This window comes from Scatophagus argus, chromosome 24 (assembly GCF_020382885.2).
Source record: "Scatophagus argus isolate fScaArg1 chromosome 24, fScaArg1.pri, whole genome shotgun sequence".
Lineage (NCBI taxonomy): Eukaryota > Metazoa > Chordata > Actinopteri > Scatophagidae > Scatophagus > Scatophagus argus.
The window spans coordinates 10,867,069-11,148,393 of NC_058516.1; the positions used below are offsets into that span (position 1 = coordinate 10,867,069).

General features: G+C 40.5%; 18 protein-coding genes, 10 long non-coding RNA genes and 22 other non-coding genes across 79 annotated transcripts; 31 read left to right on the forward strand and 19 right to left on the reverse strand.

The window, feature by feature from the left end:
• Positions 1-2,198: 2,198 nt before the first annotated feature.
• On the forward strand, positions 2,199-33,354 carry creb3l1 (cAMP responsive element binding protein 3-like 1). Its single transcript, XM_046382363.1, has 13 exons — positions 2,199-2,630; positions 11,627-11,759; positions 13,282-13,368; positions 21,385-21,539; positions 21,643-21,724; positions 21,839-22,032; positions 22,545-22,691; positions 22,992-23,050; positions 26,410-26,478; positions 29,041-29,143; positions 29,265-29,427; positions 29,917-30,085; positions 30,177-33,354. The coding sequence occupies exons 1-13, from the start codon at positions 2,520-2,522 to the stop codon at positions 30,211-30,213; spliced, it is 1,509 nt and encodes a 502-aa protein (XP_046238319.1). The 5' UTR covers positions 2,199-2,519; the 3' UTR covers positions 30,214-33,354.
• Positions 33,355-33,412: 58 nt separating this feature from the next.
• Positions 33,413-36,026, reverse strand: harbi1 (harbinger transposase derived 1). Of its 4 annotated transcripts, none has more exons than XM_046382371.1 (7): positions 35,869-36,026; positions 35,323-35,488; positions 35,032-35,234; positions 34,488-34,575; positions 34,172-34,379; positions 33,904-34,079; positions 33,413-33,652 (listed from the first exon to the last, which is right to left on the reverse strand). In XM_046382371.1, exons 2-7 carry the CDS (start codon positions 35,485-35,487, stop codon positions 33,449-33,451), a joined length of 1,044 nt encoding a protein of 347 aa, XP_046238327.1. In that variant the 5' UTR covers position 35,488; positions 35,869-36,026; the 3' UTR covers positions 33,413-33,448. The 4 variants fall into 4 exon arrangements, with proteins under 4 accessions (XP_046238327.1, XP_046238328.1, XP_046238329.1 ...); XM_046382372.1 differs by lacking the exon at positions 35,869-36,026 and adding an exon at positions 35,727-35,862; XM_046382373.1 differs by lacking the exon at positions 35,869-36,026 and adding an exon at positions 35,659-35,781.
• On the forward strand, positions 35,939-43,353 carry atg13 (ATG13 autophagy related 13 homolog (S. cerevisiae)). Of its 3 annotated transcripts, none has more exons than XM_046382357.1 (18): positions 35,939-35,991; positions 36,922-37,002; positions 37,232-37,312; positions 37,456-37,575; positions 37,846-37,892; positions 38,099-38,239; positions 38,428-38,468; positions 38,634-38,730; positions 38,824-38,931; positions 39,255-39,348; positions 39,525-39,623; positions 39,897-39,980; positions 40,473-40,582; positions 40,819-40,945; positions 41,063-41,140; positions 41,264-41,371; positions 41,804-41,932; positions 42,067-43,353. In XM_046382357.1, the coding sequence occupies exons 1-18, from the start codon at positions 35,989-35,991 to the stop codon at positions 42,142-42,144; spliced, it is 1,626 nt and encodes a 541-aa protein (XP_046238313.1). In that variant the 5' UTR covers positions 35,939-35,988; the 3' UTR covers positions 42,145-43,353. The 3 variants fall into 3 exon arrangements, with proteins under 3 accessions (XP_046238313.1, XP_046238315.1, XP_046238314.1); XM_046382358.1 differs by lacking the exon at positions 35,939-35,991 and adding an exon at positions 36,116-36,293; XM_046382359.1 differs by lacking the exon at positions 39,525-39,623 and having other exon boundaries at positions 35,945-35,991.
• An 897-nt stretch (positions 43,354-44,250) lies between these two features.
• On the reverse strand, positions 44,251-55,048 carry kpnb3 (karyopherin (importin) beta 3). The gene is made up of 26 exons (XM_046382317.1): positions 54,883-55,048; positions 52,864-52,944; positions 51,733-51,925; positions 51,528-51,630; positions 51,314-51,410; positions 51,112-51,216; positions 50,362-50,484; positions 50,123-50,243; positions 49,922-50,009; positions 49,616-49,722; positions 49,302-49,426; positions 49,027-49,116; positions 48,726-48,899; positions 48,361-48,579; positions 48,184-48,267; positions 47,952-48,084; positions 47,725-47,846; positions 47,547-47,643; positions 47,240-47,412; positions 47,026-47,137; positions 46,855-46,910; positions 46,627-46,749; positions 46,086-46,305; positions 45,769-45,997; positions 45,545-45,686; positions 44,251-45,417 (listed from the first exon to the last, which is right to left on the reverse strand). The coding sequence occupies exons 1-26, from the start codon at positions 54,958-54,960 to the stop codon at positions 45,331-45,333; spliced, it is 3,282 nt and encodes a 1,093-aa protein (XP_046238273.1). The 5' UTR covers positions 54,961-55,048; the 3' UTR covers positions 44,251-45,330.
• Positions 55,049-55,215: 167 nt separating this feature from the next.
• On the forward strand, positions 55,216-88,619 carry LOC124055449 (semaphorin-5B-like). Of its 5 annotated transcripts, XR_006842644.1 has the most exons (24): positions 55,228-55,368; positions 56,537-56,742; positions 71,281-71,469; positions 72,577-72,676; positions 72,859-72,904; positions 73,387-73,449; positions 73,577-73,675; positions 74,163-74,376; positions 74,468-74,753; positions 75,559-75,694; positions 76,361-76,568; positions 76,732-76,939; positions 77,782-77,899; positions 78,265-78,449; positions 78,705-78,848; positions 78,961-79,108; positions 79,958-80,183; positions 81,555-81,776; positions 81,862-82,032; positions 83,463-83,612; positions 83,957-83,992; positions 84,903-85,114; positions 85,275-87,121; positions 87,445-88,617. XR_006842644.1 is itself a non-coding variant. In XM_046382319.1 (23 exons), the coding sequence occupies exons 3-23, from the start codon at positions 71,325-71,327 to the stop codon at positions 85,434-85,436; spliced, it is 3,279 nt and encodes a 1,092-aa protein (XP_046238275.1). In that variant the 5' UTR covers positions 55,216-55,285; positions 56,537-56,742; positions 71,281-71,324; the 3' UTR covers positions 85,437-88,617. The 5 variants fall into 5 exon arrangements, 4 of the variants coding, with proteins under 4 accessions (XP_046238275.1, XP_046238274.1, XP_046238276.1 ...); XM_046382319.1 differs by having other exon boundaries at positions 55,216-55,285; positions 85,275-88,617; XM_046382318.1 differs by having other exon boundaries at positions 85,275-88,617.
• A 4,730-nt stretch (positions 88,620-93,349) lies between these two features.
• On the forward strand, positions 93,350-113,198 carry LOC124055462 (voltage-dependent L-type calcium channel subunit beta-4-like). Of its 5 annotated transcripts, none has more exons than XM_046382351.1 (15): positions 93,350-93,643; positions 95,149-95,232; positions 97,831-97,902; positions 100,979-101,149; positions 101,304-101,426; positions 101,581-101,708; positions 103,512-103,588; positions 104,074-104,093; positions 105,694-105,774; positions 106,649-106,707; positions 107,010-107,119; positions 108,073-108,224; positions 108,736-108,831; positions 109,001-109,186; positions 109,739-113,198. In XM_046382351.1, exons 1-15 carry the CDS (start codon positions 93,581-93,583, stop codon positions 110,000-110,002), a joined length of 1,686 nt encoding a protein of 561 aa, XP_046238307.1. In that variant the 5' UTR covers positions 93,350-93,580; the 3' UTR covers positions 110,003-113,198. The 5 variants fall into 5 exon arrangements, with proteins under 5 accessions (XP_046238307.1, XP_046238308.1, XP_046238311.1 ...); XM_046382352.1 differs by having other exon boundaries at positions 109,742-113,198; XM_046382355.1 differs by lacking the exon at positions 103,512-103,588 and having other exon boundaries at positions 104,075-104,093.
• Positions 103,362-119,479, reverse strand: LOC124055507. Of its 2 annotated transcripts, XR_006842677.1 has the most exons (4): positions 118,615-119,476; positions 105,918-105,966; positions 105,023-105,793; positions 103,362-104,067 (listed from the first exon to the last, which is right to left on the reverse strand). It is a non-coding gene; the product is annotated as an uncharacterized LOC124055507 (long non-coding RNA). The 2 variants fall into 2 exon arrangements; XR_006842676.1 differs by lacking the exon at positions 103,362-104,067 and having other exon boundaries at positions 104,872-105,793; positions 118,615-119,479.
• A 378-nt stretch (positions 119,480-119,857) lies between these two features.
• LOC124055871 lies at positions 119,858-119,976 on the forward strand. Its single transcript, XR_006842858.1, has one exon. It is a non-coding gene; the product is annotated as a 5S ribosomal RNA (ribosomal RNA).
• A 363-nt stretch (positions 119,977-120,339) lies between these two features.
• On the forward strand, positions 120,340-120,412 carry trnav-cac. The gene has a single exon. It is a non-coding gene; the product is annotated as a tRNA-Val (tRNA).
• A 368-nt stretch (positions 120,413-120,780) lies between these two features.
• Positions 120,781-120,852, reverse strand: trnad-guc. The gene has a single exon. It is a non-coding gene; the product is annotated as a tRNA-Asp (tRNA).
• An 803-nt stretch (positions 120,853-121,655) lies between these two features.
• LOC124055819 lies at positions 121,656-121,774 on the forward strand. The gene has a single exon (XR_006842809.1). It is a non-coding gene; the product is annotated as a 5S ribosomal RNA (ribosomal RNA).
• A 322-nt stretch (positions 121,775-122,096) lies between these two features.
• LOC124055827 lies at positions 122,097-122,215 on the forward strand. Its single transcript, XR_006842816.1, has one exon. It is a non-coding gene; the product is annotated as a 5S ribosomal RNA (ribosomal RNA).
• A 1,017-nt stretch (positions 122,216-123,232) lies between these two features.
• On the forward strand, positions 123,233-123,305 carry trnav-cac. The gene has a single exon. It is a non-coding gene; the product is annotated as a tRNA-Val (tRNA).
• A 767-nt stretch (positions 123,306-124,072) lies between these two features.
• Positions 124,073-124,145, forward strand: trnav-aac. The gene has a single exon. It is a non-coding gene; the product is annotated as a tRNA-Val (tRNA).
• A 423-nt stretch (positions 124,146-124,568) lies between these two features.
• Positions 124,569-124,687, forward strand: LOC124055828. Its single transcript, XR_006842817.1, has one exon. It is a non-coding gene; the product is annotated as a 5S ribosomal RNA (ribosomal RNA).
• Positions 124,688-125,900: 1,213 nt separating this feature from the next.
• On the forward strand, positions 125,901-126,019 carry LOC124055829. Its single transcript, XR_006842819.1, has one exon. It is a non-coding gene; the product is annotated as a 5S ribosomal RNA (ribosomal RNA).
• Positions 126,020-126,341: 322 nt separating this feature from the next.
• Positions 126,342-126,460, forward strand: LOC124055830. Its single transcript, XR_006842820.1, has one exon. It is a non-coding gene; the product is annotated as a 5S ribosomal RNA (ribosomal RNA).
• Positions 126,461-127,338: 878 nt separating this feature from the next.
• Positions 127,339-127,457, forward strand: LOC124055831. The gene has a single exon (XR_006842821.1). It is a non-coding gene; the product is annotated as a 5S ribosomal RNA (ribosomal RNA).
• Positions 127,458-127,704: 247 nt separating this feature from the next.
• Positions 127,705-127,777, forward strand: trnav-cac. Its single transcript has one exon. It is a non-coding gene; the product is annotated as a tRNA-Val (tRNA).
• Positions 127,778-128,140: 363 nt separating this feature from the next.
• On the reverse strand, positions 128,141-128,212 carry trnad-guc. The gene has a single exon. It is a non-coding gene; the product is annotated as a tRNA-Asp (tRNA).
• A 374-nt stretch (positions 128,213-128,586) lies between these two features.
• Positions 128,587-128,659, forward strand: trnav-aac. The gene has a single exon. It is a non-coding gene; the product is annotated as a tRNA-Val (tRNA).
• Positions 128,660-129,050: 391 nt separating this feature from the next.
• Positions 129,051-129,169, forward strand: LOC124055832. Its single transcript, XR_006842822.1, has one exon. It is a non-coding gene; the product is annotated as a 5S ribosomal RNA (ribosomal RNA).
• Positions 129,170-130,379: 1,210 nt separating this feature from the next.
• Positions 130,380-130,498, forward strand: LOC124055833. Its single transcript, XR_006842823.1, has one exon. It is a non-coding gene; the product is annotated as a 5S ribosomal RNA (ribosomal RNA).
• A 378-nt stretch (positions 130,499-130,876) lies between these two features.
• On the forward strand, positions 130,877-130,995 carry LOC124055834. Its single transcript, XR_006842825.1, has one exon. It is a non-coding gene; the product is annotated as a 5S ribosomal RNA (ribosomal RNA).
• A 315-nt stretch (positions 130,996-131,310) lies between these two features.
• On the forward strand, positions 131,311-131,429 carry LOC124055855. The gene has a single exon (XR_006842845.1). It is a non-coding gene; the product is annotated as a 5S ribosomal RNA (ribosomal RNA).
• An 822-nt stretch (positions 131,430-132,251) lies between these two features.
• On the reverse strand, positions 132,252-132,370 carry LOC124055835. Its single transcript, XR_006842826.1, has one exon. It is a non-coding gene; the product is annotated as a 5S ribosomal RNA (ribosomal RNA).
• A 1,080-nt stretch (positions 132,371-133,450) lies between these two features.
• trnav-aac lies at positions 133,451-133,523 on the reverse strand. The gene has a single exon. It is a non-coding gene; the product is annotated as a tRNA-Val (tRNA).
• Positions 133,524-134,403: 880 nt separating this feature from the next.
• Positions 134,404-134,475, forward strand: trnad-guc. Its single transcript has one exon. It is a non-coding gene; the product is annotated as a tRNA-Asp (tRNA).
• Positions 134,476-134,640: 165 nt separating this feature from the next.
• On the reverse strand, positions 134,641-134,713 carry trnav-cac. Its single transcript has one exon. It is a non-coding gene; the product is annotated as a tRNA-Val (tRNA).
• A 252-nt stretch (positions 134,714-134,965) lies between these two features.
• On the reverse strand, positions 134,966-141,844 carry LOC124055463 (ETS translocation variant 5-like). Its single transcript, XM_046382356.1, has 13 exons — positions 141,662-141,844; positions 140,427-140,492; positions 140,218-140,302; positions 139,726-139,773; positions 139,559-139,609; positions 138,403-138,511; positions 138,043-138,315; positions 137,698-137,954; positions 137,541-137,603; positions 137,386-137,454; positions 137,139-137,290; positions 136,827-136,928; positions 134,966-136,698 (listed from the first exon to the last, which is right to left on the reverse strand). The coding sequence occupies exons 1-13, from the start codon at positions 141,827-141,829 to the stop codon at positions 136,465-136,467; spliced, it is 1,677 nt and encodes a 558-aa protein (XP_046238312.1). The 5' UTR covers positions 141,830-141,844; the 3' UTR covers positions 134,966-136,464.
• A 3,097-nt stretch (positions 141,845-144,941) lies between these two features.
• Positions 144,942-145,768, reverse strand: LOC124055493 (gamma-crystallin S-1-like). Its single transcript, XM_046382404.1, has 2 exons — positions 145,482-145,768; positions 144,942-145,326 (listed from the first exon to the last, which is right to left on the reverse strand). Exons 1-2 carry the CDS (start codon positions 145,766-145,768, stop codon positions 145,065-145,067), a joined length of 549 nt encoding a protein of 182 aa, XP_046238360.1. The 3' UTR covers positions 144,942-145,064.
• Positions 145,769-149,927: 4,159 nt separating this feature from the next.
• LOC124055488 (gamma-crystallin M2-like) lies at positions 149,928-151,431 on the reverse strand. Of its 2 annotated transcripts, XM_046382392.1 has the most exons (4): positions 151,423-151,431; positions 151,055-151,297; positions 150,367-150,381; positions 149,928-150,216 (listed from the first exon to the last, which is right to left on the reverse strand). In XM_046382392.1, exons 1-4 carry the CDS (start codon positions 151,429-151,431, stop codon positions 149,962-149,964), a joined length of 522 nt encoding a protein of 173 aa, XP_046238348.1. In that variant the 3' UTR covers positions 149,928-149,961. The 2 variants fall into 2 exon arrangements, with proteins under 2 accessions (XP_046238348.1, XP_046238347.1); XM_046382391.1 differs by lacking the exon at positions 150,367-150,381 and having other exon boundaries at positions 149,928-150,237.
• A 2,046-nt stretch (positions 151,432-153,477) lies between these two features.
• On the reverse strand, positions 153,478-154,898 carry LOC124055486 (gamma-crystallin M3-like). The gene is made up of 3 exons (XM_046382389.1): positions 154,884-154,898; positions 154,534-154,782; positions 153,478-153,774 (listed from the first exon to the last, which is right to left on the reverse strand). Exons 1-3 carry the CDS (start codon positions 154,896-154,898, stop codon positions 153,496-153,498), a joined length of 543 nt encoding a protein of 180 aa, XP_046238345.1. The 3' UTR covers positions 153,478-153,495.
• Positions 154,899-155,357: 459 nt separating this feature from the next.
• On the forward strand, positions 155,358-156,480 carry LOC124055485 (gamma-crystallin M3-like). Its single transcript, XM_046382388.1, has 3 exons — positions 155,358-155,538; positions 155,803-156,069; positions 156,192-156,480. Exons 1-3 carry the CDS (start codon positions 155,425-155,427, stop codon positions 156,471-156,473), a joined length of 663 nt encoding a protein of 220 aa, XP_046238344.1. The 5' UTR covers positions 155,358-155,424; the 3' UTR covers positions 156,474-156,480.
• A 4,207-nt stretch (positions 156,481-160,687) lies between these two features.
• LOC124055490 (gamma-crystallin S-1-like) lies at positions 160,688-161,521 on the forward strand. Of its 2 annotated transcripts, none has more exons than XM_046382399.1 (3): positions 160,688-160,696; positions 160,872-161,118; positions 161,214-161,521. In XM_046382399.1, the coding sequence occupies exons 1-3, from the start codon at positions 160,688-160,690 to the stop codon at positions 161,474-161,476; spliced, it is 519 nt and encodes a 172-aa protein (XP_046238355.1). In that variant the 3' UTR covers positions 161,477-161,521. The 2 variants fall into 2 exon arrangements, with proteins under 2 accessions (XP_046238355.1, XP_046238354.1); XM_046382398.1 differs by having other exon boundaries at positions 160,872-161,114; positions 161,207-161,521.
• A 208-nt stretch (positions 161,522-161,729) lies between these two features.
• Positions 161,730-163,065, reverse strand: LOC124055491 (gamma-crystallin M2-like). The gene is made up of 3 exons (XM_046382402.1): positions 163,042-163,065; positions 162,706-162,948; positions 161,730-162,016 (listed from the first exon to the last, which is right to left on the reverse strand). Exons 1-3 carry the CDS (start codon positions 163,048-163,050, stop codon positions 161,741-161,743), a joined length of 528 nt encoding a protein of 175 aa, XP_046238358.1. The 5' UTR covers positions 163,051-163,065; the 3' UTR covers positions 161,730-161,740.
• A 2,001-nt stretch (positions 163,066-165,066) lies between these two features.
• LOC124055476 (protein boule-like) lies at positions 165,067-170,577 on the reverse strand. The gene is made up of 11 exons (XM_046382376.1): positions 170,365-170,577; positions 169,382-169,513; positions 168,577-168,668; positions 168,403-168,457; positions 168,211-168,286; positions 167,696-167,850; positions 167,237-167,311; positions 167,066-167,101; positions 166,874-166,981; positions 166,480-166,572; positions 165,067-166,255 (listed from the first exon to the last, which is right to left on the reverse strand). Exons 1-11 carry the CDS (start codon positions 170,398-170,400, stop codon positions 166,115-166,117), a joined length of 999 nt encoding a protein of 332 aa, XP_046238332.1. The 5' UTR covers positions 170,401-170,577; the 3' UTR covers positions 165,067-166,114.
• On the forward strand, positions 167,130-183,548 carry LOC124055509. Its single transcript, XR_006842680.1, has 4 exons — positions 167,130-167,354; positions 180,462-180,523; positions 181,434-181,494; positions 183,048-183,548. It is a non-coding gene; the product is annotated as an uncharacterized LOC124055509 (long non-coding RNA).
• An 8,439-nt stretch (positions 183,549-191,987) lies between these two features.
• LOC124055492 (DNA-binding protein SATB2-like) lies at positions 191,988-213,060 on the reverse strand. The gene is made up of 11 exons (XM_046382403.1): positions 212,563-213,060; positions 210,375-210,560; positions 206,778-206,904; positions 206,280-206,403; positions 203,699-203,801; positions 202,388-202,438; positions 201,571-202,103; positions 201,279-201,485; positions 200,675-200,827; positions 197,985-198,176; positions 191,988-195,917 (listed from the first exon to the last, which is right to left on the reverse strand). The coding sequence occupies exons 1-11, from the start codon at positions 212,753-212,755 to the stop codon at positions 195,291-195,293; spliced, it is 2,496 nt and encodes an 831-aa protein (XP_046238359.1). The 5' UTR covers positions 212,756-213,060; the 3' UTR covers positions 191,988-195,290.
• Positions 213,061-225,283: 12,223 nt separating this feature from the next.
• Positions 225,284-240,329, forward strand: LOC124055500. 6 transcript variants are annotated; one of them, XR_006842665.1, is made up of 5 exons: positions 225,284-225,513; positions 236,895-237,009; positions 237,437-239,093; positions 239,619-239,722; positions 240,150-240,329. It is a non-coding gene; the product is annotated as an uncharacterized LOC124055500 (long non-coding RNA). The 6 variants fall into 6 exon arrangements; XR_006842667.1 differs by having other exon boundaries at positions 236,900-237,009; XR_006842668.1 differs by lacking the exon at positions 225,284-225,513 and adding an exon at positions 236,091-236,373.
• Positions 227,870-229,603, forward strand: LOC124055506. 2 transcript variants are annotated; one of them, XR_006842675.1, is made up of 3 exons: positions 227,870-228,226; positions 228,743-228,869; positions 229,297-229,603. It is a non-coding gene; the product is annotated as an uncharacterized LOC124055506 (long non-coding RNA). The 2 variants fall into 2 exon arrangements; XR_006842674.1 differs by having other exon boundaries at positions 227,875-228,226; positions 228,758-228,869.
• Positions 229,616-232,623, forward strand: LOC124055511. 2 transcript variants are annotated; one of them, XR_006842684.1, is made up of 3 exons: positions 229,616-230,962; positions 231,478-231,604; positions 232,032-232,623. It is a non-coding gene; the product is annotated as an uncharacterized LOC124055511 (long non-coding RNA). The 2 variants fall into 2 exon arrangements; XR_006842683.1 differs by having other exon boundaries at positions 231,493-231,604.
• On the forward strand, positions 232,979-235,331 carry LOC124055510. Of its 2 annotated transcripts, none has more exons than XR_006842682.1 (3): positions 232,979-233,669; positions 234,186-234,312; positions 234,740-235,331. It is a non-coding gene; the product is annotated as an uncharacterized LOC124055510 (long non-coding RNA). The 2 variants fall into 2 exon arrangements; XR_006842681.1 differs by having other exon boundaries at positions 234,201-234,312.
• A 1,351-nt stretch (positions 240,330-241,680) lies between the features above and the next one.
• Positions 241,681-243,246, forward strand: LOC124055497. 2 transcript variants are annotated; one of them, XR_006842659.1, is made up of 3 exons: positions 241,681-241,793; positions 242,322-242,433; positions 242,825-243,246. It is a non-coding gene; the product is annotated as an uncharacterized LOC124055497 (long non-coding RNA). The 2 variants fall into 2 exon arrangements; XR_006842658.1 differs by having other exon boundaries at positions 241,684-241,793; positions 242,307-242,433.
• A 953-nt stretch (positions 243,247-244,199) lies between these two features.
• LOC124055495 lies at positions 244,200-245,712 on the forward strand. 4 transcript variants are annotated; one of them, XR_006842652.1, is made up of 5 exons: positions 244,218-244,284; positions 244,353-244,389; positions 244,456-244,538; positions 245,144-245,277; positions 245,536-245,712. It is a non-coding gene; the product is annotated as an uncharacterized LOC124055495 (long non-coding RNA). The 4 variants fall into 4 exon arrangements; XR_006842649.1 differs by lacking the exon at positions 244,353-244,389 and having other exon boundaries at positions 244,200-244,284; XR_006842650.1 differs by lacking the exons at positions 244,353-244,389; positions 245,536-245,712 and adding an exon at positions 245,342-245,366 and having other exon boundaries at positions 244,200-244,284.
• Positions 245,713-252,041: 6,329 nt separating this feature from the next.
• LOC124055499 lies at positions 252,042-255,161 on the reverse strand. Of its 2 annotated transcripts, XR_006842662.1 has the most exons (6): positions 254,958-255,161; positions 253,612-253,756; positions 252,920-252,969; positions 252,558-252,811; positions 252,367-252,437; positions 252,042-252,246 (listed from the first exon to the last, which is right to left on the reverse strand). It is a non-coding gene; the product is annotated as an uncharacterized LOC124055499 (long non-coding RNA). The 2 variants fall into 2 exon arrangements; XR_006842663.1 differs by lacking the exons at positions 253,612-253,756; positions 254,958-255,161 and adding an exon at positions 253,496-253,510.
• Positions 255,162-257,696: 2,535 nt separating this feature from the next.
• On the reverse strand, positions 257,697-266,644 carry LOC124055505. Its single transcript, XR_006842673.1, has 4 exons — positions 265,508-266,644; positions 262,897-262,973; positions 259,777-260,181; positions 257,697-258,520 (listed from the first exon to the last, which is right to left on the reverse strand). It is a non-coding gene; the product is annotated as an uncharacterized LOC124055505 (long non-coding RNA).
• LOC124055484 (acidic leucine-rich nuclear phosphoprotein 32 family member B-like) lies at positions 259,094-260,900 on the forward strand. Its single transcript, XM_046382387.1, has 2 exons — positions 259,094-260,416; positions 260,647-260,900. The coding sequence occupies exon 1, from the start codon at positions 259,626-259,628 to the stop codon at positions 260,247-260,249; it is 624 nt and encodes a 207-aa protein (XP_046238343.1). The 5' UTR covers positions 259,094-259,625; the 3' UTR covers positions 260,250-260,416; positions 260,647-260,900.
• Positions 266,645-266,681: 37 nt separating the features above from the next.
• LOC124055446 (NLR family CARD domain-containing protein 3-like) lies at positions 266,682-275,860 on the reverse strand. The gene is made up of 10 exons (XM_046382316.1): positions 274,953-275,860; positions 274,495-274,842; positions 273,761-273,898; positions 273,424-273,502; positions 273,081-273,309; positions 271,172-272,975; positions 270,904-271,077; positions 269,889-270,062; positions 268,939-268,985; positions 266,682-268,798 (listed from the first exon to the last, which is right to left on the reverse strand). The coding sequence occupies exons 1-10, from the start codon at positions 275,039-275,041 to the stop codon at positions 268,263-268,265; spliced, it is 3,618 nt and encodes a 1,205-aa protein (XP_046238272.1). The 5' UTR covers positions 275,042-275,860; the 3' UTR covers positions 266,682-268,262.
• A 1,152-nt stretch (positions 275,861-277,012) lies between these two features.
• LOC124055466 (gastrula zinc finger protein XlCGF57.1-like) lies at positions 277,013-280,434 on the reverse strand. Its single transcript, XM_046382360.1, has 2 exons — positions 279,846-280,434; positions 277,013-279,275 (listed from the first exon to the last, which is right to left on the reverse strand). The coding sequence occupies exons 1-2, from the start codon at positions 280,012-280,014 to the stop codon at positions 277,855-277,857; spliced, it is 1,590 nt and encodes a 529-aa protein (XP_046238316.1). The 5' UTR covers positions 280,015-280,434; the 3' UTR covers positions 277,013-277,854.
• Positions 280,435-281,325: the final 891 nt, after the last annotated feature.

A 281,325-nucleotide genomic window follows, 5' to 3' on the forward strand; every position in this document is an offset into this window, starting at 1 on the left:
GCACCATCCCTGTGCATTCCTTATGCAGGTAAAACAAGTGATAAAAAAATGGGGGGGTCATATCATCACAATATTGCTCCACAGTGCCACCGGTGGTCAAAAAGTCAACGGGCCACCTTTAAATGTGAAATGAGAATCAGGTGAATTGGCTAGTTTTACGATGTTATCACTGTAGTCAGTAGAGGGTTACTACAGTTACACAGCACCAGTGTGTGTGGGACAATACAGAGACACCCTGTCCCTTGGCGTGTTATACCTTCGTAAAGTGATATGCAAAAGGAGAAGGAAGAAAGAGAAAAGAGTAGAGGTGGGGACAGAGAGAGGAGGAACGTGTGATAAGGAAGAGAAAAAGGAAAAAAAACATAAAGGGAACAAGAAGAAGTGAGGCGGAAAGAGGTTGCAGAGTAACAGGAGATCATTACATAACAGTTAGTGACTATTGTTTGAATAGCAACACAGCACACAAATACCTGATTTGGAAGCACTGTTATCCAATATGACAATGGAATTCTTTTGCTTAACCCCTACCACATCTTCTGCATTGACCTTGAAATGAACAATATGAAAAGCACCCTGACAGTATGTAACCTGCTTTCAAAAAACACTTTTCTAAGGGTTTGTCAAGGGGGTGTCGGAATCAAGTCATTCAGGTTCTTTTCTGATTTTGCTCAGTGCCATGAGTCCTCACAGAACTGAGCTATGCAGTACTCCACTTGCAATTTTGCAACTTTTTTAAATTGTGGATCGAAATATCCTGAACTTTGAGCTAAATGTTAGTATCAATTTTGTAATTACTCCGTAGGAATTTGTGAACTGCGCTACATCAAAGGTTAAGGGATTGCCAAAGTTCATCGTTCCAGGCAAATTCAGGTGATCAGCGACGTCATTAGGACGCATCCTCTTGGAATGAATGTCTGAACCAAATTTCATTGCAATCAAGTTGTTGAGCTATTTCATGTTGTACTTAAATAACACTTGGAAATTCCCTTCTTACATGCTTCTTTCACTGAAACCTGCACAGATTATGTAGCAGGTCAGAGCTGCTGTATGCACACGGGTGCGTCTGAATGTACACTGTTTCTCTCTTCTCTGAGTTTCAATCTCTATGTCAGAGGAGAAACAATCTGGGGCAGAATGACAGGGAAGGAATGAGACGGGCGAGCCTGAGCAATCATGGAAGAGAATGAAATATCTATTTCATTCCCACTTTGCACTGCCTGTGTGTGTGTGTGTGTGTTGTAGCTGCAGGCACTATCTCAGGGTGTGTGATCAGTCTCTACAGTCACCTGTCTTTTTCTGCTTTTCTTTCAACCACGAACTCACATTCTTCACTAGAGACTCATATTACTGTATTACTTATTTCAGCCTTTTACCATCTAATTCAAAAGATTTTCTTTCGCTGTTAAAACTGCATTACAAAACTCCAATCGCGGAATGCACTTTTGACTGCCACTTCAGCCACGTTAAAAAAGACTGGCAAAGTCATTGCGTGCATAGACGACCGCTGGTGACAGTAATGCTCCTCCTCTTCGAAATTCACCAATAAAAAGAAGAAGGAGACAAAGACACAGGGTGGATTGTGGCTATTTTTTGCTCGCTGAGGCTACACGGACGCATCCTTGAAAAAAAAAAATATCTCTGAGTGAAGGGCTCAGTCCTTTGTAATATTTGAAGGATCCTTGATGGCATCCTTGAAATTCATCTGTCTACTTTGAGATGTAAAACCTCTTAAAGGGTCTGCAAAACTCTCACAGGTGTTTTCACTTATTCTGACTGATTGGCCTGGTGTGACTGTGCCATGGGTGTGCGAGGCCTTTAATGCAACAATAATTCTCAAAATCCAATTGGATTTAATGTTTGTTTAACATAAATATACACAATGGTTGAAGAAGTAGGCTCCTCACAATTGCTTTACAGTGTAAGCAGCATATATAGCGACTTTAGCTTTCAAATAAATGTAGTGGAGTATAAAGTGTAATATTTTCCTCTGAAATAGTAGAAGTAGAAGTAGAAGTAGAACTACAAAGTTACATAAAATGCAAATATTCAAGTACCAAATGTACTCAGTTACTTTCCACAACTCCCCATAGAGTATACAATATGTTGTAAAGAGTGAAATTTATAGAATATGGGCGTTACTGTTATTTGACGCCACGTGGGCGGGGCTTCGCTGAATATTCATTGTCGCGAGGAGGAGACAACGCACGCGAGCGAGGAGGCAGAGCCGCACGCACGCACACAGCTGGATGGACAGGAACGTCTCCGCCACAGCTGTAGAACGATGCGAATTTTCGACATATTACAAGTTTGTCACTAAAAGAAAGCAGCAGCCGGACTCAGCTCGACTAATCGAGTCTCCACACAGGTGGCGGTCAACACGGCTGGACAATAACACAGCACGCGGCAGCCGTTCGAACACAAACTGCTTCGTTTTAATGAGTTGATTTTAAGATTTGCGTGCGCCACCAGCCCAGTTAGCTACTGACCATCCGTCCAGTGAGCTGTAGACAGACACAATCATGATGGAGTCTATCCTAGACAGTTTAACAGCAGAAAAACTCTATCCGCCCGGAGGAACCAACCTGTTGGACCTGGAGGAACTCAGCGACGGAGATTTCCTCACTAATGTGGTGAGTTGTCGCGCACATTGCTTTTAATCAACCCCCTTCACTTTTCTCGTGCTTCCCACTGTTGTCACCCGTGAGAGTCCACAGCTTACATATTCAAGAGTGGGCCTGTAACCATTTCTACTTTAAGTCAGCTGTGTGCATTTTAAAGTCCGTTAAATCAAACGTATTATCTGCTGCCTGTTCCGCCCGGAGCCGGACCTCAGGAGGGCGGTGTGTTTATCAGATCCTGACTGACATCCGGGGCTCTTACTATGGGTGCGTTATGTGTGCGTTTTAAATGTGTGAACTAGTATGAGAGACTGGGAACACTGATGCAAGCTGGTTACTCGTTAACTTGTGTATGAGTGTGTGTGTGTGTGTGTGTTCAGTGAGGCAGGTGTTGCAGTCCCCAGCAGCACACCTGACTATTAATGACAGTGGAGTGTGTATGTGTGTGTGACTGGGCATGTCCTGAACAGAATCTGACTTTTGCACAGCTGTTGTGTGTGTGTGTGAACCTGCTGACAGACATCAAATATACTGGCCATATTGTTCTTCAGTAGTTTTGAATTAACTCTTTGAGTGTTTGTCATAATTATGCCTTCATTAAAACTGAAGCCTTGTTTCTAACTCAGTCTTCCTCAGCTAATAAGATCTTTATTGCCCAGATGTCTCATTAAAGCCAATCAATTGCTTTAGTTGCTTAGAAAATTAGTCTGCAGCTACCCTGAAAAGAGTTCATTGTTGACATGATTTTTAAAGCAAAAATTCACTTCAGACTGTTGTTGCATGAAATCTGCATCATCCTGCCCGCTTTGGAAACACCTGTCGTCACAGATCCTCTCCGCGACGTCCTCATCCACAAAAAAAAAAAACAAAAAAAACAACAGGTTGCCGGGGGCAACAGCTGCATGTATCATCTCCTGTCACCCCTGAGACGGTGCATCTTTAATATCAGTAGAGGAAGATTTGTGGCTGCCGTGAACAACAGGATGTGGTGGAGCAGAATTATGCGTGTTTATCAGTACAATAATCACTATGCTGGTTGGAGCAGCAAAGGGACAGGAAACTTACATTTGTTTCTGTAGTTTAAAAAAAAAAACAACAACAAAATGACAGATCCTTGCGAGGAAATGTCAGATTATTATTACTGATCATAAACTTAGGCAGCTTTTACTTAAATGTTGTCCGATCTAATCGCATAATGTTTGACAATGGATTCCTCTCCGTCATTTCCAAGTGTTAGTCCGGCGTGACGTGCACATCCAGCTACACAGACTGCTATCCCGATATCATGATAAATATAAATATTCCAATATCAGTGGCTGTATTAGCAGGAAAGTATTCTAACACTTCAGCTCCATCCCCAGCTGTCCCCTTTTACACTCTGGGTCATTCCCTGTGCTTTTAAGCAGACCTTTATTCTAGTCAGCCAGTCAGCTGTGCAGCCTGCTTGTGGTTTATACACCCCCCCTACCCCACCCCACCCCACCCGTCCCTGTTCTAAATAAAGTAGTCCTCTCCGCTGTGAAGCCACTAGGCTGGGCCGTACCACTGAGGACATGGGAAAGGATGGCTGATTAGCTGCACTGGAGACGATGGCACAATTATACGTTTTTTTCAGTGCAGTGAATAGGCCTGATTTTGATTTCTCCTTAATCTATAGTCTGCAGTTATGTTGAACACGCAGGTGCTGATGATGAGTCACAGCACCAGAGAGCTCCTTCAGCTCTGAGAGCTCTGAGAACCAAAGAAAAGTCAGTGACTTAATGGTAATCTCTGAATTCTTCTTCTAAGTCCACGGCGTGGACTCGAGTCCGACTTGAGCCCTAATTTTAAAGACTTGTGACTTGACTCGAACTGGTACACCGAACGCACCGCCGGGACTTTGTGACAGCACATACGCGAGTTTAGCCTGATTTCAAAAGAGATCCGGGTCAGGAAGCAATGTTATAATTGATCTGTGTAAGCCATGTGTATATTCCTGTAGTTCATTTGGTAACCATGGTAACGCATGCGCACATTAGAGTGGATATTTTCCTGTTTGGTGTGAATACATTAAAAGCTGTTAAAGCTGCTTTTGCTTGTATCTTATTCCATATAATTGGCAGGCCATTACATGCACATCTGAAGCATGAAAATGCTGCATAAACTTCTGTCACCAGAATTTGATTACCCCGTGTGGGTCCTGATGATGCCGGATGACAGTCGTCAAACCTGTCCAATCCAATGAGTTACTTGTCAGTTTGTATAACTTGTGGAAATGGAATTTCTTCATTTCTTTTGGTACGGGCCAAATGAAGCGATCTACAGGCGTGAAAGCAGCCTAAATTTGGGGAATTGAGACCAGTGCTTTGTTCAAAGATGAGAAGACACAGTGAAAAGATATATAGAGACATCAGCACTGTCCCACCTCCAACTGATGGTTCTCATCGGCCTAAGTGAGATCTTGTGACCTTACTAACAAGAACCATTTTATTTTCACCTCTTAGCGAATAACAATTCATGTTAGATGCGAACACGCCTCGGCTACATTCGGAATTAATCAGATGCTTTCGGTGCGTGTTAGAGGAGGGCTGCGGCTAAACGTTACCATCCATTAATCTTTCATTTGAAAATTATGTTGAGCGTCTGTCACAGTTTCCCAAGAGGTCCTCAGTTAATTGATCATTTGAGTGACTAATGACTTAATTGACTGATTGCTTCAGCTGTAGATCAGACTAATTTATGAGATAGAAAGTTTAGAGAGCAATAGTCCACTCATCAATGAGTATTGTGATTCAGGCTGGCACCTAAATTTGATGGGCTCTTCCTTGCCCTGTGCTACTCTTTTCCACCAGACTTATTGTGTTTTAAGTTATGCTAAGTGGCACCAAACGTTCCTTGGTTTCGGGCTGCTCAAGTGCGAGGGTTTTCCTGCTTAGTTCTCTGTTTTGCAAGCTGAATATATTCTGTCAGTCAAAAAAAAATAAAACAGCAGTCGTCTGGAAATGTGATCTCCGTGAAAGTGCGATTTTGCGAGATTGTGATGTCCTGATGTCTAACTTGGCGAGCGACTCGCCGGGAAGATCCATCAGAAGTAAAAAAAAAAATAATAATAATAATGTGCAGACACACACATACGCACACACACACGCACCAAGACGAGGGAGGACAGTGCGAGTTTGTGAGTCGGTCACTGTTTTTTTTGCTTCTTTTCTACTCCGTTCTAGTCTATGTTTGTACAAAAACCACATCAACCAGATATTTAACCCACACTGACTTTCACTGATAAGCACACACAGATGCACACACCCTCCATTTTCTCTTTTTCTCTACACTTCTGTCCCCCCCCTTCTCTCCCTTCTAATAAATTCTCCTTCCACATTCTGCTCTGCTCTTTTTGATTTTAGTCTGTTCTACTCTTTTCTACTCTCCATTCAGACCCTGTCCTCCAGTTTTTTTTAAAAAAAAAAAACGACACACCCATCTCATTTGCATGCTCGTTGCCCATTGGCCGCCGAGCTGCCGGATGGAATGTGAGCAGGCATGCACCATAGTGTGTGTGTGTGTGTGTGTGTGTGTGTGTGAGAGAGAGTTTGACTGTATGTGAAGGAAAAATACTCCTCTACTGTTTTACTGAGAACTATAGCTGACTTCACTTCTGTCTCACACTCACACACACACACACACACACACACACACTCTCAAAGGTTGCTCATGTGAAGCCAAACACAGCCAACCCACTGCAGCCACACATCACCACATGAAGCCAAATACAGTAGAGAACATTGCCATTTTCTTATCTGTGGCAGCCAGGATTGCAGCATAATGACATGATGTTTTCAGGTCTCTCACAACTGCAGTTTTATTTTACACTGCGAAAGATCTCCATCTTAACCAGGCATGCAGTCTTATTTAACACCAGTGGAAAAAGCCTGCCAGAGGACTGAGGTAATTTCACCTGTTTGTCATTAACATGAGGTGATTTTTGAAGTGTCTGTGGATTATTTTCTCAAATTAATTGTTTTTTCATATATGATTTCCCACAGATCAAGATATCAAAACCAAAAGGTTCATCACGTGTTGACAAAGGAAAGCATCAAACCCCTTGTGACATTTGAAGCTTTCGGCATTTCTTCTTGAAAAGTGTCACTTAACTGACAAGCAAACAGTGTTTGCAGATTTCATTTTCATTTCAATTCCATTTAGGAAGCAATTAATGTCAGCTTATTTATGACCTGAAAGCGATTTATTGTGAAGGAATTGAGTTCGAGTCAGAAGAAAATTCCTGAAAAAAAAAAAATGAAAATGGCATCAAATTTAAATGTCCTCATTTCAAAAAAATAGATGTAGTAGTGATGGGTATCAGAACTGGTTCTGTATTGGATTTATATTAAAATTGATATGAATTGGAAACGTGTGTCTTGGTCCTAATTAGAGCTGTAATGGTACACAGAAGTCATGTTTCATACCCGGTTCATACAACAGAGCAATTGCCCTCTCATTGCTGTTGTAGCTAACCAGAGGACCCCGAATGCTCCTCAAACAACTGATTCAAAGGCAGGAATTCAGTCAGCCTGCTGTGCTAATCTCAGCACGTTTGTAACAGCGTGGGGCTTTTTGGGGTGGAACTCAAACTTTGGTTCCACATCGCATGCGTCAGTGTACATACTGTACATTCTGTGGGTGCGCGCCTGCACCCGACCGTGAACTCCGTATCCCGACGGTTTTGCATGAGTACATGAACCGCAGCGGCCCTCGTCTCGATTCCTGTAAAAGCTTTGGATCTTCTGTCTGCGTTACCAGCTCGGGACGCATGTGAGAGTGCAGTGACAGCGGTGATGCAACGAAATATGCTCGCTGTGTGCAAATCCTTTCATGGAGAGAAGACGTCCGTCCAACGTGATGAGTGTTTCCTACAGCCTACTATAAGATGTCTTTGGCTGTTGTTAGGACATTCATAGTAACAGTAATTAAAGACAGGCACTGTTTATGGCAGCATGCATATATCTACTGACAGTAATATCATACTTTGTTTTTGTTTTGTGAAGAAAGTTCACACTCCCTTTGACCCTTGACGATCGCTGCAGCATCCTTGCCATAATGTCAAAACTCCGGCCTGGCTCTCAGTCTCAGTTTATCCCTGTGCATTCCATCATTACTGTATCAGTCAAAGTGAATATTCTCAACGGTCTGTGATTCATTGTTAAGGTGCAGGAAGTGATTCCTCTTCCCAACAGATCACCACCCCACGGGGGTTGAAGGGAAAAGACTTCCACAGCTGGTCGATGGGCAAAAAAAAGGTTGGCTCTTTCTGCCTGTTTCACCTGAACCAATCAGGCATCGGAATGAAAGGAGACGAGAGAGATATGTTGAGACTCAACACTGTTAATTACAGGCGCAACAGAGTCGCTCTCTGCTGTTATAATTACTCCTCTCGTCTGTCTTTCCCAGCTCTTTCCCTGCACGGTTTACATCTCAGCTCCATCCCCCCCTCCTCTAATGACACAGCACTGCTGAAATAAGCCATAAAAACTGTCAACTGCTTTTCTTTTTTTTTTTAACGCTGTTTTCCTCCCTAATGCGATTCTTTTTTCCCAGCAGAGAGGGTTCAGGTAATGAAAGGTGCAGACCTCTGTTGCTCTGTTCACACTGACTGCAGCTGTTCCAGCATCAGGCACCTAACACCAAACCTGTCTGGGTTCATTTAGCTTCCTGTCCTCGTGACAACAGTAACAGCTTCCACTGGGTGTTTACCCTGCATTTCGATTTGTACTGGTAAGTTGTAACTCGGGACTCGGAGTGACATCACATCCTTTAAAATCCCAGTTGGATGAGTTCGATTTCCCACAACAGAAGACGGCTTGTTTGTGATGTTATTCAGCCATTGTTGTTATAGCAACATCGTCCGGTTACAAGCAGCACCAGCTGATAAACAATACTTTATGCGGTATTTCACGCCTAGCAAGACTATAGCTATACGCCTGTAGGCAGCAGTAAGACAGCATTGTGTATATGGCTTATTAAATTGGACACAAAAAAAAGGGCCTCCCCCGTGGAATCAGACACCAACAATGAACCGAATCAATGAATCAATCTGTGCGTATTAAATACTTGGATTGATTTCCCAGGTGAAGTAAATCTGGCTGAACATTAATTTTTAGTGTATTTCAAAACGTTGTGGTGTGTCTGCAGAGGAGGATTGCTTATTTATGAGTCACGAGGAGTGTTGGGAGCTTCAACTCATAGTTTGACTTGAGGTGATGAGTTATGAGAGGACTTGGGTAAATGTACATTCCATCACTGGTTGGAGATGTACTACTTCAATAGATAATGCAGAATAGAGTGACTGCAGTGCTATAACTACTGGAATTAAGTAAATTTTGCATAGTAAAAGATCAGTACTGCTCATAGCGAGCAAAACGAAGGCGGGCACTGTTGATCCAGTGCAGCTCTAAAGCTAATTTTAGGTCCTACTAAATGCTTCTTGTCCCTCCCAGCACCGTTTTCACCCACATTTCTCCACATGGGAAACTTTTCACTGTTTATTTTTGAGTGGCACTGTGGAAATGTGACCTATATTCCCTAATGGAGCTGCGTTAAAGGGGACGTTTCGGGGGTTTATTTAAAGGGATATTGTTGCAATATTTAGTTCAGCAGGAGAACAATGCTGCTCTGTCAGTGTTGCTGTTTCTTCATGTGGCTGCGTCTGTTCACGGATGAATGAGTGGTTCACTTGTGTGTGAAAAACGCGTGCACACACACCTTGTTGAGCGGTCGCTCTCGGTTTATCCTGTAGTGAGCTCAGTTTAGCCTTGAGATTATGTTCAAATACAAATATTGATGTGGTTCTAAAAACCAAAGTGGACCACCTTTACTTGTGCAGTCAAAAGTCACAGGTGGACTTAGGGTCCTGCAAGGGGGTTTACATTGCATTTCTTTTAATTAGAAAATAACTGTGGTCTTTGATTAGTCTTACACACTTCAAGCTCCTAATCTCTGGTTAGTTGTAAAAGATTTCATTCCTTTGCCGCACAAAATGTTTCTGACGGCCGTATTTTGTTTTGTAGATGCATTTTAAATGACTTTCCTGAGTTTCCTTCAAAATAAAAGTTGCTCCAACGTTTAGCCAGCTGACTGCTTTTACCGTTTATCAGCAGCAGATGTTTGGTTTGCGTTCGCAGTAAGTTTGCGTCGCTCCGATGCGATGTTGGGAGAGTGAACGCTGAGGCTGTTATCAATGAGACCAAATTAAAAACAGTAACGCCGGATTACAGATGTGCTTCATTTTCTGTTCTGTCAATTTAAATTTCGGCTTACAGTGAAATCTACCACGCGGTGATGCAAGCACAGAATGCAAATGTGTTGAATGGATATTGCCAGCCATAATTAGTCTCAAAAACTGGATTTTTGTGTTTTCTGTTTTAAATTAAGAGTTTTCTACAGAACTCATCACGGTTTACGGTTGAGTCTCCAAACATTAGCAGTTCTTCATATGTCATGTGCTTCTGTTGTTTTACACAGTGTATATGTCTGCCTACTGTGTGTGTGTGTGTGTGTGTGTGTGTGTGCGTATGTGTGTGGGCTTAATCCACATGTTTTTAGTAGACAGCTGCATGTATCCCAGAGTTTCACCACAGACGCACTTGACCTTCTAAACGCCGTCACAAATGTGCGTGCCAAACACCCACACACACACACACACGCACACACACACACAGAGATAATGCTTACTTAAAGTTGACTTATTTGAGCAGCATTTAAAGCATCCTGCAGAATGTATACACATGGATTACACTCTGCTCTCTGCATTTCAACTGCATTGCACAGCTCTGCATTTACTACTGCAGTCGTGTCTTTATTGTTACTGGCCTGATTTAATCTGCTGTGACACTTCTGGCAGTTTTTTTGTGGGGGGGAAGAGCTTAAGCTAATTTCCCCGAATAAAACATGTAAATCGTTTTTTGTATTTGTTGTTAATTAAATCTGGTTATTTCTGTCACTGTGTCTGAGAAGCCTCAGAGCAGAGTTGACTTGTGCAGTTAATTGGTTCCAACAAATCCATCTGTGTGTGTGTGTGCTTTTCTATGGTTTTGTGCATGTTTTCTCAAAACCAGGGTGACTCATATTGTGTGTGTGTGTGTGTGTGTGTGTGTGTGTGTAAACCAAGTGAAATCAGAGCACCATTCTGTCCCAGGCTTCCAGAACATCGTCTCTCAGCTCAGTGACTCATTCATCCAGACTGAGGATGAGTCTATCAGTGCTGTTTTCCAGTGACTGACGCTTCAGGCCATCATCACTGGGTTGTCTGGTTTTTCACTCTGAGAGACAGTCTGCCATAGATTTGAAACGATAGGTTGACTTGACTGTAACTTAATAAGCTGGAGAATTTTCACACCCACAAAAGGTAAAGTAAACCTTCAATTTATCTGGAAAAATTCAGAATTGACCCCATTTCCAGAAGAATTGGTAAATAAATTGTTTTTATAGGCAGCACTTTTACAAAGTGTTCCTGAACCCAATTGATTTCGCATCTCCAGACTCGGAGTGACATCACGCCTGTTAAAAGCTGACTTGGACGCGTTCTATTTGCCGCAACACAAGACAGTTGGCTTGTAGCGTTATTCAGCCATTGTTGTTATAGCAACATCGTCCGGTTACAAGCTGCACCAACTGATAAGCAATACTTTATGTGGTATTTGAAGCCCTGCAAGACTATAGCTATATGCCTGTAGGCAGCAGTAAGACATTATTGTGTATATGGTTTTATAAATTGGACACAAAAAAGACAACAGCGTAAAAAACCCCACAAAACCACAGCTCTTCTTTACAGTCGACCCACTGGGCAGCCATCTTGGTTTGCAAACTCTTTTGGAAAACAACTTGGAAACAACTTAGTACTGAGTACTTTCGAATGCAGCATAATATCCTTAACAACACAGACTGTGTATAATCAGTACTGCCAACTATACCCAAAAGTACCACGATATGCAATTCAATCATTCTCTCTCCGTGTTTCTCTTTATGTTTTCCAGCCTTTTTCGAGTGACCAGATGGACGACTTCAGCAGCGAATTATTCAACAGTTTTTTTGACGACCATCTATTAGAGCGGCCCCTGCTGGCAGACAGACCTTCACTTTTACACATGGACATAGAAAGCAGCCCAGGTCAGCGCTTGTTTTATCATGAAGAATTATTACAACACTCATGTATGGTGAAAAAAAAAAAATCAATTTGAGGGCACATTTAGCTAACATTGATAGCATGCTAGCTGTGTAACATAAAGACATGTACAGTGGTTCACACATCTTTTAACCACAGAGTATGTAGTTTCTTCCATTAGTGTTATTATTACATATAAGAAAAGTTTATTTGTTTTGTGTTTTGTCATGTTTGACTCCCTTCCTCACTTTCTGACTTTCTGACACACCATTAACTGGAATAAAAAAAAGATTTTTGAAGCGCTGATTGTTGGAAACATTTGGGATAATGTAAGTATCCGACTCAACAAAATATATAACAAAGGTCTAGCTGTTTTTAGACGTTTTAATGAAGATATGTTACATATCATTAACCATACGTTTCAGAAAATTAGTCACAAACCCTTGCAGGCCAACCACCTCACTTATTTACTGTTTTTTGTCTCAATAATGCTTCACGCATATATTCAGTAACACTGTATATTGGATCCATGCACCAGGGGATGGATCACAGCGGTCGTTCCTTCCAATAACACGTCTCCAGACTTCTCTCTTATTGCCAATGTAGCGATTAAAATCTCACAGCAGGTTACCGAAGTTTTCTTTCCCAATCCCTAACCGCTGTCTCGAAATTATTTGCCTTGAAATACATTTAGGCCTAAAAATACCAAAGTTTTCCCCTCTACAGCGGCGTTAATAGTGACATTTAGATGACCTTCTCATTTACTTGGATAACGTCTGGTAGTGCAGCAGCCAGTTGCTCCACTCCACAGCTAATGCCTGAGTAGAAAAGACCCCAGTTCCGTGATTTGGTTTGGTTTCGAAAGCCAAAGCTCTGCATGGAGACCAAGTGTATCAAGTTGTAACTTCCCAACCACTGACATCAGCCCTGGATCAGTTCTCCCCAGAGAGGTCAAAACCCACCATGTGAGAGCCAGCCTCTGTTGCCAGAGTCTGTGACTTCCACAGCTTCTTCAAATCAGTAGGAAACTCACAATTCTGTCAAATTAGCATAAAGGCCATAGCAGCACAAGCTAAAATATGCATCAAGAACATAAACGTGTGTCTTGTTCAGCCTTATTAAGAGCACTGCATTACATTCATCTCGCTCTTATTATATCTGAGACACAAAGAAAACAACAGCAGTCTAATGATGACAAATACTAATAACGAGGTGATTTCAAGCTTTTCATCAGTCAATAAAAAATGTTGTCACAGTATAAATCAGATCAGCACTTGTCAGCTGCTTTTCATTAACACCAAGTGCAGATCATTACTAACTGTCACCGTCCAGCAGTGATTCCCCTCACACAGCAGGTGCAAAATATTTCTGTGATGGTCCTGTCGTGTCCGAATAAACCCGTAAAGAACATTTACATGACAGACACCTGCAGTGTGTCTGAATGACCAAAATCCACCACTTTAACAGATTGATGAAGGTAGCGGTGTTACATTTTTCTTGTCTAAAAAGGGCTTTTGTCTCTCACAGATATCCAGGCAGAGCACAGCTACTCTTTGAGCGAAGACTCCGCCCCCCAGAGCCCGGCCCTGTCAATCAAAATGGACCAAGAGTCCGGTAGGTCATCCTGTTCATTAAAATACTTCACTAAATTTTATATTCATTTGTTCTCCATGGTCTTAGTTTGTGCTTCTTGGAAGAACTTCCAGTCAACCAAAACTCCATGGTGGATGTTTAGTCTGGCTCTTTATCACACTGGCTTTCCCCTGGTTATCAGGTTGGCTCAGTTTCCTGTCTGATAAAATATTTATAATGCAGTCTGAGTGTTTCAGTTGTGTGACAAGCTGTATAAACTCAGATATTCTCTCATAACTCTATAGGCTGAATCCACTGTCTGTCATATGTAGGGATGTGTACCGAAACCTGATATTAAATGGGCCCTTAGGCTAAATTATTAGGTACATGCTGTGTGTGTGTGCTGCGGCACTGTGCAAACAGACAAAAGTGTGGTTACACCAGTGTCAATACCGACAATCCTTTTTGCCACAAGTGCAACAAGTCTTTTGGGAGGGGGTGGGGGGGCTGCAGGCATTCTACTACACAGTCAAAGTACTGCATTCACATTTTTTCTGTGAACATATCATAAAGAAATAAATAAAGATATAAAAAAAGAACCAAAAAAGTACAGTCAAAGTCACGTTTTAATGCGCAAGTATTTGCAAGGTTCAACTCATCCCGTCTTAACAGACTTGTCAGTCCCAGTGGAACACCAGCATCCTGCCCACTATTTAAGTAAGGCTTCCAAGCAAGCCGATTGGCCCGTCTATCTGTCAGTCAACATGTCAATAGCCCTGGTCCTTCCAAGCAAAATGAGATGTTGCGCTTGCTTCTAACCACTCTCTCGCATGCTTAATGATGATCCAAATGACATGTGAGCGACGAAGTTTGACACACCGAGTGGCAGGACGACGCCATCAGCTGGCTCGAGTCGAGCCGAGGCGGCTCAGTGCGCACCGCGGCGGCTTTTCCCTGCAACGTTCTTCGCTTCGTCGTGAATCTTTGGTCTGAGCTCTAAAGATGCCTGCAGGAGCGAGCGTCTGCTGCAGTGTTCCTAAAAAAAATACTCTGTCTCTTTGATTAATCGTCCCCCTTATCTCTTCTGTCTCCTTCTCTGTGTGCATCTCTTCCTTGTCTTCCTCTGTCTCCGTCTCTACCTGTCTCTCTCACTCTGTCTGTCTGTTCTCCGTTTGTCCTGGGGATCCTGCTGTCTGAGCAGCAGGATCCCAGTCTGAGCAGTTTTCCTCCAGCTAAGCCCTGCCAACCTAACACACACACACATGCACACACACACACACACACACACACACACACACACACACCACTATGACAAGCATATGGTTTTGAGTCTGCAGCTTTAGCCGAAGCCAGCGGAAACTCTCTTTCTCTCTTCTGTCAGTTTATCTCTTTCTCTCTCTCTCTCTCTTTCTCCTGTTTTCTTTCTTTTCTTCTCTTTCTCTTTTAATCCATTTAAATCCGCTTTATCAGTGTGACTCTCACATTACCTGTGTTGCCAGAAGTACCAAAATGAAACAACAGCAACAACAAAGAAAGCATAGCTCGCATCAGAAAACAACTGTCTGGCATGTGCATTGTTTTTAGTTCAATGCTGTAAGCTAAAATATTTATTTATGTCTGATTTTGCTGTTTGCAGAGAGTCAAAAAACATCAGACTGAATGTATGAGTGTAAAATCAAATCCATGAATGTGAATGTACACTGATGCCAAAGTAAACAGGATGTATTACAAACCAAAGGAACGCATTAAACTACTCATGATGTATATATATCTATATCTATAACTATATATATATAGCTATAGATATATATGCACAGTTTTGATTTCATGGTAGTTTATGTATAGTTTCCTCACTCGTGCCTCCGCCTGTAGTTGCATAACGGTCATCTCTAGCTCACATGTGGAACACACACACACACAAAGCTACATATCATATGCATTTTAATCTATTCCAGCCTGTTTTATATTGAACTTTATCCAAAATGGACTTACCAACCTTAATCTGCTCCATAGAGCCTGGCTACAAACTTTCCACCGATTTTACATCTTTACTCCAGTGTATCGCCTGCACAAACGGATCATTATATTCATATAAAAATTTGCGCTGATGTAGAGTTTATGAGCTACATATGTAGCACATTTTAAGAGGCGATACATACAAAAGATTTTAGCTTAAAATACATGTACTGATTCGGGTGAGATTCTGTCCTGATCGGGCTTTTTAATTGCAGATTGATCAGATATAAGGTATATATAGCATATAGGCGACTGTCAGTCTCAGTGGTTGCTAATATATTCATGCAAGTGTTTGTGCAGCCACTCCTCATACTCATAATGAGAAGACCAGTTCTTTAAATCTACAGTGTTTTACATATGAACAGACGGCGAGTTCACACCATGCTGATTAAGCCTGCCAGTGTAACAGACTGTAAAAGACAGTTTATTCAATTATCTGTTGATTTTTTTTTTTTTTTTTTTTGATAGTACAACAATTGGGAGTATTTTTGAGGAGAAAGATACAATATGGAGTCTGTAGTAGAATGACCGTTGGCTGCATTCTGGAGGGCTGTCTCTGTAGATTTAAGAGCCTTACCCCTGAATGTGATCTGTACCTCTGGATGCACTTGATGCTCCACCTGCTGAATGCTGCATCTGCGCTCTGATGTGGCCGTGGAGTATTTTGCATGTGTGACTAAGCCACCTTTGGAACACAGGCTGCATAGTTTCGCTGTTCAGATTTAGCACTTCACATGTCTTCCGAAACATTTGCTCATCCACCAAGCTGATATTTTGCCACGAAAAGCACTTTCAGCTGAAAGGCTGATCCAGTCATACAGTATTGCGCTAATAATCTCATTTCGAGGTTGGACTTTGAAGCATTGGGATTAGCTACAGCAGTTGCGTCGTGCCTTTTAAAAGGTTTGGAGAAGTGAACGGTACATGTACAATATATAATAGCACACATGCACATTTGTGGCAAAGGCAGGAAGTTTTTGGCAAGAGTTGCACATAAATAGCAGAATCTCAGCTCTCGCTACTCAACCCTAATCTCCAGTGCTTGGCTTGAGAGGATCCTTGTGCACGCTGTACTTTCACAAGCTTTCAGTAAGAGCACCGCAATAGCCTCTTGCTTGTTTTATTGAGTCAGATTAATTAACCAGCCTCTCGATGTCAAGCAGTTGTTGACCTTTCGGAGATCCAGTTAGTTCTGAACGAAGGAATTTGTGTATCAGTTTGTTCTCTCAGACAACAACATAGAGAGAAAGGACCTCCTTCAGTAGAAATCTAAGAGGTTAAGGCAGTGAATGCTCTAGAACTAATTACAGACCAGATTTGGTAGATTTGACACCAGTCACTAAATGTTTTTACAGGAAACTGCCAGATAAGAGATACTGCAAAAGCTACTTTTGCCTCAGTGCCTAAATAGAATTTCAGAGTCTCTTTTGGGAAGGTGATTTCCCTTAAAAGCATCAAGCTAAGTCTGTATGGATGGAAACAATCAAAAGTTCTTCTCCTGATATTCTAGCACTTTTACTTTTTACTTTTTTTTTTATTCAAGCTGAAGAATACGTGTCCAAACAAGACGACCGGGCGCATATCAGCCAGCGTGTCACGATAGAGTATGGAGGACAGCTTTAGCCATTTTAAACATATGTTTGTTGTTTACATATTATTGATAGTGGATAGCGTGTTTTTAACTTCCCAGTCCCCTTTTCCTTTTCTCTCTCTCACCCTCTCTCTCTCTCTCTCTCTCTCTCAGCCTGTGGTCGTCGTTCTTGTTGCTTTTAGCTGCATGTTTTACTGCAGCTCAAACTGCGCTGCTCCATCTATTGTTTTAATGCTCCTGCTGTCCCGTAGAGATCAAACACAGTCACCACCTCTCCTCCATTAAACCCCCCACCGCCCCCACCCCCCCCCCGTGATGACTGCCAGGGGCCTCTGGTCATTAGCCAGTGCTCGATGGCAGGATTTCTTACCTGGGTTTACTAGCCACACAGGCAGACTGTCTTTTATTAATGGCATCCATAAAGTGGTAAAGGACAGGATCAGGTTTTACTGTATTACCTTCCACAGCATCTTTTACTTTTTTTTTAAATAATGGCCACTGGAAGAACATTTTTCTTCCAGTTTTTTTGACAGTTACAACATAATAAAGCCAACATGCCAGTCAAAGCCACAGTTCATGGTATTATGATAATGAACATCAAATCTGGTCATTTGAACGCTGAAGACGGAAACACTTTGGCAGTTCAAAGATAGAGTGATAGATCTTTTCAGAGTAGCTACAAACGCACAGGACAAGCTTCTTATGCACTGGCTAACAGCTACAACTTCTGGTTTTCATTAAAACAAAAAAAAAAGGTGGTGGAGGCTTTCCAATCAAGCCCTGGCTTAACAAGGGCAGGAGGCTTAATGAGGCTCACGCTAGCAGCAGGACCGGCCTCATTAGGAAAGGCTTCTGAGGGTCTCGCTTAGAGAGAGGATGTTGGGGATCCGCCCCAAAGCCGAATTCACACGCTGCTCTGAATCTCTTTCAATATTGCTCCGGTGATTTTTTTTTCCTGAAACATTTCAGAGTAAGCGTGCAGACGAGTATGACATAAGTCGCAAATGACAAATTGGAGGTAGCAGCGAATCATCCCGACAACCAGGTGCTAGACTGCGCAACTTCGACCGCGGTTAGCTTCGTCGAGATTAGCTGAGCTGTGAACACTGACGCAAACAAAAATGAAAACTCTAAAAAACGAAAGCTAAAAACTAAAATGCTATCCATCCATCCATTTTCTATACCGCTTATCCATCAGGGTCACGGGGGAGCTGGAGCCTATCCCAGCTGACTATGGGCGAGAGGCGGGGTTCACCCTGGACTGGTCGCCAGTCAATCGCAGGGCCAACACACAAAGACAGACAACCACACACTCTCACACTCACACCTAGGGGGCAATGTAGAGTAGCCAATTAACCTAATGTGCATGTTTTTGGTATTGTGGGAGGAAGCTGGAGTACCCGGAGAAAACCCACGCAGGCACAGGGAGAACATGCAAACTCCACATAGAAGGGCCCAGAACGGGATTTGAACCTGGAACCCTCTTACTTTGAGGCGACAGTGCTAACCACTGCACCACCGTGCTGCCCAACTAAAATGCTAAAAGCTAAAAAAAACTGAAAAGTACAGCGATGCGACTAACAAAATGAAGATCGACTAGGGGGCCCCTCACTTTTGCCCTCACTACCTCTGAAATAACTGCAGGTATGTTGTTGGCGTGACGACGTTTAACATGATGCTTTGGAATAGTCACTGACTCATAATCGCTCGCTGACTCCATCAGTGTCACAAATCCAAATTACTATCTCCACATGTACAAACTACTGACCTATGAACTGTGCTGACTTTAGGATGTCCGCGACAACGGAGAGGAGCCGCTGGGATTTGTTTTTAATGTTGTCAGATGGACTGTCTGCGCGTTGACCCCTGCTGTAGTGATGGACAGGATAAAGAGACAAGCCACCAGCTCTCTCTCTCTCTCTCACACACACACACAGCTTGTAAACTTCAGAGCATTTTACCAGCAGAATGTTGCTAGGAAACCAGTAGGTGATTAAAATGACGGTTCACTCCCAACACACACACACACACACACACACAGGCACAGCAGCCCTTGTCTTGTAAAAGCTACGCTCTTTCCATACACCATCTGAGCCTTTTTGGTGCGTGGAGTGTGTGTGTGAGACAAACATCAAAGTGTGTGTCCTGGTGTTTATGTCTTATTCTAAATTGAAAAAGCTGACTCGATGAAACGTTACACGCTCCCGCTATTTGTCGTTGTTTGCCTCTACAAAGTGATGTCACGCCTCCAGTGTGGTTTCACTTTTCTATTTCAAGTTAAACAACATTAATACAGACTGTTAGGTGGCTTTCCTATAGGTCAGTGCCTGATCAGCTCACCTGTAAGGGCCTTAATGATGTCATTCTAAACTCTTTCTGTGTGGGCAAGCTGATGTCAGTGTTTTATTTCAAGTCCAATCTAAATGTGTCTTTATTATTTTGTACTAAACTTCATGAGTAAACTGATCTTCATGTGTAAAACTGTGTAAGGCCCAGTCACTTCACTTTGGATCATGTAATACTGTTGATCTCAGCATCCTCATTCTGCCTCACAAATATGAATAAAGTTGGTTGGACATTGTTTTGAGTAAAATCTGGAAATAACCAAACAGCTGTGCACTTATGCAGCGAACTCAGTAATCTTGTGACAGGATGCTCTCTTCTACAATGTTAAAATACCAGAAAGATATTAGAATGGCACTTAAAACAGACAGAAATGGTGGAAGAGATGTTATAAAGAGCTGTTTGATTGGACCAAAATCTCATATCCCAATATAGCACATTTTCTGCAAAATCAGCAGATTTCAGACCTGTCAGACCCCTCATACCCAAACCACATCAATGTCACAGGAGCAGCCCCTCTTGGCCTTGTTCTGTGTCACGTTCCCTTCCCCTCCGTGGGTTTTTCTGTTGCCTACATGCAAATTTCCGGCTTCATCGCTGCAGAACGATGCAAAGCAGCCTCTGAATGATAAAAAAAAAAGGGGCCTAAAAGAATTGTGGCGCAGGGAATAAGCATTACATTATACAATATATATATTATATATTATATATTTAGGCCTGATTCATCGGCCAATGCAGCGGTCCCATGTAAATGAATGAGGGGGTGGGGCAGTACTGCCATCTGTCTGAATAGTAACGCCTGAATATTTGAAATACAGCATGTTTTTCATTTTAAGCCAATTATACAAAGTCTGCTTTTGATATTTGCCCGTAGTCATCATGTGATAAGGTTGACTGGCGTGAAAAGTTCCTGACTTTAAAGTTTTTAGTAACGCTGAATGAATAGCTGGTGTGAAAATATAATTTCCATCCAGCTCTGTTGGAGTTACTGTCCTGTCAACTGGCTGCAATTACTTATGGACTCCTTGCTGATGATTTGTGGTAACGTTTGCGCCACAATTAACTTCATTCAGCTTTGGTTTGCCAAGGGTTATTTCAGGAGGGTGGCTGGTTCTGGTGGGGAGGTCTGGTCTGCCTCTTCATCATCTTGCCCACTAGGACACCAAATACACCAGAAGTGCCAGTGATCAACTTTCCTACAGCCTTGCACTGGCACTTAGGTTACTAAAAATACTTTATGCAGCTCACAGTAGACTAAACACTGAGTGGGAGTACTGGGAGATGCTCTTAGAAATATATCCTCATTGTGTTTTGGTGAACCTCCTTTACCTCCTCATCACTGGGTTCCTCAATTATGCATATTTTCTACAGAGCAGCAACTGTTGCTTTTCTCAGGAAGGATACCAAAGTCGAGTTTGTTGGTTCAGCCCATCTTTTATTTCAGGGTAGATACACAGTCTCTGGAGACAAATTATGCCCCACAGTTGCCAGAGCGATGTCGTCCAGCAGTCTATAATGATCAGCTTTGTCAGGAAGTGCTCAAATGTTATGGGGAAGCTCTTTGAAAGTGTGATTTATAAGCTACCAGTTACTTCCCATTGGAAGACCTACAGCAAAGCCTCCCTGAAGAGAGAGATAGTAGGGCTTACTTTAGGTGCGCAGAATGTTGAGGTTTATTCTCCTCTTTGGACGGGGAAATATGAGTTTTGGACTGGAATTGAAGTTTGATGATTATGATGAATATGTGTATAATTTCTATTTTACCATTTTTTTTTGGTTTTATGTTTGTTAACTGATTTTGGAAGTGAAAGGGGAGGTGCGGTGGTTAGCGCTGTCACTGTCACCTCATAGCAAGAGGGTTTCAGGTTCGAATCCCGGTCTGGGCCCTTCAATGTGGAGATTGAATGTTCCCCCCTGTGCCTGCGTGGGTTTTCTCCGGGTACTCCGGCTTCCTCCCACAATCCCAAAAGCATGAACGTTAGGTTAATTGGCCACTCTACATTGCCCCCTAGGTGTGAGCATGTGTGATTGTCTGTCTTTGTGCGTTGGCCATACGATTGACTGACCTGGGATAGGCTTGATTTTGTGGTATTTTGTCTTTCCCGTAGAATTTGAATGGAACTTCAGTCAGGACCTTTCAGCCATCTTGGTGAAACAGGAGGAGCCTGATGCGGGCCAGCGACTAGATCCTCAGCCCTCGGAAGGTCCGCCTCTCGTATTAAGCCCTGCCCCCCCACACAGAGGATCTCCATGGAGACACGCGGTTAGCATCCGCAACCAAACCACTATAAGTCATGTTGTTTTAGCTGATGCTGAAAAAATAAAAAATAATAAATAAATAAAGCAATGCTCATGTGTTTCTGTAGGAGCGCAGTCAAGACGAAGGGAAGCCAGTAGCCATAAAAGATGAACCCAGAGAGATTGGACAGTACCTCGGCCTGCCCAGCGGTACACACACCACACCCACATGTTGCAACACACACATCTCCCGTGTTACCAGTAACCACATGTACCTGTCAAAGAAAAGGAGGAGCACTCACTCAACACCTTCGCCTCCTTTAGACGATGCTCTCCAGCTCCCGCCCACCCCTCCTAGCAGTAACCATGGCGACAGCGACGGGTCCCTCCCTCCCTCCTCCCCGCACCTCCCTCTGCCACCGTCTTCCCCTCCACCACAACAGAGGCCAGGAGGTCGTGCCTCCTCCTCTTCCTCCTCCTCAGCCATCTCTTCTTCACCACTCCTCACTGCACCACATGTGAGTAAACAAGCTACAAATTACCTGACCATACAATGTTGTTACAGGCCTTTATAGAATATATGCACTAGTGTGTCCTGTGATAATGCATAGTTGAGGATGTTTGAACCAGCTGCCATCATGGGGTTAAATCAGTCCTATAATGTGCTGATAAAATAAGGCCCATTCAGTGAAATTCAATAATTCACTCTGTGGTCCATTGTCTTGTGTGATTCAGCAGCTTTTTCTCTGAACCAAAGCATCACATTTGTACTCATGTAATGCCTTCTGACCAAATGTTTACACAGAACTTTATAATGCCAGCAAAAATGTTTGATTTGATAAAGCTATGAAAACACGATTTCTCTCAGGAATCCCCTTTTAGATAAGAGCCAGGGTGTTTGACGTGGGTAATCACACGCCTGGCTTGCTGAGAATTTGGCGAATTAGTTCATGTAGGAGTGTTGCTCAAAGGTGAAAGCTGTTGATAATGCTTGTTAATGTATTGATGCGTTCCCTGTTTGATTGCGCAGAAGCTGCAGGGTTCAGGACCCCTCATGCTGACAGAAGAAGAGAAAAGGACCCTGGTTGCTGAGGGTTATCCAGTACCAAACAAACTTCCCCTCACTAAGAGTGAAGAGAAGGCACTGAAGAGAGTCCGACGGAAGATCAAAAATAAGGTAAACACCCCAGCTTCTCCAGACTGAGGACGGATCAGATATTCAGAGAATCAGCTGGACCGAGAGTGAAGCAGAGCTGGCAGGAATCTTTTGATCGGTGACATTTTTCTGACATCAGTAAGCTCAGACAAGAATGATGAAGAAACAGAAATATTATCCCTGATAAACTGGATTCAAAGCGTTTACCAAGACTGCGAATGGGCTCCATCTGCGCCACCCTGAGAAGAATCCAGAAGTCACTGCACAAACATCAAGAAGTGTTGCTGATGGGTTTTTTTTTTTTTCTGTTTTTCTAACCAGATCTCAGCTCAGGAGAGTCGAAGGAAGAAGAAGGAGTATGTGGAATGTCTGGAGAAAAAGTAAGTCTTTGGAAAAAAATTGTCCCCATTTTTTCCACTCCCTTTTCTCTCCTTTTGGTTTACCTTTGTATCTGTCTGTCTGCATTTTCCAAAACCTTTTTTTCTCATTATAATCCCCTCAAACGGTATTAAAGGAACCCTCCTAGAATATATAAGTGGCCATAATATAAGAATAGAAGAATAGTTCAGCTGAGCAACAGCCTGGAGTTGATGTATTGTGGAACAAAACAAAGCGCTTGCAGCAAGCGCTTTGTTCAAAGCATACTGACACGTCTCTCGGTGCCGTCTAACCTCCTCACTCAGTCTGTCCATTAATTATTTTATTTTTTTTTTACTGAAGACGTTTTTAGCTTCATGGTTAAAATTTCCTATAACAGCCGGGCACTGTAGTCTTTAGCAAACATTACCCCGGGCCAGACTAAATGTCGTATTTGCTGGGGACTATTTTCAGCTGCGGATTGACACACATTTAGTGCTCTAGTGAGTAATTCCAGCAGGTCGGTCTATTTGGGATCGATAAATAAACTAGGAGTAACACATCACCCAGTGCGTCAGTGTGGTTCATGGGAATATTTTTAATAGTTTTTGGAGCTCTATGCCACACAGGAAGTAGATATATCATGCTTTAGTGGTTAATAGGATTGGTTCATTATCGCCTTTTCTCCTTTAAAAGAAAATACTCAGCGGATTTGTTCTTTAAGCTCGCGGCTGGCCTTGGGACCTCCAAAATCTGTTATGTACCAGAGGTGGAAAGTATGTTTGCTCAAGCGCTGTCCTTAAATAATTGAGTATTTACATTTTATGCTACTTTGTACTTCCGCTCCACTACATTTCAAAGGTAAGCTACCTTTATTTGACGGCTTTAGTTGCTAATATATGAAGATTTTTACGCAATAACAAAAAAAATAAAAATAAAGATGAAAGCAGGGGTTTCCAACCTTTTTGGATGGCGATGTCTTCCAAAGAGCAGCGTGCGGTCGGTCTCGAAATTTACATTTTCAGATGTCTGGGCGTTAACAGCCCCACCACCAAATAGTGATCTTTCCCTCTGAGCTTCACGCATAGTTTCATTTCGGTTAAATTTTCAAATGCATCTAATATCTCACCAAAACTCAAAAATAAGAGGAAAGAATAAAAAAATCCCAAAACTGAAAACAGATTTGTGTATTTGTGTTCTTATTTTCTCTCTCATTAATCATCTGACAAGCCCGTCAGACTGCATAAAACTGAACATAAAGTACTTCCAACTAGTCCACATGCAGCAGCTGTTTCACTATCAGTCCAATGTGATCTATAATAATATATCAGTAAGCAGTACTTTTGCTGCTAATACTTATTTTTAATGCTGCACTTTCTCTTGTAATGTGTTTTTACATCGCTGTATTGGTACTTCTACTTCAGCAAAGGATCAGAGTACTTCCACCGCTGTTGATGTACTCATCATTTACTTTAGATGTTTTGCGTAACGAATGAATCAATGAACTTTTTCTTCCACCTCTCCAAGCTGTCTAACAAGGCGGCCATGTTGGCTCGTGAGGTTTCCCCAGAGTCGATCCTTTTTTTGTTTTTATACATAATTGTGCTCTTTATGCGCATTTGCTGGCACAGAACAAAATAAAAAACATGAAAAATGCAACTGGCAACAGAGGGAGAAGATAAGAGTTTTCATGCTGAGGTGAACTTGGCCCTTAAAGTTTAGTTAAGAGGCTGTTTTTTTTGTGTGTGTGTTTAGAGCTTTGGAGTCTGATTTCAAACACACGAGTTCTGTAGGAGATTAAACTAGAGGCTTGAGGCTCAGGTATGTCCATATGACCGCATAATATTTACAAAATGCATTTCATCATCAAAAGTGAACAGAAACTCCATCCTCTCTGCTTTCCTTTGTTATTCTGGCCATTCCTTGCTATGGCTGGACTCCAATAACCTGCTGAACACATGAGACACATTCAGAGAGTCAAAGAGAGGTGAAAACGTGGGCTTGCTTTTACATCGCTTTCATAGCAAACAGTAAAGTGGATAAGGTTCATACAGGTGGTACCCAAATGTCTGATTAATCCCATTAGAGCGCGTGTCCTCGCGCGGGGACTTTTACATTAATCAATACTCGAGAGACGTAAAATGAAGCAGAAACCCTTTTCTTTGTGTTTTCTTTCTTGGACGCAAGGACGAGGATCCCTCAGAAAGAAAGCAGCGGGACGACTCGAAATGTGTCTGAATGGGTCGCCTTCAAAGCAGACGCATGGGGGGGGGGGGGGTCAGGAGGATTAGGAGGAGCAGAATGGAAGACTGACAAGATGTTATTTGTTGATAATTGAGATCAATGGGATTAGCAGGAGATGCGGGGAAGACACAGTTTGGAGGAGAACATCTGTCATCCTGCAAACCTTTTTTGTTTTTTTTGTGTGTGTAGTTGGTGGAAAAAATGATGTACAGGAGAATTTCACAATGTCTCCAGTGTTTTAGATTATAAAGACATAAAGGAATAACAAAAAATGATGGTACCATATTTTCAAGTGAAGAGATGGTTTCCCCCTTCCATGTATGGAAGAGTGGAGTTCCTCAATAAGTATTATATTAAGTATTCTGAGTATTTTATTAGCCTACACTAGTATGAGTTAATATGGTTAAATGACACACTTTTTTTGGTCATAAAACTACACCTGTCACCTCCAAGTTCCAAACCTGGCAGCTTCATTTAACTCCCAGAGACCCATAAAGCACCCAATGCTCACATGCTGGAATATGAGGAAACACTGATTCACAAAGGCTGGGACTCTTGGAGGTCTGGGGGACCTGTGACCACTTAGCATAGCTGGTAATTCAGCCCTGATGAGTGATATTGCTTCTCAGAACCCACGGCACAAAAGAAAAAGAAAGAAAGAAAGGAAAGAAAGCCGCAATCGCTCTCAAGGACGCCGTTTGCTTCCGCCGCGAGTGGGAAGCCGGTTGTGATATTGAATGATAATGCCAAAAATCGAGAAAGCGGATCTGTGGTTGAAATGTAGCAGCGACAGAGCTGAAAGCACACCGATTGTGTGATTTTTTTTCTTTTCTTTAAGAAAAGAAATTAGCCAAGAGTTACATGAAGCCAACGAAATCAGACAGTGATGCCCAGCTGTGTGTTGCGCCTCTGTAGACATTTGTTTTCCCCTACAATAAATGGTAGATGGGTACTTGGCTGGGAAAAAAAAAATATTTCAAGAGGGGCTCATTTGAGAACCACTGAAGTAGATGAAGAAATGGAGGTTTGGTGCAGAACCGTGGACCGAGAGCCGGTCTGCGTTCTCAAAAGGGAGAAAGTGTAAAATCAGAGCTAAGATGTACACTGACAAACATCTGTCCGTCTGTGTGTGTGTCAGGGTGGAGAGCTACACGTCAGAAAACAGCGACCTGTGGAGAAAAGTAGAAAACCTGGAGACCGCCAACCGGTGAGCCTCACACACACTCACACTCACACACACACACACACACACACGCTGGCATTAGAGTCATCTTTTGTCTCTGAACAGACCGAAACAGTTGCGTGCCGGCGCCAAACTCTATTAACGCGGACCAAAACGTTCTTGTTACTGTGTTTTGGATTATCGTCGCTGAAAGCAGCAACGAGTTGGCAAAGAACGCGGCTTGATAAGCCGAGCGCTGAATGATCTGTGTCGCAGCAGGGCCAGAGAAACTCGCTCGCTTTTTCTCTTTTAATCTTCCTCCGAGAGATAACAGCGATTATAACGTCAGGCAGGAAAACTTTGACTCAACCATGTAGACTTCAAAGGACAGAAGCCCCAGACTGTAGGTTATACATAGGAGTATTTATGCTCTGTATGTAAAAACTTTTGGGCTCTACAGTTTACATGTAGTGTGTTACACTAAGAGAATTATAGGAGAAATTTGTCTGCTCTATAAGCAAAGTGTGGAGTCACCCAACGCAGTTTGTCTCCTCTGTTATTATAACAATATGAAACCAATGTGCTATTATCCTGGAGTGGGTTGGGTACATGGGTGGGTGGGTGTGGCGGGACAAAGAGCTGAGGGTTGAGGGCAGGAGGAAGGGGAGGAGTGGGGGGGGGTCTGTCTCTGTGTCTGTCTGTCTGTGGCGGCCTCAGCCTGTCATTAAAGCTGCGACTCAACAGTAGCTTTCATCATGGAAGGCAACCCACTCCCTTCCCACCACACACACACACACACGCTGATGAATATGTTAAACCACCGCACGGAGGAACAATGAGTTGGCACAAACTAGAAAACATGAGTCAGCACGCTTGCTCTCACATAAAGTGCCCCGATTGTGTGCAGGTCTAAAAAAAAAAAAATAAAATAAAAACTAAACAAAAACTTTTTCAAACGAATGAACTAAATTTAAGCTCCCAGTTTCTAAAAATGCCCCAAATGCAGTTATTAGTGGTCATTTTGTTCTCCCATGCAATGGTTTGTCTGGGCTGCACGTCCACTTTAATTCATGCAGAACTCATATAGTGCTACTGGTTCATTAGTTGTACAAGAATAGTCTTAACTCAGCCCAAGGCTGTAGCCATGGAAGCAACATGGGGGGGGCACATCTGCCAGGGTCCACCCCTTAACAGTTTTCTACTATATAATACCTTTGAAAGTAACGAAACAGACAAACTTAGCAGATTTGCAGACTGATTTAGTAGACTGATTTGACTTAGCAGTTGAGTAATGGCTTCAGGTTTTAGGCAAAGCAGATGTAAAGCTGCAGTAGTAACATTAGAAATGGCAATACTTATATATAATAATAAGTTATGATTATTGCTACATTTGCTAATCATTATTTCTGACTGTGGTGTGTGGTTTTCTATAGTAGCATCCTTGGACAGGATGCCCCTCCCCAGTGTTTAGCATACTTACTGAAGTGACTTAGTGTTGTCTTGTCTTAGCCAGAGTCAGATGGGAAAATTTATAGTAATTTCACCTCTGTGTGTTGAGCGCAGATAGAGTTTCACTATATGTTTAGCCTAGCGTAGCACAAACACTGGAAGCAGGGGGAAACCGCTAACCTAGCTCCCCTTAAAGTATTAGAAAAAAAAACACACCTCCAACACCGTCTCCTTCCTTATGGTGAATATTCACACACACACAAGCACTCACCCAGTCAACCAGCATGGCTTTTGGAAGCCCTGCATATTTAAAGCAGCAATAACTTTAGCAGTGAATCACTGTGGTTTTACATGAAAGTCAAGCTGGTCAGTATCATCCCATGTAAGTTTATCACAGCTGGCAACTGGCAGTTTTAATGCTCCACTCTGGTGCACGTGACAGCATGGAAATTTGAAACACTAGATGTACAGACACACTGACTCACTGTTTAGTTTGCCACCTGAATATCTGACAGACTTTATTGTCTGGTTTAGTTTATTCAATGAAAGGCTGCCTGACTGAACATTGGTTCATAGTGTGTTCAGCCTGAACTGGCTCTCCGTCTCCACCTAGTGGTAGGAGTGTGTCCTTACATCTACTGACAGCTCATACCATCAGAACCCTGCTCTCCAGATCCCACTGATACACAGTTTTCCAGTGGTTTTTACTGGTTGGCTCTATCCAACCTTACTGTACTGTTAACTTAATCTGCCCAGTTGACAAAGCAACAGTAAATCAGGTGGATGAAGTTTACTTTAATATTTATTACTGTAAAAGAAGAGAGAAATTTCCTCTAAGGAGATTAGAGGAAAAAGTGTACTGCACATGGTGAAATGAATCTCTCGGGTTCTGCACATATCATAAACTCCAACAAAGGTTTTCTAATCCTACCTTTGACCAACAATATCGCAATATAAGAATTTAACTGATGTTACTTCCTTGAGGTGAGGCACAAACTGTGGGAGGGTTGAGTTGACACAGTTCAAGGAAAGACAACCAAACATTGGTCCACCTTGGATTTAACTCTTGCACTCCTCCTCCTTTGTCTAGCTGTGAAATGAAATCCTCTGCCTGCCTTGCTCTCTAATTTCTCTCTCTCTCTCTCTCCCACCCTTTAGGTCTCTCCTACAGCAGCTTCAGAAGCTTCAGTCGCTGATTTCAGGGAAAGTTGTCCCTCGTTCTTGTAAAATGGCCTCAACTCAAACAGGGACATGCCTCATGGTAAATAAATTCTTCCTCTTCCAGCTCTTCATTGAAGCTCTGACATCCTGTTGTATTCATTCATGCTGCCTTCACAATTGGCCTTAAACGTGAGTGTGTTGTTTTGCGCCTCTCTATGCAGATGATGGCCTTGTGTTTTGTCCTGGTGTTGGGCTCCTTCTCTCCCTGCCTCTCCCCCCTCTCCTTCCTCACCGACACCTCCTCCTTGTCCTCATCCCCCTCTTCCTCCAATCCCTCCTCCTCTCCTCCACTTCCATCAGCGGACCTCTACACCACCAGTCAGGGTAGGTCTATAAATACATTATTATGCTAATGTTATTATATTCAACAACAGATATAAACTTTCCTTATGTATTTCACCCTTGGTGAACAGCATCATACATTTCCCAGAGGGCCTTTCAACAACACTAAGAGAATTAGAATGAACTTGAATACTTGTAGACAGAGAGCAGTAGCAATAGTTACAGCAATAGTAAACAAAGAGACATCATATTTGGAAAAGAAACTTGACAGAACATCACAGAACAAAAAGCCAAAATCATCATCATTTCTTTTTTATGTTCATGCAAAATTCCCTTTAATGGTGCCTGATAGAAATGTTCCACCCAAACTATTATCAATATCAACATAATCAACTGCTGTGCTCAAAATTAAAAATTTGATTTGCTCTAAAAGGAAATCCGAGGACTTTAAATCCGCAAAATGAATGAATTCAAGTCATTGTAGCCCATGTAACACGCCAATGATAACCAGCGTGTGTTTGTGTGTTCCAGTCCGTTCCCGCAGCCTGCTCTTCTACGATGAAGGGGCCCCATTGGAGGAGAGTTTAATGACATCAGAAGGGGAGAGGCTACAGTCAGAGAGCCACTCCCACATCCAGACAAGCCGATACACAGCTGACGCACACAGCAACCAGACATCTGGGCCCAAATTAGACCAGAGGTAGAAATATATGTATATATACACACATATATATATATGTCAGACCTTTATTGTCCTGTCAACATTAACGGAGTGCCTGTCCTCCCCACAGAGAAACAAAACCAGACGGAGTCTCAGAGTTCTTCTGACACAGCCTGACTCCTCCTCCCATGACTTCTCACCTCTGGCCCCTAAAAAGCCCGAAACCTGAAAAAAAAAAAAAAAAAAAAAAAAGAAGAAAGCAGGCTTCATACAAACATCCGACTGGACCAAAATCTACATCATTCTGCCAGGACATCAACTTTTCTTTCAGTCCTCCCATCCTCTTGCCCATGCATGGCGCTTCACCTCTCTGCTTAAACAGACTCTGCTACACCTGAATATACTTGATTTTAAAGGGACCACTTTAATTGGAATTCCAATTTTTATGCATTCATATGTAGTACAATTTTTAACATCCAACTATTCTATTAATATTTAGAAGGAACAATCATAAATAATGTCCTAGAGGTGAATTCGAATATAGAGTCTTAATAAAGGAACTTCTAGACAATATTCAATATCTTACAAATTAATTTGAACCAAAATAATTTATCACAAAAATGTAGGAACATTGCCTAGAGGACAGGCAGGTTTGAGCCACTTAAATCAGGAGTGTGAGTGCTGTGTTACCATGGCTTGACTGTCCTCACTTTCTCTCCAAAAGTCAGTGTAGAGTTGCCATTTAGAGAAAGAGCTTTTTGAGAAATGCAGTCTTAAAGGTCCAGCATGTAGGATTCAGGGGCAGAAATGGAATATAGTATTCATACTTTTGTTTTCAACAGTGCAAGATCACCTGAAACTGAGAATTGTGTTGTGGTTACCTTAAAATGAGTCTTTTATATCTTCAGGGAGGGTCCTCTTCCATTGGGTCTGCCATGTTTCTACAGTAGCCCAGAAAGGACACTTACGTTTTTGTGGCCACTGTAGGGAAGGTGGAAACGAGGGGTGTTCAGTTGGCTGCGGTCTGCAGACCACACGTCATTCAATCCTACACACTGGACCTTCAAGACGGATTTACCTTGCACCTTTAACAGTTCATAAACATAAATGCATATATTATATAAAGAAACTTGACTGACCTCCACTGTGTGAATCTAGCTGATGGTTAGCTTGATGGTTAGCATGGTGCTTGTATTTCACTACCAAAGCACTCTAGATGAAATACATTGGATCAGCGTTTATATTTTTTTCACCTATACCTATGATGACACAGGGCTGCAGCTAACAATTATTTTGATTACTCATTAAACTAAATCTTTTTTTTTATTATACTGCAATTAATCGCTTAGTCTGCAAAAGGTCAGAAAATAGTAAAAGAAATAGCCGGTCGCAGTTTTTTTCATAGGTCATCACTTGAAAAACTTTTTTTGCTTATTAATTATCTGCCGGTTGTGCCATTTTAAAAGTGCCTTCCACTTAGATCAGTCAAATATGACCAACTTGGCCTTGATACCTAAAGGGCGCCACACATAAATATAAACCTGAAAATGTAACTCTAACCAGATTACATACAGTTAGTCGAAATCAGGGCCGGGCTTTTAGCTTATCATAAACTGACTGAATGTTCACAGTCCAAATTCTGACCAAAATTTTGCATCATTTTTGGACCGCTGAAAGGGGTCCTAACAGAGGTTGGGAAACATGAAAAGTATTTTTATGGAATTTAAAAATTGTATATGTAATATATTTGCAGCATCGAAAAAGAGCATATTTAATTTATGCAACAAAAAAAAAAAATAAATACTGAACTTGTTTTTAAGATTAGTTTATCTTAATGTCTTGTTTTTCTAAATAATGATCGCAAAAAAAAACTCAAAAATATAACTTTAATATATTCTGAGCATCACAAAAAATGAGCATATTAATTTATGCAAAAAAAAAAACGGAAAGAAAGAAGGGGAATTGTATGTTGTGTTTTGGCATTTAAGATGATGTGAAGTTTTACATGATGGAGTGTAGTTTACATTCTGCTTCATGGAGTGTAAAACTTTGACATGATCTGTTTGTGTCTTTTAACTGTAATACAGTGTTTATGTTTCACTGCTGTCGCGTGAACGCCTGAGAGGGACTGTTTTGTCATTCAAATTAAACGTTAAAAAAAAAAGAAAAAAAAAGAAAGGTATTTTTATCCCTCAAGCTGAAGTTTCAAAGAAATTTATCACAAATCCACCGCACTATTTTACAATTGACAATTCCAAATATGTAGATACTTTTCTGTCATAAACACATCCGGTTAAGTTCAAACAAAAGCAGCAGAGGAAACATCTCAGCGTGCGCTCATGCGACAGCAGTGTATGTTGTATTTATTCCTGTTTTGTAGAAAGTATGTATATATTGACAAAACCAGTCAGGGGACTAACACATTCCAGGAAGTAAACCACCACTAGCGTTTGAAGGAACAGTGACATTTTCAAAAAAAGTCTTGATTTGTTTGCCACTATTCTGACAATGTGAGAAAAAACAAAACCAAACAACAACAACAACAAAAAAAAAACATGGAATGATGCTCCTCGAAACAACTCTTTTAAATGTCATGGTATTCCTTCAAATAAAAAGCTTTTTATTTCAGACATTTCACCGTCCCATTACAAAACTTTGAGGATATAATAAGAGTTCCGACTCCTATTTTGATCCCCAAAACGTTACAGATTTTCTTACTCGTCCCCATTTCATTTTGTGTCTTTCATGCTACACAAAAAACATCATGTGACTGCAGCCCGTTGCTCAGACATCCTGTCATTCTCACCCTCAACAGTCATAATGCACCGGTGTACATAAATAATAACAACTTCATGTGCAGTTGTTGTAAATAAGGGCCTTGTTTTTTGTTTTTTTTTGTATTGTGACATATCCAAAACTTTAACCTGTGGAATCACATGGGGTGGCTGCTTTTCAGAGAAGAAAGCAGCAGTTTGGGGAAAGAAGATGTAAAGTAGGGAGGGATTTTAAAACAAATGACTGGGAGGGTGACTTTTTTCCACTCGTAAAGATACCCTGACGACACAGCAGCTGCACACAGTTTGAATAGCTGTAAAACACAAGGGGGCGCTTGATTACTCTCTCCTTTTCATGAATGTCTGCAGAGAATAATCAAACACTCTCCAGGAAGTTATTTGAAATGTGTTCGGGTGTCATGTTGTCTCGGTTTGTTGTATAGCATCTTGCATGTTCCTCCATATATAACTATGTTATCTTAGTGTAGTCAGTAGAGTAGAAACCAGCAAAATATTAAAAAACTGCATCAGCAACACTGTGTCTGTGGGGTTCTTGATTTGAACGTGATCCTTATGTCAAAGAATGGGTTGATCTAGTTCAAGTTTTTTTTATTTGGTCTTCAGCGGATCAGCAGCTGAAGTGTTTGAGTATGAGCTGCTTCCGGAGCTCCTCCGCCTGGCTGTCCCGCTCCTCGGGTCTCTGCTCGAGGCTGTCGGGCTGCTCGGGGGGGTCTGTTCTCTCCAGAGTCCAGGCGTCTAATCCGGACTGCAGGGAGGCGTTGTGCAGAACGCAGCAGGCCAGCAGGATGGACGAGCTCCTCTCTGGAGAATACTGCAGAGAGTGGAGGAGAAATGGCAAGGTGGATAAACTTAGGCGGTCAGTAATACTGTGACAACACTTCCTGTCTGGAAAACATGAACGCTGGCTTTTAACTGGTTTAAAAATATACTACTCTTGTACATCAAGAAACACTGCAGAAGGTTAACTAACCTCTGGAGGAGAGAGAAAGACTAAATTCCTTCTTGAACAATATGTCACCTTTTACTTTCTTTTAAATGTGAAGTCAGAATAGATTAGAATACCTGTAAATATCCTTTGGTGCCGTCCAAACATCTGAATCTGGTCTGGATGGCTCTGAAGGTTCTGTCCACTATCTCATGTGTAGCAGTGTGGGCTAGGTTATATCGAAACTCCGCAGGGGATTCTGGGCAGTCGACCGGGGTCATTAGCCACTTCCTAAGAGGGTAACGACGGTCGCCTAAGAAATAGAAAACAGAAAAATACTTTATCCCTCTTGTGGGGGATTTTAAGGTTCTAAATGATGCAGGCAGTCTGAAACCCACATCTCACCCAGCAGCCAGCCCTCCTCAGCATCCTGCAGCTGTTTGTGGAGTGCAGATCTCTCTAGAATAGTAGTGTCTTTCAGTCCACCCGGCCAGTGGGTTTCCGCGCTGAGCAACAATCCTCTGGCATCACAGACCAGCTGACAGCCCACAGAGTGAAAACCCTTCTTGTTCACGTACGACGAGTCTTCGCTGTTCGGAGCTTTGATCGTGACCTGGAGACGAAGGGAAAAGGAAGCAGAGAAGGTCGGATCAGCTCGGCTGTCACCCGCATACACACGGCGTTCAAAAGTGTTAATACAATATAATCTAATAAAATAAACCTGAACACAGTCCAGCACCCCCAGAACCCCTGGGAACCCTGCCACTCTCTGAAACTCCTGGAAGGACTGCTCTCTGCTTGCAGGATCTCTGTTTGGGAAACATTAGTACTGCTGTTATTGCACTTTTTCTTCCTTTTTCTTACTGTTTAAGCTAGATAAAGCCAAGAATAATAATGATCCACAAGGCTGAATATTGACTTACGTATCTCCACACCTACTATTCAAATGCAAATACTCTCTTTAGTCCAGTCCTCATGACAGACCATAGCTTGCTGAAACCTGTAAGGTTTGTTACACCAGCTTTTCTGTTTTGTTTTAATGAGTCATTTGAAAATCCAAAGCCATATGCATAATCAGCCTCGGGGATGTTACCTAGATACTTTTCAAACGCTGCTTTTCCTTCAGTGATTTTAGAGTGGAAATAAATTTGCGGTATTTAATCAAGAAACCACAAAGTTATGACCCCAGTCACTTGTCTGTGTCATCAATAGGCATGTTGATAAGCACAACATGATATAACAAAAGACACCCAGCAGTCTTGTACCTGTTGAACGTGATGAACTGGGGTGCTTTCTCCACCAGGGCTCTGGTAACATTGGACACACATCTTGACATTGACGCCTGGCTGATGCCTATAGTGTCTCCCATAGATGTCTGGAATGAGCCAGATGTGTAAAAACCCAAAGCAGCCAACACCTGGACCTCAGGACTGATGGCTCTGGACCGCTGGGTACGTCTACAGAGGGCCTAACATGCAGAAACACACACACACAAAAAAGACACATTTTAAGAAATAGTTATTTTGATGTGAGTATTCAAAGGTGCACATGCTCACCTCTCTGAGTAATTCCACCAGATACAGGATAAACTCTCTGGGGAAACCAAATTGTGTGAGGAGGAAGTTGTCTGAGACAGAGTCCAAGTCAAAGCGGTCCAGCGTCTTGTGTCCTCGACCATGTAAGAGTAGATCACAGTCTAAGATAGCTATAGGGATCGCCATCCTGTGGATAAAAGTCAATAAAAAATAAAAAATAAATAAAAAAATATAAGCTTCTTGTTATATTCATAGCTCCTATTCATAGTGGTATATTCTCATACTGTAAACACAAACAGAATCCCATCATTTCCACTTTACTCAGAAAATCTGTCCCCAAGTTCTGGACTAACTAACGTTAGTGTTAGGCAATGCTGAATGTCTGAATCAAACCAAGCCTACGTGCTAACTAGCTAGCTAGTTACCTAGCATATGAGCGTTCCTGATTTCAGTTATGTGTGATCGTGAAAAGAATTCTAACGTTGCTAAGATTCCTAGCTGAATACCAATAAATGAGAATTAAAGACACATAATTTCTTTTGAATTAGAAAAAGAAAGAACTCTTACCTTCAGAGTCATGCAACATTCGTCAACCAAAACAAGACTCAGGAACACCTAACTTGCGTCGCACATTCGCAGATTCGACGCCAAAAGTAGAAATGTGCGCTTTAAGTAGCTGCAGGTTTTATGGTAAATTTGTCTTTTCTTGCTCTCAAAAATCCAATTTGTATTGTCTAAAATTGATGTTTTGTATTTAGGTTGTTATTTTTCAGACGTTTAAAAATAAAACAAAAAACGAAAGTGCCTAGGTGAAATCACTGCTATCTAAACACGTCGACATGGAGAAGATAAACAGAAAAGTAGCACAGTCGCTGTTGACGTTGTGTAGCTAAATTGGGCGTTTAAATGTACGTGGCGTTCAACGACACGTGTCAGCTTTTTAAAATTGATTCGTATTTTAATGAAGTTACATCTTGAAGGGACAAACTAATGTAAGCTTTGGCGTTTTTTGATGAAATTAAAGTGCGTGATATTTAGCTAGCTAACATTAGCCGTAGGCTAACGCTTGCTTGCCAGTGAGTCACCTATCCGGTGGCTGTGCCTCCCCTTTTTTGAAACGTAAACGTTAAGTTATTATCTAAGAAATTATACTTGTACTCTTTTTTTTTATTATTTTGCCTGGTTCTGTGGTGTGCCGTGTGAGGCGGTTGTCAGTGTCTGTAGTTTATTTTGACCTCCAAATTTTACTCGGGCAATTTCATGTCAACGTGCAGGCCTCGCTTGCCAACTTGTAACAACTGCCATATGGGCTGTTAAAATCAACATTTGTGATTAAAAAATATATTTGTTTTCTGTTAATGCTAAAGGCAATATTCTCACTGTAATGTACATTTTTTCCGTTTAGCAATTGCTGTTGACGTTTATTCACAATTTCTGGGCAGTTATTTGTGTTTGACAGTTTCAAACCATTAAATCTAATTTTGGATGTGGTGGCAAAATTATTATTCCTGAAATGGTCTGGAAACATCGTATATTGTTTTAAAAGACATTTTCACATCTGACAGTGGATTACAAACACAGTTTTGTTGACTTCCGGTGTGTTGTCTTGTCTGGCTGCAGGGTCGTGACAACATGGATAGTGGCCTGAGTCCCCAGGATAAAAAAGATTTGGACAAGTTTATTAAGTTCTTTGCCTTGAAGGTAAGAAACCAGTATGGTGATGTTGTTGTTTCCTACTCTTCTTGAAGGGTTTGTTTATTATCTCATTATCTGTTCTCTTATCTATCTATGCGGATAGTTTTATTTGCTCAGATTCAGATTCTCGGCATCCATAAATGTTGCTCTGGATACTCCTGTCAGTAGTTTTTCTTTGGACTGTTTCTGGGTAAGGTGGTCAAAGTTTGGATGGTCTCTTCTGTCCTGTTTGTAGACTGTCCAGGTGATCGTTCAAGCTCGTCTTGGGGAGAAGATCTGCACCCGCTCGTCCTCATCACCTACTGGCTCTGACTGGGTAAAATAACTTAGCCATTCTTTTCCTTTTAAATCGAATCATCATTTATTAGATTTACGCCTCACTGATCTAAACATATACGTAGCTGGTTCGTATTGGTGGTTTTCGTCGGTAAAGATTTTGATTATGGTTATTTCTTCTAGTTCAATTTGGCCATTAAAGACATTCCAGAGGTGACTCATGAAGCCAAGAAGGCTCTTGCTGGCCAGCTTCCAGGCATCGGACGCTCCATGTGTGTCGAGATCTCCCTTAAAACGTCAGAGGTGAGACCTCCCTCCACAAGGCGACCTTAGACCACCTCCTGCTGTCCGTTTTCTTCTTATGTGTAGCCGCTTTTCAGCACCTGGTGGAAAGCGAAACCCGAAATCATACACAAGCTTGTTTGGAAGAAAAAACAAATTATTACCACACATGTCAGCTTTATAATCTGTGAGAGGTGGATGAAGTCTTTGTTGACCACTCGGAACACTCATATCATTTTTCTGTCCACGTTAATGTCCCTGTGTCTGTCTGTGTTCTGATTTCTGACTCAGGGTGACTCAATGGAGTTAGAAACTTGGTGCCTGGAGATGAATGAAAAGTGAGTGTATTTTGCTTTCGTTTATGTTTTTTATTTTCCAAGCCAAATGGTAAGGAGTATTCCAGGAGGAGGATTCCAATGCTTAACGGGACAGGACTTGTTGCTTTGTGGGCCTTGTTTACTTTGTTAATACGTTGCTGTTTATTTGAAACATCGGCACACTGCTGAATTGTAATGATTCTGTGTGTCGTCCGTCATTGTTGCAGGTGTGATAAGGACATCAAGGTGTCATATACAGTCTATAATCGTCTGTCTGTCCTGCTGAAGTCTCTGCTGGCTATCACCAGAGTAACACCTGCATATAAACTGTCCAGAAAGCAGGGACACGACTACGTCATATTATACAGGTGAGTGAACTTTACCTGTCCTGTTAAACAGCTGCTTTCATTTGTGCTGTTTTTCGCTCGTTAACACTCACTTTACTCAACCAAAGCTCTTCTTTTGCCGGAGCTAGAGAGTTTTAAATGCCTGTTAACCTTCAGTCGACATGCAACATGTGTCAGCGTTTGTTTATACCCCTCTCTCTCATTTCTAGGATTTACTTTGGGGAAGTTCAGCTGAATGGATTAGGAGAAGGTAACCGTAATCTCAGTTCTGTGCCTGACATGTTGTAGATCACTGAAAACAAGACTCAGGTCTAAAAGCTCTCATTTATGAAAAGCTTATTCCACTTGTAGGTGTTACATACACGGATTTTACACCGTGGTGTACTAATGCTGAAGCTTGTTGTTTGTTTTTAAGGTTTTCAGACGGTGCGCGTCGGCGTTGTCGGTACTCCTGTTGGCACGGTCACGCTTTCGTGTGCTTACCGCACCAACCTGGCATTCATGTCCAGCAGGTATCCAACTAACACTACATGTGAAACAACAGGCGTTTTATTCAAAGGTTACAAGCGAGCATAAATCCTGTTAACTGTTGCTTCCTCCTGCAGGCAGTTTGAGAGGTCGGCTCCCATCATGGGGATCATAGTGGATCACTTTGTGGATCCACCATGGAACAGCCAGCGTCCTCCCAACATGGGACAGCCCTGCAACTACAGGTAGCCACACAGAGCTGTGGGAAACGGTGTGATGCTGAGTCTCAGCCTCGCCACAAACAATTAAGAGCTTTTGGATGACGTAATTGGTCCATTGGAGATCACAGTGGACAATCAGCTGCGTCAACAGACCTAAGAAACATAGTTCAGTTCTGATTGGATTTTATGTTAAGTTTTACCAACATTTAGTGCACAGACCATGGCCTTTGTGTAATTTGGCCATCAGTATGCTTTAAAAACTGAACCTAAAAGTGGATTCTCCATCAGTTTCTACAGGAAGCTATCTAAATTTTGACATGTTTTTGTGTGTGTGTGTGTTTGTCCAGAGCTCCAGAGGAAGAGGACGGAGGAGCATTTGCAGGCGTTCAGGATTCCCAGGAGGTCTGCACCACCTCCTTCTCCACCTCCCCTCCCTCTCAGGTGAGAGCGCAAGCTCATATTTATTGCCTCTCTCTTTATCCTGTGACTTCTTCTCTTCATTTTCATACCTGTTTTTTTATTTCACTTTCTCTTTTCTCTCTCTTTGTTTTCTTCCCTTTTTGTCTTTTTATTGTATGTTTATCTGTGTGTGTGTGTGTATACGTGCGTTGTCTCAGTGTGTGTGCACACTGAGTCCTTCGCCTTCTAAACAGTCTAAGCCCGTCCCCCTGGACAGCCTGCAGCTCCCATTGGCTCCTGGACTTGTCACTCACACTGTGAGTTTATGCTGGCTGCTGTGAGAGTGTGAACTGAACACAGTTTGATCGCTTCTCATTTTGTTTTGGCCTGCGTGTTGCTGCTTGGTTGCATCAGTATTTTAGTAGGCATCACGCTGTTTGACTGTGTTTGCAGTTCCACCGCCTGTTTTATCATAACACGCATCACTTAAAGTGTGAAAGTTAAACCCGTTGACCCATCTCGAGAGCGCAGCACAACGTGTGTTTCCAGTGTTTTGTGATGGACGTCCCTTCTTTCTTCTCTTTCTCTAGCTGTATACTTCCAGGTTATCATACCAGCCTTCAGCCCTGGCAGGAGCTGCTGAGCTTTGTCAGGCTGCAGCCAATCAAAACCAGGTGACGCACGAGTCGATTCACTTCACCTCCCTGACACATACAGTAAAACATAGGCACTCATCTTTGATACGTCACCCGTTTGGCTACAAGGAACCGGAGGACAGAAAGTCCTGTTTGCGGTCGTGTAGGGAGTGCGTTTCAGTATGGCTAAAATCACATTATATGTCATCTTAAATCACTGCAGCCATTTTTCAGAGAACTTTTAATTTATTAAACCACAAAGCTTGGGTGTGTATGCTCAGAGTACATCAGCGCGTTGTTAAAGAAACCAAAATCCCTCACGCTCGTCACCTCCCTGTGAATCATGATGGCAAATATTTCGATGACTGTACATGATGTCATCACCCAAATCAACCAGTTTATCCACCAGGGAGCATTGCGAAACACATTTTAAGGGATGTTTCTTTTAAAAATAAATTGAATATTTAACAATTTTCCAATTTAGATTCACGGCCCGGTCTGCTGTAACTCTGCTCTGTCCCTCCTCCTCAGATTTTGCATGCTGGGAAAGAGGGCGGGGTTGTGTTGGCGCCTGCTCAGCCCGCTCACGGACCTGATGCCCATCTGACAGTAGAACACGCCCCCAACACACCTGGCAGCAGGTGAGCCTCCCCTGATGTCACCTCAGAGTTTAGAACTATTTGTTATTTTTAATTCCAGCTGGCTCGCTTGGTCCCTGCTTTGTGTTGCTGTTGTTTATATCACTGTGTAAACAATAACTTGGCGTTGAGATTTCAGCTTTTTGTCTTAAAGTAAAACCTCCCCCAGGCTCTGATTGTTCCTGAGTCCTCAGGTGTGAATCTGAACTTGACCCAAACCTTGTGTTTCCTCCTCCCAGCGGTGACGATGACGGCCTGTCGCAGAGCGCCGAAGGGAGGAGGAGCGTTTCTCCCTCTGACCCCGTGGAGTCTCTCAACGCGTTCACGAGGAAAATCGGCGCCTTCGTGAACAAACCCAGCGCACAGGTGAATCACACATCTCGCGCACGTGGTCAAAATGATCGGAATTGGACCTTTTTGCAGATTTTAAGTGACCCACTTAGTACACTGAATTCCACTGTATGTGTGTGTGCGTGTGTGCAGATAACAGCAGCCAATCTGGACCTGCCATTCGCTGCATTTGCTCCCCGAGGCCTGGACTCAGAGGAGAACGATCCGATGGTAACTTCAGATTTATTATGATGAAGGTTTCCCGCCTCCTACAGCACAGTGCTTTGGTTTGTTTTGCAGTGGAGGTTGAGTCTTGATACAAGTTTCTGTGTGTGTGTGTGTGTGTGCGTGCAGGTGCAGCCTCCTGACTCTCCTCCCTGCCCGTCACCCCTGCAGGCCAGCCTCCATTCTCAGGGCTCAGAGGGATCGGGGCCGCAGGACGACTTTGTCATGGTTGACTTTGTGCGTAATCATTTGTTGATGTGTTTGGCAGCTGAGATGATTGGACAAAATTCAGACAGTTGATCTTTATTCTTATCAACAAATTGTAATAGCTTGACATTTTTTGAAAAAAAGTCACAAGAGTAGATTGATACCACTTCGACATGTGTGTCGGTTATGAAGCTACAGACAGCAGGCGGCTAGCTTAGCTTAGCATGTAGACGTTCCTACCAGCACCTTTAAAGCTTATTATCTAACATGTTTCATCTCAGGATCTGACTGTTGACAAGGAAGCAACTGGTCAAACTATTCCTTTAAGTTTAGTTTATATAGATAAAAACCTATTCGTGACAGTTTTCAACAGACAGTTTTAACATAAAAATGAATGAGAAATACTGTAACTCTTTGCCAAGTTTAAACATTGTCTCTTTATCCGTGTGCCTCTGTGCGTAGCGTCCAGCCTTCTCCAAGGACGACTTGCTGCCGATGGATCTTGGCACTTTCTACAGAGAGTTTCAAAACCCTCCTCAGCTGGCCAGCCTGTCACTGCACATCAGCTCCCAGTCGATGGCCGACGACTTGGTAAAACGCTTCTTGCTTTTTAAGTCATCGTTTTTAAATCTAGGGGGACGACTTTTTAAAATGTAAAGCACGCGCTTTATCTTATCCGCAAACCTGAACATGCATTAGTCCTAATGGGGATTTTCTGTCTGCAGGACTCGCTGCCAGAGAAACTGGCCGTTTATGAGAAAAACATCGATGAGTTTGACGCATTCGTGGACATGCTCCAGTAGAGGAGGAGTGAAGGAAAGGGCTGCAAGGAGAGAAGGACTACATGTGAGGAAAGACTAAGTGGATGACGACGAATGACGCAGCCAGGAGGCTCTGTAGATGTTTGTTCTGTGAGAATCACTGACTAAATCACCATGTTTTAATGTGAAGTTCCACGTTTCTGACATTTCCTTTCTGCTCCGCACGTTCACCTCCCTTACCAGCTTGTACAGGTCATCCTCTCTACTGTAAATACTGTATTACCCCACCCCACACTCATTCACACTAACGTGGCACAAGCCTGCTCTCATCATCGTTGTTTAATCAGCAAATCGTCATCAACGATCATGAGGTTTTCTTTCACTTTAGACGGCCATGACAGCCCGCCTGCACTCATTATGGTTGCTTCACTGTCCCTCCCTGCTTATCAGTGCTTTCCTCCAAAGGGTTCCTCTACATCTTAACATTTCTGACCATATCTGAGCTAAAGGTGAAAGGGCAAAGATCCGGCTCTTGAAATCAAACAAATCGACTTCGGGAAAGGATTTTTCTTCCAAACTGAAGCTAAACTAAAGCTGGTCTCCGCGAATAAATTGCAATTAACCCTCCGGCGGTCATCGTCATTCAGAAATACGCAGCTGAGTGTTCAGTAAAGTGCTCGAAGGCGACGTGAAAGTGACAGGCCTCTCCCTAGTCAGGTGTTTCCCAGCTGGTCTGGAGATTTTAATTGCCAACTTCAATGTTAGCAAATGGCCCGAGTTAAGTTTAAAGTGAATTCATCGCTGTCCTTGTGTACACAGAAAACACTTTTTTTTTCCATGCTGAAGAAGCTTGTCGTGGAGCTGCACTCAGCTGGCAGTTTGATACACTTAGCTGAAACATAGGAAGTTCTGCAGGAAGTTTTACCTTTGTGAAGGTGTTTTAAATGTCATTTTGGAGGCTTTAATTTGGAGTGCTGTGTCTGATCCCCTTATGAAGGGAGACACTTCAACTGCACCCTCCAAAACTGAACAGAAATCCCTTTCGGGTCACCTTCGTGAAGGCAGGATTTGCAGCTGGCAACTGAGTGGATTTACTGTAGGCTGAACATGCATATGTATATTTTGGGCTTTTATCTACAGGACATGCCAGGGTCACCATCCATAACTTTGTTTGGTTGAAAGCTTTAATTTAAACTTTTCATTGTTGGTCTAGATGTCCTAATAAAGCATGGCTGCTCTGTTCAAACAACATTGTTCATGTTGTCAGTTTCACTTATTTACTTTGTAAAAGTGTACAAATCAGCCATTGATCTGACATTTGATAATGACGTTACTAGGGCTGGGCAAGTTAACGCGCTATTAACGCATTAATTAATTAACGCCGACAGTATTTTATCGCACATTAACGCCGTTTTTTTTTAAAATAACAATTATTTTATTAAGTCCGTTGTTCACTAGCTAACTAACCGTTATCAGTAAAAAAAAAAAACAAAACTGCGTTAATACGCCATAAAATAATTGTCGGCATTAAGTAATTAATAATGCTATAATAAGGCGTTAACTTGCCCAGCCCTGGATGTTATGCATTACAGAAAACATCTAGTTTGGTGTCGGTCAGAAAAATAAATCACCGTTTGTTTTTTTAGGTAACTATTTGAGGTAAAAACAATTGTTTCTTCCAATTCATGCGGAAAACAAAAAATAAAAACCCTAACAAGTCCATTTACCTTTGAACGTCCTGTTACCAGGCAACCAGAAGTAACTCCAATTAATAAGCTTTAGAGGCGTATTAACGTATACCGTAATTTCCAGACTAATGAGCGCACCTGAATGTAAGCCGCAACCACTAAATTTGAAAAGAAAAAAAACAATAACTTGTACGTATATAGGCTGCAAATGTCTATAACCCACAGGTGTCCACGTCAGTCTATCTTTCGTCTCGAGGCAAAATCCATAAATTAGCCGCAGGGTTCAAAGGGTGTGAAAAAAGTAGGGGCTTATAGTCCAGAAATTACGGTATATACACACATTTTATCACTGTAATGAGCCACGCTAGTAGTTTCCCCCTGCTTAAACGTTAAACTAACCCGTCAGATTTAGAAAATAAATTATTTCTTTAGGCTCATAAGTCAAATGCAACTCATTTCCTCAGAATTCTCAAATGGAATTTTATTGTCTGTAGTTTCTGGAACTCCATTACATACCTGCAGGGCTGCAAAGGGTCAAAACCATAAAGTTTAAGAGTATGGTAGCACACATTTTACAAATACTCTACACAATTCATCTTCCTCCACCTTGTCACTTGACCGACTACAGATTATTGCTCTTTTCCGAGAGCCCCGTACACTGCTACCTTAAAGGGCTGAGAACCGTTCAGCAAACATCTTCAAACACATTTCTTTTCGACAGCTATCTGGAAGGCTATGGAAGGAAAAGCTGCTTAAATCAACGTTAAGTCTCCCAGACAACGATGATGTAAATTTCCTAACTATTAATGTTTTCTAAAGTTAGCCACTGAAACATGCCTTTACTTCTGAAGTGTACCCTCTGACCTGACACGGAGGTCATTTTTTCCCCACCCCTCCCCCCCCCAGGTAACACTGGGAACACTGAATGAGAAAAGAAATAAAATAAAAATATATATATAAAAAAAAAAAATTCACAGGAGACAGGCAGTGATCGCCCAATGTGCACTTCCACATTTCAAATTTCTCAGTCCACAAGAATGTCCTGTCCCTCCCCCACCCCCTCCCCTCCACCCACTATGGCCCCTCTGAGCCTGACTGTCCAATGAGTTTGTGTTGGGCGACAGTGGAGAATGAGTCCCTCTGGGCAGTGAGTCAAACATCAGGGAATGGTTGGAAACAGGACGTCCAGATAGGGAGGCATGTAACTGGGATGAGGCAGGGATGACTGACTTTACTCTTGTTCCCACTTCCATGGATAACAGGGTGAAAAGTCTTTGAGGTGGATGGCCAATGTCCTCTATTGTCTTAAATATCCAACCTGCTCCCCCAGTCGGCTGAATATAGGTGCAATTATATAATATTAAGGGCAAGAGGTTGTTGGTGGTGAAGCCAGCGTCCATACACACTACAGATCAGAGCAGGAGGAAGAAGTGGGAGTGTATGGAGGAGATCCAGGAGCTCAACTTTTCTTCATGGGCTTTTTCTTCTTTTTATTTTTTCCTTTAAAAGAGCAGGGATGTGACAGTGGGAGGGTCGAGGCTCAGGCAGTGTTCAGTAGGTCCTGTATGGCTTTCTGCTGCGTCTCGTTCAGAGTCGATACACACTGTGTCCATAGTCCTGCAGACACCTGGGGGGGGACACATGACAGACAGAAGGCTCAACCTCTGAAAAGCTTCACACACTTACATACTAGGTGGTGCGTCAACGCCCCTGCTCAAGTCCAGATTAAGTAGACTGGTACAGCTATGGCTCACCTGTACTTGACGGATGACATTTGCCAGCCGTTTGCTGCACGCGTCTTCGCTCTTGACCGATTCATTCGCAACTCCGTCCGCGATGATGAGGAAAATTTTCGGGAGGTTGGAGTTGTCTGGTCCGAGGACAATGGGGTTGTTGCTGTGGAGGGAAGAAGACAACAGTCAGCTGGGTTGGTTTCACTTCAGGAGGTTTATTTCCATCTCATCGAGTAAGTAATTACCTTTCAATGAGGTCACACAGGAAGTCAAATGTGTGAACGGCCTCCTCTTTGTCCTCGTTGAGGGGCAGCCAGCTGAGCCAGTGAGGAAGGATCTCGTTGACGTTCACGCACTCGGGCCGAAACCTCATGACCTTTCCAACGGCAGAGATGCAGTTCTCCGTGGCGTTGACGTTCTCCTTCGAGCGCGAGTCGGCTGCCTGGATGACTCTGACCAGCATGGGGATGGCCTCTGGGCAAAGGAGAAAGACATTATCTAGTTAACTTAAAGCAATAAACTTCCAACAACATCTCCAGTGAGGACCAGTGCCGAAACATACCTGTACAGAACGGACGGTAGTTCTCCCCTCCATACTGAGCCATGACTCCGACACCGTAGGCGGCCGCCTGCCGAACCTCGGGGCTCGAGTCGCCAAGTGACTGCAACATGGGCCGCAGGAAATACTCCGCGTATTTGAAGGAGGAGGGGCTGCAGTGTTCCACCACGTCGTCAAAGATGCACAGACCCCACTGTCTGTCAGCCCACGGCCTGTTGGGACACTAAACACGAGGCGAGACCAGCTTAGTTACTGCTGAAGGGAGAAACCTCGGAGCAGACCCCGGGTCTAGGTGGGCAGGGATCTGCCTTGACCGGTAGATCAATTAATTGATAAAAATACTGAATTGTATTGGACAGAATGAATGTTTTCCTCTCAGAATTTATAAAATCTTCATTCATTCATTCTTCAGTGTGAAATGTCCCTTTAAAATCCCTTGATTTTCTAGGATACAACATTTTCTGTGAGGTGTGCGGATAAAAAAAAAAAAAAAAGGAGGATAAATCAGTGCGCGTCTCACAATGTGAAAACAGGAAGTACTTACTATTAGTTGGACGATGAGCTGCAGCAGCTGTTCAAACCAAGGCAGCACCTTCTCTTTGTAACTACTGAACACAGAGTGCAGGATGTCGGACACTTTGGTCAGGATGTACACATCGTTCTCATCCTGCGAGGGGAGAACAAAGAGGTTATATTTGTCACAATATTCTGGTGTCATATTTACTGGACAAAACCACGGCTCAAACTCCTCTTCTGAGGTGGGAATATTTACCTCGTCTTGTAATGTTTCTTCCACCTGCTCATCGTAGTCTTCATCTTGTCTCTTAGCTGTCAGGGAAAAACAGGCACACAGATTTGTCTGAGCCCTTTAACTGCCTAAGATGGACTCTTCTTAGGGGATATGCAGTAACCCGATGACGCTATGTCCATAAAGACCACTCACCCTGTCTCAGCTCCTGGTTCTTAAAATGCTCCTCCAGTTTTCCCTTTAAGATGCCGCCCAGCTCCTCAAAATGCTCGTTGTTCAGACAGCCATCACCCATCAGCTCAATGCACTTATAAAGCAGAGAAAACTCCCGTTAGACAGGTCAGAAAGCGGACCTGCTTGCTAAAATAAAAAAAATTCAGAGAAAGGGAAACTTAAGAAACAAACTTACCTTAGCAAAAGAGTGCATGATCTCCGACAGGACGTCCGAGTCTGGCTCGGTGCCGATGGACTTTATGAGAGCGTCGCACATGAAGTGCCACATCTGGGTGAGGTACTCTGGTCCTCGGACCCGGGCGCACTCCAGGAGAAGGGGCATGGACTCAGCTGCTGCTACTCGCACACGTGATTCACGTTAAGGAAACGCCAAACATTTTCTGTTCCCTACAGTTCTACATCTATAAAGTCAAATTTAGTGTGCCGTTTCTTTAATTTTGATATTTTGTAATCACACCATCCCGTTATAACAAAAAGGATATCATCGTGGAAGTAAAACTTGAGTAGAGGAACCATCAGCTTCACCACCTGCTCCGTGTACTCCACAAAACCCTCCTTCAGCTCTTTGGCATAGCACACCTGGAAGACAAACATCTTGTGACATGGCTGGCAAAGCTAGCAGTGACCTGGACATCAGAGGACATTCAGTGGTCCACTCACCAGCATTTGACACGCAGTGGCCTTCTCCTCCAGGCCGGCAGTCTTGATGCCAAAACTCTGCTGGTCTCCCAGGTTGACAAACTCCCAGCCGTCATCCTCTGATATGTTCTCCATGTCCTGGGCTACAAGACAGACATACTCAAACGCTTGATGACAGCAAAGACGTGGAGGACAAATTAAAGTTTGAAGCAGTCTTAGGTGTCCACGACCCGCGATTTGTCACTCACTGTCGAGCAGGGCCACTTCTGGCTTGATCGAGGCCGTCTTCATCAGGGGCCCCATCACCACAGGCAAGTACTGCTGAAACTCCTTCCCCAGGATCTTGCACATTCTGGCCCAAGCAGAGATCATGTAGGAGATCTAAACCAGAAACGAAACGTGATGATTGGGTCGATGACACACAGACAGACAAGGACTTAAAAACCCGGATGATTCAAAGTCACTTTGCGGTCTTCCTACCTGAGGATCGTCATCCTCCAGGTCGTTGAAGTCTGTCTGGGTTTTGAGGAGCAGCTGCATGACTGCAGAGGCGTCTGGCATGAACTAGTAACAGAACAGAAACAAAGACAGATGTGAAGATGTTTGAAGCTTTGCAGATGTGAGTGGAGAGCCTGACGACATCTTGCGCAGACTTACCTTCTCCTTGCCCACAGCCAGGCCGATGAGGCTGATGCACTCGATGGTCTTGCCGCGAAGCAACCGGAGCTCCTTCTGCACCGCGTTCTCTACGATGTGTTTGAGCGAGGGCATGAACAGGTCGTAGTATGGCACAAACTTCTCCTCGGCCGTGTCGGCCACGGAGGCGATGGAAGTCACCACCTGTTCCAGAACCAGTTTGGTGCCCTTCTGGATCAACTGGGAGGAGGGAGGAGGACACACATAAGACTCCTGACAGCCACACAAGAGATTTTTCCAAACCGGCCAACAGAAAACGACACCACAATCACATGTGATTGTCACGTGTTAGCAAGGAACTACTGATTTATCAAAACAAACTGTACCTCTTGCAGCTTGGCTACCATGATGACGTGAAGGTGCTGCACCAAGCTGTCCAGATAAGGGATCAGCAGGGATTTGGGACAGTCCTCCGTGAAGTTGATGAGGGCGGCGGCGGCGTGAGCCTGCACCCGAGGGTTACTCTGGTCCTCCATGGTCTGAAGCAGGGCTGAAATCACCTAGAAGGGACGCGGATGCAAGTGGACATTTGTGTCAACTGTAAAGAAATTCACTCAAGGCGTTCTTGAGATGTCATAACCATTAAGATGTCTTAGAATGTTCAAAGCTGTATGTCACATTAGTTACCTTATCGTGGAATTTCTTCTGGAAGGTTGGGGCGAAGTCTGTGGCCATTTGTCCGATAGCGTTGCAGGCAGCATATCGCACCCTTGGGTGCTGAGGAGGAAAAAGAAAGTCAAACTCAAAATCAATATGCAATGCAGTAACTGCCAAGTACTGTAACACGAGCCAAATAAGTGATAACAGCTCATCTATCTATCCACTGCACAGTTAACCTGAGGTGAGAACTGCACCATGTGCTGGATCTCCATATTAAGCTAATTTGTGGCGTCATTTCTTACAGGATCGGAGCAGAAGAGGAGGACGAAGCTGACAATCTCTTGGAGAATGGCCTCCATCTGCTGGTGGCAGCCCTCGCCGATGGCCGACAGCGCCATCAGCCCGGCGTGGCGGTACTTCCAGTCAGCTAGCGACAAACACACAGGGTTCATCTCATGTTCACGCCGACCAATTTAAAAGTGGAGCACTCAAAGTCAGAGGGTTAAACAACACGCTGAGCAGCCATTTGCTTCCATCTTATGACAACCAATTAAATCAGAAGTAGGCTTATGGTGCATTTTATTTAAAAAGCTTCAATGATCAGTGGTTAACTTACGGTTCTGCAGCATCTGCATGATGTGCTGTTTGATCATAGGCAGGATGATCTTTCCTCCCAGACCACAGGCGATTCTGTCCAGAGCGCTCTCCCCAGCCACAGCATTACTGGTGCGAAACAAGGAACAAATCACTCAAGGCATACAGACAAGTGTCTTAATAATTTAGTCCTCTTCTCAAATGTCAACAGTCAGAAAACTGCCAAAATCTCAACACGGAAACTAATCAGCTCAGCGGTCTTTGGAGGAAAGGAACAGGACATGATTCTGATGCTGTGGATTCTTGGCAGTGAGACACCAGGCCTTACCTGTCAAAGTCATCGTCATCCAGCTCATCAGCCATGGCCCACTCATCATCGTCCTCGAGGTCCACCATCATAGCCAGCATCTGGGGCACTGGAGACACCACACATAAATGCTACAACTGTCCTAAAAATTCTATTCAACTTTTTTAGGTGTCCAAAATTTATTAAGGGAGCAGGTTCAGTGTAGTAAATTGAAATCCTCACCGCTCTGAGCTACGATGGTCGTGTGTTTCCTCAGCATGGCTGCTGCAGTCTCTGATAAAGTGACGATGACCTCCAGCGCCAACTGCCTCTGCATGTTGGTCAGGTTGGTGTCGGCGCACAGCTGAAGAGACACGGCGACGTGTTGGGTTAAGATGTTGCAGGGATTACAGGTCAAGTGTAAACTGTTGCGTGTGTTACATCAACAGCAGTGAAGTTTTGCTTCAAGGTCTCCGACTCACCTTCAGACACAGCTGCAGAGTGGCCTCCAGGTTGGGTCTCAGGTATTTGGGCGCTGTGTCGGCGATTTCCACCAAGGACTTGAGCACAGAGTCATCTCCCTGGTAGCACGACTCATTCACCGCCTGATTAACGCAACAGAAGCTGGGTTTTAGTGTTGCAAATGCATCCGTTCAGCAGTGGCGAACGCTGAACTCTGTCGCGACGTCGTGAGTGCTTAACCTCCAACTTCTATCGCCGTCAGTCACTGACCGCAAAATACACACTAAACACTGCTGCGGTAGGGCTTAGTGTGGAGTGACGGCATGATTCAACACGTTCAATATAATCGACATAATCTGGATTGATTGCCGAGTGCTGAGAAACACGTTAAATTAGATAATTAGCAGCTCAAACTTTGAACTTCCATCTGCAGATAAGTTCTTTGTTTACTCTCCATACGCAGAGTTGATATACTCATGAACACAATATAGACAGAAACAAGACTCTTTAATAAACAGCTCTGTTAAGTAAAAAGTAGGGTCATTTTCACATTAACCAATGCTGCCACAGACTGTTGGACATCAACATTTAGCTTGCATTACAGGTTCTCACTGACTGCTTAAAAGACATTACTTGTGCAGGCATCGCACGAAACACTGCGCTGTGTGACAAGTTCCCGATTAAGATCCAGAATTAATGGAGGTTACTAAAATCTCACAAGGCTCAATGTCAGAAAGCCACACAAACCGATTAAAGACCTGGTGTCTTACCTGCAGGATTCCTGGCAGCAGGTCAGCAAAATGCTTCAGCAGTGCCGTGTTGCCTTCATTTGACAGAACAAAAGATGCCGCAGCCCGAGCCGCCAGGGTACGAATCTTCAAGATGATTTAAAGAAAATCAAATATGAATCAATGAGCTAGCCATAAAAATCAGGAAAGAAACTGCCCAGTATCAAGTCTCATAAGATCTTACCTGTGGGTTTGCTTGGTCCTGCATGCACTGAACAAGCATACGCTTTATAACCTCCATATAATGCTGCTGCTGGTTGCCAAAGATGCCTGGGAAGTTCCTAAAGTGGCCAAGATGTGCACAACTGTAAGCCACCAGAACTTCTGTCTGAACACATCGGTAGTTGAACCATATAACCACATGGCCTACACAAAAGATCAGGAATGAAGGGACTCACCAGAAAATATGCAGAGCAGCTTCACGCAGGCCAACATTGTCAGAGTTCACGGAGTCAAACAGAAACTTGAGCAGCTCTGGCCACTGGTTATTCCCATCATCATCTAGATTAAAAGACAGCAAAGATTATTAATGTTAGCTTTAAGAGCAATAAGCATCGGTCTGGCTAATCAGTTCTGCAAACTTAAAAACAGAAAACTTATTACCAATGAGGTTGCGGGAGAGCTCTGCGGCAATGTCGCAGACCTTCTTGCGGATGTTCGGAGAGGTCTCCTGTTGGATGCTGGTCAGCAGCTCTGTTTTGATGGCCGCCTGCATCTCTAGGGTCAGGCCTGGGTAGATCTCCTCAAAAGACGACGACAGCAGCCGCCGCAGCAGCACTGCTGCCATCTGTTTGACCTGAGCGGACAAAAAAGGAAAAAAAAACCCAAAACAAAACACTGAGTTCAACATTATGTCACGCTTGGCACAATCCCCATCATCCAAACAACAAGACTTGTAACTAACCACATCTTCCACACCTTCTGACATGAGAATGCTGACTTCTGGTTTGCTTAAACAGAAAGGATTTAATAGTTTTGATTTGTACCCAGAACAACAACCATACTCCAGGTCACCTTTGGATTGGCTTAAGTAGTTAACAATCTAAATAATGCAATTATATTAAGAGGCCTTGCGGGATAAAGAGTATGAATGCAGCTGCCACAAATGTACAGGGACATTTAGTGGAATAATGTTAAAGCAGTCAATGGTCACTCTAAAAACAAAAAAATAATCAACTTAACATCTATATGAAGCTACACCAACAAAACATGCAGCATCTCCGAAAAGGCAGAGTCACTCTCCCTGTGCTAAACACCTCTGTGCCTGCTCTCATTTCAAGACTCTAAAAATATCAGCCTTGAGGTAAAGAAAAAGGAGAGGAAGTACGAGGGACCAAGCAGCTGGTGGACTAAACAGAACTGCCCAAATGCCAAACCTCTGACTCATAAGTCTTCATGTCAGGCTGTGGGTGAGAGTCAGGCTACATTCCTGAAATCCCATCAATGTGGAACCTTTTCAAATATTTTACAGTAATGCTGAGGGATTCTCGCTGGTGACATGATGTAAACATCACATGACCTCCGTTTGCCTTTCCAGTAATGACAGTATGAGCGTTGTTCCTTCCTGGTGCGACAGGGGCCGACACCAGGGCCACGGATGATAGTTGTTTCGCACATTAAAGTCTAACCATCAGATGAACTTCAGACGAGCTTAAAGTGATTCGTAGCTTCCCTTTGATCGAGGCTGAAACAAATATGTCACGCCACGGATATTTCAGCTTTAAGTACACAAACCTCCTCTGTAGCAGATGCATCTCTGATGGCCTGCAGCAAAAATGTGATCTTGTTCTGACCCGGGATAGTGTCATAGGTCTCCTGCAAAGATAATGAATGGACAGCAGTGAGGAGGAGACATACCAGTCGATGCACGCTAACACATGCAGTTTTAAACCCATGAAAAATTAATCTTCCAGTGTGAATGTGAATGGCATGGGTGGGTGCAATTAAAAAAAAATTTCCATGTCATTATTTTATGAAACATGCCTTTCTCACACCATGGAACACTGTGTATTTGTTTTGGTCTCCAATGTCGTTGCTTCATTAAAGCCACATGAGAAATGCAAATACAATGGGGATGCAGTGAAACCTTGGGCGTGTGCTCTAAGGAAAAACATCACAGGTGATCATGTGCAAATGGTAAACAATGAATTTTGTTTTCCTTAGCTGAGTGAAAGTAGAAAGAAACACAGTTCACACAGGAATGAGCTGATTTTGACCAGAAAAGCTTTGAAATGGAATTCCTTTTTTTTTTTTTTAAGTGCACATATTCGCATGACAAAGAAACAGGACAGGGAGGAGTATCGTTGTGGCAATGTGGATGGGGTGGGGGAATTACTGACCAAATGCATTTAAATAGAAAGTGAATGTTTTAAGCAAGTATTGCAGTGCATTTAAACAACTCTTTGACTTCACACAATCATCTGGTTTCTCACGCTCATCATTGGCCTTACATTAAGTAACATTCGCATGCATTATAAATACTATGCAGTCTATAGTATATATATGAAAAAAAAAACAACTTAACACAACAGTGATGCTCTCATTTCCCAACTTTAAGACTAACAATACTGTACTTCATAGCTTGCCTTCCCTGTCTGGGATATACTACGGATATAAACACCTACCTATGTCTAAAAGCTGCAGATGGCTGTTGTTAAGATATGGGTTTAGAGTCCTATATAGATAGATTAATTCCTATTGTGTGTGTAAGACAGAAAGGGCGAGTTTCTATAAAGGATGAATCCCAATGAGCTTAGCATCGCGGCAGACAGTCTGTGGTTTACAAAGCAAAGCGCTGACTGCCAGTGGGGGGGTTGGGGGGGGGGTGATAAGATTCAACCACCTCATCCAAAAGTCGGGTGCTAAAGAGGTAACCCGTGGTAACAATGCTTTGCCGCGACCAGAGGCTAATCGTGGTGGAGGGGGGGGAAAGTGAAAAGGCCAGCTAGACTGAGCCTAAACAATCCCCTGAGAGAAACTAATCCAGTAAGACTAGATGACCCGAGACGAGCCTTCGTAGTGACGTGGCTGAAACTGAGATAATTTGCTTCGTAATTAACATTAAACCAAACAAGGAAGACAAGGACACGGTTGGAACAGCTGTGTTTCAAAGAATTTGAAATAAAATGACTGAAGGCCACCGCATAAGCACTGCTAACATGACTCGCCCTCTGCATGAACTGGCTCTAACTCCACCTCTAAAAGGTACCATTAACTGTTTTGTTGCTCACTACCCGTAACGATAACATTTACGTCAGTATTTAATAATTGACTTCCTGTTTTACACCTTTTAGCAAACACCCAACGCTAGCATGCGAGCTAATGAAACTAGCAACATTGTAGTAGCTTCGTGCTACGTCCTGTACTCTACTAGCTAAATGACTAGCTAGAGTCAGCTGGAGAATTTTATATTGGTACCAAACAAACGGAACATTTAATTCTGAATTAAAACGACTTAACGTGGCACAAACAAAAACATACACGTATAACCACACGATGTCACGACTGGGTTCATATCAGTAACATCTACATTATATCCACATAACTACGCAACATGGTGGAGGTAGTTAGCGTTAGCCAACTAGTGCTCAGTGTCGGCTTCACATTGCACGTGGGCTACCGAGCTTGACGTGAAAGCCTACTGCGCGCGCGGCCACACTGGATAGCCAGGCTGTTAGCTTCTGCTAACTTGATCGCCTTCTCTTTCTACAGTCGCCGAACATGCCACAAAACAGCTACGTTTTCTTCTCTCACCTCTGATTGTTTCCTGATGCTGTTGTCAGGGCTCATCAGGTTACCCAGCAAGAGGTAGAACTGCTGCTGTTCCGCCATTGCAGTGAGATCCAAAAAGACCAGCCGGGTGGAGAAGCGGCGAAATGAGCCGGGCAGACTCTACCTTGGTCACACACTGCTGCTATCGTCCCATTGGCTTAATCTATCAACTCTACTTGCCGTTCATTGAGCCACACACCTGTAGCAAACGCACGCCATTGGCTCACACGGATTCTCTGCGTCCATTGGATGGGATCTACACCGGAAAGTGAACGCGCTGTTCTTATTCGTTAATAGTAAACTCCTGAAGCGCGGGAAATTACTTCGGCGTTGGGCAGCGGTGCTGAACATTATCCGTGGAAAGTAACTAGTTACATTTATTCAGGTATTGTACTTAAGAACAATTTTGAGGTAATTCGACTTCATTCGACTGTTTCTTCCACTTCAGTACTTACTCGTTACTTTTCAGTAAGTTCTTACCTACAGAAAACATAAAACATTTGACATTGTTTTAGATTAGATAGTTCGACCACAGCTACAGTAAAATGTAACACAATGAAGCATTAATAGCAATAGATAGATAATTTATTGAAATTCAAGAATTAATTAATGAAGTCACGATTCTAAGTCCCTGTGTGTTACTTTGCCATGTAAAATGGAATATGATGTTTAAGAATAAGATGTAAATACATTATATTAAATACCCATTATATGCTATAATTGCTGGAATGTGAGGATGAGTGAATATATCTTACTGAACTTAAAATAATTTTAAAAAGCATATTATATATGTTTATTCCAACACATGAGTGAAATATTCAAAACCATAATCCAAGTGTTTTTCTTTTTTTGCTGGAATATTATATCAGTGGGAATATTTCATTAAGTTTTATTATTTCCATTATGCAAAATAAAATTTCATTCTTACCCATTTGTTAACTTTTGAAACTTGAGGATAGAATGCAAAACAGATTTAAATTTATGTTATTGGCCGCAAGGTTTATATGATTTAAACTAGCTGTGTTTACAACTCAGCTGTATTAGTGGAATGTAGTGAGACAATGTCCCAGTAGGTGGCAGTCAAGCTCTTTCCAGTGCATTTGTTTTCATTAGACCCAGCAATCCTCTACCAGTGAAATTATCTGTGTTTGCAGATCAGACTGAACTGAAAAACTGCAACAGATTTCAAGGACATTTGGTGGACAGACAACCTTTGGGGCAAGAAAAATAACATTTTTTTCTTGTTTTCTTTATGTCTGTTCCAATATATAGCTGTGATTATTAAGTGATACACTGACAATAATGATAATAATGCTACTGGGAATTTAAAGGCAAACGGGCTCCGGAAAGAGAACAAAACTTAATTAAAAATATAGCCCATTTAATCAAGGTACATGAAATCATATACAGTTGTTCTAGTGAGTTGTAGGTAGGTTGCTGAGGAAAGGTTGAATTGTAGCCTATTGATTATTTGACGTCAATAGATTTGTGTCAAAAGTAGCAAATCAGTCCTTTGCAAACTGCTTGGTTTACATTACACACACACACACACACACACACACACACACTCAGACACGTGAGAGAGTATATATTATGTCTGTTTGAAGACTCCCTCCTGTTTTTCACACATTCACAGTTTATGGCCCATGCGGTCCGCCCTGGCCCCTGACAGCACCCCTACTGGTCTGAGGCGAACCTGTAACTTGGTACCGTTCTCTTAGTCCGTCAGGAGAGTCCAGAGCTCCGGTGGCGGACTGCCGTGAATCACTCTGCAGCATCTCCGATTGTCTCCCGACAACTTGTATCGGCAGCAGGATGCTCGTGATGAACTAGAACTAAAAGGTAAGCTCAAAATTCATTTAACTTTATGATTTTTTTTTCCTCACGAGTAAGCTTGAAAGATAGTAGCCCCCCCACCCTTTACTCCGTTGTCTTTCTTTCCCCTCATTATTTCCGGCGCTGAAAGATTTATCGCCAAATTCCATTCAAAAATTAAGTTTTTCTTGTAGCCCAGGGTTCCGTCGAACATATTTCAACTTAAAACATTTAACAAACTTATATTTATTCCTCTGTACAATTCGGCACACATCCACCAAATGTACTGACATTTATTTCTGAACAAAAAGTGCTTGATGTAAGCAGTAGAAATTGATAATATGTTAAAGAAAAATACGGGCACGACGCTAAATGAGCGTTACTACATGGACAGAACAACGTGTTTCCTCCAAAGAAAGCAGGCTAGGTTTTAACCCAGAACTTTGGATAAAGACTGAGGGACAACAATCTTCATTCTCCCTGTGCCCCAGCCTATTTCATCTCACTAACCAAACCCTTACTGATTTATCACGACTTTTAGACAATAGCGCGGGGTACTTTTAGGTGATGATAAACTGGAGTTCTTTTTTTTTGCTCTGGTACTACTGTGTAGGATTTGTACTGCAAAAAACAGTTTTATTTGTGGTTTGAACATCAGTTTGAGACTCATCAAAAGTAGGCGTTGGTAAACAGGCAAGACCTAATCATGTATTTAATTGAAGTTTATCACAGACCTAACTCTAGCCTACTGCAGATTTATTTATTTATCGATTTTAATTTTAAATTCCGCCACCTTTTCAGCACTCACTGAAAATCTCTCTCAGAGCTGAATGGAAACAGAGGCTGTGGAGACAAATAAGGACTCAGTGCAGCTAATATATAACCCTCTAAATGGAAGCCGAGTTAAGTCATTAAACTGAAATCCCTGAATGTGTTACCCACAGACCTCCATAGATTCATATGAGGTCAAGCTGAAGTGGGAAAGGAGAGAAAGATGGATGAGGAGAAAAATAGCAAGTTTAGTGATGAGAGGCTGATGGACAGGCACAGAATTCAGACTCTGAAACTGTGTGTTTGAGCTTGTTTAATATTTATTTATACAGGGGAAGTTGTTAGAACTTAATGATTTTTTTTCTCAAAAAGCCACAGTCTTCCAGTGAAGACATATTGGTGCCTTTTGCAGCTACAGGACCATGGCAGTATGTTGCTGGGGAAAGAAAAACACTTATTAAACCATCAGTTAAATAAGTGAGTGACAGTTGGTAAGTTTTGAGTCGATGCGCGAGATGCTAATCCTAACCCTTGGTCATGAAATAGTTCACAGGCTAAATGCCCCCTAAAACCACAATCCCTCATTTTAACCTTTCTATTTCTACATAAGAAAATAAACAAAATATGAATTGTAAATAAGACAGGTTTGGACTTGTCAGACACCACCTTTTTTTTTTTTTGGGACAGCGCTAGGCTAGCACCTTCCCCTGTGTCTAGCTCATGTTATGCTAGGTTAACTGCTTCCCACACCTATGCTAAGCTAGGGAATTTGATACATCATATTTAGCCTCATAACTTTCCATGTTAGTCTATTTCCCAGAATGTCAACCTGTCCAATTAAGCATATTATTTTTTCATGTGCAAATCACTATAAAGCTGTCTCATTGGGCAGCTTGTCTAACCTCCAAACTGCAACCTCCCCCTGTTTCTGCCCATGTGTGTGTGACTGCTGTAAGCACAGTTTTATTGCTCCAGCAGAAAGGTAAACCTCGGTGACCGCAGGGTTTTAAAAAATCAACACAGCCAGACTTGTTTAAAACAGACCGAGTTGAATGTTTGAAGTATTAAAAGTCAATATTTCTTTGTGACATACAAGACCTGATTCACAGTGGAGCACTATGTGCTGGACAAGGCATCCATTTAGGGCTGTGACGGGATGGGCGGATCAGGGTCGGGTGTTGGTTTTGGGGGTTAAGAGTTGTTGGGTAACCGCTATAGACCTTTTTTTTGCAGCTGGTCATGGATTAATGGAAATCCCTGGAGATGAACTAATTTGTTTTAATTTTGTAATTCATATAAATGCAGTAGGTCCATGGCTTTCTGTAGCTGTACATTAACAATCTTGTCCCTCATGCTTAAATAGTATGGTGAAATAATTTCCTGCTTAGTTCATGTTCACTCGCAGTGTCATTTGTAACCCAGGATGATCTTTTAGCTAGAGTGAGACTGCAGGGATGGACTTCAAAGTCAACTGTACGGGACATTGAAAACGGGACTGAGCAGGATCCTGCGTTCCACATGTGGTTGAGTTTTATGCAGTAAGCCTAGGCTAGTTAGTTAAGGTTATGAGAAGATGGCTGGTTAAATGTTAAGTAAGCAAATCTCATTTAAGAGTAGATATTTAAGTGAAAACAAATGAAATATGTTGACAGTAAATGCTTACATTCAGTATAAACTTTTCCCTGTTATGTTACTTAAAACATAATTTATGTCTCTTACAAAATATATTTACTTCAATTTAGTGACTCACTGGTGAGCATAGTGGCAATAAGCAGCTAAAGAGCCTGAACAGTTAATGCTGGTTTTCTTTTCAGACAAAAGGCAGGTAATCAAATATGTACAATGCAGTACATAAATTGTCCCAAGGTGATCAGAGCAGCAATTTGGTTTTCACCTAATGTGCTCAAAGGTGGAGACGCTGAAAACAATTTGGGCTTTTCAATAGACACTGGTACTTAGAGGCAATCACAAGTGGCTGAATGCTCTCTAAATCTGTGCTAATACATTTTCTGACTCTTGCAAGGTGATATAGAAGTTACTATCATATTCACTTGTTTAGTTGACAGGTTGGTGGCCTTCTTTTAAGCCCCCTGAAGTCCACTGTTCTCTGGCTGTCTTTCACTGATCCTGGTTTGGCTTTTGCTCAGCGCTCCCCTGCGCCTCACTGTGCCTGTAATCTTTCAGCCTCAGCAGTGACAGGAGGGCTGTAAAAACAGAGCCAGAGGAGGTCATCCTGAAGTTTGCACAGGAGCAAGCCATTCATCCTCCTTGGGGGGGTGGGCTTGGTACTCTGCTGCGGTGAGACTGAAGCCGAGAGAGATGAATGTGCTGCTCTGTAAAAGTTGGGGATGAGGCTGGGAAGCGTTATTCGTCTCTTATGCTCTGGTGGGCACACAGAAAGCTAAACGATCCTGTCGTTTTTCATTGAATATGATTTATTGGTGTCATTAATTTCTGAGTGGGAGGTCACCCTTTCGCCATCTCAGATTGGCATCCACCTCTACAGCCGTGCCTGACTAGTGTCTCTGTCAACAGTACGAAGACCTATCATATTTCATACTTGTTGACAAAGAGTACGTCAACAGCAAGGCAGTGAATTTGAAAATGATGTTGATGATGATGTGTGAAAATGATGATGTTCATGTTTTCGGGCTCACCGCATTGTTCTCCAACAACCAAAAGCCGTTATCAGATTTATCCGATCTTGAGGCCATTTTCAAAAGACTCAGAAACTGTTTTCAGTTAGAAAAAGTCTGAAAAAAGTAGTGAGAACCAAAGGCCAAAACAGAGATTTCTGTGGATGCTCATTCTCTTTGATACCTTGGATACACATACTGTATTTACAATAAAACAGTCCTAACTAAAGGTTCACTCACTGCTTGAGTTTAGAATATCTTGTCACAGAAAGTTAATTTATGCTTTGTCTTCTGAGATCTAAAATAGTTTGGGGTATTCTTCTCTTCTTTTTAATGTGGACGTTAAGCTAATCCCAAATGGTTCTAGTGTATTAATAGAAGAAAAACATTTTGATACACCCAGTATTTTTCTAGTATTTATGTCAGCAATGCCTATAATCTCCAGAACTCACTGTGAACTGCATTCACAGACGATAAACAACTTCAACGTGCCACCAGTTGTGCTGGCATGCTTAAGTAAATATCACAAATGTACCACAAACCAAAAAGCATTCTGGAAAGAGGAAAAGAATGTGTTCCACGAACCCAAGATCATGAAACTCAGTCAACACAAACAGTGGATACAAAACCAGATGTCTGGAAATTTTGAATGTGATTCAGTGTTTAATATTAAATTTGTGAATGGTGCTCAGAAACTTGGACAAGACTTCATGGTCTTTTCTAATTTCTAAGGTTGTAGTTTAAACCAGCTGTGTGTAGCAGTATAAATTGTAGCACATGACTGAGTTCATTTCAATTTTCTACAAACTTTTGCCTTTAAGGTGGTGGTTTGTCAACTGTCAGGCTAACATAACTTCTTTCATGCACCCTCTAATTTCAGAGTTGTATTAATTGCCGTTGATGGGTCGCATTCAATCAAAATTACCGGTAAACAATTAGACTTTTACTGCTGGGACATCAGACTCTGGAGGCCGGACTGGATCTCTTTGTTTAAGGCAAACACAATGTTTGTCAGAGCTAATGGCATTTGCTATTGACTCTGTCTCCTCAGTCATTTGCACGCTGATGATACTGCAGCTGCGTACGACCAACGGTTTGAATGGAACCAGAACACTTACCCTGTTGTCCAGTTGTATGTACGCTGATTTAGATGTCGAAAGTCTTCAGGAGCTCAGCAACTCAATGGGTCTAAAGTATCGCAAGAACAGCACTTAGGCTTTTACTAAAAACTGCGGTTCATATTGTAAAGATTTATTTACTTAAAAAACCAGTTGCAGACTAAAATTATCTGCATGGCAAGTATAAGAGATTTGAGACAAATGAGTTCTCTTTGGGCAATGGCTGAGTCAAGCAATTATTTTTCCTCTTTGTTTTATCTGTAGATTGCTTTTCAGATTTAGCAAACATTTGGTTTATAAACATGAGCCAAAACCCAGCATATTTGCATACTTGAGAAGCTGGAGGGGCCAACTTGCTTGATAAATAACTATGAGAATATGTGCAAGTGTGAGTTTTTGAAATAATGAAATACATTAAATTTTCCTTCACAGCTGAAACTTTAATGTTTATGGAAGTTTATGCGCTTTCTGTGTATTGAGTGCAGTGGCAGACTGAAACAGTTAAAAACCCTTTTCAAGCCTGTGGGGCAGTCACATTTTGTCCACTGGGGGGCACCCTAGAGGGCAATATATCATGTTCTTTTTTAAATTTATTTGCAATGTGTTTATCCTTCAGCTCTAAGAAATACATTTACATTTTCTAAAACATTTGCAAAGCCATGTTTTAAATATATTTCAAATGCTTGGCTATTTCCATTTTTGTTTGCTGGCTAGCTTGTCAGCTCTTCTTCCTTGCTTTACTCAATACAATGCTACTTTTTTTTTTTTTTTACTGGTTACTGCCACCACCTGATGATCGGTGGAATAGCACTTCTAGTTCGGAACTCAAAATGGTGTCTTAAAGTAGTTCTGGCGCGAGTAGATTTTTAGTCAGAGATTTGTGTGTAACTGTGTTTACAAGGAGGGAGCAATATGCAATGAACTGCTGACTGACCACACTGGTTCAGTGTCACTTTGGAAGGGGTATAAAGCTCTTGTCATTCATCTAAGGTAAATGCAGCGCAAAAAAAGGACTGTAATATTGTATTGTATATTGTATATTTTTAAGCAAAATCTCACAAGGATAACAACACACACACACACACACACACACACAGGGACATCCCTCAAAGAGTGAAGTTTTCTCTGCACAAATAGGAATGCTTTGCTCCCCCCATCACACACACACACACTTCACTCCCTCCCTCCCCACCATCCAGCACACACTCTGGTCAGCGTGCTGCTGTGTGTCGATGTGTAACAACTTCTCTCTGTCTCTGTCTTGTTTCTCCTTTCTCTCTGGCTGTGAGGGATCCCTGCCACTCATTTGGGTGATGGTGAACAAGTAAGTTCATTTCATTACAGATTTCCGCATGCACTATGTATCCCATGTGGACATTGGCTGTTTCAGTGTGATTACTTAGTCTTTTTGTGTTGACCTTTCTGGCTTTGTTTCAAAGTAGCCTACTTTTTGTGGCTGTTTTTTTTTTCTTCTGCCTCTCTGTTTCCTCTTTGCAGGCTCATTTCTCCTTTAATGATCTCTAACATGACCCTCTACTGCCTCCTTTATTTGTTCCCATCCTCAGCACGTACCGCTCCGTGTCTCACTCCTGAGACTACATGTAGCCTAATGTGGATACACATGTGTTAACACTGAGGGCTTCAGGTAAAGTGCAGTAGATCTGTCTGAGGCGTGAGTACTGAAATTAGCATGGGGATAGTACAGAGAGGAGAAAGGGGGAAAGGCTCCCAGCTCTGGATTGATAGACTCAGTCTTGGTTCTAAAATTGCCTGAATGACTGTTAATTTTTGCCTCAATATTCAAGAGAGGGCAACAGGCCTTTTGTCGAGCAAGAACCGCATCTTGCAGTGATTGTAACCTCGGGCGATGTTTAAAATTCCTCTTTTCAAATAAGAGTGTTACTGACAAATTGAGTATTCTTTTCTTTCTCATTAAATAATTGCTGCAACAAGGCCTCTGCTCCTTGTAATTGATCACATGGCTAATAGGATCATGGTCACAGATCTTTAGTTGATTCACCCTTTTTTTTTAAATTATATTTTTATGGAAAGTGAGGTATCAGCCATTACTGGAAAATAATGGTCACGTGTCTGCCCTCACAGTAATCTTTACAAATATGCTTTGGTCTGTAATAGAGAATAAATTTTATGAGATCCTTCTCCAAGAGAGCAGCCTAAATTAGCTGCAGTGGATTACTCATTAAAATATTAAGACAGTCAGTCACCTAAGAGTTTCATATTCTCAGGCAGTCTGAGTTGGCATGATAATATTAGTTCGACCAGCCATACAAAAGCAGAATAGCCACTCAGAGACGCATTTAGTAATGAATGTAAGAATATGATGGCCTCACAAGCGGAAAACAAACTACTCATCATACTGAGATAATAAAATGCAAACCTATGAGTTGTGCTCTGCAACCAAGCATTAAAATTATTTGCACCCAAACATCATAGTTGGAATATTTTTTTTTCAATTACAAACACATTCTCAAGGGATGGACAGTATTATATAACAATGTTCATTCCAATTAAACCCAATACAACAATCTACCTGTGCGATCCTGACTCTGGTGCAGTATTTCATCTTGTAACCTATCAGCTAAACACTCAAAACTGTGTACAATCGATGAATGCAAAAATTCATTCAGGACTGTGGGAACAGTCTTTGTCTTTTCCAGAGCTTTGAAACAAATGTCATGGTTTTCCTCACTGGATGGAGATGGCTGAGTTGAACATGGGCCATGTGTTAACAGATTGTAGAACAGCACTGTATGCAGGTTGGAGATCATACCCTCTGTTTAAAGATGGTCTTTGAACATGGTTGAATATGTGAAGAAATGCAAGACTTAGACTTGTCTGTAGTTTTTGGTGTGACTGTAACAGTGGATGGTGGATCATAAAAAACAGTGTCAAATATTCCTCTAGATGGATCTATAAATACAAACATCTCTTCCATGTTAAAATGATTTGTTGCCTCCTAATAATTTAAATATAACTATTGTCTATTTAAATAGTTTTTTACTCAGAACTTTGTTTATACACCTTATGTTAGTCTTGTCATAATATTACTTAAAACTGCATTCATCTGTTTTGGCCACTTGGGGGCAGAATTCAAGATATACAAGCTAAATTTTCTCATAGGGCTTTACAATCTGTACAGTTCTCTATTTTTAGGCTCTTATTGTGGCCTTATAAAGTTGATATCACATACATATAAGCAAATTATTACAACATTAACATTCATTTGGAATTATGGCCATATGATTAATATTAATCTATTATTCGTTATCCTTTTTGCTCTGTTTTGGTCTCCGCCGACTCCTGTGCAAAATATAATTCTCTCTAGCTGTTCCACTATATTCACCAGCTTTGCTGTTTGGTGCTGTGCAGGTAGATAGGAAAATTCCTCATGTTATCAGGAATGGTTGGTGAGATAATCATTTTTAAAATAATATTTTAGTCTTGTCTAATGAAAGAGAGATTTCTGTCAGGGGATATGTGGGGTAAGTCTTGATAATTTAGCATTTTAATAGAGTGCAGAAGGTGTGCATTTAGTTATACACCCAAGTTGTGTCATTTTCCATAAAGCAAAAGAGTTTGTGATAAGAGCACAGAGGGGGGACAGAGATGAGAGAGGGGAGATAGGAAGAGACAGATCAGTGCAGCTGTGTGCCTCTTTAGGATTCCTGCTCTCTACCTCCTCTAGCCGGGGCCAAACCGGCATCATTAGGTTTGGCAAATTACCCGAATGGCCATTGTGGTGCAGCCATGGCACGTTAGTGTGTCTTTTTAACTGTGGCTAAACTCAGTCTATTCACTTGTAAAAGAGAGCAGCCATTGGCAGATAGTTGGCAGGTTGCACAGAGAGGCCATTCACCCCGGTAGGAAGGAGCTGAGAACACAGCCTCGGAAATGGTCCTCGCTGAATATTTTGATGGAGAGACTTTGGATGCCCTCTTAGTGTCCATTTGCTCCAACTAACAAATCTCCATGAACTGACTCCATTTGGTAATTAATATTATTACTTTTTTTTTTTTTTTTACTACTCAGTTACTGTCAAGTAGCTGCTGCTTTAACAGTCAAAGAGAATTTTTGCTTTTAGAGTTTTGCTTCTGGTTGCAGCCGTTGTTTTGTGAGCCCTTTTGATTGAGGAGGAATTTGGAGTTTGGAATCCCAGATTTCGCAGTGTAGGGAGGTGGTGGGCGGTGGGGAGGTTCAGTGTTTCCTTTTTAATCATATTTGGATGGAGTCCAAGAACAAGAGAGTTCAGACAAGAGGCTGATATACTGGGGTCAGATGCTAGACTCCCTCCTTTTATTTTTGATGCCATGGAGGAACAAATTACGACACTTCTGAATGAAGAAATAATTACTTGTAATTAATTTCCCTGTCATATATCACCTGATTAAAGAGGATTTGGCTGAATGTTAATGAACTCAATTTGTAGTGCTGTTAAGCATTTTCAAGGTCTTTGCCCATCTTTTGTGGTGAGATCATGACATATAATATCCCTGTAATAGCTGTTTTGTAAGAAAATGACTGACAGGGATTTACTCATCCTGACAGACAAAGAAATAGCACCTTCACCGTGTCAGTATGGTTGCCATGTTGGTGTATTGAAGCTTCTTAAGCTTAGTGTTCGCATGGTCTCAAAAGAGCTTCATCCATGCCATATTCTTTACTCCACCGAATCATCTCATTCATATATAAGCAGTGGGTTGAAGGTTTCCAAGTGACACACACCATGGGAGGGCCATCCCTTTGGCTTCTCAAAAGGCTGAAATGTTCTCCTGCTACAGTTTGTCTGAGAACAAAGCGGAGAGTGCTTGAATAGAAAGTTCTTGAAATAAAGTAGGGGAGCTCCCAAACATACTCAAGTTCCGTGTTGCTTTAAAGGATGCTTTAAAGTCTTAAGATTCCTTGTTTTTTAAGGTTGTTACGGGGGTGACTGATGAGGAGGTAATGCACAGATGCATTAGCTTGAACCACGCCTGGATTCAGCAGCATTCCCAATAAATTGGCTTGAATTCTGTTCTTTGAATGCAGTGTCAGATGAGTAACTGCCAGCAGCTTGCAGAGAAAAAAAAAAACAACCATTAGAGTCTTTTCTTTCCTCCCAACAACAAAGTCAAATAACTGTCTCAATACTGTCTCCTGGAAGATAAATGGAGACTTTGACAACAACCTCAGCAGTGCGTTAACTTTTACAACTCCTAGTTATGTTGATAATACGTAGCTCTGCTAACATTGGTAGGTTAAGCGGTTCTGATAAAGTATGTTGATAGCATAAAGGTGCAGAATGTTTTGGTTACATTCGTTGTTCATCGCTGCAATGCATGGTGTGTATTCTTAAAGTCTTACAAATGTGCTGAGTGCATTTCATTCCTCATGAAACACCCTAAAACCTGATTTTTAAAGTATTTTAAATCCTGTATTTTTGTTTATGTATTTTCGCCTGTATATTTTGTTTATAAGCAGTCTTCTTCTTCCTTGTCTTTGTTGGCACATTGCAATATGTAGAAGTTACCACTTCCTCAGTGGGAACAATGCGAGTGAGCAAGCAAGCAATAGAGCATCAGATTATTTCAGTTTTTTTCCCCAATTAAGATGTCCTAAGCTGCCTGTTGCTGTATGTCCAGCATATTTGAAAAACTGCTTGACCTGGTTTTATTTTTGCAGCATTTTTTGAACTTACCCGGTCTCCAGCCTATTCAAAACCTGTACCCTCCAGTCGGTAGTCAGTATGCACAACAAGAATTTAATTTATGAGGCTGCAGTGTGGTACATCTTATTTGATCCACAGCTCTGTTTTTATGAGCTGAAAGTGGATGAGGTTTGAAAAGAAAACAGGCTGTTAGCAGTCAGAAGTTATAAGTCAGTAAACCGTCCACTAACCATAGAAACAAGGCTGGTAAAATGTTAGCTTAGTGTTACTTATAGGGAACCCCTGTTTTAAAGGGGTGTGGGCCATCCTGATGGATTATATAGTCTATGTAAAAGTCTGAATTGGAGCCTGACTAACAGTTATTAGCTGGCACTGGTTTGTCTTGTACATTGGCGTTAATTGCAGTAATTAACAAAAAATACCCAAATACATACATGCACATAGTTTGTCCACTTGAGAGTACTCACAAGTTTATGCTTCATCTGTAAAATGCGCACTCTGTAGAAGTCACATTAAAATAACATGTCTATATATGGACATAGGTTTGAAAGAAGTTTGAAGTTAGCTATGGGCTGTTAGTTTAAATCTCAGAAAGTGATGAATAACAGACTCTCTTCCATACTAGGGACACACTTTATTACTTGGAGGCCAATTGCTATCATTGCTTTGGGCGACACAATTCATTTTCTGTGTGAGATGGTTCTAGTTTCTGAAAGGTATTCTGGTATTATGAAAGTGTAGAGAAGCGTGGCGTTGACATCCTGAATCTCATTTGTGGGTCATGAAAGCTCTGATCCTCTCAAACAAGCCAATGTTCAATAGCAATGAATTCCTATAGATTTTTTTATTTTAAGAGTTTGAAAAAAATAACATGTCTGGATTAAAAGTTAAGAGCGAGTTGACGGCCTCCACGTGACATCCGAGTGAGCTTTTTGCTCTGAAAGAGGAATGAAACCGATTTGCCTGTTGTGAAAAACACAAGCATGCACCTGTCATATTTTGGTTTATTGATACAGTGAAGCCACTTCTTAAACTTAATGCTCAAACTCAGAGCAGCGAGAGGTTTGAAATCTTGGCAGTGTTCCTCTCCATGTGGAGGTCACATGCTTTTCCCTCCCACAGTCCAAACACATACAGGTCACATGAATTGGAGACTCTGTATTTCTAATCTCTTCACAGGTTGTTAAGGCTTTATGGTGTTTTTCCAACACAGGCAGCTTCATAAATGAATAGATGTTCTGACAGACTCATGGCTTCAGGAAAATAGGATTGAATGTTTGCCCGCCTTTATGCTCTACTTTACAGTCAAAGATGGTTCCCTCCCTAAATCTAAAATATCTCACATCAGACTGTTCACTTACTTTTTGCTTGTCGCTCCGCGTTGAGCATAGGCCACCAACAAAGGCTCTACAGACATCCAGTTCCAGGGCCAATTTCTCCAGCTGTCCACATGGAAGGCCCTTCATCTTCATGTCTGCCTCCAGGTCACGGTGCCAGGTGTTACTTGGTCTGCCTCTGTTCCTTTTCTCCTGTGGTATTCCAAATGAGGGCATATCTAGTTGTGCTTGTGTGACAAATTTATCTCCAGTGTCTGGAGAGGATTTCTTTCTTGACAGGCTGCTGTCTTGCTCATTGCCATAACTCAAGCTTGCTAGTAATAACTGTTCAGCTAATTCGCAGGATTCTTTGCAAAGTTGTATGATTGTTCTGACACAAGTGTTGGTAAGTGTCTGGTTGTTACAAAAAAAAGCTCAATCAACTGAAAATTCAGCAAATTTGCAAAACAATTGACAGCCGTTTATGAACCAAATATAGCAAATATTGACTAATTCTGTGATTCCTTTTGAGATGAGGTATCAAATAACAAGATTATTCTTTCTAGACAATCATTGGTCGTTTGTTCAGATTCTTTAAAAAGGAATCATATTTACATTAAGTGACCTCTTGTGGCCATTCTAGTAATGACCGTCCTCTTTCAGGAGCACAGGCTGCAGTACTGTGGTATTGAACTGCTACCAAACCTCTCAGGAAGATGGTTTAAGGGGATGGTTGTGCGTATACAACTTGTCTCACGGGTCTGATTTAACACTGCTTTTTTCATGTTAACTCTTACAAACTACCAGTGTTGGTTTCTTTTGACAGTCAATACAACCTTTCTCTGACCTCAACAAAGTAGTTTTAATTGACTAAACTTGGCAGATCGTTGTTCAGTGGTCGTTTGGAGGGTACTGACATACGGTCTTGGTCTTTGCTGCTGTTCCTCAATAGACAAATCTCAGAACACTCTGGACTCTCACTGGCCAGCCTTTGTAGGCAGAGGGGAGCATTGAAGCATAGCAAGCCAGTGGTGGAGGCTATGTTCCCGTCGCTTCATTAAGCAGCACTGTTAGACCCAGCAGGTTGAAAAACCTCTTGCTCCGCACGCATTTGGTCCTCCTGGCGAGCAGTGGACGGACACGCATTCATTGTCTCCAGAGCACATAGCAACTGCAATGAAACTTGTTTAAAGGTTGAAGGAAAGTGGGATTAGTATATATTTAGTATATATAAAATGTAAAATTTTATAATCTTCAACGGATTTCAGCTGGCAGCTCAACTGAAATTTCAGTTGCTCTTCGCCGTTTGGACTGACATTGACTGACATCGACTGTCAGCATCTCGTCAGCTTCTTCCAGAGTTTATATTCAAATTGACAATTCAGCTGCCAGTACAAAAACAAAATTCACTATGTGTAAAAAAGAAGAATGAAAGTCGATGCACTTTATTTCACATGTTCTTTTCCCTTGTCAGAACCTGGCAACAGCTACGTACAATGCAACACTAAACCATTAACACTACCACAGCATGCTAGTAGCGGTTAATGAATATCAAAGCACTAACCTCAAGCTGAGTTGTGGAGCTTCCCAACTGATGCTGACACTAAGCAAACCCAAAATTTCTTAAAAAAAATGCAGCTTTTTCTAGTTTATACTCAGCCTTACAATCAAAAGTGCTCTCTAAGATTTGTAAGGTTTTAAAATATTAAAAGTCATTAAAAATTGACATCTTTAACTTTATTAAGCAGACATATTGCAGTGTTTCCCTTCCCAGAGGGTGCTTAACTGTGAAATGTTGTGCTGTAACAGGAAGTGGTCCTACTTTTTTTTGACCTGGATGTCTGTATGTTAACAGGCGCACAGATGTGTAAAAAGGCCTAAATTTGTCATACCATGACCTCATTGTTGGAGTTTTTTGGCATCACTGAAGGAGCTTCTCAGATTGGTTTCTCTGCTTATTTAACATTGTGACCAAATATAAAAGAAATATGCAGGTAGAAGGAATTTAAAAAAAAAAAATCACATCACTGGCTGAAATACTACACATAAACAGTGAATTTTTGCTCTGTTGAAATGCAGCATTTTTATGCTCCCAGTTTCATTGTTTAGTGGTCTGTGATAAGATCTAGCTAGTCACGCATAGATTGGCACAGTGCTGGCACTACCAACTATTTTCATTTTCAATTAATCTGCCAGTTATTTTCATGATTAACTGATTAATTGTTTAGTCTATAAAATGCCCAAAAATACTCAAAAATAGTTTGTAACTAACTTTCTTATGAACGATAAACTGACCGTGGCAGCTCCAATTAGCGTGTTCTTGTAAATAAATGCTTTCGAGCCCACGCAGGTCCACAGGTGGTGATGACGCTGGTGCAAACACACAGCTTAAATCACATTTTACACGTTCTTGACACTCACTGTGTAAAAAAGGCCTTTGCAATAATTCCTGTGTCTATGGTTGTCATCATCAGCTCATCTCTGAGCAGATTTGATCCGCATAAATGGATTTTGATGTTTGCTTGACACAAAGACCCTTCATGTGGCTCGCAGCTCAAAGTTCACAGCCCCTGTTTGGCTCAGGGCCCAGGCTGGTCTCTGAATAGGACTCCTCAGTCATAAAGATCTCGGTTGATGGCACCCTTGGTTTGTGAGTTGGCATTAGAGAGATTGACGGCTCGGGCCCTTTTTAGGTGAATTACCCATGACCGAGTCCTGCTGACACAGAGGGCCTGGACAACCAGACAGGCAGATCCAGCAGATGGACTGCTGGGCCGGGGAGACCGGCAGAACTAATTTAGATGAATGAGGACAGGGAAGGATGTGCATGTGCAGAGTACAGTTTAACTGATATGGATGTTTCAAAGTCGAGCACAGATGTTTTGGCTGAAAAAGAATATATGACCTATATAAACATATAATATTTGAATTCTGGCTGTACCAGATTTTTAGATTGATCACATGACTGGTTTTTCTTAAGCTTTCTTTGGGAAATTTTCACCATTGTTGTTTGATTCTTGCTGGCCATGTGTTTAAAGATGCCTCCACATTTCCAACAGGTGTTTCCTGAGGACCTGATAGAAGACTGGATGTGGTTGTAACTATGGTTACGTCAGGGTGGGGGCTGTGGGCCCTCTCCCCCTGTGGCCTTGCGCTGGTCATCTGTTCGTCTGTGTGTCTGTCCCAGGAGCCTCGCGTCAAACCAGCAGACTGTAGTAGAAAGGAACATCCTGTCGTCTCCTACCAAGGTGAGGGCATCAGTAATCCGTCTGCTTCCCCATCAGTTAGACAGAATGGCTTTACCACTCATGAATCCACCCGACATCCATCTACAGAGAAGAAGGCAAAATGGTAAATTTAAGAATGTTCAGATTTACAGTACCACTCTTGTCTTAATGCTAAATTTGAAGCTAGAGCCTAGCTTAGCTTGGGCTAAGAAATGGTCAGTCACATGGCTAGCTGTTTCCCCCTGTTTCTGTTTTAATGCTAGGCTAACTTGCTGCTAACAGTAGTCTTTTATTTAACAGTTGTGAAAGTAGTATCTATCTTGTCAAAACTTCAAACTATCGCTTTAACTTCCATTAAACAAGAAACCAGGCAAAATGTTGCCCCAGAATGGCGCCATTGCGTTATGTTGTAATTCAGATTCTTCAAATTTAAAAAAGGTTGTTATGGCTAGTCTATTATCGAACAGAGTCAGTACATTTTGGGAAAATTTGTAGCTTCTATCTGCTAGATTTAATGAAATTAAAGTCTCTATGGCAGGTTATTTGAAGAAAGGTGTGTTATGGGCAAGATTTCATGATAAATAGGTGCGTTGTAGCAAGGAGCCTCAAGTCACTCACATCTTCACATTTTATCCCTACTTGGAATTCCTACTCTTCAGACAAATTTGGATTTTCTGGCTCCAGAAACTGACAGATATGTTGAAAGATCAAGATTAAAGCTCCAGGACAACCCTGCGGCATAGGAAAATAAAAAATGTCCACCCACCAAGCGCCGCTCTGTGACTAAATCCACATCCTTCATTCTGGCATCAGGTTGGAAGGCTCATGGGAGGTTGTGGAGCTGTCAGACTGTGGGATCAGGTGATTCACTGGAGAGAAATGTGACAGCAAATCAGTAAAAACATGACACCTTAACTGAGGCTGGAGCTGTGAGCCTGGTTCCATTTTGTTTGAGAGGGATTAGCACACAAACAATGGATCTTTCCTCCTTCTGCTGCTGCTTTTTTCATCCTTATTCTCCCTCTTTCTTATTTCTGCACTTTGTATTCTTCTTTCCTTCATATGATGGCTCGGTGCGACTTTTTTCTCCCATATGTCTCCTCATACTGTTGTTCTTTCTCTGTCCAGCATTGAGGCCGTGGGTGTCAGAGTTCTCCCAACCAGGAGTGAAGGATTTCTCCCATCTGTCCCTGGACCTGAGCAGAAACCAGCTCATTGTGGGAGCAAGGTGACAAATAACCACATCCAGTCAATGTGTACAAGTGCTGTAAAAGGAATGAATATAGTAAGGTTTAGCCAGAATGTATCAGGAGAGAAAAAACAAAAATAATGTCACCATGACACCAAGAGTAGATTCAAAACCATGTGCTTCTGCTGCTTTACCTCTAACACGAAGAATGTCTTTTATAGAAACTTCCTCTTCAGACTGAGTTTGAGCAACGCCTCGCTTATTCAGGTAACCTTAGCCGTTTTTTTTCCGTTCATTTGGTAGTCAAAGGTCACTCAATAGTTCATGTGCTATTTAAGTTCACACAAATGTCTAATAAGATAAAGTAATGAAGTGATTTTACATCCAAAATGTCAACGGTCAGTTTGTCGCATCATGATGTTTTTTGTCTATTTTTCAGTATGACACAGGAGCAGAAAGGGAAACCTGGATAGATTAACAATAAATACAGCATTAACACACAAAATGCAGTGTGTTAATTAGTGTATTCTCACCTAACTCTCAGTAACAATGCCAATAATTGTACTTCCCAAAATTTTTAACTGTTTCTTTAAACTTTACACAAGTTTTTTTGTTTTATCCTTTACATGTTGCATTAAGTTCAGGTACCAGGTACCTCTGCTGATGTACTGTAATGTAGTGTAAATTTGGTTGTAAACGAAGCCAGATTTTCTGAAGCAAAATAGTTTTTTGGGGTTTTTTTTCCACAGGCGACAGAATGGGCACCAGATGAAGACACCAAGCGCTCATGTCAGAGTAAAGGGAAGTCTGAGGTAGTGTGCTCATGGTGCAACTCCAGTTTTGTTCAATTTACTTACCCGAAACTGCTGCTCACATTTTATTAATGGCAGAAGATAGTCATGGCCAACAAAAACTGGGTTGCGGTGTGCTAATCCACAGGAGGAGTGTCAAAACTACATCCGTGTTTTACTCATAAATGGGAAGACCCTGTTCACGTGCGGGACCAATGCTTTCACCCCAGTCTGCATAACCAGACAGGTTGGTACAACAGTTTAAAATGCAAACAAAAAAAAAATATCCAAGGATGACAATTATAGAGAAAACAGAAACAGAGAAAAACCTGAAATCCTCACATTTGCATTTGAGATAAACAACAACAATAAATAACTTCATGAAATGATTATTTTTCTGATGATTACACAAGCGATTGATTGACTAATTAGCAGACATCCATCAACCCTAGAATAGAACAGAATAGGGTTTTTTTTACCATTTAAAATTACAGAAGAAAGTGCACATTAGAATGCAATTATGTTGTATTGGCTCGCAGCAGTGATTATTCACAGAAGTGAAAATAGGAATGAATACTGGGATAAACATTGAAATAAATATATACAAGTGTAGAAAATTATAAAATTGCACTAATATTTTACAGTAGAATGGATTTCAGTTGCATATTTTTGCATCATCTTGAAAAATGGTAGTTGGTCAAGGTTTAAATTCACCTGTTTACACTTTGTGGTAGATCGGTAACATCAGTCAGGTGTTGGACACAGTGAACGGTGTTGCTCGATGTCCCTACGACCCGCGCCACAACTCCACCGCCATGGTGACAGAGAGGGGCGAGTTGTACGCCGCTACGGTGATCGACTTCTCTGGACGTGACCCCGTCATCTACAGGAGCCTGGGTAACATGCCGCCACTGCGCACTGCCCAGTACAACTCCAAATGGCTCAACGGTAAACAAAGCGTCACATATTTTGTCCTTTTGACCACGTCTCTGTGGATGTCACACCCTTCATATATTTTCTCCTCCCATGCGTCTTTTAGAGCCTCATTTTGTGTCGGTGTACGAGATTGGCCGGTTTGCCTACTTCTTCCTGAGAGAAACTGCGGTTGAAAACGACTGCGGGAAGATGGTGTTCTCTCGTGTGGCCCGGGTCTGTAAGAATGACATGGGCGGACGCTTCCTTTTGGAGGACACCTGGACCACCTTCATGAAGGCACGACTAAACTGCTCGCGCTCAGGAGAGATCCCCTTTTACTACAATGAGCTGCAGAGCACCTTTTACTTACCAGAGCAGGACCTGATCTATGGCATCTTCACCACCAATGTGTGAGTAATGTTCATTAATAGCACCATTAAACACTCCTTCTCTATTTACAGGAGCTTGAAGACTTTGACTGTATCCTCAATAAAAATGTTATCAGGCCGAGTTTCAAAAAAGTATTTCATTTGTACTCAACAGTACAGCTACAGGCAAGCTTGCCTAATGGCCACTGACACCATTTCACATGGTTGTTAAACCAAAAACTCCGCAGTAGTGCCCTTGCTTCATTAAAGTCAGAACAAATTTTTAAATTAGGCCTTGAAGATTGAACATCAGTGAAGATTCGCCAACAGAGTTGCTTATCTCTCGCCTGGAATTTTTCAGAAACAGATTTTGGAGGATTGCAAAGCTGAAATAAGTGAAAGTTTTCTTAGCTTACTTGATACAACAGTACGGTACTACTAACCTTCAAACGCCACTGGCTCATAGACCCTCATATCAAACCATAGACTGTACTTGAAGTAATTGCATCAAATATGCAACATATTAGGCAGGCTAAAATCTGTCTCAACAGCAGAGGGGACCAGGCCCATCTGCTCGAGCAAATGAAACACGAGTCTGCTTCCCAGGGTAAGAAAGTTCCCAACCATCGATGAAAAGAATTACTACATCATCCCATAAATGTCCTTTGATCCCTACAAATTACTGGAAATTTCTTGGAAGTCTGCTTGTAGAGACTGAAACCAAACACTTTTAATTTCGTTTTCATTCTGTTTGTTGATAACTAAAATTATAAGCTGTTCTCTTTCTTTCTCACTTTTCACTTTTTTTCCTTTCTCACTGAGCTCCGACTGTGATTATGCCTTTTAGGAACAGTATATCCGCTTCTGCTGTCTGCGCCTTCAATTTGAGCTCCATCACCCAGGCCTTCAACGGACCCTTTCGCTACCAGGAGAACCCCCGTACTGCCTGGCTCTCCACCCCAAACCCCATACCCAATTTTCAGGTAACTCACAAATAAATAACAAAACCAATACAAATAAAAGCACAGACAACAAAACGTTTTCAACACTTTTCTCCTGGCTTTCACTCTTGTGCTTGTGAAGAAGTTCTCAAAAGGCTGGCACCCATTGGTGGGTCAAGCTTAGCCGTAGCTTATTGCATTATAGCTCAGCTCCGTCAAGTAGGTGAGTTAAGGACACGGTAAGTTTTGCCAGCACATACACAAAATGTAGCCCAAACAACACATCACAGTGAGATTTCAGATAATTTCATCTCTGCTTTGCATCTTGATTTGCACTGATTGAACAAATACTTAGCAGTGTTAGCAGTGACCTGTAGCTCTGGAGCTCATATTGATTTTCATCACTGCAGATTTCTATGGAAACAAAGCAAGAAAAATAAGACAAAAGCTTGTAACTAGTAACATTTATGAAGGCTCTCTTGCATTTAGATGCATCTGTAAACTATCATGCACAAACATAATGCCCTGGACACATCTAAATACCGCCGTATGACCACCATCATAATGGTCTGTTTCCAGTTTGTGCTGCCATGGTCAAGGCATACTAATCAGTGATATTAGCTGCTGGAGTCCTTTTATTTTGAAAAGAAACCTGCACATCCAGAAACAGGTCAACACCTGACAGCAGTCCATCCTTCCTGTCTGCAGTGTGGAACGCTGGAGGAGGGAGGACCCGGAGGGAACTTGACAGAGCGCAGCCTCCAGGATGCCCAGCGGCTCTTCCTCATGAACGATGTGGTCCAGCCGGTTACCGTCAACCCTCTGCTCACCCAGGACAACCTGCGCTTCTCCAAGATGGTAGTGGACATAGTGCAGGGCCGGGACACCCTCTACCATGTCATGTACATTGGCACCGGTGAGCAAGCGGGGCAAGATGGTGCAGACTTGCATTGCTGATTTGAAATGACAGCAACAGGATCTGCTAGCTCATTTTTAATACATCTTTATTGTCAAAGTACACAGTGCTCAAGATCATTATCATCTCAGAAGGTTTCTCCTTGTTCATCTTGTCCAATCAGAATATGGCACAATCCTGAAGGCTCTCTCCACAACCAACAAAAGCCTCCACGGCTGCTACTTTGAGGAGCTCAGGATCCTTCCTGAAGGGCAAATCGGACCAATCAAGAGCCTGAAAATCCTCCACAGTGACAGATCTTTGTTTGTTGGGCTTGAAGACAGACTGGTGAAGATCCCTTTAGAACGCTGCTCCAGCTATCCCACTGAACGGTACGTTCCAGTGCACCCTCAAAACTGCAGTGCCAAACATGACGCCACCTTCCACGTAATTTTTTTTCTGAAAGATAAACTATGAGGTAGCACATTCGCAGGCTTTTATTCTTGTTTTCTAATTCATTATAATAGACAGATGCAAGGATTAACAGAGATGTGTCCAGTATCACAACATAAATATGATTCGATGCAAATATGTAAAGTATAAAGCCAGTGAAAACCCAACATCTACAGCCGATCACCTAATAAAAATTGCAGTTTAGATCTGGGAGCCTGCACACATTGTGGGTTGGCCGATGCTGCTGGTGAGTGTGCAAATTTACTAACTCAAACTTGAAAATACTTCAAGAGATTTATGAACTCAGTGCCGTTAAAGAGACACGTGCGGGCGGCCAAGTTTGAAAGGCCCACAATAAATGCTGACAAAGATGATTATGTTAAGAGCCCATTTTGTTTTTTTCCCCTGTGAACAAAGTGCTTTTGCAACTGTCAGTCCATATTTTGGCAAGACTCCAAACAGATATTAAATAAGCAGGCATTTAATGAGTTTGTCAACAATAAGTGCACTACTAGAATATATTGACAACCCTACAAAGTACTGTATGATGTGCAGCAGCCCTGCAGTCCCCTTGGCAGCCTTCCTACTCGAAACACTTCAGACTTCAAATAGAGTCCTTTAATACGGAGAAAACAGTTATTAATTGAAAACCCCCCGGTGACTGTAGACTGAGGAAATGTGCAGAGTTCGTGTCATTTTGAATTAGTATTTCATTGCAAAGGAAGACTGTCGCAGAGAGACTTCATAACAATTACAGACTAAATGTCTGCACTCATATTAGTCGCTGCATGGAAGCTCGGGACCCTTACTGCGGCTGGGATCACAAGCAGAAGCTCTGCACCACCATCGAGGAGAGCTCCAACATGAATCAATGGACCCAGAACATCACTGAGTGCCCAGTAAGACACACACACACACAGAGTTAGTCTTGCCCTTTTCTGTATTATTCTGAGTTTTTCTGTAAGGAATGCTAACAAACATATGTCCATTATTTAAATATATACATATATATAATGAACATATACATATGTCCATTTGTTCTTTTTTGACTTACACAAGGCTGTTATTCAATAAAAAACTTTAATGTCAGCAATAGCATAGGCCCAATAATGAATTTCATACTTAATTTCTAATCATTTGTATATAACAGTTTCCAGGGCATTAAGCTCTGCATATTGAGACCAAAGTTCTGCATTTAGGCAAATGTGACTTATTCACATGCATTTGGCATGGACTTTAAGCCCCCCTTAAATCCTCTCTGGAGGTGAGGAACCTGACACAGGATGGCAGTTTTGGTCCTTGGGCACCATGGCAACCTTGTAACCACGATGACGGCGAGGGCTCCGTCAGCAGCTGCCTGTGTCGGTCCCGGTCGTGTGACGGACCAGCGGCCCAGTGTGGTGGGCTTGAATGTAAGGGCTCAACTATCCAGGTGGCAAACTGTTCCAGGTACAGTTTCTTTCTGCAGATATTCATTATCTCAGCCCTAATCCTCGAAATCAACTACACCAGTCTGAATAAACTGTTTTGCCAGACACGCTCTGTGAAAACTGGGAGTAATATGTGACTTCAGTGACCAATATCCACAAGTCACTCATTTTGTTTGTAAAAACTGCCTAATACAACTGAAAATATTGATTTAAGTACAACCATACTCGTGTGTAATACGGTTCACACTTCCCATCTCGTTGTTCTGCTCCTCAGGAATGGCGGCTGGACTCCTTGGTCTTCATGGGGCCAGTGCAGCAGCAGTTGTGGTATCGGTTTTGAAGTGCGGCAGCGGTCCTGCAACAACCCATCGCCTCGCCATGGCGGTCGAATATGTGTTGGCCAGGGTCGAGAGGAGAGGTGAGTTCAGTTTCTGCAACACCATCAATGAGATATATCACCATTAACATCATTATCAATCATCCTAATTACATAATAGGGTTTGATTAGTAATGACTTTATGTGTTTCCAGACTGTGCAATGAGAAAAAACCCTGTCCTCTGCCAGTGCTGTGGACAGCATGGGGGCCCTGGGCTCACTGCAGTGCTGATTGTGGAGGGGGGGTCCACTCCAGGACCAGAATATGTGAGAATAGCAACAGCTGTCCTGGATGTACCACGGTAGTATAATGCTTGTGTATTGAAGATAATAATTAAAAAAAAAAATGTTGAAATGTTTCAAATTGCACTGAAAAGTTTGCTATAAGAGAACTGAAAAAGTGACCAGCCCAGATGATTTATAATTCATTCAGTAAACATTTTGCTGGAGGGGGGATACAATATTTTTGTAATAATTCACACTAGAATAAATTAAATTTGTTTGTCTGGCCAAGAATATTTTAATGCTTAATTTCATTTACCAAACCTGCACTGACAAGGCCGATTTAGTGTCTGGCAAAAATTCTGTATATACTGTAAGATAAATATAGTTTGATCTTTTGTTCTGTTTCTGATTGATCAAGACGTGTCACAGGTTCTCATGAGTCACAGCCTTTTCAAACAAATATGTTAACAGTCTTGCTATATTCATTTAAAGAATTCCAACTTCTCATTCATGTTTCTCTGCTGGGAGAAGAATTTATTTACAAGTTTTATTTTGGATAATAAATGCTGAAGGATTTTTCTTAAAATTAACGGTGAGTCCCTTTAGATTTATCTGTTGCTCTACCCAGCCCTGTCAGCCAGAACTGACTGTGAAAGCATCATTGTGTGTATCCAGCTGGAGGCCTCCATTCTGCCTTGAACTTTGCTCTTCACAGCTGTCACAAGAGTTTCAGTATTCCTGTAAAACAGAGTAATTAGTTGTATGATAAAGTCCCTCCAGAAAGAACTGCAATATTTGTGTTGTTTAGCTAAGTGCAGTAAGGCAGCAGTGTGTCTCTCAAGTGAATTATTGAATCTGTGAGATCCCATAGCTTTGAGATGTAAAGAAAAGTTGCAGTAACAAGTTTCCGCCATCCTGTTTTCCAGGAGTACAAGGCCTGTAACCTGGAGGCCTGCCCTGAAGTGCGTCGCAACACCCCCTGGACCCCCTGGATGCCGGTCAACGTCAGTCAAGACGGGTCAAGACAAGAGCAGAGATTCAGGTACACATGTCGGGCACTGCTCCCTGACCCCCAGCAGCTCCAGCTGGGCAAGAAGAAGGTGGAGACGCGGTTCTGCCCCAACGACGGGTCCGGAGCCTGCCAGACTGACTGTGAGTATTAAGAATGAGCGTATAATGGAAACATCAGCTCTGCAGTGCTGTCTGCAAATGCAGCCACGTTTTTCTCTTTTTTTGTTCGTTGGCAGCAGGTGTTCTTGATTGCTACCATGGAAACGCAGCTGGTGGGGTAATTACCTGGCAGACTGCAAGTGCACTCAAAAATAACAATGTCCGAAATGTTGACTTCAAGTATTTTAGTGACTGTAAAATTTCCATCCAGTTCTATTACATGAATTTAATGTAAAGAGTCAAATTAAATACAGTGTTTTTTTCTGTCATGTTCAGTCAATGTTAATACATTTTTAAAAAATCTAATTAAATTAAATTACTTGCACATATATGTAAAAAAATTCTGTTACATATAAACTTATATATAAAATAATTATTTAAGTGGTTATTGTTCAAGTGGTGCATGTCAAGTTATTAGCCTCGGGTGTTAAATTCCACTCAAGTTATGTAATTGACACACATTGACCTAACATGATAGAACTTTGCATTAAATGTGAGCCTTTACAGTGAATTTATGTAATGAAATTAGATTAGCTGAGAAGCATCTGCAAAAACCTGCAGAGTAGAACTCTACATGACTGGGCTTTAAAAAGTGCTGCTGGTGGCTGAGCTCCAAGTTTGCCACAGTAAACACAGCTGGTCTATTCAAAAAGCAGGATGTAGCCAAACTGTATGTAGACATCAATAAACATGATTGAGCCACCATTACAGAGAAACACATGTCCACTTCCTCCATCCTTCGTGAGACATGCAGGCTTTGTGCAGTCTGTTTCATCCAAGAACAATGATGTAAAAATCACGTCATTTTGGTATCCACTCAAAAATAAGTAAAAAGATAAGGTGAAAATGGGATTTTATTGTTTCATTTTGAGTTCTGCAGCTTCTCTCATCCTCTCTTGGTCTACAGATCAAACAATATTTTCACCAGCCTCATTGAGTGCCTCAGGAAGTGCCCCTCATTCATATGTAAATAATTTGTGATTGTGGGCGCCGATGTGTTCGTGGCTGATGTATGAGAAAACTACTTCATTTTTCAGCGTGACCCACATTACACATCACTAATTAATTTTTTATGACAGGCTGTCTATCTGCCATGTTGGACAGGAAGAAGATGAAATCCTGCTGTTCACGAAAATAAAGATTTTCTGAGCAATTGACTCATTCAATAAGCTGGATCAAAATGGATTGACTTTTAATCTTTTCCTCGACTCAAAGTTATCTAAATCTTTCTCCGCTTCAATGAACTGCTCATTTTGGCAATGGGGTTGAGAAAAAAAATCATATTTATGTTAAATTTTAAATGCATTTGGATTCTAATAAAGCAAATTAAATGTGTTTTCCATGCATCTACAGCTCTGGTTGAAGACTTGGTGAAGACTAGTGGGCGAACACTGTCCCAGCCCCAAGGTGTGCGCTGGGGATCGTGGGAAACGTGGTCCAGCTGTTCTCAGCAGTGTTCCGGAGGCTTCCGAACCAGGAAACGTAGCTGCTTGACAGCAGAGGGCAGGACCAACCCCAGTGCCTGTGTAGGATCCCCAGTGGAGTATCAGGACTGCAACACTCAACCATGTCCAGGTAACACAGGGGTTCTGGCTGTCAGTTTCGTTGCTCTAGAAGATTTTGTGTGTTACATGAATTTGGTTTATGACGTGTGTTCCAGTGAGTGGAGCCTGGTCTTGCTGGTCCTCCTGGTCCCAGTGTTCTGCAAGCTGTGGGGGTGGACACTACCAGCGGACTCGGACTTGCAGTAATCCACCCCCTGCCAGCGGAGGAGACATCTGTATTGGCTTGCACACTGAGGAGGCACTCTGTAATACACATATCTGTGACGGTATGACGGCATATGTAAAGCAGCTTTATAGAAAAAATGATATACAGATTTTTCCTTTCCTTTCCTTTAATCTGAAAATGTGTAGAATGATGAATCCTGGGTCCAATTAGTATTTTCTATTGATGCAATTTGTTCAGGGTGATATCATCTGCAGACATAATAACCCTCTCCACTGCTATGTTGATGACATTCAGCTTTATGTGACATGAAAACTTACACCAGATAGCAGTTTCTGACTGCGTTCAGGCCTGTTTTAGGTAGACAAATGTGTTGAAAAGTCTATATAAACACTGTCAAATTAAGCCTCAAAGTCTTAAATTCACAGTACTACTACCCATTAGGGGTTTCTTAATTAAAACAAAACCAAAAACGTAAGTAGTATAGCATCCAGGGAGTTGCTGTCTTCACTGTTAAATAACAAGCACTGCAGATGAAAATTTTGTCTGACATGACTCTGGCAGAAATGTTCACACTTTTATTCACATTATGTATAGTCACTTGTGAAATACTTGTTTCCAAAAGTGACAACTTTCATTTATCATATAAATGCACTACATGGATTCATACAGTCTCCCCAGATTAAATAATGGTGTTTGTATGAACACTGATGGGAAATCTCCTCCGCACAGCGGGGGGTGAATCAATATTTGGTTGGAGAAGGCAAACAATGTGGTTGTTAGAGCCTATCTCAGCATGAACTGGCTGAAGGACAAAATAAGATTTTAACTTTCATCCCGACATGATGCAACTTGTGTGCAGCTTTAGTCCGTTCAAATCACAGTATCGCAGTCGCAGGAAGCAAATTGGTGTCATTAACTTCTCATCTATTTTACACATTTGTTCAGTAAACAAAGTAACCCCAGTAGGCACACAAGGAGGCTGGACTGTGAGTGGCTGTTGACTGATGACGACCATTGCGCGGTGGCCAACATTTCTAAACCTTCACACTTGGTGACCCTCCGTACAGTTTTTCACAGTTGCTCACTATAAGCTCCTCGGGAAATAAAGGCACTTGAAGCGGTTGCTTGAATTTGGTGCTGCTTGTTTGAATAGACACTGTTCGTTTCGAGATATCTCATTACAAGAAGCGACATGTGCTGCCTTTTTTGGGACATGCAAAACTCAGATGACTCAAAATGTAAAATTTTGTCATGAACTACATTTGCTATTATCCATTATTTATAACCGCTTATCCTTTGGAGTGGATCTGGTTGCATAATTCAGTTCAACTCTAGTTAAATGCCTATTTAATTGATTTTATATTTTTATTTTCGGGGGGGGGCTTTCTTCTGGCTTTCTTCTGAGGTGGCGATACTTAATAGTGACTGACAGTGATGTATTGATGATGCATGTATAGCAAAGCAAATAACAGGATCAGATGTAATTATTATTTATTGGATAAAATCTGTTTCTGTTTCTTTGGCCATCAGGTTGGGGTGAGTGGACAGAGTGGGGGGAGTGTGATGACGAGGGTCTGCAGCATCGCACCCGTCACTGTGGTGAGGATCAGGACGTCGAGGCCATCCTCTGCCAGGGCAACATCACCCAGTCGAGGCCATGCCAGCCTCATGAGGTGCCAGGTAAGCAAATGCTTTCATTAGGAAATGGCTGGAAGAAGTTTGCTGCACATAATACATTTCTGCAGACCGTTGCTGATATAAGCTGGAAAAATCCAGTCATACAAAAGTTTAATCAGATGCAGTAAACGCTGACTTGTTCAGTCTGTGTTGAAATTAAAAAAGATGAATAAATGGAGATGTCAGCATTCTGCCTACCTTGAGAGCAGCGTGGCGTTTGAGAGAAATTAACCACTCTTTTCATTTTTGTCATTTGATCTTTTTGGAGCTGTAGTGATTTTACCTCCCTACATTTATATTTTTTTCTGTCTTTCTCTTTCCATTTCTGCCTGTCTTTCTCTCTCCAGTTATTTTACCTGGACAGGAGGACCAGAACTGTGGAAGTAAGTGAAAACAAGGGATGTCTCTCTATTTAGTCTCCCCAAGTATTCCACTTTGTTCCCAGCACAGATACACCTTCTTTATGTGTGTGCCCCTCAGTTCAAACACAAACTCTGTCAGGTTTTATGCCTTCACTCTCCTGGTGCATCAGCTTGCAGCAAAACAAACTAGTTCTTGTTGCAAACTTACAAGGTTATTGACTTTCTTCTTTACCTGATGTGTACAACACAGCAACATGTTGACTTTTGGTTGGAGCAAAGGAACTGGGCAAAGTATGGGGTTGTTGTTGACCTTATAGCCACATAGTGACATCAAGTCTCAGTATGACTCAGTTTCCTCTTTTCTAGTTACCCTTGCATAATATTATATATATATATTGCAAAGTAGTGCTATTTTTATTAGCATATATCAGTATCTGATAGACAAGCTTAGTGAGTGTCCAGCAGCTCCACAGTTACCTCCTGCAGTCCAGACAGTATGTCGTCTGTCATTTTTAATTGACATAGAGGACGCAACAGCATTTGCTGGGAGCAGTAAATATTAAAGTTTGTCATTATCTTCTGATTTTGGAGTCGACTTCCAATAAGCAGTATAATTTGTTGTCACTTTTGTGGTGATTTTCTGATGCAATCTCCTCATTCTGGCAAAGAAAGACCATAATTCTGACTGCAAACCTCTGACTGGCTCCTTTGTTTTTCCAACCGGTGGAACAGCTGCCAATGAGCACATCACCAGCTCTATTTGAATCACTGAAAAAAAGTGGAGATGTTGGCAACCATTCAGATGTTTGGTATCAGACTCAGAAAGTTGTTGATTCAAAGACCTGTTCAGCCTCTGTGAGTTAGTTAGCTTAAAGTTTTCCATCTTACTGGTATACATTTGTCTCATCGCCTCCAACTACTCTGTTTCCAGCCTTTACTTTGTTCCAGTTGGTAGCTGTGGGCTCAGCCAGTTTCTTTGTAGCAGCGTTACTGTCAGCACTTGCCTACTCCTACTGCCACCACCTGAACCGACCATCAGCCGAGTCAGCAGTCATCCATCCCAGCACGCCCAACCACCTAACCTACAACAAGCAGGGCAACACCACGCCAAAGAACGAGAAGTACATCCCTATGGAGTTTAAGGTGGGCTGCTTCAATCCACGCTACTGTCACCTTTATCAGACAGTTAAAGAAGAGAGAGACAAGCAAAATTAAGAGAGACAAGGAAGTGGCGTTGCAATGTAGCTGAAATGTCTTGGAAAGATGATCATTTTTGTGTTTTCTTTATGTCTCCACACTGCAGACGCTAAACAAGAACAATCTCCACGTGAACGATGAGACGTGCAACCACTTCCCCTCCCCATTGCCCTCCAGCAACATGTTCACCACCACCTACTACCCCACCAGCCTGAGTAAATACGACTTCCATCCAGACTCCCCCTGTAGGACCTACATGCACAGCTGAGAGGTGGCCTGGTTCTGAAAACGAAGCAATCCCTACGCCCGACTTGAAGTGTTTCCTCATTCAAAAAATACACCAACATTTTGATAGATTATCCTGTTGGTTCATTCTTATGTTCCAGCCAAATCAGATCAGATAGCGAGCTCTTAAAGGCTCATTTCACCCAAATTACACTTTTGTGATTTTGCCTTGTAGATAGTTTTGATTTTATTTGCCAAGTCTTTGAGATGTATCAGTTTTGTTTAAGGTGCCAACAGAAATTGAGCTACAGCTCTAACCAGAAACTTTACACTGGATAATCTGCAGACCTCAAACCGTTTAACAGGGACTATTTCTTCAGAAGAAAGTTGTTCTAATTTGCCAAATGTCTGTAGCAACATTGTGGCGGCTCTTAATTCAAAATGAGTAACATTTATGTGTTGCCACAGCATGCAAAGCAATTTCAAGTGAGCACACAGAAATGCCATCTGAAGTTTCAGTGAAGAAAAGAAAACCAAGGGATTTGTCATTGCATTGAGACACTTTGGCTGGCTTTAGATGTTTGTTAGCCAGCTGAAGATTTGGTCACATTGGCCTTCTGCACCAAATCCACACATTCATTCAGCAAGAGTGATGCTGCAGTTTGTATTCTGGTAGTGTTTTATTCTACAAAACAAAGGTCTAAGTTCACAGGAAAATATTGGACGAAGGTGAACTCTGACTCAAACATCTGCTGGAGTCAACCTGAGTGAGCCATCAGCTTGAATATTAATGTGACCGCACCTTGAGGACCTTAGAGTGTTTCAGATCACTGTGTTTTCACTAAATCTCTTGTGAAAATGTTCTTGGTTTTTTTTGCCATCCTTCAGAATTTATTTGTGGTGAAAAAAAGAAGCGACTGGTTAACTGGATGCACAGACAGTTCACAGCCAATCACCAACGAGGAGCAACAGCTGTCCTTATCTTAAAGTGTGGGATGTGCAAGCTACAGTGGCGTGATTGCAGAGGCACACACCAGCCCACACCTTCAAGGAGGACCCATGTTTTCATTTGCTCTTTAAATAAGAGCAGCACCTACCGTTCAGGTGTTCCCATTTCCTCTTACTTCACCAACCCTGCGGTGCTCTGTAGAGCCTCAGAACTGTGGAGCCTCAAAGAGACTTCAGACACTGTATGTACCTGGATTTCCACTTGGCATAGAAGAGTCTCTTTCCTTTTTCTTTTCTTCACTTTACAGTATTAGTGAGTCCTCTGAATCTACCCGCTGAAATTATCTGGCTCAGACATGTAAGTGTGGGTTGCCGTTAATAAAGACTGGCATCTGTGATGAAAAAACAGACAGATAAAATGATGCGTCGTAAGAAACTTCATCCCTCACTGAGTGTGAATGCATGCAGGGGAAGAAATGACTTATTTGCTTTAATTTTCTTGTTTGGCTGATTCCACAATGAAAAACAGATGTGACTGTTTGTATTGTACTGTATCTATATCTACTGAAACAAAATGATTTGAATTTGTAAACTCATGGGGGATTTTTTTTTGTCAGTCACCCTCCTTTTTTTTCCACATGTTAAAGCAGTAAGGTTATTGTTCACAAATCACCAAAAATTAAACAGCTATAACTGTATATTTCAGAGCCTCTCACCAGAACATGAACGCACCATAAATCAGTCACAGGGTCCTCGCTTTCAGTGCCATGCAAGAAAAAGGTAACTCAACAATATGTATAACTGTGATGAACTGACTTGCTTGAGCAGCTTTTTACATTTTGTTTTTACTGAAATGAATGGAGGACAAAGGCTGCCCAAAAGCAGGACAAAATCTAAAAGACTTTTATATGTAGAAAATGTTCTGCCGCCATGTAATAAGTTATAAGTTTTTGATAACATGTGCTTAACACTGGTTTTGCCATTTAAGGAAAACAACATGGACTAAATGTAACAGTGAGCACATTTGGAGAGAACAAAAAAAATATATATTACTTGGCTTTTTACTCTTCTGTGTCTGCATGGATTTCCTCTGGGCGGCCAAGCTTCCTCCCACAGTCCAAAAACATGCAGGATAGATGAATGAGACACTGACTTGTCCATATGTGAATGTGAGTATGAATATCTCTGTCTATATCTGTCTACCCTGTTGTCACCATAACAATATAAGGAATTCAGTGGTCACAGAAGACCTTTAAAACAAATTCATCACCATCTAAGCCACATTTCAGGACAATTTTAACATTTAAGCTGTTGTGTTTCTGAATACCAAGAAATGAATTCAGGTGTCAAATGGTGTCACCACTCACAGTGTTAATCAGCATAAAACAAAGATCTGATAATATACATTCACTTTTGGGTACTTGCATACAAGTGACTGCATGCGCTCTTGGATGAAACTGTACAAACTGTACAACTGTACGAAATATGTCTGTGGATATTCTCATTCATCCAGGTCAAAGCTGTCTCAGGGAGATTGAATCCAACACACTTGGACTTGGTTAATAGCGTTCAAGTCCAGTTGTGTTCAATTCAGTCCCCTTGAGATAACTGTAATATGTTGTTGTTGTGTGTATTTGGCCTAAAAAAATGTAAATATTCATTCTCATGGGGGTGTCCTCACTGTCTTCACATCTCTTCACAGTTTGCAAATGAATTACGAATTTGTTTTGCTCCCAAAACACACTGATGGGACTTTGATTTAACACTGCCTTTTGGACACTGTGAACTTTTGGAACTTTCTATTTTTATATAATGTACACTGTAAAAAAAAAAATGAATAAATCAGTTTTGGTGCCACCATTTTGGTTATCTATGCTAGAAGTTTAGCCAAAGTGTCCTTTTACCACATTACTTTTGCTAGCTTAAGATAAGCTAGCCTTTGATAAATATTTTGGTATCCCACAAATACTGCTGTATCTGCGCAATAGCTTTAACTATCTTAATAATCTTAATAGGGCTAATCAATTACAGTGTACTGTAATTAGTCAAATACTGTACCTCTGATTTACTAACAGGGTATCAAAGATCTGGGAAAAACCTGAAAATATTCACAACTGAGAAACAAACCAGTAAATTTTCAGAATTTTGGCTAAAAATGATGCAAACTTTGATCGACTAATTGATTAATTGGCTAATCATTTCAGCTCTAGAGGAAACTTTAGTCCATCTTGCTTCGATGTATTGATCATTTATTCACAGTCAACTAAATACCTGGAATGATCTCAGAAACTGGTATTCAGGTGTGTATTATTATTTTTTCTTTATGCCGTGACATGTTAGTGTCATCTTTAACCTCCATGTTCTGGAGATAATCCAGAGATGATATCACACTTTGGGTTTCTCCAACTTTCCAGCTCCCAAAAATAGGTGACCAAATATGCACAAAGAACCAAATCTCATTGCTCAAAAGCTTTTTTGTTGTTTAGAGTAGATTTTTCATTTTTTTGAAAGTGTTTTAAGTGGTTTGACTGATGCACGAGCAGGAAGAAGAAGGTTACGAGGGGCTCTTTTTAGCAACTTCACTCCTTCAACTTCCGCCGTGTCTTGAATAAATGATGTTTCTTGAGAGAAGAAATGCATGCAAGGTAAGTCATCGGAACGTTAAGGTCCACTATTTTGTCCTGTATACCACAGTGATTATGTTCTCTATTTTTCATGCATTTTTCAGGTACGAGGGGTCTTAACTTATGAATTATAGAAGCAAGAGGAGCACCTGAAGACGAGAGCTTGAGTATTATACTCGAATGTGGATCAAAAAGTTAGCTGTGCTGTTATTTATCGATTCATTCATTTTAATTAGTTCGTTAGTTGCTGGTCTGGCAGCAATTGGACTGGAAGGAAAAATGTAAAAAGGAACAACAATGAATCTGATTTATCATTTCAATTTGCATACTAGCCCACAGGTATCCCACTTAGAGCCCAATTTTGCCAACATGGGGCCTACCTTTAACAAATCTGTAGCTGCTATTGTAAATGAACACAGAGATGAGTGTCCACATGGACTTCCTGTTGCCCTTCGTGGACTCGTAACACTCACAGAACCCACATGCGCATACATACTGTGTTATAGTTGTGCTCGAATGGGTGATATCTGCACAAAGTGATACAGATTAGTATTAATGGTCTCAGACTAGGTGGAAATCTAGATTTGTGAGGAATTTTGGTACTTTAGTCAGATCTTTTGCCTGCCCATGGTTAATTTCCTGCAGTCTTTTCTGCCAGTGCAATTAATGCTTCTGTGAGATAAAAGGCACTGCTAGGCTCAGTTCCTGGAAATCCTGTTTTCCACTGTCGAGGCTGTAATCCTGTTTGTGTTTCCAGCTGACGCTGGGCAGGCAGGTCAGCAGTGCAGCCTGATCACGACACTACCAGCCGATCCCTGGTAGAAAAGCCCCAGCCTGCTGCCAGAACGTACACAACACATACTTGTATAATTGATAGTAAAAACACAGCTGTTCAGAGTGTACTTCTGTATTTGACACATTGCGCACTGAGACAGACTCCAGGCTTTTTGAACTGGTATAAAGCCATGTGGAAAATGAACAGATTGTATGGTTGCTCACATTTTACGGAAATACCAGTGTGTGCCCATCTACTGCGAAATATTTGAAAGTAGTTAGTTCTCACATCATTGCTCTGCACAGACTGCACTCCAGTGTTTATCGCTCAAAGTCCAGCGAGCATCTCTGCGCCGCTCTCTCGTTTAATCTGCTGTAGTAAAACCACTGGATCACTAAAATAGACGACACTCGTGCCCCGTATTGATTTATTTATTCATGTGAATGTCTTTTTTTTTCTTTCATTTAGTAAATGAAAAAACTGGAGCAAAAGTCCATAAATATTGCACATAACACAGATTCACTCATCAAGACCATTTGCTGCACACATACTCTATATTTTGTTTTATTTACATAGCAGTTGAAGGTTTGTAGAACTTAGTATGAAGGTTTAAAAAAAACATGTCAAGGAAAAATTCTTGGTGGAATTTTTCCTTGACTCAATGACGTTTTTGTTGAGATGAAGAGAAATAAAGAGAGAAACCCACAAACATATTTAAGTTCTATCTGAGAAGTCTCAGGGCAAGACACTTCTTCTCAAAAGAGAACAAAACAACTTTATCCTCCCACTTTAAACTTGCTTAATCCACTACATCCCCTTCTTGGAAGATTTGTCTGATCAAAGTGTTTCTGAACACGTGAAGACTTAAGTCCATGAAACAAAGTGGGTCGTTTCCATTTGTTCAGTGGACAATATAAAAGTCCTCAAAGACAGACACAGAACTGTTGACTTGAAATTTGTCACTTCTGGAACTCTGTATATCACATGCTTCGTCTGTATAAGCCCCAAATAAAGTTCCTGCTTACTTTTGCATGATGTTTTTATCCATGATATTGTCTAAAGGAACTCAGAGTGAGCCAACGAAAAGGTTTAGATATGGACCATTCCTCTATGTACACAGGTTCAAGAGACTGCATGGCAGGACACGGCTATTTATAACAAAGGGATATTTTGAGGCTGTGCATATAACTGCCTTATTGGCCAGGTAAGTGCTGAGACACTCAGGTAAAAGCAGTCCACAGATGCAGACCACTCAGTGTCTAAGATGTTTGAATAAGCAGTGAAAATGGGAGCTTGCCTGATCAACAGCAAAGTGTTCCTGGTTATTTTTGTCCGCCGGAAGGCTTGAAAAGGTAAAACCATGGCTACAAATTGCTCCTGTTAGCCTCGCAGCAAAATGTATCTGTAACTGTTTTTCCGCCGGGGTTTTTGGATATAGAAGAAATTTTTTTGTACCACATACAGCGACAATGTTATTTGCTCCAGATAATGTGAGCAAAGTCGATCGACTACACTTGCATATGACATTTTCTTTAATATTACAACTGACCATCACACAGTGGATTATGGGCTTCCAGATATACAAGAATGCATGCAATGATGACCCTCCTAATGACCTGAAAACTCCTATTATTCTTCTGCAATAAGATGGGCAGTGGTGGAAAATAATTTAGTATATTGACAGAAGTAACGTGCTTGAGTAATTGAGTAAATGTACTTATTACAATTTTTAATGCAAGGATTGTACTTTTCACTGCACTGCAATTATTTGAATTTAATCAAGACATACATTATGATGCAATATTAGAGGGAGTGGTTAAGATAAAACTGTACTGAATTCACAAGCTACTCTGCTGATAAAATATATATAAAGTAGTTAAACCACATTCACCAGTTCCAGCAATAAATTGATAACATTAGTGCATATGTTCATGTATTCAGAAATATGGCATACTGTACTCATTTTACTTTTGGTACTTTAGGTGTATTTTGATGCTAATACTTTTGTACTGTTACTTAAGTAAAAATTTAAATACATGCTCATAACAGAGTATTTCTACAATGTGGCATTGTTACTGAGTACAAGATCTTCCACCTCTGAAGAAGGATTATACCCATGACACTCATTACTAATTCAAAGTCAGTGAGTCAGTAATAAGTTTAAATACTCCAGGAAGCAGAAGTGTAATACAGGAAGTAGAGAGTGGCTACAGTGAAAGTCTTTTCTATCTTTATCTTTAGATAACATAATTATTTGCTCATCATAACTGATTAATAAAAAACACATCACAAAAGAACATTTAACTTGTTATGAAGATGAGTTTCTGGTGTGTGTGTGTGTGTGTGTGTTGAAAGCAGAAATACTGTGTCATTTCAGGTTCACTTAGACAAAAGTATTGGGCCACCTGAACATTAGACCAATGGGGACTTAAATGACATTGCATTCTAAATACATAGACAGCTTCGCAGTGCTGAAGCATTAAGATATCCCTTCACTGGAAGGGGCCAGGCCTGAAAAACAAGCTCCATCCCAGTACTTCTGTCTATATATTGTATCTGTGAAACAACATCGCCTCCCATACCAGCAGTGGTGAAAACACACTTCACGCTGCACATGGCTGTGGAGCCTAAAACCTTCCTCAGGTTCTTTTATTTATGCTTTTATTTTGACAATACTGCCATCTGCTGGGTAAAGGGAGAATCTACATGGAGTCTTCTGACAGGAAGAACATGTTTTGCCTGCATTATAATCTGCATGTAAAGGGTAAAGAAAAGTGCAGGAGGTATTGGGATGACAGGAGTGACTTAGGAAAAATAGACTTTTCATTTTCTTTTACTTTTTGGTAAGGGGGTGTTATGTGTTTTATCCAGTGGCACAGGAAGACCTCCATGTACAGAGGGAAGAATAAATCAGATAAAAGACCTGTCAAGAGTAATGTTTGTGTTTGGTATAACAAGACATACAAACCTTAGCTCAAAACCAACCTTGGACTGCATAAACTAATTAAAGAGTAGGCTCTTGGTTCTGCACCAAGACTTGTGGTAAGAGCTCAAAATACGCATGCCCCAATTGATGTCTGTAATATTAAGTTAAAATACACACACATAATGAGTAATAGTGGATGATTAAGATTTGCATGCACAAGGAGTTGGTTGATTTTTGTTGTTTTCACTGAGTACTTCCCAACCTGAAAGTCCAATGTTTTCCCTTCAAAACTGTAAAAATAATTAATGCAGATAGTCACGTAACGTTCTGGTTCACATTAATCTATAACAACATGCAGGCTTTGACGATGAAAAATCTACATTGCCTGATTTCAAGGGTTCACAATCCAACAAGGCTGAGAAACACGGACTTAACCATTAACAAAACAAGAGCAAACCAAATCCTTCTGGACATACGTTGGTAACCTACCTTCCTTTCTTTCTTACAATAAATTATAGTATCAATAATTTGTGTATGTTACTGGTTTAAGCCTAAAGTCTTTCCCATGTCCACAAAAGTTACCTTGTGCCTCCCCACGCAGCTATTTTACTCCTTGGACTATATTAAGGTCCCCTCCCCCCCCACCGGGTTTCTAAAATAGTCGCGTCCATCATTCAGACGCATCTGGTTTTGAGTAGCGCGAGCGGCAGCAGTGTGCATGAGGAACCTCCCGGCGCGCGCAGCAGGAACAAGCGGAACACCTGTCTCGAGGCGGACAGTTTAGCAAGCAGCGGCTCGCGAGCTCTCATGTTCTGCTGTGTGGCGTGAAGCTGGAGCACGCAGCCCGGAACCCGCCACCCCTCCGCTGGGCTGGACCGGAGCAGCCAGCCCTCTGGACCGATGTACTGGCCGAAATGTCCAGACACATCTACATACGGAACAAGATTGGCGAGGGCATCCAAGCGCCCATCTTTCAGGTAGGTCATTTCGAGCCAAGCTTCTAGTTTATTTCTTATTTTAACATTATGACAATTTCTTTGCTAATCGGAAACAGATATATTCAGGAGAATACTTCAAAAGCTTGAACTGAAACAGGCTACCCGTGTATTTGGCACAGGTAGGCTAGCAGGGGCTTGTTGACATTTTATGTCAACAGAAAGTCTTGGGTAAAAGCTGGTACAATTTTAAATGTTAAAATCTTTCACTAAAAAGTTTTTAAGACACCATAACTCACAGTTATAACGTGTCCTGACTTGTCGGAATTGGTTCGTAGACCTTTTAACACGAATACAGCGACAAGTAGCCATAACTTCTGTTGCTAAATGCCTAGCTTATCTGTGGAACACTTAACCCGTGTCACTTTTCAGTGTTAATTTGTTGATTTTATTTTTTATTTTTAAATATTTGGAATAATGAAGGTTATTATGATTAATGACTCTGTCGAAGAATAACAGACTGAATCAGTCCTGTCTACTTCCCACTCAAGAAAATGTCCACAATTAAAAAAACAAAAAACAAACGAACAAAAAAACAACACATTTGTGGAATTATAACAACGTGTTGTCCTATAAACACTTTTTAAAAATGATCTTTAATCATCATTTCATTCAGCTGAAACACTTTTAATTTGCCGGTAAATGTGTATATGAGGCATTTCAGTTCCTGTAGTAAATCAACCTGAAATTAACTGTTGCAGTTGGTTAAATAGTCACAATCTCTTAGAAATACGCCTTAGAATTACTACCATGGTAAGGAGTGTTAGAATTAGTAGATTTTCTGAAGAGGTTCTGTATATAAAAGGAAGGGCATTTATTAGCCCCTGGCAACTGAAAACTGAATTTTTCTTCACCTTAATCGATCATTGGAGGCTCCAGCCTGATATTAATAGCAGGTTATTCATAGACTTAGCTAACTCTTCTTGGCTTTTGGCTGTTGGTTTGAATTGGGAGACAAGTCAGAGAGACAGAAGAGAGATGGTGACCCAGATTAATGACCCCCTTTTTATAAATTCAGGGAAGTAGGCTCTGACTTTTTAACGGTGACATTGTCATTAACTCTGGAGAATTGAACATAAATGGGGCAAATCACTGGCAGATAATTAATTTAGCTCCTTGGAGATTAACTCTGCTGGTATATTTGGAGTGTTTGTAGAGAGAGAAAAAGTAAGAAAGAGAAAGTCGGGAGCTTGGGAGAAAAGTGAGTAAGCAAGGCAAAGATGTAATGCAAAAGCATACAGTAGAATTCACATTAAGTCGTGTTACATGTGGCATTAATACCTATAATACGTGTCTAAAGTGGATGAACATGAATTTCCCCTTGCTCTGAGTTTTAGCTTGATGTGGCTTTATTGCACTTGCATAATAGCAAACACACAGATAGTATAACAGATGCTCCTGAAGAAAACTTCAAAGAGACATTTAAACAATAAAAGGTTTTCTTGCTGCTTGTGAGCTTGCTTTTTCACCCCCCTCCCCACACACAGGTGAATCGAGGGACTTACTCCAGGAGGAGTCGACTCAAGAGGTCTGATGGCAGCACCACCTCCACCAGTTTCATCCTCAGACAGGTACCGAAATGCAAACGAAGGCGTGCTTTCCAGAACAGAAATCATTAGGCCTGTCACAATAATAAACATTTGATATTCAAATGTCTGAATTAAAAGTTCATCACTGTGTAAGTGGCATAAAATGGTCTAAAACAGTCCAGTTATTTCTGGGACAATAGACTGTCCAACAAAAGTAGCTAAAGCCACTTGCCTAGAAATCAGTGAGCATCTTTGGTTGTAATATGGATTGTCATGCGCATTTCTGACTGTTTACTCCAGTTAAGGAAGGGACGCGTATGCCTTCATAGCTTCCTCTCAAGATTCTTACATACTGCATATCTAATATTGTATATTGCCTTGTATGGCTTTTTGCACAAATGATAACAATCCTCTTAAATTCCTAAGAAAAATCCATGACATTTGGTAAATGACTTTTATTCAACAGTCTCCCACAGTAATGCTGGTAGAGTGTTTCCTCCTAACTGTAATTTGAGTGACCTGAAGCACCCAAAGGTGACAACTACTAGACCAACGTACTCTTAGCTCTAGAGATGCCGCTTGCATGATGTGGGCTGATGTGATGCAGCATCGTCTGCAGAGGGCAGTAATTTGCTGTCAGTATGAGGTAGAGTAAAACAAGTAAAAGAGGAAACAAAGAAGACACCAAGAAGCAAGTTTAAATGGTTTGAAAGATTACTCTAAGCACAAATTGTCCCTGAAAATGAGCCTCACGCATTGGAAGCATTAGAGATAAAATTGTATGCACATTCATTGCTATTTTATCTCTGTTTCAGTGTAAAAAAACTACAGTTTAGGTAACCATTCAAACAAAACTGACACTTTTTACATGAAAAGAAGCTTAATGTAATTTAATTCTGATTTTACACAAGGGCAGGGACGGTTTATCATAGTCCAGTTTTTCACCTCTAATTGCACCAGTCTGGGTGGCAGGGTCCTACTTTTGCCTGCAGAAAAAGTTTGGGAACCACTGATTTACACAGTCATGCCATAAGCCTAAGTTATTTATTAATCAGTATGTCCCCATGAACAACATTTTTTCCCCTGCATTTGATGAGCAAAAAATATTAAACTTCAGGTTTTATGCTGTGACAAATTAGAATAAGATTTAATTTTTTCTTATATTTGGATGTAAGAAGCTGAAATCTGGGATTGTCACAAAAACGTTATGCAACAAGTTTGATTATCTGTGAATTATTTAAGTCGCTTACCGTGCAAAAATTTGTTGATTCCTTCTCAAATGTGAAAAATACTTTGTTCTATTTTATACTTACTATTGGTCTGATTAGAAAAAAAGCTTAAACTTAACATCAGCTTGGTGGTTATTTTACAGGCTTATCCCCCTGTATTTAGGCTTGATATGCTTAAATCTAACTACTTTTTTAGCAAACAAAAACAACACTGTTCACTGACTGATTGATTTTTGGGAATTCTCACATTCTTGCACCTTTATTTCATTTAAGAAAATATAGTCAGTGTTAGATAAAGAGGTTTTGTGTACATAAAGTGAAAAAAAATTGAAATGAGGTATGATACCCAGCACTATATAAGATTCACTATTTCTCCAGCAGAATTTTAGCCCTTGCTGTATGGAAATGGCTTTGAAACAGCGTTTAACCTTCATGATGAGAGGTTAAATTTACAGCAAATATAACTAAACAGTTAACTGAACAAATTAAATCAGGAAAAAAATCCAGTCCATAAAACATGGGTATATTCTGTACTTCTTGGAGTCTGGATTGTATTTCTACAATTTTGGCTATGAACCTGGTCCAGAGTGTCCTATTTGGATACATTAAATATCCATAAAACATAAAGCTTTATTGAATTTTTATTTTAGCAGCATAGCTGTATCACTCATGATTTCATTATCAAGTGGAAATAAGATGCTAATTTGTCTCCATTATCAGAATTTAATTATCAGAACCACACTGAATGTATTTTCTGCTCCCTGTGGAAAATAAATAAGCACATGAGAATGAGAGGTAACAGGGAAATGGAGGATGCTGTTCCCCTCTTTCACTCCCCCTCCCCCGATCCCCCCTACCTCCCCGCACAAAAAAAAAAAAAAAAATCAAGGAGAACGCTCATCCAAGCTGAGTGGACGGCCAGCCAGCCAATCAGCTCCTTGCACACTGACTGTGTCATCAGGCTTAGATATTGAGGAAGGATCCACTGCTCTGCTACTGCTGCTGCCGCTGCTGCTCGTTTTGTATATGTACATGTGTGTGTCTGTGTCGGGGTGTGTGTGTGTGTGTGTGTTGTATGTGTGCGTGCGTGCATGGAAGCCTGATGAAATGAAACACCAGGATTGGGCTACCTCCAGGGAGAACCTCTCCATTCCTATAATGTGAGGCAGCCAGCAGCACTGTGGGATCAGGGAGAAGCTGCATCCATCAAGTGACGGGGCCTCCGGAGGACCAGGCGTGATCCAACAGGAGGGAGGGAGATTTTTAAGGGAAATTATTCTCCTCTGCTGTGGAGAGAAAGGATTGTCGTCATCCCCCCCATCCATCCTTTTTTTTTTTCCTCTCTGTGTGGTGCCTCCTCCTTTCTCCTCCGCCTCCACTCTCATTTTATTTCCCCCCCTCATTCTTCTAGAGGCGCTCGCTGGAATATCAAACCTCCATGTATGACAATTTGTACCTGCATGGATTTGAAGACTCGGAGGCGGTGAGTGTTTGGATGCATACGCGTGATGCTGCTTTTGCGCTCTCTTGCTATACGTTTATTGGAAGAAGCTTAGCTGTGCACGCACGCACACACACACACACACACACACACACAGGAGGCCTTTGATGGGTTAGCCAGCGGTACAGTGTAGCGTGATCGTGGGCTGTGCTTGGCTGGAAGGGGGTTGGGTGGGTGGGTGTGAAAAAAAGCGGGGGTGGGGGGGGGGTCAGGGGGTGCGTATTAGGCAGATGGCTTCTGACGTGTGACATTCACACAGTTCTGTATATATTTGTCTATAATTGTCTATAGCTGTGTGTGCGTGTGATGGGTAGCTCTCTATGTGCTGTGTATGTGGCCGATATCTGCCTTTAAACCTGTAAGAATGGACGTCAGGAAACCACCAGAGCCAGGAGGAGCCATTTAGTGTTCATCACACTCTGTACCTCTAAGAGATGGACCGAGCCGTGACTCAAATAGGAAGACGGAAAGATGTTAATTACCCATTTCTCCCTTAAGGCCACACTCAAATGATAAATTCTAATGTGTCACATTTATCACTTTTACATAAAATATGCAGCCGAGCGTGTCTTATCTGAGCCCGAGACTGCGTCTTCTATAGGCTCTGAGAAACATGCATCGTGATGTCATTAAGTGGATTCTGATGTTGATGAGTCACATGCTGAAGCTACTCCATCGAATAACGGCTCAGATGCTACAGTGCGACGTCAAAGGACTGTTGGAAATGGAGGCAAAATGGTCTTTGGGGGGGGGGGATATCTTAACTATTACTTCTTTTGTGTGGGTTTGCGTGTGTGTGTTATATCACAAATCTGTGATTGCAAAAGTAGTTCTCCAGCAATTTAATGGTGCCAACAATTTAATTTGCATAAAGTTGGTGGACCTGTGAGAGATGGACTAAAAAAAAACGAGTCAAAGCAGCATAGCAGTTGTCCTCACTTTTGGTCCCCGTTATGGTTAAATGCTAAAACCAGTGGGTCCTACAATTCCCATAATTCAACTCAATATTTTCTTTTGGCACAATCTCTTCCTGTTAAATGCCCACATTTTGCCTAGGCTTCGATAATCTTGATGACATCACTATGACATCATGGAAATGGGGGGGGGGCACTTCTCATGACATGCAGACTGATCTTGATGTGTAAAATTGGTGAAATGCCCTTTAATGAAAACAGCTGAAGAAATCATGAACAGTCCAGTGAAAACTTTTGACATTTTTCCTGTTGTAGTGATGTATGCGACCGACCTATTCATTTTTTGAAATCGTTAAGAAACCATTTTAGCCCCCCCCCCCCAGTGCCACTTGGCGATAGGAGTGTGCTGAAGTCAGGCCCTGCTACTGCTGGCTTGTAAAAAAGAAAAAGTGCTTAGCTGTGATGACTAGCTTGATTGATCTCCTTGAGACTAATGGTCTTCCTTAATTGAATCATCATTAGTGGCTGACTATTTAGATTAACACAGCAGAAGGAGGCACTTGGTCCAGTCAGAAAAAAAACAAAAAAACAATGTTGCTTTATAGTGGAATTCTCAGTGTGGCAGGATGAACTACTGCAAGTCTAGCAAGTCTCAAAAACAGAGATATGTAACTGAATAATAGAATATTTTACAGTTTGGGTCCCATTTGAGAACACAAATGGCATCTGCGCAGTGATACAGAAAGAAAATAGTTCCTATGTGAAACTGCTCCTAACGATGTCTGTGGATTATGTTAAGTAACCGTGTTGCAATATCTGGAAAGTTTTTCAAATTAAAAAAAAAGAAGAAATCATTTAATTTATTTTCTTTTTATTTATTTATTTTGGCGCTTTGAGCACCACAAGTAAAATGCCATCTAGTTCTGTTATACATGTATAAGGAAAAATATGTATTTTAGATTTTGAGGCTTAAGGTCAGATTGTGAGTTAAGTAAATGTAAGTAAATATTTGACGTGGTATCTTATACTGTTTCTTTACTATCTTAGAATTTTGTCTTGGTTTCTCATAATTAAAAAAAATAAATATTACAATTTTTATTTTTATTTTTATGGAAAATTGGTCCTCCATATTTTGACTGACTAGGACATTTATGCAGCCACACACACACACACTGTGAGTGAGCAGGGTGTGGATAGACTGCACTGTGTGTGCCACTGTCACATTTGATGATCCTATGGAATGATTGTATGAGACAAGGAGGACAGGGGAATTTTTAAACTCCTGGTCCAAAAAAAAAAAAAAGCAGAAATCCACTCGTCCTTTTCTGGGAGCAGGGATCAAATCCGTCACTATCCAGAATTGTCTGGGAGTGTGAGATTGGCCGTGTGTGGTCGTACAAACTGCTGACAGCACCGGAATGGAAATTCCACTTTGTCTGAGATGCTCCTGGCAATCTGCTCTTCTTCTTTTTTTTTTTTTCTTTTTTTTTTTATTTATTAATTTTTTTACATCATTCTTTTCAATAAGCCTCCACTCTGAACCTGGCACTCTCGCTTCAAGTTGATGTAAACCCCAAGATTTGACCCAGTCTTAATTGGACGTCATTGTTCTTTGGCTGTCGCTGCGATGAAACTGCATCAAATCAGCCTTTTGTAAGATGACATGTCACGTTTGTGTGATCATCAGAGCTTGTTGGTGCATTTTTTTTTATTTGTATATATATATAATAATTGTATTTCTGATTTAAGTCCTTGATATTGGTGTGAAAGGGCCTAGAGATTAGTTTTTCTCATGATTCATGGCCGCTCAACTCGATGGGTTTTCAGCAGTGAATCAGCCCTATTAGGAGCAGAGAATTCATATGCGTTATGCACCTTCATCACATATTTAAAGAACTTTGACCGTTTCCTGTTGCTCTAAATGCAGCTTTGCCTACTCTACTGGCCGGGCAGGGTAACATTTTTACAGAAACTCTGACTAACAGGAAAATCTGGAGTATTTTTAACTGCCTTTAGCAGGTAGTATCTGCAGTATGTGAGTCCGATCTCTTTCTCAAGATGTTTTCACGTTTCAGATTTTGGTGGCAACCAAATTCTCCCAGCTATACAGTTTCATTAACCTGCTGTGTGATTTCTGTTTGTAGGGCTCAGCTGATTCATATACTAGCAGACCATCAGACTCAGATGTCTCTCTGGAGGAGGAGCGGGAGGTGCAGGCCCAGGTCCAGAGCCAGAGCCCAAGCCAGAGCCAAGGACCGGGGCAGAGCCGCCAGGAGAGGGAGCAGCAGGCTGCCATTCAACTGGAGAGAGCCAAGGTAGCCCACCCGTGACATTACTTAGCCAAATTCATCCGCAGCGATTTGCCATGAGGCAGTTAATGTTTCTGCAGTCATTAATGTCTGGAAAATGAACGAGAACTGGATGACTTGAAAAGGTCCACATGAATGAGTTTGTGTTTCCATCCTCCAGACTAAACCTGTGGCGTTCGCTGTAAGGACCAACGTCAGCTATTGTGGCGCACTGGATGAGGATGTTCCTGTACCAGCCACAGCCATCTCCTTTGACGCCAAGGATTTTCTCCATATAAAAGAGGTACATATGGTCTTTAAATAAACTCAACACCCATTATATGTACTGTAATGTTTGTTTTTTTTGATACAAAAGTCTGAAAAACATGAACTCACTGATGACAAGATTTTTCCCCTCTCCTTGCGTCTTTGTTCCTCCTCAATGTTATCGCCCTCAGAAGTTCAACAATGACTGGTGGATCGGCCGGTTAGTGAAAGAGGGCTGTGAGATCGGCTTCATCCCCAGCCCTCTGAAGCTAGAGAACATCCGGCTCCAGCAGGAGCAAAAGAGAGGACGAGTCCAAGGGTAAGTAAGAGAGAAACACACTCGTCTCACAAACTGCTGTAAGATCACACAACAGTTACCGTGAACACAAAACACGTCTGCAGTATTACAGTATTAGAGGTAATCGCTGCACAGTGTTCTTCAAAACAATTGGGAATGAGTTATGTTAACAACTGGAGACTATTTAAGTTACGTGAGAAATTTTGCGGAGAGCAACTGTTAGGTAAAAGTTTAAATCGGCGAAAGGAAATGGATTTCTCCGGCCAACATTTTTACTTCGCTCGCTTTTCAGTAATCGAAGACTGTAGCTACCAGCGGGCATGCTGAGGTCATGTCCTCAGTATTGTTTTCTAAAGATTTGACTACCTGAAGTGGACTTTCCAGAATTTATACTTTTTGAAAAAGCCCTTTGGACACACATGGAGGGAACGGTAAATGAATCAAATTTCCAAAACTTGACTTTGAATTCGAGTTTTAACAGTTAATCGATGGACGGGAAATAAATTGACAAAGACTTTGACAACCGGTTTAATTGTGTGATTAACCTAGTTTTTCCCTGACATTTCAATTTTCAGACGAGGTCGAATGATTAATTGAAACAATAATGATCTGATTAATTGAAAGGAAAGTGATCATTAGCTGCAGCGGGGAAGTTTTTGGTCTCAACTCCAAATCCTTGTCCTGATTTTGTGTTGTGTTGAGTTAAAGAAATGAAGACCCACTGACAGAATACAGGATTCTGCACTGCGGCCAGATTGTATTCACTTGTCAAGCTTTACGTTTTCACATATTTTTTATGTAGAGGCTTTGTTATGTTGTCCCAGACACAGATGCAGTAGCTGAGATTGTGTCCAGCAAGTTCTTAGACTTTAAATTCTACTTGGACTCCGGTCTGCGCATGACTATTTACTCCATCGCATCTACTGATGCCGAGTGTATCAGGGAAACGGTTTCAGTAGCTCTAATTAGCGGTCCTATCAACCTGCTACTTTCCTGATGTGCGTGATGTGTCTTGATGGTTGTGTCAGCCAGGGTTTGTACAGTAACTCGCATGCACTTCCTCAAGCCTCAGCGTTGAATATAATCTTACTAGACTGGAGTGCTTCGACGCTTCACTTACTGGCTCGGTGGCTCATAGACGAGGAGACATTTTTAAACTCCAAGAACCAGGGGTGCAGAATTTCTAGAACTTCTAGATTGTGGTCTTCTGTAACTGTAACTGATCAGCTGTAAGTTTTCAGACTGTTTGGAATTCAGCCTTACATTCGGCCTTTTCACTCCGTGCTGCTCGACTGTGCAGGATACTCCAGCAGTCTTTAGCGGTCCTCAACAGTCATTAAGTGAAACATGGGTAATGTAATCTGGTTTTTAGATATTGTTGACCTGTAGCTTAAAAATGTGATTTAGATGGTGATTGTGGATAGCAATATGGATGGCTCCTATTTTTATCTACGCATGAAATTGCAAAAGGCAAAGAAAGGAATGACTTAATAATTACAAACTGAAGGTTTTTCATGTGTGTGCCGTGACTGTAAATCTTCACTTTTATGCCTATTGGGTGCTGACATCTTGAATTTAATAGCTCAAATATATAGACAGTCTGAGTTAAAAGCACTGTGTTTTTGTTTGTTTTTTGTTTTTTAACCTCTTTGTCCTCTAATAAGCCCTGCAACATAAAAGTACTACATATTTTTCTTCCATGTCTTGCACTTTTCCCCTGCAGTAAATAATCCGTCAATTTTACATTACTTTTTACAGTACATTTTCCACATTAATACCAACATGTGTTTCTGTCTTTCTTTATCCCCCTCTTGTCTTTTCCAGTAAGTCTGGAGGGAACTCCTCTTCCAGTGTAGAGGATGAGGTATCTGCCTCTATCCGACCTCTCATATCCTCGGCAGGTGAGGGCATCGGCCGGGGGTGGGGGAGAGGGCCGTTAATAGCCAGCTGCCAGCTTAGAGCCAAGCTTCCTGAACTGCAACAACATAGAGAGAATAAGACTCTAAAGCCTTCCCATGTCTCTGCATAGAGCATAAGTTCACTGCGTAGAGTTGTTGGTACATTATCCCATGATCCTCCTCTTCCTCCAGTTGAGGACTGCAGGCGCTCTGAGACTGGGGCTTACCACAGTGTGAACCCAACGACAAGACTATGAACCCCCCCCTGAACTGCACTCATGTGACTTTGTGAATATAACCTTAGGACAAATAGAAATACTTTTTATGTTTATTATACCGGTTATCCTTGATAGGTTTCATTTGCTAAGAATTATGGTGGAAAGTGTGTTATGTGAAGCATGTTTGAATGTCTCTGACATATTATTGTGATGCCTCCCTTGGCAGCAGTTACTGACGACACTGTCACTGTCTTCTCTCCCCTCCTACAGGAAAGCAGAAGCAGAAAGTGGTAAGTTGGTGTCGGTAAAACCCACTCATTTTACCATCCACTAGACTGTTGCCATCGTAAAATGACAGCAACTAGTAGCACTGACAGGAAGTTACAACCTCATATCACATGCGAGGGCACAAAATACTTCAGCCCAACTGAAGTATGAAGTGCCAAATCATCACCATTTCTGTGATGTCAAAGTGCTGTAGTGCCAACATTATTTTTTTTTTACTTTTGGTGTAAGTATAGGCCAAGTATAGAGGATAAAGACTGTCTGTGAAGTGGAAGTGATGTATGAAGTTACAAGCAGCAGCTTTTTCCCTTAGCTTAGCATAAAGACTAGAAACGGGGTGGGGGTGGGGTGGGGGAAAGTATAGCTCTGTCTATGCTACAAACGAGCTACAGCTTGTTAATTAGTGAGCTTTGGTAGGAGCTTTTTTGTTGTTTTTTGGACAAAGCCAAAAAATGTCCAAGTATTCCCTTTAAATGCACAACAAAAGTCTAAGGACACTTGTGAAAAATAGGGTGATACTAGAAGAAAGCAACAGAGTCTTTATATTTAAGAATTTATTTATTTAATTTAAGAATGAACTTCCTCAGAAAACGCCATGACAATGAAGATACCTTCAGACTAAGAAAACAACCATGTATGTAATTATGAAATGGAACAAATGTTGAACCTGAAATACCAGTCAAATTTATGGAATGGAAGTTATTTACTTTGAAACATATTTTACACCTAATTTATGTGATGTTAAGTCACACATTCAGATAGAAAATTCAAGTCTCCAAAAAAAAAAAAAAAAAAAGAAATTTCCTCAGAAAGTTCCTCATTTAGATGATGACGACATTCAAGTCACATTAAAGCAGTACTCAGCATTATTATTTTAGCATTTCCCAACTGATAATACAATCAAGTAGTGATTTTAATTACATTTCACTCTTACCTTTTAATATCAAATCCTTTTGCGTGTCCAGTGTGTTCTGGAGCTGACATGTAACCATGTTTGTCTATGAATAACAAAGAGATAGATAATGTATTACATCAACTAGTGAGCTTTTGTTTTGCTTGTCAGGTCTACATCTTTAAGTATATCTAGTATTACTACTTTGGCATGGTACAGTATCACGGTGTTACTGCTGTTGTGATATTTTGCTATGGTATTGTGTTAATTAGACTGGAGTTTTGTGACTATTTTACAACATCAGTGTAGCCATCATACCCATCCATCCATGTAGTAAATGATAGAGAAATTATTAATGGGTCAAAATGAAACATTTTTGACATGTATAGATTAACATAAACATGTATTGATTCCTTGATTGAAGACCGATTGAACTGAAAATATGTGAATGTGCTACACTGTTTGGTAAAATTAACAATAAATAGTTAATAGTCCCACATTTTGCAGGAAATACATCACACTTTGTATTACATTTTGACAAGTTATGTTGTGTTATCATTTGCTACATGCTTCAATATGACAATAAACCATTTGACACATCTGATTGTAATCCAAGGTCAGCTGACTCAGCACTTCCATTACAGCTGTCTGCTGTAATTGTCTTGCTTGTGATGAGCCTGGTGCCGCTGATTAAATAATGTTTGTGTTAACAGACGGAGCACATCCCCCCGTATGACGTGGTTCCCTCCATGAGGCCCGTCGTGCTGGTGGGTCCATCGCTCAAGGGTTATGAGGTGAGCTGCCACCTGATGGCTGGAAGAAGAAAATCAAAAAGAAAAAAAAATGTCCTTTTTACTTTTGTCACTGAATTTGCGCCAGAAATAGAACTGCTGCTGCAGCGTCACTGAATGACACTCAAGAAAACTATGATGTTTACCATCGCAACAAGGACAAGTTCACAGATTAGAGATGAGTCTTGTACACCCCTAAAAGAAAAAAAAAAGAAATTAACAGTAATAATAATAGCTCGCTGTTGGCACAGTTAATTGTGAATGTGTCATCGCCCACATAACATCCAGACTGCAGCCAGACTAACGAGGAGACTGAGAGGTCAGATGAAAATATGTTGTGTAATTGGCAGATTTTGGCATTTCTGTGAAGAGTGTCCTCTCATCACTGTAGTCACATAGTAGAATGCATACAGTACTATAATAGTTATGATATAGACAGACTATGAAGATAATACAAGAGCTATTAATCCTAATAGTCCTAATAGATTTGGCATTTTTAAGCAGGAGACAATGAAGATGTGGACTGTGCAAAGACACCTCTAAAAATACATTTGAGTACATATACAAAAGTAAAGTATTTCAGTTCCGCAAAGAAGTACGTGCAATTGATTTATTCTACTGGTCGCATGGTAACCATTTGTGCCGATGGTCACCATCCTGTTCACTCAGATAAGGCATCATGCAAATCGTGAAATGCCATCTGTCTTGTCCTCTTGGATTTGCCTGATGGACTGGGGGCTTATTCATAAGGCCATCCCGGCATGCATATGGGGCTTATCAGGCTATCACTGTACTATCACACAAACACCCAAAAGACTGCATCCTAAAAACAACATAAGCTGCACCTTATCCTCCTTCTGTTTTTTTTTCTATGCAGGTAACAGACATGATGCAGAAAGCTCTGTTTGACTTCCTCAAGCACCGATTTGATGGCAGGTAAGACTAACGTGACAGTCATATTTGTGCTTTTTCCAAACATCACATACTGAACACCAATGGAGTTTGAATAAACGCCAGCAGAACGACAACATCTCAACATCGCCTTTTTCTCAGTGAAAAGTGACAGCCTGTGGAGATTTTGGGAAGTTCTGTGCCGCATATACACAATCTGTCACCTAAGCTCACGCATGCTGCCATGTTTGAGCAAGATTAGTTTTGCAGCCTCAGATATGCTTGTTTTGAATAGCAGATGGATCTGTTTTCTTGTTTAAAAATGATTCCTACCCACCGTTTTACAGGATATCTATCACACGAGTCACAGCAGATATATCGTTAGCTAAGAGGTCGGTTCTCAACAACCCCAGTAAGAGGGCCATCATTGAAAGATCCAATACTCGCTCCAGCTTAGGTAAGAACGTGTTTTGTTTTGTTTTTGTTACTGTAACACGTGTAGAAGTTTTCTGGAGTTAATACAACCAACTTCTAGAAAATAAATTAAAAATAGTTTAGGTAGGCCTTTGTAAATGCACAAAGTGTTCTTACCAAAACTAAAACTTCAGCAACTGATTTGTTTGCTCCCCCCCCCCCCCCCCCCCCCCCCCCCTTTTGGTGAATTGGTGCAACACTAACATGTTATCATTTTTATCATTAACAGTTTCACTCCTGTTTTAACCCTTTTAGTCTCCACCAACTCCTGAGAGGAAAGTTTTCCACTGTGGTCACTAGCTGCTTGCTAACTGTCTGCTGCTTCATAAAATTTGGGGCATAAACGAGCTAAAGCATGTTAAAATTCTTTATAGAATTAGTTGATAATTCTCTGTAGGTTTGTCCCTACAAGTGACCTCTCATTTGAGAAATGATCACTATTAAAAAGAAATTGATTAAAAGATTTAAAGATGTTTTTTAACCTAACAGCTAAAGCAGCTAGACCAGAGTGATGTTCTTACATTATCCTAAATATTTCCAGCAAGGTTCAAACTTCAAACTGTCATTTTATTCAAGGTAGCGGTGTGTTTCATTTGGATACATATTAAGAATAAAACTTTAAAACATTATCTCATCAGTGAGCCAAATCAGATCACCAGCCATGATAGTAGTTTAACAATGAAGACAACAAGTCCCATGATTCCACACTACTTCACTACATCACGTCAAAGTCTATTGTTTTCATTGTTTTGACTGAGAGAGCCCTAGTGGAAGAAAATACATGCTGTGTGTTTAACATAGAAATGAAAATGGGGGAGAAAAAAAAGCAAAATTTAAATGGAATAAGAAGTTTCTAGTTTTTTTCAGCTTCATTGTTGTTTACAGAGAAATTTGTAAATTTGTAACGTGTATTTGAATTATATCATGTCTCATCAGCTGAGGTGCAAAGTGAGATTGAGAGGATCTTTGAGTTGGCCCGGTCCCTGCAGCTGGTGGTGCTGGACGCTGACACCATCAACCACCCAGCCCAGCTCCTCAAGACCTCCCTGGCCCCCATCATTGTTCATGTTAAAGTCTCCTCGCCAAAGGTACCGAACTTTGGGAAGATTTAGCCAAACATGGAAAAACACAAAGCAATAAGACAAGTTTAACTCTCTGTGGCAAGCTCAGTAGCAGGTTTACCTCAAATTGATTTTTATGGCAAATATGGAAGCGGTTTGACTTAGTCTTTATGTGTCCTTCTGATGCAACTGATCCATCTCATCATGTCAAAATGTGTTAAAACAGGCATAAATGAGGTGGATTAAGTCAAGCTAATCTTACTTGCTTTATATGTATATGTATGTATATATATATATATATATATATGTATATATATATATATATACATACATACAAACCTGTGACTAGCACACAGCAACATCCTCAGTTGTTCTATGTGTCACAAAAATGTTTCCCATTGCTCATCATGAACTAGAATCCCTTCATTTTTGCACTCTTTGTATGATGAGACCCGAAACGAGTCCACCCAAAGCTGGATGCTTCTGGTTCAGCGTAATCGGAGCATCGTGTACTTTCTCCCCCCCTCCTGTCCTCCAGGTTCTGCAGAGGCTAGTCAAGTCCAGAGGGAAGTCCCAGAGCAAACATCTGAATGTGCAGCTGGTGGCAGCTGACAAATTGGCCCAGTGTCCTCCAGTAAGTTGCCACCCTTACATACTGGTTACTGGCTTTTTGGTTACTGGTTCACAAATATGTTTATCAATTCAGTGTAAGATGGGAAAATATTCCAGCATCTTGTATTTTATCTCATTTCATCATGGGCTTCATACCTACTTTCCTCCGTCTGACCATCTGCTGCTAACAGGAAATGTTTGACATCATCCTGGACGAGAACCAGCTGGAGGACGCCTGTGAGCATCTCGCCGAATACCTCGAGGCCTACTGGAAAGCAACCCATACCTCGATGGCCACACCCCTAAACCCCCTGCTGGGACGCAACCTGGGCCCTACCACCCTTACCCCTTACCCGACCACCATCTCTGGACTGCAGGTACTTGTCCACTAGTCCCAGTATCCTTTATGGGAACAATCAAGTCAGTACAGGTAGTTATTGAGGGAATAATAAAGATAAGATAGGAACCTGTGATCATTTTTACACATCCCTCAGGTCATTCAGTCCTTCAGGTGAAACTTCCTGAAAATCAAAATGGCTGCTAGAATTTTGAAAGTCTGAGCTAAGTGCAGACTGCCCAAAGCAGCCTGTTTTGGAGGTCAGCTGGACATCAGTGACTTTAGAGCACCAGTGAGAACTGACCTAGAGGAAAAATCAACTTCTTTTTCAAGGGCACTTTTTGCCTTCTTGATCATGAGTGACACAGCCACTGACATAAATCAGGTTTTACCCTCAGAGGATTGGTTTCCGTATTTTGGAAAATGTGCTTTGTCGCTTTGCAAGAAGTTTCTTTCCGCCTATTTCCAGGCTTTATGCAGAGTTAAAATACATTCTTCAATCTTATTGTCAGAAAGTGAATAAGTATATATATATATATATATATATATATATATATATATATGCGTGTCCTTGATATGTTCATGTGATTAGCAGAGCCAAAGAATGCGACAGAGCAACCACACAGGAGACCACTCTACTCCAAACGAACGACGCAACCTGATGACATCAGACGAAAATTACCACAATGAGCGGGCGCACAAGGGACGCAACCGCATGTCTTCTGGCTCACAGCATAGCCGAGAGCAGCAGGACCCCTACCAGGACTACCAGGACCCCTATCAGGATGCATACAAGCCACATCGCAATCGCAGTTCACCGGGCAGCTACAGCCATGACTCCCGGCACCGACTCTGAGCCCACTTCTATCATCACCAGGGCCCAGATGGCCCAGATTCCACCCAAAATGAACGCTGCAACAGAGCCAAGACGGTCCCAAATTGTACCTTTTTTTTTTGTCTTCATTCACATTAATTTGTTTACGTGGCTATTTTTCCTCTTTAAAAGTCCAACAAAATGGTGTTCAGGTGTTTTTGTTTTTAAATCAAGCTGCCAGGGCGAGCCCCGTCAATCAACAGCACGAGTAGTCAAGAGGTTCAGGATGCCAACATTATCTAATGCTGTAAAATGAATTTGTTAAATTTATGTTTCTGGGACCGTTTGGGATTGTACTAACACAATGCTCAGCGATTGTGCAGCGCAGACTGTGCTTGTTGCCTGTGTCAACCAGCTAACTATGAAAAGTAGTCAGATGGTGATGGTGTGTGGGCTTCTAAGTGCCTGGGACATCACACCAGGTCAGAGGGAAGTCCACTGCACACAGACTCTTGAAGGCTGCTGACCCCTACCTTGGGCCATGTATAAATCCTCTCCCCATTTAGCTTATTGCATGCTGTTAGATGATCAACCTCCGCATCCACTTCATTGATATTTTGTACCTAGCATTCTGGATTCTCCAGTGATGAGGTGTAGATATGGGGGTCCAATTTTCTAAATCACCTGATTGTGAGGATCAGCGGTAGGTGGTTGGTTTACGTGGGTGTGCAGATGATATCTGGCTGCTAGTTTTGAAAACTGGTGCTTCACATTCCCAAACTATTTTGCTAATTGAAAGTCACTTTTGAGCAAGGCCAGCTTTTCTGTAGCATAGTTTTAGGATTTAATTTGGGTGAAGACCCTCACCGTCACGAGCAGAGCAGATTCTGATGGTGCTGGGATCAGATCTCAGTTACACTGTAAGAGAAGGCAATACTGCTTCTGTTCTTAACAGCTAGCACTTAGAGAGTTAGAGAAGGTAACAGCTTTGGCAGTCTATCTGATAGTACAGTGAAATAGCAAAATACTTCTTGAGATGCTGTTTGTTGAGATGCGGCCCAGCATTAAACACAATGCTGAGGACCTTTCGAGCAGTTTGGGATGTTCTGTCTGATATTTTTGACTGAAGGACGGGATTGGAAATGGTTTTTCCAGTTCGCTAGACCTAACAGAGCATCTGCTGATGAAACTACAGGTTGTTTCGCATTTATTAGCATTGAAATCAAAGTTATATAGTGTTGAAACAAAAGTACAGATGTCGGTTAAATCTTGCGATTGGTTCACGGTCACTGAATTTCCTTCCTGTGGTTTTTAGGGGATTAAAACATTACAAATGTGACAGGGCAGAATCGGTTGCATCATGTTCATTCTCTGTGTAGCTGGCATGTTGTCCTGACTGCAGAGCATGTTCCCTCTAAACGTAAAATAGAACCCTACTGTAATCAAGTTGATGTTTGTAGAAGTGTAGGGGCGCCTTTCTCCAAAAGAAAAAGACAAAAAAAGAGAAGAGAAAAAAAAAAACATGGCCCAAATTACAGATGAATGATTTCTCTGGATCCCTGAGGTTTGTAGCTCAATACACTGAACAGCTAAGAGAAAGCTTAAAGTATTTGTTTTATGTCATTTTGAAAGTTTCAAAGAGTTTCAGTGGATTGCATGAAAGTGGAGCCACTATAACAGCTTCCAATAATTTAGAACTGAGTTTGAGAGTGCACTGAAACAGCTGACATAATAGTGACAAAACCTCACTAAAAGGTTCAGCTGTGATGATTTACCTTACCCATACGGCTGGATACAGCTGCTGTAGTTGCTAATAATGTTTTAAGGCTTTTTGTCATTATCATAGTATACTGTACATATCTTACTTTTTAAGATGCCAAATTATCTTATTATATTATTATGATTAACTAGCTCAGATCCAGATAACAGTTTTCTACAGCCAATTGTAAGCCTGAAAACAGGCTTTAATTTTTTTTTTTTTTTTTTTGCATTAGCATTAAAAAGAGCAAATTAAATTGAAAATTTACAAAATGCAAAATAACATGTTATCTGAGTAGTTTGTCATCTTGAGATAATAAAATAATGGGACTTTTTGGCTGCTCATGGCTTCCATAGTTCTGAAAGGAAGCTTTTTCTGGAATGACTAAATCTAAGTAAAGTATATCATCTCATTCATGTGTTCTCTGGCAGTGTGTCTCTGTTATAAACCACAAAAAAAATAAAATAAAAAATGATGGAATTTTTTTACTAATGTAGAGGACCAAACCTAACACAAATGAACCAACTAAAGAATGAAATTAATTGAACAATACATTTTTCAAAGTTAATGGTCAAATAAATTAGATTTACTGAAGAAAGTATCTGAAAACTATGCATAATATGCACAAAATGAGAAGTAACTCTATACATGTCTAACATAACCAAATTATCTTCTTAAAATTGTATTTATTTACACTTTTTTTTTAGTTAAAGTTCAGTTTTTCACAATATATTAATTCCTTCAATTGATTCCTTTGATTGATCATTATAACTTAATATTTCATATTTTGTGACACAACGAGAACACGCCGCCAGGGAAATCACAGTAAAACGCTTGACAGCAGATATGTACAGTATAACAGACTCTTTTTTTGTGAGAAAAATTTTTCTTGGCAAGTTTAGACAGATGTTGATGTTACTTCATTTAGACCTTCTAGGTGTACAGCACTGACTGCTGCAGCATCAGATTATCTTCCTTACAGTGAATGGACCTCTTAACAAAATGCTCAGAAAATAAATCTCTTTTAACACAGGATCCTTTCCCTTAAATATAGTGAATTATGTTTTTTTATCATTAGATCTATACACAGTGCTATCTAAATATTTAAGATTTGAATCATGAACGTATTCATCAAAAACCCTACACTATGGAGGAAACATTGATGCACTGACCCACGTTGAGTCGTGGGTCAGTGCTTCAATTGGAAAGTGTCATGAGACAACTTCCTTTGTGATTTGGCGTTATATAAATAAATTGAACTGACCACTAATGTTCACAAGGTTCATATCTGTTGTGCTTTTGACCCAATATCATGGTTTGTTCTGGCCAGGTGTGGCTTGTTGCACGTTTGACCGCAACCAATTGTGGTGTAGTGGTCAAAGCACTCTGCAACCAATAGATGACAGCGGGATTATTAACCGTGGTCAAGCTGCTCTTTGAATCGACCCTATCACTAGCAAGCTGACACTGGACGATTCTTCAAAAAAAAAAAAATTTGCTGTCCAATTTAATCTGTACAAAGTCTTAAGTCTAAAAACTACAAGTAGGGCTCAATAACTTCCCTAAGTCTTGTGGTTACATGAGGTGGTCAAATAACCAGCAGAGACTTCAGAAAGTTCATAGGCCAAAATATTTTCATTCTGACAGAGCCAGGCTAACTTTTTCCCCCCTTCCAGTTTTTATGCTAAAATATCCTAACCAGCTCCTGGCTTTAGCTTGATGTTTCAAAGCTAGACAGTACAGTGATGGCAATTTTTTCATTTAACTCTTAGCAAGAAAGCAAATAAGCTCATTTCCAAAAATGTCAAACTCAAACACTTGATGAAAGTTAGGGAATGATTATGGTTATGGTTTAGCAACAAAGGAGGCTTTAATTGCAGGGTTGTGACAAAAAACAAGAACTCTTAGACGACTACCCTGACCTGAGCACCCTTACTTCATGATGTAAAGGGCATATGTCAGAAAGTGGACATAAATTCTGTCCTGTATTAGAAACGACTCGTCCACTGTCCCAAAGATTTTTACTGCCTGACACAGTTTCAAAATGTCTTGAAGGGACCTAATTTGCAAGGCCTAATTTAAGAAACTTTCAAAGGAGGGCTGGTCAAACACCACATGCCTCCCTTTTATACCCTGAAAACAGCGTAAAGCCTGACCTGACAATACTGAGCACACGTTTTCAAATGATGCAAAGCAGCTCTTAATTTATTGATTTAAATACAAAATAAGGTGTAAGGTATTTTCTGTTAATAGATCACTTTGTATAGATCTGGATTAAAGGGAGAAATTTTGACAAACTTGTATAGCACAAAAGAATAAGCAAATAAATAAATAAACTGTTCAGACAATGTGAATCTAGTATAAGGGCACATCTTATCTCAAAAGTCAGTTGATTTCTTTGCCCGCATTTAATAATTGATTTCTTTGTTGTACAATGTTTGTTAATGGACTGAAACTGACTGCAAATGGGAAAAAAAAGTGTTAAAATGCATAATGCAACTGTTTACAGGCACGCTTATCTGTCTCATTCTGCCCCATAGAGCAAATCTCATTGGTTGATTGAACAGGGAGCCATTTTCCATTCAGTATCAAACCAACCAATGTTGAGCTGGGCTGCTTGAGACAATCAGAGGGGATTTCTAGACCAGCGACCCACCATCCCTTTCTTTGTGAAACGCCCTAAAATGATAAGAGGTTTGCCCATCTGAGTAACGAAATTGGATCAAAACAAACTAATGCCACACGCACATACAAGGAAACCGTCCCTCCTGGTTTTCAGTTACTTTTGTCTGACCTTTACCCATGGCCAAATGTCTGTCTCAGAATACAACTCCTTACCAATTTTGGGTTTTTTTTTTTTTTTTTTTTTTACAGATTAAACCTTAAGGTGACCACAAAATTTAGAACATCTAGGGAGGACTTTCTTTGGTAAAATGTTAAACAAAAGAAAAAAAAATGAAGCAAAAGAACTAATATTTATTCCAGTAGAAAAATAATAGATGAATATTTGCTGGCAATTATTTTTATAATAAATAAATGTACATAATGTCTTTGAGAGACGCTGTTTGCTGTATACATGTGCTGAGACGGCAACCCATGTGGGACACATGGAACAGCAGCAAGGTCCAGTATACAAAGTTTCAGTAATGTGCAATACAAAACGGCATGCTGTTTTAAAATGAGGAACTTCATGTACTGTACTATGCAACCGCAAACTGTGTACATCGCTTCATGCTGTGGCTTCTCCAACCACCCTTTTCCAAGCAGCTTCATCTGGACTTTTAAGGGGTTTTTGTGTTTAACCCTTTTTTTTTTCTGTGGAAGATGAAAAACCTAAGCGGTTAATGCGGTATTGCATGCGTAATGTACCATTCTAATTTATAAAAAGGAATTAAAGAAAAATACATGAAATTGGAGGTGATTGTGTTAAAAGCAAAGCTACAAGTGACTTAAAACGTTTCTTTTTTGGAATAAAAGAGTCGTTCTAAAGTTACTGTGTCTTTTTGTTGTTTTAATAAAGATCTTATCAAAGGTCGGAACGTCATGGAAAGATTTACTCTCGTTTTGCTCCAGTGTGGCATAGTTTGTCGATGGTTTGGGTCTCAGTTTGTGACCTCTCTTGAGTTTCAAATCATTTTAACAAAGAAATGCAAAGAAATTTAATGTTGGGGTACTATAATAAAATCAGTGTATTTTCATATTCATACTTTAAACCTGGACCTGCATAAAGCCTGACACCTAGTGTTGAAAAGATGGTACTTCTACCACCCTAATTCCATATTTGCTCATTCTTTGGGTTAAGGTTAGTGTTAACACTGATGCTGCATTCAGTTTGTACCTATAAGTCATTTTCCGAGTTATTTTGTTTTACTACTGAAGCCGGAAGTGACAAATCGAACGCCGCTTGAAGTTTCCAGCTCATGAAATGAGTCTCCCTTGGAGGACACAGAGTTCGCGATCCAAGATGGCTGCCCAGAGCAGAAGCCGTATATGCAATACTGTCTTACTGCTGCCTATAGGCATGTAGCTATGCTCATGTGAGGCGTGAAATACCACGTAGTGTGCCAGTCGACGTTGCAATAACAACAATACCTACCGCTGTCATACTAGTACAACTGGCAGTGTCAGAAGCTGAATGTTTTAAACGCTCACCCATCGGCCAAATTAGCTGACCTACACTAGCCCCTGGTGACTGCTGAAGTGACAGGGAATCTCCACCAGGGTGAGCAGGCCTGACAGACACGCCACAGACATGATGATCATCACCACTGTCTGTTTCTGCTGCCTGAGCCCAACATCTGACTCTGTGATGACACAGCAGTAGCACCTATGATGGAGACAGTAGACAGGTGGAACCCACAAAGTCAAAGCCTGTCCTAGCAGTGCGTGAGAGTAGTTCACGTACCGCAACGTCAACAGCCACGTTTTTGTTTGCTTCTGGAGGAAATACACTGTGGTATACAGTGGCTACTAAAAGACAAGGCAAATGAAAAATAAGATGCTTACACCAAATTTTTGCCCTGTGTGCATATATGGATTTGTTCCATATTACATACTAAATATGTTAAAAATATGTTTGAATAACTTTATTTAGAAATCACTTTTTCTTTATCCTGTAAAAAAATGAGAAATTGGGTATTTTTAATGACTCATGAATTATCTTGTGGGTGGTTACGTAATTTTGTGAATCCAATGTGGTTTGGGATTTGCAACTACACAGCTGTAGACTTTGTTTCAGGGGCTATTTATATAAACAGGGTCGGGCCTAGTTTTTGGATGGGAGACCGCCTGGGAATACCAGGTGCTGTAAGCTTTTTTCCCATTCCTTTTAACCACCAGCAGAGGGCGCTGTTGGCTCTTCAGTGGAGATCCAGCTTTGATGAAATGAGCAACGTTGAATCATAAAGACCTCCCATCACAGCAGTGGAATGTCACAAAGTTCCAGTTTTCTCAACCACTTGTCCTTCGTTTCACTATTTCACATTAATTAGATTTTATGCTACTTGTCCAATCCGCTTGAGAAGAGAATATTGTAAAATCACACAATAACTAGTCCTTTGGCTGCATCACTGTGTTGCACGGAGGCTGCACCGCCTCATGCCGGAAAGCTCTGCAACGCATAGTGAACATAGCCAGCAGGATCATAGGTGTCCCTCTGCCCTCCATCTTGGACATATTCAACACACGCCAGGCAGAAGGTACTGGAGCCTCCAGGCCCGCACCAAAAGACTGGGAAACGGCTTCATGTATCAGGTTGTAAGGATGCTGAACTCAATACACTTCCTACTCCCTCTGCCCCCTGCAGCTCCACACACACACACACACACACACAACCTACCATCCCTTCCGTGGCCCCCTGCCCCTGCACTACAAATCCAGCCACAACTTCTCATGCAAACTCCTTGCACATAAACTCCGCCATGTTTGCACACTCGAATGTTCACAACTGCACTGTGACACATGCTGCTACCACCACCACATCCCATGCTGCTGTTTGTTTATTTGTACTATTGTCTAATGTCTATATTTACTGTTGTCTAAATTATTGTGCTGTTAGGTTTTATGCATACCTTTTCCTTTCAAAAAAATGTTTTTCACTACTTGCTATCTGCTACTTGTTAGAGAGTTGAGAAACAGCATTTCGACTTTTCTGTATGTCCTCCACATATTGTGAAGTTGGCAATAAAGAATTCTTGAATCCTTAAATTGACTCCTTGGATAAAGATTTTTGGAACACATTTACACACAAACTGGTATGTACAGAAACAGGAGGTTTCTCTTCAATAAAAGCAGGAAAAATAGCCCATACAAGTCAAGTTAGACAAGTCATCAACACATACAATGAGTTCTACGAGTCGGTGGTGTCCAGTGCCATCACATATGCCGTTGCCTGCTGGGGCAGCTGCCTGAGGGTGAGGGACACTAACAGACTCAATAGAATCATCAAGAAGGCCAGCCATGTTGTGGGAGAGGAACTGGACTCTCTGACAGTGGTGTCTGAGAGGAGGATGTTGTCCAAAATAAGAACTATACTGGACTTCCCCTCTCACCCTCTCCACAATGTGCTGATCGGCTATAGGAGCTCGTTCAGCAACAGACTCATACTGCCACGATGCACCACAGAGCGACACAGGAAATCATTCCTGCCTATCGCCATCAAACTGTTAAACTCAGCACTGTGACGGACACACTCATTGTATATATACAATGTACATATTGGCTTTTTACACATGTACATACCTGTATTTTAAATTTTCTTAAAAATTTGAATACAGTTTTTTGTAAATACCTGTACTTTGAGATTTTAGTTTTGTTTATCCTATCTTTATTAAGTTTATCCTATTTTTTATACTCTGCACTTTTCTCCTTTCTTGGTCGGGAATACTGCATGTGCAATGTCTGTAAAAACAAGAATTTCCCTCCAGGGATAAATAAAGGAATTCTGATTCTGATTCTGATTCTGATTCCATTTTCCATTCAAAGTCATTCACTGTTTTTAAATCACCTCAGTGTTATTCTGTTTCTAGTTGTCCTACAGTTTCGTTCTGGGGATTTGTTTTATAGTTGAAGATTACTGTCAGCTTCTTTTAAAATCCTAATTTGATGTACACTCTAAATGTAGTCCTCCTACTGTAATCAGGTAAAGCCCCTGAGTTCTTTTATCTTAATTTAATGTTACAACTAAAGAATACTTCCTTGCGTTTTTCTAGAGTTAAACTTAACCACTCCCAGGGCTATACATAAGAGTTAAGCAAATGACCTTCTACACTGTGCAATTTCAACACACACACACAAAAAACATTTGTTGCAGGCCTGATGCGACGTTTGGGAGCGGAGAGACTCAAAACTAGTTGGTCATTTGCACTCAAAGAGCAACAAAATAAAAGCATCCTACCTTGATTACGAACTCTGAGTCCAGGCTGTGGCTTCACCAGTCTTTCGATCTTCGGTGAAGGTCAATCCAGCAAGCAGGTGTCCAAAGACGGCACGGTCTCGACGGATATCCCTCTCTCAAGCTCCGGTGAAGAGCCGGTGTGTGTGGTTTGTCCCTCGTAGTCTAATGCAACTGACGACTCTTCAATTTCCACGCCGGGAACAATGAACTGAAGCCTTGAGCATAAGCTGGTGTGTGTGTATGAGCGTCAGAAATTGGTACACACACTTGAACAACTGTATCACAAGTTTCGAGCAGAAATATCTCCAGTTGCACCAGAAAATGATGTAAACTGAGCGTCCTAACGTAGAAAGTCGAGCAGCGACTCTAAAGCCAAGACAGCGAAATTTCCCACACTCTCACACCCCGCACACCTCAGCCAATGAATGACCAGTGATGCTCCTATTCTCAAATGCCACTTCCTTCCTCTTACAATCATGAACATTTCACAATAAAACACAATATTTATCACTTCATATCAGTACCGTTTAAACTTATTAATTGCAATATATTCTTTCAACTCTTTCGTGGACAAGCTTTTTAACCACATTTGTGATTCGCTATTAATTTTAGTCACAGCAATACATCAACTGAACATCAGTTCGGTTACAAGGATGGTATTTATTTTTAACCTGGTTACATAAATATATAACCAATGTAAAATGACGTTTTGATAAGAAAAGCGGAGATAAGCAGGATCGGGCCTGGTTAGTGCTTGGACCGCCTGGGTACTATTTTTTTATCTTTATCTTATTGTATATAGTACCTTTGTGTTCTTACTGCTAGGTGCTTGTTTTTGTACTCGAGAGCAAAGTCTAACCGGAGTCAAATTCCTTGTTTGAACACTCAAACTTGGCCAATAAAGCTGATTCAGATTCTGAATACCAAGTGCTGTAATCGTTTTTCACCCCTCTTTACAACCAGCAGAGGGCGCCGTTGGCTCTTCAGTGGAGATCCAGCCTCGATGAAATGAGCAGAGTTAAATCATAAAGACGTACAATGGCAGCTGTGGAATGTCACCAACTTCTAGTTTTCTCAAGACCTGATGCTTGATTGGACTATGCTACTTATCCCATCCACTTGAGAAGAGAATATTGTATATTTGTTCAATATTCATTGTAATCAGAAGAATTATTTCATCTGCAGAATTCAGCTACGTGATGCCACGGCACCTTTAAAAGGCCCTTTTAAATGAGCACATATGGCTTACGGCCATACCACCCTGAACACGCCCGATCTCGTCTGATCTCGGAAGCTAAGCAGGGTCGGGCCTGGTTAGTACTTGGATGGGAGACCGCCTGGGAATACCAGGTGCTGTAAGCTTTTTCACTCCCCTTAGCAACCAGCAGAGGGCGCTCTTCAGTGGAGATCCAGCCTTGATGAAATGAGCAGAAATGAGTTAAATCATAAAGACCTACAATGGCAGCTGTGGATAGGGTAACCAGATGCTCCGCTTTGTGCGGAACAGTCACGCATTTCCATTACTTTTCACACGTCCCGCAAAAAAGTTGTTCCGCATTGTTATTGGCAGTCACACTCCAGTTTTGAAATGCGTGTTCTAATCTGGCGTTTATCAAACAGCTGTGTGGAAAAAGCAGGGAGGGCTGTCATCAGGGGGCAGGGTGTTTGCGGTTCAGTTTACGGATACTTTGAGCCACACCTGTGCGGGAGGGCTCGGTGTCCATGGTTTCCGTAGTGTAGTGGTTATCACGTTCGCCTCACACGCGAAAGGTCCCCGGTTCGAAACCGGGCGGAAACATGTTTCTTTGCAACAGGTTTGTAGTGCTTAAGTTCTTCCGTGCTAACTCCAATTATCGCACCGACCACACAGTGCAGTTAACCTGTTGCTGCCTGTTAACCCTTTCGGTGCCGCTTTTTGACACCAAGACTTTAAAAAGCTGCAGCTTGAAAGATAAAGGCATACTGTCAATGAGAAAACCCTTCCCCCTGTATTCCATTTAGCACTTTATGTAAGCAACTTTCAACTTCGATTTCCTCAAATACTTTGAACGGGAACTTTGAGTTAGCATTAAAGTATTGTCCGTCCGACAGCTACTGGTGGGGAGGGTATTGCAAATCGTCGCATTCACAATGCTCACAATCAGCAGCAAGTACAAAAACTTATTTCTCCCCGTCGGGGAATCGAACCCCGGTCTTCCGCGTGACAGGCGGAGATACTGTCCACTATACTAACGAGGAAGTGTAGCATCACTTTGCAATGCACTGGTGTTAGCCGGGTCTCACAGTTGAAATCTCCCAGATACTGCCTCTTTAATTCTGTTTACTGTCCCCACCCCTAAGCGCTTCTTCTTTTTCCAGCTTTGGCTGTCTGAACTCAAAATCCATGATAGGTATGAATTGTTAATAACAGACCAAAAGGAAAAAGCAAAGTCTAACCGGAGTCAAATTCCTTGTTTGAACACTCAAACTTGGCCAATAAAGCTGATTCAGATTCTGAATACCAAGTGCTGTAATCGTTTTTCACCCCTCTTTACAACCAGCAGAGGGCGCCGTTGGCTCTTCAGTGGAGATCCAGCCTCGATGAAATGAGCAGAGTTAAATCATAAAGACGTACAATTTCAGCTGTGGAACGTCACCAACTTCTAGTTTTCTCAAGAACTAATGCTTGATTGGACTATATGCTACTGGCACTGGCACATACTGCACTGGCATGAGAAAAAAGCTTGTGGTTTAGTATACAGTTGCTTCCTTGCAATATGCTCGTAGTACTCAAGCTTTTCCATGCTATCTCTAACTTGTTTTTCTTATTTGCGGTTCAGTATACAGGTGCTTTCTGTCATGCACGTGCAAGCACTTGTACTTCTATGGACAAAAAAGGGGTCCCTCTATTAGACTCTATGCTACTTATCCCATCCACTTGAGAAGAGAATGTTCTATATTCGTTCAATACTCCTTGTAATCAGAGGAACTATTTCATCTGCAGAATTCAGCTACATGATGTCACGGCATCTTTAAAAGGCTCTTTAAGACCAGCATGAACGGCTTACGGCCATACCACCCTGAACACGCCCGATCTCGTCTGATCTCGGAAGCTAAGCAGGGTCGGGCCTGGTTAGTACTTGGATGGGAGACCGCCTGGGAATACCAGGTGCTGTAAGCTTTTTCATTCCTCTTAACAACCAGCAGAGGGCGCCGTTGGCTCTTCAGTGGACATCCAGCCTTGATGAAATGAGCAGAGTTAGATCATAAAGATCAACAATGGCAGCTGTGGAATGTCACCAACTTCCAGTTTTCTCAGGCACGATTGTTTCGTTTCACTAATTCACATTGATTAGACTCTATGCTACTTGTAATCCACTTGAGAAGAGAATATTGTATATTCATTTAATATTCATTCTAATCCGAAGAATTATTTAATCTACGAAATTCAGATACATGATTCCACGGCATCTTTAAAAAGCCCGTTTGTACCCAAAGTGTTCGCTTACGGCCATACCACCCTGAACACGCCCGATCTCGTCTGATCTCGGAAGCTAAGCAGGGTCGGGCCTGGTTAGTACTTGGATGGGAGACCGCCTGGGAATACCAGGTGCTGTAAGCTTTTTCATTCCTCTTAACAACCAGCAGAGGGCGCCGTTGTCTCTTCAGTGGAGATCCAGCTTTGATGAAATGAGCACAGTTAAATCATGAAGACCGACAATTGCAGTTGTGCATAGGGTGAAAGCAGGGAGGGCTGTCATCAGGGGGCAGGGTGGGCTGTTTGATCACGCCAATCAAACTGGGACGCGGACACAGGTTTAGGGCGCGCCCAACAACAACAAATCAGGTCAGAACGGCACCGGCATACAACACAAGGCATGGAGGAAAGCGCGGCCCATACGGCTAAGAAAAGAAAATGCAGATACAGCAAAGACTGGGAAACTATCTATCCGTGGGTGAGACCAGTGCATGGCGAGTCTGGTAAAGTTTTGAGTGAAGTTTGCCTGAGCCATTTTTTTCCGTTTCACACGGAGGTGAATACGACATGAAACAACATAAACAGTGCGAGATTCACAACAGACGTGTTACTCAAACGGAGGCTTACCCAGTCTATGCATGCGTTCCTGTGCATCCTCCAGGTTGGCTTGCGCTTGAACGCGAGCCAGTTGTTGAAGTGACAGTGAATGCAGTGGGCGGGGAGCAAAGAGATTCAGATTGACAGCAAGCAATGAAGTGGCCCTGTTTAGTAGCAAATTTAAATTATAGGTCACCGCTGTGATATAGTAAAGCCTGCTGCATCTCAAGACCAAGTGGAGCTCCCGTGTGTTGCTTCCCCAACTGCTGTGAAAGTGAAGGGGATTAACCTCAAAGTTAGCAACATCAACTTCAGCCCTGGAGGTAAACAAGCCTGTCGTGAGCTTTCTGACCATGGAGGAACGGTTAACACAGCGCACAGGACCCAGTCATGACGAGGGAGAAGAAAACTTTGATTGGATAAGCAGCAGAACTGTTGATGGCTAAGAATTGTACAATAAAAAACATCCTGAACATGTAAAAGTGCTTCCGGTATTAAAAATGTTTGCGGTTCAGTTTACGGGTACTTTGAGCCACACCTGTGCGGGAGGGCTGGGTGTCCGTGGTTTCCGTAGTGTAGTGGTTATCACGTTCGCCTCACACGCGAAAGGTCCCCGGTTCGAAACCGGGCGGAAACATGTTGCAATAGGTTTACAATACTGAAGTTTTTCTGTGCTAACTCCAAATATCGCACCGACCACACAGTGCAGTCAACCTGTTGCTGCCTGTTAACCCTTTCGGTGCCGCTTTTTGACACCAAGACTTTAAAAAGCTGCACCTTGAAAGATAAAGGCATACTGTCAATGAGAAAACCCTTCCGCCTGTATTCCATTTAGCACTATAAGTAAGCAACTTTCAACTTCGATTTCCTCATATACTTTGAAAGGGAACTTTGAGTTAGCATTAAAGTATTGCACCTTCGACAGCTACTGGTGGGGAAACAAGATCGGTGGCTATATTTAGTTTGATGTAATATTGCAAATTGTCGCAATCTGGGGCTTCAGCACTCACAGGGTCAACAGAAAGCTCAACCTAACCGCCACTTGGATGCATTTGACGCAGAAATGAATGGTTTTTACTTGAACAATCAGTAGCAGATATAACTTCCCCGCCACAGGCGGAGATACTGTCCCCTATGCTAACGAGGAAGGTTATAATCTGCATGCGCTGCCTTGCACAGCTGTTCCAGCCATTGCACGAGGGGCTGCAGAGACACCATGGGAAGTATTTACCTTGGTGACGGAGATTGCGGAGATGTTAGCCGGGTTAATGACAGACAAAAAGGAAAAAAAAACACATCCTTAACATGTAACATTAATATGTCCACTGGCATTAGAAAAAAGTTTGTGGTTTAGTATACAGTTGCTTTTCAGCCATGCACGCGCAAATAAGGTGGCTGACAGCAGTTTCTGTAGTGTAGTGGTCATCACGTTCGCCTAACACGCGAAAGGTCCCCGGTTTGAAACCGGGCAGAAACAGCTCTCTTTGTTTCAGTTTACGGTAAATATTGGTGTCAGTACATCATTTAATTTAACCCTATATGAGTTACTCACGATATATGAACAAGATGCCGCTTCCCCTTGCTGAGTCACCGGACGGCTTGCCAGGTTTTCTTCAAGGCCCACCAAAAGTCTTTCTCCGCCTTGCTAGCTCTAATTTGTTTTCTTATTTGCGGTTCAGTATACAGGTGCTTTCTGTCATGCACGCGCAAGCACTTGTACTTCTGCGGACAAAAAGGGGGTCCTCTATTAAACTCTATACTACTTATCCCATCCACTTGAGAAGAGAATGTTCAAAATTTGTTCAATATTCATTGCAATCAGAGAAATCATTTCATCTGCAGAAGTCAGCTACATGATGTCACGGCATCTTTAAAAGGCTCTTTAAGACAAGCATGAATGGCTTACGGCCATACCACCCTGAACACGCCCGATCTCGTCTGATCTCGGAAGCTAAGCAGGGTCGGGCCTGGTTAGTACTTGGATGGGAGACCGCCTGGGAATACCAGGTGCTGTAAGCTTTTTCATACCTCTCAACAACCAGCAGAGGGCGCCGTTGGCTCTTCAGTGGAGATCCTGCCTTGATGAAATGAGCAGAGTTAGATCATGAAGACCTACAATGGCAGCTGTGGAATGTCACCAACTTCCAGTTTTCTCAGGCACGATTGCGTCGTTTTACTAGTTCACATTGATTAGACTATGGTACTTATCCCATCCACTTGAGACAAGAATGCTGTATATTCATTCAATGTGGGGTTAATCTCCCACAACAAGGAGGAGGCCTACAGGAAGGAGGTCACCCACCTGGAGAACTGGTGCCAGGAGAATAACCTCCTTCTGAACGTCAGCAAAACTAAGGAGCTGATTGTGGACTACAGGAAGAAACAGCAAAAGGACACCCGTCCACTCTGCATCAGCGGGTCTGAGGTGGAGAGGGTGGACAGTTTTAAATACCTCGGTGTGACCATCACACGGGAGCTATCCTGGTCACTGCATATTAACAAGACTGTTAAGAAGGCCAGGCAGCGTCTGTTCCACCTCAGACGCCTCAGAGACTTCAGGCTCCCCCTCAAGGTGCTCAGGAACTTTTACACCTGCACAACTGAGAGCATCTTGACTGGGAGCATCACCACATGGATGGGCAGCTTCACAAAGCAGGACCTCTCGGCCCTTAGGAGGGTAGTCCGCTCAGCTGAGTGGACAATCAGAACAACTCTACCCAACCTGCAGGACATTTACATCAAACGATGCAGGTCGAGAGCTGAGAAGATCCTCAGGCAGCCCCATCACCCCGGACACTCACTCTTCTCCCTGTTGCCATCAGACAGTCAGTTCCGCTGCCTGAGAACCAACACTGAGAGGATGAGGAAAAGCTTCTTCCCCCAGGTCATCCGTCTGCTCAACAGTGAGCGTTGATCTGGACAATCCTGCTCCCACCTGCACGACATGCACTACATGTAAATACTGCATATGTAAATACGGCACATTCTCACATTTTATAATAAGGTTTTATTAATTATTTATTATAATTATTAAATTGTAATTTTTACTTACCTAATTTTTGGTAGCAGGGACATAAAAAAATTCACTGCACATTGTATGTACAATCACACATGTATGATTGTGTGTGTGACAAATAAACCTATCTTGTATCTTCTAGTATTCATGAAAATCAGAGGAATTATTTCATCTGCAGAATTCAGATACATGATGCCCTTTGCATCAGTAGCATTCGCTTACGGCCATACCACCCTGAACACGCCCGATCTCGTCTGATCTCGGAAGCTAAGCAGGGTCGGGCCTGGTTAGTACTTGGATGGGAGACCGCCTGGGAATACCAGGTGCTGTAAGCTTTTTCATACCTTTTAACAACCAGCAGAGGGCGCCGTTGGCTCTTCAGTGGAGATCCAGCCCTGATGAAATGAGCAGAGTAAAATCATTAAGACCGACAACGGCAGCTGTGGAACGTCACCAACTTCCAGTTTTCTCAAGAACTACTGCTTCGTTTTACTAGTTCACATTGATTGGACTATGGTACTTATCCCATCCACTTGAGACAAGAATGTCGTGTATTCGTTGAATATTCATTGTAATCAGAGGAATTATTTCATCTGCAGAATTCACATATGTGATGCCATGGCATCTTTAAAAGGCCCTTTTAAATAAGTATCAACGGCTTACGGCCATACCACCCTGAACACGCCCGATCTCGTCTGATCTCGGAAGCTAAGCAGGGTCGGGCCTGGTTAGTACTTGGATGGGAGACCGCCTGGGAATACCAGGTGCTGTAAGCTTTTTCATACCTCTTAACAACCAGCAGAGGGCGCCGTTGGCTCTTCAGTGGAGATCCAGCTTTGATGAAATGAGCACAGTTAAATCATGAAAACCTACAACGGCAGCTGTGGAATGTCACCAACTTCCAGTTTTCTCAAGCACGATTGCGTCGTTTCACTAGTTCACATTGATTAGACTATGGTGCTTATCCCATCCATTTGGTATTAACGAGAGTAACACAGCACAGCTTTCATCAATGTCCTTGATTGCTGACAGGTGTGTAAGAAGTAAGTTTGTCTGGCTTTTACATCTGCTACAAACTAGTGAACAACAATGGAGAAAAAAAGAACAAGAAAACCCAACTGGACCGAGGAACAGTGTTTGCTTTTGGCTCAATTGATCAATGAGCATAAAAGTGTTTTGAGGGGTAAATTTAGCCCCAGTGTCACAGTGCAAGCCAAGAAGCAAGCCTGAGACACTATAGCACAACAGATAAATGCCTCCTTTCCTTTGGTTGTGCGCACAAGTGATGATGGCAAAGTTAATTTAAATGTCTAATTATTGTGTATATGTTGATTTTGGGAACTCCTAAGCTGCTTAAAAGTCCTCTTCCCTGCTCCTAACAGATCTCACCTTAGGAACACTCTCAGGAGCGAGGATTCTTTTGGAATAGCTTTTATCTTTACTAGGATCTACTCTTAATTTTTAGGAGAAATTCTAAGAAAACACCAAGATTCTAAGAATTTTCTTAGAATTTGGTCACTAGGAGCAACTCTTCGCACTAAAAATCTTTCGGAATACGGGCCCAGATTGTGATCAGAGTAACTATTTCATCTGCAGAATTCAGCTACGTGATGTCACAGCATCTTTAAAAGGCCCTTTTAAATAAGTATCGACGGCTTACGGCCATACCACCCTGAACACGCCCGATCTCGTCTGATCTCGGAAGCTAAGCAGGGTCGGGCCTGGTTAGTACTTGGATGGGAGACCGCCTGGGAATACCAGGTGCTGTAAGCTTTTTCTTTCCTCTTAACAACCAGCAGAGGGCGCTGTTGACTCTTCAGTGGAGATCCAGCCTAGATGAAATGAGCAGAGTTAAATCATAAAGACCGACAATGGCAGCTGTGGATGGGGTAACCAGATGCCCCGCTTTGTGCGGGACAGTCCCGTATTTCCTTTACTTTTCACACGTCCCGCAAATTGAGATGTTGTTCCGCATTGTTATTGGCAGTCGCACTCCAGTTTTGAAATGCATGTCTCCATGGTTTCCGTAGTGTAGTGGTTATCACATTCGCCTCACACGCGAAAGGTCCCCGGTTCGAAACCGGGCGGAAACATGTTGTAATTGGTTTGTGTTGCTGATGTTTTTCCGTGCTAACTCCAATTATCGCACCGACTACACAGTGCAGTCAACCTGCTGCTGCCTGTTAACCCTTTCGGCGCCGCTTTTTGACACCAAGACTTTAAAAAGCTGCAGCTTGAATGATAAAGGCATACTGTCAGTGAGAAAACCCTTCCGCCTGTATTCCATTTAGCACTATAAGTAAGCAACTTTCAACTTCGATTTCCTCAAATACTTTGAACGGGAAGTTTGAGTTAGCACTGAAGTATTGCCCGTCCGACAGCTACTGGTGGGGAGGGTATAGCAAATCGTCGCCTTCACAATGCTCACAATCAGCAGCCGGTAGAAAAACTTATTTCTCCCCGTCGGGGAATCGAACCCCGGTCTTCCGCGTGACAGGCGGAGATACTGTCCACTATACTAACGAGGAAGGGTTGAAGCTGTTTGCACTGCCTTGCACAGCTGTTTCAGCCATTGCATGAGGGGACGCAGAGACACCATGGGAAGTATTTACCTTGGTGACGGAGATTGCGGAGGTGTTAGCCGGGTCTCACAGTTGAAATCTCCCAGACACTGCCTCTTTAATTCTGTTTACTGTCCCCACCCCGAAGCGCTTCTTCCTTTTCCAGCTTTGGCTATCTGAACTCAAAATCCATGATGGGTATGAATTGTTAATAACAGACCAAAAGGAAAATAAACATCCTTAACATGTAAAATGACATGTCCACTGGCATAAGAAAAAGTTTATGGTTAAGTATACAGGTGCTTTCAGCCATGCACACGCGAGCAAGATGCTGGTCAGCAGTTTCTGTAGTGTAGTGGTCATCATGTTCGCCTAACACGCGAAAGGTCCCTGGTTCGAAACCGGGCAGAAACAGCTCTCTCTGTTTTGGTTTATACTGAATGTTGGTTTGGGCATGGTTTGGCCTGTCTGTGGCAATCAGCTGCCTCAGGAGTCCCCCAAGCTTACTTGCACTATGCTCGTAGTACTCAAGCTTTTCCATGCTATCTCTAACTTGTTTTTCTTATTTACGGTTCAGTATACAGGTGCTTTCTGTCATGCACGCGCAAGCACTTGTACTTCTACGGACAAAAAGGGTGCCCTCTATTAGACTCTATGCTACTTATCCCATCCACTTGAGGAGAGAATGTTGCATATTCGTTCAATATTTGTTCTAATAAGAGGAATTATTTCATCTCGAGAACAGAGATGAAATAATTCCAATGCCAAGGCATCTTTAAAAGGCCTCTTTGTATCAGCAGCATTTGCTTACGGCCATACCACCCTGAACACGCCCGATCTCGTCTGATCTCGGAAGCTAAGCAGGGTCGGGCCTGGTTAGTACTTGGATGGGAGACCGCCTGGGAATACCAGGTGCTGTAAGCTTTTTCATACCTCTCAACAACCAGCAGAGGGCGCCGTTGGCTCTTCAGTGGAGATACAGCTTTGATGAAATGAGTTAAATCATGAAGACCTACAATGGCAGCTGTGGAATGTCACCAACTTCCAGTTTTCTCAAGCACGTTTGCGTCATTTCACTAGTTCACACTGATTAGACTGTGGCACTTATCCCATCCACTTGAGACGAGAATGCTGTATATTCATTCAATGTGGAGTTAATCTCCCACAGCAAGGAGGAGGCCAACAGGAAGGAGGTCACCCACCTGGAGAGCTGGAGCCAGGAGAATAACCTCCTGCTGAACGTCAGCAAAACTAAGGAGCCTATTTTCGGACTATAGGAAGAAGCAGCGAAAGGACATCCATCCACTCTGCATCAGCGGGTCTGAGGTGGAGAGAGTGGACAGTTTTAAATACCTCGGTGTGACCATCACACGGGACCTGTCCTGGTCACTGCACATTAACAGGACTGTTAAGAAGGCCAGGCAGCGTCTCTTCCACCTCAGACGCCTCAGAGACTTCAGGCTCCCCCTCAAGGTGCTCAGGAACTTTTACACCTGCACCACTGAGAGCATCTTGAGTGGGAGCATCACCACATGGATGGGCAGCTGCACAAAGCAGGACCTCTCGGCCCTTAGGAGGGTAGTCTGCTCAGCTGAGCAGACAATCAGAACAACCTTACCCGACCTGCAGGACATTTACATCAAACGATGCAGGTCGAGAGCTGAGAAGGTCCTCAGGCAGCCCCATCACCCCGGACACTCACTCTTCTCCCTGTTTCCATCAGACCGTCGGTTCTGCTGCCTGAGAACCAACACTGAGAGGCTGAGGAAAAGCTTCTTCCCCCAGGCCATCCGTCTGCTCAACAGTGAGTGTTAATCTAGACAATCCTACTCCCACCTGCACTACATGTAAATACTGCACATGCAAATACGGCACATTCTCACATTTTTAATTTGATTTTTAATAAGGTTTCTATTTTACAATGTTTATTTTTTATTTTTACTTGCCTAATTTTTGGTAGCAGGGACATAAAAATGTCACTGCACATTGTACCGTGTATGATTGTGTGTGTGACAAATAAACCTATCTTGTATCTTGTAATATTCATTATAATCAGAGGAATTATTTCATCTGCAGAATTCAGATACATGATGCCACGGCATCTTTAAAAGGCCCTTTTGTATCAGCAGCATTTGCTTACGGCCATACCACCCTGAACACGCCCGATCTCGTCTGATCTCGGAAGCTAAGCAGGGTCGGGCCTGGTTAGTACTTGGATGGGAGACCGCCTGGGAATACCAGGTGCTGTAAGCTTTTTCATTCCTCTTAACAACCAGCAGAGGGCGCTGTTGACTCTTCAGTGGAGATCCAGTCTTGATGAAATGAGCAGCGTCGAATCATGAAGACCTCGTTGAAGTGCAAGAAGAGAAGGGAACCAGATATCTATAGGTTAGAGTTTTCTCAACCACTTGTCCTTCGTTTCACTATTTGACACTAATTAGCCGATCTGATACACTTTTAGCATGTCGCTGACAGAGGTTAAATGAGCGTACTTCCGGGAAACGACTGTGTTTTTTGTTATTATTATTATTATTTTATTATTTTATTATTTATTATAATTATTTCATCTCGAGAACGGAGAAACGTGATGTCACAGAATCTTTAAAAGGCCCTTTTAAATAAGCATGAACGGCTTACGGCCATACCACCCTGAACACGCCCGATCTCGTCTGATCTCGGAAGCTAAGCAGGGTCGGGCCTGGTTAGTACTTGGATGGGAGACCGCCTGGGAATACCAGGTGCTGTAAGCTTTTTCATTCCTCTTAACAACCAGCAGAGGGCGCTCTTCAGTGGAGATCCAGCCTTGATGAAATGAGCAGCGTCGAATCATGAAGACCTACAACGGCAGCTGTGGAACGTCACCAAGTTCCAGTTTTCTCAAGAACTACTGCTTCGTTTCACTAGTTCACATTGATTGGACTATGGTACTGATCCCATCCACTTGAGACGAGAATGTTGTATATTCGTTCAATATTCATTGTAATCAGAGGAATTATTTCATCTTCAGAATTCAGATACGTGATGTCACGGCATCTTTAAAAGGTCCTTTTAAATAAGCATGAACGGCTTACGGCCATACCACCCTGAACACGCCCGATCTCGTCTGATCTCGGAAGCTAAGCAAGGTCGGGCCTGGTTAGTACTTGGATGGGAGACCGCCTGGGAATACCAGGTGCTGTAAGCTTTTTCATTCCTCTTAACAACCAGCAGAGGGCGCTGTTGGCTCTTCAGTGGAGATCCAGCCTTGATGAAATGAGTAGAGTTAGATCATAAAGACCTGCAATGGCAGCTGTGGAATGTCACCAAGTTCCAGTTTTCTCAAAAACTACTGCTTCGTTTCTCTAGTTCACATTGATTAGACTCTATGCTACTTATTCAATCCACTTGAGAAGAGAATATTGTGCTTTCCTTTGCCCTGCATTGTTATTGTCGGTGGTTATTGCACATATGTGGTGCTGTGTTTAGTTCAATGGTCTGGTTAATGCAGTAATGCAATTAGTCGCAATTCTGCGGTCACCAGAGAAGGCAACCATACGGCTCTTGCTGCCGTTGTTGTTTTTTATTTTGACAGTGAGAGGGTTTGAAACAGGCTACAATGGAGCTCTTTCAACAAATGGCTGTTTCCAGCATAATAAATGTTTATGGTTCTTGTCCCTGCAGCTTTTACTGTCCGATACACAACTGCTCCGACACACAAGACAACTGTGACTGAGTCCACTTAAAAATCTCTCATCGAGCTCTCGTCCTGGTCGTTGGCACAGTCGTTTCCCGGAAGTACGCTCATTTAGCCTCTATCAGCGCCATGCTAAAAGTGTATCAGATCGGCTAATTAGTGTCAAATAGTGAAACGAAGGACAAGTGGTTGAGAAAACTCTAACCTATAGATTTCTGGTTCCCTTCTCTTCTTGCACTTCAACGAGGTCTTCATGATTCGACGCTGCTCATTTCATCAAGACTGTATCTCCACTGAAGAGCGCCCTCTGCTGGTTGTTAAAAGGAATGAAAAAGCTTACAGCACCTGGTATTCCCAGGCGGTCTCCCATCCAAGTACTAACCAGGCCCGACCCTGCTTAGCTTCCGAGATCAGACGAGATCGGGCGTGTTCAGGGTGGTATGGCCGTAAGCCGTTCATGCATATTTAAAAGGGCCTTTTAAAGATGCCGTGACATCACGTAGCTGAATTCTGCAGATGAAATAGTTACTCTGATCACAATCTGGGCCCGTATTCCGAAAGATTTTTAGTGCAAAGAGTTGCTCCTAGTGACCAAATTCTAAGAAAATTCTTAGAATCTTGGTGTTTTCTTAGAATTTCTCCTAAAAATTAAGAGTAGATCCTAGTAAAGATAAAAGCTATTCCAAAAGAATCCTCGCTCCTGAGAGTGTTCCTAAGGTGAGATCTGTTAGGAGCAGGGAAGAGGACTTTAAAGCAGCTTCGGAGTTCCCTAAATCAATATATACGCAATAATTAGACATTTAAATTAACTTTGCCATCCTCACTTGTGCACACAACCAATGGAAAGGAGGCATTTATCTGTTGTGCTATAGTGTCTCAGGCTTGCTTCTTGGCTTGCACTGTGACACTGGGGCTAAATTTTCCCCTCAAAACACTTTTATGCTCATTGATCAATTGAGCCAAAAGCAAACACTGTTCCTCGGTCTTGTTGGGTTTTCTTGTTCTTTTTTTCTCCATTGTTGTTCACTAGTTTGCAGCAGATGTAAAAGCCAGACAAACCTACTTCTTACACACCTGTCAGCAATCAAGGACATTGATGAAAGCTGTGCTGTGTTACTCTCGTTAATGCCAAATTAAATTGAGATGTTGATGTTGTCCAGCTTTTAGGATCAGGACCAATCACAGCTTTGGAAATGGTGACTCATACCTAGCAACGCTGTCAACCACACCTCCTTATTAAGATAGGAGTTTCTGTCCATTCCTTGCTCAGAGTTCTCTGAGAATGTTCTGGAATCACTCCTTGCTGGGAATTTTTAGGCTAAGTTAGGAGCTCTCTGAGAGGATTCTCAGAATCGTTAGGAAGGACTAGTCCCAGCTTAGTCAAGCGAGCCTTGAAGAAATCCTGGCAAGCCGTCCGGTGACTCAGCAAGGGGGAAGCAGCATCTTGTTCATATATTGTGAGTAACTCATATACGGTTAATTTAAATGATGTACTGACACCAATATTCATCGTAAACTGAAACAAAGAGAGCTGTTTCTGCCCGGTTTCGAACCGGGGACCTTTCGCGTGTTAGGCGAACGTGATGACCACTACACTACAGAAACTGCTGTCAGCCACCTTGTTTGCGCGTGCACGGCTGAAAAGCAACTGTATACTAAACCACAAACGTTTTTCTGATGCCAGTGGACATATTAATGTTACATGTTAAGGATGTTTTTTTTCCTTTTTGTCTGTTATTAACCCGGCTAACATCTCCACAATCTTCGTCACCAAGGTAAATGCTTCCCATGGTGTCTCTGCAGCCCCTCGTGGCCTCGTGACCCTGTTGACCCCGAGATTGGACGAGATCGGGCGTGTTCAGGGTGGTATGGCCGTAAGCCGGTCATGCTTATCAAAAAGAGCCTTTTAAAGATGCCGTGACATCACGTGGCTGAATTCTGCAGATGAAATAATTCCTCTGATTACAATGAATATTGAACGAATATAGAACTTTCTCTCCTCAAGTGGATGGGATAAGTAGCATAGAGTCTAATAGAGGGCACCCTTTTTTGTCCGTAGAAGTAAAAGTGCTTGCGCGTGCATGACAGAAAGCACCTGTATACTGAAAAACAAATTAAAACAAATTAGAGATAGCACGGAAAAGCTTGAGTACTGCGAGCATATTGCAAGGAAGCATGTTTCCACCCGGTTTCGAACCGGCTGAAAAGCAACTATATACTAAACCACAAGCTTTTTTCTAATGCCAGTGGACATATTAATGTTACATGTTAAGGATGTTTTTTTTCCTTTTTGTTTATTATTAACAGTTCATACCCATCATGAATTTTGAGTTCAGAGAGAGTGTGTGGAAGATTTCAACTGTAAGACCCGGCTAACATCTCCGCAATCTTCGTCACTAAGGTAAATGCTTCCCATGGTATCTCTGCAGGCCCTCGTGCAATGGCTGGAACACCTGTGCAAGGCAGCGCGTGCAGCGTATAACCTTCCTCGTTAGTATAGTGGACAGTATCTCCGCCTGTCACGCGGAAGACCGGGGTTCGATTCCCCGACGGGGAGTGTTACGTTTTCTACCTGCTCCTGATTGCTCAAGCTAAAACCACGCGCCAGCGCCCAATAAATCCAAGTGGCGGTTAGTTTGAGCTTTCTATTGACCCTGCTGAGTGCGATAATTGGAGTCAGCACAGAAAAACTTCAGCACTGCAAACCTATTGCAAAGAAACATGTTTCCGCCCGGTTTCGAACCGGGGACCTTTCGCGTGTGAGGCGAACGTGATAACCACTACACTACGGAAACCACGGACAGATAGCCCTCCCGCGCAGGCGTGGCTCAAAGTACCCGTAAATTGGCTGGTCTTGAGATGCCGCGAGCTTTATTATATCACAACGGTGATCTATACCGTAAATTTGCTACTAAACCGGCCCTGTCTGTCTGATATTATCGCAGGCAAGAACAGCCATTGTACCATTGGCACCGATATTCAAAATTATGGAAAAACATACATGTTTGAATGGACATCTGGCAAACCCCTGAAATTGAGAACATACGTCAGAAGAAAATGGTAAAATGTTTTATTGTATCAGTAAAAATCAACAGAAGGCACACAGACAATATGTGAGGGTAGACACAAACCAGTGTCAGTGTCATTATCCAGTCCCCATCAAGGCCCACCTCCCCAAGTCATACCACCAATTGATCATATCACGAAATATACCATTACATCCAGTTTCTATCTGCAGGACTGAAAGAGTCATTATCAGCCAATATTCCATTCCACCTAAGGGAGGCTGAAACTGATCCAATACATTAGCAGGCTAAACTCTGCAGCTCATGGTACAACATAAAGCAAATACAGCCTTTTGAAAAAATATATTCATATATAATTATACACCTTTCTACACAGTGAAGCTACTCAACTATACAAATCGCAGTACACTATCTCAGTACAATAACTGGTGAGCTGTTTGTAAGAAAGTCCATGCTTATCATTAGCATCATGGTTGCAGTGTTACAGAATCAAAAATAGGAGTAGTACCTCTGTCATAAAACAGTTTAGGAAAAACTTACAAGTCCATATAATGCCAAAAATATTAGCTTTGAAGACAAGAAAAAAAAGTACACAAAAGACATTTGAATATACATGTTCATAGGAGGACCATAACATCAGGAAAATATAAGAGTCCCTTTCCTTTTCGGTTTACCCAAGAAACAATTCAGCATAAGAGTGCCATGGCTTTGAGATAATTCTTTTTGGTTGAAATACAAATCCCAGAGTTCACGAACGCAAAGCACAACAGCGAAGAAATCTGAGAAGAAAATTTCAATTTTGAAACAAAAAAAACCTCCATAATTACATAATTAATGTTTCAAACATAAAGGTCCTAAAAACAACTTACAAAAGAATAACTGTAAATTTGAAAAAATAATAATAATAATGTAGATATTCTTTGTGTCAAAGTACAACTTTATGCTCTTAATATTACGCTTGTAAAATTATGACCATCACAAAATGTTATGACCTTTAGTGGCCATATTTTCTCAAAAAACAAACAAAAAAAAAAACTACATTTTTACATTTTTCTCATTAAATTTGGACTTAACCTGTAATACTTTTTTCTCATAATATTATGACTGTTTTATCATAAAAAATTACAAAATAATTTGAAATATTCTAGTTTTTTTATTACAATATAATTCTTTCTTTTTACAAATGTATGGTTATTGCTTTTTTTGTTTGCTTTTTCCTCTTTTTTTGCCAACTCTGATCTTAATCGGATTGTAAACAAACAAAAATAAAACCAAATCACAATTGCAACATTCAGTTCAAATTGACAATCTCAGAGATTCTTGGATTTTCAGCTTCGGGTCAAATTACAATTTTGCAGACAAAATTTTTGATTGACAATGACTTTTGATTAAAAAAAAAAAAACAACTCATAAATGAAACTTTTCTGTGCCATGTGAGCATACATCTTGAAAATCTCAAACATCTCTGCTCAGTAAATCAGTTCCCATCTGTTTTAAATATTTCCTGATTCCTGTGGTCACTAGTACGGGTAGCTGTCGGGAAGAGCCAGTCCCTGGATGCACTGCTCCCCTCCTTCAGTCAGGTATGGACCCTCTTCCTCATAGCCGGGCAGAGGGAAACAGTCCTCCTCACTGGGAGGCAAGATGGCGTCCGGATCGGTCTTCAGACTCGGCCTCTGGTTGTCTGGGAAAGCCATGGAGAAAAGCGCCTCGGGGTTGCATACAAACTTGTACACATACCTTTCCCCGGCCACCTGTAGAACAAGCCAATCAGAGGTGAGACAAATTGATGTTTATTGAATGATTAAAGCTAACTCATAATAACTATACAAGCAATTATAAGATCACTACAGGAGAGAAGTGAAACACAAGATGCCTTTACCTTCTGCATGATGCCCTTCTCGTAGTAGTATCTCAGAGAGCGGCTCAGCTTGTCATAGTTCATGGCCGGTCGATTCTTTTGGATCCCCCAGAGCCGAGCCACCTGAGCCCAATTGGATCCAAAATGGATTCATTTATTCAAGGTTAGTCTTTTCATTCAACATCAGAATCAGAATCAGGAGCCTCTATTGTCATTGTACAAGGAATACAACGAAATTGTAAATCTGACTTCTTTGTATTCACTCGATTTTATTTCTGTTTCTCGCATGACGCCTTTTGAAATGGGGCTGTGTGGGGTTTGTCAGTGACTGACCTCTTCGGGATCGATGAGTTTAAACTCCATGTTTCTTCCCGTCCAGACAATCAGGTGTCCGTTGGCCGGATTGTCCAACAGTGTGAGCAGGAACTGCCACAGCTGCAGGGAGCCACGACGCTGATACGGTAAACCCTCCTGCTTTGCTTTACCTGTTTACAAAGCCAAATAAGACACAATGAGTACATCTTTCACTGCAGCATAATTAAGTAGGTGCAAAAGTCATCGAAAATACAAATAATCCTACCTTCCAGTCTTTCTGGCACAACACACGTGTCATCATAGTACAAATGGGGCTCTCTGTCTCGACCAAACCCTGTGTGGGGGAAAAAAAAATATTATTAAAAAAAAAGTTAATATTTGACACACATTTGATGATTACAATGACAAACACGAACTCACCAACATTATTATTCTGGCACAAGACTGAAGACTTCCCAAATAATGAATGGCAGGTTTGAATCTCTGGAAAACACAACAGAAGTCATCATAAGCAACCTGAAAGTCTTTCAAGTTTTCCATAATGTAAGTAGGTGCAGCAGGTGACACACATGCACACCTGAGTCAAAGCCGAAGTCTCTTGGCTCTTGTTTGACTGTGACATGGTTGAAGGCAGTCTGGGGTGGTCCTGGCTCTGGGTAGCGTGGATCCACCAGCTCCTGTTTTAAACCGCGGGGGCCATGGGGAACCAGGGGCTCGGACAAGTGGCGCTGGTAGAGCGGCCGCCCATCACGGCTCGAGGGTTGGTACGGCCCCTTCACCATTTTGTCCGGAGGGAGGAAAGACAGGCAGGGCTCAGACAGCTGCCGCTGAAATCTACAGCGTGGAAGAACACGAGTGGATGTTTAAGGGATTGAACTGTTTCCACCTTTAAAATTTTATAAAAATATTAAGCAGGACCCACCTTTGTTCTGTGCTGAAAGATGCCCCGGAGCATCCAGTGGGGGGATGCGGCAGAGCGAACTGTTGGCTTTGGTTGGCCTGTGGGAGGCTGTGGTGGTGGGAGGAGCCAAGGGAAGGAATGTGGCTTGCTGGGCAGTTATTAATTAGCTGTGGGACAGGATGTTGTACCTGCCTGTGTACAGGTGGTGGCCCAGCAGGATGGGTGGAGCCACACTGTACCGTTCTGGAGGCTGGAGTCAGAGCTTTGAGTCCAACTGGCTTGTGGTCACAGGCACTGAGGACGAAAGAGAATAATTCAGGGAGGAGCTATGAAGCACCTGTATGGCGACCCAAAATTTGATCTGAAACACCGATTTTGTACCTGTAACTATAAAGGCACATGTCAGCATGAGGCGTCCTACAGGGAGACAAGTCTTCAGAAGGACTGGGCTCTCGCTTCACTTTGTTGACAGGCGGTCCATGAATCATCACTGCAATAAACACACACAAATAATAACCGTTTTATTCTAAATGCGAAACGGACGGGAACAGTTGAAATGAGAGTAGATTTTTTTTCACCTGAGCAGAAAAAAACAACAACGCCTGACAGAAATGGGAAAATAAAACCAGTCTCTGACAGTTTCTTTGTAGCACTTTTCAGAGATATGACAGTAAAACAAGGCTTTCGTTAAATCAGTGTGTACTTCCTATCTGATCTCAGCCTTCCAGGAACACACAGCGAGATTTTCACCAGAGCAGCGCACTGACGAAACCTCGCCGCTAATGTTTCCGTTGGCAACGCAATCGTCACCAGATTTATTGTCACAGCCGGGAGTCGTTCCACTGAGGCAGCTATGAAGCAGCAATAAATACACACTGTACGTGTTTGGCAGCACAGACATTGTTTTCAAAGGGACTAGTAGAGTCACTGGGAGTTCTTTTACAGCCCCCCCCTCCCTCATTTCCTGTGCTATATGACTATTATCATTTAACTGGCGCAGATCCACTGCTCCTGTGTGTGAGGGTCATATACTGTATTGCCCGTCAAACTGAACATCATAAACACAATCGTATTAGACCATTAGACTTGGGTAGTACACGGATTTTACTCATCCACACTCGATCATTCGAAGGCTCTGCGACTCGGCTCATTCACTTACGGGCCGAGGCGGAAAATATTCAAGTACATTTACTCTGACGCTGTACTTGTAGAGAAAATTGGAAATTTCAAGCCTAAACGACGTGGCTCACTGATGCGGTTTTTCAGTTTTCGTTGACAACGGAGCTCTGAAATGCAGCGGGAGAAGACAATGATGTAACAAAGACGACTTGAAACTAGCAACCGAGACCATAAACTCATTAGGAAACTGGTGAGGTGATAAATCAAGTGAGAAGTAGGATCATTATTTGAAACCAGTCGTTTTTATAGACCTAGAAGTTCTGGAGTCCACATTTTACACAGTCAGTGGGCATAAATAAAATACGTGTGTTATTCTCCAACGTGAAAAATACATTTTAGAGAAGAAACAGCTACTCACAGTTATTGGACTGGAAATCTGGAACAAACTGCTCATCATCAGGAACCTGAGCTGTGAGAGGGGGGGAAAAAAAAATCATCAAACAACAGGACATTTAAGGACTCCCTTCATATTGTGGATTTAGCGTTAATTTTTTTTTCTTCTTTTGACAATTCTGCAGATCTTACCTTCTGCGATCCATATTTCCTGGAGTCGGCTCAGATCTTGAAAGAGCTCTGCAAGAAAGTTACGAAATGACATTAAAATATGTATAACAGCGTTTAACGCGCTTCCCTCGGCGAAATAAAATACTTTTACAGAATTACCACGTCAGATTTCCAAAACTCTAATTTATCTATTCTTCTAAATCACAAGTTCCTGCTCACTTCTGAAAGTACAGATTGTAGCACGTGCTGCATTTACTGTAGATATTTATTTTTAATTCTGATCATTCCTGAACAACATTACATCTGTATCAATGCTTCAACTTCTAAATAGTAACAGGTCAATGAGCGGATAGCAGAGCCGCACACACTGATCACATATAGACAATCTGTCCAGCCAGACAATAATTTACACTGAATGTAACATCAGTAAGTCAAGACTTAGTGGAAATGGCTGACTTGGTTTATATCTCAAAATCACAATTTGCTCCAAGAAACGGCATGACGAGCCAATACCTTCTGTGTCCTGATCGAGTTCGGCGTCCATGAACTTCCTCTTCCTCTCGCCGAGACATCTCTCCGGTTTCTCTATGCGACATTTCTACATGTTTGACAACAAAATCATTTCGTGAACAGAAATGGTATAAAAAAACAAAAAAAAACCAAACAAAATCAATCCTCGGTTGACCTCTTACACGGGATGTGATAAATGTTTGAAAACTCACGCTCTCGGGGACCACAAAAGGGACCTGTTGATCATAAAAGCCATCCATGTTGCAGGAGTCCTCACCCTGGAATAAACAGGCAGGAGCATAAAAGTAAAGAAAACAATAATACAGCATAGAAATACAGCTTGCCAACCGCTTTGGCCTAATATCTCTGTTAACCTGCCATACTGTAAATGATCATCTCCTTCATGTATCTTGGCGTGTTTGTGTTTTTGTAACCTCCATGACTCCACAGCAGCGTTTACAGGGAGTATGGCTGCACATACGCCGACCTCGCTGTGTATGTCATCAGTGGGGTATCGCTGCTGTATTCTGAGGAAATCTTTGCTTTAAAGATACGAAAACGTGGCATGAGCCACAATGCACAGCTGAGGGACACGAGGGTGTAACAGATCAAACTATGGGAGTATAATTGAAGGAATTGCTTGATATTTTTTGGAGAAATAATAAAGCTTTGATTAAAACAAGTGTGCAAACGTTTTCAACAGTTGGACCTATTTACAAATCAACACAGAATAGCATTTCAGATTTTTATTATTATTTTGTGTGCGGTCACTTTAAAAGCCTCCAATAGAGTGATAGTACGTTTGGTAATTGATAAATGACAATTGGCAAATGATCTTAATTTAACTGCTTTAGGCTTCCGTACATAAACAACGTCACTTTTTTGACTGAAGAATATCGTTAATAACAAGCGAAAGTTGTTACTGAAGTTTGATTAAGTTGCTGGTGTTTTCAGCCTGATATGTTGACAATAAACAGAACCCATGAATAAATCAAAGATCTGTCAATGGGGATATGCGTGACGCACGAGAGGAGAACAACACGTATCGCGGGACCTCCTTGTTTTTCTCAATGAAGTGAAACTTGATCCTCGCGGGGTAGGAGGGGAGGGGGGGGGACGGGACGGGACGGGGGCACCAGTTCACCATTGAGAAATTTGCCACAGAGCACGGAGAAAGATTCACGGTGTTAACAGGCCATAAAGACAGCTACCGAAACGGAAATGCCATCTCTGCAAAACCGACACATGCGGGAAATGGACGCAATGTTTGCCTTTGATATTCAGAAAATGGCGTTCGCCTCTTAACCCGCATCTGCTTCCCTCACTGCTAGCAGCAAATCGGGACGATTCGGTTGAAGTTTATGTAACAAAAGAAAGCATAACAAACCCATGCATGCCCTACGATAGCTTTTATTTCAAAGTGAAAGAATAATAACGCAGGACTCACTTGACAAGTGAAGTTTCTTGGCAGCGTGGAAAAAAAAAGGAACTCGACGCTGATTTCCTCCCCTACATCCCCTGCAGACCCTCGAATAAGAATTCTGCTGTGGATTTTTCTCAATGAAGAAGAGCTCTGATAGCTGGATCTAACCGCAGCCCTTTGCTGCCCTCGCATTGGCTAGAACACAAAGTCACTCAAAAAGCGATCCAATCGTCTTCAAGGCTGCTCTGACGTCCGTCCCTTGTGTTTTTTATGAATGGCTGCGTTTCATTCATGGAGCCACGGCTCTCTTAAAGGGCCAGAGCTGCCATTCCATTAAATGAGTGCCTAAATAAATACATTCAAATTAAGTTCTCAGTTGTACGTGTATACAAACAAGTAAAAAATAATTAAAAGTTGCTTGAGAATATATCATAAAAGTATTAAATATATACCCAATAATACAGTTTATTGCTTTTGGGCATTCATTCATATGTCATAATTTACTAGTTTTACTTTTAAATATGATTTGTCATGAGAACACAATAATGAACATTATGACATCAAAAACACTTGAAACGTTATATTAATTTTCATACATATATCGAATCGATGCTTTTGAAAGACAAACAATGACTTCTACTACTACTACTACTATGGATGGTATTATTCACTGTTATTATCAAAACTCAAAATACATAAGACCAGTGCTTAAATAATTAGTGGATTATTCAATTTGTCAATCATTAATAAATCAAAATTAATCATCAGCTATTCTATTCATCAATTAATTATTTAAGTCATTTACCATGTAAAAATGATTACATTGTCTCTTTCCAGCTTCTCAGATGTGAGGATTTACTGTTCTGCATTATGATAAAGCAACCATCTTTTGTTTTTTGACTGCTGGGTTGGTCTGTCTGGGCTATGAGAAATTATGAAACACATTCTTTCTTTGTCGAAAAGTAGGCACACTGGATTACATCTCCTGAGACACACACTTTGTAGTTTTGTAACCGTTACATGCTTGATAGATTTAATTGTTGATCACGCACGACTGCTTCAAAGTCCATTCATCTCAGTTAATTCCACTTTGATCTCTTTCCACTTCATTACCACTCGTTGTGGCGAGATCAGTGAGTGTCACCTGATCATGTGCTAAATATGGTATTTTGTAAGTGAGCAACAAGAATTTCATACAGTAACTCTAATTGATGGCTCTTGATGATGGAATGAAATTATGCAAACAGTGAAGTTACCAACAATCTGGTCCAAAAATTAATAAACACAAGAAAGCAAGAAGTTCTCTACTGAACACTCTAAGTTTAGAACATCAGCCCTGCATATGAATAATCAAGTAAACTATGGTGCAAACAAATGTAAACATGATGCAACATCCTCAACCTTTGGTGCAGCTCTTGTGTCTCTATACTGTCTTGAGAAAGTTCTATAGACGCTACACTAAATATAGACTCATGCATTGTTTTAATACACCAAAAAAGGTTCTTTTTTTTGGACCCCAAAACTATGTCAACTTTTATAAACTTCTGGTCCTCACAAAGAGACTCATCTATCCCCTCTACGCAAGTGAAGGAACATTCAGAATTTTCGTCAAATATATTCATAAACTCATTTTTTGCTAGGAGTTTAGGAGAAATTTGATAGTGTTTTAAGAACAGCAGCCTGGGTGCATTTGTTTAATAAAATGGGGGGTATATGTTGTTATATATAATTGTCTGTCTAAAGCTTATTCACCTATGACTTCACAACAACACCATCAAATAAGCATCTTTGAATTAGCTGATTAGGAAAGTATAGCACTTATTGTTTATCTTAAGTTGTCAGATGTTATTTCATTTCCTCTTGGTACTTCTTGCTTTTCCAAGCAAAAGTCCCACCTTATGACTTCAGACTGAATGACCTGTTCAGGTGGACGGTGATTGTTTGTGTTCTACTTAGAAACTGCTTGATCAGCGTTGGGGGGGGGGGGGGGGGGGGGGGGGGTTGCCAGAACAGATCTGGGTGTGATAAAAGTTCCAGTTCAAACATCAGCTGAGCTCAGCACAGCTCTGTTACTGATTGGCAAACTCTCCTGTTTGCCGAGCTGTCACGTGTCTACTACGACATTCATATCACATCAGAGATTTTTATTCTTCCGTTCTGGCAGATCAACAAGCATTGATATAATCTAACACATCCTGTGTCAGGAAATTAAACCCTGCAGGCTTGTGGTTTCTTATCACGTGTGGCTGCAGGTTGTGTTTATGAGACTATTTTTCTTTTGCTCCTAAGTGTAGATCTATTAGCTTACTCTCTGCATCCATGGTTTTGGTTTACTTGATTATTTTTCTAAAAAAAAAATAAAATGTTGATATATTATTTTTTTTGTATTGACTACATTTAAAAATGCATTTTTAGCGATAAATAATTCAGTTACAGTGCTGCAATATGATGTGAATAAGTGACAAGGGAGAAGAAGAAAGGGAAAAAATGAATAAAATAGGGGGAAGTATTTTTGTATGATATATTATCTAAAAGCTTTGACTCCTAATTGTAGGTCAGTATCTCAAGAGCTTTCTAAAAAGCAATGTAATAGTTTTGACCTCTGGTAAATACGACATAAAGGGCCTTTCATGGATTGTAGTGACTTACAAAAACATAATTAGTACATACTACTGGATAAAGTGAAGTTACAAAGCTACTGCGAGATGACGGTTTAACAGACATAACTTTGACACAAAATATTGATACTCAATACTAACCCATGTTTATATGTATCAAAATGTTTGCTAAGTCAGTTTAATCAGATGAAATTTGTTTCATCCCAAACTTTTTCGAGTGAAGATTGTTCATGATAACATGACCGTTGGTGTCCAGCCCTGTGTAATAAAGCTCTAACACCACTAGGTGGCTCTTACGCCTCCATCCTGCTATCCTTTGGGTTGATGACTCTGATGGAGAGGAGCAGGCAGCGAGGCAGACATTTATGTCGTAAAACAGTGCTATCTGTTGGCCTTCACTTCCACATCAAGTTGCAGGCAGGATGGGATTCTGAGCTTTGTACATATCAGATGCGGAGATGTCTGCCCTCTCTTGAACATAAGATGGTACTTCACATGTGGTGCTCAGTGCATCAAAAAAAATACCTTTGAAAAACAAGATGGTTTGACCTTTTATCCTCCTTGATGAGCAAGTTGGCACAGAGGAAGTCTTCTAAAATCTGCAAGAAATATGTCATGTCCATTCATGCGTGCTCCCCAGAGGATGGATTGTAATGCTTTGGGTGACTTCCTGAGCTTTCGTCTGGTTCTGACCTGTTTTGTAATCACAAAAAAACTCCAATGTCCATTGTTTGTATGCTTTTATTTGCAGGCAGGGTATTGACAGAAGGAAGGTGAGAAACAGTAAGTGATACGGTTGAAGATACAGCCTACAATTCCACAACACGTCTAATGGAACCGACAGACGGATGAAGGGCCCCCCACTCTGCATGCTGTCTGTATTCGCCCTTCTCTAGCAAGTACTGACGTCCCCTGTAGTTTGGATGCTCATAGAAGACCCAGCTGCCTTCCTGGACGTTAGCCGACTGAACGTCACGGAAGCGCCAGCGGTCCCACAGGTTTTGGAGGTCCTCGCTGAACTCAATCATATGGCCGCTGAAATCTGGACGTTCGTAGATGCGAATCCTGTGCCTGTTGTAAGGCTTGAATGATATACAACCAAAGTGTTAATGAGAAACCAACAAGGTCTTCTGTCTCTACTTTCATATTTAACAGACAGGTATGAGAGTTTGGTATCAAACTTGCCATGTATCATCAGTTTAGCTCAGGAAAAACTGATGATCCACGTTTTTCCTTGACTTACATGCCTGATGAGGCGACAGGAACGGATGGTGTCACTGAAGCCGTTCCAGTTCTGGTAGTTAGGGTACTCCCCTTTCATGAGGATGTATTGGTACCCCATGTAGTGGGGTCGTTCATAAACTACCCAGGCCCCGTTCTCCACCCGGATGGAGTTACAGCGGCTGATGTGGGAGCTGAGCTCAGGACAATCACTGCTACATTCGTAGTAATGACCCTGGAAGTTCTTATCCTCATAGAAGAAGATCTGCAAGCAGGACCCTGAATTAGACATGTACATGAACTAGATGACTGCACCTTCTGTCATTGTTACTGACCCTATTTTTACTACTACTGATATACTAATACGACTGCTAAAAAATATATCGTTACTAATAATAAAACTGAGACTGCCGCTGCTACTATTAACATCACTACATACCAGTTTAAAGCTGAAATGCTGGCAGGGAGACTGTGCACACTATGCCAAATTCAAACCAGGAAGTTGGTCTGTAAGCTGTGGGAGACAACTGCTCATGTTTCTTGTTTCATTCACTGTCTCTTTTGATGGCTCATCTCAGCAGTTCACTTGGCGGGCACAAAGTCGTAGTTACAGATCAAAATAAGGACCAAAATTAAAAAAAAAAATACCCAAGTGGTGATAATACTGCATTTTGTTATAACTTTATAAGGTATGTTACATGTTATGTGTCAGAAGTCATGTTTTGACCATGTTATGATGCACCCAAGTGGCCAAAAGCATATTGCATTTCTAAGGGTTTTGTCCCAGACTTTACTGGTAACAAAAGAAGCATTTTTGTTCAAATAAAAATATTTACCCAATTGATTCATCTTGGACTACTAAAGCAAAGACTTTGCACATGAGAACTGAATACATGTAAAAAGTCATATGTGATGAGGAAAATAATTTTTTTTTTTTAACTCAAAGCAAATGCATGTGTATAGGGACAGTTACCAACAACTAGATGGTATAAATTGCAACACGTTATCATTGTGCTGAACAATTACAGTACTCACCTTTCCCATGCGCTCCATAATCACCTTATGTTCCTCCTCACCCAATGAAATTAAAGCTCCTCGTTCACCCGGTGTTACTGATGGTCCATGTTCATATAAAGGCTGATGAAATGCAGTGCAAGTAGATTCATTGTTATTCAAATGAGCTCCAATTAGCATATTAGCTGATGCTGCAATTGCATTAAAGTTCATGGCTTTTATATGCTCTGTTTGATTGCTACTGGGCTGATGCAAATTTTGACTGGATCATGTTCAACTCTTAGACTTGGCTGCGTTAAGGATTACAGCTACAGCAGCTCGTTGATTAATCTGCCAATTACTTTTACAATGAAATGAAATGAAACTAAAGCAAAGTTCTTCCCTGTAAAATGGCATAAAACGTGAGAAAAATTAGTTGATCAACTAATCCTATTACCAATCTAATAAACATTCCAAAGTCACTCATAGTCATCTAACTTTGCATAATACTAATAATAATCTGCCCTCAAGGATAATAATTTCATTTTAATTTCATACTACTACATATTACAACCCCCAAATCCAATAAAGTTGGGACTCATGGAGATTCATGATATTAAAAATAAAGCATAAAAGTGAATTTATCATTAGGATGGGTATTGTTTTATTGTTTTAAATTTGAGCTGTATTTGTTTTCTATGTTTTGTTTTTTTTAAATCACATCAGTCCTCTGTAAATATAATTCCAGTGGCTTTCACTGTAGAAATTCCACATTAATAAATACCTCCAAATGAAGACAGAAAATACAAAATACATTTTATGTTCAAAGAATGAAACGTGTCTGACACACACAAATATGTCACACCTGATGTTTCATCGTGCAGTTTTTTTAGTGATAAAGATGAAGCAGAAATGTGTTATTCTGATCATGTCTTTATTTGTCAAGATGTATGTTCCACCCTTTTACACTTTTTTTTTAAAAATTACAATCTTCCTGAACCTGGCGGATGGATCCAATGGAGGGCTGCACGCCCCTGACTCAGAGTGTCACCTGTACTGGCGCCCCCTGCAATTGGGATGCTTGTAGAAGATCCAGACACCTGGGAACACCTTGCAGGACTGGACAATACAGCTGTGACAAATCAGGCATGCTGACCTTCAAAGTCTGGCTTCGCCCAAACTTTCAGCCTCCATGAATTTCCCACCTTGAAGAAAAAATAAATAAATAAATAAAAGATACTGAACACTGGCTGCAATTAATGCTTGTAGAAGATCATCTTCATGTATCTAAGTTGTCCTTGATTATGAGTAATAATTTGGGGAAGAGGGAGTTAAAATTGTACATATGACTTATAGTAAACTGGCAAAAAGACTGATCTGGTCTGGTGTTATTTATCTTTCTTAACTTCTTAACTTAAATTCCACCTGATGGTGTCGTTGCTGCCCAGCCAGCACTGTTGGTCTGGACTCTTCAGGGCTCAGCACATACTGGTAACTCATGTAGTTTGGTCAGTCATAGATTACCCAGAATCCTCCCTCCACCCTGATGTAGTTGCCGCGGTTAAGGTACGTGTGCAGGTTGCTGGAGCCATTGTTGCACTTGCAGAATCAACCCTGGAAGGTTTTGTCCTTGAAGAAGACAATCCGGAAAGAGAACAAAAACAAATAATACCTGTTTAAAGCTGTGAACATGCACATAGTTTACAAGCATTTATGTTTACTTTTGTGTTGCATTAAATATATGGCAGTAAACATGTGTCATATCTATGTGAAACACACCTTCTCCATAGTTAATCAATAGATTTAGTGTTATATAAAACATCAAAGCAGCCATTTCCCATATTTTCTTTATATAGAACAAGAACAGTAAAACTAAGCACATGGTTTGCTTTGTGTGAACTGGATCATTCAATCAGCCGTTCAAATATTTATCCAGGCTTATCACATTGTTCTGAAGCAATGAATCCCGTTTCCCTAAACAATGCAAACGCAAAGTGCAAAGCATCCTAAAACCACTGGATGCAGCAAAGCGGGCTAACAAAAACAAGGCCACTGCAGGACATCCGGTTTGATATGAAACGCTGTGAGCTGAGTCAGTGACAAAGCAGGAAGGCACCAGAGACTTTACCAGAGAGGCTTAAACACAACGCTAACTCAAGTTTCACTCACCATTATCATCACATAACATCACTGATGTTGTTCTGCATCTGCCTGTGAAAGCTCTAGAAACGACAGAAAAAATCCTCTAAATGAAATGATAAAATCATTGTTGAAATTGTATTTAATCCAATAGTGCTAAGTTTAAGGTTTGGTTAGGCTTAAGCAACAATTAGAAGTAGAAACATAGCACTGATATAGAAAACAAGCACTGACTGTATTCAGTATTTGACAGTACAATTTGTCTGGTCATTCAAAATGACTACCTAGACTTAATGCTGCAGTTACAGACAGATAATGGTTTTGATGACCCACCTGACCTTGTCTCTAATGCCACTGTCAGACAATATTCCCACTCGGACATAGAAATGATAGTTTAATACACAGAATGCCATGTTTATACATATTCCTGCTCCTCAGATGACACACCTTTTCCATTCTGGACACTCTGTGACCTTTAACCTGACGCCCCCTCAGGGAAACCATATATTTTTAGAAGTGGTAAGGTACAGGTATAGATAAACCCCTGTCATGCTGTTAATTTTTTTTTTTTTTTGAGTGTAATGAACATATAATGTATCTTTGTTACTTTTTTCACTTTTTCAGGGTGAAATGATACATAGTAACTGTATATGTGTATATAGAAAAACAAGCAAGATCAAGAATTAAGCGAATTAAGTATCTTTTCAAAAAAAGTAAATACTAAGCATTTATTCAGAATAAATTTATACCTGGAAAGATTTATTAAAAAATTATTTATAATTGCAATAATCAGCTTCCATCTCCACATGCTTACAAGAACATGTACAAGGTTTTTAGATTTAGAGAAGCCACAGGAAGTTCAATTCAAAGTTATTATGTCTAGTTGTATCCTCTTCTGTCATTTTGTTCTGTTCTTCACGTTCTTATCAGGACTCATAGAAATACTTTAATGACTAAACTGCTTAACAATCTTGACTGGAGATCTGGCGTTATGACCTGCAGTTTAAAGGTATGTTCATGAATATGTATTGGGCGTTAATCAGTCTCTAGAAAGTTCCCCCACTTTTATGGGATTGAAAAAAAAACTAAATTACTGGAGTGCCCTCTTCAGGTTGTGATTACATTCTTAATATTACATCACTTATGTTGTATTTAAAATTTCATTCCACAAAACTAAGTGTGAGGACCATTACAGCTGCTATAATCTTCCATAAAAATGATCCATAATTTCAAACCAGTTGTTGATCACATATTGACAGAAAATCCATACGAACAGTCAGAGTTAGTTTCTCATTTATTGATAGTGTTAAAGGTCTTCAATCGCTTTTGCTCAAGGCTGAAGCCAAGGTTCAATTAAAACTCTGTGATCCTGCGGAAGGAGCCTATACCAGGCGAGGAGGCCCCCCAGTCACTGTGCTGCCGGTACTCGCCCCGCTCAAGGAGGTACTGGTGCCCCCTGTAGCTGGGGAGGTCGTAAAATACCCAGGCACCATCGGTCACCACGCAGGAGTAAGCCTCACGCATCTTGTAGGCATCATACACTGAGGGACAGTCATCGGAGCACTCCACCATCTGACCTCCGAAATCCGGCCTCTCGTACAGCCTCAGCTTCCATGAACTGCCGTAAACCTAAAAATATATCGCACAAAGTCTCCATGAAAGTTATCGCAATGGCTAGCTAGAGTTGGGTGACATTTTCAATACCAATGCTGATAATGGAATTTTTTTTGCAGCAATACTAAACAAAAAACAAAAAACTTTGTTAATACCTGACTGGAATATTGGATAATTTTTTTATCCAAATTGTAACTCTGTAAAATGTTCACTTAACTAATTTTTTTGATACTCTGTTATAGACACTGGTTGCTCAAAAAATTTGGGGCTTTCATTTCAACTGATAGACCAGTTGCTGGTCCAATAAGATCATTCCTTTTTCCATAGGCTACACTATTTTGAGGTTGAAGTAGGTTCTCTGTATTACTGCACAAGACATACTTCAATAAAGTTCTTTTTAAGGTGTAGTAACTATTTTTGTGGTCACTTGGGTCCAGAACTCCACATCAAGCTAACAGTTTGTTTTTTCTGGGGTTTTTTTTTTCTGTCTTTACAACCAGCACAGAGCAACAGTAGAATATGGAGACATGTTTCTGAACTTTGAGTAATTAGTATGATTAATTTTCACTCTCCTTTTAGCTTTGTTTGTTTGGTGATAAGTCTCCATGGCTTTATCGCTACATGTGATATCTTTGATATTATTCACTTGGCCATTTGTTAAATAATCTGCTTTCCTTTTGGGGCTTACAGAGCTTAGTCTTGTGCCTTGTTACACCCCCACTCTTTACTGCTCAAACCCAGTTTTAACACTTATCTTTAACTATTCAGAATCATAATGTGTCAAACCTAAAATCCTCCATTGCATTTGCTGTAAAAGCCTGAAGACTCTTACATTCTTGATGGCACGGCAGGATTTGACGTTGTCGTTGAAGGCCATCCATTGCTGATTGTCTGCATACTCCCCAGGACTGAGGATGTACTGGAAGCCCTGGAAGCTGGGTCTCTCATAGATCACCCACACACCACTCTCCACCCTGATGGAGTTGCAGCGGCTGAAGTACGTATGCAAGTCAGCACAGTCACTGCTACAGTTGTAGCAGCGGCCTTGGAAGTTCTTCTCCTCAAAAAATGTGATCTGTTGAAAAGGTAAGAGGAAAAATTGGATTCACACTATGTGAGTATTTTATTTTGAACTGGAGTATCTTAAAATGAGCACATTTCTTCTAAAATCATAGCAGCTGTAATAGGTCTTTTTCTTACCTTCCCCATTTGGATGCACTGTAAACCTCATTCTTTGCTGCAGCCCCATCAAACTATTTATTGATGAACAAAATGTGCAGAGTGTGGCAAGTCTTTGATACCCAAATGAGGGAGATTTACATATCAGCAAAATGGCTTGGTGCTGTTTGATTTGCTTTTGTTCCAGTCTGATGATGACTCTGTATCAAACACATGCTGGAACAGTGTGAGACAATGATAGGAAAAAAAAAAATATTTGGCAATGTTAAATTGGCTTCTGTATTTCCATGAGAGCTGCAAACAGCCTAACTAGAATAGCACTACAGTAACACTGAACCACAGATGCTTTTATTTTAGATTTTTCCTTATTTTTTGCATCCTCTTCTTACGTTTCAGCATTCAGAGTCGATCGATGTAATTGTAATCTTGTTATTTCTGTTATCTGTCAGAGTGGAGTGTGGAGGTGAGTTGGCAAAGGAATATATATTGTTCACGGCTTCTTTCATGTAGTCTTACACGTGCGCATCAACAGGAATCTGAAATCATTTCTTGCAGCGATAAATATGATTTTATTTCTGAATTTACTGTCTAAAATTGGACTATAGCCACTGCAGTTTTCTCATATTGGGAATGAGGCTTTATAGGTAAGTGTAGCGACAGCAGTTGCCCTGTGGATTTGCAAGAATTGTAATTATTAGTTTCAAGAATCACACACCCTGCTTAACCAGCTGTCACAGTTTTGTTTTGCCCTAAATGTGCTTTAGCGTTTGCATATCGCAGAGGTCAGTTTGAGCAAAGCAAGGAATGTTTTGGGGGTCATTAGGTGCAACATAAAATCCGAGCCATTTGGCTGTGATAGATGAATTTGGCAGCAGAGATGCAAAATCTCCAAAACAATTCAACTGATGATAGGTCTCCTATGAACCAAGAGTACATTCTGTGTGAGGTTTAAAACAATCGGGTTTTCAATTAAAGCATGAACTGAAACGATGCATAAAGCAGCAGCGTAACATTTTCTTACAGCAGCAAATAGACAGTTTGGTTGTTTTTACTGTTGTGCTTTTACATGAATTTATTCTTTTCAAAAATGGCTGTGAGACAGCAAAATATTATCTGCATTCGCCGACTGTATCATATCTCCATCTGCTTTAAATGCTTCACTTTCAGGTCAAGCCTTTTAGAATGACAGACTTTTCCCAAACTATCCACATGCTGAGCGGTCGGAGTGCCTTAACTCACAACTTCTGTTTCTTTTTCTTCTACTACAGTTTTCAGGCCTGGTATCAACCTGGTAACATTGTCTCTGTCCTCTGCCATTAAAGGATAGGCAATGTTTTGCTCATTTTGGCCCATTACAAATCCTGTTCAATTGCAGAGACTTGTCCTAAAGCTGGGAGTATTGGGGGGTTTGGGCAAAAAATTCCAGAAGAAGTGTATTGGAATTCAACTGGCTGACATAAAAGTAGACCTATGCACCTCCTTTTGGCTGTTTAAAGGCAGGTAAGTGCTATGGAAGACGAGTTACAGTGAGTGGGCCCGAGATTCCTCATGAAGCTCATTCAACGGAGAGCAAACACCATGAGGCATGTTGTTTCTCTGGGCTCTCGTCACCTTCTGCTGTCATTTGAACTTGTGGGTTTGGTTTGTGCTTTCAGCAGAGGGACACACGGCAGCAGAGAGAGAGAGAGAGAGAGAGGTAGAATGTTTTGCATTGGTTTGCAAAGTTTTTTTCCCCTACTGCAGCTTTAAATCACAGAGTTGTGAATCGTTTTGCTTGTGGGGAACTTATCTGATTCCTGAGAGTGAGCTAGTGAATTCGTTTAGAAACGACCTAAGCAGACTTCTCGCTTCTCCTGCGGGCTTGAATTTCTAACAACAAAGCTTATCATACCTCACCTCAGTTCCTGCACTTCATTACCGTGTAAAAAATGTCAGCAAAAAAATGACTAATTGTCCACTGATAGATTGTGATGATCTATGAGTTTCGTAACAAACTTGAAAAATGGCTATTTTACGCTAAAATGACAGGCAGCAATCAGAAACTTTAGATTTCAGCTTGCTTTATTTTCCCTCCAAGTTTATTTAGAGCTTGAGTTAACAGGAGTCCATGATGCGCCTGATGGAGCTGAACCTCGTCACATCGCTCAGACCCATATCTCTGAAGTTCCTGTATTCCCCTGGCCTGACATACAGCATTCGGCCTCTGTAGCTGGGCTGCTCGAACATCAGCCAGTGGCCGTCCATCACGTTGCAGGACTGGCAGTCAGACATGCGGAAACGATCCATCATATTGTCACAGTCATCCATCAGCTCATACATCTGGCCTCCAAAGTTCTCCCTCTCATAGATCCTCATTCGGAAGGGTCCCCTGTACTGTGGGGTGAAGAAACATCAGGCTGAACGACTGTGGACCTCAGAACAGGAAATGAAATTCAGCCTAACCTTTATCGTGAATGGCGTAAATGATCTCATTGCTTTATGTGTTTTCAAGATACTAAGATTTAGTAATCTTCACATAATGATTACTAAAAAGTTATTGCAAGCACAGCTGCTGTTTGCCTCTATACTAGTGTTATTTAATTTTATAAAACTGACCATGTTTAAAACTGGATGTTCCCATCTTATTTTTTAATTGCTAAGTTTGCAAATACCGATGCAAAATTTACCAAATCCTGAGAAGAATCAATGTATCTATAAATAAATACTCCACAAGCTTTTCCAGGATCTTTAGGTCAGCTCAAATGCTGGTAAGTGGACCTAGAATTTTATTAATTTTATTCAAATATTTGTAGCGATTCATGCTAGACTTTTGTATATGCTCAGCTTAAAATTTTGTCCTGTCAACCTGTAAAAAAGCCATGCGTTAGTCCAACATGGATGACGGTGTCCTTTTAGCTAATTCAATTTGCAAAAATCCCTCTTTAGCAGATTGAAAACTGCGATGTGAAAGATTTGCTGCAAGGTTTGTAAGACTTTTTTAGGTGGTGTCATCAGTGCACCAGTCTTTCAGTATTGTGCACTCATAGATTGTGATGGTCTTAAACTGGAAATCAAGTTTTGTAACAAACTCGAAATGCTACATCATTCTGCATGTTTCTGGGTTTCAATGCAGCGATAAACAAATCCACCTACCATGGGAATCATACGACTGGACCTGATGCAGTCACTCATACTCATTCCCATCAGGTGCTGGTTGTCTGGATACTCGCCCCTCCTCACCAGCATCTGATGGCCCATGAAGTTTGGCTTCTCATAGACCATGAAGAGGCCACTCTCGACCCTGCAGGAGTTACACCTGCTCAGGTAGGAGGTGAGCTCGGCGCAGTCGCTGCTGGTCTCATAGGAGCGGCCCTGGAAATTCCGGTCCTCATAAAATATGATCTGCAAAGAACGATGTGAACAATTGAATGATTTTGCCTTAAGGCTCTTTTGAATTTTTGATTTACATTTTATGCCTCAGATGATTTGAAAGTTTTACTTACCCTCCCCATGGTCATGATATTTGTGAGCTAATCTCAGATGTACAGCTTCAACATTGACCCTTTTCCCTTTTTATACATTACACAGCCATAGTATTTCCACATGGCTTGTGCTGAAACCTTTGAGTCATCACTCTATATTGTGGCACAGTGCAACACCATAGGATGACAGATTTACTGCATGTCAGATTCTGCAATAGTTATTGTGAACTGATTATTGTGTTTTATGCTTGCTTCCAGCAACTTCAACTATTTAATTCGTATCTCTTCTGTAAAAATCTATGTGGTGTGAATACCAGATAAGAAGGTGAGACTGAATGTCATGATAACAATAAAAGGAATTCGACAAATGGCAAGGTACACACACAGACACCATAAACCCCTCTTTGGCCTGAAAGGTGAAAATGGAATTAATAATACATCATTTAAAAAAAAAAAGTTTTCCTTCTGTTATGACCTGACATGACCTCCCAAAACTACATTCAACATACAATAATAACTATTGAGGTGTAAAAAGTGAAAGCGGGCCCACGTGAACCTTGTGATGAGTCGTGATGTTTCATACAAAGGTGTGCAAGGTGGTCTGTGGCTGATTCTATATAAAAGTGAAACTGGGTTGGCATCAATTATAAAAACCAAAACCATCACCATGGGCAGGGTACTATTCATCATGTTTGTATAGTGCTGAAAGATCTGATGCTGTAGAAATAATAATATATTGATTAATAGGTTAGATATACAGTATGCAAACTGCTGAGCAAGGTTTCTCATTAGAGCATGAAATGCATTGTTCCAACAATCTTTTCCATCAAAAAAAATAAATAAATAAATAAAATAAAACACCCAAGACTCCTTATCTTTGAAGGTTTTCATGTAACGACTGTAAATTTACTATATGTTTTTTTTTTTTTTTTTGCTGCAGATTATTTTCTATGAGGACAGGAACTTCCAGGGTCGGTCCTATGAGTGCAACACTGACTGCTCTGACATCCACATGCACCTGAACCGTTGCAACTCATGCAGGGTGGACAATGGGTGCTTTGTGGTGTACGACCGCCCCAACTTCACGGGGAATCAGGCTTTCTTGAGGAGAGGGGAGTACTCTGATTTTCAGCAAATGGGGTGTGTAGTAGGCATGATGGGCTTGGCGATGATGGATAACATTCGCTCTTGTCGCATGATCCCCTTGGTAAGACGTTTTAGTAGTTGTTTATACCTTTTAGATTTTTACTTACTGTATTTGTATCACAGTATGGCTTAGCAATTTTTTTTCCCCCCTTAGACTTAGGATGTCTCATCTTCTTTCAACAGCACAGTGGACAGTTCAGGATGAGGATCTATGAAAGGGAGAACTTCGAAGGCCAGACGCATGAGCTCATGGATGACTGTGAGTCTCTCCAGGACCGTTACTATATTGCTGACTGCCAGTCCTGCAATGTGATGGATGGCCACTGGCTGATGTTTGAGCATCCCAACTACAGAGGTCGAATGATGTACGTGAGGCCAGGAGAGTATAGGAACCTCAGAGACATGAGTGGGATAAGCAACCTGATAAGAATCCGTTCCATCAGGCGCATCATGGATTTGTGCTGATTATCATTCATTAAAAAGGAACTGTGGGGAACTTTATTTTGATTCCCAAATAAAGTTGGTTGTTATTGGTTGTTTTGTCTTAAGTGAGCTGGTCTGTAGGTTCATCCGGCACAGAATTGTTTGGAGTGAGTGAGAACTTCTTTGAGAAGAGCAGAATCATTTTACCACAATAATGCCAGTCAAAATTAGGACCAAAAACAATGGAATAACATCCTTGTGATATGGTGGATGATCTTATTTTCTGTAGGAGGGTTTGGAGCCTTGTGTAAGGCTCCAAACCCATTTTGCAAATATGTTTGGTTGCTTTTCTTCTTCTTGGAGCTTGCTGCTAACTGCAGCAAGCTGCTTTTTATACCTCCAGATTGTGGGTCACATGCATAACATGTTGACAAAATGTCTCACCCTCAACTGTCCCAACCTTGTTACCTTTCCAGCTCACTCATTTTATACAGATGTCGATTCAGCACTGTTACTTCCACCTCTGACAGCTCAGAGGCAGAACAACAATGGCCTCTTTCTGGCCTTCATTCTGTTAATACAGAATGCAGAAGTGTAATGAAGGATCAACAGTCCCACCTTGACCAGGCTGTCGTTTTTAAACGTTTTTACCCTCTTGGCAGTGTAAACATACTCAACAATTTGCATGTTCCACAGTATTATGAGCTATCTGGTGTACAAAGTTAACATTTTGGTGTTAAAGTGATGCTTATAAGATTAAATTAATGTGCACTGGTCCCTCACCTCATTGATATTATATGCTGATCTGTAAGCAACAAAAAGCATTCTGATTTAAGTGTTGGAAGTCTAAGTGGAAGTCAGTGGAAATGTCATCCCCTGCAGATCTGTTGGTTCTGAAGGCAAACTGGTGTCTAGGCTGGTTCCAAAGTGTCGGACGAACATCTCCTGGGGCAAAAATGTTGCTACACTTTTATTATTCAGAATGCTACATGAGTTTAAGCAGACATAGAACAAACCATCAGCACTAGTCTTTGTGTGCAAAACCTCAAAGTGAGACTGTGAATTTGGTGGTAATTGCAGGATAATGGAACAAAATGTATGTTTACGTCTTTTGTATCAAATTAAATGTTTATTGTCTAAATGTCAATCTGTTATACATTTTTCTATAAATGTGTTCTGGAATAAAAAATTATGGTACAAAGATACAAAAGTAATGCAATATCTAGAGTTTGCTTTGTCAATGTGAAATCTGCACCACCACTGTTTAATCTAGTGACTGCAGTGTTCACAGCTTTGATGTGTCATACAGTAGGGACTTCCATGCTGATGAGCTGACTCAGTTATTGTGTACAATTGAGAGGCAGATTCTTTTGATGTCACATGATGGATAAAAGGCAGCTCGCCAGCAAGAAGAACAACAGAAGTCAAATAGCGTGACCATGAGCGGAAAGGCAATGAAGGGCACAGATCGCTGCACTAGTCAATATAGGAGGCAGAAACTAAGTGATGCATATCGGTATCATAATTGCATGCAGCATATGCACAAAAATACTGTAGTACATAATTTTTGTCATTCAGCACAGTGTAATTTGTATTAATACGTTATCTTATGATCATCACATTTAGCTGGATGTTTTCTAATGCTTGACCCAAACACAATCTAGGTCTTTCTCACGACGTCGTCTTCTTTGAGGAGAGAAACTTCAAGGGTCGCTCGTATGAGTGCATTAGTGACTGCTCTGAAATTGCCTCTCACTTGAGGCAATGCAGCTCCTGCAGGGTGGAGAGCAGGACATTCATGGTCTATGACCAGCCCTACTTCTTGGCTCAGCAGTACCTCCTGAGTACCTAGAACACCATGGGCTTCAACGACAGCATCCAGAGATAAGCAATGATATTAGGTTCCGTTCAATCAAACGCATTACAGAGTGTCTCTGATGAAGCTTTGTTTTATATATTAACAAATTGTCAAAGTGAGAGGCTAAATGAAGGAGCCTTGTTTTATCCTGAAACTGTAATTTGTACGTTGTTTGCACGTAGTTCCATTTGTACTGCGAAATCCAGCCGCAATGAATTTACCTCTTTAACTGTGTGATGCGCACAATAAAATGATTTGCTGTATATTTGTGTGAATTATTTCAGAACGCAAATTACGCACACAATAACTGACTGTTTTGCTAAATTAAAGTGTATTCATTTTCAGAAACAAATTAACATACAGGGCGGCACGGTGGTGCAGTGGTTAGCACTGTCGCCTCATAGCAAGAGGGTTCCAGGTTCGAATCCCGGTCTGGGCCCTTCTATGTGGAGTTTGCATGTTCTCCCTGTGCCTGCGTGGGTTTTCTCTGGGTACTCCGGCTTCCTCCCACAATACCAAAAACATGCACATTAGGTTAATTGGCTACTCTAAATTGCCCCCTAGGTGTGAGTGTGAGAGTGTGTGGTTGTCTGTCCTTGTGTGTCAGCCCTGCGATTGACTGGGGACCAGTCCAGGGTGTACCCCGCCTCTTGCCTGTAGTCAGCGTTCAGGGTCGCAGGGGAGCTGCCTCTATAAGTGGTATAGAAAATGGACCCTTCTATGAAATGGATGGATGGATGAAATTAACATACGGTTCACACACCTGAACCCAGTAACATGTAATATTTAATATTACTGCTGTAACACAGACATTATAGAGACAAACTATCAGATTGAGGCTCAAGGGTTGGGCTAGTCCCGTCACTTCCAGTGAAGGGAAACTTTAATACTTTAGTATACCAAGACAATGCTATGCTTCAAACTTTGTGGTAACAGTTTGGGTAAGCCCTTTTCTACTCCTGTGCCCCAATGCATAAAGCAAGGTCCATAAAGACATCTTTGGATGAATTTGGTGTGGAAGAACTTGACTGGCCTGCATAGATCCTTGACCTCAACTCCATCCAATACCTTTGTGATGAGCTGGAATGAAGATTGCAAGCCAGGCCTTTAAGTCCAACCTGACCTCACAAATGCTCTACAAACAATGGGCAAACATTCCCACAGAAACACTCCAAAATCTTGTGGAAAGTCTTCCCAGAAGAGTGGAGGCTGTTATTACTGCAAAGCTGTCTTTATAAAATGTTATATCGCTGAACTCCCTGTTTTGTGGAAGCCACCCCAACACTTTTGTCCATATAGTGTATATTGTTACATATTTGCATAGCATACCTGTCAGGAATGTATGTTTTCTACTATACTTATATATGATTGATGAAAAATGTACACAGTTTAACTAGTTATAAAGACTGCACTGCACTGCAGCAGACATTTATGAGTCAGTATGTGTATTGGTGGTGCTTAAACTGGCTTTTCTTTGTTGTGTATGCTAGACTTGAATTAAATATCAACCGCTTACACTTGTTGCCACTGCTCTTTATTGAGCAGCTCTGTTCCAGTCTATCTCGTGCAGTCTGTATTGAAAAAAACATTCTAGAGCTTAGTCCATATCACAATACAGGCTGATTGAAGGCAAACAAAAGCAAAACCGAAAGAGCTACTGGCTATGTAAAACAAGCTGTTACGCTGACATGAAGAAAATAACTGTTTCAGAATTGCAAATCATATAAAAGCTACTGCTGCGCAACAGAGGCAAGGCAGTGGTTGTGTTCACAGGATTTTGGAAAGGAGCAGTAGTCACTCCAGCATTCACAGTGTTAAAGTCAAAGTATTGCATTTCAGTGCTATGAAATGTGTCTCTTTAAAATGGAATATTAAAGAACAACACTTGTGGCCACCATTTTTCTGGTATGGGTACTTTATGTCAGAATCACAGCCTTGGCCATTCAGTTTGTAAAGTACCATAATCATCTGAATTAAGAAAATAAACAAGATTTTACATCGATAATTATTGTGTTTTCTATTGTACAAAAATGTACAACTGAAAAAATAAACTTTGTACAAACAAATTATCATATGAGTTGAGTTTCATCATTTCATATCTTTGATTTCCAATAAAAATGCATGTTTGGAGATTTATTGATGTTACATTTTGGGACTATTTGTAGATTTTGAAAGCATTCCACCATCAACCAGAGCAATTCAAAGTGAGCTTCCACTCAAAGGAAAACAGCTGATTTGCTTCACTGGCCGCACAAAACGTAAAGAAACATTGTTCTGTGAGAAAGAGCTGACAAGTCTGGTCATTGTTATGAAAAACAATAACACAGGTCATCCATGGGTTATAAAGGCAGTGTGGAGCCCGTGGGTGCTGCTAGTGTGACCAATGTTAGCCAACACAATGGGTAAGGTAAGGCTGCTTGTTTTGCTGTGTCTTTTTCGTGCTTCTGCATATCTGTGTGGATTATTTACCCGCAACCGGTGAACTGGAAGCCTTTTTTTTGATCTGGTATAGTATGTATATCTCTTTTAAACTGAGCCAGCATTATCAAGACCTTTGAAAATCCCTTGATTGATCCCTCCAGATTATCTTCTATGAGGACAGGAACTTCCAGGGTCGATCCTATGAGTGCAGCAGTGAATGCTCTGACTTGCATTCCCACTTCAGTCGCTGCAACTCCATTAGAGTGGACAATGGTGACTGGATGGTCTATGAGAGACCCAGCTACATGGGCTACCAGTACTTTCTGAGGAGGGGCGACTATCCAGACTATCAGCGCTGGATGGGATTCAATGACTGTGTGCGATCGTGCCGTATGATCCCCATGGTAAGCCTGAAGTGGGTGGTTACAGCAGGCATCATCTTACAACAGCTTTTTCTATTGATAATCCTTTAAAAAATAACCCTTCCTTTATGCAGCACCAAGGCTCTCACAGAATGATGATCTACGACCGCACAGAGTTTGGAGGTCAGATGATGGAGCTGACTGATGACTGCCACTCCCTGTATGAACGTTTCCATTTCAACGACATCTACTCCTGTAAAGTGATGGATGGTCACTGGATCTTCTATGAGCATCCACATTACAGGGGACGCCAGTACCTGATGCGCCCTGGTGAATACAGGAGGTTTAATGAGTGGGGAAGCATGAGCTCTAGGGTGGGATCCATCAGACGTATCACTATGTGAGAAAATCTAATGTCCACACACTATACTGTCAATAAAATATTGTCAATAAATCCATCCAAATATCACTGTTCTGTGAACTGCTTCTTTTGTTTTTTTTGAGGTTCTCTTGAGGGGTTCAGTGAGTTGGAAGGTTCAGTTTGGGGGCAAATTGGCTCTCACCGCTGGTGTTTTGAAGTGGATTTTTGATACAAACACACACACACATAGTAGAAGCCCAGCATGTTTATTGAGAACAGAGAGAGTGGAGGAAAGTTCAAAAGACCTCTAATTTAAGTCAGTGATTCGCCTGAGTGAGCCAATCCTTGGACTGGCGCCTCCCCAGTCGCTGTACCTGCGGTATTCCCCAGGTCTCAGGTAGTAGGTTCTTCCCCTGTAGTTGGGCTGGTCATAGAGCAGCCAGTGCCCATCAACCACATTGCAAGAGTTAATGTCAGACATATGGAAGCGGTCCTGAACGTTGGGGCAGTCATCGCTCACCTCCTGCATTTGGCCGCTCATGTCTGGACGCTCATACAGTCTTATTTTGTAGGAACCACGGTACTGCAGGAAGAACATTTACAATTTTTGTTTAGTTCTTCTAATGTGCTATTAGTTGTAGTACTTTTTGGTGATTGTGAACAAACAATATGAACAATTATGAATCCCCTACAATTTGCAGGTTAACACAAGTCGTTACACCAAGACCAAAGCAGTCTCAACCAGAAGTTTAATCAAAAGTCCCTGGTTCATGCTGATGTGCTAAATCTAAGGTAATCTACCTAAGCTAGGAAGGATGTTTGTGTTTGGGGTGGGGGGGTTTCCTGTTTGCGTTGTTCAAACTAGTCTTAAGACAAAGTTCTGTTACTTTGCGATGCCAAAAATTCTGGGTAAAGCTGTTTTCACCAATGTTTGTTGCTGAGTTTCAGACTTTAGGGTACTTGGTTTTTACAGGAAAGAATATTATTAGTTATTTTCCTTGCTTATGCCTTTACATATATTTCCTTTCCTTTGTTTTTCTTGCATGTTCTTTATCTAAATGTTAAAATACAGGTAGAAGTATGATCAAATGTTAAGATTTTGTTTAATTGCTTTTTAACTTTTTCCTGTTTTACTCCTTTCTATATTCAGTTTTAATGCTGGTATTATATAGTTTCTTTCACTGCCCTATTACTTTTATGCTGTGATAAACCAGCTTGTCCATTTGGATCCATAATTTTTAATTAATTCCCTTTGTAACATCTCGAGCTTACCGTGGGAATCATGCGGCACGAGCGGATGCAATCATTGATGCCAATCATGCGCTGGTTGTCAGAGTACTCCCCCCTGCGGAGGAAGTACTGGTGGCCCAGGTAGTGTGATCTTTCATACACCATGAAGCAGCCACTCTCCACCCGGATGGAGTTGCAGCGGTTAAAGTAAGGGTGAAGGTCAGCACAGTCGCTCATGCACTCATGGTGCCGACCCTGGAAATTTCTGTCCTCGTAGAATATGATCTGCAAACGTTTGTCAAAGCACTATGTTTAAACATCTCAAGGCTTATTATGTTTTCATTCTGTATTTTCAGTAACAACACATGATAAACTTACCTTTCCCATTGTTATATTGGTAGGGCCCAGACTGATGGTCAATAGATGCTCTCTGTGCTGCTGCTCTTTTATATTAAGTAGCTGTGTGATGGCACAGCATAAAGTATTGTCATCCAAATAGGTTTTATAAACACAAATCTGTTTATGTGTAGTGACGCACTGATGTGATGAGTTATCGTTGTCCACTTTTCACATGTTCATCACTATTGATCAAAACACCACAATGTGCTGGTGACCCGGGGGGGGGGGGGGGGTCACTGCTCACAGAATCAGCAAAACAACAGGGGCTATATGTGTCCTTGTCATTCAGAAAAGGGACACAAAACACTGTACCGCCATATAGAAAATTATTGACTGTACGCAAACACTTAAGGACTTGCAATTTTTAAAGTTATTGCATGGAATTCTTTTACATAAAAAAATGTAATAAATGTTATCGTAATAAATTGGACATTTAGTGTATATAGGCTCCAATGCAGCAAAACTAGTTTATACCTCAGTCTTGTCAACTGATTCTCATCCAAGGTCATCAGATACCAATCCTCTGTCACACGCATATCATGTGTAAAGTGACTGTCTCATACTGACACAGATGTGTTTACGCTGTAGGAACATTAAACCTGGCGAGTCTCATCCAGACACACAAGGTACCTTTTGCTACCTGGATGAGGATGAAGGATGCTAGGGAGGACACTAAATTAGATGAAGGATGCTGGAAGGATGTCTCCATAAATCTTTATATGCAGACTCTATGAACTCTTCTAAGCCATCTTAACTTTGAAACACACAGCTGTAGGTGAACGTTTACCACACAAATATTACTGTCTGTTTTATTAATCCCACTTAGGATGACACATCATTGTTTGCCTCTGGTTTTGGGTAGGGATTCAGAAACATAACAACACAAACCTAAAATTGTATTTGTTATTCATGTAGTACATACATTTCCTCATATAGTTCTCATAAAACCACTGGGAAATGTATTTATTTGCTTATAAATGTCAGTTTAATCTTATATTGAAACCAATGCAAATCTTAAATGTCTCCTTTTTTGATGGGCATATCTATTCTGAATAGATATTTTTCTCTATTGTGTGGGCCTTACGGTAATGATACAATATTCAGGAGCAGGGAAATACACTGTAGATGGACGCAGCACTAAATTTGCTGTACTTGTAAAGTGGGTTTCGGAAACTATTTAAATATGTAAAGTCACTCAACAATAAATCTCATCATGCACCGACAGCTGACACAGAAACTGTTTTATAAACCTCAATCAAAGGTCATGAGATTCAACCTTTTGTCATTATAATGAGCAGGCATTTGGTGCTTTTGCCACCCTGCCAAGGTCTTGATCCCATTCATACACATAAAAACCCTGATTCATCAATATCCATGGCTTACACTAGCACATGATAGACCCACCACTCTTATTATACATAGGATGCCCCCTAAATACATTTAGAAATGTTTAGAGCTTCAGTTCATGTCTCATTTTAACCTCTTTAGCTTTAGCTTAAAAACAAATACATTTGCATCGAAAGGCCATGACATAATAAAACTGCAGTCAATATTTGGCTTTGAGGCAGAACTCTTGATCAATTCTGAAAAAATATCAAACTGGGGCTATTTTGGCTTTGGCATCGTCAAAGTATATTTTTGACAGAAGCCCTGGGTTATAAACTGGGCGTATAGTTAGAAAAATGAGTTAGTTTAATGTAAAGGACATGGAAATTTTGCTTAAGAGATGAGGTTGCTCTATAGGAATGTGCTATTTAATATTTCTGTAGCATGACCCAAGAAATTCAAGATGTCTGACTCTGCTGATTTGATTCTGACTATTCTTATTTGAATCCCGTTCTTGTGAGTCCTCTATCTTTAATATGGAGGTTCAATACAACATAACTTGAATGTTTCAGATCCGTTTGTGCCTGTTTTAGCATATTTAAGGCAAAGCGAATAAAATACACATTTTTCAAAACATGCTGTAGTAACTGATGTATGTAAAGAAACGCAGCCACTATATCAAAGGAAACATTTATTTCCAAGAACTTTTCAAAAACTGGAAGGACACTGTATTAGATGTTAAAACAAAACATTTCTTATGCAGTATTATAGTTAAGAGTTAAACAACTACTGCACATTTCTCTTTAACAACACCTAAACAAATAATAAAAAGCAGTTTGGATTAGAATCTTTTTTTTGTTGTACAATTTGCCATTTAATCTCAATAGCAGAATCGCCTCGCCTGCCATAAGACAAAATACAAAAAGTTAAAACTGCAATTAGACCATAGCAGCAACATAAAAGCGCAAAAATTAATTTCAAGACTTCTAGGGGGTTTTTTTTGCCCAAATGTTTAGCACAAATTATTAAAAATGTAAAAATATGAATTTGTGTAATTAAACAAATAGAATTGAGTAGTTTTGCAAAGACAAGTAAAAATGTGCAAAAATTGTGCCTTGTACCTTGTTCGAACTCCACAACATAACCATAACTGATCATAACAAACACAAACAACACTGGCATTGGCATTTTGGTGACAAAATTTAAATTTCATTTTTTTTCTAACTTATCTGTTGTTCGTCTGAGAAAAGCAAGAAGATCCCCAAATCATAACGAGACTAACGAACGCGTCACAGCTCATTTGTATTGAATCTTATTAATTTAAGACATGTGTGCTCCAATAATATAAACACGTAAATCTGAATCCATGAAACTCAAAGATGTATTGTTTACCTGTTACCAAGTTATGCTCACCAACAATACAGTAAATATTTGATTTGCTGAAAAACTCACCATAAAGCTTGTGTATCAACTAAGAAATTAAGTAAAACCATTGTGAATAACACAGGCATCAAAACAGGAACGGATCTGAATGCTGCAAGCTGAGTGAGTCCTGCCAGGTGAAAGTTGGGCGGGAACAAGTACAACAGACAAAATGTGTCATGAAAAACACTGTTGTAAGGTTAAAACAGTTAATAGATTATGTGTGTGTTAAATCGATGGAGAAAATCAAACTGACAAGGAGGCCGTAATGCAGATCCCTTGAGTAGCCTCCTGTGGCTTTAGTCTACATGAGAGGTCGGGACGGGTGAGACATTGAGTCGTCTGCCGGCTCTGCTGCTTCTGGCGGGTAGTGTTGGTCCTTCCAGTTGACGCGCTGGCGATACTTTGGCTTCAGACGGACATGCGAGCATGGAAACATTTGATTCTGTAGAGAGAAATGTGACATTTAAGATTCAGCGAAGGTTTGCAGGGGTGAAGAGGAACAAGAGAAAGGGTGGTCCAGTCTAAAACACAGATTTCTAGAGTTAACTCTAGTATCTCTCCTAGTATCTCTCCTATAACAAAATTCATAGTCAATGAGGCTCAATTATCATATCTAGTTTTGCAGTGTTTCCCCACTGTTTGGTTATACGAAAAAAGGCTCTTCACCTTTCCATGACCATGTTGCAGAACAACGGGTGTCATTCCTTCGGTTCTCTGAGGATGCAGTGGGTAAAGCTGCTGCATTGTGGGCTCTATAAACTGCACAGATATGAGGTACTAGAATGAAAGCACTGCCAGCATTCAAAAGTGACCAAAACATCTGCCAGAAAGCATAGGAACTGTGTAGTGGTCTGTGGTCACCACCTGCAGAACCACTCCTTTATTGGAGGGTGTCTTGCTAATTGCCTATAATTTCCACCTGTTGTCTATTCCATTTGCACAACAGTGCAACAGTCAATCAGTGTTGCTTCCTTCTGTTTGTTTCACAGAAGTGTGACTGACTTGGAGTTACACTGTGTTGTTTAAGTATTCCCTTTGTTTTTTGGAGCAGTGTACATACCTCTTGAGTCGTGTCCTCTGTGACGGGCAGAGGAGGCTGGACATCAGCGGGCTGGTACAGATACTCGGACAGCTGGGAGTACATGAAAGGACTGGAGGGCATCGGAGGCTGGACAACAAAACACTGACAACAGCTGAACAACTGGCCAAATTTTCCTGACGTATAAAAAAAGGAAGAAGGGTTTTGTTTTACCTGGACGATATTCCACTGATACTGGTTTGGGACACACTGGACAGAGGGTGAGGTAAAAAAAAAAAAAAAAAAAAAAGCAGACTGTTAGCTGTTCACAGTTCAAACCCCGGCTCTACTTGCTAAATGGTGACACGGTGAGAGATCAATGGATGGCTGCAGGGCCGAGCTGACCTGGTAGTGGTGATAGGCTGGCTGCCGGTACACAGGCTGATGGGACTGAGGAAGCATCGCTGGAGGAGCGGGCCGCTGGAGAAGAAACATATGGCAGAAACTAATCACACATTAACAGGTTAGTTGTCTTGGTGCTCACTCACCCACCCACGTTGTGTGTGTTAACCCTTCTTGATTTAGCAAAAGAGCTATGCAGTATGTATTTGTGAAGTATATCAAAACTACTAAACCAACAATGAGTTTGTTGTTTGTTTTATCTCTTAAGTCTGTAGCAGATGTTGAGCCACACAAGTGGGTGCTTGCTCTTCACAGAGGAATTCATTTTTTAAATACCCAAGATTAACTTTGGTTTGGAGGACTTTAAATGTCAGCTATTGCGGGACTTGAAATGACAGGTGTGTTTTAACAGACCAGTTGTTAAAAACTGCTACACAAGTCAAGATATCAGTGAGAACTGACAGGCCAATGGTGCAGGGGGTGGTTCACAGGGGGGCAGTGGAAATAGGCCACTCCGTAGTTGCACCAGTTGCCTGTGGACGTGGTCTGGTACGGGGTCCCACAGGACATCGGCACAGCCATGGCAGAGTCAGGGCTAGTCACATGGGCACTCTTAGCTGGGGAAAGTGGACAGCAGTAAACAGTGAACCAAGCTAATCAACTTATGGATCAGTAACAACTGGAGTCGAGCTAGTAATCAGTGTCCTGGACTCAGGATTTTTCAGGATTTCTGTTGTGGTCCCAGTGGGAAAATAGTTTCCCATGAATTTATTAAGCTCTGTTTCACTAAAAACATGCCTTAGTATTATGAAACTGTCACAATCAGGACCAAAAAGTATCAAAACTTGACATACTGGAGCTTAGCCACGCCACTGTGTGACCAGGACAATGCCTAGTATCACAAGGGTTAGCCAGTTAAACTAACTAACTAATTAAACAATTAAGCCATGTGTCAAAGCACCTTCAATTTTACTTACTTTGTCCCGAAGCCTGCTGCTTGCGGACAGCCTGACCAATGCTGAGCTTCTTGTCTTTGAAACAGATTCCATTCCCCTTTGACATAGCAGTTGAGCGAACAGACGCCACATTAGACAATAAAGTCCAGTGGATAAGCTCGATTATTACTTAAGTGAAGTTGTAAATTTAATTTAATGGTCTGCTTTACTTACATCATGAAGAATTTTCAGTGCATCATCCTGGGTCTCAAATGTAACAAACCCATATCTGCGCAAAGAGACAGCCTATTCTTTAACAGTACATCTATAAATAATGCTCATATTTGGAAAGCCATGGCTACATTCATTATTATTCATTATATAAAAAAAATGATGCAATTTACTCACCCCTTTGACATTCCTGAACGATCAATCACAATCTTTACCTCTTTCACTGCACCGTGTTGAGAGAAGACACGTCGCAGGTCGCTCTCATTAACCTTCACAAACACACACACGCACACACATTTTTGACTGTTAGCGACCCCGAAAGAAGATGCGGTGGTTGCGGATTTGGTCAAGCAGGCCCAGCTGGAGCTTTTAGAACAGGACGAGGTTCAATGTCTAAATGTTTAATGTTAACGTTAAACATCAATTTCATATGGAGGAACGCTGCCTCGTTTCACTGTTCACTACTGTAAACAGCTGAAATGACTTGACGCTTGACTAAATATGTAATTTGACAATAAAGAAAAGACAACATAATGTGACACTTAAACCTCAGCGAAACCGATCAATTTCATCATCGCAATGATAGTTACACAAGTGCAAGTCGACCTACAAGTCACTGTCAAACTGACAATTGCATTTTAACTGTGGAGTTTCATAAATTATGTACAAATTAGGTTTGGTCTTGACAAATACATTTCTTTTGGAATTTTATGTCTTTAATAATTGGTAGATGACGACAAGAAACGGGCAATAACGCAACAGATATTCGATATTGTTTTTGACTACTAAACTGTTCTATAAATCTTGTAATCACTGATGATTCTAACTTGATTTCTGGACAGATTTGGAATTATTGTTGAATAACAACAGGCCTCTTATGAATTAGGTTCAATCGCATCCTGACTTTAGCTTGCTGCTCTCCAGTGTCTAACCATCTACAATAGGACAGATAAGCACAAACACACACATTAGCAGCTCTCACCTTGTAATCAATTCCCCCAACAAAAATCCGATTGGGGATGACAGTGCCGGGGCGAGGGCTGTGGTGGGTCGGGGCATCCTCGTGGTTTTCTGGAGGTAAAACATCAGGGGTGGAGGAGGAGCTGCTGCTGTTCTGAAATGGACAACAAGATGTGAACTTGAAATCAAAGAACATCTGGGGCCAGTAAGAAACAACACACATCACCTTGTTGGTCAGCAAATGGTGACCGTATTCAAATTGATTCCTTCGCAGCAGGAATTAGCAGAATGCATTTTTTTTTTACATACACAAGAAAGATTTTAAAAAATTGCATGTGGGTAAGGACATTTAGCTTGCCTAATATGATATGAAAAGAAAAGCATCATCCATTCCGAACAGATAAAATTTTAAATCTTTTGTTTGTTTGACTAGTAAACCACCACCAAAAAAACCCAAACAAAAACAAAAAAAAAACCCATCAAAGCAAAGATGCCTTCTAAGCCAGACAAAGTTGACGCACCTGCAGTGCAGCCAGCGGGTAAAATCAAATACTCGTGGCTAAAAGTTAACAATTTTATATAAAAAAAATGTCTTCTATATGAGCCACTGTAATGTCCTTACACATGCATACAACTATTTTTGCCAACTAAGATGTCAACTTAAAACTAACGACATCTAATAAATCACCATCTTTATTTCCCCACTTGGCTAACACCTGAAAAACTCATGCTAACCTTTCCTTGCAAGCTATTTCCAATAAGCATCACTGATGTCCAAAGCCTTACTTGACTTAGCTACTTAGCTATCATTTCAAAATTCACGCTTTCTTGACAAAATGAAACTCTGAACTTAACTTAACTAACATTACAGTCAGGTTAGCATTTTCGTGCTTATTGCTCTTAGTAAACTGAGGTAAAGGAAAACAAAATGATTCCACCTAGCTAATTCCCTTCAACACTGTTGCTAGCTAAACGCGTTGAGAGCAGACTCCATAGCTCACTCACCGCGTTTTGGTTCTCCTCTTCCATGGCCACGTTCATCTGGTTCAGCTTCTATCTCTAAATGACTGGTTCTGATCACATATTAATCATATTGGGATCTTGCGGTGTTTTGACAACAACTCTGTTTGTAACTATGTAACTACTGTAACCGCACCCCCCTCCAGCTGTTTACTCCGTCAGCCCTTGTCCCGTTAACGACCTCATACTAATTCGACCACAAAGCATTCCCATCGTAAACATTCAGGTGAAAGTAAATATATTTTCTTTTTGTTTATTTGTTAATCTATCTATATATGTATCTATGTATATCTCAAATCATTTTTTATAAGTAATGTATAAAGTAGTAATATACAGATACTGGAAATAAAGACTTTAATGCCCGCTATGGTTTCCATCGTATTGAGAAGTCACTGGTCATTTTTGTGTTTCCTTTTAACTCAGTTTGCAGTTAACGTTTATAATATTTATAATACATATGAAAAGGGCGCAAAATATAATAAAGAGCAAAGAATTCCAATTTGAAACTGTCTTTTCGGGCCTAAGTTTGAGACCTAGATTTGTGCAATAATAAAATTATCCACACGGGGGTGCAATTTCTCTGTGAATAAAAATGTCTTATAGGGATAATCTTTTGTTGTCCATACATCACAGCAAAATGAAAGGTAAGATGATTTTAAACTATTCACATATTAAATACTTACACATTAAATCCAAAAGTAGCAAGCCTGTGAGTATTATACCTCATTTTAATGACATAACTGACCTACCAATATTAACCACAAATATCAAAAATACCTTAATTGTACCCATAGAGCAAGCTACAACCCTTGCATTTTCACTCAAGACGCACACACACACACACATATATCCACAGTCAGAGCAAGAAGCCACTTTGGATGTTAGCTACAAGCGTCATGGAGCTATAATTTCTCTATGATTGGTGAAAAAGTGCTCTGAAACACTGTCACCCCCCCGCCACAACCACCAACCACCAATTTATCCTCTTCCCTCAGACCACAACAAAGCAACAGTACAAAGCTGGCAAAGAGTCTCCAGCAGAGAGAAAAGCAGCTGTTTCATAGCTGGTAATATCAGTAATGAATGAGCAATACATAACAGGGGCAATGAAATGAAAATTTTTCTTAGGTTTTCCTAGGACACACCCATTCTTTTGCAAAATAAATTTGCAAACACCTTTTCAAATCCTGTTTCAAAACCTCATGACGTGTGCAGTGCGTATTTCCTCTCTGCCTGTCTTGCACGTTTTTCCCATCATCACAAACTCTTTCCTCCACACTGTTTGTCCTCATCTGACTAATGTGGGCCACAACATTACTTGTCATTCATTTTCAGCTTTTGTTAATTGCCGGGTGAATTTGCCAACGAGGTCTGACTGTGCAAATTGAGAAGGGCATGTTTGATAATTACAGCAATTTACCAGCTAAAAGTGCTTTTATACTCCCCGAAGATCATTTAAGACACAAATGCTGTCAGGGCAACTTGCCTGGCTGTTGAGTGTGAGACTTTTATATTTTTTGGCTGTTTTAGTTGTGCTCTTTGCAGGCTTTTGAATATTGACTATTGACAATAATAATAATAAACAAAACTAATTACATTACCATGATGCAACAAGGTATACAGCATTTATTTTGTGATAAAATTAGCATTTTTTTTTTTTGATCTGCCACTTAGCTAAGCTGCGCAAGAAATGTGGTGCAGAAAATCGTGAAGCATTTATGGTGAAACAGTTAAAAACTCTAGTTAAGATAAGAACTGTTTTATTATGTGACTCATATTACACCTCACGCAGGGAATTATTAACTATTTAAGCATTTAGAGGCATACACAGGTAAACTAGTCTTCTAGCATGCAGGGTAGCCTACACACTGCATTACATTTTTCCACTGGAAGGGCACCTCTAGAGGACATTGTGTTACGTTTTAATTTTAAGGGCACCCTCAGAGTTTTGTCAATGTTTTATTATCTGGAAGAGCACTTAACTATATTTTCTTGACTTGAAGGGCAAACTTGAAGGCAATTGATCGCATTTTCTTCACTGGAAGGGCACCTCAGAAGGCTTTTGGCTATGTTTTGTCCTTTGGAAGGGTACGTTAGAGGGCATTTTTTATGTTTTATCAACATGAAATGCATGTAAGAGGGCACTTCTGCAGTTTTTTTTTTTTTCAAACATGGTGACAATTGCTAAATATACCAGGAAACAAGTTGTCCTGGGTGAAAGTCATTTGCCATTTGTTTCTTGCGAAATTATTCTTCCCAAGGTCAAGCATGACAAATGTTGTTTCTCTTGTGAGGGCATTTTTGTCTCAGAACCACTTCACAGAGATTAAACTGCATCATCTTCTTTTTCGGCTCTGGGTTTGTTGACACACAAAAAGAAAAAAAAAAAAAGTCAACTGTCAATTGAAACTCACAGAATAACTGGAAGCATATATAAAAGAAATAGAGGTCAAATATCAAATCAGACATGCATGTCCCATCGAGAAAACTGGCATTTTACCTCAGTCGGTCAGTCAGTCAGACAGTCTTGGAGACAGAGGTTGATGAAAAATGAGCCATAACAGAAGGGTTTAACTCTGGCTCTGTAATTACTCTACAAATCTCTGATTTCCCCTCCTTCATCTCCAGACTATTTATAGCAGCTGCATTCCTCTCAGAGAATAAAATGATCTCTTTGAGACAGTACAATGCCAGAAATAACAGGTTTGGACAAACATTTGCTGAGGCGTGGTGGGCCTGGCTGACCATTACTGAGTTCCACTGTGGTTTCAGTCTACTGTTTTTCCCCTTAGTCCATTTATTCATCTGTTATTCTAAATGGCAGCGGGTTTGCTGGGGGAGGTGTTGGGGATGGTGGCGCGTAAGATGTGATGGTTCAACAAAAGAGCTTGTATGAATTGAGATGAAATGACTTTGGAGTCTGGCAGGCATGTGAGAGAGCGGGCAAAAGAAAACACACACAGGCACACGCACACACACGTTACATAGACTTACATTAATTTCCTGGAGGGATAATCACTGCCTAACAATAAACATTACTTGCCTAATCCTCTCCCTTACTTTAACCTAACCCTAACCTCAACCTAACCTTAAAGCAACTCTTCACCCTAATATTTAATGATTTATGTTGTGGGGATTTGCATTTTTCCCCATAAGTAAGGCAGGCCCTCACAATGTGACTGTGTAAACAGAATTTTGTCTATAGGACTACAGGAATCTGCATCCACACACACGGACACACACACCTTCATGTCTGTAAATACTCAGGTGACTACAGGGCTCAGACCTCCCTCTTTGTGCTCCCTTTTGTTTAGATTACAATCACAGGACTTCACTGGCAAATGTGAGCGACTAAGACATGCGGCTTTGAGCGTAAATATGTGTATATGCAACCATGTGTGTGTGTTTAGGTTATCAGAGAAAGAAGGTTTTCTTATTCATTGTGTTTCTTGTCAACTTTTGTTTACACAGACAAAACAAAGATCATATACTCTATGTAGCATCCAGAATTCATAGTCAACTTATTCCCACCAGTGTTTATACAGCATGGTCTTGTTCCCAGGGCATCACTGCTGTTTTGTCATGTTTCTTGGCATCTTATCCAGGTGCAAAAAGGACCCGAAGACCAGGAGGTTTGCGAAACCAAACGTCACTGATCTTTCCCTAAACCAAACCGAATAATGCCATACACAGAAGATACCCTTTAGGATCTGTGGGTGATGTACAAAATCTTCCTGCCACAAGCCTTTCTAACACATGGTTAACATGAAATGGCACTTTGGTTAGGTTTAGGCACAAAAACTACATGGTGAGGTTTAGGAAAAGGTCAGTGATGTGTTTTTGGTTTCATGCTGGATGTGGGGGTGGTGTATGTGACCTACCACTCAACCCTGACCTCCACTCCGCTTGGATCTCTTTACACTTTGTAAACTACGGTTCTTCTGATCACCTCAGAACCCAGATGTACAATGGATGAGAGAATTGCAACGTAAGAAAAGACAAGACAAAATCAATTCATCAGTTTGGAAGCATATGCACTGCAAACACAAACAAAAGTGCTGCAAATTCTCACAATGTAAGACAGGGCTCCATGCTTACTGAACTGATGCAAAGGTGGTATCAACCATTTTTTGTTGTCTGACTCTCACAATATTGAACTGTTCCTTTGAGAGTCATCACAGTTAGTTTATTCTAATTTATTCAGTGCACTTCCATCCATCTCTTTATCCTTATTATTTTATGCTGGTGTATGACAGTCTGCTGTGTTCTCAGTGCCTGACAGATGGCAGTGTAGCATGGCTGTGATATGATGCATTTTGAAGGGTTCTGTCCTGCCTGGACTTTAATTTCACAGGTTTAAGAGAGTCAAAAGAGTCTTTTCACAGGAAACATTTTAACTTTAACTTAATGTCTTGTCGAAAAGGATGAGAATCAGGGAAATAATCTGCCTTTTTCTCTTGAGCTTTAAAGCATATTCAGCCAAATTATGCTTTCATTGATCAAGCTGACTTTTGATTTTACTGTCCCAGTCCAATTCCAAGCGTATAAAACATGCAATGAAACTAGTGTTCGGTTTTTCCCCCTCTAAAACTGTTTTTTTTATCTGGGAAGAAGGCATTCTGAAACAGCATTTAGATCAAGATATGTGTCAATCACATTTTAACCGGTCAAGGCAGACTAGGCACCCTAGAGCCGGGGTCTGATCTGAGGTTTCTGCTTCTTCTGTTTCTTCTAAAAGGCAGTTTTTCCTCTCCACTGTCGCCAAGTGCTTGCTCATGAGGGGAATGTTGGGTTCTCTGTATTACAATTTAATTAAAGTGTTTGGTCTAGACCTGCTCTAATTGGAAAGTGTCATGAGATATCTTTTGTTGTGAATTGGCACTATATAAATAAACCGAATTGAAATTGATTTGAATTGAAGTATATTGTTTTTTTTTTCTCTAGTGTTCTCCAGTTGATGTTTGCTCTTTTGTCAAAGTACTTCACCACAATGGTGTCACATTCCACAGCGACAGCCGATGATTTCTCTAAATGTAGACATATTATTTATGGTTTTAAATGCTGGGGCCCTGGCTATAGTTAGTGGGTGTGCACAGACTGACCGACAATAAAGTAAACACACTTCAATGGGCTCTAGCCAGTGAACTGAAAATGAAGCCAAGTCTCCTTGGAGTTTCTTTCTTTTTTTTTTTTAATCTTCTCTAAATTCATTTATTGGATCTAACAGGTGCATAATTGTGATATGGCTGCACATTTAGTATGCTGAGCTGCTCATTTTATGGTATTTGTCAGCTTCTAGTAGTCATTGGAATATTTCATCTCAGAAGATGTAGTGTAGTGTAGCAGCTAATTCCTTCTTAAAAGGATCATTATGTTCTGTCACACTTCTCTATTGACACAATACCGATCATTCTTTAAAGTCTTATTTTCACTGACCTCCTCTGATTGAAAGTATTGAGTACGTTGTACCAGAAGCCTAAAAAAAATGCAACCTCTTCATTCATTACATTGCGCTGATTTAAAGAAAATGCAGCAAAAAAAAAAAAAAAAGTTAACTGCATCGGTCACACATTGCACAAGGAATTTCTACAAAGTTAGAAATTGTCTTACATATAAAAAGGAAAGGAAAATACTTTTAAACTAGAGATCTGATTGCTGGTATAATACACTGCTGATGGTAACTGTGTGCTAGTTAAGGGAGCGTGGCCCTCGCTCCCTTAACTAGCACCTCAACCACACCCCTATCACCTGTCAAGCCCACTTATACCTGGTAAACCCAATGTGTTCAGTTTGTCAGAGATTTCTCAATGTACCCTCCTTTTCATTCGGCTTCCTACCTCATCCGAATGAGGTCTGTAATGAGCTTAGGAACCCCCACCTACCCTTCAGTACATCTTCCCAGACCAGCCTAATAGTTCCATCCCTCCCTACTACATCCATTCAGCTGTCCTCAACGTAAAACACCCCCCCCCCCCCTAATTTCTATTAACCTTTTAATTTCATATTATGGAGTCGTGTTTGCTCTATTAATATAAAAATCGGGACATAGATCATATTTCATCTTCTCAGCATTACACCAAACAAGATGAACTCACTAATGGAGCCCTTTTCCATTTTCTATATGAACACCCATTTCGGTTCCCATCCACCAGTGCCAAGGTTCAAGGTTGATTCCTGGATTCCTTTCCTCCGTCTTGCTTTTCTTCACAAGTGGGATCATCTATATTGCTACAACAGTAACTCTTTTGGAGGTAAAAGTAAGGGCATGTTGGTAGCACATTTCAGTCTACAGCAGTCTGCAGCATTGCAATGAGATGAGAACAAGATATGTTTTGGATTTTAAACTGTGTAAATAAATAGCCTGGTTCAAAAGAAGTGTTTCACCGCCCTGATTGGATGAAAGTTTCAGATGTGTCGCACTTCTAATGGTTGGTTGTGGTCAAAAGTGTAGTCTCTGTCAGTCACACCCAATACATACCACAGTGTATGGACACACCCTAGGGTACACTTCTACATCAGTAATGTAGTGGAGGTTAAAGGCTGCATGAATTCAAATAAGATCTCAATTGACACATGATACCTGAGTTTTCAGTCACTGCTTTTTTCACATTCAGAGCTGTGTAATTTATTGCACTACATGAAGCATTTTGCACTACAAAACCGCAGAAAACCTCGTACGTAAGCCTGGCTGATGCCCCTTCCTTTAATAAAATGTGTATGGCTCAAAATTAGGTCTAAAGATCACTTGGGATCATACCAGAGAACTGCCAATTGTGGTTGTACTTATTTACTAGTTTCTGCTCTGTGTGACATTTTGAATAAAACATGGTTCATGGGGGAGAGTGACACAGACCGAGGGGATGACAAGTCGAGTCATTCTGTGATCATTTCAGATGCGGAGATCATGAATTATTTGGCAGGAAGATAACACTAATTTTGCATTAGATTCACGGCCCAGTGCACCTGCAGATTTTCACCCCCCCAACACACACACACACACACACACACACACACACTATTTGTTGCTTTGCCCCTCCTGACACCCTGTTGTTTATGTATACTGAATGTAGGTCAGAAATGTGTGTATGTGAGTGTTTTTCTGTCTCTGTGTGCGTGCGTGTATACTGTATGTGGCAGCAATGGACACAGTGTGCTATGGAGGTCTCCTGACACAACTACAAATGTGAATCTACACACACACACACACACACACACACACACACACACGTAATCCAGCGGTAGGTCAGTTTAATATTTCATTTGGCTGATGGACGGCGTCTGCTGCTCTGTGAGCCAAACATCATTACAACACACTAAGTGACTTAACTCTAATTAGAGCTGAAAATCACATTAAAGCTGCTCTGTGATACAGAAAGTAGCTCACCTTTTCCCATCACTGGTTCTGGTTTCGGTTTTTTGAAATGGACGGGGCCCTTGCGGCTACATTGTTCAATATGTAACTATAACATGTTAAATAATTACAAATCGAGTGTCGGATATATTATTAACATATCACAAACAAATAACACAACAGAAATTTATATTATAGTTAGTGTTGAGTAAATGCCTTGCTTCAATTAATATTGTGAACTTCAGTGCGAGTGTATAATTCTTTTAAAGATTTGATTCCGAAATCTTTTGTCATTTTCACTCATAAGTTTTTTTTTTCTTCATATCTAAACTTGGCTGTTGTTGTTCAGTATTCATTTTCACAACACTAATAACCATTTATCATATTTCATACTACCGTTTGGCCAGCACAACACAGAAGTAAAACTAAACCATTTGTCATCCTGTGCATCCTGTGTGTTTGTGTATAATTTATGAATGATGAGGGAGTAAACAACTTCTACTTTGGTAACATGCTTTTGCACTTTGAATGCATGTGTGCATCAGTTCTGGTGTGGACGAATTAACAGCCTGTTTATTTGTATTCCGTTTCTTTGTTTCCATCTTTCTTTTTTTGTTTTGTCGGTGAAAAACACAAAATAGACTGTAGACGATACTGCATATGGCATATGGAAGGTACATTTGCAAAGTGAAACAAAACTGGCGAAAGGAAAACTAAGGACAACAATTCCTGCAGTGAAGGAAAACCACAGAACAACAAACTGATTCAAAGCCTGACTGGATACCTTTTTCTGTTTAAATAGAAACCCTAAGAAAAACTTATTACCTCATGAGTTCTGTAAAATTTAGTTCATGAGAATTTTATTCATTTCCAGAAATGGAAATCTGTTTGACTTGATATGTCTTAGAGTTCCTTCTCAGTAAAGGTTCTTTTCTTGTGATAAAAAAAAGACTACATATGATAAACAAGTGAAACTCAAACTTGCTACAGAAGCCACCACAGAATCACACACTCTCAGTCTCAATGAAACAGTCTTGGATTGGTACCTTAGCACCTTGTTGGAAAATGAACTTCTAAAACCTCACCGCCCACCTCCTGCCCCCATCCCGTTCCCCTGCTCAGCACCATGCTTCACCCATGGTGGGAGTCAGAGATGTCCTTGTTTTCTCCTCCCTCCATCCCTTCATCCCTCGCTGTGTTTGTACTGAACAGATGCCAGCGCTGGGTAAAGTCCTCTCCAGAGGGGCTGCCAGCAGCATATTGGTTTATAATTAATGAAATTAGGGCCGCTGTCTGCCGAGGAGGCTTTGGTCCCAGTGTAGAATAGACTGTTGCCTGCCAGGAAGACAGACGACTGGAGAGATCGAAGAGGACAGACAGAGAGAGACAGATGTAGTTGGATCATTGTTGATCCAGTATAAGGCCATGGTGGTTTACCGAAAGCATTAAGAATCTTCATGTTGTCTTAAAAGTCGGAACTGGTCCCATTGATGACACAGGTAGCTTTAGACTTTACACTCCCTAATTTTTCACTGGCACCCAATAGTGGTGGCAAATCCAAACTCAGCATACCCCAAATTTGAAATGATGACTATAGCATAGCAAATTTTTTTCGTCGGAGCTGACCTTTGGGGAAACAAAGAGCCACATGAGCTATGTTAGCTTTTTAGCTTTTCTATTTTTATTTAGCCCCCTCTGTCAGGGAATAAACTTCTCCAAGAATGGTTTGCGCACAGTTATTAAACAGAAAAGGCATAAATAATATTTTAAATAAAGTGTGTGAACTCAAAGTTTTGGTAGCAACCAAACTAACAAGCTTGTAAGCTGGTTAGCTTTTTTCCCCACCTCAGTAACAATTAACTGAATAGGATAGGAAAATAAAAACTTTTGTAATAAAGTGTTGGGTATTTGTATTGTAAATTTTGTATTTGGCCTCACCTTATCATTCACTTGCAAAAAAATAATAACGCTTGCTATCCGCTGTTGCAGTCATTAATGAATCAACAAATAAGCTGTTATTCTTGAGTGTATTGTGTGGAAACGTGTTGACATGATTCAAAGTATCATTTTTGGAATTAAGACTTATGAAGAATTATGAAGTATGGACACACAGCATAATAACAAAGCTAACATTAGCTATATAAATTAGCGTATTTAGCTGTTTTTGTCCTGCAGTACAGGGAAATCACTATTCAATCAAATCACTACTCTTTTCAAAACTTTAAATAACTATTTATTCATGAAAATGTCTCGTCATATGCTTTTTGGAAACCCACAGAAACACATAGCCTTTGCGTTTTTCATTCAGTTCTTAATACAAAATAAGTAATGGCCGGACATGTGAGCCGAAGTTGTGTCAAAAGGAACACAAGAATACCCCATAGACGACTAATAAAATGAAATCATCATGCAATACAAGCAAAGATGCATATATTGATATTTGAATTAATGATTTGGTACATTTTGAATGAAATATTCAACATTGCTTTGTGCAGATTATCTGACATTTATCATCTTAAGTCAAATACTAATGTAAAAATAATGTTCCATATTCACCAATTTGAACAAAGAAGATGCGAGAAACACTAATAAGAACCAATAAGAAGAAAAATAAAAGAGTGGAGTCACAGCTCAGACATAGGCCTATTTCACAGCAGACATTTTGATTTGGGAGGGAAGCACAGGTGTTTCTAATAATATTAATGATGGTTTTATCCTGTGTCCCATTCAGTGTCCCAGTTACTCATGACTGTATGACAGTGAGCCAGCTTGAATAAACTCCAGGTACTCCAGGTAAACCAGGCCTCATTATTTATTATTTACCTGTGCTTTTCTTACTGTGACATGTCAAAATGTGCACTATGAAAGGGCCTATTGTATTTGTTTGGAAGTTTTTGAAAAAATAATACTTAAACAAGGCCATTTTTGATCCGTAGATAATGGTATGTTAACGGTATGTTAAACACACACACACACACTCCTATTCATGCCCACTAACCTTATTTTAGTCACTTGTGAGTTCTCCTCCCCCAGTTAATCCAGTTAGTGCTGCTCAATCCAGCAGCAGCCGTTAATGTTCTCCTGGTGTGTCCTGGTGCAGCTGAACCACCTGAATGCGACATGATACTGTGGCCACACCACACACGTTGAGCTGCAGTATTACACACACACATTTGACCTTTAAAACGCTTTTTTTTGGGGGGGGGGGGTCTAAAAAACAAAGTTTCTTGACTGAGGGGTTTGAATGTTTTTGTTGACCTTTAGACATTTCCTCTGCCATGGATTAGAAAGAGCATGATGGATTTAGAACCGGAAAACATGCACAGTGAAATTGTTCAGGTAGCAGGTAACAGAGGACAGGTCCCAGGTCCATACACTGAGCCTGAACCAAAGGTACTTTACAAAAATCTATTGTTAATAAACAGGCACTATAGTATTTTCAGCTTTAAGGAATTCAGCATTTTTGAGGCTTGTGATATTTTGCTGTAATAACAGGGCTCAATTGTTTATTTATTCATATCTCAATGGTATTCAAGGGTCTAAATAAGGCACTATGCTGTGGAGGTGAGCCAGTTTCCACCAAATCAGGACCCTGAATCTGAAGCTGCTTAATGGAATTGCCATTATTAATTTTATTATTTACACTGCTGTTGTTCTAGTGTGGCATGTCTAAATGTCTAAATGAACTTCACTGTTTTGTCAGCTCTTCAGATTCCACCTCTGCATGTCAAACTTGGGAACCCACCTGTGCGGCCCCCCCGCTGGTAAGTATTTCACTTTACTCTCGTCAAACTGGAAGCAAAAGTGAGCTCTTGTTACAATGCAGACAAAGACAGGGACGAAGAAAGAAATTTGTGCCTTGGTTAACATCCAGAAGATTCTATAAAAGTGCACACTTCCTCTCTTTTCCGGCACGATTACATATGCGCTGTACCCTCTCTCTCTTTTCTGTAGCTTAGTGCAGACCTGACCTTGAGGCATCATGTTGTTGATAAGGCATCTTGTTTGTCTCAAAACTTCACTGTTATGACATTTGTGTTCGATCACATTATAAACAGGCAGTGTGGCTGGCTGGCAATGCCGAACCACTAATTGTTGTAATTGTTAGCAGTTGTCTGGGCTCAAAGTATGGACTGCCTGCTCTGAAGTTTGTCTGTGTATGTATTTGTGTATATGAACATGTTCTTGAGCACTTATCTGTGTGTGTCTGTGTGGCTTTATGTGGCACTGAATATAATATACACCTACACTATGTGTGCATCCATGTGTTTGTATCTCCATGTGTATGCACTGATTTGTGTACATGATCTGTGTGTGCGTGTGTGCAGTGATTACTATTCGACTACTAGACCTCCTCTATCTGTTTACATCCCAGTTAAGCTTCAAACACTGGTGATTAGATATTGGAGAGACCCAGGGAAGGGAAAGGGAGGTAGGACCAAGGAAATAACAAGAGAACAGGAAAAGAAAGAACACAGAGAAAAGAAAAAAATGGAGGAAAGTTAAAGAGTACGGCAACTACGTTCCAACTCTTGCACCACAGTGACAAGGATTCCTATGGTGGAAAAATCTAACAAAATCTAATTTTGGAGTTAATGGTTGTTTGCATATGTTATGAAAGAAAATACTATTAGCCTTTATTGGTTCACCCAAATTTCATAACAGCATATTTTCTCACAGTCTCACAAATGGCTGGAACATCCTGTGTGACTACATGCATCTAGACTTGAAGGAACAGTTTGACATTTTGGGAAAACATGCTCATTTGCTTTCTTGCCGAGAGTCAGATGAAAGTATTGATATCACTCTCATCTGACAGGAAACAAAGGGAAAGAGTTAGCCTGGCTCAGTCCAAAGTTTAGAAATCTGCCCACCAGCCTCTCTGAGACTCAGCAGCTGATTTTTTTCTCTTCTCTGGACTATTCCTACAAAAAGGAAATAAAAAAATAGATGCCCTAATGTTATGGTAGTCCATAGAATATGCTGTTATCAGTTTTATAAGAATCAAAGCTATTGGCATGGAAAATGATAAAATGAAAAGGAAAATTCGTTATTGTTTGGGTGAACTTACCCTTTAAACCCACAATCCATTATCCTACATCGTATTGTCAGCACTATCATTCAATAACTTCAGTTTCTTATGTGTAATTATGCAGTCTTGGAAGAATTTTCTGTGACTTGACAACAGTACCAAGAGAAGGGAAACAACTATGCAAACAACTTGCACCCTTCACCAAAGAAAGGTTCCAAAATAGTGACTCAAAGTAAACTTGAAAGTGAATCCAGACATACTTTTGTTCCGTCTTGTGCGAGGGAGACGGGACATCGGGCGACCGCTGAGCTGTGGGCCAATGGCGGCACCGTGGAGGAACAGCCGGTGTTAATCCAACCCAGCAACGGTTCAGCAGGCTGCAGTGGGAACCAGTGGAGGAGGGAAGGAGCGTGAAATCCCCGACACCTGGTGGCTCTTTCTGTACAAGAGTCTGCAGCTGGTGTCCAAGGCCCACAGCCAGACGGCCAGCTGTGCTTCCTCGATGGCTCCACTGGCATACACTGAGGTTACATAGGCTGATACTGGCCTGCTTAAGGAGTTCAAGAATTCAGTTGTGGTCAACTCATTTATCCAACCCCTTTATGGATATGATGCATTTTGTTTGAATTGATTATAATAGTCTCATTTACCATTTAATTTTGCTAATTAACACCTTCAACCAAAAAACAAGATCAAGGTTAAATTTGGGCTTATTGTCACTCTCTCCAAAGAAAATGTCAAGCATGGTAGATAAAAATGCAATAAATGTTGAAAAAATGGAGCTCATTTAATAGCGTTCATGTGCTCATTTTGGGCAGGTGATTTCAAATAAATAATAATAATAATAGATACATTTTAAAATAAAAATGGTTAACAATAGATTAATCCCAAAGCAGAAAAGCAGAATGTTTCAAATCAGCATCAACAATGAAATTCCTCTTTGGTACAGTCCACATTAGGGGTGTCAGAATATACTGGTAGTTAGATAGTTGTTTTTTGTTTTTGGTTTTATTTTTTTTTATAGATATCACAATAATATAATTATAATCAATTCTATTGGCCACAGTAATTGTGGAGTGAAAATCTGTTATCATGACAGCCACAGTCCGAATCACAACTGCACAAACTCTCATTTTTAGAATTATAGCCTTCTGATTTTTGGGGAAAGTTCTTACATCCAAAGCCTAAGATAACATTTATGGTGCTTATGGAAGAATAAAATGCATTGGCTTTGGTCGCCATGTCTTTAAAAATGTAAAAACTAACTATACTTTTTCTATGAGATGCTTTCATCACTGCCTGTAAAGTGATTCTGTGTTGGGTTGGTGAATATGATTTGAAATGCAAGGTGGTGAAGTGAGCTCTATGTGCAATGACACAATTATTTACAGAGTGTGAATTAAGCCACTGCTGCCTTACATAATCACAGAATGCCTTAATAGTTCATTGATTCTCACTTTTGCTAGTTAGCAGACCGGCAGTCAAAGCTCAACCACAACTCCTGTTAAATATGCTGAGTTTAATATGGTTTAGAATCAGGTCACAACAGCATCTGTAACAACAAATTATGGACATAGATCAAGTAATTACAATTGATGGAATCAGTTGATTAAATCATGGAGGCAAAGTCATTTTCTGCTTTGATATTTAACTTTTTCCATAATATTTCATTTCTTTGGCTTTTGTCTAAAGGGACATACAATATGACCATCAAAGTTACATTCTCTAAAAGCGATTTTAAAAATATGTATGGCTTGGACGCAGCTGCTCGGTCATAGTAACCCATTCCATAAAGCTCTCTACGCACTGTTCTCGAGCTAATCTGGAGACCACATGAAGTTTGGAGGTCTGTCTGACTCTGCAGAAAGTTGGCGACCTCTGCGCACTATGCGCCTCAGCATCCGCTGACCCCGCTCTGTCATTTCACATGGCCTGTCACTTATACTTTGTTATAATACAAGTGACAGTTGACTGTGGAATATTTAGTAGTGAGGGAATTTCACAACTGGACTTGCTGCACAGGTGGCATCCTATCACAGTACCAAGCTGGAATTCACTGAGCTCCTGAGAGCGGCCCATTCTTTCCCAAATGTTTGTCGAAGTGGTCTGCATGCCTATAGGTGCTTGATTTGATAAACCTGTGGCCATGGAAGTGATTGGAACACCTGAATTCAATTATTTGGATGGGTGAGTAAATACTTTTGGCAATACAGTGTAAATTCTTGCCTGCAGCTCCTCTCGGTATACTCCAAAGTCTCGGCTGAATATTTAGCTGATTTCAACAATCTAGATGAGGCAAAAACTGCAGCAACTTACCTTTCTCGGTGTCATAATTGCAGAATTGTTTTTCATAAAGAGACTTGTATTCTCAGCCTTGCAGCTGAAGAAGATGCCAACAGACTCCCATGTAGGACAGGTCGGCTTTTAGAAAAAACACTTAAAATCAATCGGTTAAATATGAGCTGATGAACACAAACTCATTAGCGACGGCTCTTTAACTTCCATTCAGTGAATGAAAGCATCAAATGCTCTTTGTAGATCAATTAAAATCATTTCACATAATTTTCCAGCAACAGTTGATTGTTAAGTACGATAGACAAGAGAAGGTAAGGATAAAATGGACAGTATCTCTCATGATATCAAAGCTTGACAAAATGTTCAACAGCTACAGAGAGACAATAATAGTAACCACATGCATCAATGAGACACAAAAATAATTTGTCCATTCTTTAAGTTGTTCCAGAACAAAGACTGAACGCTTTTAGCTTTAAATTTATTTGCCTCAAGTTTTTTTTTTTTTTGTCCATATTTACAACAAACATGGCTTTTTTTCTACTTAAAATAAATGGAACATTAAATTATCCCATTCCAGACTTTTAGAAGTTAAAGCCCTATTAGTCTTTAATTGTTTTTTATTTTCCTCTCAAGGGATTTGCTTTGAATGTCTTTTTGTGGGCGTAAAAATGTTACTGGCTCAACGTAACACGATTTAGAGGCGCACATCAAAACCCGCCGGTCCGCCATTAATGCAGCAGAGCCACCATAATTACATGTTTGTTTTTGAAGGAGATGTGATGTGGTTGTTTTCTGACTTGTTTCATCTTTGGGTGTTTGAGGGGTGTTTTCATCATCTCTCTCTCTCTGTGTGTGTGTGTGTGTGTGTCATGGACTACAAGTCACAAGATATTTAGCATTACCGTGTGGATTGATCCTAATATGTGACACATTTAATATGTATGAGAACAAAATAGTGGAATTGCCTCTTTCTTTCAACAACACTCAATTGTCACACTGCATGTACTACAAATTGGGTTCAGATTGTGGTTAAGTATGTGGATATGATGGCTGCAGTAGGCCCAAATGACTAAAACATACGGTATGTCAATATTGTACCTTTATATTCAAAACAATTAGAGCTCAACTACCTTAACTGTTAATCTAAATAAAACTGCACATAAACTATCCATGAACAATAGACTAAGATAAATACACGCATCATAGCACATCCATGTCGTCACATTTTTAAGTTCAAACTGACTTAGCATCAGATAAACAGTGAAGCAACTGACCAGTGAACGTGGTCATGCGGCCATGATAGAAAACCAGTACATTACTTTTAGTGTCAGTGACACAATCCAGGCTGCATTGCCATGATACAAAAAAAAAGAATTAAAGGGGAGATACATACAACAAAGTCAATTAAATTATTTAATGTTTTTTTTTAAAAAACAGAAATGAACCTACAAAGGAACTTAAATTAATAGTAACATGTGTAGTCAGTGGAATCAGCAGTGTAATTAGTGCATGAGTGGAAAATGTGTGGGTATGATGTGGTTCAGCAACACAAACCAAATGACAACCAAAGCCAAGATGACATTTCATGGAGGAGGAAGAGACAGATACTTAGCTAAGTTATCTAAAGGAACACATACAGGGCCCAGGTGTGCCAGTGTTGCTGATGAGCTCAGGTGTCTCTGCTTGCCACTAAAAGTCTGACCCAGCCCACCTCCAGTACCTGCAAAGACGACAGCGCACAACACATGCAATGGGCAGACAGGGCTGAGAGGGTCGCACCAGTCAAGAACAGTGAAAAGTGAAAGTCCGAACTAAAAATGCTAAAACGAATTACTGGTGAAGTCACCTGTCTGTAGCTAGGAAAAGGAAACACACTGACTGTGTTGTTATAGTGTGGAAGGCATTATAGATACAATTAATTTCATTTTACTCATTTCATCAGTCCCGTGCCTAACACATTTGTCTGTCAACTCCTCTATGGCTGCTTGCAACTACTCTTCTTTTGAAAAATCTTTTGTTTGGATTTTATAAGGCAGCAATGATCCATGTTTATTTCCAGGAGTTTTTGTGGGTGGCTATGTAAATGTGAATTAAGGGTTTAATTTGATTAAATCAGAGTTGGAAAGAATAACATAGATGTTTTATATTATTTAAGTTACATTGCTTCTGGCACAATGACATGATGTGATGTGGTAAAGCTTATTAGTATGTTCACAATCTGAAGCTTTGTTAATGATTCTTATTGCCCTTTTTTGAAGTTTAAATATTGAATCTGTAATTGTTTTACCAACATTTCCTCAAAGTTCTGCACAATATGACATGTATGGTAACACGAGTGATGAATACAAAATAAACAAACATTTCTTATGTAATACATAAGAAAGCTAGCCGATAACTTTAGATAGCTTACTTTTAATATATTCTGTATGTGGTTTCCAACAAAGCTTTTGGTCTATTATAACTCCTAAAAACTTATTCTCATAAACCCTTTCTATTTCAAATCCACTTTAAAGCAACTTTATGTCTTGTTTTGCCTGACAGGCACCAAAACCCATGAATTTTCTTTTCTTTTCATCTAAAGATAATTTATTTAAATCAAACCCTATTTTTTAAGCAACTTAATTCGGCTTGAACTTTAATTACCAGTTGTTTCAAGTCATTTCCTGAGCAAAATAAATTAGCGTCATCTGCAAACATAACAAATTTTAGGATATCGGACACCAATACTATTTTCTAAATTGTAGTTTTTATGCTCTTGAAGCTTAGGAGTTGTAAAATGTGTCTCCATTATGACTTTATTTTTTTTTTTGTTCCTGCAAGCATTTTGAATTTTCCATCAAAAACAAAACAAAAACAGACCACAATAGCAAAAAAAAAAAAAGACATGGTCTTCACCACTTTGTCGGTCTCCATTTGTATCGATCCAGATCTTTGATTTCCCTTATAGTTATTATTTTTGCTTTCTCTGGAGTTCCATTAAGTTTGATCATTACTTTACAGTTCCTTGTCCATGTATCTTGAATCCGCTTTTCTTTCTTCAGTATTCTTGCCTGGCTTGCAATCTCAGCATTTCTCTTTGTCAGATGTTCATTTACATATACTCAATTGCCTTGAGTTCCTTTGTTAGCAGTTCAATTTTGTGTTTCCTGTTGGCAAATGTTATGATTATCTTTGGTATATTTTGCTTTTTGAGGAATGGGGTGGCATGCCGCAATATTTTTATCATCTAGGGGGGTGCCTTTGCTGTTGAAAAACTTGTTGTTCAAATGAATGTAATTCACATGATGGAGCGTCTTCTCACTCCTTGTCCCTGGCTGTAACCCTGGCATAGGATGTGTGTTGTCACAAGTCCAGATACGTCCAAGTCATCCATCCCTGTGTATTGTTTCAATTCATCCAATATTCTCTCAAGCTCTTCAATTTTCTTGTCCTTTTTCTGGATCACAGTCTTTAGTTGTCGCACTTCATCAATCAGAGACACTAAGTCTTGTTTTTTTTTACCATCTTGCTCAGTTCATGACATGCTCAGACATGTAATTCAGTTCTTAATTTCCTCAATATCTTCCGTAAACTTCTTTGCCATCTTGACTCTTTTTTTCCTAACACACTTTGGGTTGCTGATTTCCCAGGTGTTGCAGTAGGCCTTTTGCTGGTTCACCACCACATGTACACAAAAAAGTGGCTTGTTGCTCCAGTATTTTTAAAAATATTTCCAAGAATTAGAGCAGCACCTGACAATAAAGTGTAAGTGTTACATAAAACTGATGGATGGCGACTCCTTCAGGAAATATTTAATGGATTGTCAGAGCTGACACACTAGAATCTCCTCACCAGCAGCCATCTTTGTTTGCCTTGATGACTACATCTGTGCTCATAACCTATTGCTATCAATTTAATTTAATTAATTAACTTAACTTTAACTTAACAGTAGTAAGATTGAATTAAATCAAAATCAGGTTGTGTTTACTCCAGCGACATCTGTCATAAGTTACTTAAGTTTAACAGGAAATTTCAACAAAATCACAACTGTTTGCTCCACCATGACAGAACCAAAATCGTCATCTCTACATCTCTTCTATCGCAGACTGAAATCTGCAAAACTGATTGGACTCTTGCAGTTGTTGGGTTGTATCCAACAAGGTTAACTGCACTTATCGTTAAGTCGCTTTGGATAATGGTGTAAGCAAAATTAAAGCAATTTGACGTTAGATGCGTTGCTGAACACAGGTTGCATACAAAGTTGAATTTTTTTTAACTTGAGACTTGAAACATTTTTACATTGAATAAATCAGTCAGAAAACCAGATGGGGTCAGTAATTGCTTGAGCTCCACCGAAGCCATTTCATAGTATGGAGAAGTGGAGAACAAAAAGCACTTCTTCTACTTTCACATTGCTTTATAGAACGAGCATGACAAGTCGATGTTAGACCAGAAAGTCAGTCATGGGTGTTTAAAAAATTAATAGTGATGGTTAAATATAGTTCTAGTTAAGTTATATAGTTAAATGTGGATTGAATTGTTGCAAAGAAGATGCTTCAAAATGCAGACATTCATTCATTGCGTACATGGCATTACAATGCACACACACGCACACAGACCCACACGTTCAACATTCCAAAACACACAGACACGCACACACCACGCATTGGCCTCGCTGATTACCATGTGTTGTGTTCAATGGTGTGTAATACACTGCCGCTGTGAGTATTAGCCTGTTTATCAGAGTGTATATTAACGTGCTGCAGCGCAAAGGCTGGGAGAGCAGAATATGTGTGTGTATGAGCGTGCTAGCAGGGATCACAGGTGTGTTTGCGAGCTCCACTGAGAGCCTTCTTCCCCCCATAACCCCTATGTCCCCACCCTGAGCATCCTGGGTAATATCAGCCCATGGAGCACCTGCGTCCCTATCCCACAACACACACACACACACACACCTCTAATGGCCCCGTATCAGCCTGCCGTACGCCCTAATAGCCAGCTGTGTGAGCAGAAATCCAGTGGACCGTACCAACGCTCACTGATGCAGTTGTAATATTAGATCCGAGTTAACAAAGACAGTGAAAACTAAAACACACTAAAAAGTGTGTTTTATGCTTTAGTTGTCATTTTCTTTATCTTACATTTTACTGACACAGGCTTCATTTAGATTTGATTATGTTGGCATCCTTATCTAAAATTACTTTCTTATTTAAACTTTCATTCCGTAACATGAACTGCTTCCCATCTTGGGTTTTCCAGCTGGACTGAAAATCATCTAATGTAAAGTGAAATAGGGAACAAAAAAAAAGTCTTTTTGTTAACCCTGGTTTTGTCAGTGGTGTAAAAACTCATAAAATTCCTCTCAGCTTACAATTGATGTTTGGAAACTCAAGTAAGAAAAGCGCAGAGTATAAAAATGAGTGTGACAATCTTAAAGGCAACGTAATTTACTTCAACACCTGTATCCATCGTTTGTCGCGCAGGGGGATCACAGTGGAATCAACACAGAAAGAGTTGGTAAGAGTTAGGTTCTCAAAATGTCACATATTAAAAGGGCAGTTCTGGTTTATTGTAATATGTATTTTATATAGTTACGGCCATAATTTCTGTCAGCAATAATAATATACCATCTGACTTAAAAGCACACTGGCATGCTGGTAACCCAACAGAAAATCAGTATTCACTAAAATCCAAACCCTTAATGGAGGAGAGGTTGACAGATGGAGGTTATGGACAAGGACAGGCACATTTGTTGGCGTGGCAGTTGCTGAATTGTCTCACATGGCTATCAGACACCCTGGCAAGTATAGCAGACATGAAGGTGCATGAGTTAGCATGACTCATAACTGACTTGTAGGATGATGCTATGAAAAGTTTTTGTGTGAGTAATCTCTTGTACTTGCATTGCATCCTCTAGATGATTATTTAATTAAAATCAAAGGAGCGAAAAATACATAAACAGCTTTTTCATTTTGTAAATGGACACCAAACCGTGGCTCCCATAGTGTGACCCAGCAACAAAAGTGCCTGCAATGATAATTCAGCAGGAGGTTTCATATGTGTATGTCTTAGTTTGTACCTGATGTTTTTACCCTTTTCAGGAGTTACAATGTTGTATAGGAGATTTTAAAAGACTAAACAAGTCTGCGCCCTCCACCCATCTAATTGCATTGTACATTTTGTGCTTTGCATTTTACAGCTGCTGTTTTTACATTCATGTGTCTGTGGTTCAGCTAGTAAGGACTGTGCTCTTTGTATTTGACAGCTGTTCAAGAGCTGCTATCTTCTTGCCTCTATTTACACCCTTCCCTGTATTTTCATTATTTAGCATGAATTACATGAGTGTGTTTGTACCACAGTGGGTGAATTTAACTGAAATTAAAGATGATGTACTCTGAGGATGATTTTAGAAGTGAAGTATAAAAGTATAAATATCATCCAAGTACTTGTTAGGAAGGAAATTTGGTAGGTGATTGAAGTTTATGTATTCAGGATAGTAAAGTTTGAACTGAAATGAAAGGTTTGAATTAGTTAGTCCTGCGCAGTTCAGTTTAAGCACCACCCACTTACTTTCTGAGCATAGCCATGAATACATCCATCCATCCATTTTCTATACCGCTCTTATCCGTCAGGGTCGCGGGGGAGCTGCAGCCTATCCCAGCTGACTACGTCCGAGAGGCGGGGTACACCCTGGACTGGTCGCCAGTCAATTGCAGGGTAGCCATGGATACAGGTAATTTCGTTGGTGGAACAGGTAATGACCCACAGAATTCTTTGGACAGCAGATGCATAGCATAACAAGTAACAACAGCAAAGAGAAATGGTAAAAAATGTCTGACTCTGACTATGTGTTGATTAGTACCAATGAGCAGAGAACAGTTTGAGCTGGTACACTGGGACCAGCCAACAGAAGTTTAAAAATGGCAAAGAGGGTAAACTTTCCACACAGAATACTTTGGAAAACTTTTATCAGATTTTCATGTCCTGCCTGCAATAGAATAATAATAATAATAAAAAAAACTGCTTAAACATCAAAGTGGAACAAATCAGAAAGTTTGTGTGCTCCATCCAGGACAGAGATCTCAAATAAACTGTAAATGTAAATAATGTGTTTTCATACCCTGTTTCTTAGTGGTACAAATTACACAAACAGTGTAAGTGACAGTGGTTGTATTCCACATATGATGACAGATTCAGTTTTGCAGGTGGATTGTCAACATTTACATCATAATGTACAGAAATGTCCACTAGAAAACAGTTTCATCTTTGATCATTTTTCTTCCAGTCCAATTTAGAAATAGTATACAAAGGATCATACTTCTAAAACAAACTGTGTAACACTGAGTTCAAAATTCTTCAGACTTGCTTGTCCTCACTTTTTTTTTTGTCACATTTACAAATACATTTGTAGTCATATCAAAGAAAAAAATAGCAAAATCATTATGACAACAATAATACTTTAGTAAATATAAAGTTAGCAATAAATATTAATGGTAGAGTATTGTGGAAGTGATGTACTGCCAGTGAAGAGTTTCACATAGAGCTCAGTTAATGCAGGGACCTCCTAAAAATTATATATTTTAAAATAAAAAAGTCACACAGAATTTAAAATTGGCTTCAGTCTGGATGCAGTTTGGGTGGAGGTCCTAGTGTCATTGCCCTGCATTTCACTATCTCAGGTGAATGCCCTTCTCATGAGGTACTACTGTGCCATGTCAGTACAGTTTATTCTTGTTCCCGATGTAACTACATATTACCAAACAAGACCACTGGATGCGTTTCCACCTCTGCTCTGATAAAAGTGCCTCTTTGGCTGCGGCTTGTCAATGTGTTTCTGTCTAAAATCTTACTAGAAGATATTTTTCTGCATGGTTTGAGGGGAGTTTATTCGAAAGATTTGCGTTTGTAAGGCTGGCAGTAGGCTCCAAAGAGTTTGTGTTGCATTTGCATTCTCATACTGTTGTCACATGAAGGCAAAGTGCAATTACAGATTTGCTCTCAGTATCTCTTAATATTAAAAAAAAGGAGAAGTATTGGGTTTTTTATGATTTTTCTTGTGAAAACATGCCAGTTCAAATCAATTCAATTCACAACAAAAGTTCTCATGACACCTCATGACACTTTCCAGATAGAGCAGGTCTAGCCCATACTCTTTAATTTAATCTTTATTACAGAGAGAGACTCAACAGTCCCCCACAAACAAGCACTTGGTGACAGTGGCGAGGAAAAACTTCCTTTTAAAAGGCAGAAACCTCAGAGCAGACCCTGGCAAATTCAATTATATCCCTGATTCCAAATATAAAGAAAGCAGAGTGCACTAAATTCAACTGAAAGCAGTTAAAAACAGTTCAAAGACAATATATTTAATGTTTCACCTCACAAATTCATTAATTTTTGTAAAGATGTGCTTTTTCTGAATTTGATGACAGCAGCATGTTTCCAGCAGGTTAGGAAGTTAAGACAGAAGCAACAAAGATGAAAAAAAGCCCATCAGACTTGGACTTACACACAGATACACACACACACACACACACACACCCAAAGTAAATGTACTGTGGTCTTATGGGTCGAGCTCTCAGATTGTTTTCGTTAATCGTGGACATAGTGTCCTCCAGGTTAAAGATGAAAAGGACCATCCAGATTGTTATCAACACAAGGTTCAAAAGTCAGCTTCTGTAATTGTACAACACAGTTTTAGTTTGCGAAATAGTGATGAAATGTAATCAATAGTCAATGTGACTATTTTTTTTTAATAATAGTCAACACCAGTTAAATATGAAAAATTTATGTCCGTGGTACATGAATACTAAAGATTCAATATTGTCAATATTTTATTGTGTTTTTATTAACCTATGACTGAAATATTGATGCTCCCTAACCTTAACTTAAGTGAATCCCATAGATAAAAATCCTGTCCATCCAGATGATGTCTTTTTAAGGGATGTCACTGCTTATTCCAGCAAGACAATGCTGAGACAAAGTCACAGTCTGTATGTTACAACAGAGCGACTTCATAGTAAATGTGTGTTAGGAATGTCCATATCCGTAGTCTAGAACTGTTTTACACTGGAAATATGTGGAGCATTATGAAATGCAAAAAAACCAGCAATGGATACACTGGACTGTTGAGCATATATCAAGCAATAATGGGAAAGAATTTCACTTTCAGAGCTTCAGGAATCAGTGTTGTCAGTTCACAAATGCTTACGGAGTGTCGTTAAAAGAAAAAGCGATGTAACACAGTGGTAAACATGCCTCTATCCCTATATCGGATTTGGAATGAATGTATACAAAAAAAAAAAACAAAGCTTTGAACATTAAATACCTTGTCTTTGCATTCAATTAAAAAAAGATTGAAAAGCATTTTGAAATTTATAGTGTCCAAATTTGTTCGGAATCAGGACTGGACATTTGGACTACTGCCAGCTTAACTCCTACAATGAAACCTGCCTTTGACTTTAAATTAAAACTTTGCCAGACTCATTTGAGTGTCAAACACTTAACCTGTAAACATATTAAACAAAATGTATATAAATAAATATGACCCCCCCCCCATTGCTAGCTTAAAGGGCAACTGAAGATTTGTATGGTAAAAAAAAAAAAAGAAAAGATAGAAATATCTCAAAACATTCCTGCAGCATAATACATTTCTTTTTATGGATTGTTTTATATGGATGGTAACTGTGTAGGAGGATTGTGTACTTGGTAATACTTTGACAGACCTGAAGAAGACTTTAATTGTGCTGTAGGAGTAGGTTAAGAATTAAGCTAGTCACCTTAAGTGTTTCGGACATTTTGTATTACTTTAAAAACCAGGAAAAACAAATCCAAAAAATTCAGTTGTGTTTCAAGGAACAGTGACAATCTCTTGCTGTTTGTAATGTATTCCCAATTTTACTGGGAAAAAAACAAGTTGAAATACTGAAAATATGTCAAACACTATGATTTCTCTTTATGTGGTATTAAAGATCATCCCAGATATTGTCTACAGGCAGAATCAAACCATGAATACTGGTAGGTAGTGGTAGTGGTAGTACCTCCTGGTCCTTTTTCAGGCTTACTGAAATTATTTTCCACAGTTCTTCTGATATTACTGAGCTCTGATCATCAGCCCTGGTGATGGTGATGATAACAATAATGATGATGTAAATGTGTGTTTCTTCACAGGTAATTAGTCTGTGGGCTTCACAGTTTGATGGTGTCCTTTTCTTCCATCCGATGTTTTCCTCAGTTCTCTCTGACTTTTCTCTGCTGTTATCTCTGTTGCTCTGCAGAGTGGGGGCTGTCCACACTGCTGTAGGGGGACATGGAGGAAGCCGCTGGTCCTGAGGCTTTCCCATCATCCCCTTCCTCCCTCTCTATTTGCATTTCCATATCTCTTTCTTCTCTTCCATTTCCTTCCTCTATTCTCAAGACTTCCACCGAACCTCTCCCGTCCTCGCTTGACTCCTCAGATGCAGAGAGAACCTCTTCTCCTCGACTTTCTACCTGGTCGACCCCTCCCTCGCTTGGACTTGAGCTCTCCCTGTCGTCCTCCCCGGAGATGGCCTCTCTGGCCTGGCTGTGGTGCTTGACATTGTAGCGCTGGTTCTGGAAAAACTTTACGATGGTGTGCTTGGGTAGATCCAGCTGGGCTGACAGGGTGTGGATGGCCTCCTGGTCGGGGTAGAGGCCCACATCTCCAATGAAGCTCTGAAGGATTCCCAGCGCCTCAAGGGAAATCCGTGTCCGCGATCGGGCCTTCTTTGGTCCTCCACCTCCAAGGACAGGGCTCATCCCACGCTGGAGCCGGTCTTCTGAGCCATGCATTGGGATAGTCTGTGGGTCTTCATGGATCGGAGATGGAACAGTCAGAGGTGGCAGTGGCTGTCTGTGGACTGCCTGAAAAGAAAGGAAAAATAATGTTCAAAAATATAAGCATATCATTGAGCTTGAAAGTTCATTCTTCACACTGGAAAAAAAAAGAAAAGAAACAAAAACAACTAAAAATATTATTTCAAGATTCACTTGCATTTTCATGAGCTTTTAACTGATCTCTCATGGTCTTGGTCATTATGTATTACATGTTACGTTCACTTGATAACAAGTGAACCGTTGTGATGAAAACTGCATTCACTGACGAAGATCATGAGATGCAGCCGAAAACAAGTAGACCTTCAGTTGTGAGCCATCATTATCCGTTTCAAAGACTGTAATGTGTTGGACTGATGGCACCAAATGTGAGACTTCCAGTCTCCTCACCCCTCCCTGGTGTCGTAATCACAATAAACATGTTGTAAATTACGCTTTGCCTCGACACTCTCACTGCAGACTTTCAGCACCTTTTTGGTAGACTTTGTGAGATGTACAGTAGAGGTTGGTAGAAGTTGACAGTCTGTAATGGTAATGGTCTTGTTTTTCAGATATTTATAGTGATGTTTCAAAATCCACACGGCCTAACTGGCATCATGCATAACAAACTAACTGATCATGTGGGACTTCAAATATAAAAACTGAGCTGCATTCTTTACAAAGTGTGTTTTGCACATATGGAATTGACAAACCACCTCTCCTATAACATTTTGCATTAAATTATTGTGTCAACTTTAGTTATCATCAGTCTTAAAATGGGGGGGTTTTGAGGCATCTTAAACAATTTGAATAAAATTATTGTACAACATTTCACACTTTCTGAACATCTGCGACAGAATACTTAGAGCTCACTTAGTTAAGCTTTTCATGCCAAGTTATCTCTATGAATAAAATTTTAACTTTGAACTGCCTCTACTGGACATAAAACTTTCACACACACTTTTCTCAGCAGCCATCTCTTATATTGTATTTCCCATATTGAATGTTTCACCATGTTGGGTGATTTTCTTGTTAATTGTAAAAAAGCAAAATTGTTTAATTGACTTTTTAGAGCACATTCATTACAGTAATATTAACAGTGTATGACAATTATTTACTGTTCCATCTTAGATATTTTTGTGGGGGACAGACTGTTTTGTGACCATAGAAAATGCACAGATAGTGACGGAAATTCAGCTTTGGGTCCCCAAAAGGCTCTGTCCGGCACTGTGTGAGCATTAAAACATCCACTGCTGTACTTCAGGGGTTAAAGACAACAAGTGGATGTAGAGATACCACATTTTTTTTCCTCCTGAGAATTTCCATCACAGTCTATGTGAACATGCTTCATGGTGTGTAATTACCACTCAGCTCCTCTTTCAGTGCCCCTCTGCAGTGTCATGAAGGGAAATGTAGTACAAGCGGAAGTGTGACGGACCATCACCCGCCAACATGCACGCTACACTCCCAAATTCATCGCACAAACAACCACATTACTAGAGCTTATTAGCAGGGTGGGGTGGCCAGCACACCCAAACACAGGAATCCGACACCATAAATCTGTGGCCCGTCAAAATTAAAGGACCTAAATAAAGATAATGGCAATTCCTTTTCTCTGCTTCAATAATTACAGGGTATGTTCTGAATAATATTGAGGTTAGGGCCAGAGTGGAGAGCATTTTGGTTTTAGGGAGAGGGTGGGATGGAGGAGTGTTTAGCAGGAACTGTGTGGGCTGGTCATTCACCACTTCTATTTTCAATGACTTATGGGACACAAATATGACAGAAAGGAGGAGCAGGTGGTGGTAGCAGAAAGACATGGTGGGAGTCAGAGGAAGGGACAGGAGGAGGAAAATCAAGCAATCACATCCCGGTTTTCTCACTCATAAAACACTTTGATTGGTGTCTTTTGCTTGCTTGCGGCCATACTGTTGTTCAGTGGTTGTGTATTTTTTTTAAAATCCGATCTTCACGCGCATTTTTTTCTTCAATCTGTTTGAAATTTAGTAAAAATATGACCTAAACATAATGACACTTAATTGAATTTGACATTATAAAGGGACAAAATAAAACAAACAAACTTTTTTTTCCAGGAGGCTAATGGCTGCTTGCTTGTACCTGCTGGTCGGGCATGTGCAGGACGGTGTGGAGCCTGTCGCTGTGCTGCTGCCTCGACTCTTCCTCATAAACCTGGTCTCGGTCAGCCTGAGGTAACCCTAGAAACCTCCTTATGGTGCACAGGTTCTCCCACAGCGTGCGGTTCTCAGGGCTGGGGCTCTCCTTCCACCTGAGCAGCTCACATAGCCAACCCTAAGGGAGGGACATGGAGGAAAAGATCATCACTTCTCCTCTACAATGAACCACAAAGGCTTGATCCATCAAGAGGAAAAATCAACAAGAAAACATCGACCATGTGCTGAAAAGAGGAGACTTGGTCCTATTAGCATCAGTCTAAATCAAAGCCCAAACTACAGTGTTGCATGAGACAGTAACTGTCACATGTCAAACATAAATCTGAGATGATTCTACTTTGGTACAGATTTGTTTATACGCCTGAATGATCTTCAACTGGGAAATTTTGCACTGAGGTGCCTGGTCTAGTGAGTTATGTTTACCATCAACGATAGAAATTATAGAATGATAGAGCAAAGACTTAATGTCTTTTAGGTGAGATGAAAGACCAAGACTATTTCATGCTCATTGTATGATGACTTAATGACCCTCGTTTTTGATAGGTTCTCCTGTACAGATGATTGAGTTGTGTTTTTGAAAAAGTGAACCTTTTGTGTCACATTTCGTGGGAGAGAAAGTCACTTGGTTGCGTTGAAATCTAAGGAGTTATGTTCCTGTCTGACAAACATTCGATCACTCTTAAATGTGGACTTGGTGCCCATATGTGAATGACACAGTAGCGGTAAGTAAGTAACAGAACACTTTGACAAAACAAACTAACTAGCTTGCTGATTTTTTTCCCCCCAAACATCCATTTTATTCCACTTATCTGGGACAAGGTTTGTGGTGGCGGCAGGTTAAGCAAGGCATTCGAGACGTCCCCTTACCCCAGCCACAATGTACAGCTCCTCCTAGAGGATCTCAAGGGGTTGCTAGGCCAGATGAGATGTATAAACCCTCTATCGTGTTCTGAGTCTACCCCGGGGTCTCCCACCAGTTGTATGGGCCCAGAAAACCTCCAAGGGGAGGTGTCCATGAGGCACCCTGATCAAATCACCTAAGCTGGCTCCTTTGGCTGTAAAGGAGCAATGACTCTAAGCTGAGCTCCCATCCCTTGATAATTTATATAAGATAACAAAGACTCAAACAAGCCCTGAATGCAGTGACAGATATGGTTTATTTTGATCATTTTTGATGATACCGATGAACTTGAGTTGATAAGCACATATTGCAATCATTCACTGAAAACACAGTTTTGTCATTAACAGATTAAGCAAACAGCTGTTTGATGTGGTGAGAGGGACATATGGTGCTTGCTAATATCAAGTGCCAAGAGGAAGTGGAGGAGGGCATGGCAAACAATTACTGAAACACATCAATCTCCGCAACCAAGTTCAATGCAGTTGTTTTAGCCATCTTGGCTGGATGGAGTGACTGCCATCCAGAGGTGGAAGAAGTACTCAAATGAAAGCAGAAATAGAAATAAAAATCATGCATTTAAAGTTTTACCTCTGAACAGCAGTAGAGTAGAAGTACAAAGTAACAGAAAAATCACATACAAGTACCTCAAAATTGCACTTGGCACCATTGCTGCCAGGGCAAGAAACACCGTAGAGACATTAGTTGATTCAAATTGTATTTCTGTGTTACTAAGATTGTTGTACCATTGTTGTTGTTGTCCTGGTAGCAGTGAGTATTTGAAAAGCTTAGACCTGCCTTGATGCGTGCACTGTTGTGTGCACATTTGGAGCAGACTGCCAGGCTGTGTGAGGCCCGGGTTTATGTCACTGTGTTGCGTTTGCTGACACGTTCCAAGGTCAGCAAAGTGTTGCGAGTTTGGACCGAATTCCATGTCGCGTGCTCAACATATCTAATTCAGCACACGTTGGCTTTTGTGGATACGGTCCCACTCCACATATTGTGTTAGAATAGAACAGAATAGAAGTGGTTCCCTTAGAGGAGAAGTCTGAGGGGAACAGAGAGTATCTGCAAGTGTGTGTGTCTGTGTGAAGATTGGATTATCTCTGCTAGGCTGACCCAGGATCTGCCACCAGCTGTTGTTTATGCCAGCCTTCAGCCTGGAAATTAATGGTAATAATGTGATCATCCCTCCGTCATCTTGTCTCTCTTTTCCTCCGTCTTGTATCCTTCTGTTTCACCTTCTCCACCGTGTTCCCCCCTCATCCCTCGTTCAGTTTCGCTACATTTACTGCTTCATCATTTTTAACCACTCATCATACATTAATATACACTTTCTCTCAAACTCATCATGTGTGTGTTGGCAATAAATCAGTTGCATAAAGGATGTAAAAAAAATATATATTTAAATTTTGTCTTCCTCTTGATGACCCTCCACAGTTCACTGTGCTCTTCTTTGATCCGTCCTTCGATTACCTGCATTGTTTATCTGAGGATGGATGATGGTCTGCCACAGCAGGTAATCAGATAACCCCTACCTCACACACACACACACACACACAGTCACACACCTGCATGTTACACCCTCATCAACCCTTTCAAACATCATGACTCAGAGCCGTGTATAAGAATTTTCACAGCCCATTCATTAGTCAGCCAAGAGGCTCCGTTACGCCGCTATAAAATAATCAAGGAATTTTTCATCACTCGAGACCAACCTGACTTTTGTTGGCAGCCACCTTGGCAAAAAGAGCCTGGGAGACCTTCGCCCTCTTCATCTCCTGTTGGATCTCTTCATAGATGCCTGACGTGATGTTCACCAGTGAGTCCAGCTTCAGCGGCAGGTCCCCGCCGGAGACGATGCACTTTGTCTACACCAAACAGGACACAAGAAACTCAGGTGAAACTTGAGGTCTTTTTTTTTTTTGGTTTTGTTTTGTTTGTTTATTTTTCCACATTTATATGGTTACATAAAAGTACATACAATGATCTGCAACATTATTGGAAAACATCAACAGGACATAAAATTAAATGAAAAATGGAACCTTTTAAAAATACATAATGAATCTTCAGTGCGTGTGTTCTAAAGTAAAAGTGAAGAGCCATTCAGTTGGTAAGGAGTGGATTGTTATTCAGTCAGCACAAGAAAATGAATATAAGCACTTTGTTGTGAACTCTAGACGGAGGACGCATGTAGACACAAAGGAAACTAATCATGGAACGAATTTTTACAAACACTTGTTTCGCATCTCGCTGTGAATGTGCGCATCGTAGCGTAATGGAATCCGTAAAGTGTGCCGTCCTGTGAGTGCTCACATGTACCTGTGTGTGTCTGTGTGTGTTGGAGATGAGGTTGTTGGAGTGGTTGTGGTTGCTGTTGGCGCTCCTCTCTCTCTCCTCCTGGTAGATGCGGTCTCGCTCGCTCTCTGGCAGGTTGAGGAAGTTCTGCATGGCTTTCAGGTTGACCAGCAGCGACTGCGAGGCTGAACGAGGATCCTCCTCCTTGCGAAGGATCTCTGACAGCAAACCCTGCAGCCAGACACACATGCGCAGTTGCTGATGATTGGTCAACGCTGTTGCATCATCTCTGATAAACACATCGATTTCAGTGTACCTGTGTGCGGTTAAAAGCCACGCGTGCGAACACCGCCTGGGAAACGCTGGCTCTCTTCAGCTCATTCCTGACTTGCTGGTAAATGTCAAAGGAGACTTCAGCTCCTGAGCTGTTGAGGCCAGTCTCCGTTGCAGCCCCGGTGCTCTTGCAGGTCCGTGAGACGGGTGGATGGTTGAGGAACTGCTGGTTGACTGCCTGTGGATGCTGGTGGGCCAGCAGGCGGCTGACGGCTAGCTGCTGGTTGATGAGGTGGGCCATGGCGAGCTGCTGACGCACAAGCTGAGGGGAGAGCTGAGGGGGCAGGAGACCGCTGTGGCCCAGGAGAGGTGGAGCCTGGGGACGAAGCGGAGGACTGGGGTGGTGTTGGCTGGTGGGATGAGGCAGACAGTGAGTTTGGGTGGAGGTCTGAGTGTCCATGAGGCCGCTCTTGATGGACAGAGATCCAGGGCTGCCAAGGGTTCCCAAATGGGTAGGGGACGGTAAGAGAGAGGGAGGACGTTGGCTAATGACACTCATGTCCAAATCCCTCTCCACTGTGTCAACACACACACACACACACACAAACAGACACACACACAGTTGAGTTAACATACTTCAGAAGATTCTAAACCTGGAACTACTGGAAAGCTAACCTTAAACAAATAAAGCCCCAGTTTGTGATTGGTTCCACAACACATGGTCATGCTTTAACCTTATCGTGCGTACCAGTCTACCAATTTTTATTCCAGTCATTTAATTATAGAAGCAAAACTGTCCAATGTGACCGCCACAAGGTGCCTTATGTCACCAGAAAGTGTTCAATAAAAGATGAACATACCTTTAATATCTGATTTGTCCTGTGCTGACCACATCTTCTCAACATATTCACCTGAGGGGGACACACCAGAACTCTAAGTATGTTTAGTTATCCCTTCATTTCCCCCCATCCACTCATGAAAACATGCATACACACAAACACACACACAACACTAGCACAATACAATTTTTGTATGATCCCACGAGATGAATTAGGTAACATTTAAGTCAAAATGTCACCTCTCCAATCTACTTTTTTGGATGTTTTTCTATAGTCCTGTTGGTGAACACATTGTTTTTCAGTGAAATATAACCAGATGTCTATAAATATTAAAAAAAAAACAGATATGGTCATAACATTTCTATGAAAAGCATTGAACATTTCTGTTCTCCTGGATTTTAAAGGTCTTTGTGCTCGTCTCAACAGAAATCTGCTTCTTATTATGCATCTACTGGGTTTGGTCACATTTTAGGTTATTAGGGGAATAAAAGTTAGAGTGAGGTTTGGCAGGAGTTCAGATTTTTACCTTTCACAGTGCGTGTGTGTGGAATAAGTGTAAGAAGAGCTCTTGCTTGTGAGTTTTGGTGGCATGTGTGTGTGTGTGTGTGTGTGTGTTGGGAGGCCACTGCTGTTTTCCATTAGGAGTTAAGAGCATTTAGTTTTGTCATGTGTATTAAGGGTGACATTAATGCAAACCATGTGTGACAGTTCCTTCCTACTGAGAGCTGTCACTGACGGACGTCTCATGCAGCAAGATTAGACACATGCAAGGCTGACACATGTGTTTGTGCACATACAGGGGAGGGGGGTGTGTGTGTGTGTGGAGAGAAGAATGGAAAAACTTCATTAAAAAGGATCACATTTAAAGCAACTAAAAAATCACAAAAACAAAGGCGACCGAGCAGGTGAGTCATATTAAGGCGAGTTGTGATTTAACAGTGAGTGTCAGTTTGACAAAGACCTCTGACAGTCTCTGCCTTTATATGAGCTTTCAAAGCGCCATGAGGCAAATAAAGTCTAAACAGCCGAAGAGCTGATGTGCAGGAGAGTTGGTCACCAAAAACCGTAAAAGTTTTTTTAACAAGGCAGGAGAATTTAACAAACCAGCAACCAGGTCATAGATTGACTCTATGCCAGAGACATCAGATAGTTTGGATCGTGTGCTCAGGTTTTGATATGTGTCTGATATCTGTCAACAACTGAAGACAAAGGAAGTGAACATGGAGGACAAAGCCTGCATGTTCACTTCCTTGATTGGATGTGTCCACTCGTTCTCTGCATGGTGACTATGACCATGCAACGCCTTGCTGAAGAAAAGGTGTAAGGAGTTACCTTTGATGCGTTTGTACCTCTTGTACCAGCGTCCAAACTCCTGGCATTTCGAGGTGGAGACGTTGGCGTAATAGGAGCTGTTCACGATCGCTGAGATCATACTCTGACAGGAAGAGAGTTTGAGAAATAATACATTTGAGAGATTAAAAAAAAAGACAAAATAGATAATTACTTGGACGCAATGTTGCAGCTAACATAAAAATCTGTGATCTTTCTCCTCATTTGTCATCGATTAGATGGACTTTCAGAATATCTTTTGAGAATATCATCTCAGAATCTTGACTTTATGCTTTTCAAACGATTCCAGCAGGAGTCAGTTTACTGACTGTGGTCACTTCTTCAGAGCAGGAGATGCGCACTTTTAAACGATGAGTGAAAAACTCAACATGGGAAACGCTGAGGATTAAAACTCTCATGAGTCAAGCTGCAAGCACACGCCACCCACACACTTCCCCTAATCACTAATTACATCATGACTAAGTCCTGTGTATAAATCATAAGTCCAAATGACACACTCTCAAGTTTAATGACTGCAGGGTGTGTGTGTGTATGTGTGTGTGAGCAGGATAATTGAGGTGTGCATGTTTGTCTCCTTTTCCCATGGGATGGTACCAATACTTGTATGTGTGTGTGTGTGTGTGTGTGAGTCAGAGAGATATTACATAGTGCACTAAATGTGAAGTTAATTGATGATGAAACCACATGTTTAGAGAAAACACTTAGCAGCATCTTGACAATCTGTGTGTGTGTGTGTGTGTTTATCATTTATCTCTAGAAAAGGAATGTTGACCAACATCTCCTAACTCGCCACTTGCACAAATATTTAGCGAAACGAGGTTATTTATGGAGCCAGAATATTGGAAAATACTTTAATCTGCTGAAGTGAACAAGTATACAAAACAAATTTTAAAATAACCAAATAATGTTTTGAATCGTGCTTTTGTGAAGATGCACATAAAAACCTCAGAGTTTCGATGTACATTTGAATCCAAGAATTGAATCCACAAATGAATCCAAAGTCTTTCACGGATGTAGAGGTTTGTTTACACTGTCGCCGGAGTGAAACTGATTTCAGTTTCCTGATCTCTTCTTTGTTTGAAATAGTAGAAAAAATAAACACACACACACACACACACACATACACACAAACACAGTGCGTTTGGTTTTTGCAGCCTGGGGAAGCATAATTCCTGCTTAGCAAAAACACCATGAGCATCTTTAAAAAGCATTGATTATATTATATTGTGTTTGAAATTACATTTGGCTGATAAAAACAATCAGCAGGTTATTCCATTTAAAAACGTGGCCTAGAGGTCGGAGAAGCGGCTTGTGATTGGAGGGTCACCGGTTCGATTCCCCCACCGGACGGGCAGGAAAAATTTGGGTGTGGTGGAGTGATTAATGCGAAAAATGCCCCCCCCCCCTCCATTAGCCGGCTGATGTGCCCTTGAGCAAGGCACTTAACCTTGTGTTTCACTGCATTTAATTTGCCAGGTGTTGCATGTGTGTGTTCAACTAAGGATGGGTCAAATGCAGAAGACGAATTCAGTGTGTGTATGTAAAAATATATATACTGTAAATAAAGCTGATTCTTCTTCTTCTTCTTTAATTACAGTCTTGTGGTTGTATGTCTCCACACACCAGTCAGGTTGTGGTGTACATCCATGTCTGCCCAGACTCATGTAATATATGTAGTGCCTGATGTCATGTGAGCATCATCAATATAACCTAAAGCTCAATATCATCAAAACTGATGAGCTTGTGATGGACTACAAAGCTTCCAATATGGCTGCAGGGAAATTCTAACATGGATGCTTCACACACATCCTCAGCCCCTGGCAGCACTGTAGATCCACGCAGTCCTCACAGTCTCAATGTGGACACCCAAGATTAGTGTCGCCAATTCAGTATCCGACCAAATGCAAAATACGGCCAATTCTGTTCCCGAGTTATGGTGTTGAAAACATGATGACCTTTTAAATATGAAATATCATCACTTCATCCATCCATCCATTTTCTATACCGCTTATCCGTCAGGGTCGCGGGGGAGCTGGAGCCTATCCCAGCTGACTACGGGCGAAAATCATCACTTCATCATTTTAGATATTACATTTGCGTGCGGGCGGTCTGGTGGTGCAGTGGTTAGCACTGTTGCCTCATAGCAAGAGGGTTCCAGGTTCGAATCCCAGTCTGGGCCCTTCTATGTGGAGTTTGCATGTTCTCCCTGTGCCTGCGTGGGTTTTCTCCGGGTACTCCGGCTTCCTCCCACAATACCAAAAACATGCACATTAGGTTAATTGGCTACTCTACATTGCCCCCTAGGTGTGAGTGTGTGCATGAGTGGTTGTCTGTCTTTGTGTGTTGGCCCTGCGATTGACTGGCGACCAGTCCAGGGTGTACCCCGCCTCTCGCCCGTAGTCAGCTGGGATAGGCTCCAGCTCCCCCGCGACCCTGACGGATAAGTGGTATAGAAAATAGATGGATGGACATTTGTGTGAAAATTTATTTTAGCGTGTGAATACTTGTTTTGTATTCGGATGAAGCGGAGACTCCACGTGCCGTAGTGCTGTTGAGAAGTTACCTGGGAGAGAGGACACTCCTTGGCCAGGGTGCTCTGATTGGTCTCTCTGAGCAGCTCTTTGAGGGCATTCCTCACCGTGGTGTGGCTCCACTGCTCCGAGGGCAGCTCCTCAAGCCGAGCAAAGCTGCACATGAAAAATATATATATTATTGTGAGAACATACACTGAATTGAACTTCACTCACTAAAAGTTCTAAGAGGTTGCTACATTTGATCAAATCGATCAATAAACCTATAAATATAAATATAAACGTTAATGCTGGGTATTTATTCAAAGGGGCATGACAGCTTCATTATTGTGAAGGGAAAAATAGAAAACAAACAAATAATTCTGCACACCATACCAACATATGACGATTTGGGCCCAAGCCTCCTTCGTCAGATAGTGGTGGTGGGTTTTGGGGGATTAGTATGGACGTCTAAATTAACGAAATGAATAGTAGCAACTAGCTGTTCGATGTGTGTATGTAAAAATATATATACTGTGCACATGGCTGACCTGTGCAGCAGGATCCGCAGTGTAACCATGTGGTAAACGTCCAGCAGCATGTCAGCCACTGTTGCCTCTGGGGCATCTGTTAGGTAGTGGATGGGCATCGGCTTCCACCGGCCCACTTTAATAATACCTGAAGAGAAAAAAACAAATAAAGGACAACAAATAACACAATTAATTGCCTGTTTAAAAGATTTTAAAAGGGAACATGCTACTGGCTGTTTGAGTTTTCATGTTCTTCCATTTTCTTAATGATGTCGACCTAACCTGCTTGTGCTTTGTTATGGTGTGGGAGCTCTCATCATCCTGAGCTGAAACATTCCCCTGGACTTCCTACAACCGTGACTGGAAGTTCAAATCTAAACAGGCCTAATCGCGTTAGGATCTGCTAAATCAAACACAGACGCAGTCGGCCTTGGCCTGCCAGCCCCAATCATGTGTGTGTGTGTGTGTGTGTGTCTTCATTGCATGAGGATGGTGGTGGTAGGGGCAAAAGAACAAAGGGACTCTACGGCTGATTAATCAGAGGAGAAATGTTAAAATCAGCCGACATTAAAGAGCGAAGCGGGCTGTGAATGACAGCGGCGTTTTGATGTTGATGTGCTGAATAAACACCGTGAGCTCGCTGTTCTCCTGTCTGACAGCACTATATTCCTCCTGGCAGGTACTGATACGAACTTGATACTGATACTGAAGTATTTAACTTCAGCTTTCCAGTACAGATCAGATGATTTTAGCTCAGCACCACTAAATCAGCTTCACGTTGGCCACTAAATAACAAGACATTATAGTGCAAAAATGACATAAAATTATATGAGGTATATTAGAAATTGTGTCTCAATAACATTTTTTTTTTTTTTGTCATGAAAACCCTAACAATCTTAGATTTTAATTGTGTAATTCCCTGCCTGTGGATTCTTTTTTTTTGACAAAATTTAATGGATCTTTATTTAATATGTCCAAGTTTTTAAATTAAAATAATGTATAAGAGGTGACATACTGTATACAAAGTTTGTTGGAGGTTAAGTGGCAGAAACTATAAAACTAATGACATATTTCTTGGGTTATTGGGAAAAACATTGACTGTAATAAAGCCCAAATTTGGTTTGGTGAACTTTTGAGTGAGTGCTCACCTCAAGACATCACGGCAAGATTCTTCAGTTTTGAAACGAACCAGGATGTTACATATTGATAACCTTATTGAGAGTGAAAATGCACTTGTGTCAGAATTATAGAGACACCTCTGAGTTAACAGACCCAGTCAGTGTGTGTAAATTTTGGCTAGTCAAACCATTACTGTTATTCCTTGTATATACTAGCAAAACCTAGTTAAATTCTTAATAGTTACTGATGTATACATATTTTTTTTTCTGATGCGTTTCAGAGCCCATGCCTACATTTGGGCCTATCGTGGGATATTAAATGTTCAGTGACTGAGTTAAAGGATAACTTGAGTGTTTGTGTTTTGACTCAGAATGTATACATGTAAGGAATTCAAGAAACTATAATGCTGAATATGTGACATTATCCCTGAGCATGTAAAAAAACAAAACAAACAAAAAAAAAAAAAAAAAACAGCTTTCCAATGTCTGTCTTTTTAAGCAACCAGCCCATGTTAGAATTACAAAATTGAATTATATCTGTGAACTTCAGTTCTAAAGCCATTGTAAAACTGCATAAATTATTTGTATCAAAATTATCATTGTTATAATTAAGTGCATAGTTATTTAAGATACATTGTCCTAAATGCTCGTTTCTCATAATTAAGTCTGAGTTGTTTCTGGCATCATCTTGTGGTTTGCAAGCCTTAAAATAAGGTAAATTGTCATTTTTAAATGAGTAATATCATAAAAAGCTTCCCAAAACATGTCCATAAGTTAAATTTAGATTTTTTTTTTTCACTAAGAAATTCACCTAAGCCCACATAGCAGTAAGCATATACTCTAAATAAGAAATAGCTTCTTTTAAATTAGCCATAATGCGCAAGTTAATTAAAGAAAAACCCCTGTTCCAGTTATAAGTTTAAAAATACTGGTCCAACCAAAGTTATGCAAGATGCAATTCAATCGCAGAGGAAAATAGAAGAGGCTCTGTATAATTTTGGTTGTGACCACACCGGGGGAAAAATGCATGACTCCAGCCAAAAATTATTTATTTGAAAAGAAAAGGCTTATTTCTCAGAACAAAACCTAGCCATTTGGGAGAGGCGAGGGGGGGTCGCAGGGCGTCAGCTGCATGGTTAGAGCACCCTGTGTTTATGGGACACACCAGGAATGTCAAACCACCCTACTGTGTGTGTGTGTGTGTGTGTGTGTGAAGGCTGTTGTTTTACGGCTGACTGGATGTTGTCTGTGTTCTTGTTTTGATCTTGAAACGATGAGAAAAAAGTTCTGGTGCTGGACACACAGATACACACTTAGGGTTGGGCTTCCATACTGCCAGGGGGTGGACTGAATCAGGAGATAAGTGCTGGATCTGTTTATCTTTAAAATATCTTCTTTATGAATACCTTTTTCTGTTATCTTAAAGTCTTCAACTTTTCAGAACTCATTGTACCCATGTGGCTAACCACACCCATCTGAAACCAGTTATACTTTATTCATCTTCTGCTGGAAATAATTAATTACTCATCAATTACCAAACAAAGCAGTAACAAACACTGAAAGATTTTTCCCCATTAGCGTGTAATAATGGAAAGTCAGGATACCTACGTTTCTCAGATGTGATGTAAAGAAAGGAGAGTTAATAATATTATTTTTAATTTGTGTTTAATTTGTAGATGTCAGTTTTTAATGACCTGCAGAAAATGTCATCGCTAAAGCTCGCGTTTGGATTCATTGCTCTCCCTCATCTGGATGCCAGGAAATTTAACTTTTGACAAAAGTGGAGGACGCCCGGGTGGAGCTAAGCACAAGTGGAAACCACGCTGGCTGTCAATCTAGCAAATGTGTCTTAAAAGAGACTTCTCTTTAAACTTTAATATCTGCTTAATGGAGTAATGATTCTCAAAAGCGCTCCAGATAGATTTCAAGTTGTTTTTTTATTTGAGTCTTCTTGGTGTTAAGAATTGTTCTTTTTCTCTGAAAAGAAATAAAACATGTTTGCTATTTTCTTTCTTTCTTTCTTTCAAAAATATATATAATTGTCATATTTGAACTGTCAGTCACGGTTACAGTTTGACTGACATTTTGCTGTCACAGGGCGTCTTTACAAACAGAATATCTTGAATACTGACTGAAATTATAGTGCGGTCAGTATAAGTACAGCCTTCTCTTGCTAGCATGGCATGTGGGGATGACATGCATGGATAAGCTGTACTTAAACTTCTGAATCTAGAAGAAGGAATTTGTGAAAAGACACAATAGGACATGCATCATGTCAGGACAAAAGATTACCGTGTGCTGATCACAGAATCCATTGCACTCAGCTCTGGTTATTAATTTATGTCACTGAGAGAATAAGACATGAGCTTTTGGGGACAGTTCCCATGGTTGCAACGGTTTAAATCAGACTAACTCATCGAATTCGACTGAAAAATGATTTCAACTTTTATGGGTGTGCAGATTCCGAACACTGAAGTGAACACATCCAAACTCTACTTACCACTTGCCTGTACAGCTGAGCTATGGGAGTATCCTAGAGCGACCAGTGCAGTCTCTACCAACTGTGTGAAGAGCACATCCTTGCGGACCAGTACGAACTCAGCATGACGGTCACCATGCCCTTCGTATTCGCCAGCTATGCCCACATCTGCATGCTCCACCACACAGTAGACTGGGATCATCAAACCTGACAGACAAGCACAAAGAGAGTTATTATTTTATGTCGCTATAACTGTGTGTCCAGTTCTCCTCGTAGTTTCTTTCTGCAGGTCTCTCTCCATCCAGATCTACATGTTGAACTGCATCCGGCCCTCTGACAAACCCAATGTCTACTATCAACATCTGCCCATGCTGTTCTTCTATGTAGTGCTAATATAGCTTAACTTAAACAACATATCAGCTAAAAAAACAAATACATACAATACATAGTCTTCAGAATTCCAATTATAACAATCTGTCATGTTTGTCCTTCATGTCTTTCATCCTCTCTGTCCTGTCTACCTCTTCTTTCCCCCCCTTCACCCGGCTGACTATCAGCAGGATAGTTCTCCCTTGCAAGCGGGGTCCTGCTCAAGGTTTCTTCCTGTTAAAAGGGAGTTTTTCCTTGCCACTGTCTGCTTGCTCGGGGGTTCAGGCTCTGGGTCTCTGTAAAGCCTCTAGAGACAATTTTGATTGTATAAGGTGCTATATAAATAAATAAATTGAAATTGAAATTGGAGAGATTTTAAAAAAGAATTCAATTCAATTCCATTGAGGAATGAGTGATAGGTCTCTATGAATTTGTCTATCATGAAATGTACACAAATTTTGCAGGAAAGATTTTTAACCTTCTGTTTAGTCATCCATGCTTCAGTGTCCTGAAGAGCATCTGTGTGAAAGGGACTCCTACAGAAAACGAGGCTGGCAGCAACACTTCTGAACAAATTTCTGTCTCGTCGAGGACTTAGTGTGTCAGCGTTGTTGCAGTATGGTGGCCTGCATGGTGGTCTCGGTACAACACTGTGGTTGAACTGAATTTGTGTCCGCACCACATGTTAAAACTCACAAAGAATAACACTTGTTTGCAAAAGTCTTCAGAACTCTTCATGTGCTCTGGTCACAATACTGATATCATTTTACACTCAAGTGAAGTGCCACGACTCCAGTGCATTGGCCTAGACTCATCATCGGGTGAGCAAAGAGAGCTCCTCCAGGCCTGGAACCATTCACACCCATCTAGTTCACTGCTCTGTCCCACAGGAACTGCTAATTAACAAGCTATCAATCCTCCTCCTGACGAGACAGCGACGGATCAGCCAGAGCCAAACCACAGCAGAATCAGGCACGCTATCATCCAACAATTCAACCACTCAGTGGAAGGGTGGCGGTAGGCAACCCAACAGAAAATCTATGTGTGTGTATGTGTGTATACTGTTGCAATGTTTGTGTGATGATGCATGATGATGTTTTCAACTGCATGAGAAAATAATGAGCATTTGTGCGTGAGTATTTTCTGTGTTAGGTGTTTAAGAGTGTAAATGCTGCCCTGTAATACTGTCGCAATGCAGAATATGGGTGTATATATGTGTGTGTGTGTGTGGCCACCCCACCCACAGACAGTAGACACCAACATCATCCACATATCTTTGGCAGAATGTTTTCATGTCCTGTCCTAACACTTTATGCTAACATTTCAGCACATGTTGTGATGAGCTGTGGTACACATACCTGTAGCCAGGTATGAACCCCCTATTCTATTAAACAGAAACAGAAAGAGCATATGACACCTTCTGTCCATAGGTCCTTAATTCAGATAAGGAAAAAAAAAAAACATTTAAAAGGGGACGATCCGTTTCCCAGGACAGAACAGGAATGAAACAATATTGTGTCAGTATGGTTTTTCAAACGAGTGAACATTTTCTATGTACACATATATGTGCTTTATTGTCCTCTGTATGCTAATTTCCCTGCAGGAGAGTGAGTTTTTGACTGTGTAAGTGGTTCCAACTTCCAAGTCTGCAGGATGGTTTCTTCCAGGTCTCGCTGGCTCTACTTTTAGCCAAAATGTTTCTGTGTGAATTGGCTGAAAAATCTCCGTTGCCAAGGTTTATCCTAGATTGTGTCGTAACATTGGGCGGACTGATCTGATATGTGGAGTCTAGCATAATCTTTATGTACTGTTGCAACCATGTTGGAGACCTAACCCTCACCTCCAAGTGGTCTCAGGGGTGCACCATTCTGTCTGATCCGTGGAGCTGCTGGACTGCCATTAACCTCAAGACGAGCCGACTTGCACAGTGGGGGGCCTCCTGAGGCGGGACTCTCCCCTCTATCCTCTGGGCTCACGCTGTCCCGAAGGTTGGGGCTCTCTGTTCCCCCGCCTGCACCTCCGCGCTGCTCCATTTCCCTGAATATTCCAGGAGGAGCACCCAGCACAGTGCGTGAAGCTGGAAAGAAACAGAAGAACTTGCTTCAGCTCAAAAAATCACGTCAACAGATGAACACATGTTTTTTTTTTCCCCACTTTAATTTAAAGTTAGAAGGGGGTAAGGATGATGACTAGGAAGGTACTATAACAGTAATTCCCTCCCAGCAGAAAACTCCAAATTAAAACAATCAAGCTGAAATGCTCCCCGAAAGGTGCATCTGCAAACTCTGTATCACGTTTCATACTTTGCCGTTGTTGACGGCGAAAAAGCCAAGACAGACTGTTTCATCAACAACGGTCACTTTGTTCATTTCCACCCCAGCGTATACAAGAGAAGTGGGGACGACCACAACAGACAGAAAGACGGAGGCATCCGAGATGAATCACAGGTCAGCGAGTGGCGTTCGCTCAGACTGAAAGACTAAACACAGTCAAGTATATTATTCTCTGTTTAGACAGAAAGGAGTAAAGAACACAGTATAATGACAGACATGAGGGTGTGTAAGGTGAGTAGGAACACTGTGACAACACACAGTGGATGTGAGAATACAACCAAAAACAAAAAAATAAAACTTCAGGGTCTGAAATGGTGTATGACAATGACATGATTATGTTCTATTCATATTACATTCTACTGTATTTTGCACAACATTACACTGTTTATTTGTTGTATATACACTTTATGTTGCCTTGTATATATATTTTATATTGTCACTTTTTTATATTGCTATTTTTAACATTTTGTATACCTTATTGTGTGTATTGCTGCTGCTGCACTGTAATTTCCCAGCCTGAGATCAATAAAGTCTATCTATCTATCTATCTATCTATCTATCTATCTATCTATCTATCTATCTATCTATCTATCTATCTATTCTGGATTGTTTTTGTTGCACTTCAGCAGCATCCTGTTCCACCATGTCACCATTAGATTTTCTCTTATGCTAATGAGGTTATTATACATGTTCAGAAAAGCATTTTTGAACAATTTTTTGGAAAAAATATTTGATATTTTTATGTCGACACACTTGTTTCTTTTATGATACATGTGTCATAAATGTAATGTACATACATACATTTATGTATGTTAAGTCATGAAGATATATATCTATCTATATCTAAATCTATATCTCTCTCTATATATATAGAATATAAATATACAGGTGCTTAAACTGTAAAAATGAATATAACTTCTGAGTTTCTTATTTTACCCACTGAAACTAATGATAATTTTCATTCTTGGAATCAGCCAAATATTTGACATTTTTGTTTTGAAAAATGACTATTAATGATCAAAATAGTAACACTTTCAATCAGCTAATCAATTCATGGACTTATTGTTTCAATTTCGTTTTACACACAAGACTCATATACCGTAATCTCCTGAGGGCTTAAAAACCCAAATTATAGGCGTTAAAATATTTTAAATAAATGAATTTTAGAAGTGAACACTGTCGAGTTGAACGTTTACATCCCAGGTCTCCATGTGGTTGACGTCATGCGGTTAAAACAAAAACGCAGTTCACTTTATACGGCAAAATTCTGAAAGGACATATAAAACTAAAAACAAACATTTGTTTATGTGTTTTATTCATTTATATTTATATATTTATTTCACTCCTGCTGCCTTTTTAAAAATAGTTTTAAAATTGTTCACTTTCACTGGTTTATTGCTAAACAGTTCTAGTTTAAAAGCTACATTTGTATACTCAGGTATACCCAAAATCTGCAGCATCATGCATGCATTCATAAACTCAACACAGTACGTTTGGGAATGCAGTCGACTCTTTGCTTTGTCTTCTTTCTCACATTTGTGGTTTCCATTGGTATGACCGTAAAGCCAGCAGCGACACATGAATCTTAACCTAACAGCGACACATGATTATAATAAAACACATATGCAAAATTAATGGTTGCTGTTAAATGAGTCTGTCCAACACAAACAAGTAACGAAGAAATAAATAAAAAAAAGGTTATGGAACACAACAAGAAAAAGAAAAAGAGTACCAATTGCAATCTGTCGGTTATTACTGAAATAAATGAATTTTGGCTGAACCCACTACTGAGGTCTAAACAAATGTCAAACACACCTGCACCTACGCAGGTGGCCTAGAGGTTGGAGAAGCGGCTTGTGATCAGAGGGTCGCTGGTTCAATTCCCCCACCGGACGAGAAGGAAAAATTTGGGTGTGGTGGAGTGATTAATGCGAAAATTCTCACCCCCTCCATTAGCTAGCTGATGTGCCCTTGAGCAAGGCACTTAACCTTGTGTTTCACTGCATGTAATTTGCTGGGTGTTGCATGTGTGTTCAACTAAGGATGGGTCAAATGCAGAAGACTAATTCAGTGTGTGTATGTGAATATATATATACTGCAAATAAAGCTGATTCTTCTTCTTGGTTACTAGTCATTTGAGTGAATTAACTAGCTAGCCAGCCAGCAAGCTAATGTTAATTCCACCCATCTAATGGCAAACTTAAAAGCATTCAGTTAAAAGTTGAAACTCTTTTCTTTCAATTCAGTTCATGTAAATATGTGTATTTTTATTCTGATTGCAAGATTATGCTAGCAGAAGACGTAACATCGTTATTTATATGTAAAATAACAATTCATCACAGGTTTACTTTCTTCACCGAAACAGATGAAAAGAATGAAGAGCATCTGTCAGTCAAAGCACAGCTGTGGGAAGGGAAGAGATGTGGGACAAAATGAGGAGAGTGAGGGGAAAGAGAAAGAGAGAGAAGCTATAGTGGAGAGAAAGAAAGGAGAGAGGGCAGGATAGAGAGAGAGAAATGAACAGAGGAATGGAGCGTCGAAGGTTCTGATGAACACAGATTTCACCTTTGTGCGTTTTGATTGGCTCGCCGGTCTGTGGCGCCAGCACGTTTTCATCCCAACTTGTCACGGCTTGACACTTTGTCACACCCTCGTGTGACTCATTCAGACACACAAGGTGTGTGTATGTGACCCTCCACTTAACTCTGGACATCCAACACCCTGTTGGGACTTTATAAACCATGTCTTGCTGTGCAGTTGCTCCGATCACCTCACATTGTGTGTTTGCATTGACGCTACATAAAGACCGTTTATTCTCATTTCATTTCATCTCATCTCATGCTCTATTGGATTAGGGATGTGTCAATATGTCACAGTATGTGATGCCCTGGGAAACTGGTACTCCTGACCAGATCGCTTTCTCTTCCTCCTTCTTCCAAAACACACCAGAAATTGGCTAAACAAGATGAGAACAAGGAAGCAACAAGGCACCTCGCTGTACATGGATCAACGTAAAAATTCTGACAAGGAAACGTGCGGGACTTTCCCTGCTTTCTTCTTCTGCTTTTCTGTGTGTTTGCAGTAGATTTGTCTACAGTGTCCACAGTGGGCAAGGTCAAGGACGCCTCATGACACTTCACACCTCCAAACACTGTAACAGAACCACTGCCAGGAATTTAACCAAGAATCTCAGGGTGACGGGGTAACGGTGATGAAAAACGATCACCTACTTAGAAGGCCAATAACGACACTGGAAGTCAATGTTAACACTCATCATGGTTTTAAGCTGGTTTGCTGTCTGACTTGTTTGATTTGGTGTGAATACAGTCAAAGCCTTACTCAAAACCTTCTCAACATCCAACATCACGAGTCAACAATATACAACTGAAAAGCGGTTTTATGACGAAAGACCACCGTGTCTTTCCTGCAGCTGATCTCCGTCCCTCTGGATGCAGCTGTCCCTCCCACGCTGCAATTGCTAATTTACCCATCAATCTTTTATAATAACGCAGATTTAATGTTTACTGAGAATTCTCCAGTCCACCAAAACCAAAAAACAGCTGAAATGTCCCAATAAATCTGTTCCCCCCCCCCCTGGTGGGACTCAATTTCACTCCAGGGAGGAAAATAACTAAGCTCTTTATTTCCCGTCTTGGTCATTTTCTCAAATTAACACACACACAAACACACACACCAATGAAACTCTTTTCATATTCATTTCAGCTCAACACAGGTCCAGTCTGCTGCAGTTCACACAACTCGCATATCGAATCACATCATGGGCAACCGAAACTTTCAAACTTTCCTTCAGTGTATCCACATTTAATAAACATATTTTGGGCAATTGATTATAATCAGCCCATTCACCTCCTTCAGATTTTCTCCTCTAACCAAAGCATTATTTAAGTCATTAATGAGAAGTGTGTCACATATATAGACAGTGTTGGTCAGCCTTCAGTTTGGGGCTTTCTCCACTATTACAGCACGTTGGATTAGAGGTGGAGTTGTTCATTAGCAGCTATAAAGTTGTTTTCATATTCGTATTAAGTGAACAGTGTGGAATTATTTTTACTTTTAAATCTCTGAATCATAAACGTAAAAGATAAGACACCCGGAGGTTTTAGGGCTGACTGACCATCGACTGGTCAAGTCAGTCACCTCAGGAACCTTCTTTAAAGTTCTGACTTCTCATACTAGGAAAAAAAAAAAAACCCATGTGTTATAACATCAATTTTGACTTTGCTCTCTTCAAGTGTCCCTGCAAGCCAAGACAGAGAGCCACCCTGCACAATACTAGAGACCCTGAAACTGAGGCAAAGTCCTAAGGACTGCAAATGATGTGCTGCCACATATCAAACGATGACTGCTGTGTATAACTTTGTCCTCTATAATTGCTGATTGCAAACAATCTCATATTTTGAGTTAAAAGTCAGGGCTCGTTCTATCACCATCACGTTCTTGTTTCATTTTAAATCCAACATCATGCTGGAGTAAGTTAAATATGTATGCATGTCTTTCAATTTACTCATCAACCATTCGTCCAATCGGTTTCACACCTGGTGGATGCACTTGGCAGGACCCAAGGAGTGCAGTGCGAAGTAGTTTGGATGAGTGGGTATCACTCTCAACACTTAGTGACTATATGAATGCTCAGAGGCACCCTCCTCCTACACAAGCAAGAAAAATTGTGACACTTAGCCTCATAACCTTACAATATACTTCAAATTGAAGAGAAGTACTGACGCCCACTCCTCCCTAATTAAGAAAAATGCTGCATCCATGTTCCTCCTGTCCCTGGGTCCTCAAAGACTCTGCTCAAACCTGACATCAAAGACCAACTTAACTATTCCATCTGTCTCCCTTGTCCCTGAGCCTAAGATGCCTAATCCTGATTCAAGATCTTTTTTGTGAAGGTGGCCTCATCTGAACTCTGAGCCAAAGCCAGAGCTTACCACATACAAAAAAAAAAAAAGGCCAAAACATATGCTTTTCACCAAAAAAGAAGTTAGTCTGGAACCCATTCACTTTCATGTCAAAAACCTTGAGCTTAATTTCAATGTAGGACTTTTCTTTGAGCATGCAGTGTTTTCACACCTAACTCGTTTGGTTTGTTTAAAACAAACTGTTCCGCTGGTCAGCAGGGGGTTCATTTGGACATCTTAGAAAGAAGTCAGTTGAACTTTGGTGCACACTGAAGGACTTAACGGAGACGGCTTGAAAAGGTGGGTCCTGGAGTGCTGTCAAGCTGTCCACTGGTCTGTGTAAGCCATGTGTATATTCCTGTAGTTCATTTGGTAATCATTGGAAACATATATGCACACTAGAGTGGATATTTTCCCCTTTGGTATGAATAGGTTAGAAGCTGTTAAAGCTGCTCTGCTTGTATCCTGTTTCATGTAATTGGCAGGTCATTAAATCCATTAAAAAAGTGTGTGACAGCATTCACAGTAATAAGGCTCATCAAGACTCAGTAAGACGCCTCATTATTACGTGAACATAACATGTTTGGTAGACTTCGCTTCAGGTTTGCTCTATTTGGTTTGTTTGGAACAGGAGCCGAACTAGAACTGAAGTGCCACCATGTTTCATTGTTTTTCCCCCCCTTTTGGTGTGGAACAAATGAACCAAACTGCAGATGTGAAAGCAGCCTATAATAACACTTTTTTAAATTGGGTATTTTAATGTTTTAAATGCATAAAACAATTGAACATTTTGCTTTTCATGTGTGAAGACTGTCTAAATTCAGAAAATTAAAAGCCATTGACCAAAGAAGCAGTAATAATTATTATTATTAGAATTTATGTGATGATTTGGGAACAAATTACAACATAATATTGATGTATGGTCAATAAAAGTCTTTTTTAAAAAAAGTGCAAAATAATGTGTATGCACAAAACTGTATTTGTGGAACAGCTGTGTCTATTATTAATACTTAAAGACCTTGTTTTACTTGAAAGCCGCTGTATCAAAAGTGTCTTTCGCTCAGTCATTCGCACATATAAAGCCAATTCAAGCGTCACATTCAGTGGGTCTACAGCCAAGAGACCACACACTCCCAACACAGCTCCATTCACTTTACTAGCACACATGGAGGCCAAATGTACAGTCAATCTCAGTAGCCTCCAACTGACAAATCACACTGAAACACATAGAACACCTCCGCTGGCTGCTAGTCGCTTCATTTAGGCAGGCTCTAATTAAGGGGCTTTGATAGCTTTTAAAGGTGTTCACTCTAATCAAATTAACTGTGAACTACCTCGAAAGGAGCCCTTTAGAGGATTCCTGTGGTTTACAGTAGGACTGATTGAATTTTACTACGGTATATTTCGGTTAAAAAATTTTGAGGTCCGGTGAAAGGGCGAAATGAGCACCAGAAGGTTCCTTGAGGAGTTTCCTGTGGCTTTTTACAGGGTTCAAGTGCTTTTCTTATGCAAGCATATGTGGACAATATACTACTCATTCCTTTCTCACTATTCTACTGGTCTACAGGTGCTCCTAAACAACAATTCTGGTTTATACATTTACAAAAATGAGTATTATGAGAAAGGAAACGCATACATCTCATTTGTTAGATATCAACAATGTGATTTGGTGAGTAATACCGAACATAATTCTAACTTTTTTTATTGACAAGAGAACTTCACAGGACCCCTTGTGCTCAACCAGCCGCAGAATGAGCTCCTGCTATACAGTAGTTACTAATCTGTTGTTAGAAATAGTATTAGTGGCTGAGTAAGTTTTACACCAGATGCAGAGGCAAACTGTAACAAATATGAGATTCTTTTTGATCGCCGTCTACTTTCAGACAGCTGGTATCCGCCTCATCAAGATCATCTCTATCTCACACACAGGTACACTAGAACCACTACGTTAAATATCAACATATCCTCCTGGCCATAAACCTAACATCATAAGAAACACTACAGAGAATGACAGCAAATCTGTGTAGTTTTTAAATGGTTCCAGCATTGTGGTGGAAAAATATATATCTGCTCCGTCATGTGTGAGATTTTTATTCCCCCAGCCTCTAAGAGATAACAATATGCAAAGTTTTTTAAAATACTTGCCTCAGGATTTCTAGTTTGTCTTCAGAATCTATTGAAAACCAATTTTTTGTGCCCCTGGTTCAATCAGGAAACAATCAGATGGGGCACAGGGGAAATGTTAATGGTGAAACTGGTGTCACTCACAACAGTACAAAGTTTTTGTATTCTTCTTTTGAATTGTCAAACCAATGTGACTGGATTTAAATTTCTGCTCATATTTTATTTCTTCCTTTTTTTTAAAAAAAAAAAAAAAAAGCAAAACAAACAAACAAAAAACTAGTTTCCTATATTTGGACTTTTTGTTTTCACTGATAATAGAACTAATATTATATATAGCTAATATTCATGTCATTATAGTTATTCTAGACTAATCATTCTCATCATCAGTTTTGTATTTACTTTGCTACAAAAGACCAACAGAATGCTAGCCTTAACTCAAATAAAAAATTTAAGAAATTTAAGTCCATGGTACATATTAGTGAATATTCTTATTACTGAAACATATTTACATGTATTCATCATGAAATTATTAATTAATTATTAATTATAGCCAGTTCAGAACTCGTTTGCAGCAAAGATCTATAGCCCCAGCTTGGTCTCGCATGAATTTCATTCACATATCTCTGAAAAAAACCGTTCTTTTCATTTTAACTACTCACTTTTAGCAAAAGTGCACATATCTTAAATGTCGATTAAATCTTCAGAACCTTGTGAAAAATTCGGCATATATTTACAAGTGATTACTTACTTAATTGCCCATAAGTTTCAACTTTTAAAAGTGTTTCTCCCTGCTTTTTTTCGCTCCCCATTGGCGGCTGAGGCTTTTCACCTGACGTGTCACTGCAGGACAAAAGTAGCTGCGGCTCATAAAATTAGGCTAATAATGACTCCGTTTGGTTATTATTTACAATATAGATCAATGAACCCTGACAAAGACAGCGGTGGAAGAAAATTAATAATGTACGCTATAATTTGGGCCTATTTCACACCAAGTATTATTATAAGGTGTTAAACATTTTCCATTCTTCTGAACCTAAACATTAAACTTGAGTAATCATGCTTTAGCAGTCATCACTGGCTTTGAAATTTATCTATTTTAAAGCCGATTACAAAATTAGATTTATTTAAAATTTTTTGGCGACCCCTAGTGGACAGTGTGAAAGTAAAAGGTGTCACAGGTTGTTCAAGAGTTAAAATTAAGCTTCCACAAGGGAAACATTGTTTAGAATTATATGCTGCAAAATGGTTGTCAAGATAAAAGTCATCTAAAAATACTAATATGTTTATTAATACTCTAAGAGTCGCAGTGTCAGGGGTGTCAAGTAAGACAAAGTATCACATCGTAAATATTAGAGAAGCTAATTTCAGTTCTGTAAAACTGTTAACCAGTTAAAACAAGTCATTGAGTTTAAATCAGTTCAAAGTTAAAAGACAATGAAAACAAAAATCAATTTAAAGCATCTCCATAACATTATTTTGTGGCCTTTCAAAATACTCTAGAGTAAGTGTATTGGATAATACAATATCTTATGTATTTCACGAGTATTTTATATATTTAAAAATAATAATAATAATAATAATTTGAGCCATGTGGCATAAAAAGTGACACACTGTTTTGGTACTAATTCCATGACCTTTTTCTTTTCAAATAATGATCATAAGGTTTGTAGTTCAATTGTCTTTACTGTAATAAAAGCAGCTAGTTTAAATCCTTATGATCCATCACTTCACTGTCACTTCATTTTAATCAATATCTATATCATATCTAGATTAATCAATATCTTTATTATACGTTTGAACTATTGGAGCTGAACATTTTACTGTAGATTTCAGTCTGCTATTACAAACCTGCAGATTACAAACTTTTCAAGTGTTCAGTAAACGCTCACTCACTTTTTAAGAAGTCACTGTGCTTGCGGGGGAATAAACTCCATCCATTAGTGAAAAAGAGTGAATCCAGCCTGAGAGAATACGAATTTCCCAAGGTTTCCCTTTGTGACAGAAACTGCACAGCGGTAGAAAGAGCAAGGAGATATAAAGACAAGAAGTGAGCGGGGCACACTGCTGCTTCCTGCCAAGAAAAGAGCAGTAAAATGACACATGGAGAGAGAGAGAGAGAGAGAGGGAGGAGGGAGGGAGGGAGGGAGGAGGAGGAGGAGAGAGAGATGCGGTTTGGAAGAGAGACAGGCTGACATACCTTTAAAAATAGTCACATCTATTATTGTCTTCAAATAATCATCTTTAACTCTACTCTCCAGCAGGGTATTGCTATTTAAATAAAATCAGAATGCAAAAGAAGCACTTTGTGTGTGTGTGTGTGTGTGTGTGTGTGGGAAGAAGAGAGTTACTGTTTTATTTTAGAAAGCCGTGCGCTAAATAAATTATGTGATCACATATTTAGAAAGAATAATTAATTTCCTAGATGTCACGAGAGCACAGGAGGAGGAGGAGGAGAAGTGGAAAGAAAGTGAGGTATCAGTGTTACAAGGATTCAGTATATATATAATGTATAATGTATGGACAGCAGGACTGTATGAATCTGTATGTGGTGATCACAGGCTCTGTACTGAAGACATGCACACAATATTGAAAAAGTTACAAATGATCGGAATGCACATGATAGAGCAGTCGATTGCCTGCCCCCTATTGGTGGAAAACATTAAAGGACAAAAAATATAGACAAAAATGCCTTCCTTGCAAGTCCTTCCTCCCTCACTGCAGTCTGTAACTTGCAGCAATTTGATTATCTGGAGAAATTTGGATGAATGTCAAACTGTATGGATCTGAATCAGAGAACCTAATGGGTGATATAATAATTAATCAGTGTCTCATTTACAATCTTTACGGAAACCTTGTGCATCATTATCATTATTATTTTCAGGCTAGCTTGAGATTTTAGTGTCACTCTCAATGTTTGTTTTTACGATTAAGGTAAAAATTCTCAGATTAATGTCTGCCGTCACAGTAATGCATGTCACTAAGTTGACTTCTTTGTGTTTTCTCGTCTCACAGGTTCCCATGGATCGTGTTTAGACCTCCTGCTGTGGTCATGCTTGACACAGACTGCTGTTATATTTGCTATATTACTACTACTACTACTGTTATCTTTATTACCATTGTTAATATTGTTTTTTTTATCATTTCAATACTCTTATTTTTGTTTTTATTATTTACATTTCTGTCTTAAATGTTATAAAACTTCCAATTTAATCTCAGAAAACTAATTCCAAATTCTGGTCATCTGATTTTTGCCTCAAAATTCCCAGACTAAAATCGAGACGAAGTGTAAAAGTCAAAAAAAGTCTTGAACTTTCTTGAAAATATATTTTATTACATATTCTGCCTGTCCATCACTTACATGTTTCTTAGTATGTCTGTCCAAATAGCAGGGCTTTTGTTCGCCAGCAGTGGTCAGCTTTCCTTGATTTAGTCACCTATCATTACTACTCAGCCTGTCTGCCTTCCTGTTGCTCCTCCCCTGTGGTTTGTTTGTGTGTGTGTGTGTGTGTGTGTGAATGCGCGCGCACACAAACTGCCAACACTTGTCTGTCCTACATCATCTTAAGCGTCTTTGACAACCTACCACAAGTCCCTCACCATAGGCAGGAGGTGTGTGTGTGTGTGTGTGTGTGTGTGTGTGTGATGGTATGCATGGCAATTAAACAGTGCTTTCACAAGGTTGCTATGAAGACAAGCCAGCTCTTATTACCTGTAACAGCAAATGTTGATGTCCTGCATGTGTCCTTGTCTGAGCTTTTTATGTACCAACTAAAATATATATGAATTTGTATTAGATATTAAACATGATCTATTCTACATTTTGACTGAGACAACTTTATATGAAATTGACCATGAAATTTGCTGATAATTTTCCTGATGAATAGGTTTTATCGTTTGGTCGATGAAATGTGGGGAAAAAAAGGGAAAAGTGATTGTGGCAAATGATCAATATTGTCACTGATGTTCTTTCTGATATGAACGGTCATCAAAATTCTTTCCAATTAATTTTGTAGTAATTGTTGCACCTCTAATCTACTGTATGTCTTATTTTCATTGTTGCGGTGACCAAAAGTACTTCTCACTCAGCACAGATTCTACTTTACTTTGACTTAACACAGTAGAATGTAGAAAAACCTCTGAGGAGCTTTTTCACTGTGGACATGCTGCCCTCTTGTGGTGCTGAAGGAAATTGCATGTAGGCCTCACATCTCACCTACAGTAACAGCTATGTTTATCCATTAATTATTAGAGCATATACCAAACTGACATTTGGTATTAGCCTCAGGTTTGTTAAGAGAGCTCAAAAACATCCCCTTAAGCTTTGTGAAAATTCACTGAAGTTGAGCAATCAGTGCATCTCCAAAATTACAAAATAGTCTCTTGGTACCATACTCACACAAAGTTGGCCATTTTCAATTTTGGTGGTTTTTTAATCGTAATGCACACAAATGTTTACAGAAGCAGTTGTTTTGTTAAACCAATGTGCATCAGTATGAATATTTGTGGTTTATTTTGAAGGCGTTTTTTTTTTTTTAGTTTTTTTTCCGTTTTGTATTTTGTATTATAAACTTTTTGTACTATCATTTAGATGTTTGTTTACAGGAATAATTGAGTTTTGCTCACGTTAACAGTTACACAAGTCTAGAGTGTGATTTCACTGATTCGTCTACATCCTGCATCGTCAGAAGTAATTTACAGTGTGCTGTCATTCTGTTGCTGCTGTCATTGTAATACATTTATTTAAATCTGACCCATAAGTGTGGCTTGTGTTTAGGTTATTATACTGCTTATAAATGTAGTGAAGTAAAGGGTAACAATGGTTAAAAAAAACGGGCAATCATAGTGGAGTGGAAGTGTGAAGAAACGCGTTAGAGCTTAATTTAAACGCAGCAAAATACAAACTTTCCACAAGAGGGCGCCATTTCACACCTCACGGCCCATCCCGCCTTATATTTCTTCCTAACGTGCTATGAGTTTAGTAAAGCTAACCTTGATGTTTCACAATATAGCTTCCTGAATACGCCGAAAATGAGTCAGGTCACAATTTAGGTTCCTTCGTGAGTTATTGTACATTTTTAGATTAAGTTTAAATGTAACTTGCTCGCGGGTGTATGGTAGTGTTTTTGTTCACGTTGAACTGTTTTTTCATGCAAATTTTACTGCAAAACTTCAAAAATACGTGTCGCACCTGTTCCCGTGTACAAAATGCTTCAAACAGGGATTGGACTGCGCATTTGCTTTTGTTTTGAAACGGCGGAAGTACTTCCTCTAACTGTAACACACAGCTTGACAGGGTCACGCTGCAAATCCAGCCGGATGTTTTGAGTCGCCAGTGTGTGATGGGAACATTTCCTCGTTTTGTTTGTTTGTTTGTTTTAAAGAAAAACTTCTCCAGCGGCGGCCATTGATCAGGTGAGTACCCCCAAACATTGTTAGCCGGCAAGAGCCGCAGAGAGGTCGTGACGGTGTTGGTTTGGTTTATTGCGCGTTCACCCAACATTTATAATATAGTTTGTGCTTCAACAGGCAAGGGGACGGGGATGCGTTTAAAGGCAGCATCGATCATTTACTTTGATGTGTTCAAGTGCGCCTCATTGTGGGAAAGTCGCTAGTTTAAATGCTACAAGTGGCTAATCTTGGTTTGTGTATTTTAGGGCCTGTGAGACTCCTGTTTTCCCATGTAATGTTATAATGTGCTACAATTAATGTTATAGTTAAGTCTGATGTTAAAGAACCTTTGAGTTTTAAGGGTCACTCCGGGAGTGGGAAGCCGTGTAGTAAAAGTGCAAAGCTAAACCAATCTAAACCTTGGAAATGAGTTTTAACGATATGAATGTTCATATTAGTAATAGTGTTATATAAGAGCCACTTTGAAAAGAAAAAAAATACTATTTTAACATGATCAGTAGTGTTTTTAACCTCAGACTTATGAGAAAGAGGTCGCCGTCCGGGCTCGTGTCGATGCAGTGAGACCTTCACCTGCTACCTGGAAATAAAGCCAAACGCAGGACAAGCAAGGAGGCTGACAAACCGAAGGTAGTGTTAGATTTTTCACTTGTTTACTTATATGTCAAGTTAAAAGTTTGGTCCAGACTTTCTCTACTTGGAAAGTGTCATGAGACAACTTTTGGTGTGATTTGGCGCGATACAAACCGAACTGAATTGCAGTGAAATTATAGTTAGTGGCTGCTTTATTAAAAGGGTTATTGAATTCATTCTTATGCCGAAAATAGTTACAGGAAGCTCTCGCTCCTTCATGAAAAATGGAAACATCTTTATATCAATGAGATATTATAATGGGGATATATTAGAATAAACCAAAAGTTAATGAATTGGAGTTCCTTCCAACAAAATGCTTCCTGGGAGCTGGAACACACTGCAACACATAACAATAAATATATAATATAATAACAAAAATATGTTGTATATACTTGTATGTGTGTATACTTGTTGATATGTGCAGTTGCCCGTCACAGCCACAAGAGGGCGCTTCAGATGGAGGCGACCTACAGGTCTGAGCTCCACCTGATGGGGAGCAGAGCGACGACCCGCCTGAAGCGACTCGGAGTCACAGCTTGCGAATCACCGGCAGAGGACTGCGAGTAGACACCGGAAATGCACAGGAAAACGTTTCGGTTTCCACATTTGTGGCAAATGATCAATATTGTCACTGATGTTCTTTCTGATATGAACGGTCATCAAAATTCTTTCCAATTAATTTTGTAGTAATTGTTGCACTGTATGTCTTATTTTCATTGTTGCGGTGACCAAAAGTACTTCTCACTCAGCACAGATTCTACTTTACTTTGACTTAACACAGTAAAATGTAGAAAAACCTCTGAGGAGCTTTTTCACTGTGGACATGCTGCCCTCTTGTGGCGCTGAAGGAAATTGCATGTAGTTAATGGCCTCACATCTCACCTACAGTAAAAACAGCTATGTTTATCCATTAATTATTAGAGCATGGACCAAACTGACATTTGGTATTAGCCTCAGGTTTGTTAAGAGAGCTCAAAAACATCCCCTTAAGCTTTGTGAAAATTCACTGAAGTTGAGCATTCAGTGCATCTCCAAAATTACAAAATAGTCTCTTGGTACCATACTCACACAATGTTGGCCATTTTGAATTGTGGTGGTTTTTGAATCGTGATGCACACAAATGTTTACAGAAGCAGTTGTTTTGTTAAACCAATGTGCATCAGTGTGAATATTTATGGTTTATTTTGAAGGCAAGGTTTTTTTTTTTAGTTTTTTTCCGTTTTGTATTTTGTATTATTAACTTTTTGTACTATCATTTAGATGTTTGTGTACAAGAATAATTGAGTTTTGTTCACGTTAACTGTTACACAAGTCTAGAGTGTGATTTCACTGATTCGTCTACATCCTGCATCGTCAGAAGTAATTTACAGTGTGATGTCATTCTGTTGCTGCTGTCATTGTAATACTTTTATTTATATCTGACCCATAAGTGTGGCTTGTGTTTAGGTTATTATGCGGCTTATAAATGTAGTGAAGTAAAGGGTAACAATGGTTAAAAAAAACGGGCAATCATAGTGGAGTGGAAGTGTGAAGAAACGCGTTAGAGCTTAATTTAAACGCAGCAAAATACAAACTTTCCACAAGAGGGCGCCATTTCACACCTCACGGCCCATCCCGCCTTATATTTCTTCCTAACGTGCTATGAGTTTAGTAAAGCTAACCTTGATGTTTCACAATATAGCTTCCTGAATACGCCGAAAATGAGCCAGGTCACAATTTAGGTTCCTTCGTGAGTTTTTGTACATTTTAGATTAAGTTTAAATGTAACTTGCTCGCAGGTGTATGGTAGTGTTTTTTTCACGTTGAACTGTTTTTTAATGCAAATTTTACTGCAAAACTTAAAAAATACGTGTCGCACCTGTTCCCGTGTACAAAATGCTTCAAACAGGGATTGGACTGCGCATTTGCTTTTGTTTTGAAACGGCGGAAGTACTTCCTCTAACTCTAACCCACAGTTTGACAGGGTCACGCTGCAAATCCAGCCGGATGTTTTGAGTCGCCAATGTGTGATGGGAACATTTCCTCGTTTTGTTTGTTTGTTTGTTTGTTTTAAATAAAAACTTCTCCAGCGGCGGCCATTGATCAGGTGAGTACCCCCAAACATTGTTAGCCGGTAAGAGCCGCAGAGAGGTCGTGACGGTGTTGGTTTGCACGCGCGTGTTTGGTTTATTGCGCGTTCACCCAACATTTATAATATAGTTTGTGCTTCAACAGGCAAGGGGACGGGGATGCGTTTAAAGGCAGCATCGATCAGCCATTTTACTTTGATGTGTTCAAGTGCGCCTCATTGTGGGAAAGTCGCTAGTTTAAATGCTACAAGTGGCTAATCTTGGTTTGTGTATTTTAGTGCCTGTGAGACTCCTGTTTTCCCATGTAATGTTATAATGTGCTACAATTAATGTTATAGTTAAGTCTGATGTTAAAGAACCTTTGAGTTTTAAGGGTCACTCCGGGAGTGGGAAGCCGTGTAGTAAAAGTGCAAAGCTAAACCAATCTAAACCTTGGAAATGAGTTTTAACGATATGAATGTTCATATTAGTAATAGTGTTATATAAGAGCCACTTTGAAAAGAAAAAAAATACTATTTTAATATGATCAGTAGTGTTTTTAACCTCAGACTTATGAGAAAGAGGTCGCCGTCCGGGCTCGTGTCGATGCAGTGAGACCTTCACCTGCCACCTGGAAATAAAGCCAAACGCAGGACAAGCAAGCAGGCTGACAAACCGAAGGTAGTGTTAGATTTTTCTCTCGTTTACTTATATGTCAAGTTAAAAGTTTGGTCCAGACTTTCTCTACTTGGAAAGTGTCTTGAGACAACTTTTGGTGTGATTTGGCGCGATACAAACCGAACTGAATTGCAGTGAAATTATAGTTAGTGGCTGCTTTATGAAAAGGGTTATTGAATTCATTCTTATGCCGAAAATAGTTACAGGAAGCTCTCGCTCCTTCATGAAAAATGGAAACATCTTTATATCAATGAGATATTATAATGGGGATATATTAGAATAAACCAAAAGTTAATGAATTGGAGTTCCTTCCAACAAAATGCTTCCTGGGAGCTGGAACACACTGCAACACATAACAATAAATATATAATATAATAACAAAAATATGTTGTATATACTTGTATGTGTGTATACTTGTTGATATGTGCAGTTGCCCGCCACAGCCACAAGAGGGCGCTTCAGATGGAGGCGACCTACAGGTCTGAGCTCCACCTGATGGGGAGCAGAGCGACGACCCGCCTGAAGCGACTCGGAGTCACAGCTTGCGAATCACCGGCAGAGGACTGCGAGTAGACACCGGAAATGCACAGGAAAACGTTTCGGTTTCCACATTTGTGGCAAATGATCAATATTGTCACTGATGTTCTTTCTGATATGAACGGTCATCAAAATTCTTTCCAATTAATTTTGTAGTAATTGTTGCACCTCTAATCTACTGTATGTCTTATTTTCATTGTTGCGGTAAAAGTACTTCTCACTCAGCACAGATTCTACTTTACTTTGACTTAACACAGTAAAATGTAGAAAAACCTCTGAGGAGCTTTTTCACTGTGGACATGCTGCCCTCTTGTGGCGCTGAAGGAAATTGCACGTAGTTAATGGCCTCACATCTCACCTACAGTAAGAACAGCTATGTTTATCCATTAATTATTAGAGCATGGACCAAACTGACATTTGGTATTAGCCTCAGGTTTGTTAAGAGAGCTCAAAAACATCCCCTTAAGCTTTGTGAAAATTCACTGAAGTTGAGCAATCAGTGCATCTCCAAAATTACAAAATAGTCTCTTGGTACCATACTCACACAAAGTTGGCCATTTTGAATCGTAATGCACACCTTATGTTGAAAATGTTTACAGAAGCAGTTGTTTTGTTAAACCAATGTGCATCAGTATGAATATTTGTGGTTTATTTTGAAGGCGTTTTTTTTTTTTTTTAGTTTTTTTTCCGTTTTGTATTTTGTATTATAAACTTTTTGTACTATCATTTAGATGTTTGTGTACAGGAATAATTGAGTTTTGCTCACGTTAACAGTTACACAAGTCTAGAGTGTGATTTCACTGATTCGTCTACATCCTGCATCGTCAGAAGTAATTTACAGTGTGCTGTCATTCTGTTGCTGCTGTCATTGTAATACTTTTATTTAAATCTGACCCATAAGTGTGGCTTGTGTTTAGGTTATTATGCTGCTTATAAATGTAGTGAAGTAAAGGGTAACAATGGTTAAAAAAAACGATCAATCATAGTGGAGTGGAAGTGTGAAGAAACGCGTTAGAGCTTAATTTAAACGCAGCAAAATACAAACTCTCCACAAGAGGGCGCCATTTCACACCTCACGGCCCATCCCGCCTTATATTTCTTCCTAACGTGCTATGAGCTTAGTAAAGCTAACCTTGATGTTTCACAATATAGCTTCCTGAATACGCCGAAAATGAGCCAGGTCACAATTTAGGTTCCTTCGTGAGTTATTGTACATTTTTAGATTAAGTTTAAATGTAACTTGCTCGCAGGTGTATGGTAGTGTTTTTGTTCACGTTGAACTGTTTTTTAATGCAAATTTTACTGCAAAACTTAAAAAATACGTGTCGCACCTGTTCCCGTGTACAAAATGCTTCAAACAGGGATTGGACTGCGCATTTGCTTTTGTTTTGAAACGGCGGAAGTACTTCCTCTAACTCTAACCCACAGTTTGACAGGGTCACGCTGCAAATCCAGTCGGATGTTTTGAGTCGCCAATGTGTGATGGGAACATTTCCTCGTTTTGTTTGTTTGTTTGTTTGTTTTAAATAAAAACTTCTCCAGCGGCGGCCATTGATCAGGTGAGTACCCCCAAACATTGTTAGCCGGCAAGAGCCGCAGAGAGGTCGTGACGGTGTTGGTTTGCACGCGCGTGTTTGGTTTATTGCGCGTTCAACCAACATTTATAATATAGTTTGTGCTTCAACAGGCAAGGGGACGGGGATGCGTTTAAAGGCAGCATCGATCAGCCATTTTACTTTGATGTGTTCAAGTGCGCCTCATTGTGGAAAGTCGCTAGCTTAAATGCTGCAAGTGGCTAATCTTGGTTTGTGTATTTTAGGGCCTGTGAGACTCCTGTTTTCCCATGTAATGTTATAATGTGCTACAATTAATGTTATAGTTAAGTCTGATGTTAAAGAACCTTTGAGTTTTAAGGGTCACTCCGGGAGTGGGAAGCCGTGTAGTAAAAGTGCAAAGCTAAACCAATCTAAACCTTGGAAATGAGTTTTAACGATATGAATGTTCATATTAGTAATAGTGTTATATAAGAGCCACTTTGAAAAGAAAAAAAATACTATTTTAATATGATCAGTAGTGTTTTTAACCTCAGACTTATGAGAAAGAGGTCGCCGTCCGGGCTCGTGTCGATGCAGTGAGACCTTCACCTGCCACCTGGAAATAAAGCTAAACGCAGGACAAGCAAGCAGGCTGACAAACCGAAGGTAGTGTTAGATTTTTCACTTGTTTACTTATATGTCAAGTTAAAAGTTTGGTCCAGACTTTCTCTACTTGGAAAGTGTCATGAGACAACTTTTGGTGTGATTTGGCGCGATACAAACCGAACTGAATTGCAGTGAAATTATAGTTAGTGGCTGGTTTATGAAAAGAGTTATTGAATTAATTCTTATGCCGAAAATAGTTACAGGAAGCTCTCGCTCCTTCATGAAAAATGGAAACATCTTTATATCAATGAGATATTATAATGGGGATATATTAGGATAAACCAAAAGTTAATGAATTGGAGTTCCTTCCAACAAAATGCTTCCTGGGAGCTGGAACACACTGCAACACATAACAATAAATATATAATATAATAACAAAAATATGTTGTATATACTTGTATGTGTGTATACTTGTTGATATGTGCAGTTGCCCGTCACAGCCACAAGAGGGCGCTTCAGATGGAGGCGACCTACAGGTCTGAGCTCCACCTGATGGGGAGCAGAGCGACGACCCGCCTGAAGCGACTCGGAGTCACAGCTTGCGAATCACCGGCAGAGGACTGCGAGTAGACACCGGAAATGCACAGGAAAACGTTTCGGTTTCCACATTTGTGGCAAATGATCAATATTGTCACTGATGTTCTTTCTGATATGAACGGTCATCAAAATTCTTTCCAATTAATTTTGTAGTAATTGTTGCACTGTATGTCTTATTTTCATTGTTGCGGTGACCAAAAGTACTTCTCACTCAGCACAGATTCTACTTTACTTTGACTTAACACAGTAAAATGTAGAAAAACCTCTGAGGAGCTTTTTCACTGTGGACATGCTGCCCTCTTGTGGCGCTGAAGGAAATTGCACGTAGTTAATGGCCTCACATCTCACCTACAGTAAGAACAGCTATGTTTATCCATTAATTATTAGAGCATGGACCAAACTGACATTTGGTATTAGCCTCAGGTTTGTTAAGAGAGCTCAAAAACATCCCCTTAAGCTTTGTGAAAATTCACTGAAGTTGAGCAATCGGTGCATCTCCAAAATTACAAAATAGTCTCTTGGTACCATACTCACACAAAGTTGGCCATTTTGAATCGTAATGCACACCTTATGTTGAAAATGTTTACAGAAGCAGTTGTTTTGTTAAACCAATGTGCATCAGTATGAATATTTGTGGTTTATTTTGAAGGCGTTTTTTTTTTTAGTTTTTTTTCCGTTTTGTATTTTGTATTATTAACTTTTTGTACTATCATTTAGATGTTTGTGTACAGGAATAATTGAGTTTTGCTCACGTTAACAGTTACACAAGTCTAGAGTGTGATTTCACTGATTCGTCTACATCCTGCATCGTCAGAAGTAATTTACAGTGTGCTGTCATTGTAATACTTTTATTTATATCTGACCCATAAGTGTGGCTTGTGTTTAGGTTATTATGCTGCTTATAAATGTAGTGAAGTAAAGGGTAACAATGGTTAAAAAAAACGGGCAATCATAGTGGAGTGGAAGTGTGAAGAAACGCGTTAGAGCTTAATTTAAACGCAGCAAAATACAAACTCTCCACAAGAGGGCGCCATTTCACACCTCACGGCCCATCCCGCCTTATATTTCTTCCTAACGTGCTATGAGCTTAGTAAAGCTAACCTTGATGTTTCACAATATAGCTTCCTGAATACGCCGAAAATGAGCCAGGTCACAATTTAGGTTCCTTCGTGAGTTATTGTACATTTTTAGATTAAGTTTAAATGTAACTTGCTCGCAGGTGTATGGTAGTGTTTTTGTTCACGTTGAACTGTTTTTTAATGCAAATTTTACTGCAAAACTTAAAAAATACGTGTCGCACCTGTTCCCGTGTACAAAATGCTTCAAACAGGGATTGGACTGCGCATTTGCTTTTGTTTTGAAACGGCGGAAGTACTTCCTCTAACTCTAACCCACAGTTTGACAGGGTCACGCTGCAAATCCAGTCGGATGTTTTGAGTCGCCAATGTGTGATGGGAACATTTCCTCGTTTTGTTTGTTTGTTTGTTTGTTTTAAATAAAAACTTCTCCAGCGGCGGCCATTGATCAGGTGAGTACCCCCAAACATTGTTAGCCGGCAAGAGCCGCAGAGAGGTCGTGACGGTGTTGGTTTGCACGCGCGTGTTTGGTTTATTGCGCGTTCAACCAACATTTATAATATAGTTTGTGCTTCAACAGGCAAGGGGACGGGGATGCGTTTAAAGGCAGCATCGATCAGCCATTTTACTTTGATGTGTTCAAGTGCGCCTCATTGTGGGAAAGTCGCTAGCTTAAATGCTGCAAGTGGCTAATCTTGGTTTGTGTATTTTAGGGCCTGTGAGACTCCTGTTTTCCCATGTAATGTTATAATGTGCTACAATTAATGTTATAGTTAAGTCTGATGTTAAAGAACCTTTGAGTTTTAAGGGTCACTCCGGGAGTGGGAAGCCGTGTAGTAAAAGTGCAAAGCTAAACCAATCTAAACCTTGGAAATGAGTTTTAACGATATGAATGTTCATATTAGTAATAGTGTTATATAAGAGCCACTTTGAAAAGAAAAAAAATACTATTTTAATATGATCAGTAGTGTTTTTAACCTCAGACTTATGAGAAAGAGGTCGCCGTCCGGGCTCGTGTCGATGCAGTGAGACCTTCACCTGCCACCTGGAAATAAAGCTAAACGCAGGACAAGCAAGCAGGCTGACAAACCGAAGGTAGTGTTAGATTTTTCACTTGTTTACTTATATGTCAAGTTAAAAGTTTGGTCCAGACTTTCTCTACTTGGAAAGTGTCATGAGACAACTTTTGGTGTGATTTGGCGCGATACAAACCGAACTGAATTGCAGTGAAATTATAGTTAGTGGCTGGTTTATGAAAAGAGTTATTGAATTAATTCTTATGCCGAAAATAGTTACAGGAAGCTCTCGCTCCTTCATGAAAAATGGAAACATCTTTATATCAATGAGATATTATAATGGGGATATATTAGGATAAACCAAAAGTTAATGAATTGGAGTTCCTTCCAACAAAATGCTTCCTGGGAGCTGGAACACACTGCAACACATAACAATAAATATATAATATAATAACAAAAATATGTTGTATATACTTGTATGTGTGTATACTTGTTGATATGTGCAGTTGCCCGTCACAGCCACAAGAGGGCGCTTCAGATGGAGGCGACCTACAGGTCTGAGCTCCACCTGATGGGGAGCAGAGCGACGACCCGCCTGAAGCGACTCGGAGTCACAGCTTGCGAATCACCGGCAGAGGACTGCGAGTAGACACCGGAAATGCACAGGAAAACGTTTCGGTTTCCACATTTGTGGCAAATGATCAATATTGTCACTGATGTTCTTTCTGATATGAACGGTCATCAAAATTCTTTCCAATTAATTTTGTAGTAATTGTTGCACTGTATGTCTTATTTTCATTGTTGCGGTGACCAAAAGTACTTCTCACTCAGCACAGATTCTACTTTACTTTGACTTAACACAGTAAAATGTAGAAAAACCTCTGAGGAGCTTTTTCACTGTGGACATGCTGCCCTCTTGTGGCGCTGAAGGAAATTGCACGTAGTTAATGGCCTCACATCTCACCTACAGTAAGAACAGCTATGTTTATCCATTAATTATTAGAGCATGGACCAAACTGACATTTGGTATTAGCCTCAGGTTTGTTAAGAGAGCTCAAAAACATCCCCTTAAGCTTTGTGAAAATTCACTGAAGTTGAGCAATCGGTGCATCTCCAAAATTACAAAATAGTCTCTTGGTACCATACTCACACAAAGTTGGCCATTTTGAATCGTAATGCACACCTTATGTTGAAAATGTTTACAGAAGCAGTTGTTTTGTTAAACCAATGTGCATCAGTATGAATATTTGTGGTTTATTTTGAAGGCGTTTTTTTTTTTTAGTTTTTTTTCCGTTTTGTATTTTGTATTATTAACTTTTTGTACTATCATTTAGATGTTTGTGTACAGGAATAATTGAGTTTTGCTCACGTTAACAGTTACACAAGTCTAGAGTGTGATTTCACTGATTCGTCTACATCCTGCATCGTCAGAAGTAATTTACAGTGTGCTGTCATTGTAATACTTTTATTTATATCTGACCCATAAGTGTGGCTTGTGTTTAGGTTATTATGCTGCTTATAAATGTAGTGAAGTAAAGGGTAACAATGGTTAAAAAAAACGGGCAATCATAGTGGAGTGGAAGTGTGAAGAAACGCGTTAGAGCTTAATTTAAACGCAGCAAAATACAAACTCTCCACAAGAGGGCGCCATTTCACACCTCACGGCCCATCCCGCCTTATATTTCTTCCTAACGTGCTATGAGCTTAGTAAAGCTAACCTTGATGTTTCACAATATAGCTTCCTGAATACGCCGAAAATGAGCCAGGTCACAATTTAGGTTCCTTCGTGAGTTATTGTACATTTTTAGATTAAGTTTAAATGTAACTTGCTCGCAGGTAGTGTTTTTTTTCACGTTGAACTGTTTTTTAATGCAAATTTTACTGCAAAACTTAAAAAATACGTGTCGCACCTGTTCCCGTGTACAAAATGCTTCAAACAGGGATTGGACTGCGCATTTGCTTTTGTTTTGAAACGGCGGAAGTACTTCCTCTAACTGTAACACACAGCTTGACAGGGTCACGCTGCAAATCCAGCCGGATGTTTTGAGTCGCCAGTGTGTGATGGGAACATTTCCTCGTTTTGTTTGTTTGTTTGTTTGTTTTTAAATTAAAAACTTCTCCAGCGGCGGCCATTGATCAGGTGAGTACCCCCAAACATTGTTAGCAAGAGCCGCAGAGAGGTCGTGACGGTGTTGGTTTGCACGCGCGTGTTTGGTTTATTGCGCGTTCACCCAACATTTATAATATAGTTTGTGCTTCAACAGGCAAAGTGACGGGGATGCGTTTAAAGGCAGCATCGATCAGCCATTTTACTTTGATGTGTTCAAGTGCGCCTCATTGTGGGAAAGTCGCTAGTTTAAATGCTACAAGTGGCTAATCTTGGTTTGTGTATTTTAGTGCCTGTGAGACTCCTGTTTTCCCATGTAATGTTATAATGTGCTACAATTAATGTTATAGTTAAGTCTGATGTTAAAGAACCTTTGAGTTTTAAGGGTCACTCCGGGAGTGGGAAGCCGTGTAGTAAAAGTGCAAAGCTAAACCAATCTAAACCTTGGAAATGAGTTTTAACGATATGAATGTTCATATTAGTAATATCGCCTGAAATGTCACAATTCTGTCAGAAGTAAAACAGTGTTATGTGCTTGTTTTTCTGCATGATAGCGAAGTGGGATGAAAGCGGGCTCGTGTCGATGCAGTGAGACCTTCACCTGCCACCCAAGTGCCACCTGGAAATAAAGCCAAACGCAGGACAAGCAAGCAGGCTGACAAACCGAAGGTAGTGTTAGATTTTTCACTTGTTTACTTATATGTCAAGTTAAAAGTTTGGTCCAGACTTTCTCTACTTGGAAAGTGTCATGAGACAACTTTTGGTGTGATTTGGCGCGATACAAACCGAACTGAATTGCAGTGAAAGTATAGTTAGTGGCTGCTTTATTAAAAGGGTTATTGAATTCATTCTTATGCCGAAAATAGTTACAGGAAGCTCTCGCTCCTTCATGAAAAATGGAAACATCTTTATATCAATGAGATATTATAATGGGGATATATTAGGATAAACCAAAAGTTAATGAATTGGAGTTCCTTCCAACAAAATGCTTCCTGGGAGCTGGAACACACTGCAACACATAACAATAAATATATAATATAATAACAAAAATATGTTGTATATACTTGTATGTGTGTATACTTGTTGATATGTGCAGTTGCCCGCCACAGCCACAAGAGGGCGCTTCAGATGGAGGCGACCTACAGGTCTGAGCTCCACCTGATGGGGAGCAGAGCGACGACCCGGCTGAAGCGACTCGGAGTCACAGCTTGCGAATCACCGGCAGAGGACTGCGAGTAGACACCGGAAATGTACCGGAAAACGTTTCGGTTTCCACATTTGTGGCAAATGATCAATATTGTCACTGATGTTCTTTCTGATATGAACGGTCATCAAAATTCTTTCCAATTAATTTTGTAGTAATTGTTGCACCTCTAATCTTCTGCATGTCTTATTTTCATTGTTGCAGTGATCAAAAGTACTTCTCACTCAGCACAGATTCTACTTTACTTTGACTTAACACAGTAAAATGTAGAAAAACCTCTGAGGAGCTTTTTCACTGTGGACATGCTGCCCTCTTGTGGCGCTGAAGGAAATTGCACGTAGTTAATGGCCTCACATCTCACCTACAGTAAAAACAGCTATGTTTATCCATTAATTATTAGAGCATGGACCAAACTGACATTTGGTATTAGCCTCAGGTTTGTTAAGAGAGCTCAAAAACATCCCCTTAAGCTTTGTGAAAATTCACTGAAGTTGAGCAATCAGTGCATCTCCAAAATTACAAAATAGTCTCTTGGTACCATACTCACACAAAGTTGGCCATTTTGAATTGTGGTGGTTTTTTAATCGTAATGCACACAAATGTTTACAGAAGCAGTTGTTTTGTTAAACCAATGTGCATCAGTATGAATAGAAGGCGTTTTTTTTTTAGTTTTTTTTCTGTTTTGTATTTTGTATTATTAACTTTTTGTACTATCATTTAGATGTTTGTGTACAGGAATAATTAAGTTTTGCTCACGTTAACAGTTACACAAGTCTAGAGTGTGATTTCACTGATTCGTCTACATCCTGCATCGTCAGAAGTAATTTACAGTGTGCTGTCATTCTGTTGCTGCTGTCATTGTAATACTTTTATTTACATCTGACCCATAAGTGTGGCTTGTGTTTAGGTTATTATGCTGCTTATAAATGTAGTGAAGTAAAGGGTAACAATGGTTAAAAAAAACGATCAATCATAGTGGAGTGGAAGTGTGAAGAAACTCGTTAGAGCTTAATTTAAACGCAGCAAAATACAAACTCTCCACAAGACGGCGCCATTTCACACCTCACGGCCCATCCCGCCTTATATTTCTTCCTAACGTGCTATGAGTTTAGTAAAGCTAACCTTGATGTTTCACAATATAGCTTCCTGAATACGCCGAAAATGAGTCAGGTCACAATTTAGGTTCCTTCGTGAGTTATTGTACATTTTTAGATTAAGTTTAAATGTAACTTGCTCGCAGGTGTATGGTAGTGTTTTTTTTCACGTTGAACTGTTTTTTAATGCAAATTTTACTGCAAAACTTAAAAAATACGTGTCGCACCTGTTCCCGTGTACAAAATGCTTCAAACAGGGATTGGACTGCGCATTTGCTTTTGTTTTGAAACGGCGGAAGTACTTCCTCTAACTGTAACACACAGTTTGACAGGGTCACGCTGCAAATCCAGCCGGATGTTTTGAGTCGCCAATGTGTGATGGGAACATTTCCTCGTTTTGTTTGTTTGTTTGTTTGTTTTAAATAAAAACTTCTCCAGCGGCGGCCATTGATCAGGTGAGTACCCCCAAACATTGTTAGCCGGCAAGAGCCGCAGAGAGGTCGTGACGGTGTTGGTTTGCACGCGCATGTTTGGTTTATTGCGCGTTCAACCAACATTTATAATATAGTTTGTGCTTCAACAGGCAAGGTGACGGGGATGCGTTTAAAGGCAGCATCGATCAGCCATTTTACTTTGATGTGTTCAAGTGCGCCTCATTGTGGGAAAGTCGCTAGTTTAAATGCTACAAGTGGCTAATCTTTGTTTGTGTATTTTAGGGCCTGTGAGACTCCTGTTTTCCCATGTAATGTTATAATGTGCTACAATTAATGTTATAGTTAAGTCTGATGTTAAAGAACCTTTGAGTTTTAAGGGTCACTCCGGGAGTGGGAAGCCGTGTAGTAAAAGTGCAAAGCTAAACCAATCTAAACCTTGGAAATGAGTTTTAACGATATGAATGTTCATATTAGTAATATCGCCTGAAATGTCACAATTCTGTCAGAAGTAAAACAGTGTTATGTGCTTGTTTTTCTGCATGATAGCGAAGTGGGATGAAAGCGGGCTCGTGTCGATGCAGCGAGACCTTCACCTGCCACCTGGAAATAAAGCCAAACGCAGGACAAGCAAGGAGGCTGACAAACCGAAGGTAGTGTTAGATTTTTCGCTTGTTTACTTATATGTCAAGTTAAAAGTTTGGTCCAGACTTTCTCTACTTGGAAAGTGTCATGAGACAACTTTTGATGTGATTTGGCGCGATACAAACCGAACTGAATTGCAGTGAAATTATAGTTAGTGGCTGCTTTATGAAAAGGGTTATTGAATTCATTCTTATGCCGAAAATAGTTACAGGAAGCTCTCGCTCCTTCATGAAAAATGGAAACATCTTTATATCAATGAGATATTATGATGGGGATATATTAGGATAAACCAAAAGTTAATGAATTGGAGTTCCTTCCAACAAAATGCTTCCTGGGAGCTGGAACACACTGCAACACATAACAATAAATATATAATATAATAACAAAAATATGTTGTATATACTTGTATGTGTGTATACTTGTTGATATGTGCAGTTGCCCGCCACAGCCACAAGAGGGCGCTTCAGATGGAGGCGACCTACAGGTCTGATCTCCACCTGATGGGGAGCAGAGCGACGACCCGGCTGAAGCGACTCGGAGTCACAGCTTGCGAATCACCGGCAGAGGACTGCGAGTAGACACCGGAAATGCACAGGAAAACGTTTCGGTTTCCACATTTGTGGCAAATGATCAATAATTGTCACTGATGTTCTTTCTGATATGAACGGTCATCAAAATTCTTTCCAATTAATTTTGTAGTAATTGTTGCACCTCTAATCTACTGTATGTCTTATTTCCATTGTTGCAGTGATCAAAAGTACTTCTCACTCAGCACAGATTCTACTTTACTTTGACTTAACACAGTAAAATGTAGAAAAACCTCTGAGGAGCTTTTTCACTGTGGACATGCTGCCCTCTTGTGGCGCTGAAGGAAATTGCACGTAGTTAATGGCCTCACATCTCACCTACAGTAAAAACAGCTATGTTTATCCATTAATTATTAGAGCATGGACCAAACTGACATTTGGTATTAGCCTCAGGTTTGTTAAGAGAGCTCAAAAACATCTCGTTAAGCTTTGTGAAAATTCACTGAAGTTGAGCAATCAGTGCATCTCCAAAATTACAAAATAGTCTCTTGGTACCATACTCACACAAAGTTGGCCATTTTGAATTGTGGTGGTTTTTGAATCGTGATGCACACAAATGTTTACAGAAGCAGTTGTTTTGTTAAACCAATGTGCATCAGTATGAATATTTATGGTTTATTTTGAAGGCGTTTTTTTTCTGTTTTGTATTTTGTATTATAAACTTTTTGTACTATCATTTAGATGTTTGTGTACAGGAATAATTGAGTTTTGCTCACGTTAACAGTTACACAAGTCTAGAGTGTGATTTCACTGATTCGTCTACATCCTGCATCGTCAGAAGTAATTTACAGTGTGCTGTCATTGTAATACTTTTATTTAAATCTGACCCATAAGTGTGGCTTGTGTTTAGGTTATTATGCTGCTTATAAATGTAGTGAAGTAAAGGGTAACAATGGTTAAAAAAAACGGGCAATCATAGTGGAGTGGAAGTGTGAAGAAACGCGTTAGAGCTTAATTTAAACGCAGCAAAATACAAACTCTCCACAAGAGGGCGCCATTTCACACCTCACGGCCCATCCCGCCTTATATTTCTTCCTAACGTGCTATGAGCTTAGTAAAGCTAACCTTGATGTTTCACAATATAGCTTCCTGAATACGCCGAAAATGAGTCAGGTCACAATTTAGGTTCCTTCGTGAGTTATTGTACATTTTTAGATTAAGTTTAAATGTAACTTGCTCGCGGGTGTATGGTAGTGTTTTTGTTCACGTTGAACTGTTTTTTAATGCAAATTTTACTGCAAAACTTAAAAAATACGTGTCGCACCTGTTCCCGTGTACAAAATGCTTCAAACAGGGATTGGACTGCGCATTTGCTTTTGTTTTGAAACGGCGGAAGTACTTCCTCTAACTGTAACACAGAGCTTGACAGGGTCACGCTGCAAATCCAGCCGGATGTTTTGAGTCGCCAGTGTGTGATGGGAACATTTCCTCGTTTTGTTTGTTTGTTTGTTTGTTTTAAATAAAAACTTCTCCAGCGGCGGCCATTGATCAGGTGAGTACCCCCAAACATTGTTAGCCGGTAAGAGCCGCAGAGAGGTGACGGTGTTGGTTTGCACGCGCGTGTTTGGTTTATTGCGCGTTCACCCAACATTTATAATATAGTTTGTGCTTCAACAGGCAAGGGGACGGGGATGCGTTTAAAGGCAGCATCGATCAGCCATTTTACTTTGATGTGTTCAAGTGCGCCTCATTGTGGGAAAGTCGCTAGTTTAAATGCTACAAGTGGCTAATCTTGGTTTGTGTATTTTAGGGCCTGTGAGACTCCTGTTTTCCCATGTAATGTTATAATGTGCTACAATTAATGTTATAGTTAAGTCTGATGTTAAAGAACCTTTGAGTTTTAAGGGTCACTCCGGGAGTGGGAAGCCGTGTAGTAAAAGTGCAAAGCTAAACCAATCTAAACCTTGGAAATGAGTTTTAACGATATGAATGTTCATATTAGTAATAGTGTTATATAAGAGCCACTTTGAAAAGAAAAAAATTACTATTTTAATATGATCAGTAGTGTTTTTAACCTCAGACTTATGAGAAAGAGGTCGCTGTCCGGGCTCGTGTCGATGCAGTGAGACCTTCACCTGCCACCTGGAAATAAAGCCAAACGCAGGACAAGCAAGCAGGCTGACAAACCGAAGGTAGTGTTAGATTTTTCACTTGTTTACTTATATGTCAAGTTAAAAGTTTGGTCCAGACTTTCTCTACTTGGAAAGTGTCATGAGACAACTTTTGGTGTGTGATACAAACCGAACTGAATTGCAGTGAAATTATAGTTAGTGGCTGCTTTATGAAGAGGGTTATTGAATTCATTCTCATGCTGAAAATATGAAAAGGAAGCATCTTTATATGAGTACATCTTTATATCAATGAGATATAATAATCAGGATATATTGGGGTAAACCAAAAGTTAATGAATTGGAGTTCCTTCCAACAAAACGCTTCCTGTGAGCCGGAAGACACTGCAACAGAAAAAAATATGTCGTATATGCTTGTATGTGTGTTTACTTGTCGATATCATTAACAGTGCAGTTGCCCGTCACAGCCACAAGAGGGCGCTTCAGATGGAGGCGACCTACAGGTCTGAGCTCCACCTGATGGGGAGCAGAGCGACGACCCGGCTGAAGCGACTCGGAGTCACAGCTTGCGAATCACCGGCAGAGGACTGCGAGTAGACACCGGAAATGCACAGGAAACGTTTCGGTTTCCACATTTGTTTGCCGAGTGTGTATTTGTGTGTGTGAAATGAAATATAAAATGAAATATCTACACTGGACGTGGCAAACGAGAATTAGCAGGCCTGCGAATGAGCCACAACATTACAACCGCTGTAAGTGGATTTTGAAAAGTATAGCAAACTGTCTGTAGACAAATGAAAGCTTTATTGGCTGTGAATAAAAGCTGTCAAGCGATGGAAAATAAAACAGAAAAAGCAGTTGTGGAGGAGAACAACATGTTGTATTTCCTTCTTCTTCATGTCACGTCAGTCAGTCGTGTCCTCTTTAATTGCAGTCGCAACCGGATTTTAATTTGCATTTGTCAGGGTTTGTGGTCGACGTGAGAAGAAATGTCAGTCCAAGATCCCAAACTCATGAGGGAAAGCGAGAGGACATAGAGATGGTAGAAGGACTGCATGGAGATTCGATTACAGACAGGCTAAAAGGTCAATAATAATGTCGTCATAACCCTGTCCGTCCTGTCTGTGTGTCCTGTCTCTTACATGTTCCTCCAACATCCAGCAAGCAAACAGGTCTTATTCACAACAGTCTGTGTGTGTGTGTGAGTGAAAAAACAGAAAGAAGTAAAAGTAAAATAGATGCCGGCACTCCCTCTAGCGGTCGACTTCTGGAATAGCATAAAAGGTGTAACAGCAGTATGAATACACTTGATTGTACTGATGTCAAATCATACTGGCTGACGGAGGACAGACCCTGTAAGAATACTGCGAGTGTTCAGGTTTAAAAAAAGCATAAAGAAACACAAAGCAATTATTTAATTAAAGATAAGGTTGCTCTTTGTTGCAAAAATAATCATGTTTTTGTTTTTTGATGACTTTTAATTGGAGCTGTGAGGAACCAAGCGAAGGTCCAAATGTTGACATGAACTAAAGGTGACAAAGCATTAAAAGGATTCCAGTGTGTCGCACGCACAGCAGCAGCTCAGCGAGACGAGCAGCTGATGGAGCTGCTGTTCCCTTCAAAGTTTTCTTTTCACTAACGTAAACAATAAAGCAGGAGATTCGGCGGTCCATGTTGAGGTATCGCTGCATACCTCAACACGATAAGCTCCTGCCCGGTGACGTTATTACGTTATCCATCTTCAATTACGTATTGTCGCTGCACAGGTGCGTATCCTCCATGCGATTGGCTGCTTGTAACGAGTCACAGGTGTCTGTTAATGAGGCGGGCCAGTATAAAAGCGACAGTCCTTCCCCTGCTTCTTTCTTTGCGCCCTGTCATCTCTTCCGGGTCGGAGGTCGTTTGGCCCGTCAGGTATGTCCGCGTGCTGCTTTGTGTTTTCTTACTGCTCTTAAAGCGTCGTTGTTGTTCTTGTGTTGCAGGGCGACTGCTCGTGTGCGGCTCCGTTTGTTGGCTGAGGTAAGTGTCTTCTTTCTTTACGCTACGGTCGATGCTCTCAGGTGTCTGACGCTATTGTTCCTGCAGGTAAACGCCGGTGGCTGCCAGGAGTCCTGTCCCTTTGTCCGCTCCTGCCTCCTGTTGTGTGAGGGTGTGTGTCCGCTAACAAGGTTTGTATGTGTGCTGTAGCGTGCGCCTCAGTATTGTTTTCAGCGTAGTTAACAATAGTAAAAGCGTTACGGCGAGAGGCGGGTGCACCGTGAACCGGCTGCCGGTCAGTCGCAGTGCCGACACACGAAAACGCACACGCTCAGTCACACGAAGGGGCCATGCAGAGTAGCGTGCATGTTTCGAGGAGGAAACCCACGCAGGCACAGGGTGAACATGCAAAGTCCACACAGAAGGCCCACACCGGGGTGTGATAAAAGCGATGCAGACGTTAGCCTAAGATCACATGTTGGGACACGGAGTCTAAATCAGTATCCGTAGTAGAAGTAAGTTGGTATCTGTAAAAATAAGTGTCTTTATGCAAGTACATATAAGTATATTAGTCTAAGTATCGGTAATATAAATGTAACAGTCTAATGGAGCGTGTGAGTTCAGTCTTAAAGGGGGACGAGAGCTACTTTGACAAACTGTGGGCTCCCTTTTTGAATCGCCTACCAGGTGACGTAGCGACTCCAGTACGCAGAGGTGGCTGCAGTATGGACCGGCGCCCCTATAGTGTTGTTTTTATCTTGTTTTTCCCTGTTTTTATAGTTTTTATTTCATGCAGGTAAAGTGCTGCTCCACCTCCACTGTCGTTGGTCCCAGCTGAGCCTGGTTGTGCAGCGGTGTCACCTGTTTATTTGTCTGCGCTTGGCACAGAACGGTGATCTGTGTGGTAAGTCGAGGTGCTGCTATGGCGGAGTAAGTGTTGGCAGTATGTTAGTTCATGCATTTATTTATGTATGTTTGTGTTTTTGTATGTCAGCACGTGAATGTGTAGCAGGTAGAGTAGTATTAGTTGCAAAGTATTTATGGTTGCATGTCATGTGAATGTGTAGCAGGTGGAGTGCTGCTCCAGCTCCACTGTGACAGGGTGTCACTTGTTTATGGCTGCTTAGCTTCTTATGTTTCATGAGCCTGAGTGTTGTGGTATACAAATGTGGTTTATTCCTTTTCCAGGGCAGGAGCTGAGAGGCAGTTGCTCCTGGTGGTGTTTCCCCTCTCACTCACCATAACTTGGTGTGGCATGTGGTGATTTGGTTTGTAGTGTCCTTGCCCTGCCTTTGTCTGTTTCCAAACTGTTTATTTTGTCCCTCTGTATTGTAAGTCATTTGTAATAAATGAATATAAGCTAAATGTGTGTGACCTCATTGTAACAAAGGTACGGCTCAAAGTTAACTAACTTTACAGCTTTCCCTCCTTAAGCAAGAGCTGAGACACAAAGATTGGCAACATTGTTTCAACAGTGCTTTATTGAAAGGTCAGTCTTCCAAAAACCAGTTGAAGTACAATAATCTGTAAAAAAAATTTTTTAACCAAGTATTTACTCTAAATTTTTCACTAAGTATTTACTCTAAATATTTCACTAAGTATTTACTCTAAATATTTCACCAAGTACTTACTCTAAATATTTCACTAAGTATTTACTCTAAATATTTCACCAAGTACTTACTCTAAATTTTTCACCAAGTACTCTAAATATTTCACTAAGCACTTACTCTAAATATTTCACTAAGTATTTACTCTAAATATTTCACTAAGCACTTACTCTAAATTTTTCACTAAGTACTTACTCTAAATTTTTCACTAAGTACTTACTCTAAATTTTTCACCAAGTACTTTAAATATTTCACTAAGTATTTACTCTAAATTTTTCACCAAGTACTTTAAATATTTCACTAAGTATTTACTCTAAATATTTCACTAAGTACTTACTCTAAATTTTTTCTAAATATTTCACCAAGTATTTACTCTAAATATTTCACTAAGTATTTACTCTAAATATTTCACTAAGCACTAAGTATTTACTCTAAATATTTCACTAAGTACTTACTCTAAATTTTTTCTAAATATTTCACTAAGCACTTACTCTAAATTTTTTCTAAATATTTCACCAAGTATTTACTCTAAATATTTCACTAAGTACTTACTCTAAATTTTTCTAAATATTTCACTAAGTATTTACTCTAAATATTTCACTAAGCACTTACTCTAAATATTTCACTAAGTATTTACTCTAAATATTTCACTAAGCACTTACTCTAAATTTTTCACTAAGTACTTACTCTAAATTTTTCACCAAGTACTTTAAATATTTCACTAAGTATTTACTCTAAATATTTCACTAAGCACTTACTCTAAATTTTTCACCAAGTACTTTAAATATTTCACTAAGTATTTACTCTAAATATTTCACCAAGTATTTACTCTAAATATTTCACTAAGCACTTACTCTAAATTTTTTCTAAATATTTCACCAAGTATTTACTCTAAATATTTCACTAAGCACTTACTCTAAATTTTTCACCAAGTACTTTAAATATTTCACTAAGTATTTACTCTAAATATTTCACTAAGTACTTACTCTAAATTTTTTCTAAATATTTCACCAAGTATTTACTCTAAATATTTCACTAAGCACTTACTCTAAATTTTTCACCAAGTACTTTAAATATTTCACTAAGTATTTACTCTAAATATTTCACTAAGCACTTACTCTAAATTTTTCACTAAGTACTTACTCTAAATTTTTCACCAAGTACTTTAAATATTTCACTAAGTATTTACTCTAAATTTTTCACCAAGTACTTTAAATATTTCACTAAGTATTTACTCTAAATATTTCACTAAGCACTAAGTATTTACTCTAAATATTTCACTAAGTACTTACTCTAAATTTTTTCTAAATATTTCACCAAGTATTTACTCTAAATATTTCACTAAGCACTTACTCTAAATTTTTCACCAAGTACTTTAAATATTTCACTAAGTATTTACTCTAAATATTTCACTAAGCACTAAATATTTACTCTAAATATTTCACTAAGTACTTACTCTAAATTTTTCAGTAAGTACTTTAAATATTTCACTAAGTATTTACTCTAAATATTTCACCAAGTATTTACTCTAAATATTTCACCAAGTACTTTAAATATTTCACTAAGTATTTACTCTAAATTTTTCACCAAGTACTTTAAATATTTCACTAAGTATTTACTCTAAATTTTTCACCAAGTACTTTAAATATTTCACTAAGTATTTACTCTAAATATTTCACTAAGCACTAAGTATTTACTCTAAATATTTCACTAAGTACTTACTCTAAATTTTTTCTAAATATTTCACCAAGTATTTACTCTAAATATTTCACTAAGCACTTACTCTAAATATTTCACTAAGTATTTACTCTAAATATTTCACTAAGCACTAAGTATTTACTCTAAATATTTCACTAAGTACTTACTCTAAATTTTTTCTAAATATTTCACCAAGTATTTACTCTAAATATTTCACTAAGCACTTACTCTAAATTTTTTCTAAATATTTCACCAAGTATTTACTCTAAATATTTCACTAAGTACTTACTCTAAATTTTTCTAAATATTTCACTAAGTATTTACTCTAAATATTTCACTAAGCACTTACTCTAAATTTTTCAGTAAGTACTTTAAATATTTCACTAAGTATTTACTCTAAATATTTCACTAAGTACTTACTCTAAATTTTTTCTAAATATTTCACCAAGTATTTACTCTAAATATTTCACTAAGCACTTACTCTAAATTTTTCACTAAGTACTTACTCTAAATTTTTCACCAAGTACTTTAAATATTTCACTAAGTATTTACTCTAAATTTTTCACCAAGTACTTTAAATATTTCACTAAGTATTTACTCTAAATATTTCACTAAGCACTAAGTATTTACTCTAAATATTTCACTAAGTACTTACTCTAAATTTTTTCTAAATATTTCACCAAGTATTTACTCTAAATATTTCACTAAGCACTTACTCTAAATTTTTCACCAAGTACTTTAAATATTTCACTAAGTATTTACTCTAAATATTTCACTAAGCACTAAATATTTACTCTAAATATTTCACTAAGTACTTACTCTAAATTTTTTCTAAATATTTCACCAAGTATTTACTCTAAATATTTCACTAAGCACTTACTCTAAATTTTTTCTAAATATTTCACCAAGTATTTACTCTAAATATTTCACTAAGTACTTACTCTAAATTTTTCTAAATATTTCACTAAGTATTTACTCTAAATATTTCACTAAGCACTTACTCTAAATATTTCACTAAGTATTTACTCTAAATTTTTCAGTAAGTACTTTAAATATTTCACTAAGTATTTACTCTAAATATTTCACTAAGCACTAAGTATTTACTCTAAATATTTCACTAAGTACTTACTCTAAATTTTTTCTAAATATTTCACCAAGTATTTACTCTAAATATTTCACTAAGCACTTACTCTAAATTTTTCACCAAGTACTTTAAATATTTCACTAAGTATTTACTCTAAATATTTCACTAAGCACTTACTCTAAATTTTTCACTAAGTACTTACTCTAAATTTTTCACCAAGTACTTTAAATATTTCACTAAGTATTTACTCTAAATATTTCACTAAGCACTTACTCTAAATTTTTCACCAAGTACTTTAAATATTTCACTAAGTATTTACTCTAAATATTTCACCAAGTATTTACTCTAAATATTTCACTAAGCACTTACTCTAAATTTTTTCTAAATATTTCACCAAGTATTTACTCTAAATATTTCACTAAGCACTTACTCTAAATTTTTCACCAAGTACTTTAAATATTTCACTAAGTATTTACTCTAAATATTTCACTAAGTACTTACTCTAAATTTTTTCTAAATATTTCACCAAGTATTTACTCTAAATATTTCACTAAGCACTTACTCTAAATTTTTCACCAAGTACTTTAAATATTTCACTAAGTATTTACTCTAAATATTTCACTAAGCACTTACTCTAAATTTTTCACTAAGTACTTACTCTAAATTTTTCACCAAGTACTTTAAATATTTCACTAAGTATTTACTCTAAATTTTTCACCAAGTACTTTAAATATTTCACTAAGTATTTACTCTAAATATTTCACTAAGCACTAAGTATTTACTCTAAATATTTCACTAAGTACTTACTCTAAATTTTTTCTAAATATTTCACCAAGTATTTACTCTAAATATTTCACTAAGCACTTACTCTAAATTTTTCACCAAGTACTTTAAATATTTCACTAAGTATTTACTCTAAATATTTCACTAAGCACTAAATATTTACTCTAAATATTTCACTAAGTACTTACTCTAAATTTTTCAGTAAGTACTTTAAATATTTCACTAAGTATTTACTCTAAATATTTCACCAAGTATTTACTCTAAATATTTCACTAAGTACTTACTCTAAATTTTTCTAAATATTTCACTAAGTATTTACTCTAAATATTTCACTAAGCACTTACTCTAAATTTTTCACCAAGTACTTTAAATATTTCACTAAGTATTTACTCTAAATTTTTCACCAAGTACTTTAAATATTTCACTAAGTACTTACTCTAAATTTTTCACCAAGTACTTTAAATATTTCACTAAGTATTTACTCTAAATATTTCACTAAGCACTAAGTATTTACTCTAAATATTTCACTAAGTACTTACTCTAAATTTTTTCTAAATATTTCACCAAGTATTTACTCTAAATATTTCACTAAGCACTTACTCTAAATTTTTCACCAAGTACTTTAAATATTTCACTAAGTATTTACTCTAAATTTTTCAGTAAGTATTTACTCTAAATATTTCACTAAGTACTTACTCTAAATATTTCACTAAGTACTTTAAATATTTCACTAAGTATTTACTCTAAATATTTCACTAAGTACTTACTCTAAATTTTTCACTAAGTATTTACTCTAAATATTTCACTAAGTACTTACTCTAAATTTTTCTAAATATTTCACTAAGTATTTACTCTAAATATTTCACTAAGCACTTACTCTAAATTTTTCACTAAGTACTTACTCTAAATTTTTCACCAAGTACTTTAAATATTTCACTAAGTATTTACTCTAAATATTTCACTAAGTACTTACTCTAAATATTTCACCAAGTATTTACTCTAAATATTTCACTAAGCACTTACTCTAAATATTTCACCAAGTACTTTAAATATTTCACTAAGTATTTACTCTAAATTTTTCAGTAAGTATTTACTCTAAATATTTCACTAAGTACTTACTCTAAATATTTCACTGAGTACTTACTCTAAATTTTTCACTAAGTACTTTAAATATTTCACTAAGTATTTACTCTAAATATTTCACTAAGTACTTACTCTAAATTTTTCACCAAGTACTTTAAATATTTCACTAAGTATTTACTCTAAATATTTCACTGAGTACTTACTCTAAATTTTTCAGTAAGTACTTTAAATATTTCACTAAGTATTTACTCTAAATATTTCACTAAGTACTTACTCTAAATTTTTCACCAAGTACTTTAAATATTTCACTAAGTATTTACTCTAAATATTTCACTAAGTACTTACTCTAAATTTTTCTAAATATTTCACTAAGTATTTACTCTAAATATTTCACTAAGCACTTACTCTAAATTTTTCACCAAGTACTTTAAATATTTCACTAAGTATTTACTCTAAATTTTTCACCAAGTACTTTAAATATTTCACTAAGTACTTACTCTAAATTTTTCACCAAGTACTTTAAATATTTCACTAAGTATTTACTCTAAATATTTCACTAAGTACTTACTCTAAATATTTCACCAAGTATTTACTCTAAATATTTCACTAAGCACTTACTCTAAATATTTCACTAAGCACTTACTCTAAATTTTTCACCAAGTACTTTAAATATTTCACTAAGTATTTACTCTAAATATTTCACTAAGTACTTTAAATATTTCACTAAGTATTTACTCTAAATATTTCACTAAGTACTTACTCTAAATTTTTCTAAATATTTCACTAAGTATTTACTCTAAATATTTCACTAAGCACTTACTCTAAATATTTCACCAAGTACTTTAAATATTTCACTAAGTATTTACTCTAAATATTTCACTGAGTACTTACTCTAAATTTTTCACCAAGTACTTTAAATATTTCACTAAGTATTTACTCTAAATATTTCACTAAGTACTTACTCTAAATTTTTCACTAAGTACTTTAAATATTTCACTAAGTATTTACTCTAAATATTTCACTAAGTACTTACTCTAAATTTTTCTAAATATTTCACTAAGTATTTACTCTAAATATTTCACTAAGCACTTACTCTAAATTTTTCACTAAGTACTTACTCTAAATTTTTCACCAAGTACTTTAAATATTTCACTAAGTATTTACTCTAAATTTTTCACCAAGTATTTACTCTAAATATTTCACTAAGTACTTACTCTAAATTTTTCACCAAGTACTTTAAATATTTCACTAAGTATTTACTCTAAATATTTCACTAAGTACTTACTCTAAATTTTTCTAAATATTTCACTAAGTACTTACTCTAAATTTTTTCTAAATATTTCACTAAGTACTTACTCTAAATTTTTCACCAAGTACTTACTCTAAATTTTTCTAAATATTTCACTAAGTACTTACTCTAAATTTGTCTAAATATTTCACCAAGTACTTACTTTAAATACAGATTCCAGACAGACATATGTACAGTGGATGTGGCTGAGGTTCCTCCGACTGCAACTGTTCAACCTCACAGTTTCAAGGCTGCATATTATTTCAAAAGAACAATGGGTCCAACACAAAGTACAGTCTCAAGACATGGATGAAGTTCTGCTGTCCTCACTTTTGCTCCTCAAATTCTGCACTCATCTGAAAGGAAGAAATAAATCATTTCATCATTGTTGTGACACTTCTGAGAACATCCACATTAACTCCATTTCATCTAAAACACTAACAATCGCAAGTATGTTGGCTGTGAATGATACCTACCGTTCGGAGACAGAAATCAGCTCCGTCTTCATGTAGCCCGTCCCCTCTGCATTCCCCCATTGACTCTGGAGCTGGAAGTCAGTTACACTTTTGTGTCAAAAGGCAGAAACAAAACATTCCCAAAGAGATAACAGTGCTCTTCATAAACAACACATTTCAAGGACAAAGTACTGCTTTCTTTAGCAACTTACTCTCAGAGGGTTTGGGCTAGTACTTCCCAAAGGCCTTGTCTTTTCGCATGTCGGGTAGAGGAAGCAGGTTCGCGGGGATGTTCTTGGCAGCCGTCACCTGGTAAGTGCAGATGATGTCTGGCAGAGGGAAAGTGCACAGAGCATTCGAGGACGACCTCGGAGTACCCAACGCCGGCTGCGGACGTCGTGTTCGATCCAGGCGAAGGTGATCGCACCCTCTCTGCCGCGCTCGCTGAACCGGGACACTTGACTCGCTGATGAAAAGAAAAAGGAAAAAAAAAAAAAACACCACCACATACAAGGGCCATCTAAAGAAAGTTACTTCAACACATATATTCAAATGGTTTGGACACATGACATACCTTTTTATTGACATCTCATGAGCTGGTAGTTGAACTTCTGCAGCAGGAACCTGAGAGGAAACAACAACATTAACATTCAAGGGGCTTTATTGTCATTTCACACATGTAAAAAAAACATGAAGTGGAAAAAAATTACTTTCCCTGATCCTGGTATAAGCCCAATAACCTACGAAATACATAAAATAATTGTAAATATAAAACAACCACAATAAAAAATATAAACAGTGAACAGAGATGACAACAATATGTACAGCAGTATGTGCAAATGAGAAACAGTAGTGTGCAAATGGAAGAGTCGTGCAAAGTTTCTGTGCAAGATGGCTGCATTGTGCAATGTTCTGAGTGTTTCTCAGGGAAGGGAGAGGGAGGGTGATGGGTGTGTGGGTGTGTGTGTGTGTGTGTGTGTGTGTGTGTGTGTGTGTGTGTGTGTGCAGGGGAGTGGGGATGGGGTAAACTAACTAATTTACTAAAACATACACATCTACAGAGCCTCAACACTTACTGCCTCGTTCATTTTCATGTTACTATACACACACACACACACTTCTTCACGTTTCTAATCTGGGTAACAGTTACTTTTGAGCTGGGGCACAGTGCCATCCAATGCCTGACGGATACTGACGGAGGAAGAAGAGGAAGAAGAGACATGAGGAAGGACAGCTTGAGGTCATTGTGGACCGACAAAGCCTCACCAGTTCGCAGTTGGCAGGCGTTGGGCGGACTGCCGATGCAGGCGATCTGGTGCCGCTGCTTCCACTCCGACGGCTCCTCGGACATCAGTTTGGACAGCGACGCCTGCGTGACGTTCAGCAGCTCGCTCAGCTGGGTCACCACATCCTGACAAATGCAGTAGAAAACATTTCAAAACTTTCCAAAGCCTGGCATCGTTCAAAGTTTTCAGTTGAAGTCTTGATTAATTTGACCATGTGTGTGTAAGATAAGATGTACTTTATTGATCCCGCAGTGGGGGAATTCACCTGCCGTGGCAGCTCACAAGAACAGAAAAAGAGTGCAAAAAGTGTGCAAAAACAGTTACAAAAAACATACAGGTAAAATAAATTAACAATTTACAAAGTACAGTAAACACAGGACAACATACAGCTATATACAAGTCCACATAAGGGAGGAAAAGAGGACCAGACCACTGAATTATACAGTCTAACAGCACTGGGAATGAAGGACCTGCGGTAGCTCCTTCCTACACTGAGGGTGTAGCAGTCTGCCGCTGAAGGAGCTGCTCAGAGCCTCCACTGTCCGATGCAGACGGTCAGAGGTGTTGTCCATGATGGATGTCAGCTTGGCTAACATCCTGCTCTCACCCACCTCCTCCACGGAGTCCAGTGGGCAGCCCAGGACAGAGCTGGCCCTCCCGACCAACTTCTTAAGCCTCTTTGAAGTTGTTTTTACTTGCCGTGTAAATTGTTAATTTATTTTACCTCTACATTCTTTTGTAACTGTTTTTGCACACTCTTTGCTTTTTGCACTCCTTTTCTGTCCTTGTGAGCTGCCACAACAGGTGAATTTCCCCACTGCGGGATCAATAAAGTTCATCTTATTCTTATTATTCCTGTCCCGGTCCCCAACAGACCACAGCGTAGTGAGTAGCAGACTTTGGCCCACCATGTTTAGGGCCCACTTCTACTACCATCTCTGTTTTTTGTTTTTTTTTTTGTCCAAGATCATACATACAACAACTCACTACCACCAAAATCCACGCCCAACACTTTCAACTGTAAGGTTAACGCTGTCCAAGATGCTACAATGCTACATCCTACCGAAACAGTTTGCACTTATTCATTAGCACCTTAGCACTGACAACATAACTCACGGATGCTTGCCTCTTATAAAGCAACGATTCACGAAGACATTACATTTCAGCACAACTTGCGTCAGTATGCAAGTTCAAGCTCAAGCTAAACCTGGACATGCTAGCCTAGCCGTGTGCTCCATGCACGCCGTAGCAACACTTAGCATCGCCGACTCAAGTAACACACAAACACTCCAGCTTCTTGACTTCGGTCGAACATTTAATACTCACCGTTAATACTCTTCGTCGTGTTACAGGCGTCCAAAAGCTTCCATACGGACACACAGTTCACCGACGCTCCACCAACACCGACATCTCTTGATTGAAAGCACCTGCACGTGACGACGCTCGTACTCGTACTCCGTACTCTCGCCGACTCGCGCGAGACTTTCCTTCTCATATAAAAGATGAGTGGCTCATCGCGACTGTTATCGTCATCATAACAGGCTTCGAACTAAACTTGCCACAAACACGAACAGGGTTCGTTTGTTTGTTGCATGCTGAAGGCAGAAGTAGACACTGTGTCTACTTTTTGAAAAGGCCGCCGGTTTTATGGACTTTTTGGAAAGGCCAACGGTTTAGCTGTTAATAGTGGGGAGTAAATGACCCCCGTGCAGACACGTCGGGGAGGCGCGGGAGAGCCGAGAGGGGGGAGGGGTGCCCCCCCAAACGACCCCACACCACGTCAAACCGGGTGTAGGGATCCCCGGGCGTGATAACGTAATGAGTTTCGAACCCGGCACCCATACACTCATTCGATGGTTGCCGCGTTCTTAACCCTCTACGCCACCACGCCCAGGTTGTTGGGAGGTGGGTTTGGGTGTTGCACTACACACACCTGTCTCTATGAGGCAGGGATGGACAGAATATTCAGACGACAATTTTTCGGTCGGATTAAGTCAAGTGGTGTCTCTTCAGAAACACAAATACAATAAAGCAGCCACACATGAATATATATATACATATTTTTTATATATTATTTTTTCCCCTTTCACCGAGTCGTGGTAGACCTCGAATTTGAATTTGAATAAAGTATCTGTCTATCACAGTTTCACCACCTCTGTTGGACACGTCGAACGCATAGTGAGAACACCAGGACAGGTGAGTGTACCTGTAGCTCAGTTGGTAGGGCGTGCGCTCTATGTTTTGAGGCTGTCTGTCCTCTGCAGCGGTCAAAGGTTCGACTCCTGCGTGTGGCTCATTTACTGCATGTTGTAAAACAAATCATATTACTGAATAGTTTCCTTTTTTTTTTACAGGAGAATGTGAAGGAAAGAAAGCTTAATGTTACTGTGGAGAGGACTGTTCCAGGTGAGCTTGGTGCTCTCTTAAGGTTGCACTTACACACACTTGTCTCTCTGGGGCAGCCAACGGATGAGTCGCCACCACGCCACGACTCCTGAAAATAGTGCCTTTATTTTCAAGTAAACTTCCTGACCGAACTGCTTGTTTAGAGACGGAGTATACAGGTCAGTCATCGTGGTTTTTGTGGACTGGTGTGAGAGAAACCACCTGTGCTGAAACACCAGTAAAACCAAAGAGATGGTGATTGACTTTCAGAGAAGGACATTACCACATACATTTTACCTGTGTATTTTTTGTAACTGTTTTTGCACACTTTTTGCACTCTTTCTGCTCTTGTGAGCTGCCGCGTCAAGTGAATTTCCCCACTGTGGGATCAGTAAAGTTCATCTTATCTTCGTATATAGTATATACTCTTCTATATTATACACTGATTAGGAGCGTCCTCTCTCAGAGTGATGCTGAAAAACTTGTCCATGCTTTCATTACTTCTAGGTTGGATTACTGCAATTCACTATTGTCAGGATGTCCAAATTACTCTATTAATAACCTGCAGCTGAATGCAGCAGCTAGAGTTTTAACAGGAATCAGTAAAAGGGATCACATCTCCCCCATCTTAGCTTCTCTTCACTGGCTTCCAGTAAAATTCAGAATAGAGGTAAATGATGGTAGGCATAGTTTCACTCACCTCATGCTATATAGCCACAGGTAGAATAGGTCTGACTAACTGTTAATCTTTAAATCTCTATCATAGCTAAGCTGCTATAGGCCTATGCTGCCGGGGGACACAAACATGATCCACCAAGCAGTTTCCCCTCCTCCTTCTCCTCTTCTATCCTCTCCCCTCGTCAGATTAACATAAAATTCATTAATTTAAGTCACTGTGTGTCCAGTTCTCCTCGTAGTCTTGTGTCTCTCCCTCCCTTTCTCTCTCTCTCTCTCTGTATCTTTCTGCAGGTATCTCTCCATCCAGATCTTCATGTTGAACTGTAGCCGGCTCTATGACCAACCCAATGTCTACTGTTGACATCTGCCTGTCATTCCTCTGTGTACCGACTATCAGCAGGGTGGTTCTCCCTTGCGGGCCGAAATTGAACTGAATAGAATTGATAGGATAGTGATTTTCAACAGCACATAAAAAATACATGAATGATACAGCATTTCATTATAATTTCAGTCTTGTGAAATGTTAAAATCATATTGAGGTGGTATCAAAAGTTCTGTTATGTTATGTTAAGCCCTTTGAGACAAACTGCTTGTAAAAATGGGCTATACAAATAAAGGTGTCTTGTCATGATGTCCATGTGCCTCCACACACATGGAAGCGTTCATGTAAAACATACTGTAACGTATACATACAATAATATGTATGGATGTACGTACATAAATACAAGCTAACATGATATACACAACATACTATAACACACTTACCTACGTTCAACACAACATGCACATAACATAATATGTATGGATGTATCTGTGTGAGTATGTGTGTATGCGAGTACTTAAACACACAATAACATGAGATCTTGAACGTACGACATATAAAACACACTATGACATACTTAACTACCTACCATATAACATGTATGTGTGAGTTTGTATGTAAGCACATCTACACACGATAACATGACACAAAGAACATAGTATAACGCAGACATTTAATAACACACTTCCCTACATACAACACAACATACATACAATAACACTGATGTAAGTACATAAACACACAGAATAACCTGACATACAGAACAAACTATCACAATAACATACTTAAGCACCATATGAACTTACCTCTGTACAGTATGTATGTATGATTCCAGCTGTTTTGCAGAGACACTACAATTAATAAAAAACATCCATTTGTTTTATCTTTTATCTTGATTCTGCAATTTAATAAGTTTTTAATTATGATTTCTTGATTTTCGATTTATTTTCATTGTTTTAAAATGATGTCTCCGATGTATGAAAATCACCAAACCGATGACGACCGAGAAACAAGGGTGACGCTGGAAAAACAGCTGACCTCCAGGAAAGACTGGTGTGGGTGTGTGGGGCCAGCAACCCCATACACAGCACTCGCAAGAGGACACCAAGCAAGCTACTAAAGTACCACACAAGCAACACCCCCAGAGTCTCCCGAGAGGTTATGGCCAGGACAGGAACCAGGACACGGAGAAGGCTCATCCAAACCACCACAACTGGGAAGGCACCAGAGGTAAAATGCCCCTGTTGCAGACACAGGTCTAGAACCCGGTGAGACGCAGGAAATCCCCAACCAGGAAGCACCCCATAGCCCTGGGGATTTCTCAGCACCTTTGTCACCTACATCCCAAGGGAGCATTTCCACAGATGTCACAGCCTGAACCCGTGAAGGAGAGGATAAAGTGGCCAAAGACGTCTGACACGTAGGAGTGGCTCAGCTTTGAGGAAGACCTGCACAGAGTCCTTGAAGTCACATCAGCGGGAGTCTTCGAGAGCACCTCAGGAGGCTAAGAAAGGCAGAAAGGACAAGGAAACTGAGCAGCACCTGGAGAGAGGGATCATCACTGGATGCACAATCCCTCCCATCCTGTTTGTCATGGGCATGAACCTCATCATCAAAGCAGGGGAAAAGGAATAGATGAGACGCTAGTCAGCTCAGCTCGGTTATGTTTTTCTCTCTGACCGAGGTTGGTGTAAATAAGCAAGTTTTAATGCTTTCTCAAGGTATTTGACCTTCCTCAAGTCTGCTTGTTGTTTATTTGAGCTAGTGGTTGGTGTACTTTATGGAATCATTTGACTAACTCGGCTCTAAATATTAAATACCCATCAAACTGAGCACTGAATCAAACTGTATTTCTGTCTATATTATAGATCAGTTTGATCAAGTTAGCATTTTTCAGAGGCCTGTGAATATTCTCATTCACCCAGCTCATGGTTATCTCAAGGAAATTCAATCAAACGCAACTTGACTTAGTTATTAGAACTGAACATGAACTGATGAAGCCTCTTGGATGAGAGGTGAAACGTCTTCAAAGACAAATAACTAATATAATAATAAGTCCAGTTGCGTTGGATTGAATTTCCTTGAGATATTTTTCAGAGGGCATTTTTCAATCGTTTATCCGTTACCTCTGACTAACCACTTCAACTGGAGAGGTGCCAGTTCACCTCTGGGGCAGCGCCTCTGTCTCTCCACATTAACTGCATGTGTATGTGTTTATGTGTTTATGTAAAACTGCTAACAGGGAAAAAAAAGAATTTTCCCAAAAGGCAAATGTGATATTTATTTATTTTATCAATAAAACTGTGCAGAAGAATGGCCCAGTATTAGCAGAGGTACACAAGCATCGTTATGACGACAGACAATCAGAATTTTGGCTGAAGGTTATCACATGCATCAAAGGCAACAGAATTCTCTGCTTTGAAACTGCCAGAATTCTGAGGCCCATAAAGAGCACTGACACAGAGAATTCATTTCACTCTTAGGAGTAACACTAGCTCAAACTCACACCAGTGACGGCACGTTGTCCTAAGAAAAGACATTTTTCAGAGAGACCGCTTTGTCTTTGTTCAAATTATTGCAAGTTTGCAACTGCTCCTTGCACTGTAACGATGGACGGAGAAGGAGATGGACTGTGGATTGGCTCTGACAATGGGCCCGTCGACAGAGAAGCTCTGGACATACTTTATATGTTTTTCAATGAACAAGACGCCAGAGAAAGAGATGCACAAGGAGACTGGGAAGAGGTCTGGAACTTCATACCGCCATCTGAAGATCCTGGACCGGTCTTCCAGCAGGACAACAACGTGGCTGCCGACGAGGCTCACCTTGCTCCACAGGCTGCTCCACAAGAACAACCGCAGCCCAGTGGATCCAGGCGGCGACCTCGTGAAGAAGATGATGAGGAAGAGGAGAGAAGCAGTCGACGATTCAGATGGTGGGATGAATTTGCAGACAGCGACTCAGACAACGACTGGGACAGTGAGGACAGTGATGAAGATGAGGGAGTGTCAGAGGAAGAAGACGAGGATGAGGAGAAAAGCAGTCAAAGACTTGCGTCGCAGGATGAAACTGCAGACCGCAACTCGGACAGCTTCTGCTCCCGTAAGGCTGGCGATGAGGCTAAGGATGAGGGAACGTCAGAGGAAAGAGAGCAGGACCCACTTCCTGAAAGAAAAAGAAAGAGAGAAAGTGATGAGGATGAGGAGAGCAGCGGTAAAAAACTCAAGTGGTGAGATGAGAAAGAGGGGCAAATCCAGACTGTAACACTACCACTCACTGCGACAGATACCTCCTCTACCTCGACCACATGACATCCCCTCACCCACCATCGCACCATCGGCCCACTTCTGGCACCACCACCAGCTGACTGTCCCGGAGGGGATCCCTCTTTGAGTAGGCTGTAAGTAGTTTTTCCTTGTTCTCATTGAGAGTCCATGGGGGGGGGGTAACTGTACTGCACTGTAACAGTAACTGTACTCCATTGACTAAAATATGCATGAAAGCGAATTCAAACTGCAAAATATGCTGCCAGCTCTGAGAACAGTTTGATAATCAGTAGAAGAACTTAAAAAGATCAACCATTTTAACTGTGTCATCTGTTTCATCTCCCATCTCGCCTCGCATCAACAGGACTGCAATGACTCCTGAAATACTCAACATTCAAACAAGCAATACGTCTCCTGCAAGAAATCATTCAATCCATTTTGAATGTCAAGTAAGTAAAAAAGGGATTCCTTCCTGTTGTAATTTTCATCATTTATCTTACACGCTCACCACGGCACATTTTCATAAATTGCAGTTTGTCAAGTACAGTATAACCAATTTCAGCCAGTTTCCCTGCATGTCCTCATCTCCATATTCCTGTCTCATTCGGTTTTAATTACAGCTGCTAGGATTCATACCGGACTCCTCAGATCAGCCGTAACCACCGTGTTTACGACCACATTTTAAAGATGCTGCACCTAAGACTCGGTCGAAATTACGCCGCACGTGTACGCAGCCTTCCTTCCTTTCTCAGTTCTGTGAAAATAAAAGCACCAATATACTGTATGTACAAATATCCCTGGGTTACAGCCACTTGCTTCCTCAGAGAGAGAGAGAGAGAGAGAGAGAGAGAGAGAGAGAGAGAGAGAGAGAGAGAGAGAGTGAATTCAGAAAAATTCCATCCGGGGTGTCTTTAGCTTGCAGGGATGAAGCCTGAATATTTTATTTCACTCTCAAGAAAAGACACGCACAAAATATAAACAAATAAAATGAAAAAAAACTGCTCCAGCGTCTAAACGAGTCAACGTGTTTAAAGGTTCTCCACTTCGCTTGATTGTATCCTCCACACGTCTTACATATGGGTTTTGTGGCACCAGTCCAACTATGCAATCATGTGCGTGGAACATTCTTTACTGGGCGACCATTTTGCAAGTAGTGTAACTGAGCTGTGTTGGGTTTAAATAGTATGTTGCTAATAACAGTGTCAGGTCTGCTAAAATCACATTCAACATTTCTGATTGGACTGAGGTGAGATTTTGTACAGACATTCATAAGGTTGTCAGAAGTATCAATACTATCAAATGTCAGTACTTTGACTCATGAGCTTCTTCATGAACTATTGCTATTTTTCAAGCTGATATTTTCACTTTTATCAGAAACTTTTTTTTGCAAAGCCTGCGAATCACACTGCACTGTGGACCTGAACAGTCATGCCTCTTATAAACTGGGGAGCAGTAATTGATCACTCAATAAAGACAAGTTATAACATGGAGTTTGGAAGTTCCGACAAATGATTTAATGACAGAGACTTTGTGCTACAGCTGTCACCTGATTGATGTGTGGGGAAATGTGCTGAAAATGCCATTTCTTGCACACAGCCGTCAAGCATGGCCAGCCTTTTGTGGCACAAATAGCATGGCTCATGCACAATGGTACAAAATGTAAATATCCTGTTCCTATCTTTAGCAGATATCTTGATGTACAGTGAGTAGGAAGACTAGGCTGGAAACATGCAAAACAGACAGGGAAACACTTGCTGCTCACTCAAAAAATGACCTGAACACACAATAACATGACATCTTGAACGTACTACAACACAGACACATACAGTAACACACTTACTTACAGCCACAGCAAAATGTGTTATGTTAACTTTCAAGACTTTTGTAGCCAAGTGTTTTAAATCAGTTTCAGTCCACTTTGTGCTATTAATCAATCATACAGATACTCAACTTGTTTTTAGTAAAAATGTGGCCAAACTTCACACAGGGGACCAAACTTCCTGATAAGCTGAGGGTAATGTTCCACAAAGTGGTGTTTTGGCCTCAAACGAAAATCTGGAAAGGTTAGCTGTAGCAAGTGTCTGTGCTCTGCAGTCTTGCAGTCCAGGAAATACAGTGTCTCCTCAGTATGCCTTGGTGCTACAGCTAACTCCACAGTGTCCTTGAGAAGCATGAGGATTTTCCAAGTGTTGTCAGCTTCAGGGACATAGTGAACAATAAGAAGTGGAAGGAGCGTTATGAGACAGCAGTTCTCATGGACATTTCCACCAATTGTCCCTCTGGTGGAAAATTCCTTGCCAATCGTCTGAGGTCGATCTGTTCTGTCACTAAATGTGTACTTAAAGAACCTGATGGCCTGATTCAGCACATCGAGCGTAAAATAACTCTTGTCTAACAGGTCTTAAAGACACAGTGACACCTTGGTTGGAACAATGCCTTCCAAGATATCGTGTAAGATGTCAGGAGGGTACCCACTCACCACATGAAAGTGCTTAATATTTTGAGTCAAGGGACATGCTCCTTTCACACCATAAGACCGACCCAATCCAGGATCCCCTCGCATCTGCTTATCATGGGACTCTTTATCTCGCATGTGAAAGAAACCAGAACATACATCATGCTCCTGAATGTCACTTCTGCTGGCTGAACAGAATCTGCAGAATTTCTCCACACTGAAGTTCTCCAAGAATCCTGCAAGGGAGTGAGCAGAGCAGTGAGCAAGATTGTCAGCTGCAAAATACAAAACAGCACCTGACCTTATGGTTTACTCTTAAGATGCACAGAATGCATGTCAGTGGAAAAACACGCTCTCTGAGGAAAAGTCAGCAAACTCACATCACTGACAACTAAACTGTACTGGTCCATCTGCTGGTTGCTGATCTGGAGTTTTGGTATGAATGCGGGACAAGCACACTTTAAGTGTATTTAGCAATTTAAACGTACACAAACATTCCTGATGTAAACAAGGAAATGGCTCTGTTCTCGCGTAACTTCCATGTTTGAGTCTATGATGCTGAAACAGCTGTGCTCTCTTTTCACAGCAAAAAGCACAATACTTGCACTTCCAAATCGCTGTGTTTGAAATCTGTTTTGAACGGTGGTCTGTAACGTCTGGACTTTGAAACTGTTTGTTTCTAATGTCCCCTAATTAGCCAACATTACCCCAAGTGTCCTTCTGAGGGCCACTGTGGTCAAATTTATGAACTGACAAGTATCAGCAGCAAAGCGAAGAATAACGACTGGGCGGCGTTTCCTCTCTCCCTACACATGGAGAGACCACCTCGAAGAACCCCGTCGTCTCAGTCGAGATTCCGGTGTGTTATCTATAGCGGTGAAACTCATTACAGTGATATTTTATTGCTCATAAATCTACTACCGTGAGAAAACTAGCTCTATGATCTCTGACTCGACAAGCACTGACTTGAAGTCTGAAGGCAGTAAGTGCTATTTGTTGGGGTAGTATTGTCGGGCGTTAACTTGACTTTTGAAATAAGTACATGTCACTTTTGGGGGGTGACTGCATATGACCAATGCATAAGAGAAGGAAATCACATCCAGATCACCTCAAATGGAGACACTGATGATTGCTTTGTTCATAAGTGCTTCTCTTTGGGGTTGTCTTTGTTGTGACTTGGTCACCTGACAAATACTGAGGCTGTGTATTTACAATATTCGTTGCATGACTAGCCAAAAGCCTAAACTTGTCCCCAAAATCACCCAAACACAAGCACTGTGTTCTGCAGATGTCCCTGGTGGCCAAATCTGGTAGCACACTCAGAGGAGCCAACTTTTGTTTTTCCAGTATTACATTCCATTACAGACTTATTATTTATTTATTTATTTATTACAGACTTACAGATTTTGGTTTGGCAGAGGATATAAACTTGATGGAGATGAAATTCGGCCTTGGAGTGCTTGTCAGAGTTAAGTCAGTTAGATGTAGACCAATCAACCAGTTTTATTTTTTTATGAACCCAACTGTGAACTATCATAACAACAGTTAAATTACTAGTCCATAACCCAGACAGAAATACCTTCAAAGTGATCATTTACTGAAGAATGCAGGATCTCAGTGAGTAGTGAGATATCTGGGTTTGCCTGAGAAACTACTACCTTAACATGCAAAAAATTTAGAGAATATAAATACTACATTAAAACTTACCAGAAATAAACTCTCAGTCACTTCATTTCCCACCCTCACTGACAATAATTTTAAGACATCACCAGTACATAGGATGGCAAAGTTCTTATAATACCTTTAATGAAGTAATCAACAAACCCAGTGTTCAAATAAAACTTGTTTCCTGCAACAACAGGGCTTCCTGGTTGATTCACAAGACTCTTAGGCAGTTCATAAAATGCAGGGGTGACAGAATTCTCTTCTTTTACAAGCTCATATTGAGCTTTTGTAATCCATTTTATCTCCAAGCCTCTAATAGGCATCTAATATGCAATGTGAGAAAACTGTCACAGCCTTTGGAACATATCACTACAGCTCCCTTATTTGACATTTTAATCATAATATTATTAGACTAAGATTAGATTATTAATTTAATGTTTTTAAAACACGCTTAAAATGCTGTATTTTGGCGAAACCATTCATCTTTAGACAAACTATTTTCACACAATTCAAGAGCTGATGTGTTAGATTTATAAAGTTCTTATAGGTTCACAGGCTCAGATTATGATGTTTTGCACAAAACAGACTGTTAAGAAGATCCATCCATCCATTTTCTATACCGCTTATCCGTCAGGGTCGCGGGGGGAGTTGGAGCCTATCCCAGCTGACTACGGGCGAGAGGCGGGGTTCACCCTGGACTGGCCGCCAGTCAATCGCAGAGCCAACACACAAAGACAGACAACCACACACTCTCACACTCACAATGGGGCAATTTAGAGTAGCCAATTAACCTAATGTGCATGTTTTTGGTATTGTGGGAGGAAGCCGGAGTACCCAGAGAAAACCCACGCAGGCACAGGGAGAACATGCAAACTCCACATAGAAGGGCCCAGACGGGGATTCGAACCTGGAACCCTCTTGCTATGAGGCGACAGTGCTAACCTCTGCACCACCACTGTTAAGAAGATCCCCAGCTTATACCTCTAACTCAGACTGCTGAAGTCTTGTATTAAATTCCCCTACTTTTTAATATAATCCTTAATATAAAGAGACCCATCATTCACCCATGAGTAAGCATCTGGCAGCAGTGGTGAGGAAAAACTACCTTTTAGCAGGGAGAAACCTCAAAGCTGACACTGGCTCCAGGTGGGTGGCCATCTGCCTGGACCGGATGGGTTGAGAGAACGAGACGAAACGGACAGAGGGTTCACCTCCTGTACCTCACATGGCAGCTTGCTCCCTCTTCAGTCAGAAGACTGTCCTCCATGGCTGCTCCCATCACCAAGTTCCCTCCATCATCTGACTCTCAGCTCCCTTTTCATCCTGCTCTGTCTGCACACACACTCCACTCTCAAAGTATTAGCATGATGTTTTTTGATTTTCTTTTTCATCATAAGACAGAAGAGACCAAGCTGACATTAACAAATTAATAACTAAATAACAATAAAAACACAACACGGCAAGATATTTAAATAAAAAGTACAATGTCGTTTTCACAACAAAAAGCATAGACTGTGTACAAGAAGGGGATGAGCAGACTCAGTTCCCGAGGAAGCTGAGATCCTTCAACGTGTGCAACAAGATGTTGGAGATCTTCTACCAGTCTGTTGCTGTCAGCGCCATTTTTTTCTGCTGTTGTGTGTTGGAGCAGCAGCATCAGAGCCAGCGACGCTAATAGACTTGATAAGATCATCTCAAGAAGTCTGGATCTGTGCTTGGGCTTAGGCTGGAGTCTTTTGAGACCGTGGTGGAGATGAGGTCGCTGAACAAACTGTTGTCCATCATGGATAATGACCATCACACAGTAGACAGACAGCGGAGCACCTTCTCCCATAGGCTGCTACAGCTCCACTGTCAAAGGGACTGATACAGGTAATCTTTCTTGCCACATACCATCACACTGTACGATAAGATAATCCTTTATTAGTCCCATAAGTGGGAAATTACAGTATTACAGCAGCAAACAGGATATAGAGGGTGCAACACAAGCAAGGATAAGGGAAGGATGTGCATTCAAAAAGAATAAATACACAGAAAACAAGTACTTGCAGCTGTACACAGTACAGAAAAGAAAAAGAGTGGACAGCTAAACTGTGGTCATAGCATACAGTTATTAGTCACTTTATATGTTTTTACACACACGGTTCACTGCACCTTACATTCCATTTTATTTATTTTGCACAACATTAAACTGCTTATTTGTTGTATATACACTTTTTTATATTGCTATTTTTAACATGTTTTGTATAGCTTATTCTTTTTCTTTCACGGTATCACCATTGTGTGTATTGCTGCTGCTGCACTGTAATTTCCCAGCCTGGGATCAATAAAGTACATCTATCTAGCTAGCTATATGATGAAAAAGAAAAAAATACATAAAAAAATATATTAAAATAAATGATTTCTATTCCTCCCTGTCCTTAGCCAGCCATTCAACATTCAAACACTTTTTTTTCTGAATAAACTCATTTCTTCAGTCCCTTGTAATACTAATGTGAATGAAGGATTTTCAGATGGAATGGAAAGCCTTCCTTTTACATTTAAGAATGAAATTTCCTGCATTGAGAAGCAGGAAGACATCTCCTTGAGCCACTAGCCAATGCATGGTCTCCTTATATTTTTCCATGATAATACTACAAGATTATTATATGTCACTTTACTTAAATAAATGTCATTTTACTTGAATAAATGCAACAAGAAGTTTTGCATGGAGGTAGAACATATTAACTGAGGCTTTCTTTGGTTTGGATAAGTAGATAGTATAATCAACTTGTGGTGTAGAGATACATTTGTTCAAGTCACTTTGATTATTGCATTTAATTTAATTATTGCACCAAAAGTGTTTCTCTGTACGCAGTTTGACTGGGGTTGTACAAGTGTGCATTTTGCAGATGAAATTGTCATAGCTTGTGTTGACCATTTGACTACGGGCTGTCAAACATACACACCTCTAAGGAGATATCTTCCTGTATGTGCCCTTTCCAAGCATTTAGTTGGTCCAAAAAGGATTCAGTGGATCCAGAGAGATTTCCTATCTACCTTTAAAAACAGCTAGAGATCGCTGTCTCCACTGAAGACAAATAGGGAACAGTTAAGCTGCATTTTCACATTTTTGGCACCCTTCTGTAACAAGTATGGTTTAAGCCACGCCCCGTGCTGTCTGTTGATTGGTCGATAAGGAGTTGTCACTCCCGTGCAACAATGTTATAATACAATACAAACACACTGCAGCCTTTTCTCAAACAAAGCTTGCATGTACTGCTTGACGGAAATGGGCCCTTAGTTTTTAATTAAGGGTCCCTCTTAATCATTACTTCTCTGCTACATCAATTCTGCTATCAATACACCTCTATCTTCTTTTTCTACTATTAAAACAAAGCTCATTGAGACTTACTGCTGGCAAGTCACAGAGATGTAACATTATTTCTTTTAGGCTAACAAAACTATATTGGCACGGAGACTAGCTTGCTATAACCAAAACAAACATTCAGATATAACACTTCTTGGTTGATTGGAGGTGTTTGGCAAAATGGAATTCCTTCCATATATTACAGATGACATGTATATATCTCTATCTATCTATCTATTATATTCCATATGTCACATAACCTTTCTGTTCAAAGATGAGATGAGTGTCACCCTACTTTTGTAAAGTCACAAGTCAACATGTGTGTTCACAGCAAGGAAGATCACTTCTGTGCTCAGTTAGGTAATCAATAACACAATTTACACCCCATAACTGAGTCAAATGTCTTCGCTAAGTTTTGAGTCTGTGTTGTAACAGCTTTTCTGAACTTGCCCCTTTTTTGAACAGCTTATATGCTTGAGAAAATATATCACCAGTGTGTGGAGACTCCTTCCTATAGAGAACACAGGGACACAGATGAACCAGCCAAAAACCCAAACCCAAACCCAGGATAGAGAGGTGAAGTGAACGTGGTGTTGTAGGTGTGGAGGTGGATCTGTGTGTCAGATGAGATTTTGTAGAAGGACAGAGTGCCAGCATGATGGTCCACATACACTGCCACTCTATTTGAGGCAGTGGATGAGGGGATGGATGTTCTACTGTTATTGTGCCAGACATAGAAGCGACCACCATCAGCGCAGATCAGTCTCCAGGACTGGTCATTCTCTCCAAACACAGAGTCATCACTGTCTCCTTTCCTGCCGATTCCTCTGTAACTCACTGATATAGAAACTCTTCCTGTCCACTCAACTTCCCAGTAACTACGACCAGTCACACTATTTCTACAGAGCAGCTGTGGACAGATGTCAAATCTGTCTGGATGATCAGGATATGACTGCACCTCCCCCACGTATGTCACCTTCCTGTTGTTGTCCGACAGTTTGATCTTCCTGTTTACTGTGTTTGTGTCAAGAGTGAGTTCACAGGAATCTGATTGAGAGAACGAGACACGATACAGCTGTCGTTATTAATCTATTATCTGTTCATTCATTAACAATTCAGTGATGGCATCAGACAACTGAAAGAGTGATGTCACAGTTTGAAGATGTGTTGTTTTGTTTTACACTTACACTTCCTTAAGCCTGGTTTTAACCATTGGACTCCACCAGGCTCCACACTGAAAAGAGGACAGGACAGGGGTCAGACCAGGACATCTAATTTCAGCGTGCAAACATGGATATTACATTACTCTCAAATACTAATACTACAAATACTCACAATACGTGTAATCAGCCTGCTTCATGTCTGCCACTCACGCACAGACCTCTATCATAACACCAGGTGACAATGACTCCAAGACTATTTCCATCCAAAACCTCACAAGTCTCAAAAACGTATTAGGACAGGAGTGTCGCAATGTTATTGGCATTGGTTATATTTAAAGAATGAAATATTAATACACATAAGTTCACAAGAGAGAAAGCCCACATTAAAAAAAGATTAGTCTGACTGAAAGCATCGTTTTTTTGTATTTGATATAGATATATCACAATAATGCTCATTCATTCATTTTCTATACCGCTTATCCAGTTCATATATCTATAGCCTATATTTATATATATAGCTTATATATCTCAAATGTCCTAACTTGTCCAGTAGTTGTCAGTTTCAGTCACAGTTTTAGATAAATACTATTGTTCTGGTGTTATTGGAAGGCTTACTTTTTCAAATGTAATGGAGCTAAGATAGCATTTCCAGTTGTTGTGCTAAACCAGAATAAACACAATACAGCTATCTCTATGCTGACATGACATTAATTTGAAAAAATATATATATTTCTCAAAATGACAGACAGTTTCCTTTGCATGTATCATTTCCAACAGAAAATTCAAATTTTTATTCCTGGAGATGCTTTTCTTGGAGACCTCCTATTCAATCAGCGTGTTGATAAAGTCAAAAGGCTTCCTACATGATTGTTTGTATGTTCATCAGCACCACCATTAACCAACAATGAAAATGTTTCCAGCTCTTTCATCTCTATCATACTGATTGTCTATGGCTGCAGCCATCCTCTTCATACCTGAGAGTTTCCAGTCTCCAGTCTGGATTTTCCAGCCCATCAGACAGCGGCTTCACTGCCGAGTCTCTGAGATTATTGTAGCTCAGATCCAGCTCTCTCAAGTGGGAAGGATTGGAGCTCAGAGCTGAGGCCAAAAAAGCACATCCTTCATGTGTGATCAGACAGCCTGACAGCCTGCAAATGCACAAACACAAAAATAGCTCATGGCAGATCATCATGGCAGGGTTTTACTCGTCAAATACAAGAAGAAACTGTTTATAAATAAATAACTTAAAAATACAATTACTAATGTAGGGAGTTAATAGTGAATACATTGTGATCTAAAGAGTCTACTGTCATGCTTGCTACTACTACATACTAGCTAAATGGTAAGAGCACAATGACAACGTGACATCTTGTTCCATGTTTCGATTTCATGCTTTGCAGGTACAATGTTGGTTGCTTGTTAGGTGATCCGCGTTAGACTTAAAGTACAGCTGAGGATGGTGGAAAATGTTATTAATTTTGCAGGTATTTGGTTGTAAACAAATTATTGACAAATTAATATGTAAACCTGATGATGGTGCCAGATGAAAGCCAGAGTGTGGTTCAGGGGATCATGAAGGTCTGAACCACACTCCCACATCCCTATCCATCCATTAGTTTCTGAAACATTTCAATCAGAACCAAAGTGGAAAACTGACTAACAAAACTACATTACAAACTACATTATTGAGGACTCTGAAAATAAAATATGACTTCCCACTGGTAGATAAAATTAGTCACCAGACAGAGGAAACTAGTGTATTCTTTATCCTCTCCTGTGAACATTTGGTGTAAATTTTGTTACATTTCAGAATACAACTCAGAATAAATGTTTACAATTATCTCCTGCATTTAATAATTCATCAATGAAAGCAAAAATTTAGTCAAATGTCCTTGGAAAAATTAGCAGATATAATCCTACATAGCTAATCAGCTAATGTAAATCAAGACTTAAAATGGTCATCAGTTGAATGTATTGATGAATTCTGACCTGAGACTTTCCAGTCTACAGTGTGGACTCTCCAGTCCAACAGATAACAGCTTCACTCCTGAATCCTGCAGGTTGTTGTCACTGAGGTCCAGCTCTCTGAGACTAGAGGACTGAGAGCTGAGAACTGAGATCAGAGCTTCACAGCTTCTTTCCGAGAGGTTACAGCCACTCAGTCTGGAGAGGCAACAGTAAGGAAACAAGTAATAAGTTGTTTATCCTTCACTCTAGTTGAGAGATAGAAATTTATTGATAAATATATCCCACTTACAGAGCTTTGTTTGAGGCTTTGACTACTGGCAGCAGCCTCCAAAGGGCCTCCTCTGAAGATGAGTATTTCTTCAGGTCAAATATATCCAGATCTTTTTCTGATGACAGCAAGATGAAGACCAGAGCTGACCACTGAGCAGGAGACAGCTTATCAGTGGAAAGTCTTCCTGAACTGAGGGACTGTTGGATATGCTCCACAAGAGAGCGATCATCCAGTTCATTCAGACAGTGGAAGAGATTGATGCTTTTCTCTGCAGAGGGAGTCTCTTCAATCTTGTTCTTGATGTACTCAACTGTTTCCTGACTGGTTAAGGAGCTACTTCCTGTGTGTGTCAGCATGCCTTGAAGGAGAGTCTGATTTGTCTGCAGTGAAAGGCCCAACAGGAAGCGGAGTAACAAGTCCAGGTGTCCATTTTGACTCTCAAGGGCCTTATCCACAGCACTCTGGTAAAAATGTGTCTCAGATTCATATTTTGTTCTTTCAGATTTCTGGGATGTTGACTGTTCTAACAGCAAACTGACACCCAAGCTGGTGAATGTCATATGGACATGAAGAGCAGCCAGAAACTCCTGAACACTCAGGTGGACAAAACAGAAAACCCTGTCCTGGTACAGTCCTCTCTCCTCTTTAAAGATCTGTGTGAACACTCCTGAGTACACTGAGGCTGCTCTGATATCAATGCCACACTCGCTCAGGTCTGATTCATAGAAGATCAGATTGCCTTTCTGCAGCTGCTCTAAAGCCAGTTTTCCCAAAGACGCAATCATCTTCCTGTTGTCTGAATTCCAGTGTGCATCTGTCTCAGCTCCTCCTTTATACTTGACATTCTTCAGTTTAGTTTGAACCACAAGAAAGTGGATGTACATCTCAGTCAGGGTCTTGGGCAGCTCTCCTCCCTCTCTGGTCTTCAACATATCCTCCAGAACTGTTGCAGTGATCCAGCAGAAGACTGGGATGTGGCACATGATGTGGAGGCTTCGTGATGTCTTGATGTGAGAGATGATTTTGTTGGCCTGCTTCTTATCTTTTAATCTCTTCTTGAAGTACTCCTCCTTTTGTGGGTCAGTGAACCCTCTGACCTCTGTCACCATGTCGACGCACCTAGGAGGGATCTGATTGGCTGCTGCAGGTCGTGTGGTTATCCAGAGGCGAGCAGAGGGAAGCAGGTCGCCCCTGATGAGGTTTGTCAACAGAACATCCACTGTGGTGGACTCTGTGACATCAGTCAGGATCTCATTGTTGTGAAAGTCCAGAGGAAATCGACACTCATCCAGACCGTCAAAGATGAAGACAACATCAAATTCTTCAAACTTGCAGATTCCTACTTCTTTGGTTTCAGTGAAGAAGTGATGAACAAGTTGCACTAAGCTGTACCTTTTCTCTTTCAGAACATTCAGCTCTCTGAATGTGAATGGCAATGTGAACTGTATGTCCTGGTTGGCTTTGTCTTCAGCCCAGTCCAAAGTGAACTTCTGTGTTAGGACTGTTTTCCCAATGCCAGCCACTCCTTTTGTCAGCACTGTTCTGATTGGTTTAACTCTCGCAGGTGAGGGTTTAAAGATGTTTTCAAGTCTGATTGTTGTTTCGGGTCCATCTCGTTTCCTGGATGCTGTTTCAATCTGTCTGACCTCGTGTTCTTTATTGACCTCTCCAGAATCTCCCTCTGTAATATATAGCTCTGTGTAGATCTCATTCAAAAGGGTTGGGTTTCCTGCTTTAGAAATCCCCTCAAACACACATTGGAATTTCCTCTTCAGTTTGGATTTTAGTTTAGACAAGTCTAGACCGACTCCAGCTTGACTTCCTGAATGAATACACAACAAGATCAATAAATATTTCATACAGTTCACCTTAGTGAATGTTCCTTTTATCCATCACGTTAAATCTTGAAATCGTGAAATTCTCTTACTGCTCTGCAGCATGTCTGCTAGCTTGTCCCGCCCCATTCTTCTCAGGAAGTGGACCGTGATCCTCTGAAATGCCTCTCTGTTGTTCCTCCTCTGCTCTTCCTCCTCACTGTCCAACATCTCCTCATCCTCCCTCTGATTTACTAAGCAATCTGGGTCATCTAAACTCAAAACCTTCCGGAACCTCTTCAGTTCATTCTTTACAAAGGCGACAATGTTCTCCTCCAGCAGCTGGAATATTGCATGAATGACACAATCAAATTACATATACTGGTCTAAAAAGTGCAGCATGGAGGTTACTGTGAGAAGAAAAGCTGGGAAAGTAACTGTTGTACATGCACAGACCATAAATACGCAGTCCAAGTGTGTTTGATGCTGCTGGGCAGGCTGACCGCTGGACACCTCTGAGATCTTTTGGTCAACTCTGTGGAAGAATCATGACAAAATTTCCTCAGGCTCTCAGTGATGGTTCATTCCAGCTGATTACAGTCCAACAGGTATCACTGCCACTTTTCTATTTATGTTACATTACTAAAAACTCGAACTTGCACAGTTTGCATTTGTGGTCATTGCTTCCATGTTGGTTTTGTTTTGTAGTTTTGTTACAGCATGATCAACACCTTTTTTTTTTCTTCACAAAAGCACATTTAAAAGGCAAAACTTAGTTATTATAACAGCTTACCTCTTTGCAGGGAAGGGTTGTTCTCCTTTAAAATCGTAGAAACGCTCAAGTGACTGCTCACTCTTGAACGACAGACAGCTGAGTTTAGACTCAGGATCAGATAGAGGTTCAGCGGTGGCTGGTCTCTTACAGATCCTGCTAGGGGAAGACCACCAGGGACAGAAATTCACATTTTAGTCTTAAGGAAAAGTCTGCTGGAAAAAAACTAGGAGCTAGAAACCAAAAAAGGATCAATCAATGCACCAAAGTTCAATAAAAAGTGAAGCTGATTGATTTCGGTCTTCAGTCACTTCAGTTATTTCTGAGAAAATTTTACTGTTATTGACAGATAATAGGGATACACTTGTGAATTTATGGGCTAATATCAATGTTCAAAAAAACAATTTGGTTAATAGCCAGTGCTGGTATCACTTTTTTGTTGTTGTATATTAGAGGTCCAACCAGTATCACTTGCATTTCTTTCTTTCTTTGTAATAAGCTAAAAAAAATCTCTTATCATTTTAATCTCTCAGTTCATCTGCATCTTTGCTCAATGGTCTTCTTGTCGAAATATGTAAAATTTCACCACTCTATCTTCATTTTCTACAGAATGCTATTTTCAACAACTGCTCACACACTATTGAGCCAATCATTGCAAAACTGTGGCAGAATCATCTACAGACTTCAATTTCGATGTCAGTCGACCACAAGAGGGCGCCACAAATGTAAAAAGCAAAAACATAAAAGCAACTTACTGTCTGTCAGATAGATGTATTTGTTTAAAATCAATAAAAAAATCCTTTGAACAGTTGCTCTGGAAAGACATACAGCTGGGTTCAGGTCCAGGACAGTCTTGTATGTGCCGCTGCTCCGTAACTGATCGATGACCTTGTTTAAAATCAATAATAAAATCCTTTGACTGGTGGCTCTGGAAGGACACACAGCTGGGTTCAGGTCCAGGACAGCCTGGAGTGTTCTGCTGCTCTGGAACTGATCGATGACCTTGTTTAAAATCAATAATAAAATCCTTTGACTGGTGGCTCTGGAAGGACACACAGCTGGGTTCAGGTCCAGGACAGTCTTGCGTGTGCTGCTGCTCTAGACTTGAACACAACACACAAAGAGCTTTGAGAGTGAATAATGATGGTGAAGTGATCTGAGTGCTGAGCTGTGACATGGAGACGAGTCATGGACATGTTACTGATCCTCTCACCTCTGAGCTTTGGTCTGGCAGTCATGTTCCCGACCCAGCGTGGTTTTAGAGGGGAGGATTCCCTCCTCTCTGTCCTCACACTGATTCATGTTAATGGACTCGCATCCACATTAGCTCTTGCACACTTTTATCTGGTGAGGAAACATTAAATTAAATCATCTTTTATATGAAAAAATATCACCTTCGCATCCAGTGATTGGCTGTTATTTTTTTCTTTCATATAAGTGATAGGTAGAGATGCACAATAATGTCAACACTCCTTCAGTGCCCCATCCTGACCACAAGATGGCGACTGTAACACACAAGCAACAAGCTGCAAGCAGCTGAAAACAGTGGAAACTGAGTCGTTAATGAGTCACCTGAAACTGTTAATGACAGAGAGAATAGACAAGTGGAGGAGAAGGTGGTAGTGTGTATAGGAATATCAAAAAAAAAGAAAAAGAAAAAGAAAAAAAAACTTGTCTTGGCAGTTTTGCCCAAAAAAGAAGGGTACGAATTTGGAAAGTGGGGTAACTTTTGAACTATCAGTCATTATAGCTGATTATGATATGAATTAATTAACCTTGACTGTCCTTTAGGAAGCCTTTTTTCTCGGAAATATAACAACCCTCCACAAAGCAAAGCCTGCTTAGCAAACCGAAACCGTCACGACTCTTTCATTTTGTAACGGAGCCGAAAAAAAAAACAAAAAAAACAGCGAATCAGGTAAAAGATCCTTTCTACCTACCTTAAATTCGTCATAATGGACGAAGGAAGTGACTTAATATGTAGACACATATTTACACAAGAGAGACTGTCCAGATGTAGTTCTGACCTCAGATAAACGTATGAAAACATCGTTCAGACATGTTACGCTACCTTCTGTTGGAGGTTTAAACGGAGAAAATGATCTGCGCGACGATGGCTCGAGAGCAGGAACCGGAAGTAAAGGGAAAGAGGCGGGCAGCTGGCATCCGCTTTGCTTTTTCTTTTTTTTTAAACAGAAATTGTGCCATAATGTGCCCACTGTGCTCCTATTTTCCTTTACTGCATTGCTATTTATTTTCATGTGTGAATTTCCTTATATACTTTTTTTTTTTAAAAAATTTTGATAGTAACACGGAGGCGTGTGAGCCTTCTTACTCATATCCGTTAACTACCAGTGAGAAAAAATTCACAAATTCCATGTACTAATACGAAGATAGGTAACTGAGTTGATTAAACAGACAGATTGTGATGTACTTTATTTTGTCGTAAAAAGAAAATAAAGCTGAAATGCTTACACAGCTCATAAAGTGAGTGGAAAAGTTGGATGTGACTGCGAATGAAGTTCAGTGTGACACTGCTGCCATCTAGTGGACATTTGAGAAAATGGCATCATGGCAATAATGAAGGAGGTATTCCAACAGTACTGATGTAGTTTACTTAATTATGTTTCTCACACTGTGCAGCAGAAAGAAATTTTAAAGTATGGGTTGTATGTGGATTTTATGTGTGTGAGTGAACCTATATTAGAAACAAGCATGTGCTGATCATCATCAATAAGGTCAGCCATGTTGCTGATATTGGATATTGTACTTTATTCTGAAAATGTGTATATATACTGTACTGTATAGAAACAGGCTTAATCTGAACCGATGCTTTAAAGGCAACATGACATTCGAATCATTTGAATAAAATAATAAATAAACTGAAAATAATTTATTCTAAAAACTTTGAATTTGATCAAAAACACACAAATGAACTGAACTCAGACAAGTCATAACTCGCCGTTCAACAACTGCCATTTTTTTTTTGGTGCAAGTTTCAAATTGTTGCATCTCTGTAGTTTTCAATCTGTTCGCTTTGCCAACTGTACTTCGTTGTTTTATTTTTGTTGTTGAAGCGATTTGTTTTCCAGTCGCACTTGAATACATCCGTCCCAGTTCGCGCCCATACACTTTGCGGTACAAAGCGATGTAGATTACGGAGTTTACGAGGTGTACCTGAACGCACCATGGCGCTCCTGTGTGTATCAAACTCCAACATGGAGCACAAGATAGAAGGAAAAACACCCATAAATGACATAAAAACACTGTAAATATTCTCAACATAGTTTTATTGTTATGTGACCATTTTGGTACAAATATTTTCCCGCCAGTGTGGTTAAATACTTTAGCAGATTTACTCACCAAACAAGAGATCTGCTCACATTTTGACATTTGGTAGAAGTTAATTTTGAATGGTATTAGCATTATTGCAGTCAGACAACTGAGCTAGGTTTTATGCATGTTAGTGGAGTCAATTTAAAGGAGACTTTTACTTTTACCAGAAAAAAATGGCGGCTGCTTCTTTTGTAACATATTGTGAGAAACAGACATATGGTGTCAGCTCATATCTATTACAGGCCCCTGAATTAAATCAAATCTATATCATCGGGTCATATGGAAACTAGCTTTAGAAGGGCTTGAGAAAATAGCATTTTGACGCTAAAACATGCTTACAGGGAGCAACAGCGGCAGCATGGTACCCATCCTTAGATGCCCTAGCGGTCAAAAAAAACGCTTTCCCTTCCGGGGTCACACAACACCTGATGGCACCCGATTTCCCATTACATATATACCCTTTATGGCCTGAATGACCACAGCGCCCCCTGTGGTACCCACAACAAATACAGAGTCACCATGCTTCCCCATAACATTGCGTTTGGCTCCTACATTTCCATTGAACCAAATCTAAATCATATGGCGCCAGACTAACAATTACTGTATTGTTGTCCACAGAAACAACATATCATGATGAAATGATATACACTCCTAAGAGTTAATGGTGTTTAAATCCAAGTCAAGCGTAAAGTCATCAAATCTGCGACGAGTCCAAGTCATGTGATTCAAACCTGACACTTTCAGTATACTTTAAGTGAATAACAAGGACCTCCGGAGCTTCATTTACCTCCTCTACCTGCACTAATACACTTATGCTTTTTGAACGAATGTTGCCATGTAAACCTTTTATCACAAACACTGCAACCAAACGGCTTCTCCCCGGTATGCATTCTCATGTGTTTGGACAAAGTGTTTCGGAGAGTGAAACTCGCTTTGCAAACTGAGCACGTAAAGGGTTTTTCACCCGTATGGCCTCTCAGGTGTGAGGCTAAAGCCGAGCTTTGCGTGAATCCTCTACCGCAGACGGAACATCTGAAGGGTTTTTCCCCCGTATGGATTCTCATGTGCCTCACTACATCACCTTTCCACGGGAAGGTTTTTTTACAAAATGCACAGCTGAAACATTTTCCTTCAGAATGAAGTCTCATGTGAGTTCTTAAGGAGTTCTTCCGGGGGTATCGCTTACCACAAACCGAACAACTAAATGGTTTCAAATCCATTTGCATTCTATCGTGTTCCTGCAGATGTCCAGAGCGGCCAAACCTCGTCGCACATGCGAAGGAGTCAACTGATGTTTTCCCAGCATTACATTCCTTATCACTTTCTAGGACTCCATTGTTTTGTAAGACGTTTAAACCTGACCGAGGTTCCCTTGTCTCCTCCCACTCACAACTATTATCAGTTTCAGATTCGGAGGATTGTGACATCTTGGCTGGTTCTGATCCCCCACAGTCCTCTCCGTCAGTTTTCAATTGCCACGCATCTCCGTTCTCTTCAGTCTGACTTTGATGAAGCTCTGAGGACCGACAACGACCATACTCGTGACATTTGAGTTGATATACCCAGGAGAATCTTTTGCCACAATCACTGCAGCTGTATCGCTTCAAACCTGTGTGGAGTTCCATGTGCTGTGTCAGATGTACCTTTTGTATAAATGTTTTACTGCAAACTGAGCAATTAAACGGTTTCTCTCCTGTGTGAATTCTCATGTGTCTCCTAAGATTTGAGTTTTTAAGGAACTGTTTACCACACTCAGAGCAGCTTGAGGATTTCTCACCAATATTACACCCTCTCTCCTCTTCCATAACCTTTAAACTTGACTGAGCTTCACTTCTTTTCTTACAATCACCACTGTCATCGATATTTGGTTGCAAATTAGTGTTCACGACCGGTTCTGCTCCGCCACAGCCCTCTCCATCACCTGTTTCCACGAGTCCAGTTTGTCTTTGACATAGTTGTGAGACCTGAGGCTCCCCTTCGTCATCATCTTCATTCTTAACAGCGACAGGAGTGAATATAAACTTGGTGACGTCAGCTTCCTTCAGCCCTTGAAGCTGCGCTCCCTCCTGACTGGTGCAGAGTTCCTCCTGTTCCTCTTTAATGTGCGGCAGCTCCGGCTGGTCCCTGTGGTCCAGACTGGAGCCAGACACTTGCTTCTCAGGAGGGGCCTCTTCTTTAGTCACCAACAGTTGCTGGACATCTGTGGAGAACAATTAAACAAGGTCAGCAGCATTTCCAAATATCTCCATTTTAGGTGTAGCGAAGTAGTGTGGATATAATTGTAAAACATAGCAAAAAAACATGTTTACATGGACAAATGTTTTGAATGTTCAGTACTCATCCTTACACATATTGTGTTTATATTAAACTCACTGAACTTTTCTTCTTCTAAATTTAACATCAAACCAATGAATGAACTAAAACTTCAGCCACATGGTACAATTGGGCAGCTGATAAATTTCGTTTCCTATAGATTTTTCACAATAAAAGCCTCGATTGAATAGTTGAGTAGTTAAAATTAACCCAATCTGCAACATACACAGACATAACACAGAAGTAATATCATAAAACATCACACCATTTGACTGAGTACTTTTACTTTTCACACTTTAACTTAATTTCTGAAAGCAGGTTTTGAATGCAGAACACCTATTTGTAATGAGGTGCTTTCAGTGTGGTATTACTACTTTTACTATCACGTCATTGCTGCTTTCCAAGAAGTTTGAAGTGAGAACAACGAATGATATAAATAATGAATAAATGTACAAACCTGCTCTGTATAACCGGACTTCGGGAATGAAAGCAGCGTAGAGTGCGCGTTGTCGAAAAAGTTCCTCTTCATACTCTGCTATCGTTCTTTTAAACAGTTCAAATATCTCATCAGAAGCTGCTGATAGTCGCTGGTTGACAAAGGCTCTCAGGGTTTGGATTTTAAGCATGTTTGTTTTTACAAATTTACAGCATCTTCTCCTTCGGGTACATTACGTTAAATCAGTTTTGGCCACTCTTGCGCATGCTGTGTTGCTTAATGAGAACGTTGTTATCCGTACATTACCAACTAGCTAGCCAAAGACGCTATGGAGGTTTTGAGTACATGAAAAACTACAGCTTGGTCTCTCCTGCAGCTAGTCCGACTAGCACTGCAATGCCGAATTCTTTCCGTCTATTTACAGATACCAAGCGACACTAATCTCCATGCAGTCTGGGTTTACAGGAGGTGAAACATTACGAAAGTGTACCCAAAGTCCACTTAAAGGAATTTATCAATGCACGAATGCTCTGCTGGTTCGCTTTAGACTGTACTTCATGCTAATCCACGCGAGACCTAACCGGAAAAGCGCTTCCTCTTTCTTCCTCGAGTGCATTTCCGGCAGGTTGTAGCGTAATACTGCCCTCCACCGTTACAAAGGAGTCACTTCAGCTCATAATTGAAATTGTGTAATGAATAGTATAACTCAATAAAATTCGATACACATATATCGATATAATTAATAATAATAATTGTTTCTAAAAGTAAACAATGACTTAATTGAAAAGAGAGACACTTTCAAATCTGGCATTACGTGTGCTGTATGCTGTACATTAAGAAATAGTGATCTTGAGTTAAGGTTGAAAGTTTTTTTTTTGTTTTTTTGTCAAACAGGGCTCTTTTGTCGTACAATAAGGATCACAAGAATAGGAGACCAACGATTCTTTCACTCCACACTCAAATCTTAGCTTGCACACTGCTTAGTGTTAACAGCAAAGGTGTGAACTTGCTTGAGTCACATGACTGAGTCCAACTGTGAATCTGGTGACTTGTCAAAAAGAAAAAAGGCTAAGTGCAACACCAGTTACTGGTGACTGAACTTAGACTGAATCCTGATTTGGAACGACCTGATATCCTCCCATAGAGTGTTAAAACTTGTATCACAGAATAAATAAATTAAAAAAAAAAACTACCTGATCATATTTGAAAATACATGAATACATCTTTGAATCTATCCAACAGCAGCCAATCACATTACACGAGCAGCAGTGAGCGGTGCATTTAACGCAGACCTGCTGACAGATAAATAATGACTGTTTCAGGACTCAAAACACAAAGTGAATTTGATTTTTGTTTTTGTACACATGTCTAAGTACACATTTGAAAAGTGTTGAAAAATTATAAATATGTCAACTGACACCTTTAAGTTTGTCTGCCAGAATAGTTTGCATCCCGTGAATGTGTTTTTAAAGTTTTTAAACCAAAATTATTATGTATATAG

Coding starts and splice junctions, on each gene's coding strand:
- LOC124055492 (XM_046382403.1), bottom strand. CDS start 212,755: ATGGAGCAGCGCGGAGGTGCAGGCGGGGGAACAGAGAGCCCCAACCTT. Junction 202,439..203,698: donor GAGGTACAAACGCATCAAAG/GTAACTCCTTAC, acceptor TGTCCCCCTCAG/GTGAATATGTTGAGAAGATG. Junction 202,104..202,387: donor GGACAAATCAGATATTAAAG/GTATGTTCATCT, acceptor GTGTTGACACAG/TGGAGAGGGATTTGGACATG.
- LOC124055491 (XM_046382402.1), bottom strand. Junction 162,017..162,705: donor CGTGCCGCATGATTCCCACG/GTAAGCTCGAGA, acceptor TTCTTCCTGCAG/TACCGTGGTTCCTACAAAAT.
- LOC124055446 (XM_046382316.1), bottom strand. CDS start 275,041: ATGAATCAGTGTGAGGACAGAGAGGAGGGAATCCTCCCCTCTAAAACC. Junction 273,310..273,423: donor ACTTGGACTGCGTATTTATG/GTCTGTGCATGT, acceptor GCAATATTCCAG/CTGCTGGAGGAGAACATTGT. Junction 268,986..269,888: donor TGGAGACTGGAAACTCTCAG/GTATGAAGAGGA, acceptor TCCTCTTTTCAG/TGTGGAGCCTGGTGGAGTCC.
- LOC124055476 (XM_046382376.1), bottom strand. CDS start 170,400: ATGAACGTGGCCATGGAAGAGGAGAACCAAAACGCG. Junction 167,851..168,210: donor GCAGCAGGCTTCGGGACAAA/GTAAGTAAAATT, acceptor CACTTTCCCCAG/CTAAGAGTGCCCATGTGACT. Junction 166,256..166,479: donor TGCAACATGGTCATGGAAAG/GTGAAGAGCCTT, acceptor TTCTCTCTACAG/AATCAAATGTTTCCATGCTC.
- LOC124055462 (XM_046382351.1), top strand. CDS start 93,581: ATGTCCAGACACATCTACATACGGAACAAGATTGGCGAGGGCATCCAA. Junction 97,903..100,978: donor GATTTGAAGACTCGGAGGCG/GTGAGTGTTTGG, acceptor TTCTGTTTGTAG/GGCTCAGCTGATTCATATAC. Junction 107,120..108,072: donor CAATACTCGCTCCAGCTTAG/GTAAGAACGTGT, acceptor ATGTCTCATCAG/CTGAGGTGCAAAGTGAGATT.
- LOC124055493 (XM_046382404.1), bottom strand. CDS start 145,768: ATGTCTAATTCAGGGTCCTGCTTGCAGATCTTCTTCTATGAGGATAAG. Junction 145,327..145,481: donor CATGTAAGTCAAGGAAAAAC/GTGGATCATCAG, acceptor GCCTTACAACAG/GCACAGGATTCGCATCTACG.
- LOC124055484 (XM_046382387.1), top strand. CDS start 259,626: ATGGACGGAGAAGGAGATGGACTGTGGATTGGCTCTGACAATGGGCCC.
- LOC124055490 (XM_046382398.1), top strand. Junction 161,115..161,206: donor CGTGCCGTATGATCCCCATG/GTAAGCCTGAAG, acceptor TCCTTTATGCAG/CACCAAGGCTCTCACAGAAT.
- LOC124055485 (XM_046382388.1), top strand. CDS start 155,425: ATGAGTCGTGATGTTTCATACAAAGGTGTGCAAGGTGGTCTGTGGCTG. Junction 155,539..155,802: donor AAACCATCACCATGGGCAGG/GTACTATTCATC, acceptor TTTTTGCTGCAG/ATTATTTTCTATGAGGACAG. Junction 156,070..156,191: donor CTTGTCGCATGATCCCCTTG/GTAAGACGTTTT, acceptor TTCTTTCAACAG/CACAGTGGACAGTTCAGGAT.
- harbi1 (XM_046382370.1), bottom strand. CDS start 35,611: ATGATGGGATTCTGTTTGTGTTTACA. Junction 35,235..35,322: donor TGGTGGAATTACTCAGAGAG/GTGAGCATGTGC, acceptor TCTGCATGTTAG/GCCCTCTGTAGACGTACCCA. Junction 33,653..33,903: donor GCACCAAAGGATATTTACAG/GTATTCTAATCT, acceptor CACTCTCTGCAG/TATTCTCCAGAGAGGAGCTC.
- LOC124055486 (XM_046382389.1), bottom strand. Junction 153,775..154,533: donor CCAGTCGTATGATTCCCATG/GTAGGTGGATTT, acceptor TTCACCCCACAG/TACAGGGGACCCTTCCGAAT.
- LOC124055488 (XM_046382391.1), bottom strand. Junction 150,238..151,054: donor CCTGCCGTGCCATCAAGAAT/GTAAGAGTCTTC, acceptor ATATATTTTTAG/GTTTACGGCAGTTCATGGAA.
- LOC124055463 (XM_046382356.1), bottom strand. CDS start 141,829: ATGCGAGGGCAGCAAAGGGCTGCGGTTAGATCCAGCTATCAGAGCTCT. Junction 140,493..141,661: donor CAAGAAACTTCACTTGTCAA/GTGAGTCCTGCG, acceptor TGTTTATTCCAG/GGTGAGGACTCCTGCAACAT. Junction 137,455..137,540: donor GTGCCAGAATAATAATGTTG/GTGAGTTCGTGT, acceptor TCCCCCACACAG/GGTTTGGTCGAGACAGAGAG.
- kpnb3 (XM_046382317.1), bottom strand. CDS start 54,960: ATGGCGGAACAGCAGCAGTTCTACCTCTTGCTGGGTAACCTGATGAGC. Junction 51,411..51,527: donor GCTGCTCTGCATATTTTCTG/GTGAGTCCCTTC, acceptor TGGCCACTTTAG/GAACTTCCCAGGCATCTTTG. Junction 50,010..50,122: donor GACCATCGTAGCTCAGAGCG/GTGAGGATTTCA, acceptor TGGTGTCTCCAG/TGCCCCAGATGCTGGCTATG.
- LOC124055466 (XM_046382360.1), bottom strand. CDS start 280,014: ATGCTTAAAATCCAAACCCTGAGAGCCTTTGTCAACCAGCGACTATCA. Junction 279,276..279,845: donor AGTCCGGTTATACAGAGCAG/GTTTGTACATTT, acceptor TGTTCTCCACAG/ATGTCCAGCAACTGTTGGTG.
- atg13 (XM_046382357.1), top strand. Junction 37,003..37,231: donor TTAAGTTCTTTGCCTTGAAG/GTAAGAAACCAG, acceptor TCCTGTTTGTAG/ACTGTCCAGGTGATCGTTCA. Junction 38,932..39,254: donor GGACAGCCCTGCAACTACAG/GTAGCCACACAG, acceptor GTGTTTGTCCAG/AGCTCCAGAGGAAGAGGACG.
- LOC124055449 (XM_046382319.1), top strand. CDS start 71,325: ATGGTTACGTCAGGGTGGGGGCTGTGGGCCCTCTCCCCCTGTGGCCTT. Junction 73,450..73,576: donor AGAGTAAAGGGAAGTCTGAG/GTAGTGTGCTCA, acceptor GCTAATCCACAG/GAGGAGTGTCAAAACTACAT. Junction 76,940..77,781: donor TCCAGCTATCCCACTGAACG/GTACGTTCCAGT, acceptor CACTCATATTAG/TCGCTGCATGGAAGCTCGGG.
- creb3l1 (XM_046382363.1), top strand. CDS start 2,520: ATGATGGAGTCTATCCTAGACAGTTTAACAGCAGAAAAACTCTATCCG. Junction 21,725..21,838: donor GTACCTCGGCCTGCCCAGCG/GTACACACACCA, acceptor CGCCTCCTTTAG/ACGATGCTCTCCAGCTCCCG. Junction 29,428..29,916: donor CCTCTACACCACCAGTCAGG/GTAGGTCTATAA, acceptor TGTGTGTTCCAG/TCCGTTCCCGCAGCCTGCTC.